Consider the following 283,630-nt stretch of genomic DNA (forward strand, 5'->3'; position numbering starts at 1 on the left):
TTGTTGGTTGTCCCCGAGTAGACCTATTTGGCAAAACATATTGTCAGTGGTATGAGAGACATGAGGGGCAGTTGTGTTATAAGCTTCTGGTGCCTCAATCTCTTGAGTGGCGACCTTCGGTGGTGCCTGTGTGGCTGACATATTGGTAATCTCAACGGAACCTGTTACCATATCGACTGGCTCACTTGTCTCCCCCTCTCCATGATACAGCTCTTCAAAATATGAATTCTCCCCCTGAAGAGCAATATCAGAAGAGGAAAAATAACTCATCTCCTCAAAAAGGTAACATCCATAGTGACATAGTACTTCCGAGTAGGGGGATGATAGCACCGGTACCCTTTCTGATGTCCTCCGTACCCAACAAACACACACTTAACTGCCTGGGCATCCAACTTAGAACGCTGATGTTGTGGAAGATGTACAAAAGCAACATAACCGAAAACACGGGCAGAAAGATTATGAAAAGAGGGTAATGAGACATGAGATGCAAGCACCTCATAGGGAACTTTCCCCTGAAGGACACGAGATGGAAGATGATTAATAAGGTGGGCGGAAGTAATGACAGCATCACCCCAAAGGTATTTAGGCATGTGGGCACTAAAGAGAATACATCGAGCCATATCAAGTAAATGACAATTTTTTTCTTTTAGAAACCCCATTTTGCGCAGGTGTGTAAGGACACGTTGTTTTATGAACAATCCCATGTGTGTTAAAGAACTCTTGAAAGACATGATTCACATATTCCCCCCCATTATCAGAACGAAGAACTCGAATGGTGGCATTATATTGTGTTTGGACAGAGGTATGGAAGGAACGAAAAGCTGGAAAAACCTCATCTTTATTTTTAAGAAGAACAATCCCTGAAAGACGTGTGCAATCATCAATAAATGACACAAAGTATTGCATTCCTAATACAATAAACTCTTTAGAGGGTCCCCAAACATCAGAATGGATTAATTCAAAAGGAAGAAAACTTTTAGGAGAAGTACTAGGGGAATAAGTAGATTAATGACTCTTTCCTAAAACACATGTCTCACAACATAAACAAGACTCGTCCACACTAATAAATAAAGTAGGCATGGATTTTTTCATAACACTAAAAGATGGATGTCCTAAACGACGATGCCATAACCAAACTTCACTTAGCTTATCAGAAGTGGAGAGTAAAGTGGTCCGAGACTGTCCCCCTGGTTTGTCCCCTGCGTATGTCAGATCCAGATGAAACAACTGGCCCCTCAGATACCCCCGACCAATTACCCGTCCGGTGAGAAGATCCTGAAATATCACATACATAGGAAAAAAGGTCACAGAGCACTGAGTGTCAGCGTTCAATTGGGGAACAGATATCAAATGATGAGATAAAACAGGTACATAGAGTACATTGTGAAGCTCTATGGTGGGAGTAATACGAACAGACCCTGTCCCTAATACGGGAAATACCTCACCATTAGCATTAGTAACATATGGTACGGGTTGAGGTGACAATACGGTAAAATAAGATTTTTCATAAGTCATATGATCAGATGCACCATAATCAATAATCCATGTATCAAAACTAACAGAATGAGAAATATTGAAAGCCATACCAATTTGACCACGGCGAACGACGGAGGCTGTAGGTGCTCCTCCAGCAGTATGATGATCATGCCCAACCATACCATAGATATCAGGTTTCGGAACTAATTCAAGAGCTGCTTTAGCCCGGGGAAGATAATTAGGTCTCTTAGGCCTAAGGTGTGGATATAATTTCCAGCAGGTCGCATGAGCATGGTTAGTATCATGGCAATAAGAGTAAGGAGGACGAGGCTGATTCCCGAAGCCTGGTGGTGGTCCTCGTCGGTGAAGGGGAGCTGAAGGTGCTTGTGGAAGGGGTGGTGCCGGAGATTGAGCATGAACAGTGAGACTGGAAACGACAGCCGGTGCCTGAAGAATACTCTCCTGCTGAGACACATCCTTTCGGATATAGGTGAAAGCGATGAGTAGGCTAGGTGGTTCGGTCATTCGGAGTAATTCGCATTTCGCACTGGTATGCTTTGCATCAAGACCCTTTAAGAAATGGTGAACTAGTTCAAGCTCCTTCTCCTTTTGGTACCAAACAATATCCTCTTGATTTTTTATCATGCAAGGACGTTTCACATCAATCTCAGCCCAAATATTCTTTAGTTTGGTGAAATAGTGCGCCACCGGTTGCCCATCCTGATGTATTGTCAAGGCTGTGCACATTAACTCATGAACCTGTATGAAATCAGAATCATTAGTATATAAGCCGGCCAGTGTCTCCCGTATTGCCTGCGCAGTTGTACATGCCTCCACCATATCAACTATCTCATCATTCATAGCTTTCCACAAGACAGACATAACAAGACCATCATCGACGTCCCATTTATTGTAGGCTACAATATTCTTAGGACTAGGAGCTTTAGTGACGCCGGTGACATGTCACATCTTGTGCATGCCTCGAAGATGAGCAGCCATAAGTCGTTTCTATTTACGGAAATTGGTTCCGTTGAGTTTGGCGCCTCCAAATGAACCACTGTCAGAACCTTTGACAGATACTTCAAAGGTCGGAACATCAGGAAGCTGAGAACCCTCCGCTTCGTGTCCAGAACCCATTGAAAAAGAAAACAATGTAAAAATAAGGGATTAGACCGCAAAAAAATACAAGAAATGGAGAACAATCTGTCGCCGATGCACTTGCATTGTCGGTGAGTATACACTGACTGAAGATAGCCGGACCGTGTCGGGTTGAATTGACCGGGTCGGGTTGCGTTGACGGGTCGGGTCGGATCCAGGTCAAATCTTTCTGGGTCGGGTCAGATATGGTCGGGCCGGGTCGAAATGTTTATGGGCCGGTCGGGTTGAAATTTGACCCGGGTGGTATTTAGGGTTGAGGCTCCGACAGAATCCCCAAACCTTAGAAAAAACTTCCCAAACCTAATTCGATCCGAAAAATTTGTGGAAGGGGCGGCGCGGTCGAATGGCGACGTCGGGGGTAGCAGCAGCGGCGGAACGGCGATGGCACTCCGTCTGCGGATCGATGAGCGTCGGAGTGCGGAGGGCAGCGACTTCGGGCCGAGCTATGGTGACGACTCCGGGCCGAGTGCGGAGGGCAGCGACTTCGAGCCGAGTGTGGTGGACATCGACGAACGAGGAGTAGCGGAAAGTTGACGGCAACGTCGAGAGACGCCGGAGTGTGGCGGTGAGCACGAGAGGACGACGGCCGGAAAGAAAACAGAAGAAAAAAGGAAAAGAACAGAGCGTTTAGGCTCTGATACCAACTTGAATGAGATAATTATACTGCTTGATATTAATATATTTGATCTGATACAAGTCTAGCTATTTATAGGAATTGATTTGAACTTTAGCACTATCACTAATGATGAATCTTAGTTGTTCTAGCACCATGAGTAACATGTTTGTTGCTTTACACAACTCACACACAGCTCACTTATTATGCTAACATTAAATTCTCCCATGCGGACTGATATTAGGCTTAATAACAAAAAAACTGCACTTAATTTAGATGTAGTAATGCTCTTTTGTGCACTTGAGATTAATGTACATATAGTGAATTAGTAAATAATTTATCTGTCATCATACTTTAATTATGTAGAATCTTTTCAAAACAATAATTAATGAAAATGACAACTTTAAGATTACAAACACAATTTGAAATACAACACATGATCAGTCAAAATTGCAAAAGTGTCTCTTCATGTATCTGGAATACCAACACTTCAGCAAAATAATCCTAACCTTTGTTTCCATATGCAAGAACCTCAAGCTTTCAAAATCTTCGTGCTCACTTTAACCAGGATGCTTTCCAGCATTGCATGATACAATGAAATTATATGTCATATAATCTTAACGAAGTAATCTGAGAACTCTCCATCAACCAGTTTGAAGTTTGAACAAATGGCCTTGATTTCAAGAAGGCTCCTTAAGCCCCAAAAGTTTTATGTTTTCTCTAGCATTTTGTTTTTCGTAAAAACTACCCCATCCAATCTCTGCCGTCGCTTCTGAAACTTTTTCAGAGACAAATGGGCGGCTGTAACCTACCCGCTCTAGCGATCCTCGTGAAACCTCATCACCCAATAAAATGCGACCCGCCCCACATATAAATATAAGCTCCCATCTTCCTCAGCATTGAAATAGTATCCCAATTCCCAAATCAATTACGCCAACTCTCGAATATTCCACCAAACCTTCGATCCCACTCTTCCTCAAATCCGATGGCACCCAAAGCAGAGAAGAAGCCGGCCGAGAAGGCCCCGGCAGAGAAAGCCCCGGCGGAGAAGAAGCCCAAGGCCGGTAAGAAGCTTCCCAAGGAGGCCGGAGCGGCAGCCGGAGACAAGAAGAAGAAGAGGAACAAGAAGAGCGTGGAGACCTACAAGATCTACATCTTCAAGGTCCTCAAGCAGGTCCACCCAGACATTGGGATCTCCAGCAAGGCCATGGGCATCATGAACAGCTTCATCAACGACATCTTCGAGAAGCTTGCTCAGGAGTCCTCTAGGCTTGCGAGGTACAACAAGAAGCCGACGATCACTTCTCGGGAGATCCAGACTGCTGTCAGGCTTGTGCTTCCTGGTGAATTGGCCAAGCACGCTGTCTCTGAGGGGACTAAGGCGGTGACCAAGTTTACTAGCTCTTGAAGGATATGCGTTGTGAATTTAAGCTCTATTTGTTTATGATTAGGGTTTATAAAATTAGTAATGAAGTTTTAATTTCGTTTTGTCTATGGAGGGATCCCTAAGAAATGAAGTACTGTGGTTAAGAACAATAATAGCCTCTAACTATGGGTTTGATTTAGTTTGTTTCTGAACTAATCTGTTTCAATTCAAGTCAGCCTTGCGATGACTTTGGTTGACTTGGTTTTCCCCGTTGTATTTCAATTCAGCATCGTATACTCTCAATATCTGAAAATGCTGTTGTCCAAAGAAAATATACTTGCACAAAAATGTTGTAATTGTGATGGTGAATGGTGATGGGTGATGACCCCAATCCTAATCGTCAATTCTGTAATTGATATTGACTACAAACCTATAATGGATTCCTAGCTCTGTTACTTTCTGCCCTGTTCTGAACAATGTAGAATCCTCTGAAAGTTATTTGAAGTTTGTTCACTTTGATCCTTATTAAAATACAACAATGATTTCGCAGCAGGATTTCCCGAGTACATTCTTCGGAAGCACCCGTGAACTATTTTTACCACTGAATTCAGTAGAGCCCTTACTCATGTACAATTGCTACAACACATTTGTCATTTTGTTTGCTACCTAACAAGTTTGTCTTCTGCGTCACTTGTTTTTTTTATTGTTGTTTCTCTGGTGTTTACACCTTGGTAGTGTACAAATATGATCCCGACTTGGAATTGATGTTAATCTACTGTAACAATTAGGACCAGTTTGTTTTTCATTCCACAAAAAACTGTTTAACAAGATTGGGAAGTTCTGAGTGGTATAAGTGTATAACATACCAGGCCTTCTTGGCTGCGGAGGTCCGCACTAAGATTTTGGTGCGGATTTCCATCTTTTTACCACTTTTTGATCGAATTTTCTCATCTCCACCGTCTAGTATCTAGATAATATTGTGTAGATCATCTCTGCAAAATTTCAGCCAATTTGGTAATCGTTAAGTCACTCAAAATTGTGTTTTTCTGTTAAAAATATGAACGGTAATGGTTCGACAGAATTCGGTCCGTCCATTTGTTATTCGATTTTGAGGGCCTTAGCGATTACCAAATTGGCTGAAATTTTGCAGAGATGATCTACACAATATTATCTAGATACTAGACGGTGAAAATGAGAAAATTCGATCAAAAAGTGGTAAAAAGATGGAAATCCGCACCAAAATCATTGGTGCGGACCTCCTTAGCTGAGAAAATCCGTATAACATACATCAAGTATTCCATTCCCTTGCTATATATTAGCAGGATTCTATTCATCTCACTTTGCAGTGGCTTTGCAATCAAAACTTGAGAGTGTACGGTAGAACCAGAAGTATCTTACCTGAAATATGCTGCTTGTGCATCAATCACTAATTATTGTTTTCTAGTTGTTCTGTAACCTTTGTTCACAGGTGATCAAATGAGTTAAAACAGACCAAAATGTAAAGCAAATTTTACCTTCAGCTCCATAATGTCAGTGATTTCATTTGCAGGTCAATGAATTCATAATCATTAGGCATCAGTCAGTGTCTGAAAATGGGCCTCTTCTGGGCCTCGGAGCATCCATGTTGAATTGGGAAAGTTAAAAAGAAAAGAAAAAGAGAGGGCAACCTGTCAGACAGCCAAGCGACCACCCCAGGAGGGCCTGAAGCCCAGCTGAGAACGATCATCTACAGCCATAGCAATCCAGAAATTGCCAGCCGTTAATCACGCTCTGATCGCATGGCTATGATTCATCCACCAGGTTTAGATTCCTGTCTCCTTAGAAATCAAGGATACAGATGTACGATCCTATAGAACAGATCCTGTTCAAGTAAGGTCGTGAACCATCTACACTATCTGCTATATTTGAACAACCCAGTTTTTCACTTGCTTTAGATGTGGGAGCCTTCCTTCACTAATGTCACAGCTCCTGACTTGGCACCTGCTTTCTTTTATACCTTAGCTCTTACCGCATCACTAATATGGTATGGCTTAAAATCGCAGTGTCCACATTCCAACGAATTCACAGAAAATTACACAACCAAAGAAGCTAACGATGTACCAATCGGAGAACTGCGAGTGCTGAAATTTGGAAATGCAATATTTGTCTAGTTTATTATTCCAAAGCCTAAAAAGAGCCAGGGCCTTTGATTTTGATTCAGCATCAGAGTATTGAAATCGCAAGAAGGGGCATGTTATTCAGATCATATCCTTTAGACAGATTGAAATGGTCATGGTTACTCGACATATATAAAGCTGACTCAGAATGAAGTCAGATATGAGGCATCCTAGCTTACATATTATCAGAGCGGAGTGTGCAATGGTTGTTGCGTGTTCCAAAATGGCTTTGTGGTTTTGTTTTGATAAGCAGCAGGAAGGCATGTACTGATGTACAAATGATTTCAGAATGATGCAAGTTAGTAGGAACTTCACACATGATACTCGCATAACGTCTAAAAACAAATCTCCCATATCATTACATCGTGCAAAAATCAGACTACTACGATCAGTGAACTCTTGATCACAAGTTTTCGTTGTTGAAGTGTTTGCTTCACTATCATGTCACTGGTTATGATCACTGAATCCACTGCTAATCGATGACAACATAAATTTACACGAGATGGACAAGAGGCCCAAATGAAAGTTCCAAGCTAATTAGGCCCGACAACTCTTCATCAAAGAGAGCTCGACTTCAGAGTCTCACACACCACCATAGGTTAGCCTCCGCAACCAGAAGCCGCTTGAAGTTCGGGAAGCTGAATAGAAGTGTCTGAGGATTATCAGAAGAGGTCTTTCGATTTGGGTTTTTGGCATAGAGATGGCTAAAAGATTAAGCTCGACGCTCTTTGTTAGCAGTACTCACTCCCGCTCTCACTGTTTATATATTTCGGGTTTCACATAAAACCATGGTTTGATCCTTTGCTTTGTGGCTTAGGATTATCATTTTACACCACTCAGGACAAACTCAGGCAGATGTTTTCACCTTTTGGGGCTGTCACGGAAGGTAATTCTAGTTCCCAGAACTATTTTCTCCAAATGATTAGTTCTTCATCTATCTATTTTCCCAGAACTTAATTTTTGAAAATTTGTGACCAATGTTTTACCTTTGTGTTTCGTTTCAATTCAGCTAGGTTAGTTATAGACCGTGAAACTCGAAGGCCCAAAGGTTTTGGTTTTGTGACATACGAGTCTGAGGCTGAGGCACAGAAGGCTCTGAAGGTCATGGATGGCCGGGTAAGTTTCTCTACTTTATACCATTCCAGGATCTAGAAGCCAATTCATAAGTATATGCTATGAACAACAACATTGCATTTCTGATACAGAACTTTGAAAATTTATGATTGTGTTACTGTAAGTGATTTTGGTCTTGTTTGTGATAAGCCATTATTAATGTTTGTGCAGATGATTGATGGGAGGTTGATTTTTGTTCAAGTTGCACAAAATGAAAGGCAAACCGAGGATAATAGCTCTAGATAGTCCTTTTTGCAAGTTTCCAAATTGGGTAGATTAGTATGCTGTTCAATATGTGATTATTAGCTCTTGATAGTCATGATATTGTCTATTGTGATATACTAAAAACTATCCAGAGGATATCTGCTCTTGAAAGTGTTTTGAACTCCTTATTCACTTTGACCTTCTATAATGTTATTCTGATTTCACAGCAGCAACATTTCTGTAGATTGTACTTTGTAGTCTTTCTGTTAAGGCATGATTGAACTTCTGTTGAAGGCATCTTTTTTACTGAAGTTAATAGAGCATTTGCTCATGTACAGGTAATTGTTTTCTACCTCTGTCGTTATAACTAGGCTGCCTTCTGCATCAGAGAGTTGTAATTACACCTTTTCTTGTATAGAATTTTGCTTCTTTACTGTATTGGTGTCCTTATGCCTTTGATGTGTCGATACATCTCCTTTTTCTGCCTCTTGAGTTGTTCACTTTGCAATCAACGTTGATAGTTTCAGTAGGACAGGAATCAGTGTCGGAGGTCTTGTGCATGGTGATATTCCAATATATTCGGGCTGCTAATTATTGATGCCCAGTTGTCTTGTAACTCATGTTCATAGTCCATGGCCCCAGCTCCTTGTAATTTTTTTTTTCAGATATATAGAATCTGAATAGTGTCTTTCTGACTCTTTGTATAAATAGAAGCTTAGATACTCTGAAAGTAGTCCTGTATATGGGGACTTAAGCTGATATTCATTCATCACCCGTACTCAAATGTTCACATCTCTTTGCTTTCAGTTAGTTGTGTAGCTTCTTCTTTCCGTGGTGTAGATATGCCCTGATGTGCACCACATTGCTTGCTTCTTGTTATAGCCCTTCCTGGTTGTAGATGGAGTTTGAATAAATGTTTGTTTTTAGTACCACATTGATGAAGCTCGAGAATGTCCAACAAAAATTAGGGGGTTTGCTGTGAAGTATCTTTGCGCTTGGCGCAATGATGCAGCTAATGAGGTTCTAACCGAGGCACGTGTACAGGTCTGTGCTGGTTGAAAACTGTTTCCAAACCCCCTCCTGGGCGTTGTTCAGCCTTGTGCCCTCCAGAATTTCTGGAAAGGGTTCCCTTTGGGGTAAAGCCCTACAATTCAAATGCTAAACTTTTCTCTTCACTTGCCAATGCAATCGTGTCATAAATTACTCTTGTGCATCTCACTATGATCGTTAGACCAATGCTTCAAACAAGTAAACAAACCAGCATATAATCCTGTATCAAATATGCAGCTGTAGGATTCTTTTCAAAACCACTTGGCTGCATCATGTACACTTCCTCAGATAAAGTGCCATGAAGAAAGGCATTTTTTTACATCTAGTTGATATAGGGGCCAACAGGAGTAGGCAGCATAGGCAAGAATAAGACGCACTGTGGTGTGTCTAACCACCGGAGAAAAGGTTTCATCATAGTCAATTCCATGCTCTTGACTAAATCCTCGAGCCACTAGTTTGGCTTTATGTCTTACAATTGTCCCATCAAAATTTCTCTTAATTTTAAATAACCATTTGCAGGACACCAAGTTCTTACCTGGAGGTAATGGGACAAGAGACCATGTGTGTTGTTTCATCAGGGCATCATATTCCTCTTGCATAGCAGTTTTCCAAACAGGAATTTTTAGGGCTGTCTTGTGAGAGTGAGGTTCAGTCTCTGTAGGGTTGGAGTCTGAATTAGACATTATTGAAAGAAAACACTTTTTCTTCACTATTCCCATTTTACTTCTTGTCAGCATGGGATGCTCATTTTCTGTGATAGGAGTAAGGCCAGTGATGGGGTGAAGAACATTAGCATCATGCACTTGGAGAGTTGGTCTTGATGAGTCATAATTGACCATAACGGATACATATCCTAAACCAGGCTCAGTGTGAACAGTGAGATTGCCATTTTCCTCCTCAAAAGAGATTTCAGTGTTCACCTCAGGCTCAAACATATTACTGTTAGTTGCAACATCAGTAGAAGCAGGTATGGGAATATATGGGACATTATCAATAAATTCAGTAAATACTGGATTTGCCACATGTGGAGTAGTAATTGTGGAAATGATATTTTCTCGAGAATTTAGAGCAATAGATGGTAACACAGTATCATCATGATGAGTGGCATTCGTAGCAGGGGACGCAACACATACTGACGGACAATAGGTAGTAGTCATGGGAAAAGATGACTGACTTGTATTGACATTGGCAATTACTGATGTAGACAAGGATGATTGAGCCAAGGTGTGAGCATTGGACTGAGTAAAGCAAGGAGTAATGGACTGTAGCTCCATGTGATCTGCAGACTTTGATTGAGAGTGTTGAGGCATGGATGCAGCAGAAGCATATGGTAAGCTATTTTCCTGAAAGAAAACATGCCTGGAGATAATATATTTCTTTGTTGCAGGGCAAAAGCATATGTATCCCTTGTAACCTGCTGCAAACCCCAAGAACACACATCTTACGGTTTTAGGCTGCAATTTATTTGTTTTGTGGAGCAAAAGAGGATAGCTGGTGCACCCAAATACCCTAAGTAGATCTAGAGGAGGCACTGTATGAAACAATTTTTCATATGGAGACTGCATACACAAATTAGGAGTAGGCATCCTATTAATTAAATAAGTAGCAATTGCACATGCATGAAACCAGGATTTAGCAGGTAAAGAGGACTGTTGCAAAAGAGTGACAGCAATCTCCCTCACATGTCTGTTCTTTCTCTCACTTACCCCATTTTGCTCTGGGGTATAGGGATAAGAAATCTGATGTAAAATGCCTTTCTCATCAAGAAATTGCTTGAACTGTAATCCCATGTATTCACCACCACCATCTGATCTCAAACATTTAATCTTGTAATCAAATTGAGTTTTAACAAGAGCACTCAATGACTTGAAATAACTAAGAACTTCATTCCTTGATTTTCATAGGGTAAATCCATGTGAATCTAGTACAGTCATCAATAAACATCACAAAATACTTAAATCCATCTATGGATATGTATGGAACAGGCCCCCACACATCTGAATGTATTAGCTCAAAAGGTACTAGACTTCTGAAATTAGACTTAACAAAATGAAGTTTTGCAGATTTGCCTAACAGACATGGCTCACATAGAGATGGCTCAGTTGCTTCACTACTCTTTATATTACATTTATTTAGCATTACTCTAACTATATCATTGGAGGGATGCCCAAACCTTTGATGCCACAAGGAATGTTTAACCAATTTCCCAACAAAAGCAGTCCTTGGAGTTGAAGAAGTTGATGAAGAAGCTTGAATTGGATATGACCCTTTTGTTGACTTGACTTGTGGTAGATCAAATGGAATGGGATACAACCCTTGCTTACTTAGTCCTTGGAACAACACCTTGCCCATCTCCTTGTCCTGTACAATACACATAAATTCATCAAACCAAATTGAGCAATTATTTTGTTTGCAAAGTTGATAAATTGATAGAAGATGAGTAGACAATTCAGGGATTAGCAGAACATCATTCAACTTAAGTTCCCCTAGCATAGAGTTACTAGTGTGTGAAATTTGCATCTGTGAACCATTACCAATTTGCACAGTGTCAAAAGCAGTATAAGGAGTAAGGCTGTTAAGGTTTTGAGCATCATTAATCATGTGGTTTGAGGCGCCTGTATCAGCTAGCCAGAATTGGGGAGCATTAACAGTAGCAGCAAGCATAGCTGTACCTGGGAGTTGGAGTTGTTGGACTGTTGCTGGTCTGTAAAGCCAAAAAGATAGTAGCACTTCTCAACAATGTGATTCCTTTTTCCACAGTAAATACATCCCCCATTATTGTTTCCATTGTTTGCACTCATGTAACTCTGCACATTACCTTGCAGGTTCAGCAAGGTCCTACAAGTTCTAGCACCATGTCTAACATGGTTACAAATTTGACATGTGATGGATGAGTTGTTTCCAACATTGTTGAAAGCATTTCCATTGTTATTGAAGTTGCCACCAGAGTTAGTGTTCCCAAAGTTTCTGCCACCAAAGTTTGGCCTTGCATTGCCCCTGCCTCCTCTATTAGCATAGAAGCCAGTAAACTGTGGCATATTTTCATTTACAGGAAAGTGTTGCACATAATTAAGACCATGTGGAATGGCTTGAACATGAACAAATGGCTGTTGAGCAAGAGCATGCCGCAAGATAGTCGGAGGCTGAGTTGGCAACACGTTGTAAGATCCCTGAGAAGTAGAAGGAAGTGTAGAAAAGCCAGGAGGCACCAGAGGTGCAAGTACATGTGATGATACCGATTGAGTTTGAATTGCAGAGGCATTAGATGAGCTTGAGGGTGAAGCTTCATGAGTTGATGCCACCATAGCAGTGAGAGGAATAGAGGACTGGCTCTCGGCCTCGATATCAGCTTCTGCAGCTTGTAGGAGAGTTTTAAGTTCCCTCATGGAGCAAGTAACAAACTGAGCACGAATAACAGTTTTAATGGCTGCGAATTCTGCATGCAAACCCCTCAAAACAGTCACAACAATATCTTCATCATCAACTTGGACCCCCACAGTTCCAGTGCATCACGAGCTGTCTTGTCAAGATAGGTCTCAACATCATCTGACCCTTTTCGTAGATTCTGCAATTTTGACTTGAGCTGTAAGATGTTTTGACGGTTTGGAGCAGCAAACTTCATCTTGAGGTTCTCCCACATCTGAGCAGAGCTCTTGCTGCCAACAACATGCTTCATGGCCTTGGGGCTGAGGGTTTGACTAATCAAGTTGATGAGATTCTTGTCCTGTCTCTTCCACAATGAGTATGCAGGGGATTCAAGAGTGACTGTAACATTACCATCAGAAGATTGAACAAACTGCTCTGGACATGGGAGTGAACTATCAACATAACCCAACATGTCGAGGCCATCAAGAAAGGACTGCATTCTGAACAACCAAGTGGGATAGTTTGTGTCATCAAGAACCACATTTGGGAGAAACAAGGGTGTTTGAGAAACAGTCTGAGAGTTCTCAAGAGTAGGTGACGGGTTGGGTGGTGAGTTTGTGTTGTTTTGAGGCATGGTGAGGGGTTAAGGAAGTAAATCTGCAATGACAAAGACTAAACAAGAGATGTGACAACTCAAACTAAAAGAAAAGTAGATCTACGAAAAGCAGGAGACCTTAATAGATCTGATAATTTCAAGACTTAGAAATTGTAATAATAACTTATTTGCCAAAGATAATTCAGACAACTTCAACAGTCATTGAATATAAACTAGCTCATAGTCAAAGCAGTTTTGGAATATCATAAACTTGATGAAAAGATGCAGATCTGATATGAATAAACTTATCTGAAGTAGAATAGCATAATATTAGACTAAGAACTCAATGAGATTTCCCGGATCTAAACCTGAGGCTCTGGTACCATAATAGCTTTGAGATAAACTGAAATATTTGATAAACTTCAAAGAAGTAGAGTTGCAACTTAGAGGCCGCGACACTCAACTCTAAACTATTTATACAAGAGAAAGACCAGTTGAGTAGTGGACATATGTCTCACAACTAGAGGGCACTAGAAGCTTTAGAAAGATCGGGAAAAGTCTTGGAGAGAAAGTAAAAGAAAGTTACATTTATATTACATTCCTAATAGTATGCAGCTTCATGGATGCATCATACATATGCTCCAGTTATATATGCAACCTGCTCCATCTGCCAAATCAAACATCAAATGAAAGATATCGATCAACTAGAAACTTTGAATGACTGCAGTTATACAAAAGACAGGTCAATTTCAGTTGGGGTCAATTATAGCTTACATAATGCATTGTATCAACAAAATAACCACTTATATTTCTATGCAGGACACCAACTTCTTTTATAGAGTTAAATTATTACTCATCAGTCATAGCACTATTATGCTTGCACATCTGCACAGTTAAGGTTGTAACCAGACAATCTTACTCTCATGTGTGTATCATGGTGATAACAAAATGGAAACCAATGTAAGTATATATAAGGGGTATTTCATTATACACCCAATTTTTTTATCCCGTTTTAAACTAAACTCACTCTCACTTTATGCTAAATTATTAGCTTTTATTTTAAGAAAAATTACACAAATTGCCACAATTTAAATCTGTTAAATATATATAAGTCAACTTCTAAAAATAACGTCAACATTAAATACCTTAATTATAGATTTTTTTAATTGTAATTTCATTAAATTTGTCATAATTGCCAAAATGATTGAGTTTTCCTAATTGAAATGTTTTAATGTATTTTATTTTCAGTAGTCTAAACTTTCTAATTTAGAGGTATTTAAATATTTTGTCTAACTAACAACTGATTTAAAATATTTACCTATATATTATGATTATATTTTCTCATCAACCTATTTCTTAGATATATATATATATACACACATATTATACCATTGTGAGTTAACCATGACTATTCAATAGGTACATGGTCTTTAAACCCTTTTTCTTTGTATGATATCTAGATAATAGATTTTTTGTTAAAGATTTCTTTGTTCTCTTTGTTAGATTACTTACTATACTATACCTATAATTGAGGGAATAACATCTTACACGTAGTTAGGTTAAATTCGATTTTTGTCTAATGTTAGAATGACAGTATAGTCAATCAAAAGTACATATTGGGTGTAGATTAAATAAAATTAGAGGTATGGATTTAGTTTTAAAAAGGTGCTCCATTATTGGGCTTATCTCTAATTTTCTCTATATAATTATTAATTTGATTTTCAAATTTTATATGGTTTGTCTTTTAGAGTTAAAGAAACCTTAACCTCTTGCACTTTTTATTATAAAATATGAAGGATTACTGATGTACTAACAAAAGTGGAACCAATAGCTGAAATCAAACAAAGAATTACTGCCAGCAAAACAGGTACAATGTATTTCATATAACTTTTTATCGATATAAGCTTCAATTCTGATATTATCTTTGTTTCATATTTTCAGTGGTTCAACAAGCAAAGAGAGTGAATCCCTTTACATCAAATACATCAACATTAACGGCATTTTTGCTTAAAAGCAGTTATTGTAATAGGGATGTAGAATCCCCTTCTTCTGTAAGTAGGATGCAGGGCCTTTTGCATTGCTTTTGTGAATGTATATATAATCAATATAACAGTTGCGTGTTTATCATATCTTTTAAGTTTTATATGTTCACCAGATATAGTCCCATGTATGACTTTGGCTACTTCAACTGAACAAACAAGTCTCGACCGAATCCTCTCCTGATGAGTACCCCGCGGCGGAGCGCGGGCTCCTTGCTAGAAAAAATTATAATAATTTCGCATATGCGTGTGTTTATATGTAACAACTAAGCCTACATAATTACATGTAGAAGCAATTGACTTGTAAATTGTAATTACGACATCAACATTCAACAGCATCTCTAACTTCCCTGAAATGGGTGAGTGTAGGTGGAGAACTGAGTGCAGGAGCAATAGTTTGGGGTCTATATCCCACACTGGAGAAAGAGAGAAAAACAGTCAAGTGCGAGTGGTATAATTCGAAGCATCTTGATTCCAGATAACTCACGGAGCCATGCGTTGAGCACATAGCGAACTATTCTTTCGCCTTTTACTAAAGAATACCGTGTGCGCGGCGCTTTGAATGGCATACGCCTATTTTTGGAAGGGTGTACCTCTGTGGGTGCCCCTCAAAGTTCACTCAATATATTTTTTAACAAAGTACCACGGTTGCATTTCTGTGGAGTGTTAACACATAAGTGTCCATAACTCAGTTGGCCATTGAAGATTTTTCCACAATACTAGTTTATGTAGGATTTGATGCATGTATTAGTTCTTGATGTATATGGGTTGATGAATTTCGAATTCAATCAGATAAAAGGACTAATATGATACAGTTCCATGATACAGATAAATCACTGAATAAAAACAGATGAACTGATCTTACATATTTGTATCCCAATGGCCTATTGTAGGACCTACAGTGCACCCTTTGAACTCTATCCTCACCTTGGAGTTCTGCGTAATTCACGTTCGTACATTTCAAACATGCAATTCATTATCATTTGCTGTTTTTTTAGCTATTAATATTTATTATAAACAACGGATTCAAGGTTCTACTCTTACAGATTCTTGAACATGCAAGAATCGGTGAACAGTCCACTATGCAAAAGAAACCCAATGCCAATGTTAAGATACAGGTCTTCATTCTAAATCAGATTTTAGAAATAGTCATGGACACTGATGATACACTAATAAGAGTGCTATAATGGACTAGTAAAAAGGACAACTGGGTCCAATAATCTATACCATACCATTTACAAGTAACAGAATTGACTAGTAATGTTGAAAAAAGAAACATAAGAAATACAAAATGAAAACTTGCAATGAAATGCTACTAAAAGTCTAAAACTCACCAAAATTTGACTACAGCGTTATGAAAAAATATGGCAAAAAAAAAAAAATCAATATAGAGAAAGATGTATCAAACCAAAATGCATCACCAAATCCAATACAAAATACTTATCAGTACTGACATAATCTACTCTGAGCAGGGAGAGGCTCTCATATTGGAATGGAAACCAGAGAGAAGATGGATATGCAGGAGTGCTACCAGAACTTAATCCCGGACCTGAACCTGTATTTCAACTTCTACCAGAGCCATTTCTACCTAATCTGCATATTAATCCACTTCAAGCAATAGTTGGTAATAATGCTGTAACAGTACCTCAACCTCAACCACTTGATCTTCAGGGGAATGATGATGGACCACCTCTACTGGAAGGGGATGATGACTGCAGATGAAGCACCGGGAGTCTGAGAGTGGTCATGATCTTATACCAGAGCAGCTTAGAATCTGAACCTGATGCTGTACAACACAAAACTCGAAACTGTTATTTTGGTTACTGGAGGCACTAGCTAATTGCAATGAAAGTTGAAGCTGCATAGTCTGGACTCTGGAGCTGTGTACAAGTTCTTGCACCGCAGACTGGAGTATATGGTGACAGGAGTGAAAGATATGGAAATTGTTAATAGAAGTAAAATGGGCATCTCACTAAAATTCGTTATGCCTTGTATAACATGGACAAATTTTCACAGAAGAACTCTTGTGCATATGATCACAAGGAAACAATTGCTGAAAGAAAAAAAAGCTCAGTAGTTCAGTATGAAACCAAAATCATTGTCCACCAGCCGTTAATCACGCTCTGATCGCATGGCTATGATTCATCCACCAAGTTTAGATTCCTGTCACCTTAAAAGTCAAGGATACAGAAGTAAGATCCTATAGAACAGATCCTGTTCAAGTAAGGTCGTGAACGCTTTACACAAGCTGCTTTACTTAAACTTCGGAGGACTTCACTTGTTTTCAATATTTGATGCCTTTTCCGTCTCTAATGCCCCAGCCGGGCAGCCGTGTGGACTACTTGCAGTGTTTGCTTTGACCCTTGTGTTACATCACTATACTAGTGAGGCAGAAAATCTCACTTCTGTTATTCCCAGCTGATACTATCTGGGAATCTTCTCTGTCCATATTTGAAAATCTGTATAAAAATCATGTGATAATTAATAACCATATATGGGCAACTTCTGAGTTATTCCTTAGAGACGAGTTTCTTTCCCTCCTTTTTTATTGGTTTGATCAGAGTCAACATTGTCCACGGCTCTACCACGTTTGCTGGGGTCGTATATGAATGCTCACTTTGCAACTATTTAGACTGAAATTAACGCCCTACATTTCAATCCTGAGCAGCAGACAAACAATATCTCAATCTAAATCAGAACCCTATGTGAAACTATTATCTTTATTTGGCCGAGAAAATATAGACATATCATGTTCTTGTTGTGTTGCTCCTTGTTTTAGAGTTGTGGATATGACCTGATGTGCATAATCCTGATACAAAAAGAGAGATATATAATCAAGTACGGAGTCTGATCTAGAGAGAAGTGTGAGCTAGCCTGTTAATTTAACCAAAGAATCTGTCCACATCAAGGATGTTATTCATCTAAATGAAAATCGATATCGAATGATAATTTACTCTTTCATATATGGATCCTTAATTAGTTAATTATTGAAAAAGTTGAATGTAGTACTCTTGGATCTTTTTTCAAATAAGCTGAGTGTTCTGCTTAGATGATAATGATCGAAGGCTTCAGTACTAGTTAGTATACAAGTTTATAACAAAAGGGTTTCAGATGCACCTGTGCAAGCCTGCCTGTTCGAAACTTTGTATTTTATTGGAACAAAGAAATGCGAACTCATCACTCTGTCCCAGAAGTTATGGTAAACTTATGGATGATTACCAATCATGACAAGCGAAAGAACATAGTTTCTGATCAAGTTTTCGTCCACCGGTATGTTTGGACCGTATAGACTCCCAATTAAAACCATCAAGTCGAACATGTAAAACTTCATTCAATATTTTCTTGTTCTACTGCTTCATGGAGAATATGCAGCAGTATATATATAGTAGCCTTTTGACCATGCTAGACGTCACTCTGATTTATATGTCGATAATTGATATAAGTTGAGCACATACATGCTCGCATACTTATGCAATTTCTTAGTCTTTGTTGTCCCACACCGCTTACACAAGGGAGAGAAGAGAACTCAGGAGGTATAAATGGGGAGATGTTGAATAGAAACACTCATACCTTTCTCGGCCTTTTGGCTAAGATCAAGTGTAGTATCTGTTCTTATCAGTTTAATATCTGATATGTGGGTCAATGATCCACACGATATTAAATTAATTTTTTTTAAGGGCCAGTCCATCACAATAGCTTGCTATTGGGACTTGCATGTGTCGTCCTTGTGTTGCACTATTACAAGGTTTGGCTTTCCCTACCAATTGAAGTTCAATTTTTGCGTTGTTTACAGACTATGCAGACTATGGCCTAAGTTCTTGACACCGATCTGAGATGAGTTTTAGTAGTTTTATCAGATTCATAGCTTTTATCAAAGAGGATCTCAGTTACATCTTGGTGGAGGTTCTGATTTCTGATTAGTCAGAAAATCAAAAGTACAGTACAAATCCTTTCAAATGTCACGGTTGCTGTAAACGCTTTGATGCATATCAATCTAAGAACCTCAATAATAAGAGTACATATTTGAGAATCACATATATTTCCTTGAGCTCCTTCCTTATTATGAGAACGAGATAGTCTGTAATCTTGTTTGTTGTGATCTTCACAGTATAGGAATGTCTCGCAAGGCCTCCTTGACATTGCCCACACCAGTATAAAAGCACCGCACCAGCATAAACCCTAAACAATAGTTCAAGTTTGCATCTGAGCGAGTGGTTTACGCAAACCTCATAATTGAAGGATAGAAGTCAACCACATTTATGGTCAGTGCACTACAATGAGTAATAAGATCACATTCTTTCAATTGTTCAAAGATCATTTCATTATTCCTGCAGCTCACTGTAACCCTTCTCATAGTCATCCTTATCGTTTCTACGTTTCCTATAATTTAGACCAGCACATGCAAATCTACAATGAGTTTCGACAAGCCTCAACTGACAGGTTTTAGTGAGTAGCTTATAATAATCGATAAAAAAACAAACTATGTATTGCGTATAAAACACTAAATATGGGAAAGTGCTTTTGCTGCCTCATATTTGCCTTTGCATCTCTTGATTTGCTTTCTAGTTCTCACAAATGTACCCCTAAAATGCAAAATTTTCTTTGACAAACTGTGCAAGTGAAAAAGAATTCAATGCTTTTCTTCTAAAAAGAAAGCAGCTAGAAGGAGAATAGTTAGCCTTTTGGATTTGAAAATCTTCCAATCAACCCATTCAGTTATCGCAAGTAGGATTTGAGAAGCTTATTAACACATAATTCATATGCTGTAAATCTATAAATTGCAGCTTACCACATCGGATGATGAGTAGAGTAGACAAGGGTAGGACAAATAAATACGGATGGGGGGCAACCTTTAAAACATACTTACCTGGACGGGGTCAATGTGCGATCAAGAAGACTCATGGCCTAGGCTAGTGACCTCCATTGCACTGCGGAGGGGTGCTCGCTTAAGATCTCCCCAAGTGGGAGAGTCTACGTCATAATTTATTGCAGGGGGGTTTGCGTTCGCGCAGCCCCCACAATCTAAGTTCAATCCTTGTAGTTAAATCAGCGTGAGAATAAGAACTACAGTCGGTTTTACGGTACTGTGTGTTCAAATGGTCTATAGTTGGTTTGTATGTAGAATTTAACAAATCATACAAGTACATCTAATCATCAATTACTTTGAACTTTTGAAGTCTGAGAAACTGGACCAATGTCTGCTGCTGCATCATCAGCTTAGATTTAATAAATTGAACTAGTTTGAAGCCGGTGTCGTACGGAAACTCATGAGGCAGTATCCCATTCTTGCACATTAATTGTAAGCTTGTAAATTGCAGGTCGGGTGGCGAGTAATTGGTTTTTTATTTTCCTTTTTTATCATAAGAAACTTTTGGTTCATGTTTTGGGTTTACACCAGGCCATTGATCCAAAAACCCAGATGCCTTTGAATAAAGATTTGAAGCTTGGTCCAGATGATGAAATCCATGGCTGCATCGTGGCAGGCAAAGAAGTACATGTTGCCCTATATATTCTAGTCTATTTTGTTGATTCTGTGTTATCATATTTGAATTGTTCTTTTATTCAACAGGCAAATGTTTACCGCGCAACTAAATCTGGCCAGGAAGTGGCTATCAGCCTATCAAGGTCTACAGGACATCTGTTCTGGATTTCAAGCAGGTGCGACACATTTTTAGCTTATTCTAGTGGCTAGTTATATATGACTATATAGGTGCTTATGCATCCTGAGAGCTTTTCAGAAACATGTATTTGGCACTAAGCTAAACGTGATAGTCTTAATTAAAATGTAGTATTAATTTTCTTTTGTCGTAGTTAAGTTGGAACTTTGGATGGGAAGTTTACCTTACAGCATCATAGAGAAAAGGAAAAATGAAATGGTTTACAGTTTCGAGGATTCTGAGGTGCTGGGTTTTGCACCATATGTGTTAATTTTAGTAGTTTCTGTAGTTCTTGTTGTAACAACTTCAGGGGCAGTGATAGATATGTACAAGGAGACCGCCGATACAAAACGGGATACTGCAAACACAATCCCAGGGAAATGGTGAAGGTATGGGCTGAGAAAGAAGAGAGGAATCTGAACCGGTAAGTGAATAATTTCATATAGGTTGTCATTCCCAGTAATTGATGATAATATGGGTTGGTATCTATGTTGCATGGATACGGCAAGAGGAGGCGTGTCGCCGTGTCCGACACGTTCCGACACGTCGATACGACACGATACGCATTTTTTACGTATCGGACACGCCACGTGGCGTATCGCAAAATGTTGACTTCCAGATACGTTAATCGACACGCCACGTCAGCAATGGATACGCCACGTCAGCAATTTGACAATTAAAAAAAAACCTAAAACCGAAATCTCGTTTCAGAAACACTATTTTCTCCATTTTCTGCCTCTCACTCAGTCGCAAGCTTCAAATCTCAGGCACGACTGCTCTTGATCGGGATCTCTCAAGCACCTAAGAGTCAGACACTAAGACGCAGCACCTACCTCTTTCTTGACTGTTGCAAGCTTCTCTCTTTGTCTCTCCCTCTGCCGACTGCTCTAGATTTCAATTTTCAGCTATGTTTGATTCGAATTTCACTCTTCCATTCGTGCTTTTGGGTTTCTCAAATTAAGGGTCATATAGATTTGCGCAATCGCAGAGGGCTCTGCTTCTGGAGAAAGCGCTTCTCCTCCGCTCTACATTCCCTCAGGTATAACCATTCTAGATTTTTTGTGTATTATCTTCACTTGCCATCAAATCCCACTCTTCATTTCATGTTTGTATTTGGGTCTTTCAATTTGTGCTCAAAGTCTTCAACTTTATACTAGTTATATGAAGGTTATCTGGAAAATAGCAATTGTAACTGACCCAGTTTGATAAAATCATTGGATAGTCTATAGTTGAACCTATCAAGTAAAGCTGTTGATTGATGTGTGTACTTTGAGCAGGCATTTCGAAATAGAGTTACTTGACATTTTGGCAAGCAAGGAACAGCAAGGTCGAGAGCCCCATTTTATGTTGGATCTCCTTGAGGTAATTCAATTTTTTTTTTTTACTTCTGTAAGTTCTATTCATTGAATGGGTGTTGAATGGTTGATCTGGTTTTTAATAGATAGTTGGGTACTTGGGTAGTGGTTGATCCGTAGCTTTATTTCTGTAAGTTATGTTCATTGCATATTAGTGATATTACTAAAAAGTTGTGTTAGTTCAATTATGTTTTGATGTTGGTATTTGAACCCAGACTGCTAGACTACTACTTCATTGAATTACTGTTTTAAAAGATTTCTGACTTTCCGTCAATACTCTTAGTGTCATAAGTTCATTATTTGATGATCATGATAGCAACTGAAACTGTGTAGGCAACAAGGTATAGGACTACTTGATTTTCTGCATCAAATTATGTGTAAGGGCCTTATGCTTTCATATCTTTGGGCAGTGTGTTGACAAATATCCATCTAAATTCTAAAATGATATTGGCTATTGTAGAGGTAGTGCCGTAGTGTTTGTCTAGATTGTTGATGTTGAGTATTTATTATTGAAGTAGAAGTAATTAGATGTGATGATTTAATTGTTGAATACTTTCATAAGATAAGTTCAAGTGCAACATCAACCGAACCGTCTGAACGTAGTGTTAATACCCGTAATGATTAAATTTGATAAGTTTAATTTAACTAGATTATGAGAACTTTGTAGTATAATGTTAAACTATGCACTTTGTCATTTGCATTTTGACTATTGATGTTATTAAGAGAAATATTGTTATGCAATTGATGGATTTTACAACTTTATAGTGGTATTGTTAATTTATTTTATGTATTAAAAATATATATAAATATTTTTTATTTGCCGTGTCGAAAGATGAGTTTTTGAGATTCGACGTGTCGCCGTGTCCGTGCAACATAAGTTGGTATATGTATACTGTGTACAGGATTTTGTGTATTCTGTATTTCCACTAGAATGACCTCATAATTAATGATGATACTTTGCCAGATTATTATTGCTATGCGGATATCATATCAGAAAGACAAATTTGTGCAGGCAGACCTCAGCGAGTTTAAAATACTGTATCTTGAGGTAGAATGCATCAATTGTTATTTTTTGTTCTAACTCTTGGAAGGGCGACTTGCACATCGTTGATGTTTCTTATCAGTTGAACCAGACAATGATCAAGCGAATGAGTTCCTGTGTAGAGATTGTGTCCATGTTTCTGTAAGTAATACAGAAGGCACTGACTTTTAATTTTTTTTTATTGCTATTAAAAGACAAAGTAACAATGTTCTTCCTAGTGGTGGCACACATAATTTCTTTAAGAAACAAGGTGTAGCAATCATGACGAATCGCGAGCTCTTTGATTTTATAGTTGATCTATGTATTGCTGATGAAGCAGTGGACACTCATCTGGATGAGGTCTCCAACTTTGAGAGGAGTTATATCTGCAGAGAATGACATTGCAGACTCTGTATTCGTGCAGGTGACAACAATGCAACTCTGTATCATGTTTAAACATGAATGTATGTGCATTCGAACCATTAAACGCACAGAAACTTTGGACATATTTATTTGTTTTCGCTTCTTATTCGCAGTCATACATTCCAAGGACACTAGAACATGTGAAGAATGTTGAGGAGGATGTAATACGAATAACTAGTGGTGAGGACACCGAAAACTTGTACTCTAAAACTATTACAGGACCAGAGCAGACACTTTATACAATACACCTAGATCCACCTGAGACTAAATCTGACACTACCTTGATCAAGACTACTCAAGTGAGTTAGATTCCTCATCTGGAATCATTACTCTGAATCCTCTTGACAGGAAGGTTGCTAGAAAAGATTATAGAACCTTGTGCTGCTGCTATGTAGACTGAAGCACAAGGATATCTTCTGTAACACAACACAAGACTCAGAATGGGGCTGAACTCAATGTATTTTCTCGAGTTGTGCTCAGGGATATCCCCTATATTTATAGTGGCCTAAAACTGTTAGCGTGATTCAAGGAACCAATTAAGGCGTGATTCAAGGAGAGCCAATTAAGGAGTGATTTGTGGTAGCTGTACTCTTGTTAGCTTATTTATAGAACATTTCAGTATAAGAATTAATCATCCAATATACAAGAAGCATCAGTCTACTCTTCTTGGCATCAGAGCCAATTTTTTTTTTCATTCTCTATTTTTTCTGGGTTTGTATTTTTTGGCAACCTGCAAGCCACAACAAAGCGCCGATGTTCAGCGACACAAAGCTGACATTGTTGATCTCTAACGCCCCGCACCCGGCCGAGTCCAGCCCCGGTAGCCGCCTCGAGATCCACCCCACCGACTCCTCGCTTAGGCCTTGACCATCACCTTGACTTGGCACAGGCCTTTAAGCTCATCGACAGAGACAACGACGACCTCGTCTCCACTCAACAGCTTGAGGCTCTGCTCAGCCGCCTGTTCCCCAGCCACGATGAGGTCGCCGTCATGCTCGGCGAGGTTGACCGCAATGCCCATGGCTGCATACCCCTCGAAGCTCTGTTGCACCACTTTGGGCCTTGCGAGCCGATGACCGACTCCGAGCTGAGGGAGGCATTTGAGGTGTTTGACACGGATCACGACGGGAAGATATCGGCAGAGGCATCAGCCCGACCTGGTTCCGTGTTATTTTGGTTCGTCAGTGCACGTTCACCGATAGTGCAAGTGCACCCGAGACAAGTTCATTTCAGTTTTTGTTTCTACTACATAACTACTAATTTGTTGATTGTTTTACAATGGGTTCTGGAAAAGTCGAAGAAAGTTCTCAGGTCACTGATGTTCAGAAGCTAAAAGTATCTGTCAAGAATTCTGAAAGTAGTTCATTTGGGGGAACCAGACTCAATGAGACCAATTTCCGTAAATGGAAGAGAATTATGGCAGCTCATCTTCGAGGAATGCACAAGATGAGGCATGTAACCATAGTAACTGAGGCTCCTAGTGCAGATGATATTGTTGCCTACACTAAGTGGGACAACGATGATGGTCTTGTAATGTCATTTTTGTGGAAAGCTATGAATGAAGAGATAATTGATCTGGTGGAGGCCTGTGACACTACACATGCAATATGGAAAACACTGTAAGACTTATATACTAATGACTCTGATTTCATACAGGTTCATGAGTTAATGTGCACAGTTTTGGCGATGCAACAAGATGTGCAACCGGTGGCGCAATATTTCACCAAACTAAAAACTATTTGGGCTGAGATTGATGTGAAATGTCCTTGCATGATCAAGAATCAGAAGGATATTGTTTGGTACCAACATGAGAAGGAGCTTGAGCGAGTTCACCATTTCTTGAAAAGGTCTTGATGCAAAGCATAACAGTGCAAAATGAGAATTGCTCAAAAAGACCGAACCCCTAGCCTAATCACAGCTTTCACATATATCCGTAAGGATGAGTCCCAGCAGGAGAGTCTTCATCAAGCACGACTTGAAGTTTCCAGCCTTACTGTTCATGCTAGAGCTCCAGCACCCCTTCAACAGGCAACTTCAGCTCCACTTCATCAACAAGGACCACCACCAGGCTTCAGGAATTAGCTTCGTCCTCCTTACTCTTATTATCATGATACTAACCATGCTTGTGCGACATGTTGGAAGTTGTATCCACACCTTAGGCCTAAGAGGCCTAATTATTGTCACAAGGCGAAAAGAACTATTTAATTCGTCCAAGAACCAGATATCTATGGTGTGGTTGGACATGATCATCATACAGTAGGAGGAGCAACACCTACCGCATCTAGAGCTGGTCGTGGTAAAATTGGTATGGCTTTAAATATTTCTAACTTTGTTGGTTTTGATACATGGATTATTGATTCTAGTGCGTCTGATCATATGACTTATGACAAATCTTATTTTACTGTATTGTCTCCTCCACCAGTACCATATGTTACTAATGCTAATGGTGAGGTCTTCCCCGTGTTAGGGAAAATGTCAGTTCGTATTACTCCCACAATAAAGCTTCACAATGTGCTATATGTACATGTTTTATCTCATCATTTGATATCTGTCCCACAATTGAACACTGACGCTAAGTGTTATGTGACATTTGTTTCCTATGTATGTGATATTTCAGAATCTTCTCACTGGGGAGTTAATTGGTCGGGGATATCTGAAGGGCAGATTGTTTCATCTGGATCAGACATATGCAAGGGAGAAACCGGGGGCACAGTCTCGGACAACTTTAATCTCCACTTCTGACAAGCTAAGTGAAGTTTGGTTATGACATCGTCTCTTAGGGCATCAATCTTTTAGTGTTATGAAAAAATCCATGCCTACTTTGTTTATTAGTGTGGATGAGTCTTTTTTTTTACGTTGTGAGACATGTGGTTTGGGCAAGAGTCATCGATTTACTTATTCCCCTAGTACTTCTAATAAAAGTATTCTTCCTTTTGAATTAATTCATTCTGATGTTTTGGGACCCTTCAAAGAGTCTATTGTGTCATGAATGTGGTATTATATGTCATTTGTTGATGATTGCACACGTCTTTTATGAATTATTCTCCTTCAAATTAAAGATGAGGTTTTTTCGGCTTTTCAAGTTCAAGCCTTCTATACCACTGTCCAAACACAATATAATGCCACAATTATAATTCTTTGTTCTGATAATGGAGGGGGAATATGTGAATCGTGTCTTTCATGAGTTCTTTAACACACACGGAATTGTTCATCAAATAACGTGTCCTTACACACTTGAGCAGAATCGAGTTTCTGAAAGGAAAAATCGTCATTTACTTGATATGGCTCGGTGTATTCTTTTTAGTGCCCATATGCCTAAGTACCTTTTGGGTGATACTGTCATAACTTCTGCCCACCTCATTAATCGTCTCCACTCTCGTGTCCTTCAGGGAAAAGTTCCATATGAGGTGCTTGCGTCTCATGTCTCATTACCCTCTTTTCATAATCTTCTTGTCCGTGTTTTCGGTTGTGTTGCTTTTGTCCATCTTCCAAAACATCAGCGGTCTAAATTGGATGCCCGGGCAGTTTAATGTGTTTTTGTTGGGTATGGAGGACATAAGAAATGGTACCGGTGCTATCATCCACCTACCAGGAAGTACTATGTCATTATGGATGTTACTTTCTCTAAGGACATAAGCTATTTTGCCTCTTCCGATACTGCTCTTCAAGGGGAGAATTCATATTTTGAAGAGTTGTATTATGGAGAGGGAGAGACAAGTAAGCTAGTAGATATGGTGACAAGTTCAATTTAGATTACCAATGTGTTAGCTACACAGGCGCCACCAGATGATTCCGGTGATGTAGTCACTCCAGCGATTCAGGTACTAGAAGATGACAACACAACTGCCCTTCATGTCTCCCGTACTACTGTTTCTACACCTGACCAATGCTCTCCTGGTTCGGAAGATCACTCATATGAGGTTAGTCATCCTATTGAGGCTAATACTAGTAAGGCTAATAGTAGACAATTTGTCTTGCCAAATAGGTCAACTCGGGGTCAACCAATAAAAAAGTATGAACCTAACCTTCAGGCTAAAGCTAAGTATCATGTGACAAATTTTATGTCTACCAAAAAATTGTCTAAGTCATATGAATCATTTGTAAATCAAATATCTACTGTATCAGTACCTAACAAAGTCCAGGATGCATTGAGAGATCCAAAATAGAGGAAATCAGTAGAGGAAGAAATAGAAGCATTACAAAAGAATTGTACTTGGGAGCTTGTATCTCCACCACATGACAAGAAGAATGTGGGATGTCGTTGGGTGTTCAGATATGGTTCGTCGGGAAATATTTGTATTCGTGTGTAGAGAGAGAATCAATTTTAATCAGGGGGTGGAAAGAGTTTTGGGTAAATGTGCATATGTATTTTTGGTATAGAGAAAATTCTACTAATGTAGCAAAAACAATTAGTGTCATTATTTAAGAGAGAGTAGTGAAAGTTCTCATTTGGTATTTTCTATATGTATTCAATTTATAATATAGTTTTGTTTATATATATGTGTATATATATTATTATTTTATTTATACGCTTCTAAAACATATCTGTTTAAAAAAAATTAAAAGCACTTATTTTCCACATACTTAGACCCGATTCCGTGCAGCTTAGCTAATGAGAGGTCCCCACGCAGGGGTATTTCGATTTGCATCATATGTTTACTACGGAACTCAGGGGTGTTTCCGTAATTCCTAAAGTGTCGGCGCCCAGTTTTCTCGTCAATTTTCAAAATACAAAATGACAAGAACAACGAATGCAAATTTGCTCCCCACCCATACTTCCCCACTTTCATCACCACCCACCTAGTTAATTGACACATGTCTTCTAACCTTAACCACTCTAACTATGGTTACTCTACATATTAATTTTATTTATTTTTTATTTTATCTAATCTTTTCTTTAAACAAAGTATCAAATCCTAATACCATATAATTAATAAAATTTATTATATATTATTGAAGTTAAAAAAATCAAAGCCTAATATATATTAATCAACGAGTAGTATATAATTTCTCTTTTTCAAAACGTGAGTAACAAGTTTTCGGAAAAAAAAAATACAAGAGAACAAGTTTGATCATATATCTGCAAATCAATCTTGCGAACATAGTATCGCTAAAGAAAATAATATAGAAAAATATTCAAAAGAAGAACATATCTCCTTCCATTAGAATCGAATTTAATATATTGTCATCATGTTATATCTACTGAAAATGTCATAAACAATATCCAAAAATGAACACTAAAAATTAAAACGATCAAATATATGAATGAGATTAATGATTAGTATTATGAAATGAGAAAAGATTAGTATAATATAAACTAGGATCATAAAGTTTTTGTATGCATGATTGAGTAGCATCGAACGTTGGGGAAATAAGTCAAATAACTTCAATGATATTAGGATTTGATATTTTATTATTAGGATTTGACATTTTGGTTTTAAAATATAAAAAAAAAAGATTATACAAAATGTGTAAAGTAACCATAATTAGAGTAGTTAAGATTAGAAGACATGTGTCAACTAATTAAGTGAGTGATGATAAAAGTGGAGAAATATGAGTAGGGAGGAAATTTGCATTCAAGAACAACAGAGAAAAAAAAACATGCTCAGAACCAATATCTGTGAATCCAATACAGATGCTCAGAACCAATAAAAACACATGGCGCGGATCGATGCTATAAGCCGTCGATTGGTCCCCAGATCCAACGACAGTATCAGCCCCTTCACACCTCAAATCCCAAACCCCCAATTTCCCTTTCTATATAAATATCCACACTCTCCCCTCTCTCACATCAATTCAACTCCAATCTCTCATTTTCCAACAAATTCAAATTCTATTTTCTTCGAATTCTCCGGTGAAAAATGTCAGGGCGCGGCAAGGGAGGCAAAGGATTGGGAAAAGGCGGAGCAAAGCGACACAGGAAGGTGCTGAGGGATAACATCCAGGGCATCACCAAGCCCGCCATCCGTCGTCTCGCTCGCCGTGGAGGAGTCAAGCGTATCTCCGGCCTCATCTACGAGGAGACCAGAGGTGTCCTCAAGATCTTTCTCGAGAACGTCATCCGTGACGCCGTCACCTACACCGAACACGCTCGCAGGAAGACCGTCACTGCCATGGACGTCGTCTATGCTTTGAAGAGGCAGGGAAGGACCCTTTACGGATTTGGGGGTTAAATTGTTGGGTATTAGTTTAGGGTTTGGGTTTAGATCTGGGCTTGATGAATATTCTGTGGTTAAGTATGTAATTTGTACCTTCAAAATTGAAGTAATGTGAGTTTGGTTTCTCAGTAAATTTATCCCTTTTCTTACGTTTTACATCTTAAATTTCTGGATTGTGGTTCTTCTTGGTTGGTGCCAGCAATCGTAATGTAATCTGAAATTGAATTTGGACTGTTTGGTTTTCAGTTGCTAATTAGAGCTAGTTTCGTTTTGCAATATATCAGTTTTGAAAACTTGAAGGATTTGGATGATACTTTGAAGCAGATTAGAGCAATGCTTTATCCCCAAAATTTAAGGCGTGTCACGGCATTAAGAATTTCTTATAGGTCAAGGAAACCTCTATATTTTACTCAGACCAGAGAAATGATGTTTATGTGAATGATTGGATTGTTGGAAGAAAAATTGCTTTCTGAATGATCCCCTGTCTTCTATTCAAATTACAAAGATAAGCTGGTAGGATTATCGAGCTGTCTTTGCATAGCTGCAGTTGCTGTGCCCAAAAGAGATGCTTACTCATTAACCTCATTCGGGACAACATCAGTCGGCCAACTGAGGCTTATTCTGTGTTGCCCTATGATTCACTTTGGCTGATGTTTGTCAATGTTGTGGGTACTAGTTTGCACTTCATTGTGTAGGTTGAAATTGTAGACTTCACTAGACTTGAGAAATTTTCGATCACGCTTTAGCAAGGAATCCCTCAAATTTGTGCAGATTTGCTTGCAATGGTCATCAGGGCCTAAATAGTTATTCGGGATGGTGATTTGTGGAAGCACAGCCACTGAAACGCTTTTGTTATTGCTTTGAAGTCCAAACTGGCGCATCTGCTGACCTGCTCAATGTGTTGAGGAATTTTTTTTATCAGGGGGCTGTGAGATTGCCAAAAGAAAATGGAGGGTGTGTGAAGATTGTGGTGTTGCCTGCGGCGCATGCTCCATCATCTCCTGAGAGCCAGCCTTCTCCGCACATCTGTCATATCAAGGGTTTTCTGCAACCTAAAATCTATTGACAAGAAACTTAGTTACTAGTAACATCACTCATAAAGGTATGCAGCAATTATATTGATCCATTTCTTGGTGTGTACCTTCCTTGCTATTGGTGGGTGTCAAGTCATGGGGCGGGGCCACATCGAACAAAATACCATCCTCCGCCGAAGAAGCATTGTACATGTCATAAGGTTGAAGACAATCAATGGGAACCTTATTTGGTGTATGATTTTGAGAGTGTAGATGTCCACCACTGATGGATGATTAGGCTCTACAATGGAGAAGATGAATTGAAAACAGGAATTCTAGAGAGACAAAGGAGTTGTAACTTTATGGTTTAGAAGATGCAGTAAGAAGCAGAAGTCGAAAGAGCGGGCATGGTGGGATTGGTGGCCCATTCTCCAGCTCCAATCATGACGAGTTCAACCTATAGTGATGAAGTGATGTAGCAAAAGGTCATGGATGTGCCAGTGTAAACATCTGTTTTAGTGTTTGTAGTGATTGTGACGATTAAACCAATACATAACTTTGTATCTTTGTGTTATTAGTGATTTAGTTTCATTGGACAATACATACATTCCAATTCCAATTGATATTTTAAAAGATAACTAATAATTTATCAGCTCGGGAGGAAGATAGGTTTGACGAGTACGTGACCTTTTGTGTTAATACAACATCTGAAAATTAAATTATATTATTGCAATGGTTTAAAATCTCATAAAGAGAATTCGTCAGCTTAGACAAGGTTAGTAATTGTATACATTAGAATTGTTTTCAATTGAATAGATTACAGTATTCCCGATGAGTAAGATTGAGTTATTAGATCAATTTTAGACATATCACATATTATATGATTATCATGTTTAATGTCATAATCTATTTCTACATGGAAACAAAGATAGTATCAAATCTAGTTCCTAATGATTTCGTGTATTATATCATTATGGTAAGGAATCCTAATTTAAGTCTAGAAGCAAGACTACAAATCAGTATTGAATCAGGAATCTAAATAAGATGACTTAACTTACAAGATGTCTTTAATGGAAGGACTCTTAAGAGTTAAAAATTCTCTATATATAGATGGTAAACGTCCATGTTATCACTACGAGTTATTTGCGTAAGTTTCTATCCATTGAGAAAGCAAAGAGTAGTGACTAACAGAAGACCTTGCCTAGCACCTTGTGACTTCGGATTAAGGCACAATGGATCACGGTGTCGTCGTTCATGAAGATGGTAAGTTAATCTCATTCACTAAGTTAATGATTAGTTGTTATGCATATGATCTTTGGTTTTGTACTCATATCATGTAATTTGATTTACATATAGTATCAGAGCACTTAAGAGCACAAAAATTTTCAGTTTTGCATAACTAAAAATCGGTTTTAGTTTTTTAACCAAAAAAAAAAGTGGTGTACTTGATGATCGCGAGCGTTACTTGATGGTCACGAGCGTCACTGATGATCGCGAGCGTCACGAAGGGTCGCAAGCGTTACTGCTGGTCGCGAGTGTTACTACTGAGGAATTTTGCTTTACGGGTCGAACCGGTTGCAAACACGTGGATCCGGTCTCAACCCAATCAGAACTCAAGAACAACAAACAAAAAAAAAATTAGCCGTTGTGTTTTTCACAACGTTGAGTTTCTGGATATGGGAAGACGACTGGATCGGAAGCGATTGAGACCTTTACGTCTCTTACGGGATTCATAACCCAAATTGCTACGGATTAAGAAGACCAAAGGAAATTGTTGCTGATTCAAAAATTTGTTCTATGCTTCCGCTACAAAAATTGCAGCAAATTTGGGAAAAAAGCAAAACAGGTTTTTTCTTAAAGGTTTTCCGATTTCAATTCAAGCATATTATATATATATATATATATATATATATATATACATAAGAACCCTAGAGCACACCCAGCGTGCATATAAGAGTAGCTTAGAGACTTGGATTGTGGTTGACGTGTGATTCCTGTATGGCTGGGAAATTTAATTTTCTATGCAAATATATACTCTATGGTTGAATTGAATGATTGCATTCTATGTGTGTGCTGTAATTGATGGACAATGTATGCAGATTTTTAAAATCTCCCAATTTTATACATTGTAAAAAGTTTACATGGCACAGAGCTTAGTTTTCTTATAAAGATTATCTGGATAGAAAACAAAGTTATAAGCTCAAAATTGGTTTGTGGTTTCCTGTTGGTATAATTGAACATATTGCACAAAGCATTCTTCTTTGATATCTGCAGGGAATTTTCAAGATAACAAACTGAAAAGTTGTGTTATGTGTTTTTAAATTCATATTTTATTCTTCCAAAAGAAGTGGTTAAAATATGATTTTAGAATACAGACAACAATAAGCATATTTGATGAAAATAAATTCGGATACTTGGAATTAGATCTTCTGTCTAAAGATGTTGATTTGATTCTTTGGATAACATGTTTTTATCTTGTGTGACTTATTGAAAAGAATTACAGGATGTTAAGTACTTGCTCAAAAGTATTGCTTAATGTTGATTAAAGTTATGGATTGAATTACATGCAAGTATATGACTGTGTTGTTTTATGATATTTTTTGTTTTATGCTTGTCTTGATTGACATTGTATGACAAAACAGAAAACACTGAAAACTAAGAACTCATAAAATTTTCTTTTGCTCTTTAGGTAGCACCTACCTCACCTTCAACAATGTTTTAATGCTTACTGGGTCAAACTTTAGAGCTTTGGAAGGATTCTGTAGAAACCTATATCACCATGAATGATAAGATAGGCTATTGTTTTCAAGAGGATAGACCTGAAACCCCAGCAGAAGATGATAAAACCACAGTCAAAGCTAACTATAAGAAGTGGATGCATTCAAACATGATGGCTAAGAATGTTAATAGGCAGTCTATGTCTAAAAGCATTAGAGGATGCGTGGCTGAGCCGGAATTTGCTACTGATTTTCTGGAGGCCGTGTCAGCTAAGTTCAAGGAGAGTGAGAAAGCTGAGATAGCTAGGCTAAACAAGAATATCATAGCCTGTAATACTCAGGAATTGGAAGAGTCAGAGAGCATTTATTAAAGTTGATTAATATCAACAATAGGCTTAAAGAGATGATGGTGGGAGTACAAGACACCTTGCTGGTGCATCATGCACTGGACACACTCCCAAGCAGTTTTGACCATCTCAGGACTAGCTATAATGCTCAAAAGGAAAACTGGACTCTAGATGAACTAATAGCCATCTGTTCTGATGAGGAGGAGAGGATTAAGAAGCAAACCCCAACCATTTACCTGCTTGAAAAGCCTAAGAAAAGAAAGTCACATCCACAGAACAAGCTTAAGCCTAACAAGATCATCTCTAAGACATCAGCAACCACAGGGCCAAAGGATAACAAACCATTCAGATTCAAGTGCTACTTTTGTAAGAAAGTATGACACATGAAAAAGGATTGTACTGGCTATAAGGCTTGGCTAGCTAAAAAGGGTAAGATTATTTCTAATACAAGTTTTTTTTTAGAAGTTAATCTTGTTAATGTCAATCCACAATCTTGGTGGATTGATTCCGGGTCACCTATTCACATAACCAATTCCTTACAGGGGTTCAAAAGGACCAGGACTCCAAGAAGTGAGGATGTTAGCTTGCGTGTTGGAAACGGAATGAAGGTGGCAGTAAAAGCTGCAGGATGTCTTAGGCTTGATTTAGGATCTGGAAAATTTCTATCTTGAATAACGTTTATTATGTACCTTCCATGAGAAGGAATTTAGTTTCAGTTTCTCAATTGGTTAAATCTGGATGTAGTTTTTTGATTGACAATAAATGAATTCTTATTTTTCGAAATAAAAAGCAAATTGGTTCTGGTGTGATATTGGATGATCATATAAAGTTAAATTGTTCAATATCTCAACAAGATATTTCTTTTGTTGAAACAGATATCACTAAAAGTACTAGCACCTTAACTCGTGTTAAGAGAACCAGGAACAATGAAAAATCTGCATATTTATGGCATAGAAGATTAGGCCATGTATCCAAAGAGAGACTGAAACTATTAGTAAGGAACACCATTTTAAACGAGTTAGACTTTTCAGACCTTCATGATTGTATTGAATGTTTTAAGGGTAAGATGACAAACAAACGGAAAAAGACTGCAGTAAGAAGTAAAGAGTTGTTGGAACTCATACACACTGATATTTGTGGTCCATTTAAACACCAAACTATCTGTGGAAACGTGTATTTCATTACATTCATTGATGATTTCTCTAGATACGGTTATGTTTCTCTACTCTCAGAAAAATCACAGGCACTTAAAGCCTTTCAAATCTATAAGGCTGAGGTAGAGAATCAACTAGAGAGAAAGATCAAAACAGTAAGATCAGATAGAGGTGGGGAATTTTATGAAAAATATATAGAAAAAGGTCAACAAAAGGGTCCTTTTGCCTTGTATCTGCAAGAGCATGGAATTAAAGCTCAATATACAACACCCTATAATCCCCAACAAAATGGTGTTGCAGAGAGAAAGAATAGAACCCTTCTAAATATGGTTAGGTGTATGATGTGTACCACTGGGTTGCCAAAATTCTTATGGGGAGAGGCTTTAAAAACTGCAAATTATATTTGCAATAGAACACCAAGTAAAGCCATAGAGAAAACTTCTTTTGAATTATGGTGTGGTAGAAAACCAAGTCTTTTTCATTGTCATGTATGAGGTTGTCAAGCAGAAGCTCGGATTTATAATCCAAAAATGAGCAAGCTTGATGAAAAGTCTGTTAGCTGCTATTTCATAGGTTATCCAGATAAATCTAAAGGTTACAAGCTATATTCTGCTAAACACTCACCCAGAATTTTTGAAACTCATCAAGTAAAATTCATAAATGAGAAAATTCACAATACAATTTATGAGGATTTATCCTCAGACTTTGAAGAACTTGTGATGGGTGAGGATTTAGCAAATACTTTACCTTTAGATAATGAATTAGCAGATGACATCATTATAGAAAATCAAGATGCAGATGATCATGAAATTGATCAAGGAATGCAAATTGACAATCCAGAAAACAATATAGTTGTTCAGAATCCTCTCATTGCTGCAGTGGCACCTATAGCAGAACCTAATCTAATTCCACAACCTCCACAACCTCAAAATCCTATGCTTAGAAGATCCGAAAGAGCTAGAAAAAGCAAAATTTGGGGGGGGGGAATTGTCCTTACATTGTCAGTTATCTAACTGAGGCAGACGTAGTAGAAGATTATGCAGAAGACAATGATCCAACAAATTTTGTTCAAGCTATAGAATGTGTTGAGTCAGAGAAGTGGCAAGAAGCTATGAAATCTGAAATTGAGTCAATGGAGAAAAATGAAGTTTGGGAATTAGTTGAAGCTGATCCAAGTCAAAAAGTAATTGGCTGCAAGTGGGTTTATAAAACCAAGAAAGATGCAACAGGAAACACTGAAAGACAGAATGCAAAGTTAGTTGCAAAAGGATTTACGCAGAAAGAAGGCATAGACTACACTGAGACTTTTTCTCCAGTTTCTTGTAAAGATTCTTTTAGGATTATTATGGCGTTAGTTGCACACTATGATATGGAGCTACACCAAATGGATGTCAAGACAGCTTTCTTAAATGGAGAGCTTGATGAAGTGATCTACATGAAACAACCAGAAGGATTTATTGAAGCAGGAAATGAGAATTTGGTCTGCAAGCTGAAGAAATCAATTTATGGACTCAAGCAAGCCTCCAGGCAGTGGTACAAGAAATTTGACTCAGTGATTTCCTCTTTTGGATTCACTGAAAATCTAGTTGATGAGTGTGTTTATTTAAAAACAGTTAGAGATCAATTTATTCTATTAGTACTATATGTTGATTATATACTTTTGGCTAGCAGCAATCTAAAACTGCTAAAAGATACCAAAAGCTTTATGTCAAAGAATTTTGACATGAAAGATCTAGGTGAATCATCATATGTACTAGGGATTGAGATTAAAAGAGATAGAGCACATAAACTCTTGGGATTGTCCCAAGAGAATTACATTTCTAAAGTTTTGAAGAGATTTAGTATGGAACAGTGCTCTGGAAGAGAAGTTCCAATGTCTAAAGGTGACAAGCTCACAAAAGGTCAACAACCACAAACTGAAACTGAGAAGGAGAACATGAAGTCAAAGCCTTATGCAAGATTAGTTGGAAGCCTCATGTATGCTCAAGTTTGCACAAGACCTGACTTAGCTTTTGCAGTTGGGATGTTATCAAGGTTTCAATCTAATCCATGTTATGAACACTGGGTTGCAGGGAAAAAGGTGTTGAGGTATCTACAGAAGACAAAGAATCACATGCTAGTTTACAGACAAGTCAAGGATTTGAAGGTTATTGGATTTTCAGATTCTGATTTTGCAGGGAATTATCCTGATTTAAAGAAGTCCACTTGTGGATACGTGTACATGATAGCAGGAGGAGCTATTGCTTGGAAAACCATGAAGCAGGCATTGATCACAACCTCAACCAAGCAAGCTGAGTACATAGCAGTATATGAAGCAGTGTGTGAAGGGATATGGATAAGGAATTTTCTACAATAGACTCAAGTACTCAGTCACATTGTGAAAGACAAATTGGAAGTTTTTTGTGACAATGAGGCAGCTGTGTACTTCTGCAAGAACAATAAGAGATCTAGCAATTCCAAGCATATAGATTTAAAGTATTACAGTGTTAGGGAGAGGGTTAAAAGGGGTGAGTTAGTGGTTCTAAGCATAGATACGAACTCACAACTAGCTGATCCTTTCACAAAAGCATTACCAGTTAAAGTGTTCAAGAAACACATAGAGAGCATAGGCATTTTGCCTAACTTAGATGCTTGAGGTCAGTGGGAGCTAAGTCCAGTATGAGCAAACTGAAATTTACAAGTTTTGAGTTCTTGTTTTAATTATCTTTGTGATAACAGTTTTCTTTGTTTTAAATTAAGTCTTGAGGTATTTCAGAATTGTTATGTCATGCTGCAGCTTTACATTAGTTTCTGAAAAACTTACACAAATAAGTTACAGTTGTATATATACTTGCATATCAGATGACTTTAATCATGTCTAGCATGATGATATGGTTCAAGCAAGTTATAAAGTCATTGGTGTCCAGTTTATTGCTTGAAGTTCTGGTTTTAGAACATACGGTAGGACTTGATGTATATGTATTCTATACTTGTTAATACACATTATACATATATCTCAATATTGAGGGTTTGGACATATGTATTTTGCAGGAGCTTATGCTGTAGCAAAGAAACTCTGCATTTTTGTTAAAGTGTAACTCGTTTCTTGTTCTGCATAAGTAACTGCAAGGTGACCATGTTGTGATGGGATTTTTGATTCAATTGTTTCTGGCGCGCACTATAGTAAGTAGTATAGTTTCTGACATTACATGATCTTGATTTTCATAAACCGGAAGTGATTGTCCAAGTGGGAGATTGTTAAATCAATTTTGGACATATCACATATTATATGATTATCATGTTTAATGTCATAATCTATTTATACATGGAAACAAAGATAGTATCAAATCTAGTTCCTAATGATTTCGTGTATTATATCATTATGGTAAGGAATCCTAATTTAAGTCTAGAAGCAAGACTACAAATCAGTATTGAATCAGGAATCTAAATAAGATGACTTAACTTACAAGATGTCTTTAATGGAAGGACTCTTAAGGGTTAAAGATTCTCTATATATAGATGGTAAACGTCCATGTTATCACTACGAGTAATTTGCGTAAGTTTCTATCCATTGAGAAAGCAAAGAGTAGTGACTAACAGAAGACCTTGCCTAACACCTTGTGACTTCGGATTAAGGCACAATAGATCATGATGTCGTCGTTCATGAAGATGGTAAGTTAATCTTATTCACTAAGTTAACGATTAGTTGTTATGCATATGATCTTTGGTTTTGTACTCATATCATGTAATTTGATTTACATATGAGTTTATTAAAATGAGCTACTAACTTCGGCTAAAAACATGTATGCGTCCACGAAACGAATTTAGTTCACCCCACTAACTTAAAAATCGTATCACATCTTGAAAGATATTCGCACCTAGATAATGATATCAACGCAAGTTCTGATTGGACACAAGTTCTGATTGCTTTGAAATTGTGTAGTAGTTTAACAACAAGAGATGGTAAAACTTATATATAGGGCAGAAGGGGACAAATGTGATACACCACGCAACATGTCTGTTGGATGATCAATAAGAAATATACACCAAGTCATGTATAGAGTCATGGTGCGAATTCAAGGGTACTTTAGTAAGTCCGCTAGCTTCCGAGCACGTGCAACTGGCGCTCCTATTTCGCCAAAATATTCAAACACAGCACAAAAACAAGTTCGGGTGCTCTCTCCGATGGGCGCCAAAAAGCACAATCCACGCCAAATTTAACAACCAGTAAGCACACATGACGCGGATCGTTTCACTAAACCGTCGATTAGCATTCTTATCCAACGACCACTATTAAACCCCCAAATTCCAAATCCCTAGTTCCCTTCCTATATAAAAAAACCCAATCTTCCTCCCTCTCATTCACATCACTTGTCACCTTACTTGAAAATCTCTCTCTATTCTCTACAAATTCTCCGGTGAAAAATGTCAGGGCGCGGTAAGGGAGGCAAGGGGTTGGGCAAGGGAGGAGCAAAGCGACACAGGAAGGTGCTGAGGGATAACATCCAGGGCATCACCAAGCCCGCCATCCGCCGTCTCGCTCGCCGTGGCGGAGTCAAGCGTATCTCCGGGCTCATCTACGAGGAGACCAGAGGTGTCCTCAAGATCTTTCTCGAGAACGTCATCCGTGACGCCGTCACCTACACCGAGCACGCTCGCAGGAAGACCGTCACTGCCATGGACGTCGTCTATGCGCTCAAGAGGCAGGGAAGGACCCTCTACGGATTTGGGGGTTGATCTGGAAATTTGGCTTTTATATATTTTTGATTTAGGAGTTATGCTAGTTGTTTATGGTTAGATCTGAGTTTCGTTAGTGCTGGGCTGTTGAACTTTTCGTTCGTGTAATTCAGGAACTTGATTTCTAGGTAATGGAAGTGTAATTTCTCGGTGGAAGTAAAGTGCACCCAATTTTATGTTATGCAAATAGGAAAATGGGATGAATGACGATATGAACTTCAGACGCATCAGAATATTTGCACATAGAAGATTTCTTCTGAATGAAAGTAGAATTCATTAGCTTAAACCGTCGAGCAGATAATGTCTCATTCCAAAACTCTGGTCTATGGTTCTTTAACATCTGCATCATGATTGCCGATTCTGTTTACGTTCTGTTCGTTTATAGTTCTATACGTACGAAGTTTAGTCTCACAGCCTTATTCAGTGACTTAATTCTCATTTTTCGGCTTACTAAAGCTCCTTGAGATGATGATTTGTACCCGTAACAGTTTATACAGAACTGTAACTAGACACTGAATTATATATCAGAAGCATCCACATATTTTGTGCTTGAAGTAACTAGAACTTCATGCATATATTGAAGAATTATATATCAGAAGCATCCACATATCAAATGGCGACACAACCAAAGCCACTAGTAAGATATCGTATCGCGATTTTTACAGTGAGATTTGTTGCGGGCTAGAAGTACTTAAACACACGTACACCACCTACTGCTGCTAAACCTGTGGATCGTTTGGACACGGAAATTCACAGGGCTCCCCTGAAATCATCTAGGAAAGACGTCCTAGAAACACCAGGAAAGTTTGATTGAAAATAGTTAAACTACTAAATTAAGACATACCATACTTCATGACCCGCCACAAAGAATCAAACAGGTCATGCATCTCCATCAAGCCCCAGCATTGTTTCCCACCTCATCCTCATCCTCATCCTCATCCTCATCCTCATCTTCATCTTCATCTTCATCTTCATCTTCATCTTCATCATCATCCTCATCTTCATCTTCCATATCAACCTCAGGTTCATATGCAGAGTTACAGATAGTCCTCAGCATCGAAATAGGCAGCTGATCGTTATAAAACCAAGTGATTTCCAACCCGCCGAGTGGCTTCTTCAACGACTCGACCACGGAAGCGCCGGTCTGGTTCTCTGCGAGTGCAGACCTACAGAGTGGCAAGGCCGCCGCATGCAGAGTCTCTCCGCCACCGAATTCTCGAGGATCAAGCTTCGCCAGGGTGTGATACTTGCCATCAGCCGTCCTGCGCTTCACATACAGAAAACTAGGATCGTCATCCCTGGCTGAAGCATTCATGGTAGCCATGTTAATCATATTTGCTTGAACTGAATGAGAGAAACTTTCTGTTTCGCTTGAAGTTTGTGAACAAAGGTGCACATATAAATAGGAGAACCAAGATATGTTGCATATTATTGTCCTAAAATCTTTTGTTCACTGCCTAGTTCGATTCTCTGATATCTTGAACATTAGCCCATAATCGAATCTTGTACGCAAGGACTGTCTTTGGTTTTACTTCTAGCAGGCGCGTGCTGTGGTAAATTTGATATGGACGCATACTCAATGTTTAGAAAGATGGTTTAGCAGAACGAATATTTCCATTGATATGATTGAAATATACTATACTTTACTTTCTCTACAACTAAGGAAACTACAACTCTTACATTGATACAAAATTAATACTTTTCCCACTGAATCAGTCCAATTAAATTTGTTCCAATTGATCACAAAGATAAGCTTTTTCAAATTTAACTCAATGATGTAACTACGGGTGGGATCGAAATGCTCAGTGAACGTTTCACTAGTTGAACACGCCTGGCAGCTGATTTCCAGAACTTTTGATGGCGTGGTCTGCATCTTCAATTTTATTATGTAAAGCAACAAAAATTGAGTTGGGTTGCAAGAGAGTTAATTAGAGACCAATTGAACTAGCACGAAAATGAGGTTGAAACGAGCAGTGATCTTGATTAATGTGGGCAAAACTTTATGAGTAATAATATATGGATATCTATAGGGACCGAGAATAAGATACGTAATATCTGAGCAGAATTCAATATGCCTTAATGTCTCATTCGGTAATTGATTGACTGCTACATAGCATGATTTTTTTTGTCTACCATTGAACATAAATCATTTCCCCAACTCCATCCTTTGATCATGCATTCCAAACGAATATTGCAACTTCGCTTGTACAATCGCGTAAAAGAATCGTGAGAGTTTACAGTTTTGTATTGGTTGAAGAAGCTTTATTTACTACGAAAGTTTTATTGTCGCCCATAGTCATCTATTCTTTTGGCTTGGGTTCATGTACAATTCATTAAATAAATTATGTTTTAGAGGAAATGTATATAGAGGTTAGATTAATGTAATTGGATATAAAGGTGAAATCATACTTTATACTAATGGAATCTCACTCATAGTTAATTTTAAAGAAAACACAGTCAGTTTAGTTGCTACTTTGTTAGATCTGGAAAAACAATGAGGATATTGAAGAAAATTAACAAAAGTTAAGATGTTCCCCAAACTCTTATGGAAATGTATGTACATAGTAGAAGAATGATTGTGTTGCTGTTATGCATACTATGGAAGAGGAGTTGGAGGAACTTGAATAGTTGTCTGGTGGTGTTGGAACTATTAACGAAATGCAGAGAATTGCAATGAGTCCTCGAGTTTGTACACCGCGGTTCATATGTACTAGTGCAAGGGTTCTTGCTGTTATCAACTAACCTAATACTTGTAAGAGGTGTTGAGATTATGGTCTGACAATTTCCTTCGATTATGGAGATTATGTGTGAACAAGTCAGCAATCGTAAAAAAAAAACTTTTATTTTTATGTTTATTATTTATAAGTTACATTCTTATCCCTCTTGAGAATATACATACATATAGTGGTGATTAATAAACTCTGAATAAATGAGACAATTTAAAATTTTAATTATTTAACTTCTTTTACTTCTCTTCTATTTTATTAATAGAAGATATGTAATAAAGATTCCAACTGCGCTACTGTTAAGCGCAATCCCAAACTCGTTCCACGAAAGAAAATATTGTGATTTTGTTTTACGTCAAATTGACTCGAATAATATTGAAGCCCATATCACGAAACCGACTTTTGGCTTTAGCCATATCATAATTCTATAAAAAAACAAAAAAAACCCGACAGTCTCCCAACCAAGCTCTAATAAGGCCCAAAATGATGGAACCTACTTCGCATTGATCATTCTCATCTCTCTCGTGTCCCGGAAAATTCGAGAGAAAATCAGAACAACGTTTTCAAGTCCGAGCATCCTCCAGAAAATTCTTGGCTCTCCTTATATATACGGCATCTAATCCTCCCCTTCATATCATCAAAATCATCGAAGCAAATACTCAAACTTACCGATCGTGTTCAAAAATGTCTCTCATCCCCAGTTTCCGACGAACCAGCGTCTTCGACCTCGATCCCTGGGATCCGTTCAAGAATTTCCAGTTCCCTTCCTCGTCGCTCTCCACTTTCCCTCGCGAAAACTCGGCTTTTGTGAACACTAGGATCGACTGGAAGGAGACCCCAGAAGCCCATGTGTTCAAGGCTGACATTCCCGGGCTGAAAAAGGAGGAGGTCAAGGTTGAGATCGAAGACGACAGGGTGCTTCAGATCAGCGGAGAGAGGAAGATAGAGAAGGAAGACAAGAACGACAAGTGGCACCGTGTCGAGAGAAGCAGCGGGAAATTCTCCAGGAGGTTCAGGCTGCCTGAGAACGCTAAGGTTGATGAGATTAAGGCTGCAATGGAGAATGGGGTTCTGAGTGTGAATATTCCTAAGGTGGAGAAGAAGAAGCCTGATGTCAAAGCCATTGAAATTTCTGGGTAATCCGGATTTAAGTTCATCATTGTTGGTTTGCCTCTCTCGTCCTACTAGTATATGATTGTCAGTGTGTAACTGTGTGTTGTGGATTCTGAACTTGTTATGCGATAGCATTTGCTTGTGGGTTTTGCTTTGTGCTAAATGAATGTGCTCTGTTTTTCTCTTACACAAATATCCAATTAGCGGTATTAATTTGTTCTAGCTATTCCATCCTCCTTATCTGCCGTGAGTTCATGACCCTATCTTTAACCGATTCCACTGTCACTGTGCTAGTTTGCGAAATTAGGAACCAAAAAAAAAAACCACATTCCATACGACACAAATCTTGCATTTCGTCATAACATCAAGTCGCCAATGTGACATGTATGAATAGCCAATGAACAAAGAACGTACATACAAATTGCTGTCTGTTCATTATGTCTTGATGATGATTGTAGAAGTTCAAGTAGTGATGAAGTCGATCGCATTATCACCATACCTATTAGAAGCTATCTCGGTTTCTGGTTCACTTCCATCCCAACTATTAATGGATTTACTTCGTTGATCAGCAATTGATGGTTGTTTTGTATACATATGGATATGGATGGACTCCAACTCTGCTGTCACCTCTCTCATTGTAGGGCGGTTTCTTCCATTAGCATTCAAACATCTTTTTGCGAGGTTAGCAACAACCGTGATATCTGATTCAGAACCCTCGTTCAGAACCCGATCATCTAGAATTCCCTGGAGGTTATCTTCTTGCATGGAAGTTATAAAATGTGAGGCAAGATTTCTGAATTCTTCTTGTGATTTTGTCACAGCAGAAACTGGTTTTTGTCCGGTCAAAAGCTCAACAAGGACAACTCCGAAGCTATAAACATCACTTTTATCTGTAAACTGACTTGATTGAAAGTATTCTGGATCCATATAACCAAATGTGCCATGTACACATGTGGTCAGGTGGGTTTGATCAATGCCAACAGTTCTTGAAGTTCCAAAGTCGGCAATCTTTGCTCTGTATTTTTCATCTAACAGAATGTTTGTAGACTTGATATCCCTATGAAAAATGGGAGATGAAGCTGCAGAGTGTAGGTAGAAAAGAGCTCCTGCAATTTCTGTAGCAATTCGCAACCGTATCTTCCATGTAAGCGGAAATTCCTCGATCTGACCTTGAATATACTTCGAAAGCGTTCCATTCGGTATGAATTCATAAACTAAAAGAGGAACTTCATTCTCTAAACAACAACCTAACAGCTGAACGATATTTCTATGGTTAATTTGAGAGAGAATGACAACCTCATTGATGAAATCCGAAAGCTGACCTTCGCTCACCATTTTGGACTTCTTAATAGCAACGATCCTTCCATCTGTAAGCATGCCTTTGTAAACCGTACCTTGCCCTCCCTGGCCAAGGATTCTATCAAGATTGAATTTATCAGTAGACTTCTCCAACTCCTCAGATGTAAACAACTTAATCTTCTCTACGTTAACTTTACCGGATGATAATTGTTGCTGTAATAGTAAACCACCATTTCTCTTGAAAAACAATTCCTTGCGTAATTTGTGTTTCCTTTTCTGAAGGTATTTGTATGTCAACCATGCAGCAGCAACTAATAACAACATCCCAAAGCAAATACCAACACCTACATATTCGAAGGGCGAGCTAATTTAGATTAATGGAGTTTAAAATCTATATGCACCCTTCAAATATCAAATCTCAAAAACTAACAATCAAGTTTGAACTTTGAACTACATATATATAGCTTTTAAGAGAAGGATTAGTAGGATAGGCATACCTGTAAGGACCCATCTCAAAACATGGCTGTCAGGCGCGCAATAGTACATTGCAGGAGTGTTCTTACACTTGCTTCCCGGCGAGCATACGCTGGGCCGAAATTTGCATTCATCAATATCTGGAATTCAATGACAACAAGTCATCAACAATAATACTGAAGCAGTATGTATGAAAAATTGAAAATAGAAAATAGTTTGAAATTGGAACTTGGAAGAACCATAAATAAAACTAATGGCAGCTAAGGATTTATGTATACTTACCACGACAAGGCGCGAGAAGGTAAGGATTTCCTTCGAAGCCAGAACTGCAGTAACAAGTGAATGTTGTTTTTGTTCGATTGCTCTCAACAATCGAGCAAAAGGGTGCTGGATCCGTGAAATACCACTCGGTATCTTCTAAGAAAGATTGAAATGGTTGAAATGAAGAAGTAGCATGATCATTGTTTAAAGTCCATTCCATCACCACAGGAACGCGGGTCATGTTCTCAATGGCATAGTAACTAGTATCACTAAACCAATCTTGGTCAACAAGAAACGCACGGTCTCTGCAACCAGAGCCACCAGGCGCGCTTCCATTTCGATCCTTCTGTATGCTAGTATTGATAACTGTAAGAGATGAAGGAATAGTTGTTTGGCAACAGTTGTCACCAGTGTCGCATGGCATGTCGACGCTGTAGCCGTTCTGTGTACATCTTGACCTGCACCCACCAACGATTAACTCCTCGGAGCTAATGACGGCAAGGAAGCCGCAACTCACGGCAGTAAATCTATTGAATCGCTGAGAGTAGACGAAAGGGCTGCCGGTGAAATCTCTTGGTTGCCTTGATGAAGTATTAGGGCACAATGAAGTGACGGGGCTATACACCTGAACCCTGTCTTCTTTTTCAGCAATGGTGATGTTGCCTATCTCCAGTTGGATGTGCCTCAGGAAGGGCTTCCATCCGGTGGACTGGTTGCAATCAATCTGGAACCACACGTCGTAGAAGCAATCTTCACCGCCGGATTGGCCAATTCCGAAAGGGTATTGGATCAAAACACCGCCGCAATCTGTTTTGCAGCCGGGCTTTCCTATCGGCATGGGTGCTAACTCATCTGAGGCTTCTGCTGTAGATGACAGCACTAATACGAAGATCAATATATGCAGATGAACTAGCTTTCGCATCGTCATTGATCGATCCTCTGTCGAGTTAAGTTTCTTTGGCAATGAAGTACTATGCTACATGAAATTAATGAAAATCATGATCTTGAAAAACCCAAAGAGATTAGGGATAAACTAATTAATAAGAACACAAGTGGGGAAGTGGATCATACACAAATGAATAGTGAAGTCTATCGCCAACAACCTGGACTTTCGGTTAGACGATAGATGGGTATGGCGGCATGGCACTATGGCCTAACAGGTCAATTAAAAACACAACACATATGAACAATTATCAAATCAATAAAAATAGCAAACTTCTCCTAATTTTAAAATGTGAATTTCAAATCTCTACTCTTTTGAATTTTCTCCGCGTCGATGATTATGATTCCAAAAGATTTACTCGTAAATTGGTCCTCAGCATGGATCCGAATGCTCTGCTGCTATAATTTAAGACTGCCCACAAGCAAAGCCATAATCTAATGGTTAAAACAAAAAACTTCAACATTACAACTACAGCTACAATTCATCATTGACTTGCGATCTCAATCAAATTTGTTTTCTTTATTGAGAAGTACATGAAGGATTCTAGAGATCTATATCAATTGCTGGGGAACAATTTATCATTGACTGCCGCTGAGGATCGATAGATTTTAACTATAGAAGACATTCTAGAAGAACAAAGCGATCTGATGCCATATTGGATTCATTGCCGTGCATGAATCTAAAATATGTGTGCGAGCATCAACCATGGATGGTTACCGAAATCTAAGTTGAAGTCAAACACTAATACAAGCTAATCAAAATGTGTGCGTAGTTGCCATATTATAAGTTGTAAACGCAAAACTAGAGAGGGTTCATATCGTATCAAGCCTCTTCAATGTTCAAACAAAGTTAATAGTCCATATACGGGTGCCCTATATATTAAAACTGAGACCGAAATTGTATGGGACCATGATGTGTCGTTGCCGCAAGAGTTGACTCATCGTGATGGCATGGTGATGCCTAGCTTTATAGCAAAGGAGCCACAGCGATCAGAGAGTACGAACGTTGATGGTAAAGGTCCGAGTCTCCGAGAAACATATTTACATGTTGATAAGAATCATAACATTTAACATTTAAAGTGATTCTTCCTGTGTTGGTAGCTGTTCTTAATTCTTCTGGAGCGGATTTATCGGAGATGAGTCGAATTATAGAAGATTGTAAACGGTATTTACTTGTTTTGTCTTCTTCTACTATTAGTCACATTTCTCGGGAAGCTAATGTTATTGCAGATCGTCTTGCTCGCTTTGCTTGTGGCGGTTCTATGGATAGTGTTTGATTTTAGAAGCCTCCTGACATCATACGGAATGCGCTCTACGACGATATGTGTGGAAGTTCTATTGTAGCACGAGGTATTGGTCTTATGTCCCCCTTGTTGCAAACTGATTTATCTACTAAATAATTTTGCGACTCCTAATTGGTGTTAGGGGCTCTGCCTTCAAAAAAATCATAAGATATACGCTTCGACGTATTAACAACTTCACCAATAATCGTCGTATATTAAATAAAGAGAACAACGGAGTCAAGATTTCTAATAGATTGGGTTGAAAAAAATTACAATAGTGTATGGGCTATATATAAAAATTTGAGATGGGGTAATACTTAAATAATTGTTTACATTATAATTTAGCTAGAAAGTTTTAGTCATTTAAAGTGGGTTGTAGCCCATCGTCACCCGAGTTTAGCTTCGTTCTTCCTACAGAAGTACTGAAACCTGCTCCTAAACATAATACTGGTAGTTGTTTAGATGTCAAAGCTGGATACAAAAGGCTTGGATAGCAGTAATCCATGACCATTAGTAGTTAACGGACGTGTTGAACCCTTAGGACTGAGCTGATGCCATTCGCAGTACTAACTTATCTGAAGCTGATGCCGTCTATTCCTTTCATCACAGGGAAGGAAACCAAGTCGCTCATGCTCTTGCAAAGTTCTCTTTTAATGGAGCAGACTTTATTGCATGGCCTGAGGAAGGGCCTCAGACCTCTCAGATCTCATGCATGGTTTCTCTGCAATAAACTCTACTTCTTCTAGATGAATGAACCTTACAGTCAGATTATTTATTGGATTGATTAAATGACAGGCATTGTATGGATAGAATAGTTTCTCATCGGAAACCAATATGATATTAGCAGTACCACTCTAGAAATGGAAGTTCCATTGCTATTGAAGAGTACTAGTTAATAACTTAATATCAGATCCAATCTTGCAATGTATTATCAGATAAACTGTTCCAATTATATTGTATGAACTGAACATTGTAAACTGTTCAAGGGAATATGCACATTTGGGGTTATGTGGAGATAAGCTTATAGATCTGGTTGTTTTCACAATGCCACATTAATGAGTTGTGTTTATGCAGAGCTCTGTGGCTGCAAAGTAAGCAAAATATCTCAAGTCTTAGTCGTACTATATATGCTTAGTTTAGGTTGGGAATTGAAACCAGATGTACGTAGTTTATATCGAGCCAAGGTAATATGGGATGCAGGGACGGTTTAATTTTCTGTTTTAAATTTTTTATTACGAAAGGCCGTTAGTGTCCAAAGAAGGAATGAAGAAAGCAATGTAAGAGCAAGAAATTGGAGGGGAAATATACTATCAGAGCCAGAGCACAAGTCAATGACATGTTCGCTTCATATCAATTATCACCCTCCAGGTTCTGGACACCTATATATTACTAGTACAAACAATACGTGCACCAACTTAATCATAATCATTGTACCTCTTTAACTACTATGCATTAGTGGTTCCTTCAAACATGTATCCGTATCACCCGTCTGGCTTTGTTATAAATATTCTCCGAACGAAAAACAAATATGAATCAATAAGTATTGAACTATACCAATTAGGATAACACTTGAATCAATGAGTACAAAAATTTTAGGGGGTACATTATCCTTTATGCATGCACTAGGAGAGCATGTCCTACTGCATTTCATCAAAGTTCTTTCAACAAACTATAAAGAGAAAGAAAACTATAGCACAAATGTACAGAACCTAGTCCCTTCTGCACGGACAACGATTTGAACTTGCTCGTTCCATCACAAGGAAAAACCCAACATACCAACCCTCCTTTACCTGCTCAACAAAACAAAACAATCTAACATGTGAGGGATCAGTGATGTGAAACAGTGCAAATTCCTGAAGCTGATTTTTTTTTTTCTTTTTGTGTTTCTGAAAGCAGGATGACAATCCTCAAAACCATGCATTACTATGGATAATTTAATCTGTGCAGGGTTCAACCAAAAGCTACCGATCATAATTTAGGTATGTCAAGTAACAGATTACCATAAACAAACAGAGCATGAAGATACGATTTTAAGACAGTTTGGCAATTTCAATAATTACTTATTCAACTCAAATATAGAATGGGATGATCTTAAGATATGCAGCCACCACTAACACTCCCACGCAATTAGAGCTTTTCAAATAGATTAAATAATAAGACACAACTACATGAACCTCATGAACTAAAAACTAACAGTATTATAAGTCTTCATACTAACAGCAACAACTAAGATCCTTAAACACTTTGTCTTCATATTACACATCCCTGGTTTTGTGAATTAAATAAGACACCATGTAGTGTGCATAAAAACTTGGGTAATTTGTATATAGACATGCCAAAGCAGCAGATGGAAAACAACAATTAGTTGCTAAAGGATACACAGCCATTAATAAAAGGACATTCATCCAACATAATTACAACGTTTAAGACTTCACCACTGAACTCCATGGAGTTATTGATCAAACATATGGAAGATGACAAAGCACCTAGACCTCGATACTAATCTCAGTTTCCTTTTGCTTCTCAAAGAGAAACATAAAAATTTCATGTACAACTAAACTGTGCTGAGAAGTGAAAACAATATTATTACCCCTTGTTTGCAAATTCCAAGCAGATTTGTCGGCCATCCAGTAACTGAGAAAAGTTGCAAACATTAACAGCTGATATTACTTCTCATCCCAGAAAAGTTACACAACAGGGTGACTGCAACACGAACTACAAAGACCTAAAATGTAATTGACAGCCTCCTAAAATTACCTTCAATTATTTCCCCATGCTTTCCAAAAGCACCCTTAAGAACAGGTTCATTTGTATCATAGGAAAGCCCTGCATAAGACAAACAACTCCAATGAAAGTAAAACTATGTCAAAACCAAGAAACCATGGAAGCAAAGGAATTTCAGCGTCCTTAGATATATTTCAAAGCTTGTATACATCTCAAGCAACACATGGCTTAAAGCACTTAATGGTCAAGTACTTCAATAGCAAGCATTGCAAACCCAGTGAAAGCTGGAAAACTCAAAAGGTTCTTACACCAAACACACCATTCAACTGCATTTTCCTCTCTATCAATCAAAGAAAGCAACTTAAGATTGATACCAAGTGATTTTGGCACTTTAAGAATTTAGTTGTCGACAAACAACAATTATGCAGCGGATTTTGTTGACCCATAAATTCATTTTGATCGAGAAAATAAAGGAAGTAAAGAAGTGATTGGATTGAAGTACCTCCGACGAACAATTTGGTAGAGGAGTGACGTGCCCATAAACACCTGGCAAATGCCAACTCCTCCGCCGTTTAGGCCTCTCATTTCCGCTTACCAGCGACGCAAAACGGCGTCGTCATGAGCTGCGGAACTGAAACAACTCCGGTTTGAGATGAAAGGAAATCAGTGAGAGCTGCCGAGTCATCACTGAGATTGTAAGATGATCCGACCCGGTCTGGTATCAGTGAGCAGATGGGCTCTGCCGAACCTCCACTGAGCCTGACCCAAATATTTATGAAAGCCCAAACTCTATGAAAACTGAAATTTTCCAGTTTTAGATTTCTCTCTTATTTTCCCTGAGATTTTTGGTACTGAACACAACTACCAGTAAAAATCACAAGGCATGCATAGTAGAGATGATTGGAAAGTAGATATATTGCTGCTTAATTTTGGTTTGTTTTGTCATCATCATAAAACATTGGCCAATTACACATGAGGCCAATTCATGACTCATATTTTTATTAAGAACACTCAAACATTCTTTCCACATCAGACCATTTTTCATAAAATAGCTTCCATTATAAGAATTAAAGTTAAATGAAATTACAGACTATCACTAAAGTTCTAAAAACATCAAAATATTTTTTTCTCCCTATTTAGGTCTCCGACGACTTTCTACTAGCTCCAGCGAGGTCTCAGCCAACTCCGGTCGACTGAAAGGAACACTTGCCCCTGACCGCAAGGTCTCGGCGAACATATGTCGGCTCCAGCAAGGTTCTGACAAAGCTACTACCAAGATGTCTGAGCAAATAAAAACTACTACCGTGCAAAGAAAAAACTACTACAAGTCAAATAAAAAGTCACTATCATTGTTATCAAAAATTACTACTAACGGCAAACAAAGCTACTGCCCCACAAAGCTATAGGCCTATAACTACTACCAATAACCAAAATGTACTACTAATAAAAAACAAAGCTACTACTAATAACAAACAAAACTACTACCTTGTAAAAACAAAGATATCATCATTGCCGTCTAAAATTACTACTAACGGCAAATAAATATACTCTACTGACCTTTTCAACGAGGTGTTGAAAAAATACTATCTCAATATTAGAAAGATACTGGTAATAAATTGGATTGGAAAGATATTATTACAAACCTAAATATATAATATCACTGTTTGAAAAGAACATACCAACATAAACATCCAATACTATCCTCGTATCAGAAAGCTACTAAACATAAAAAAATACTATCACATGCCTCTAGATATAAAACCAATGTCATTTTCTTCTTCATCCCATATTCCCCGACAGCCGCCTCATCTTATATAACCTTGCCAACAACTCCGCGTCGGATCCTGCACCTACTTTGACGGCCGCCTCAGCCTATTAAACCTTGCCAATAACGATCTTGCACCTACTCCAATGTCGATTGCTCCCGCCGGCGGAGATTGAAGAAAACGCAGCCGGAGCTTGATCTATACTCACAGTCTGAGAGACGACCCTATGTCGTTGATTCGTGGTTGACGCTTCAAATCTCAGTCTTTAGGACGAAAGCGTGGAGGAGAGGAGTGGTGGCAAAGTAGATCCACACGTGTTGAGCTTGCGTCGCACAAATTCAGAGACGGTGGTGGCTGGCGGCGGAGGTCGTCGCGCCGGTGGCTGACGGCAAAGGTTTGAAGCGTCCTTATATCGGAGAAGATATTAGAAAATGTCACTCAATGGTACCCTTCTATTTAAATAAGCAGCTGTTTTGCCCGAGAGGTTAAGGGTGAAGACTTAAGATCTTCTGCACATAAGTGCGCATGGATTCGAACCCCATAGCCAGCACAAATTTTTTTTTTTTAATTTCAACTATGTTTTTATTGTACTTAGTTACAATGTCTATTAACAATATTACTTTTTATTTTATTTTATTTTAACTACAACTATGTTCTTATTGTAGTTGGTTACAATGTCTATTAACAAAATTACAAACCATAAGTTAACTAATTCTAATTAGCGACAGAGAACACTATAATCAATAAGATTACTAATTATAATTGCTATGTATTACTAAAATTTTAGATTTCTCCATTATCCAATAAATATAACAACCCAATAAATAACCTCATCCTCATATGTATGTTCATGTATATGTTTTATACATGAAGCATATTCATCAAATGGATATGTGAGTAGCAGGGCCGGCCCTGAGGGAGGGCAGGTTGTGCACCCGCACTAGGCCCAGAAAAATCAATTAAAATATTTGGTGTAAAATGCCTATTTTTTATAAAGACTTTGTGTAAAAGGGCCTATTTTTTTCAGAATCTGAGAAATTTATGCAAATTGTCGGCCCATTTTTTTTTCCGCACTGGACCTTCAATCTCATGGCCGGCCCTGGTGAGTAGGCTAATGAATTAGCATGAAGCAGACAATTTATGTATTACTTCATATCTAAGTATCTAACCGATCAAAAGCGTGCTATTTCTCCTTATAGTTGGCTTTCCTATCGTACTCAATTTTCTTCTTCTTCCTAATAATGAGAATCATGATCCAAATTAATACCATGGAGGCCCTTCAGAATAGAATTGCTTCTAAAGTGCACAGGTACTCTTGCTGATAAATTGTTAAGCTTACAATTTGGAAATAATTCAAACTAACCACCCATTGAGAATAGAAATTCGAGGGAAACTATCTCCGTCATGCACTAAGAGATCGCGTCCTAAATGAAATTAATATGCTAGATTAATGATGTGTATCCTTGTTGTTCTAGGTTTCTAATTTCTACATGGAAACCAAGAAATGCCTATAAAGGAACAAACACACAGCAAACAAGACCAAGGAAGAAGAAAAACAGAACAAGATGCCGAAGAACAAAGGAAAGGGAGGCAAGAACCGGAAGAGGGGAAAGAACGAAGCAAACGAAGAGAAAAGAGAGCTTCTATTCAAAGAAGACGGTCGGTCACAATTATGTTAAACAACTGCCGACTGGAAGCCAGGTGCCACGACGGCATCACCCGCATCTGCCACATCTCTGGCAAACTGCACAAGAAAGTTTGGATCGCTACCAGCGACATTGTCCTCATCGGGCTGAGGGACTACGAGGATCATAAGGCTGATGTCCTCCACAAGTACATACCCGACGAGGCCCGGTTGTTCAAGGCTTATGGGAGGTTGGATGACTGTTTCAGACCTAATGAGGGTGGCGATGATGACAGCGAGGGCAACGACAACAATAACATTTATGCCAGTTCATGTCTATAGATTGTTGTAAAACTTGGAGGTTTTGTTTATTGTGCTTCTTGTTTGTGTGGTATTTAGAAGGTTTGGTTACTTGTGAATCACTAAAAGTTTTGTTGTTAAACTCAATGTGTGCAACGGTATGAAATGTCACGAAATTTGTAGTCTTGTACGACTACAATTCGACATAATTGTTTGAATTGCAATATCTATGTCTAAAACGCCTCTGTTTTTCTCCGTAGCAACTAGCATATATATTCTAACAAGTATAACTAGATGAAGTGATGAACAGAATTCAATATGTAAGAGTATCAAAAAGAAAGCATGAGTTGGACTGGTGCACCTTTCCTTTTTATCTAAGAAATTCCTCTCCAAGCATACAGAGTAAATGAAACCCCAAATGGCCAAATCCATCACAAATTAGCTCAATAGAACTCATGTAACCTAACAGCAATACCCCTATACAGATAGCTCACACAAACTTTCTCTAACCCATCAAGAATCAAATCAAGCACTTTATCCTCCACAACAACTCACTGTTCTTTCCAAGAATTAATGCTCAACAACACCAATATGATATAGAACGCAATAAAAACAATAAAACTGTGTAGATTGGAATTTGCTTGAGAGTAGCAAAAAGAAATAAGAGTAAAAACACTTTAAGCATTCATAAAACCAACTAGGGCTGTTAACGATTCCAAAACGACACAAAAAAATAGAACCGTAAACCGAACCGTATTACTTAAACAGTTCGATTTTTACATTTTTAAGAATAGAAACCGTCATGATTCCAGTTCCTAAATCAATATGTTTAGTTCCTTCTGGTATCTGATTTCCTGAGCTAAAACTTGTATCAACAGCAATAGTTCCTCGTGATTATCGCAATATGTAAATGCACTAATGTAGAAGACTTGTAAACGTCACATAGTTTGATCAAATAATGAAACTATAAAAATGTTAAACAAAATCATTCTTCCATAAAAAGTTACAAATCACAAACCAAAACATATAATATTAATTACAAATTGCGACTTGCGACTTGCACTAGGGTTTATTTACTAAATTCACATAAATATCTAATCTAACGAATCAGTATTATTTACATTTAATATCCAACAATTCTTATGTATTTTGACTCTTACAACCAAATCTACTCGACCAAACCACACCGCCCTTAAATGATTCAGTCCCATCAGGACCAAGCCCGACTAACAACCCTAAAACCAACACATCCACACAAATCACAAAAACAGGGGCTTCCATTGATAAAATCCTAGACATCCTAAAATTGACAATGAACAACACCATGTAAGAACAACAAAAGCTTCAATTTTCATTGAAATTTTTTCGTGCCAATAGCAAAAACAAACACCTTAGATACCCAGATTTTCATCATTACATACAACTCCATCAGATCCAAACTAAACCCTAAGCACCCAGAAAACATTCACAGAAACTTAAGCAGCCGCCTTCTTGGGAGACTTGCCGGCCTTGGATGGCGACTTGGGCTCCTTGGGAAGTCCTCCGGCCTTCTCAACCTTATTCTTGGGCAGCAGAACTGGGTTGATGTTCGGTAGCACACCTCCATGAGCAATAGTAACTCCGGCCAGAAGCTTCCCAAGCTCCTCGTCGTTTCTCACAGCCAGTAACACATGCCTTGGTATGATCCTGTTCTTCTTATTGTCCCTTGCTGCATTTCCAGCCAACTCCAGCACCTGAATCCAAAAACGCACAAACCAAAATTAGATCAAAACCTCAAGGACAGAATCGGAATAATAAAATCTTAAGAAAAATGGAAAATGAAGAAGGAATTTGGGATGAGCTTACTTCAGCAGCGAGGTACTCAAGCACAGCGGCCAAGTAGACCGGAGCTCCAGAGCCGACACGCTGAGCATACCTGCCCTTCTTCAAGTAGCGGCCGATTCTGCCGACCGGAAATTGGAGGCCGGCTTTGATGGAACGAGTCACGGCCTTCTTCCTTGGACCACCGCCCTTCCTTCCGGCGGCGCCCTTCTTGATCTTACCACCGCCAGTCTCCATTTCAAGCGAATCTGAGCACTGAATCTGAGACCCTTTTGAGAGAGGTTGACGAATGTGAGAGAGAAAGAGATTTGGAGATTTATACGGACAGTGGATTTGAGAATTGGTTTGGAGGGGTTGGGTTTTATAGAGGGGTGGTTTATTCATTTCTTGTATTTGTTGAGAGGATTCAAGAGGTTGGGAGAGAAGTGGCCGTTGGATTGGGGTGTAATCTACGGTTTTGGGACGATTGTGTAGCGATCCGCGTGAAAAGAAATGGGCCAATGGGGAGCGAGCACCGCGTTTTGGTTTTTCTGCTTTTTGGGTTTTTGTGATTGAAAGGGTGTGACAAGGCCAATTGTTTTCCCGCTAAGATTTTTGGGAAATTTTTTTCAAATTTTAACGGCAGATTTTTCAATGAGGATTATTTTAGAATTATAGTGGTAGAGGTAATCTACATATTTTCATCCAATTGAAAATCTTCAAAATATTTATAAATGTAATCTACCTATATAATAATCATAACGGTTCATATTTGACATATTTAATTTGTCTACTAACCAACTTTATATTATGATAATAAATAAGTGGGCTTAAAAATTATATAAGTGTTCCGGAATAATTATTATTCTACCATTATGTGTGTCTTAATCTTATTAGGTTTCTTGTTATAGATAGATTCACATCTCTGTAATAGATTAGGACTCCAAATCATACGGGATTATGGTTATGTAATGTCTATATATAGGTCTCATTATCAATCAATAAACAGTTACGTTATGTTCAATGACATTGTTATTATTCTCGTTTTGTTCCTCCTCAAACACGTTATCATGCACTTTGCTCTATAGTGTCTGAGCGACGAGGTCACCACCACCATAATATTAAATCCCAACCCTCAAATCTTATGCTCCGGCAGCCTTTTCTTCCTTGTGGCATGGCCGGAAAAGTTGAGCAACCAACAAATTATTGTCGGAAACGAAAAACAATCAGAAAAACGAAGTTGATAAGGGCACCCACATATTTGATCTGGACACCCCATCTTCTTCCTCCGCCTCCATTTTTTACGCACAACAGCTGCCCCGTCGATCTAGCAGGACGGACCCAAAATCGAGGACGCCTCCATGCGACTTGCATGTGACGACCCAGATCCCGGCGACGCTCTCTTTTCCCGTCACCTTGATGCACGATACACAACACATTGATGTCGTTCGCACCGCCCTTCACAGACTAGATGTCGTCGAATTCCCTTAACCCGACAAGTCTCAAAGCTCCTCCGGCGCCCTTGAATTCAACGCACCGCTTTGCAGTTCTCGATCCTTGTCAAGCCTTCCCGATGCCTTGCGCTTCAGACATCCCCACGCTTCCCGGCGGTCCAGCCATGCCCTGGTTATGTAGATCCATAACCCGACCCGATTCTCTCAAGCCTGACCCGACCCGACCTACCAATATCAGCCCAAATAATCTTTGGGCCTTTACACTTACTTTTTTTCCTTTTTCTCTATTTCATGATTTAATCATTTTCTTTGCACGTTTTAGTTACTAACTAAGTTTCACGTGCTCTTATAGGAAAAAGATCATTTGTCGTATCATAGTGATGACATACATATTAGAGATAGACATTATTTTAGCAATCTGTACATTGTTTCAAGCGTATCCTCAAGAGATTTATATGTCATCAATACGACGATCAAAAACTGACGATCGATTTTCACAACAATTTAATTATATGCGGTCTATTTGGGAGACCTACAAGTATGTTTTTCTTAAAGTTGTTATTTTTGAACATATATATATATATATAATATCGTGCGCTATTACCTTCTTCATGTCTCATTTTCGGCCTTTCTTATATCGCCGATGAGACCAAAGAGGGATATGATTCCCCTCTTGGTCGACGTTTTTCGTGTGACGGTCCTGAGGGAGTCACGTTATTATTTAAAGGGAAGAAATCGATTTCGTGTGGTTGTCTGAGTACACCGTTGTTTTGGGTGCGATCATGAGAATCGCAGATATACATCGATTATTTTGTGACCATATACATCACAACTCTTCTAATTCTGGTTACATACTTGAATAATTTCGATTATTCGAAACCTATACATCCCTCGTTTCTTATGGATGCGTCGCTATCGTGACTGTTATTTGAATGTTTAAGTTTTTTTTTTTAAACTCAGGTCTATAAACGATAATTCCAAGGTCTACGTACTCATTTATCTGAGTTGAAATTCATTACTCTGAAGCAGCACTATTTATTGACAAAAGATCCCAAAAATAACAAATTATATGGGACACACTTAACATGGTTCAATAATCGTCTATGACATTGTATTACCAGAGTGGACCTTGATGCATGTTCCACATCCAAGAAATACATGCCATTTTTAGCACCTATATTTATTTCTTGAGGGAATTTTGGAGATGGAAACGTAACATTCTTCCATTCTCAAGTAAGCAAATTTTTGAGCCTCAGGCTAAGGCTCTGCTCGATCCGATATGCAAGATTTTGTTGCTACCGACTTTTGATTAGTTAATCTATTTTGACTATGTCTTTTGCTTACTATTTTTCAAGTATGACGTTGGCATTGCCATGTTTCTTACTCGATTTTGTTGCTACCGACTTTTGATTAGTCAATCTATTTTGGCTGCATCCCCTCCGTCACAGGAGCTTGTGATGTCTCCCGTGTTTTCTACTGCCTCCATGGCAATCTCTAAGGCTCATCTCTTGTTTTACAAAGCTTGTGCTCTTGCTAAATTTCAAGGAAGTCCTTCATTTGATAAGGCTCCAACCGAGAACATTATATTCTTACAAAGTATTTAAGGTGACATTAGTAGACCCTATCCAACCGAATGCGGACATTTTTATGGTATTTTTATGGTATAGGTTAAGAGCATCGACGCGTTGGTCACACGTCGCTTTACTATCCACAAGGAATGTTGCATTTGCTAAGTTTTTAGCTATGATCATCATACTAAGGGCTCACCACCCTTCCCATCCTTTCAAATCTATTCGATTGGATACTGTTGGAGCGTTCACCTAAAGCGGGCCTTACGGGCTTTTGTGGGCCGGACCGGGTCGGGCCTTGCGGGCTTGTATTGGAAAAAAATATGTTACTCTAATTTAAGGATTTGAAACAATTAAATAATTATTAGAAAATATTCTTTAAAAAAGTCACAAATAAATTATAGTTTTGAAATATTGTCGATCGATACCAATAGATGTGATCGATATATATATTTAGGGAATATGTAAAAATTTCATCCAATTCGGACCTCGTTTAACAGTCGGAATTTTCGGTCAAGTAAAAAAAAGATGCGTTTTCACATAATAAAACCCCATTGACCGGGACTTTGCGAAGTGTGTTTTCTCGTTACGACCACGCACGATTGGTGACAAAAATTAGGTGATTTCAAATATGTAAACATATTTCCACATTCGCATCTTGATAATGGGTCCCCCCTTATGACATATTAGTGTTGTTTTTGATTTACCGGAAATTCCGACGGTCAAACGGGTTCCGAATTGGATGAAATTTTAAAATGATCATTACATATATATAATGATCATATCGTATGGTGTCGATCGATTCCGAGAAGTTTCCTTCATATAGTCGCTTCATAATGCGATAGTTTATTATAAATCTAATATAAAGGTTATAATACATTAGTAGACACTTCGGCGATCGAAAACTCCAATTCAAAATATGGTCGTTCGACACTAGTAGATGTGATCGGTATATATATTTAGGGAACACGTAAAAATTTCGTCCGTTTTGGACATGATTTGACCGTTCGTACCAACGGTCAACTAAAAAATAGGCGTTTTGACATATTGAAACCGCATTGACCGGGCCTTTGCCAAATAGATTTCTTCAGTGTGACAGCGCACAATAGGTAAAAAAATTAGGTGATTTCAGATATGCAAACGGCTGTCGACGTTCGCATATTTGTAATAGGTCCTCCCTTAGAGCATATTAGTGATGTTTTTGATTTACCGAAAATTCTGACTGTCAAACGAAGTTCGAATTGGATGAAATTTTTACAGGGTCACTAAATATATATACAATCACATCGGCTGGTGTCGATCGATCCCGAGAAGTTTCTTTCATATAGTCGCTTCATAATGCGATAGTTTTATTATAAACCTAATATAAAGGTTATGATACATTGGTGGACGCTTCAGCGATCAATAACTTCAGTTAGAAATATGGTCGGTCGATACCAGCAGATGTGATTAGTATATATATTTAGGGAACCCGTAAAAATTTCGTCTGTTTTGGATATTGTTTAACCGTCCGTACCTACGGTAAAAAAAAGGTGTTTTGACATATTAAAATCCTAATTTACGGGGGCTGTGCCAAATAGGTTTCCTTAGTGCGACCGCACACAATCGGTGACAAAAATTAGGTGATTTCAGATATGCAAACGACTTTCGGTGTTCGCATTTTGGTAATGAGTATTCTCTTATGACATATTAGTGTTGTTTTTGGTTTACCGGAAATTCCAACGGTTAAACGAGGTCCGAATTGGATGAAATTTTTACAGGGTCACTACATATATATACCGATCATATCGACTGGTGTCGATCGATCCCGAGAAATTTACTTCATATAGTTGCTTCATAATGCGATAGTTTTATTATAAACCTAATAAAATATGTATGTATAATATTTTATTATTTGGCGGGTTTTTACGGGCCGGGCCGTGCGGGCCTTACGGGATTTGGTGGGCTGGGCCGGGTTTCACACCTCTGATTTAAACTCGGCCCTCTACCCACGGAAGCGGGCTTTAGCGGGCTTTTCCGCGGGGCCCGGTAAAAACCCGTCGGGCTTGTGGGCCTTCGCGGGTTAAATAATGAGGCATATACCGTTGTTAGAAGGAGATATGGAATCCTCTCATTCCAGTTTTAACGCCAGGAATTGACGTGGTATGGCCCTATGTCTCATTAAGATCATGCACTACTCAAAGTGAGCAAATGTGCAACGCATTATTGACCTCCATAAAGTCAAAGATTCGATGCTAAATGACTTTACCGATATTGCGAAAGTGACGAGATCACACATAAATGTTGTGAAGTGTCGGTAAGGTTGAGACTCTCAATATATGAGAGAATTTCATATGACCTGGTCCTAGCACCTTTGACACCATCCCTGACAGTGGGAAGGAAGTCGGCGATGCTACCGTCGTACGCTGTGGTGTTGTCGGCGCCCGTGGTATTACACTACATAACAAAGGCGGCAAACACAAAGATGGACTAGTAAGGGTCATAGCTTCGGTCTTGGCTCCTACCTAGATGAGGGGGAGACCTTTATTCTGTGGAATCAAAACCAGAAAGAAGTGAGGTGCGTACGCACAAGTATTTCGCCTATCATCAAGAGATATTTTCTAAACATGTGTATCAACTAAGTTTTTGTGGGACGCTACAGACTCCTTTTGTTGATGTTAGAGAATAATATAAATCTCTCAAATTGATTGTATAAAGCGCTCACGTGTGTTTAATGGATTGATGTCTCATGATTGATAATGTATTCACTTATGCTCTTATTCCGCTGTAAAGTATCAACGATGAGCAACTTGACCGAAATGGAAAGAATCAATACATGCTGAACTAGACTTGTTATGTTAGTCATTGTTCATAAGTGTAATGAGAAAGATGAAGTCATGCGATATTTGCAGGACTTATGGCGCAAAGATTGTCTCATTATCCTAGTATTGACTACGATGAGTTATATTCTCTTGTAATGGATATGATTGTTTTCCGCTACTTAATCAATAGTAGTGTCCATGAAAACTGATTTGCAGCATATGATAGTGGTCATAGAATATATGTAAATGCCTCCAGACCACAGAGAGCTTATGTAATAAGATTGCGACGTTCGAGAGAACGTAGTACAATCGGTTGCAAGAACTTATACCCATATGTGTTCATATGAAAGCTAATTCTAGATTCTCGATTCCGTTTAAGTAAAGATGATGAGGAGATTCAATGAGCTATGGTTACATGCATGTAAGTGTCGTTGGGACACTATTACTTTCATTATGATGTGATTAATTATGCGCATATGCATCGTCATTGGACTTGCATTGCTCCTTTGACATGGGTTTAGTTCTACACTTCGTGAACCAACACAAATTCTATCCACAACAACGCCGCCAGCAGCTCCAGCAACATCAATATACGCCTTGGTGCAGTAGTCGACACTGGCAGCATAGAGGATGCATACAGTTCCGTCTCTGACCAAAATTAGTCATTCATTGGTCAATTCCCCCATTCATTCGTGAAAGACACATTAAATATGACAAATCAGAATATGTCCAATTTCGTAAGTCAACTTCAACGAGACCTACAGAACAGTTCGCTCAATGAAATATGGTGAATTTGGTACTATTGGAAAAGGTCTATGTGTCTACTTTCCAGGGACATCAACCATTTGTTCATAGCTATCGTATTGAGTGTGTTATGGCCGTTTTAGCAAAATAGGACAATTCTTTCTGGGAAATTTGCAAGTCAGTCAACTTCGACAAAGCACTATGAACTGCTCCGATCGAATTAGGTTGTGAACTTTATATCATTGGAAAGCCATGGGTGTATACTTTCCATAACATTTTACTGTTTGCTGATACCTATTATGATGAAGAAGTTATGGTTGTTTAAGTGAGTGAAGGTCATTCTACCCGAGAATCTGATTTTCATTGCAAACTCTTGTTATGCAATCTTGTTTCCTAAGATCTAAGTTTGGCTATGTATAGCATGTATGATCTAAGGATATGTGGCGAGATTAATGATTAATCATTAGCCCAAGACTACGTTTGAGAAGCTAGTAATGAACATTGTATACGTTGTTCTTTGTACTCCATGATTAAGGCACTAATCAGGAGGAGTTATTTCATAGGCTTCAGGAGGAGTCTTCCTCACATGATGTTATCAAATGTAGATGGTGTTTTGTGCTATTTTCCCTTCGATCAAGCTTTTATTTTTACCCAAGAGGTTTTTATTTTGCTTGATAAGGTTTTTATCGAGACAACGATGTGTGCACCATGCAACCTAAGCATGCGACACAAGGGAGAGTGTTATGGGATAATTATTATTCTACTCTTGTGTGTGTCTTAGCCTTTTTAGGTTTCATGTTAGAAATAGATTCGCATCTCTGTAATAGATTAGAACTATGAATTCTACGGGATTGTGGTTATGTAATGCCTATATATAGGTCTCATTATCAATCAATAAACAGTTACGTTATGTTCTATTACAATATTATTATTCTCGTTTCGTTCCTCCTCAAACAATAAGTAATATATATAAGCCTAAAAATAAATAAACATAGTGAGATATAAAAATGTGATCAAAAAGTATATCTAATTAATCATTATTTAGATAATCTTAAATATAGGTGTGTAGGTTATCCCTACTACTATGAAGCGAACAACCAAAGTTTCACCAAATTGTGAACTTCCGGATCAATCCCTCTGTTAGAGACTCTCACAAAAAACAACTAGGGCTATGATGGTAAAAAATAGAAAATGAAAAGAAATTATATTATGTACATGTTGAGGAAAATTGAGAGAGCACATATATACTCACTCAATAACCACCCACTTTCTCATTCTCATATCATTGTGTGTGCAGTTTCTAGTCTTCTAATTAAGGGTACAGTAAAAGGAGAAAAATAAGATTAGGATTCAGTGTGGATTTTATGCTTTTAGGTGCTGCTCATATCCACCATTTTATTATTGTTTTACGTTATTGGGTTTCCAGTTTGGGCTTAAGATTAAAATCTCCGACAACAAATGGTTATGAGCATTTTGTGTTTCAGTAACCAACCACACCATGCACACATCTACAAACCATAAGAGTGTAATTGTGACTTGGGTCCACCTGTGTGGGATAATTGTTCAAATAAATATATAAACTTCACATTTTTGAATGTACAATAATTTACATATGTATTTTCCTATTGTGCTTCGAGTACACATACCAGAGCGGAAAAAGAAAAAGAATCTCTCTATTACTTTGAGAAGAGAATCGTTGGTTTGACCGACGGACTACGTGGGAAATACGAGATCTAGGCAAGCCGCTACACCTTAGGTGCCTTTCCCTTTTTCGATAGAATAACTACTTATGTTTTCTTAGATAGCGGTCGATCGGTTCGCATCTATGGTCAATCACTAGGTCTGCGGATCTATTCTTCTATACGATAAATTGCCATCTCGTAGCACCACCACGACCTACGACATGTTCGTGCTCTTTTGAGTATTAATAATATGTCCTCAACTTTATGGTATTTCCGTTTTTATTAAAAATGCTTATTTGAGTCAACCACTTAACCCCAACAAAACTCTAAGAAGCCTCTTTATAAATAACGTTTGTTACATGTCGAAATAAGTTTTTTTAAGGAATGTCAAAATAAGTTTAAATTCAACAACTTATATAAACACATAGCCATGATAAAGAAAAAAAGTAAAAATATGACATGCTAGAAATATCAATCATTCTCATCACATCATCAAATAAATTACGTCATAATCTTAAAATTATCCTCTTCTCGGACTCCTGTTCTTTTGAATCAACGCAAACTAAGTGAATTTAAAACTATTGTATGCTTAAACGTGTTGCAACAAAAGTAAAAAAGAAAAGAAAAGGGAAGGAACTGATTTGGAAGTCCCTAAGTGCTCCGTGGAAATAAGATCTCTCTAGGGTTTATAGAAAAACTTTCGTCTTCGACTGTGTGTTCATTAACGTTGTGGGACTCGGTTGGGTGGTGGCTCCTTTGGAGGCAACCAACATTGACGTTAGGTGATGTCCTCTGACGTCGGAATGCGGCGACGATTCAGTGGCAGGATTTTGGGTTGGCTAATCTTTGGAGGTCCATGGTGGTGGGCTTGGGCTCTTATTGGGCCTAAGTTTGGGTTAACTAGTGGGTTGTGTGGGTGGGCTTGAGTTTTTTTTTGGCTTATGTCTATTAATTTTGGTGTTTTTTTCTTTTGTCGTCCTTTGTCCTTGAGTGAGGGTTTAGGGTGTAGGTAAGCAAAGTTTGGTTGTGTCGTTGGATGAGCCATGTTTGTGGTGCATGTTACCTCTAGGGACTATCTAAAAATCGGTTTTTTATAGGTGTCAATGTAATGAGAATGATTGTCTTTATAAATGAGACGGAGGTTTTGATATGTAACGCAACTGAAATTGTTTTCTTCTTGAGATTGACGGTGAGTAGGTATCAACTACTTTTAGAATAGTTTTGATTGATTCAGGATTTGACTTTCTTAGTTCATGTCTATAGTTTTTGGCGATAATTCGGTGATTAGTAGTATTAGTAGGAATGAGCGAAGAGAACGTAGTCCCACCGGTGATTGTTCATGTAATTGTAAATCTTATTTCGGAGTGAGCTGTATTTTTTTTCTCAAAAAAAAAAAAACGCGTTGCAACCAACAATAAGCTAAATGTGCTGGGCCTATTGGGCCACGACCTATTACCTATCACATACTGGGCTTGAACTTCACAAAAGAAAAGATTGAATGCAGCGGACAACGCCGCCTCCCACCTACGCGGCTACGCCCACTGCTGAATTCTTCCAGTTGAGCCAAAGAGGGGGTGTTTCATCAAGCTTCTTGCGGTCGTCTTTTATCAGTTCTTCATATTCATCATCTTGCCCTACTATAATCTCTCAGGCAATTGTAAGTAATTTTGAGTTATTGCTCAACGACTCTCTGTACATTTGGGGAAACCGTTTAGGGTTTAGCACTTTACAAATGCTTGGTTGCTTCAATGGGTAGTTAAATTTAGAGGTCTCGTGAGTGTCTTCATGTCTTGGTCATAGTTTATTCGGTTCTGGTTAGCAGGCAATTTTAGTACTTAGTTCAGTTAGTTGATTTGGAACTAGAAAGATTGTCAAACTTTTAGTACTTATTTGAAATTTTGAGATGGCCCAGAACAAGATTCTTATATGGATGGTCGAATTAGATTAACAGTAGAAAACTTTGCTTAGTTCTTGAAGCTGAATAATGTTTTGTTGTACTATGTGCAATGGGGGCCTTTCTATATACTTTTTCCCCTTAAGGTTCAATGCTTAATGCTATTAGCTTTTGTTCTTAACACTATCTAATTATTTAGAAGACGAATTTACTTTATCACACCAGGAGTTTGCTTACAGAATTAAAAAATAAAGATGAAACATTTGTATAAATGTCCTTCTTCCCCTTTTTTATGAACAGTCCAAGAGATTCTTTGAAGTATAGGTTTTTTTTTTCCTAGGCACTTGTTTTGCATATATTTACTTCTTCCTCAAACTGACAATTTCCAATCACATGTTTTTGGGATCTATATCTTGAAGAAAACCCAATGTTCTACCTCAGCCGAATCGAGCACACTCTGCGTCTGCCTCCCTCTCTGCTTAGTTATCGTCTACGAGATGCAGTTAAGGGAGAGCTTGAAAAGATTTTCTTAGATAAGGTTCGCAGTGTTATATACTTGTATAGTCTCAAATTGGAGTTTGAGTTATGCCCTTTATATCACATTCATACTTCTTTCTTTAATAATCTGCTGTAGGTCATCTCGAATTTGGGACTCTGCATTTCTGTCTATGATATTGATATAGATGACATTAAGGATATGTTCATCTTACCAAACGATGGTCATCCAACTCTAAAGGTATATATACATTTACTTATATTTTATTTTTTGCTCCATAAGAATGTACTGTTTGCAATTTTTTTATTCATATCACATACCATTTTTGTTGATACGAGATCTATCCTTGTAGTTTTAAAAAGCATTTTGCTGTTATGAGTTCTCAATATTTTTGTTATTGTTTCTTCATTCTTAAACTTTAGACGTCCCTAATTTGTTTAAATTCTAGATGTGTTGAGCACAGCCATGTGCTTTCTTAGTATCTTCTGAGAAAAAAAAAGATATACTATGTCTACCTTGTCCAACAATTCTTATTTTTGGAATAAACTAGTAAGATGTTTTAGTTATTGGCAGGTGAACTTCACCATGATTATGTTTCGTCCATTTGTGGGAGAGATAATTACAGCCAAAGTCATAGAATCTACTGCTGATGGTTTACGTTGTAAGTCATTTGTCCGATTGTTTTGACTGACTACTCGATTATTCTTTTGTGTCTCTTTGGTCCAAGCAATTCACATCTGATTGTTAATAATTTCTAAATACAGTTTCTGATCTTGAAAATTCAAATGCTGCACTGAGGCATGTATAGTGAGAATTATGAGTACTGAAGAGTCACCAATATGAATTAATTTCTAATTGTTTTCAATATCCTGATTTTGATTTTGTTAATGGCAGTGTCACTGGGATTTTTCGATGATATTTATATACCTATTCATCGTTTTCCTACACCATTCTTCAAGAAGGGTAACTCAAAAAAGTAGGTGCTGGTATTTCTATGTTGGTCTGATTAATATACCTATAGAGTTTGAAAAGATTTTTATGTTTGGTTCTTACCTTTGGTTAATTCTTTTAATAAATTTTATGTTTTTTTTTCTCATTTTATTTTTAACATGGTATTATAACTGCAGGAATGTCGTGTTATGGTTTTGGAAGCCTCCTGATTCTGATGAAGAATATCCAATTGATTTGAAGGACCAGGTCATATTCATGTTTAAATCTATTCATATACATGCTTAGCTTTGCGGAGTGCAAGTGTATGCTGACATATAGTTACAAACTAACAGGTACGATTCCAGGTTGAAAGTGTGAACTATCCTAAAATTCCAATTGAGCAGCCAGAAAACTCAAAACCATTTGCCCCTATGGAGGTTAAAGTAAGTTCATCTTTTGAACCTTATCGTAAGACTGTTGCTGAATATCTAGCTGTACACTTCCTTGCTATTAGTTGTCTGCTATTCTTCGAGTGAACTTTGTAGATATGCCACTTCCTAAAATATTTTTCTTTGAAAACCGAGTGTCACCTGCAAGAATCACACGTGCCAGTAGGAGGTTGAGTCACGAGTATGCCATTTAGGCTATAACCTCGTATTGGCTTTTTCCTGAGGTGGCTGCCATTGTTACATGCTCTATCTTATTTTCCAAAAAAAAAAAAAAAAAAAAACCCATTGCTGCAAAAATTCCCACTAATATGCCAATGGAAATAAAACTTGATCCATTTCTTGTATGGTAATAGTATTTGTTTTTTCTTTCAAGCCGATGAAGAAAAAAAATGAAATCTTAGTTCCAATTTTTCTTCTTCTCACCTGTTATTTGCTATAAATTGTTAGATTTTATCAGTTTTTGTTTATCTGTATGTTAGATTTTACTGTTTTAAAGGTCCTGGGGCGAGATACTTTTGTGTTCAGTTATTTCTATTAACTATGTAGGCTTTAGCTGGTGGACTTTCATTTACTTATACACTATGCTTTTCTATTCTACTTCACGAAAATTATGGTATGTTGGCCATCACTGGATATGAATATATGATTCGGGTCTCGGTTATGAAAGAACTGGGTTTGGGTAATGACATTTGGTTGCCATAAATTATATTGGTCTGCCTCTAGAATTTCTGTGTGCTTGCCATGCATTTCCCCTCTGTATCATTAAACTTCAATAGTTTAACCATAGTAAGTTCCTTGACACACAAAGACAGTTCTAATTGCCTGTTAGGAAGTTTTCCTGGTGTAGTTAATATATTTTGGACGTAATGTATCATAGTTGGTTCAACTTGGTTGTTCATGTGTGTTAGTACATTGATTAGATCCGTAGCTTATGATTCATTCTTTTCTTATCTACATAATTAGTTTATGATTTCAAGAAAGGAATTTTGCAATTGATAGAACTCGAAAATGTTATTTTATATATCACTTTAAACCTTCTACTGTAGAAGAATAATGGCAATTCAGGTAGTCAGATATTATTAGAAGAGGTCTACTATATGGTGATGTTGATATCTGATTGGCCGTAGTCAAATTGTACCTTTTCTATCTCTTCTGGTTTAACCAGGTACATCAATGTCTTGCATCACCTGTGTTATATATGTATATACTCTTGTGTTTAATAATATATATCTCAATATCAGATGTCACATGAAACGTCCATCTCATTTGATAATTTACTATTGATCCAAGTATTGTCACAGTTCTAGATACTAAATGTAGAACTGGAAACCTCATGTAGATTACAATATGATTGACATATATCCATCTTTAGTTTGCCAATTGAATTGGGTTGTCATCAATGGTTTGAGCGTGAGGTTTTTTTTTTATCTTTGTGAAAGTCAAGCTGGTCAAACTTTTGGGCAGTATTACATGATAGTTATTTTTCTGTTTATTTGAACGGACGCCTATGTTTACCTTGCAGGGGGCGATTGATTTTGATGGTTTAGGGCCTGTTCTTTGGTGGAAAGAGGTTGAAGAAGCTTAAGCAAAGGCAAGCTAGTTCTTAATTACAGTTGTAATCTTTCTGAGACAAATTTGGCAGAACATGTAAATTCCCAATTATAGATGGAACTTGAACCATTTAGTTTCTGATTCAAGAGGAGACTAATTTTTTATATTACAAGCTTATTCTATCATACTCGATTTTTGTAAAGTACCAGCCTGCATGTTTCCTTGTATACCAAATCGTGGAACTGCATAACCAATTTGTAGACCCGAGAGTTGGCCAAGTTTTTAAATATCGCATGACATTTCCTTTATAATTAAATGTGGCAAATGTTTTGTCTGATTTCATTAGCTTAGGGTCAGACTCACTTGTGACATCATTCCTTACTCCAAGCTTTTAGTTTGTTGAAATGATTTATAGTAAAGTGATACAACCATATTGACATACGAATGTGGTTGTATAATTGTATTGACATCATTCCTGGCTTGTGGACATTGTAAATACACTAAAATGATTCCTATTTGTATCGACGACGGAGTGACCAAATTGAAGCACTTCTTTTTACAAGGACTCTTTTGTTTTTCATCATATTGCAGCAGGGACCTTAGGCACAACATTGGCAGGTCTATTTCGTCTTAGTGATCATCATAATCTTGTACAACTTATATGACGTTGTAAACTTGTGATCAAAACCATTTTCCCGATTAAAAAAAAAACCTTTTTATTGGGCGAGGGCGATTCGCGAGAGACAGAAAAGTCAATACGCGTCACGTTCTAAGTGGACAGACATACTTTTACCCTTCTTCGAGTTGTCACGCACGACATGCCTTGATGATGAGATTTTAGAGAGCCGACGAGTGGAGGTGGGTGAAGTGCCTTCTTCTTCTTCTTCTTCTTCTTCTTCTTCAAGACTGAAACCCAGCTCTGATCGAGATCCACCTCATTTTTCGCTCAGACAAAAACACATTGACCTCATTCTCCTCTCGCCCTGAATTTTCTGCATCGACGATGGTCAGTAACCATCTTCTCTCCCTACAGCATTTGCTTTCACTATAATTTGCTGTTCGAGTGTTTTGGATTTTGGTCTGTGATGTCTGGTTTTATGATCCCTCCTCTCTTATCTTAATATGGGTTTGTTCTGATTTCCTTATCATTTTAATTTCTAGTTGATATTCAATTATTCATGATATATATTATTTTGGTTTTAAAAAAAAAGATGCATGATCATTCTAATTTGTACGCTAATATTGATTTTTATGAAGATGGTTGCATATGTTGGCTCGATTTCGATACCTCGAGTCTGTCATTGGAAACTGATGTTGTCATTTTGGTTGTGTAAAGTCTGTGCTTAGTTGCCTTGCACTGCACCAATCTTTCGGAAAAATGTGTCGTTTGCATTTGGATTGCAATGAAATCTGATCATAATTATAACTGCAAAAACCAGCAATTTATGTTCTTTACTTCCATTGGGAGTCAGAGTTTAAGTAATCACTAGTGGAATTCAAACAACTAGCTGACCAGAGCTATACTGTTGGCTGTTAATCCAGCTTTACTGTTTGCTCTCTGCTGATTCTTCTTTGATGCTTAAAATGTCAAATGTAGTTGATTATTCTTGCAAGGAAAGCATAATTTGTTTGGGTATTGATACAGGGACGGCTCAATTTGTGTATGCATCTCAATCGCCAGGACCTTTACAACTTGGATTTTATGTCAAAACTAAAATAATCCATCTCAAGTGGCCTCTTTTTGTCATTTTATTGCACTGAATTGGCTTTGCAGTCTGTTGCTTCGGATTTTGGCTTTTGATTACTACAGATATAACCACATTTATACAAAATTTTAAGCAAGGGACACTGCATGATCACCCTACTGATAAAGGGCGGCAATTGTGCCTAGAAACTGCTTGAATATGGATTAGCAAGAAAAGTTGGATTGAGGAACATAAGTAAAGGAGAACCTAAAAACCTTGAGGCTAATTTTGAATATAATGAACTAGAGCCAGTTGGATGTTATTAGTTGTTTTCGTGTGAAAGATTTTTTAGTTGCATTGGGCATGTCTTGGTACTGAAAAATGAATGTATTGATTTAGCAAATAAGGTGGGTGCCATAATTGCATAGTGATATATTCCTAATATCTATTTCTGTTCCATATTATGATCAGGCCAATGCAGCCTCAGGATTTTCTGTGGATGATGATTGCAAACTAAAGTTTTTGGACTTGAAGGCCAAAAGAACTTACCGTTTCATTGTATTCAAGATTGACGAGAAACTGAAACAGGTAGTAGTGGAGAAATTAGGTGAGCCAGCTCAAAGCTATGAAGAGTTCACCGCAAGCCTTCCTGCTGATGAATGTAGATATGCTGTCTATGATTTTGACTTTGTGACTGCTGAAAACTGTCAGAAAAGCAGGATATTCTTCATTGCTTGGTAATATTTTAAGCTTAGACCCTCTGATTTTCTAAGTGTCCATTCTTCGTTTCAATTTTTGCTTATGTTGTTAATTATATACATAGGTCCCCTGATACATCAAAGGTGAGAAACAAGATGATTTATGCGAGCTCCAAGGACAGGTTCAAAAGAGAATTGGATGGTATCCAAGTAGAGCTGCAGGCCACTGACCCAACTGAGATGGATCTTGATGTTATCAGAAGCCGTGCTAACTAAGAAGTGGCCTTTGCAATGTCCATTTTGCTCAAGTTCTTTTTCAATTTATGCCAATGTTCATAGTTTGTGGGGCTGTGGACCTAATTGAGTTGTAAAACTTGGCTTGTTGTTAAGGTTTATCTTGATGTAGAACAATGGAGAACAAAATTCAGTTGTCTCAATTTACTTAGGAATATAAACACTCAGGCCATGAGTGAAGTCCTTGCGTCTCCCACATTTTTATATTTTGAGACCAAGTTGTATCTTCTCCTGATGGTTGAAATCTGGGTTTGTGTTTGACCTGTTTGCTACTTCAGAAAGGTGTGGTTACTATATTAAGCAAAAATTGATGGGCTGTATCCGGAAATGATTATGATCTATACTTCTGGTATATATGTTGATCGTTAATATGTCACTACAACAGCTATCCCTGATCTAAGTTATTGTATTCATAAATTCAGCATGTCCTTTACAGTTACCGGCAACCCAATTTGCAATACAACATGGCATCTGTGAGATCAAAGGTCATATATGATATATCCGAAGACTTTGCAAGTCTGACAGCAGCCAAATCAGATAGATTCATAGATCAACTTTCATTCCATGTAGTGCCTATCATCTGGGGTAACCAGAATTTGAGGGGAAGAAAAATAAATCTGCTTGCTAGTTACATCAGAAGTGCGAGTTTCGCACAAGGAATTACTTTCCTGCTGTCAATTTTAGGCATGTCTGAGCTCTGCTGCTCATCACCATTATGGTACATTACAGTCAAGACTCCTACACCTCCAAACTCACCATGCAGGTTGAAATATTTACATAAAGAATTGCTGACGCCTAGACAACGTCCAATGTATACCTAAACTACAAAATGTGAATGTCGAACCATCCCTGCTCCGGTAAGTATCAGAGAAGCTGTCAACTAAATCCACTAAACCCATGTCTGGTTACGGTGCTGGCATGGTGGACTGTAATTAACTAGTAAGGCTAGTTCATCGACTTAGTGTGTTTAATGTAACTTGATTTGGCTTCAACCCTCTTCTGATCATGTCATCACGCAACTCAAAAGCTTTGGTTAGTTCTCCAGTGACACAGCAACCATATATCAAAAAGTTATATGCTAGGGTATCAGGCTTCAGACCCCTATCCAGCATAACATCCCACAACCTAATAGCTTCTAACAGATTTCCCATCCTGCAATACTCAAAGATGAATGTTGAATAGGTGATGCAATCAGGGTAGATACCATGGTTTGTCATCTCAACCAGGAGCTCTGAAGCTTCATGAAAGTCGCCCATTTTGCAGAAACCCCGAATGAGTGTATTGTATGTAACAGTATTTTCCAAGCACCCCGCAGCCATGGAGTCGTGCAGCTGCACTGCTTTCTCCATGCTACCTTCTTTGCAGAAGTGATCTAAGAAACAACCATATGTGACATGATTCGGAAGGGCATCACCTATGAGCATATCCTTGCAAAGAAGCTCGGCCTTATCAATACAGCCTGCCTTACATAGTCCATAGATCAACGCTGTGTATGTTACAACATTAGGAGAGCATCCTTCACTGACCATTATATCCCAAAGTCCAAAAGCCTTATCAAGTTTTCCTGTTTTACCATATGCATCAATCATACTTGTATAGACCACATTATCAGGGCTCAGTCCTTGACTATGCATCTCACTTAAGAGACCAAGTACTCTTTGGGTATCCTGCTGTTTCAGAGCTCCACAGATTAGTATGGCATAACACACTAGATCCATGTCTACTCCTCTTTCATTCATGTCACGGCAGGCACATAATGCATCATATAATCTTCCTTCCTTGCAGTAGCCATACAGTAGTGCACTGTAGCACATCTCATTTAACTTATGATTCTTCTTGTGAAGGTCATCTACAAATTTTTTGGCTTCAGACGCTCCACTCGTGGAACACAGACCACTTATTAAAGGTCTATATGTATATGTGTCTGGTAGAAGACCCCTTTTGAGCATTTCGTCAAGCAATTCAAATGCTCTATTAATGTTACCTTCCCGACAGTATCCATCAATCAAAAGATTGTATGTCACCTCGTTTGGCGCAATGCCCTTTTCCACCATTTCTTCAAATAATTTACTTGCTTCAGCCATCATGTTTGCGCGACAAAAACCTGAAATAATTGCAGAGAAGGTATAAGTGTTAGGCGAAATGCCTCTTCCAATCATTTCATGATACAGTGTTTCTGCCTTCTGTAGTTCTCCACCTTTGCAGTATCCACTTATAAGTGACGTATAAGTTACAACAGTTGGTTCCACACTTCTGCTCATCATCTCACTGAAGAGAGATTCCGCAGCACTCAACTTTCCAAACTTGCACTCCCCACTTATCAAAGAATTGTAGGGATACACAGTTAATCTAATCCCAGCATTGATCATTTTATTGAAATAACAACGTGCAGTGCCCAATTGTCCCCTTCGACAGAATGAATCAATCAAAATAGAATACGTTACATCATTCGGAAACAAACCTTTCTTCCCCATGTTGTCAAAGAGTGATTCTGCATCATCCAGCTTCCCGTCTTTACACAAAGAATTGATCAATGCATTGTAAGCAAACAAATTAGGCACCACCCCAACTTCTCCCATTCTGTTCACTAAATCAAAAGCATCTCCAATCTTCCCCTTCCTCCTCAAACCCTCCATGAGCCCCGATAGAGCCGCTTCACTAGGAACAAACCCCAGTTGAATCATCTCCTTCATCAGCTCCACACCAACCTCAAATTCTTGCACCCTACACAACCCAAGCACCAATGTACAATAAGTAACCGTATCCGCCTTCAATCCCTTCCGACTCAACATATTCTTGATTTCCATAGCCTCCCAAACCCTCTGGCACTTGCACATCCCATGAACCAACACATTATATGTAACAACACTCAGCTCACACCCATTTGACTCTGCGTACCGAATCACTTCCTTAGCCTCATGCAAATCCTTCAATTCACACAAACTCCTAACCACCACAGTATACATATAACCATCCGGCCGAATACCTTCATTGACAAACTCATCAAACAGCTGCAGAACCACATTGAATTGCCTAACTCTCACCAACCCATTCAAAACAGCATTCAAGGTTCTAACTTCAGGCACAAACCTACACTCCCTCATCAACCTCACAACCACAACACCATCCAAAACCCTCTTACTCTGCACATAGTTTTGCACCAACAAATCAAAACCCAAACTCGAACCCCATTCAAATTTCCTATACGAATCCAAAAGCGACAGAAAAGCCTCATCTGGGTTCAACCCACGAAGCAATAGCGTCTGTAAGACCGAGGTCGCCGGCCAGAACAGGCCAGACTGAACCAAAGCGTGAATCAGAATGCAAAACGACGCCGTCGAGTGGTTGAAGAACTTATGCAAGCCCAGAAAGTTAAAGAAGCGCAAGGCTAACCTGGGATTGGTCGCGTTCTGGATCAGAACCTTCTCGACTTGGTGGGGTTTTAGCGAGGTTGAAATGAAGGGGTCGCTGAGGGCGACGCTCCAGCTCTGATTGCCTCGAACGACGTCGGAGAGGTTGGAAATGAAGCTGTGGTCGTCGGAGTTTTCGTCATTGTCTTTGGGAGTTGGATTGGAAGAGATGCTGAGATTTCTGGGTTTGGAGTGAAGGAGAGGGTTTGAGAACGGACGACGAGGACGAGTGAGCTTCATTATTTGATGGGTTTAGGATCGACTCATCTGGGGTTGAAGAGGTAATCGTCGCCGGAGTAGATTTGAAGTGCTGAGAGTTTTGAGTTCATTGGATTGTGTAAACTATATCGTCAAATTCATTTTCTTCAGATTGGAAGTGTTTTCCGATTTTTTTTTTTTTTAAAGATATCGGCTCTTTAAGGGGAATTCTATGATACAGCGCTGCATATCATACATACTTCTAATCCACCATTCATACACCTCACGGACTCCACGTGTATTTTAAGACACCCTCTATCTACCGTCTGATTCAGTATGTTAGGTATGCACCATAGACGAATCCGGCTCTTTGATCTCAATTTTTAGAAAACATAGAACACGTGAGAATTGAGTGTCACGTCAATTGATTTAAGTTTGAGTAAGCGGAGATTGTTTTGAATTTCAAGAGAATTGGGAATGTGATTAACTACAATGTTGAACATCTTGAATTAATAGAGAGACAAAAAAACAATTCATAAAGTTGTGAATGTTCATATTTTAGAGTAAGAGTGAAAGTGTGTAGCAATGATGATCCAACGATTAGATTAGAATGTCTAAGCCTCTAACTAAAACCACAGCTAACCAAATAGATAGAAATCAAATGGAGAGGGGTGGTTCTAAGACATACAATCTTTACTTTTCGAAAAGACTTTGGTCAATATTTTCATTTCTACATACCAACTGCATTTTTTATTTTTGTATATGCACAATGTCACTAGTGCTTCTCACAAACATTACACCTTAAAATGTTGTATGAATTGATTAGAACTTGATATTCATAATAAAAACAAGTGTCAACCAAACCACCTCTTTGGTAGTTGCTCCTTCACTCAGGAAGTTTGGAATTTATCTGGTTTTGATACTAACATTGATTGGTCAAGTGACTATTTACAGGTTTTCAAGGAATTATTTTTAAATAAACCATATGATGAAGTTATGTTCGCCAAAGCTCTCACTTTATTTTGGCAAATCTAGAAGACAATAAATGATAAAATGAATACCACATTAAATGTGGTGGCAACAACAGTTGCTACTCTTAAGAACTGTGCAAGTCTTGATGGTGGAAGTAATAGTAGGTGAAGCCAAAAATGCAACAACACCACTAGGTGGAACCCTCCCCATGCAAACACTATTAAGATTAATTTTGATGGCTCGGTACATCAGAATGTTGTAGCTAGTGGATTTCTTCTTCGTGATTACAATTCAAGGCCCCTTCTAGCAGCAACAAGAAATGTTGGAAGAACCACGGTCTCGGTTGCTAAAACTTTGGCACTTAGGGACAGTTTGATCATAGTGAAGGAGAAAGGACTTCGCAATCTAGAGGTGGAATGCGACTCTAAGCTTGTCATTGATGCGGTCAATGGAGTTTTGAGTGTTCCACTGAGACTTCTTAGCATAATGTAAAAAAATTGATCACTTGTTTCAAGCTTTAACTCAATTTATTTCAAACACATTTTTAGGGAATCAAATTTTGTAGCTAATGTTGTTGCCAATCTTGGCCATAGTTTTAATCAATGGGCTAATTGGTTTGATTATGTGTCAAGTGCAGCCACTAATGCCCTTATATTTGACATTGTACAATGTGGGTGTCCTAAAGGCTCCTCTATTTAATATATTTTATTTCGTATAAAAAAACCCTGTGTTCAAGAATACTTGGGTTTGTCACAAATTATTTTTGAATCAATCATATTGTTAGTTCCTTCTAATATCCGATTTAGTTTGATATTGACATCATTATTAATTAAGCAAACAACTCTCATGGAACTGCCACGCCCATTTTTTCTTTTTTATGCCCTTCTTAATTTGGAACTTCCAAAAGATAATAAAATAAAAAGAAGGATAAAACAGTAATAAAGCAGTATATAGAATATTAAATTCCAAAAGATAAGTTGATTAGCACGATTAAAAACTACTTGCACGTATAACTCTCTCCCCTCTTCACGTTTCCGACAACTGCTTGCTCGCTCTCTCTACTAAAACTGTTCTCATTGACAGTAAAGCAGGAGGAATTGAAGAAGCCAAAGGAGTTAATCGCTTTTGATTGAGATTGAAGCACAAGGTTCATAGCCATAGCCCTGTTTATTATTTGGTTCGGTATGCTCATATAGTTACTTTTTCATGTCATCACAATTATGTATTTCATCTGGTATTGTGGAATAGGGGTGGACACCCAGACCCGTAAATCGAAAAACGTCATATCCGAACCCAAATTGAATATGAAAAAACCGAAAACTGAAAAAAAAAAACGAATTAAAATAAAAAAACCGAACCAAACCGATTATGTTTGGGTTGGATTTTGGGTTAGTTCCTCATAAACCATACAAAACCGACCTAAATAACCCAAAGTAAACAGTCAACGACTTTATTTTGATATATTTTTATTTTATTATTTAAAAAGTAGTAAAATTAAATCATCGTAAACCTAATTGATTTAATTAATCTTGTGGTTTCTCTTGTTTCTCAAACAAAAGAAAAATGTACAACCCTCTATCTAAATCCTCACTCCTAATTAGTTTAGTGCTCTACTACAAATTTACTTCAATAATCCACAATACTAGTCCAAATAGCTCCTCCCTCCTCCCTCGACCTCCATCTCCCGTTGCCACTCTTTGTATCGTGATTCTAGAATTGAATTCTTTGATCAACGATTCTATATATTAATGTTTCCTATCCTGTAAATTACTCTATGATTTTAATGAAACAAAATCTTTTGTACTTGAGCTAAATATGGATTGTGAAGATGTTAGAATCAATTAGGTCTAAAATATTCATTGATGTTAAATTTTGTTAAAAATTATGTTAAATTTTGTTCTTTGAAATTGATGTATGATATTATGTATTTTACATACAGGTCAAATAGGAAAAAAAACCCGAATCAAACCGAACCGTGCGGGTCAGGTCAGGTTGTGGGTCACAATATCTAAAATGAAAAAACCTAACCGAACCAAATCAAATTTTAAAATTTGAATTGGGTTATGAGTTTTGCCTAAATTCGAACCATAGTGACTCGTGTCCAAACCTATTACGAAAAAAATAGAGAAAGATTCCCCATCACTTCACTTTTTGAATACAAGTTATACAACTACTTTTTTAAAAAAACATCATGAAAATAAGCAATTGGGTTTTTTTGTTTGCTCACAGTTTCTCCGGATCAATTCAATTTTGTGTTGAGTTTTAGTCTGTTTGTTGTTGGTGGTGCTCTAAGATTTGAGTTTCACTTTGAATCATAGATTTCTTGAACTGTACTATCTAGATTTGTATATATTATCTCAATTTCTAAAATAATTAGTAGGATTTTTATTAAAACGCAATCGAGATGGACATGCAAAATACAAATACAACAAGAAATGCGGTTATATAAGAAAAATGAAAAGGCAAGCGCAAAGATCGCAGGCGCATAGCACGTGCAAAAATTGTAGTATACATGAACCTACTCATGCATATCGTACGTGAAACTAATTCAAATCCATATTTATAGCATATTCAAAACAAACACCACCGGCTAATGAATGGTTGAAATCAAATTATGGTTGTGGGCCTGTGGCTACTTTGATTTTGCCATGAGAGTTGTATGTACTTTATCCATCATGCGAAGCATCTCATACTAGTTCTTACAAACATGAAATAACATATTTTTTGCCATGAATTTATAATCTACATTGATATTGGTGTTATACAATTTCAACCTCTTTTTCAATTGATGCGAGGGATTCGTAACTCTTAGGTCTGGGTCATCCGTCATACCACACGACAGTATCGACAAGGGTTTAAAATCGACTCATCAAGGGTTGAAGGGGTAGTTGCTAGAGTCGATTTGGAATGCTGAGAGTTTTGAATTCATTGGATTTTTAGCATCGTGAAATTCATTTTCTTCAAAATGGCAGTGTTTCATAGTTTTTATTTTTTTATTTTAAAAAAATAAAATACTTGATTTTGTAAATTATCAAATATAACAGTTGGGTCATTTTCATACGTGATGAAATTTTTACATGGTCCCTAAATATATATATCGATCACATCTATTGGTGTTGATCGACAATATTTCGAAACTAGAATTTATTTGTGATTTTTTTAGAATGTTTTCTAATAATTATTTTATTGTTTCAAACCCTTAAATTAGAGTATTATATTTATTATTTTTCTAATACAAGCTCGGCCCGTAAAAGCCCGCGAGGCCCGCTTTAGGTAGGCGGGCTTGGATCTTCGTATTTTTTAAAATACCGGCACAGCCCGTTGACGAACCCTAAGCCTAGGTCACCATTCACATAGGTCCACTAGCTTCGAAGCGCGCTTCAAACTCATAATATGATATATGAGAACAAGAAACATATAGATCAAATGGTCATCCTTAATCAAACCCACCTCTACAATCATCAGATGTCCCCATATGGCCAGTGGCGGATCCAGAAATTAGAGTTTGGGTGAGTTTGAAGGCAAAGCTGGGGATTGATCAGATAAATAAAGGTTTTGCACTTATGCGAATAAAGTCAACTTGATAGGAGTCGGGGAGAGAGAGTTTCTGAAATGAGGTCGGAGATAGATTATAGTCAGCGATCTAATTTTCCAGCTCCAACTTTATTTGTAGGATTTCGTCTATCTTCTTTGACTAAATATCGTCTTTCTCATCCTTGTCCTGCCATCCCTCAATGTATTGAATGTCTTCACCAGCAAAACCCAAACCCAAACCCAAAACTCAATAAAAAAGCAAAAAGCAATTTTACCATAAATCGAGTGATTTGAGTCGTCAAGGACCACAGACCGCCGTCTTTCCATGGGCTCTGCTCATCTAGGAGTTTAAACTGGCGACGTTTCTAGGTATAAAGTCGGACTGGCCAAAGTCAGTTACTTTTGAGTGTAGGATATTCATAGAATGAGAAAAAATGGGAGTGGTGTTTTAGAGAAATGGGTACTAGGGAATATGGGTTTGGTTTGGGCGGTTGAGGATCATGGTTGAAGCCTTGAGACATTTGAGCATAAGAACACAAAAGATATATTAGAGTTAAGCTTCTTTTATTCATTAAATTTTATGCAATGTTGTCAAAATTTGTAAGGTATCTAGAAAATTGATTCAAAAGATCAAAATTTTGAGGTGCTATGACAATTCAAATCGTGCTCACTATTCATACGTGACTGAAGGTAATGGTGAAAATATGAAAATGGATGACGAGACTAATTTAGGGTGAGAACATAATGACGAGAAGAAAGGAAGTGAGATGATCTCATGAGAATAAATAAAATATCTATATGAATAAAGTTGGAGAAACCCTAACCATCTATTAAAGTTGAATGACTCATATTTTCTTATGAGACAATATGAGGATAGGGTCGTGAGGAGAGAATCTGAGTGCCACAATTTAGGAGACCATTTAGAACCCACCTTAGGTTGCAGTTGATGTGTCAAAACTATGTCATCAAACCAAAAATCCTTATTTGATTATGAAAAAATCTTTTTTTTGTATTTTTCTTAATCCATTGATCATGTTATTTTCTCTCCTCTTTTTTCACGTCAATCTCTCCTCAACCCTTTCACTTTTCTCATCAATTGATTAAATCCATCATCTCTGATTCTTATTCCCAACTATAAATCCATTTTTTTTTCAAAACTCTAAATTGATCCGAAATAAAGTATGGAAAGGGTATAAGAGATTGAAGAGGAGTTGGAAAATTCTAGATAATCATATATACCCAGAAATTAAATTGATCCAAATTGAAATCGGCCGTACGTGTGTATAGGAGACATGGTTTTTAGCAGTTGTAGAAGAAAGTTTGCACAAAACAGTGATAGAGAAAATTAGATTATAGGCTGTAGATAGCTTTACAAATTGAATTGTTTTTTCTTCTTTTATTTGGGGGCTGCTCTTTGTTGGGTCTTCTGATCGAAACCATAAACATTCTATATCCAAATTAAAATCCATCTTATTTGAACCCTAATTATGAGGAAACCACTTCAATTGATTAATGAAGACCGGTTGTGATCAATCAAATACAAAAGATAACATGCATGAGAGAGGATGGAGGAGAGAACTGGAGACAAGGAGAGAAAAGAACGTGATCAATGGATTAGATTAGGTATACAAATTTAGTTGAAAAGATAAATTAAGAAAAGTACAAAAAAATAAAAGAATTTCGTAATTATAAAAAATAGATTTAATAAATGAATAAAGATTTTTGTTTTGATGACATAGCTTTGACACATCGGCTGACACCTAAGGTGGTTTTAGATGGTCTCCCAAATTATGGGCTACCTAGCATTACTCTTTTGATAAATATACATTGTTTGACATTTGTGATGATCTTATCGCCAAGAAATATAAGAATGTGTTATACTTTCCTTGAATCCAAGATATATCTATGTAAATTGATCATATTGGAATGTAAATTTATATGAGATTGTATGCCTCGTTCATCAATACATATATCACTGTCTTGCAAGATTGATTTATTCCACAATTCACCATAACTATTTTGCTGAATCTAATTGTAAATTAGCTTAGTTTCTAATAGTTAATTTCGAATTAGTCTAGTAACCCAACTAGCTATTCATACAAATTTAATCTAGTAACTCAACTACCTATTCATACATAGTCTTCATTTATTCACTCATCTTTAGGTTTCCTCTAACATCTCAATCTTAATCGTAAACTTTGGACTGGGCATTAACCGATTTGAAATGGATAAACCGACTAAGCCGGACCGAAAAAGTGGTTAGGTTAACCTAATCGTATTAAACAGTCTAGAAAAGGGCTAAAACCGCACTGAAACCGAATATAACATGTTCCAAAATGGTTTTGGGCTTCAGTCCGACCGAAAAAAAAAAAACTGATCGACCGAACTTTTTTCATTACTAAAAAAAAGTATAATTTTAATAGAAAATCAAAAGTATATATAGATATTTAACACTTGGGTTTCATTTTAACCCATTCTCACTCTCTCAGTCTCACTCGGCCGCTCGATCTCACTTTGCGAGACCAACTCCGCCTCCACTCAATCTCTTTTCTGGCAACTCTGCATCTACTTCGCCTCCATTCCACTTCCTAAGGGTATCATTCTCCATCTCTAATTCTATTTCTCTCACTAATTCTCTTTAAGTTGAGAGTATTAGTTTGAATTTGGAAATTTTAATGTTAGGGTTTATGAATTCTGTGTTTACTTTTGTTAGATCCTAAGAGCTTCGCTTATGGGTTTATATAGTTTTGTTTCGAATTAGGGTTTATGAATTGATTGAATTTTGGGTTTGCTTATGGGTTTATGAATTATGCGTTCTCAGTTTATATATATAGTTTTGATTCAAATTTGATTCCAACTGTTATAGTGTTGACGAATCCATCTGCTTGTGCCCAAACTATGAAAATTTGATGTTTGTATCATAATTGCTTCTTTATTTCAAACTATCTGATGGAGTATCATAATGATCTACATCAGTTCAATATGGTAATCTAGATTGCATACTGGTTGGTTCAGATATATGCCTATACTAGTTCTCAAGTTTTGTCTCTGTTTGTTAATGCAGCACTGCAACATCTGCATCTATTTACTCATTACATGCTCTTGTTTCTAATTATAGATATTATAAATGATATTATGATCTCTTTTATCTCTTCTCACTACATTGCTTCTGTTTAATTCTCATTTTCAGGATGGATAGAAACTCTGAGGGATTTGATTCTACTCCTTGTGGGAGCATCACACCTGGAACTGGGACACCATCAAGCACACCTTCTTCAACCCAAGTGCATCAGCTTCTTCCTCCACCTGATGTTGCTCAACCTGCAGCAACCCAAGCACAAACCACTGCTAGTACTGAGAGTCAATGACAAGGGACTGAAACAAAGAAGAGGAATAATGAAAGTGTTGTTTGGGATCATTTTGTCAAGTTAACCAATCCTGATGGCTCGAGGATGGAGAAGTCGGTGGCCAAGTGTAATTATTGCCCTACTACTTACCTTGTGCACTCAAAGGGGAATGAGACTTCAACCATGAGGTATCAGATGCTCAACATATGCACCAAGTGTCCTTTGTATGCTACCAATAAGAAACATAAGTATCTCTCTTTTGATACTCTTGAAAATGGGCAAGGTGGTTTGAAATCGTATGTGTATGATCCTGACGTTGCTAGGCTATGTTTAGCTAGGATGGTTATTATGGATGAGCTTCCTTTTAGCTTTGTGGAGAAAAAAAGGGTTTATGGATCTTATAAAATCATTGCAGCCACAATTTACTCTACCTTCCCGTAGGCAAGTAACTAGAGACATTTGAGACTTGTATCAAGTGAAAAAACAAGGATGAAGAATTTGTTAGCTGCCTATGGTCAGAGAGTTAGTTTAACCACATACACTTGGACTTCAATAAAAAATATCAACTATATGGTTTTAACTGCACACTTTGTTGATGATGATTGGAAGTTGCATACGCATATCATTAACTTTGTTGTCATCCCTAATCATAAGGGTAAGATTAATAGGGCAACTTATTGAGACATGTTTGATAGGTTGGGGAATAGAGAAGGTTTTTACAATTGTTGTAGATAATGCTAACTCAAATCAAGTTGCACTTGATTATATGAGGGAGAAGATAGAAAATTAGAATGAGTTTGTATTGAATGAATTTTTTTTGCGTATGAGGTGTTGCTGCCATATTCTTAACCTTATTGTTAAGGATGGCTTGGAATAGCTAGGTGACTCAATTGAAGCAATTAGAAACTGTGTGAAGTATATTAGATCTTCTCCCTCAAGATTTGAGAGATTTAGGAAGTGTGATGCACAAGAGAAGTGTGACCATAAGGGTGGAATTATTCCTTTGGATGTATGCACTAGGTGGAACTCCACTTTCTTCAATGCTTGATGTTGGTTGGAAATATAAGAAGGCTTTTGAAAAGATGTAGGATGAAGATGAACAATTTGATAGTTATTTTAGTGAGAAGGTTGGTGGGAAGAAAATGTACTGTAACTATTTGTCTTTACTATTTTTCTGTTTGATTTTCACTTATATGTTGGTTTATGCAAATTATATGTATGCTAGTTATTGGTTGTTACATGTTTTTTCTTTGAAGGATTGAGCCTCCTACTTCTGTTGATTGGGACAATGCACATAAACTTGTGAAAATTTTGAAGATATTTTACGATGCAACAATTCAGTTTAGTGTGAGCAAGGTGGTGACTGCAAATCAACATGTTCAGAAGATGTGCACCATTATTGGGGAGTTGGAGAAGTGCATCAACAATGATGACCCTCTCATGAATAGCATTGAAACAACAATGAAGGAGAGTATGATAAATATTGGGGGAAGCTAAAAGATATGAACAAGATATGCCTAATTGCTATTCTGATGGATCCAAGATACAAGGAGTTGTATTTGGAGTATTTCTCCCCAAAGCTACAAAAGGACAAGGCAAGAGTGAAGTTGATGGTTGAACAAGTGAAGCTTATCTTTGGGAAGATGTACTTGGAGTATGCTGATGCTGATCCAGAAGCTGCTCAAGCTTCAATTGAAGCCATAATGCCTCATATGGACAGTGCAGTTGATAATACAAACCTAGACGAACATAGTCATGCTGAAAATATTAATGCATTATTGAAGTTAAGGAAAGAGCAACATGTGGTGGAGATAAAATCAGAGGTGGATAAGTACCTCCTGGAAGATCATGAGGATCCTACAAATCCCAAATTTGATATCTTGGCATGGTGGAAAGAGAATGCACCTAAGTATCCCATATTATCTCAAAATTGCAAGGGTTGTGTATGGTGTTCATGTCTCCACAATGGCATCAAAATCTGCATTCTCTCTTGGGAAAAGAGTGATAGATCCATTTAGAGCAAGTCTAACTCCAAGAATGGTTAAATGCCTTGTCTGCTGTAGTGATTCATCTCTTTACAAGAAGCTCACATACTCTAGCTTACTCTTTATGTGGAGCTTGAGAAACTTGAAATAGATACATTTCTCTTTACTTATGTGCCAAAACTTAATATTACACCATACACTCTAAAACTAGGAACTTATGGTAACACATCATCATCTTGTGTGGATTGATTGGTTGGGAGTGAAGGTCTGAAGTAGTCAAGGAATAAGTGATGTATATATGGTTTTCTTGTTAAACTTTAAATGCTACTTATGTTTCATTTGCTTATTTAATGACTGGTTTTTAACTTAAATACTTAACAATGATTATAGATTTATGGTTTGTAACTTAATTTCTAAATTGCTCTGTTGGACACTTGAACTGCTAGTTATGTTGAATTGTTACTTTGTTATGAACCTAATGTATTATGGTATTCATGTATTGTTATGATTATGTTGGAATGTTGAATTGTTAACTAAGTATGGTAACATATACAAGGCTAAACTTCAAAAAATATACATGTTATACAACATTTGGCCATAAGTTTACGAAAGTCCATTTGTTAACTGAAACCGAACCGACCGGATTTTTTTTTTCAGTTTCACCGAATATTTTAGTCAAGGCTTTTGGAAAACAGTTATGGATTGAAAAAATAGAAAACCATTTAAATTGGTTTCGACTTCGGTTTGGACCTAAAACCGACCCGAACCGACATATGCCTAGCCCTACGTAAACTACTCAAAAGAGTAGTCATATTCTCAAAGTATGTATCTAACATCTGAAATTCCAATTGGTTTGCATTGTTTTGTAAGCTAGTTATAGTCTCAGTTCTGTTTTTTTTAATGATGGGTTAGAACGGCAAGTGAACTACTCAATGAAGAAATCGGTGTGTGGGCATCATTCATATATGGTTGGTACTAGATTACTTAATATCAATAGTTTAGGGATTTCAATCTTTGAACCCATTTGAAGATGAAGGAAATAAACAAAGTTCCATCAAACACATTTGTTTACAAATGATCTCAATAAGTTTTGCGTAATGTATTGTATTAATGAGACATGTAACAACTCAAGATATTATGTTACATATTGTATTACTCGATGATAATTTTTAATTTCATAATTGAAACATGTTTGAGTTTTGTTTCCCGGATTGGTCAAAATTGGACTACCCTGTATTGGAAGGAAAGTGTATCTCCCGGGTCCGTCTAAAATGAAGAGGGAAAACTCCAAGGAAAACACTTTAAAACTTATTGTGGAGAAGTGAATTCCATTGGCCAGAACAAAGAGCACGCGGATCGCTATCCTCACCACCTCTTCTTCAATATCAGCCGTGCACTGGAGTCCTCATCAACGGCTCATATCTGTCCTCACCCTCCTAAACCCCACACTAAAATTCCAAGCTCTCCCACTCCCCACTATATATCCCCACAAATCCCACCCCGAATTTCCACCATCGCCCATTCAACCTTCCCTGCTTTTCAAATCTCAATCTCACCCAAAACCCTTCAACCCATTTCGTTCTTCTCCCAAATCTCAATGGCCCGTACCAAGCAAACCGCCCGGAAATCCACCGGAGGAAAAGCCCCACGTAAGCAGCTGGCCACCAAGGCCGCCAGGAAGTCTGCTCCGGCGACCGGAGGAGTGAAGAAGCCCCACCGCTTTAGGCCCGGAACTGTTGCCCTGAGGGAGATCAGGAAGTACCAGAAGAGTACAGAGCTTCTGATCCGCAAGCTTCCGTTCCAGAGGCTAGTGAGGGAGATTGCTCAAGATTTCAAGACTGATCTTAGGTTCCAGAGCAGCGCCGTGGCGGCGCTTCAGGAGGCGGCGGAGGCTTACTTGGTGGGTCTGTTTGAGGACACCAATCTGTGCGCGATTCATGCTAAGAGAGTGACCATTATGCCCAAGGATATTCAGCTTGCTAGGAGGATTAGGGGCGAGAGGGCTTAGGAGAGATCTGGCGGCAATTTGGGAAATATTTAATGTTTAAGATGTAGATTTTGGGTTCAATTCTATGGTTTTGGTATCCCCAGATCTGGAATTGGGTTGTTTTATTATCTATGATTTGTTAATGAAATCTAATGGGTAGTTGGATTTATGTTCATATCGTTGGTTGTTGATATTTCTTAGTTTCGTTTGTTTTTATGCCATGGGTTGCAGATTAAGTGAAAAACACAAGTTATGAACATGAAATTGAAAGTTTGGGACCAACAATAGGAGGGTTTTTCAGAGATTGTTGAGGAGTTGTAATGCTTATTTCAATCACTGTTTCTTTAGGCTCATCATTTGAGGCACTCTTAATGAATTGGGATGAGTCTGAGAATAATGAAATCAACATATAAACCTGTTTCTTTCGTTATGTTTATTTAAGCAGACATGGCTAGAGTTTTACACGGTTGCTTATTCTTGTGGTTTTGTTTAAAACGGTCTCAAGTACCATATGAAATGTAAGCTATGAACATTAGATTGAAAACTTTGGATTTCTATTGAGAGAAGCTAATACATGATACAGTAATTACAATCGCTTTTCTTTTTCCTTAATTTTCTTAGGCCCTCTTCAATAAAGATGCAGGGCATGAGGACATAGAAATCTTTTATCTAAGGAGAAGACATCTCTAGAGTTTTACACAAAGTTCGTTTTCTTGTCCTTTGGCAACCTAATTTACTTTTGTGTGAATTTCTTTTGATATGAAACCCAATTTTTGGTTTGAGGGTTAGTCATCTACCACGGTTAAGAGACGTGTTTAATGCGACTCCATTTTAAATTAAATAATATATATTATCATGGTCACTTTAATTCTTTCATCATAGATATAGATATAATGCACATTCAAATTCAACTATATGTTTTACCCATCAAGTGAAAAGAATTATATATCATAGTTATCTGCTATCAACTGGTTCTTTGCTTTGCTTATTTTCATTGGTGAGCACTCACTGAATTACAATGTCATATATTTTTTTGCTACCGACAAAATTTGACTCATGTTGTTATTATTTTGTTTTCCTTTTTTTTGCTTATTGTCATATATTTTTTTACAAAGATATATTCTGTCATATATTGGCTTTTAAGGGAAATCAGTGGGAGTGTTGTTAGTTATTTGTATCCTATTGTGGAGTTTTGATCTTCAGTATTATGCAGTTGAATGACTACTACCTGAATCACTAATCTTTTATTTTTTACTCTTTTTTTAGGTCCTTATTGGTGGTTAGTTTCTGTATGCAAGGTTTGTGATTATGTTAATAAAGTTGTGTTTTCTTCTTCTTTTGTCATATGTAAATTTAGGAAAAAAAATGTGGGTGTGCAGTAAAGTTCAGTTTAATTGAGTTAACAATTATATATGAGACGATGTAATCATACTATTGTTTTTCTGATATGCATATCATCTGTTTTTTTGGCATATATCAACAGAGGCAGATGAGTTTGTCCTCGTGTTATTTGATTCCAATAGCTATCTATTATTATTTTCTTTGATCATAGAACACAATTACTGCTCAGTTCAGTGAAACCGTACAGAGATTTCCATATCTTTAAACTGATGCACATTGGCTTATTATAACTTTAAAGTCAGCGAGGCAATAATATGAATTTGGTTGTTTCATGCGCACATTTGTATTTTGGCATTTGGAGCTGCAATAAAAGTTTTCCAGACTCAAATCAAAATGAGCAATAAACCATGAAAAGTGAATTTGAGGATGTTGAGATGAAGTAAATATTAATGCAAAATATTGTAATGGCGTTTTCTTGGTTGTATATTTACACTTGATAATAGCTTGGTTTGGTTGGGTGCACTGAGTAGTGGATTCAAAGCATTTTCTACTTCTATATATGTGGGTTAGTCATGTTTGACATTTCTAATTTTGCAAATATAGGCGATAGTATCAAAAACAAAATGATTGGAGGGGTAGAGCTTGGTTGCTTCTGAAATTTTCTGATCGGTGTTCTCTTCATCCTCTATGTTACATATTTGTCACTTTTTTTAGTTCTGCATTTAATTTTGTGCTTAAATAGTTGTGTGGCTATATGGGGGCAGTCACATTTGTAAAATACTTATGAATTATCATTCCTAATTCTTAAACCATACCAGTTCATTTTAACATGATATAGAAGGATTTTACCTAATGTAGAGTTTGCAATTTAGCCCCTACGCAAGGTGGGGGGAGCCAAATGTAATAAAGAAAAATCAAGCAATGGTGAAATGTATTTGTATAAATGTATGGTATTTGTACTCTATTTTGTAGTATGTAAAATAATGGGACCACATTTCTATTTGGGAACACTTAAATTAATTGTTGCATTTAGCAATAAGAACACTAGCAAAAGGCACATTTTAACACAAATGTCCCTATAGCTCAAATGACACAAATATATGTCTCTATAGGTAGCAAAATGGACATTTGTTGTAGCAAATGAGACATTTAACAAATGTCTCCTTATGCCATATTTTTTGTAGTGTTACTGGTTTATTGACTATGAGTTATGAACATCTTGATCGCAATTTTTTAAAACTTACTATTGATATTCAATAATTTCGTTCTCATATGATATATGTATCCCAGTTGTTGCAGGCAAAGATATAAATTTTTGTTTGTTAGTATGTACAAAATGCAAATAATCGTTGAAACTCAATGAACTCCGGCTTGCTCAGAGTTAAGTCAGTTAACTAACCGAGGTAAAGTTAAGCTTCCCCAAAATTGAATAATTCAAATTTTGAATTCCGTGCAATTGGAGGGTGGGGTGGATCCGTGGATCCCGCTTTTTCCTAATGTGTAAAAGTTGAAATTCCCGCTCTTTTCCCAGCTCATCGATCCGCACCTTTTCTTAATAACTAATCCGAGAACACCACGTGGTTCTCAGTAAACAGTTCCCAATTCCATCTTACTTGATTACATCTGACGGACCATATTCACCACGTCACCGATCCGCGCCTTCTCTTCTCTTCCAATAGAAACACAGACCAGCCTCCTATATAAACACAAGACCTAACCACCAATTTCAGCACCACAAAAATCTCAAATCGTCGATCTCAAAACTCCTGAAAACTTCAATCTCATTTGAGAAATATTCCAAATGGCTCCCAAAGCAGAGAAGAAGCCCGCCGAGAAGAAGCCGGCCGAGAAGGCCCCAGCAGAGAAAGCCCCGGCGGAGAAGAAGCCCAAGGCCGGCAAGAAGCTCCCCAAGGAGGCCGGAGCCGCCGCCGGAGACAAGAAGAAGAAGAGGAACAAGAAGAGCGTGGAGACCTACAAGATCTACATCTTCAAGGTCCTCAAGCAGGTCCACCCAGACATTGGGATCTCCAGCAAGGCCATGGGCATCATGAACAGCTTCATCAACGACATCTTTGAGAAGCTTGCTCAGGAGTCGTCCAAGCTCGCAAGGTACAACAAGAAGCCAACGATTACTTCTCGGGAGATCCAGACCGCTGTGAGGCTTGTGCTTCCTGGTGAGTTGGCCAAGCACGCTGTTTCGGAGGGAACCAAGGCTGTAACCAAGTTCACTAGCTCTTGAAGGGTTTGACTGTGGATGGGCTCTTGGGGTTTTGTCTTACTATGGATCTAGGGGTTTGGGAAGTAAGGGTTAGTGGGTTTTGGTATTAGTATTTGTTCAGTTTCTGAATTTGATGCTTTGGATGGTTGTAAATTAAGTACTGATTTTGTTCAGGTTCTGTTGAAAATGAACATGAATGCTACACAAAATTTCGCCAAGTTGATTAAGTACTGATTTTGTTAAACAATAGTTCAAGTTTGCATATGCTGGTTTGCGTAAACCACTCGCTCAGATGCAAACTTGAACTATTGTTTAGGGTTTATGCTGGTGCGGTGCTTTTATACTGGTGTGGCAATGTCAAGGAGGCCTTGCGAGACTACGTATAGGAAGCTGTGAAGATCACAACAAACAAGATTCCAGACTAACTCGTTCTCATAATAAGGAAGCAGATGAAGGAAATATATGTGATTCTCAAATATGTACTCTTATTATTGAGGCTTTCTGTTACTGTTTACAGTAACATTTGAAAGGATTTTGTACTGTACTTTTGATTTTCTGACTAATCAGAAATCAGAACCTCCACCAAGATTAAAGCTATGAATCTGATAGCCATTCTTTAACTCCATCACGGTTGCATTTTTTTCATTCTTCTAGCAATTTCTCCTAAAACTTATCTCGGATCGGTGAGCTTCTTTAATCTCTCTATGGTTTTAGTGAAGAACTTAAGCCACAGTCTGCTTAAAGTCTCCGACTCACAACGCAAATATTGAACTTGAATTGGTAGGGTGCGCCAAACCTTCTAATAGTGCAACACAAGGATGACACGTGCAGTCCCAATAGCAAGCTATTGTGATGGACAGCCCGTTATAAAAATTAATTTAATATCGTGTGGATCATTGACCCACATATCAGATATTAAACTGATAAGAACAGATACTACACTTGATCTTAGCCAAAAGGCCGAGAAAGGTATGCATTTTCCAGAATCGTGCTTCTCTTTTTATACTCTCTTGGGCATACATACTGCTACACAGCTGATGTGGGACTTAAACTATTACAGTTGACTCCACTATTACAATCGACGCACATTAAGATTAATGTTCTACACCATCTTAGCCTCTTAAGCAATAGAGAATTTAGTGCACTCATATTCGATATCAATTGGAAAGAAGAAGATATATTTCTTTGTGTGTCTGTGACATTGAGAAGTGATCGAGAGGCCCACAGACACAAAGAGAAACAAGGCTGCTGCTCATGTTATAATTAAACGGTAACATAGATACATAACACTCTTTCCTTAGTTTTGATGCAATGCATCATACAATCTTTGAATTTAGGAACAGATAGTTCATGGATTTTTTTCCATCTTGTCTGTCTGCAAATACCAATTGTTCCCAAGTGTGTAACTGTGGACATTTTATATAAAATTCATTGGTAAGAATGTCTTTAAGGACATGATATACAGTACTCATGAGGGCAGAGTTCGTTGTCCTTTAGAGATAGTAGTGGAACTGAAGCTGTATAAATTTAGCTTCAGTTTACAAGAGCACAATAATAGTTGATCAATATGCTTAATTAAGTTTAGTTTACTAGTAAGAGTTTTCAATGCAAATTGCAGCGAGAATACACAATTAAGAGCAAGCAACTAATTTAACATTTAAAATCAGTGTATCAAATGCAGTAGTGAATCCATATATATATAGACTTACTTGAATAACCTTCAGCCAACGAGTTGACATCCAGATTATGAGGAAACAAACCAGCACCAATTCCTTGGTTTTCACATCACGTCGACATGTTCATGCATACTACTTTCCCAGATATATATTCACAGTTACCACTCATCTAGGTGGACAACGGCTCAGACACAATAGAATAGCAAGAAGTAGCAATTTCAGTCATTCCACACAAGCGCAAGGGAATAGCGATTTCATGCTCAAGAATTATTAGGTAAGATTTAACCACTTGGCAGTTTCATGCAAACGCTGTGGAATAGAAATTTCATGCAAATATTGAAGTGTATGCTATCAGGTGTTTGACTTAATTAATATAGCTCCTCAACCTTAGAGTATAACTCCCTTAAAGTGTTTGCCATTTTCTGTATGATCCCTTCAGCTCGAAAGCTCGCAGCAAAACTCTTCTTTTAAGACTCATTGGAGATGGCATGCGTAGCTTACGCTTGTAGCCTCAGTGGGGGAAGGATGAATATCAATCCAATGTTGGTAGGCTCAAAATATCAGTTTTACTGCAGTAATCAGGCAAATCAGAAAGTCGCCATAAGTAGCTGCTTGCTACTTTCTCTTGCATGTGAAGTTAAGTTCAATTTGTAAATTTAAGCCATCCACATTTGAGGATGATCGACCCACGAGACAAGGCCTTTCCATATCTAAACTTGATATCCTTGGAAGCACAGAACTGCATATTATCATCTAAACAAATTATCTATAAATAGAATAAGAACATTTCAGATCAAGTCTCGCAGATATGGTGTCATATATAATAGCATGAGTAAATCCAAGGTAAAATAAATGTTGTTTCTTGCTTTTCCAATAAAAAGATTAAAAAATGAGCTGCGGAGTATTCCAAAAGTGAAAACCCTGAAGCTGATTAATGTCAACTTGTGGACATTACGATAACATAAACTTTTAAAACCAGATTGAAATGTTCATCACTCTTGCAAACTGACCAAAAAAGCAGTAAAGTCTAAAGCGTAAGCTTTCAACGCCTTGAGAGCAAGCTTGAGGTTTTTTGCGCGCTTCATAAAACATTGATAGCAGCATGCCATCTTTAATGGCCGGCCTTATAAGGTCAAAACCAGTAACAAAGGTCATTTGCCCAATTTTGAAGCACATGATATCTGGAAAGTAAATGCTGACCATATTGTACCTCAGAGAACTGAATAGTCATAAATTCTATGCACTATTGATTGATATTAATTGAAATCTTATAGAAGGTGGAAGTTTTTACTCATATAATTGTGAAAGAAATACAAAGAGGATGTTACTTGAGTTATAAATATATTCTCAAGTTGATCTATACAACCCCAAGTGCGAAGATATTCCTAGTCTGTGCTCCCAAAGCTCCCCTCTCTTTGTGAGTTGTATAGGACTCCCAACTTCGTATTTACACTTCATATACATATATAATGTGTTAAAAGTAATGCAAAACTGCGGAACCGTGACAAAAAATTAGACTCAACTTTGAGGGGCACCCACAGAGGTGCACCCTTCCAAAAATAGGCGTATGCCAGTTAAAGCGCCGCGCACACGGTATTCTTTAGTAAAAGGCGAAAGAATAGTTCGCTATGTGCTCAACGCATGGCTCCGTGGGTTTTCACAGGGCAAGATGCTCCAAATTATACCACTCGCACTTGACTGTTTTTCCCTCTTTCTCCAGTGTGGGATATATGCCTCAAACTATTGATCCTGCTCTCAGTTCTCCACCTACACTCACCCTTTTCAGGGAGGTAAGAGATGCTGTTGAATGTTGATATCGTAATTACAATAAACAAGTCAATTGCTTCTACGTGTAATTATGTAGGCTTAGTTGTTACATAGAAACACACGCATATACGAAATTATTATCATATTTGATCCAAGGTCAACTGATGTGTTGGTGTATCTGTATACAATGGGAGATAGCTCCAAGTACGTACAAGGCTACTTTGCCTTGACTTCTGGACGTATCTTTTATTTTACATAGATACTGATCGATATCTGAACACGAGAATCATTCGAGAGTTTCTCAGTGAGTCAGTGATGGTCATGGTCATCAAAGACCATAGTTTAGTATCTTTGAAGAAGAACAAACCGTCGGAATTTTTGGTAAATCGAAAACATCACTATTATGCCATAAGGGAGGACCTATTACAAATATGCGAACGCCGAAAGCCGTTTGCATATATGAAATCACCTAATTTTTGTTACTTATCATGCGGGGTCGCACTGAAGAAATCTATTTGGCAAAGCCCCGGTCAATGAGGTTTTATTATGTAAAAACGCCTCTTTTTTGGTTGACCGTAGGTACGAACGGTCAAACCATGTCCAAAATGGACGAAATTTTTACGTGGTTCCTAAATATATATACCAATCACATCTGCTGGTGTCGATCGACCATATTTCAAATTAGAGTCGACGATCACCTAAGTGTCAACTAATGTATCATAACCTTTATATTAGGTTTAAAATAAAACTATCGCATTATGAAGCGACTATATGAAGGAAAATTCTAGGGATCGATCGATACCAGCTGATGTGATCGTTATATATATTTAGTGACCCTATAAAAATTTCATCCAATTCGGACCTCATTTAACCGTCGGAATTTTTGGTAAATCGAAAACATCACTATTATGCCATAAGGGAGGACCTATTACAAATATGCGAACGCCGAAAGCCATTTGCATATCTGAAATCACCTAATTTTTGTTACTTATCATGCGCGGTCGCACTAAAGAAATATATTTGGCAAAGCCCCGGTCAATGGGGTTTCAATATGTGAAAACGCCTCTTGTTTAGTTAACCGTAGGTACGAACGGTCAAACCATGTCCAAAATGGACGAAATTTTTACGGGGTCCCTAAATATATATACCAATCACATCTGCTGGTGTCGATCGATCATATTTCGAATTAGAGTTGGCGATTTCCTAAGTGTCAACTAATGTATCATAACATTTATATTAGGTTTAAAATAAAACTATCACATTATGAAGGAATCAAGACGGCTAAATAATGCGCCTCTTATACATTAGGTCAATTAGGTTAGAAATTATGTGCGGCTGTGAGACCGACCACACTATTTTTTTATTAAAAAAATAATAATAATGTAAAATTATAAATATGACAAAATGATGTCCTTTTGTAACGTTGACCATTGACTTTGGGTTGTTCGGGTCGGTTCGGTTTTGAAGGGACTGAACCCAAAACCCAACCCAAATAGAATCGGTTCGGTTTGGTTTGATTCGGGTTTCGGTTTGTTCGGATTCGGTTTGAGTTCGGGTCCGGTTTTTTTCGGTTTTCGGGTCAGTTTGTCCACCCCTAAACCTAGCTATAAAGCCAAACCTCATGATAGCTGTACGCCACAGTTTTATCATTTTCATAATATGTTGCTACAAGAAAACACAGAATTCCAGAACTACAGAGAAATAATAAAAAGGTTATACATATTGCAGATTTGCAGAATAAATACATAGGATTGGTTCAATGGTATATGTCATACTTGTCTCATACATGATAACCAATGTAATGATACTTCATAGGCATTAGGTACACACATTTTGTAACAGAGAGAACAGAACAGAGTAATGAATCATATATATCGGAATTAAGGTGATGATCCTAGCCTTCCTACTTCCACACCCACCCAGGACACTGAAACTTGCATCAAGAACTTACTAAACTGGGAAATTGTAAGAATTGAGTGGATCAACAGAAGGAATGCGGAAGAAAAATGAAAACGGCCAGGGAAGAGCAATTTAAGACCAATCAAAGCAGCATCATGATCAGCCTCGGCTTCTCAACATCATCACAGTAGTATAATGGAGGCTGAGACAGCCCCGGCCAATGAGCTGCAGATATCGCTGTGGATGTGCTCCTCAGATGCTCAAAGAAAGAATAGCTGTAAGACCACATCGTTCCCAAGATTCAGAAGCACCCAGCTGGATAAAACTCGGAAGCAGAGAGGGGTGGTTCGGCTGCTTGGCCAATTTGCACTGAAGCAACGTGATGCTGTAAAAATCCAAAAAGTGTATGAATTCATTCGGCATGCATAGGAAAATAGTGTTGGCTGTTAGGTAAGAATAGAAAGCAGAAATCATAGTGATGCAATGATGCCTAATTCCTATAATATGTGTTAGAATGACTCAACCTTCTCCTCTAATCCAGCCTCTGCCTCAAATCAAATCATGATTGATTTCCCTTGATTGTTATGATTATGTTGTAATTGCATATCAGTAGGGATAGCAATGCAATTGTAGATGATTGCTCCTTTAATTACTCTCTTGTAACGGCAGTAATATACTGCTATATATTTGTACATGTCTATTGAGAATGTATTGGAAATCACTTTCTACAATAAGATTCAACTTGTAATCGACAAATGTTTTTCCATATAAATCGAGTTGTGATCCTGGACAAAGGCCTACTATTTTGGTTGTAGCATGATACTATCTTGAATGTAACAGTAAGGCATCTGAACTATTGAATGATAAGACAACTCCAAGACATGTTTATTTGTTGATGCAATTTCGTATGCAATTTCTCTCTTTACCAGACAATGTTTTTGGTAGATTGTTCATAAATTAAGAACCGATTTGAATGTAACCTTTTCATATATTGATATACATAGCAAATTAGCAATGCTGCAACACTAGTGGTTTAAATATAAAACATGATAGGTGAAGGTTTTCCTAGAGTATACAAGAGTCTAAATGAGAACAAAATTGTTGCGTTTAACTAACCGAGTCAGTAAAAGTGAGCAAGTACTTGACAATTGACATGGTAGTGTTAACACATTTCACACGAGCTTGTTCATTTTAGATATTTGAGCCACATATAAAGGCAACCGGAAATTTAGGGTATCACTAAGACAACTCTTTTATGTATAAGAGAAAAAAATAATTAGGTGGATTGGGTCAGCCTGTATCACAGTCGTCCTATAAATCAATCACAAAAACATACCTCCACGGAGAAGGATTGGTATTCATGCCTTGAGTCGTTTGAAGAATGATTTTTTGTTAGAGCTACCACTTGCATCTTCCTCTGCCTCCTCCGAGAGGCAATATTCACGACTCCGCTTCATGATCTGTGCTGGTGGATTGAGCAAGTTTTTCAAATCTTGCTCATACAATAATCGGGCTCCACACCTCTGCACACAATTCGAGCATGGAATACGAACAAACATGCTATTATTCCAGTCATCAAAATATGTTTTGAATGAGAACCTAATAGAGTAGCTTGTGGTATCCTGGACTTGAGCACGAGGCATAAAAGACACCCAAAGATGGTCTCCCATCATCATATTGTGAACTTTCCCAGACATAAGCAGCTGGTGTTCTGAATCAATATTGTGTCTATCACCAAGACCAGGCAATGAACATTCAATTAATGAATCATTATGCACAAGTTTGTCAGCATCTTTACGAACGGGAAATACAACACAAAAGACAATGCCAATCCACTGAGATCGACATGCTTCCCCGTCCGGAGGCAGCTTCACAGTCAATGAGTCTCCCTCGCTTTGAATATCAAACCATTCTGAAATTTTACTTCCAGGACTCACGATTTTGAAATATTCCCCGGAATTTATGAATTGCTATATCAAAGGAACAAATATGCATCGTATCAAAAATGGAACAAAAATGCATGCATGTTCAAAACAGAATTAACATGAGAGAGAGAGAGAGAGAGAGAGAGAGAGAGAGAGAGAGAGAGAGAGAGAGAGAGAGAGAATAGGAGTGATGGAGCATACCTGTGCGACTACCTGAGCAGGAGGCAATCTCCTTAGCATTGAAAGTATTCCCGTATTCAAGCCTTCCTTGTCAATCAATCCATGGCAATTCACAGTTGTCAGAGAAAACTCAAAGTACTCCAAATTGTTGGTGCATGTGGAACCCTCTGACAACCTTTCTAAAGAAGAACAATTGTCTGCGTCTACGTGTAATATTTCATTCGGTGGAAGAATAGGCAACTCTTGAAGCCTTTGGCACCCCGTCAATCTAATGAACTGAAGCTTAGAAAGGCATTTAATGCTTGCAGGAAGAGTAACAAAATTATTTCCACCAAGACACAACTGTACTAGATTCGGCAAGCAGTAGCCAATATCATCCGGGATAACTCCTTGACAGAGATTACAATCACTCAAATTTAAGTTGCACAAAAACGGTAAAGCCCTTGGAGATGGCAACGCCGAGCACAAAGGCTCGGGCGTTGTGCTAAAGCCCGTGCCAAGCTTTACTTGGGAAGTGCTTCTTCTGAATAAGTCCCTGAAGCCCATGCGGAGCTTCTTGCTCATAGACCGCTTCAAACACTCTGTCTCCCCCGTATTTTGTACCAGTGTCTTCAGTTTTGGGCATCCAAACATAATGAGTTCTTCAAGAGCCTTCAATTTAAACAACGCCGTACCCGGGAGACTCTTGAGACTTTTGCCATTACCTACATTCAAAGATGTAAGGCCAACCAGATGTTCAATCGATGCAGGTAGTTCCTCAGCAGCAGTCCCACCTATCCAAAGTCGTGACAAATTTTTCATCCCTTCTCCGAATTCTAGGATCTTTACCTTTGAGCAGTCTTCTAGGCTGAGCATCTCGAGAGAATCCATTTCAATCTTACTCGGGAATCTCTTAACATTTATGCAGTGATAAAGTGTCAATCTCTTAAGCTTTTTGTTGACTGCAATGGATGGATGGACCTCAACTAAACCCTCACAATAGTCAAGATACAACTCCTCAAGATTCGGTATACCTGTGAAATCAGGGGTCTTCTCCAAGTTTTTGGAGTCACTAAGATCCATGTGTTTCAAATTAGGCAAGTCCTGTACGATACATTAAACAAATTTATCACTTTTAGAAAACCTAAAATTCTATTTTGAAGTAGGAAACATGATCAACATTGTTACCTGTCTTCCATCCCAAAGCCGAACAAGTTTGCTATTTTGCATCTTAAGTTCAACAAGTAAATTTGGTCGGAAACTTGCTGGAAGAGTTTTGGAAGGGTACCAATTCCATCTGAGTATTATCAAGGAATCTGGGAGGAATTTGGGGCCTGAACTAATTATTAGATTATCAAATTCAAGAAACATTAGTTTGCACATCTTAGAGAGGCAATTCCAATTCCAGCTTGAATCTTCCACTTCTAATTTTGGTAACCTCAAGCGGATGCCTCTGATTGCTTCTGTTCCCTGATAATAATTCAGAATTAAAAAAAAAGTTAATTTTGCTCAGGTCCAATATGAATCATGCTAAAGTAAAATGTGTATTTTATTTTTGTCGTTAAACTTGGATTGTCCATACCGTATTCCTCGTAAATACATGAAAGATGTCATCACGATCACACAAACGGCTGCGAAGACCAGGCTCGTCATGAGGTTCTCGGGTCTTTTGACGTTCAATATCCTCTGCCATTTCTTGAATCAGATCATGCATCCCAATAACGTTGTTGTACTCAGTCAAGAGTGATTTCTCGATGAGAACATTTACCACAATAAGAAAATCAGCCTCGTACCAATATCGTAGCAGTTCAATGATTCGTCCCTTCTCCATCCACTTGAAGAAGAATGCAATGTCCATAAAAATCCTCTGTTGCCAATCATTCAGCGCATTATAACTTACTTTGAGGGAATCAAAAATCGTCGGATTGGGGATTCTCTTTAGTGAATCCAATGTACTCTTCCATTCATCTAGATTTCTCAGATACAAAGAACTTCCTAGAGCTATCAGAGCTAATGGAAGCCCTTTGGCATAATATACAAAAGACCTGGAAAGCTCTAAAAACCCCTCCTCTGGCTGATCTTTCTCGAAGGCTTTGTGACTAAAGAGCTCAAGAGCTTCACTAGCATTTAACCCCTGAAGCTCAAATGATAAATCTATATGATGCTCGGTCAGGAGACGTTTATCTCTAGTTGTAACAATGATCCTGCTCCCCTCACCAAACCAAAATGTATGTCCCGCCAAGTATTTTAGGAGCTCAGAGCTATCAACATCATCAACAACAAGAAGAACCTTTTTATTAGACATGCATTTTCTAATGAAAGCGGTTCCTTTGTACTCATCCCAAACTTGTGAAACATTTCCCTTCATGACTGGAAAGAGAACCTGTTTTTGAAGCGTGACTAGTTGACCATGAGACTTCCTGACATCAACAAGAAACTCAGCCACTTCAAATTGATGGGAAATTCTCTCGAACACTAGCTTAGCAAGGGTAGTTTTACCCACTCCGCCCATACCCCATATTCCTATAAATCGAACTTGTTTTTCCTCAAGAGCTAAAAGTGAACCCAGTTGCCCGAATCTAAAGTCAATTCCGACTAACTTTTCACCGGAATCCGACGAGGTGATTGTTGGACTAACTTTCTCCCACACACGTCTCACAATGACTTCTATAAGCTCACTTTCAGATCTAATAAATAAATAAAAGTCAATCATCAAGCTAATAATATATATTGATATAGCAGAACATTGTTTATGCCAAGTCAAAACAAAAAAGACAACGTACAAATAAGGGGTGAAGTTGAAGTGCTTACTTATAATTCTTTGCGTCCCATCCAGAGAGATTGGCCACTTTTCTTAAAGCTTCTCTCCACCTCACCACCTTCTCTGGGTTGCCACTGAACTTCTCTTCATGCTTATCGAAGGCTTCAGCAAAGCTCTTCCTTTGATGTCGGACGTCGGATGGATCCACATTGTAGAAGACCGGCAGAATTCTCTCATCTCCGGCTTCCATGGAGTCGATGATTGTGGCAAGTTCATCCAAGCACCAAGTGGAAGAAGCATAGTTGGGTGAGAGAACAACGATTGCGAGATGTGAATTTCGGATAGCGGTCAAGAGCTTGGGAGAGATCTCAGCTCCGATTTGAAGCTCTTGGTCGTCTATGAAAGTCTTGAGCACCTGGCCGAACCCCAATTGGTTGTATAAGTGGGAGGTGAAACCCCGGCGGGTGTCCTCACCCCTGAAACTCAAGAAAACATCGAATTTCCAACGGGGAGGTGGATCAGGCCAAGCAAGAGATGGGGAGGCTCTTTGGGGGCTCAAAGCCATTGGAAGCCAATGTGAGAACTAGTTTGTTGGTTGCAGAAGAAATCACTGTGAAGGTGAAAAGCAAATAATGGAAGAGGGAGAGAGTGAGCCGCGCAGTACTGAAAGTATACGCGTTGCTTTTAAGCTTCTTTTTTTTTAACGGAGCAAAAAAAATTGCGTACAAATTAGTACGTACGCGTGTGTTTAAACTCTAATTTATTTACATATTTTGAGAATATAAATACATGATTTTAACCGTTCAAAAATGTAGTTTATTACTAAAAATCATTTCTGTAAAAGATCAACATAAATAAAAATCGTCTTTTATAGTCAATTGTATCAAACAAATTAACGATTGATCATGAGACTACTAACTTTTACCATAACCGTTCATTTATTTGATGCAATCGACAAAGAAAACGATTTTTTTATGTTGATCTTTTACAGAAATGATCTTTAGTAATAAACTAAACTTTTGAACGGTTAAAATTATGTATTTATATTCCCAAAGTGTGCAAATAAATGAGAGTTTGGACGCACGCGTACATACTAGTTTGTACGCAAGTTTTTCCCTTTAATAAGGTAAATTGCCCCTAATTTATTGAAATCAAACTAACAAAGGAGGGGGACAAAATAACCTGACCTCCTATGTCTGATAAACTCTAACAAAGAGGATAAACAAAAGCTCAATCTGGCATGTGTACACCCACCCATATAAAACCATATATATATATAAAAACTCTTAGCAAATAGCAAACCCTTAGCCAAGAAACCCTTAATTAAAGTACGAGATGAAGCTGGTAGCATTGACAGACAGTTGTGAGATACCAAGAATAGAGAAAATAGACATATCGTGATGCTTCTTAAGTTCTTGTAAGGATGAAAAGAATGCAGAGCATACTCTCTGAACAATTCCAAAAGATGACGTTGGGCTTCCAACACATTAAAAATCTTACATTCGAAACGCACCAGATTCTTAGTAATCCAAAAAAACCAAATTAGATTACAGGAGACTAGAAACCAAAGTCGACGTTTAGGTTTTGGGAACGCTGAAACACCAACACCATTAAACACTTCATCAAGAGTGCCCCAATGCGAGAATGAATGAGAAAATAGAAGGCAAACCTATTTCCATAAAGCCACAATTTCAGAACAATGCAAAAGAAGATGTGTACCCGATTCCGCATGACTTCCACAAAAGGAGCAACGAGATAGAAATCAAAAACCTCGCCGTTATAAAACATCATAAGTTAGTAAACATCCATGAAGAGCCTTCCAAACAATAAGAGTTTTGCGGGGTTGAATTGCTTTACTCCATATCACTTTACCCCAGTCTTTATGCTCACCATGATTTGAGAAGAAAACAAAAGCTTCTTTTGCTGTCATAATTCTTGAGGAGGAGTGCGGCCATAAAAGAGAGTCAAACGTGTCTGCATTAGGCAGAGTAATGAGCTCAATTTTTTTCTACTGCTTGAGGAGATGAAGAAATAAAATTTGCTGGGAGAACCCAATGAGAATCAACAATAACATCATTCACCTTAGCATGAAGTGGAATAGAGCCACTTATTCCAACACTAGTAGCAAGAGGTTCACCCAACCAATTATCTTGTCAAAAATATATCCTCTTACCATCACCAACACTTCAATATAAAAAATTTAAAAACATTTGCCAAACCTTTTTGAGACCCAACCATACGGAAGATCTCTTGTAAGACTTTATAGGTTGGAAATCATCTTTCAAAAAACGAGTTCTAAGCAAAATAGAGGCAGAAGAAGAAGAAGAAGAAGAAGAAGAAGAAGAAGAAGAAGAAGAAGAGAGCGTCTCTCAACATCTCTTTATTAGAAGAGATTAGCCTCAAATAGATCACGTAACCCCAAGCCTCCTTCCTCTTTGGGTTTACAACAGTGACGCCAAGAAACAAGATCCAAGATTGAAGGTTATGAAGTAAACCAGCCGGACATTCATAAATCTGAAAACTATAAACCAAAATGCCTTGAATCACTAACTGAATAAGTTGTAGCCTACCCGTTTGCGACAACATAGAACATTTCAAAGAGGACAACTTGCATCTCACTCTATCTGCAATGACATGAAAATATACCCTCTCGGGACGTCTCTGAAAAATCGGAACCCCAAGGTATGTGAATGGAAGAGACCCCTGCTTGACACCCAAAATTTTCCGGATAACAAAGCGTCTACGATGAGCATATTTTCCAAAAAACACAAGCGATTTAAATTTATTGACTCACTTCTGGTTAATACACCTTATACAAGATGGAGAACCCACGTATCCTCTTCAGTGGTGGATCCATGTGCAGGGCACATGGGCTGAGCGCAGATGACTTTATGACATTATAACTTATAAGTGTTTGCATGTCACAAATGCCAGATAATTATGTCGTTTGAAGTTTGAACGATGGGAGAGGACCTAAGTTCAAGTCTCAAAAAGAGTTGTGCTCCCACCCCCATTACATTTTTCTTCTTCTTTTCTTTCTTACTCTTCTTTTTCTTTTAGTTCCTTTTTTTTTCCCTAAAACCTCTTTTCTCTTAGAATTTTTACTTTTGTTCCTATTTTCTCTCCCATTTTTTTAAAAGTGGAGTTTAATAAGCTCAAATTGAGGTTATTATATTAAAACATCATTTTGATCAAAGAAAAAAATTAACATACAAATACCAAATTATATTGACAAAATCAATTGCAAATAAGGAAATAAATTAGCCTAGACTAAAAAAATTCCTGGATCTGCCTCCGATCCTCTTCCACTCTTCTACTGCTAATCAATGTTGATTACTTGGAGCTGTGTCTGCGTGTTCTAAACCAAAAAGATCCCCAAATTCCTCCAAAAACCAAAATTTCTAGCTAGACGAAAACCTAGCTATAAAGCCAAAAACCTCATGATAGTTGTACGCTACAGTTTTATCATTTTCATAATATGTTGCTACAAGAAAACACATAAATTCCAGAACTACAGAGACATGATGGAAAGGTCATACATGTTGCAGAATAAATAGATAGGAATGGTATATATCATACTGTCTCATCCATGATAACCAATGTAATGATATAGGCATTAGATACAAACATTTAGTGACAGAGAGAACAGAGTAATGGACATAGAACTTACAAAAAAATATATAGGAAATAGTAAGAATTAAGTGGATCAACATAAGGAAAGAGGAAGAAAAATGAAAACGGATACGGAAGAGAAATTAAAGACCAATCAAAGCAACATTATGATCAGCCTCGGCTTCACAACATCATACTCCTTCAACTACCAAAAAAACATCATGGTATGTACTTGTTTCACAACTGGGATTGAGAAAGTTCAGCATAAATTGTTTTATTTAACATTCAAAAACCACGAATGTAACTTGATCATTACAACAACACATGAAAAGTGAGGGCTTCAAATCCCACTAGTTATCAGCTATTATGGAAAAGCCTAAATGTCAGATTGGACGGCACTAATAGGTGTGACCGTGTGTCGCCTAAAGCCAGCTTCCCCAAGAACATGTCCCCATTCCTTCAAGGTCCTCCGGTTGCCAGTGTTAGCATGTCTAACATCAATCTCACATCAATTAGCTTGTGGCATCCCTAATTTGGATGAAGCTACTTCAGTCCAAAGACTCCAAACTTTATTTTGGATAAGTCAACAAACTCAAACTTCTCTTCTGATCAGCATCTGTAATTGACCGATTATATCTCTCTTTGGACCAGGATCATACTGTTATAAATGATTATATCTCTCTTTGCATTAGGATAATACAGTAGATAGTACACACAGCAGCATTATTAAGCTCATCTTTGAAACACGATGCATTGGTATGACGGTCATAGTGAGATGCATAAGAGTAATTTATGACATGATTGCATTGGCAAGTGAAGAGAAAGGTTTAGCATTAGATTTGTAGGGCTTTACCCCAAAGGGTCCCTTCCAGAAATTCTCCAGGGGGTTTGGAGATAGTTTTCAACCAGCAATAGACGCGCCTCGGTTAGAACCTCATTAGATGCATCATTGCCCCAAGCGCAAAGATACTTTACAACGAATCCCTATTTCTCTATACATGTTTTTTCTGATGGGCATTTCCTGGTTTCTCAATGCGGTACTAAAAACAGACATTAATTCTTACTCCGTCAACGGCCAGGTAAGGCCTATGAACTCGGTGCACATCAGGTCACATCTTAAAAAGAAGAAGCAACACAAGTAATTGAGGGCAGGGATATGTGAACATTAGAGTACATTTGATGAATGGATGTCAACTTAAAACCCCCTCTACTTAATATCACCTTTCCAAAAAGATGATGGTTAGTACAGAGAGTTTTCTAATATTTGTCTGCAGCTCAGGATTGAGACATACGGAGTTTCAGCCAAGAAAGTTGGATAGTGAGCAATTTATGCACAACTCTTGCAAACATAGTAGAGTTAGGGTCTCAGAGTTAGGTGATCGAAAAATGCTGAAAAGAAAGAAAAAAAAAGAGAGTAATATTTACTGAAGTGCCCGAAAACCTCATTTTAAAGGGTCTGCTACTCTGCTTCCTCTGTACCATCTTCACTTCCAGCAGAAAGAATATATATAGATTACACACTAAGGAAATGTATAAATCGTTGAGATGTATCAGCTGGAATGAATAAAATTGAGGCTCATTGCCATATCATATTAGTGATGCAATAAGGCTCAATGGCTCATAGCAGAGAGCGCAAGAGTAGTGTCCAGTGAGGAGCTGCTTGAACAATAGTGAAGACTGAAGAGCCTCTCCCACATTGAAAACAAGTGAAGTCCTCCGAAGTTTAAGTATAGCAGATTATGTAATTAGTTCACGACCTTACTTGAACAGGATCTGTTCTATAGGATCGTACCTCTGTATCCTTGACTTCTAAGGAGACAGGAATCTAAACCTGGTGGATGAATCATAGCCATGCGATCAGAGCGTGATTAACGGCTGGTGATCTTCGGGTTGCTATGGCTGTAGATGATCGTTCTCAGCTTGGTCTACCCAAGTCTGGGGTGGTCGCTTGGCTGTCTGACAGGTTCCCCCTTTTTTTGGCTCATACGGAATTACTGAGCTTTTTATGGTCCTACTGAACAAATGAGCTTTTTATGGTCTACCCAAGGCCTGAACAATCTTTTTCGACTATGCATGGTTCCCGCCTAATTCTAAGCAAACCCACCTTCAGTCTAACCCATATTCATGTCATGTCAGATGTTCATAGTGGAAAAATAAACCGGTAGTAATGTTATGATACTGATCTACTTTCACAGGAAAGCCACAAAGCATACAGTAGTATAGAGAAATGCCCCTTTTTTCTTTCAGCAATTGTCTCCTTGTGATCATATCCTCAATTCTGCTGTGAAAATGTATCCATGTTATACAAAACTAAGAATATGTGAATATGTCTCCTGAATACCAGAAAAAAAAAATGGAACAAGGCATAACGAATTTTAGTGAGATGCCCATTTTACTTCTATTAACAATTTCCATATCTTTCACTCCCGTCACCATATACTCCAGTCTGCGGTGCAAGAACTTGTACACAGCTCCAGACTATATGCAGCTTCAACTTTCATTGCAATTAGCTAGTCCACCAGTAACCATAATAACAGTTCCGAGTTTTGTGTTGTACAGCATCAGGTTCAGATTCTAAGCTGCTCTGGTATAAGATCATGACCACTCTCAGACTCCCGGTGCTTCATCTGCAGAGTCATCATCCCCTTCCAGTAGAGGTGGTCCATCATTATTCCCCTGAAGATCAAGTGGTTGAGGTTGAGGTACCGTTACAGCATTATTACCAACTATTGCTTGAAGTGGATCAATATGCAGATCAGGTAGAAATGGCTCTGGTAGAAGTTGAAATACAGGTTCAGGTCCGGGATTAAGTTCTGGTAGCACTCCCGCATATCCATCTTCTCTCTGGTTCCATTCCAATATGAGAGCCTCTCCCTGCTCAGAGTAGATTATATCAGTACTGATTAAGAATTGTTAATTCTGCAGAATCCACTCATTCGTTTCAGACTTACAAGTCTAGCTTTGATCTTTCATTTTGCACTAGAAAGCAGAGTTGTGTTGCAGGCACTCGAACCTGAACAAGAAGTTACTCAGATAAAAGGACTAATATGATACAGTTCCATGATAGAGATAAATCACTGAAGAAAAACAGATGAATTGAATTTACATATTTGTATCCCAATGGCCTATTTCAGGACCTACAGTGCACCCTTTGAACTCTTTCCTCACCTTGGAGGTCTACGTAATTCACGTTCGTACTACATTTCAAACATGCAACTCATCAGCTTCTGAAATTACGTAGGTGCTATAGGTACATGCTCGTTACTAGTTTGAAATCATTTCTGCTGTTTTTTAAGCTATCTAATATTTATTATAAACAACGGATTCAAGGTTCTACTCTTACAGATTCTTGAAGATGCAAGAAGCGGTGAACATTCCATTCGGCAAAAGAAACCCAATACCAATGTTAAGATACAGGCCTTCATTCTACATCAGGTTTTAGAAATAGTCATGGACACTGATGATACACTAATAAGAGTGCTATAATGGACTAGTAAAAAGGACAACTGGGTCCAATAATTTAAACCATACCATTAACAAGTAACAGAATTGACTAAAAGAAATATATGAAAAATAAAATGAAAACTTGCAATGAAATGCTACTTTACTCACCAAAATTTGACTACAGTGTTATGAAAAAAAGATGGCAACAAAGAGAAAGATATATCAAACCAAATGCATCCAATACAAAAGTACTTATTAGATACTGCCAAAATTCTCAAACTTTCAATTGCAGTGCAGTTGAAATCAAAATTCATCAAGAACCCAATGAAATTTCAGGGAAGACATCAAGGAACCCAATTAAAAGTATGATCTTTCTTGAATTGCATCATCTAAAATCAAAGAAGCATTGCTTTAAAGCCATAAATGAGCCCTTATTTGATGTTCTTTCTTGGCTTTCAACACAAAATTTAAATGTTAATATAAAAATCAAAAGGTACATAACACATTAAATATATTAAAGTGTGTCATTGTAACACATTTGAGTTATGAATGTTTGATGTCAAATCGATGAATTGTACCGATTTATTGTGCCACAATGTAGCAGTTATAAATAGCCATTTTGATTAGAAATGACCTACATGCCCGAGTTGGAGGTGTGTGGCCTTGATCTTGAGGGTCACTCATAGTTTCTTTCGTATTTGGGACCCGAGAGGAACTTTTACTCGTTGTCTCCTCTAGTTACTCTTTTTTCATGTGGTGCTACACTTAATGGATTGAAGCATTGAGGCTATTTGGTCTTCTACTTAGAGGCTTCGCATGGATCCTTGGTGGCCCACAAAGACGTTTCATGTTTATGGTGTTTTCCTACATGTTAGACTCTCTTCGGTGACCGGTTTTTTTTTTATTTCTTGATATTAATTGCTTGGGAGTTTATTTTTATGGTTTTAATATAGAAATTGTTTTTAGCCTTTGTTCTAAAATTATAGTAGTTTTGTATATTTCGATTTTAACAATGCGTGGATGGGCGGGTGGAATGTTTTCATGTGGTAACTTACTCATGATCTATAACAGCTAACGTCTTTTACTATATAAAAAAAAACGTTAACAAAAGTTGAATATTTTGATAGGTGTGACCGTGTGAAAATAGGAAGGTCAAACACGTACTGATTCATGCATGGCTCATCTTTAACTTCATCGGTAAATACTTATAATTTTGGAGCAAATGATGCGCATTATTTTTTTCTTTTGCAATAAGCCAAAAGCAAATGAGAGTTTTCTTCTCCATAACAAGAAGTAGCAAATGAGATTTTGAGTATGAAGAATTTTACTAAGCAAACAAATCTTGAAACAACATATAGAAGTTCTACTCTTCTTAGCAAGATTACTTATTTTTGCTCACTAGCTTCCTGAATGACAAAATGAATTGAAATCAATTGATGTAACCCCGTTTCAGGTTTCTTCCTTATCTTGGATGTGGTACAGAGTCTAGAGCTTAGGACAAGAACCGGAACTTATTAAGGAGTTTCCAAAGCATTTCAGTCATCACCAAATAATGAGAGGCAGAGGAGGTTGCGCATATATGGATGAACATAGAAAGAAATGACGGCATGCAGCATTTTAGTGTTAAGAAACCCCAATTTAAAGGTCTGCTACCTCTGTGTGTACTGTACTCTCTTCAGTTTTAGGACATGTATACATGAATTATTGAGATGTATCAGTTGAAGATTTAATGCCATATCATGACGAATAAGGCTCATGCTTCGATTCTCATACACAGACTCACAGGTCAGGAGCTGCGACATCGGTCATAGAATCTATCCCACATCAAAAACAAGCTGATGAAAGTGCCACGGACCTTGAACATTGTTGTTCATAGAATATCCTCATGAATTGAGATCCTTTTGTAGAAGTGTTACCCTGCCATGAATGACCTTCATATCCTTCTATGAACAACAAATGTTAAGAAATGAAAATTGTGCTGTTTCAAGATGAAATGAATTTTTTTTGTTTATAAGTAAAGAGCACTTAATTTACAAAAAGTGAAACCCTAGAACAACCTGAATTTGAAGAAACAAAGCTAAAGCAGAACATAGTGAGACGAAGAACACAATGGAGTCCATAGTATTTATCCAAACGTCCAATCACTCCAATGTGTTCAAGAAAAAGAAAAGAAAATAGAGGTGAATTTAATCTCAGCCGTTGAGCACCTCTTTAGAGTCCAACAATCTTACGACGCCACGTCACCGATCCGCACCATCACTTATCCTCCAATAGAAAAACCAACGAACAACCTATATAAACACAAGACCAGACCCCTCTTCTCTCTCATCCCACACTTCTCATTCTCTTTGATCTTTTCAGTTTTCATTTTCGACATCTTGAAATATTCCAAATGGCGCCCAAAGCAGAGAAGAAGCCCGCCGAGAAGAAGCCGGCCGAGAAGGCCCCTGCCGAGAAAGCCCCAGCAGAGAAGAAGCCCAAGGCCGGGAAGAAGCTCCCCAAGGAGGCCGGAGCGGCAGCCGGAGACAAGAAGAAGAAGAGGAACAAGAAGAGCGTGGAGACGTACAAGATCTACATCTTCAAGGTCCTCAAGCAGGTCCATCCAGACATAGGGATCTCCAGCAAGGCCATGGGAATCATGAACAGCTTCATCAACGACATCTTCGAGAAGCTCGCCCAGGAGTCCTCCAGGCTTGCGAGGTACAACAAGAAGCCGACGATCACTTCTCGGGAGATCCAGACTGCTGTGAGGCTTGTGCTTCCTGGAGAGTTGGCCAAGCACGCTGTTTCGGAGGGGACCAAGGCTGTGACCAAGTTCACTAGCTCTTGAATGACTGGTTGGGGCTTTATCTGGGTAATTTGGGGAAATTAGGGTTAGGTTAGGGGTTTCTGGAATTTCAAATTTTATCTAATGGAGTAGTTGCTCTTATTGATGTAAGTACTGGTATTGTCTAGTGGTTTTATGAAATGAATGTTCATCCAATTGATCAGTGTCTTGTGGTTTTATGAAATGATTGCCTTGTTGTTTCTTGTTTAACCATAATTTCCTTTGAGTTGGAACTAATTGCATCTTGTGAATTCAATCACGTATTTAAGAATTGTCACAATGGAGTTGAATTGATTTGTTGTCTATGATTCATTACAGAAATCCCTTGAACTGATACACGTTGTTCTGAGCTGCCTAGAATCACAGTTCAGTATGCTTATATCTGATAAATAATATAATTCTGCACTGATTTGTCCTCCTATGTCTGGTGTTCATTTCGCGAAAGATCTGGATGGTTTTGGGACTTGATTTTATAACTACCACAGAAAGTAGGAAAGCCATAAAACGCTGGTGATATAAAATCATGTCATTGTTGTTATTTGTTAATGGTGACCATGAGTTTCTGTTTCTTCATTAGCCTCATATTTTCATCGGCTGAAGCAAATAAAAATTGCAAGGAACCTCACTAGTACAACTTAACAATGTAAACCAGTTTCTCAATTTTCGCGTTTCAAGCAGTGGACTAAACATATAGGCCGTCACTTAACCGAATTTGAAGTTAGTGTTTTCTTTTTGTCAATGTGCTATGTATGTTACTATAGCAGTGCACAGCATGGTAAGGTGAATGATTTAAGTGAACTATAGAGCCATAGAGGTTAACTGTCTGATTGCTAAAAGTTTATAATCTGAAAACTTCTCTGTACTATATTTTCAGATTTTTGCTTCAATGGTCAGACCTGTTCCTTGGTGAGTATATTGTTTTACAGGTCATTACTGCTGCTCATGTTGATCTGCATGCATAATCAGTCCTGCAACGGCAGTTTGTACCCTTACACATATCTGAGATACCATGACGCTTCAAATTGGGACAGGAGTATGTTTCTCCTTCTGTTTGTAATTATTTGGTCCAATTATATACGTGTATATAATCATGATGCTTTAAACTATGACATGACTGTAGGAGACTAGGAGGAATGTTGTTTTGCAATTGATCTTAGATATTATAAGCATATTCAGCTGAACTTGGGGAAGCCTACTTATCTTCCGAGGTTGCCTGGCCTTTATCAAGAAGGGACTCTTTAGACCAGTATCAACGCGGCAGTTTGGTCACTCCGAACAGAAAGTAATGGGCAGCAACTTCACATGGACAAAAGCTAAGGTAAATCTCAATTCTTGAGGTGCGAGGGTTCTGCTTGTTGACTCCAAAGTTGGTTCTAGAGCTCATAGTGGAGTTACAGGTTTTGTTAAACCAACTTCTGGAATCTGCAATTAAAATAGTCCAAAGTTGGAATTGAATTGTTGCTAGAAGTTTCATAGCTGCAGGATGGGTGTTTGGGAGCGATCGAAAGGCTTCTGAAAGACAACTATCATATCAAGGTCATGGTACAATGCACACTCTTTGGGTTCCTGCTTGTTAAGGTACACCTATCCTTGTGTTCATATTTGGTACACTCTTACGTCTCTATGTTAGCTCTGTTCGTAAACAAGTTGTTAGGTTTGTGAATAAAGAGTCTCTGAACATGCAGTCTGGGCCGTTCATTTCTGTATGTTTTAAGCACTCAGCAGTCCTCTCATTAGCCCATGGTTTCTTGTTCCTTTCTAGTAGTTACTAAGACAACTCGTGTATCTGATCTTTTCTATCTTTGTAAATTAGCCTTGCCCAAGGTTTCTGATCTTAATCTGTGAATTGTTGTGCATAAGTCTTGACTCCAACCCAAACATGATCAATCATAGAGATTTTCAGATTTATAAAACCAGACTCCCATTTTGCAACTCTATGGGCCTTCTTCCACTAGAAGAATAGCATTTACTTAGAATAGCCTGCAGCAAAGTGTTGAACAAAAGACCAGTTCAACTTAGAAACTAGATAGGATTATCATTATCTAACTAGTAACTACCAATCCAGCCTCATATAGAATGACTTCATCTGTTTTGCTTAATCGATAATCATTATCTAAAACATAAATCATATCTCTCTCAAACGTGAAGCTTATATATTATATTTTCTATGATTATGAGGAAATCGTGAAAGCCTGTAAGGTGTGAAGGCAGTTTCATAATGAGACTGAACCACATGAAAAATCAAACACACACCTCAAACTCAACGTGCCTCCACCCCCTTCTGTTTCGTCCCCCTTAAATCTTGCAACAACCAACCTCATGCCTTAACCCCTTAAACCCAAACCTCTTCCCCTCCGCCATCTTCACATGCCTCACATCCCATTCTTTCACTCAACCCTCCAAGCCATGGCTTCCAGGTGGCCGCTGATTCTCTACGCAGCCACCTGGACTCTGCTCCTTACGGTGACCGTGGCCGTGGCGGCTTTCTCACCCGAGATAGCTTTCGTCACTGCCATATCTCCGTCGTCGGCCTTCTCCAAGTCGTGCGGGGGAGAGGGGCTTGTTAAGATACCGACGGAGTACCCGAGGGAGGCAATGTGTTTTCCGGCTCACATGGTCCGGCGGTCCGGCTTGGATTTCTTCGTCCCCACGGTGTTTGCCGCTCTGGTCGTTGCGGGTTCCGCTTTGGTAGTTAGGTCGTTGGCATTGGGGGAGAGTGGTGATGGTGAGGGACCTAGCTAGCTCTCTGCATTGATCATCGCCATGACACGACGGTGATCTAGGAACGTTAGTTTCACTATTAATTCATGTAACATCTCTACTTCTCTAGTTCCGTGGTCGACTTGCAAAGCTCCTTTTTATGGATGAATTCTGGTCGATATTCGCAAAAGTTCCACGGCTTCTTTATTTACTTCTCTGTTTTGGCTATTTCACTCTGTTAATATATATACTCTTAGGCCATGTTTGGTTCACTGATTTGGGGATTGTTTACGTTCCCTTGTTTGGTATCTACCTATTTGGAAACTAACTTTCTGAGATAGGGGAAAGTAAGGGGGAAGATGATTCCTTCCAGACCCGTGCAATTGATCTTACGGGCTGCTTTCCTTGCAAACCTGTGGACTATAATATCGCTATTTAAATACGTTATTATCAAAAATACCCATCAATATCTCTTTCATCTCCCACGCCCTCTTTCATCTCCACGCTTCTTTCTCGCGTTCTCTTTCATCTCATACAACACTCCAAGAAAATATTGCGCTTCTTTTTCATGCATTCCATTAGTCACATATCTATATAGTATATACTGATTTGGACTAATCACCTTCACTCATAAAGAGCCCCAAAGAATTCGAACATAGCATATTTTTGCTAAACAACTTTCATTCAAGTTTAAGCAATATCCACTACTTACCTTCTGTTTGTGTGAATCGTATATGATTTGGGCTTCTTCTTCTTCTTGATCTATTAGAGCATATGTACCCATAAAATGATTTTGCTCAAGTAAAAGGTGGACCCATAAGCAAATTTTACTTCAAGCAAATCGATTTCATATTTTGCTCAAGTAAATCGATTTTCACACACAGGAGCAAGAGACTTGGTGGCACACATTCACAATTTTCTTGAGCAATTCAATTTTGTCTTGTTGTGAAATGATTAATTTTTTTACCGGATATATTTACAACTACTAATAATATGTCACGTGTTGTTATCGACTCGATATTATCCAAAATTTCTGATAAGATTTTCGACTAATAGAGAATTGACAGGTATCACTGCCACGTGTCATTATCGGTAAAATAAGAGGAGCAGATTTCCGATAAGATTTTCGAGTAATAGAGAATTGACACGTGTCACTGCCACGTGTCAGTATCGGCAAAATAATTGGACCAAATGGTAAGATTTTCGACCAATTTGTTATAAAACGGCTAATATCACTCATTCTATATTTACACCATTGTGAAAAATCCGATCATATAACTCATCTTTCAATCTAAACACTTAACAACATTTCCTTGTTCATCACTATGATGAATTCTTTCAGCTTCCACAATTTTTTCAGGCAGAGACAACGTCAACAAGAAGAGGATGATGATATGGAGAAATCATTCGTGAATCAGGTGGTCATGGCGGAAGCACAACACGATGATTAATCAACACGACCAAGCGGTTCATATCGCGGTAAAAAACTGAATAAGCCACATTAGAGGCTATCTAGGGGACACAATCTCATGGAAGATTACTTCATCGAATGTCCAACCTTCGACGCTCAAGACTTTCGCAGGAGGTACAGGATGAGCAGAGACCGATTCAACATTATCATGACGGACCTCTGCAACCACGACCTTTCTTGGCATCAAAGAGAAGACGCCACTGGTTTGCTAGGGCTACTTCCCCAATAAAAGATGACTGGGGCTCTACGAATGCTAGCGTAAGGGTCAGCCGCAGATCAGTGTACTAAAATTACAAGGATGGGAGAATCGACTACCCTAGAATGTATTAAGGAGTTTTGCAACCAAGTGGTTCATCTCTATGGTTCAAGATACCTCCGCAGTCCAACACCGGCAGACCTCACGTGACTACTAGCAAAAGGCAAACGCCGAGGTTTTCTAGGTATGATTGGAAGCATCGACTGCATGAACTGGGAGTGGAAGAACTGCCCAAACGCCTATCAAGTGACATACTCGGGGCGAAATGGTCGCCCAACGGTTATCCTAGAGGCAGTGGCCTCGTATGATACGTGGATATGACACAGTTTTTTTGGGTGTCCTGGAGCTAAAAATGACATTAATGTGCTCCACCTATCAAATGTGTTCTTAGAGATCCTTGTCAAAAGAGGCCCAAATGTCGTCTACGAAGTCCACGGATAGAGGTACACCATAGCTTATTATCTGGCTGACGGAATATATCAAAGGTACTCTACATTTGTCAAAACAATTTCCAATCCCCAGACGCCATAAGAGGCATACCGGAAAGATGTGGAGAGGGCATTTGGCATCTTGCAATCTCGATGGACAATTATACGTCATAGTTGTACATTGCACCACAAATCGGTAATGACTACCATCATGTTAGCTTGTATTATATTGCATAACATGATTGTTGAGGAAAAGTGTGTGGATGATGAGGAAGAGGATGAGGAAGAAGAAGAAGACTTGCAAAACCCATCGAGGGCTTTCTGCGTTTATGATGGGTCAGTGAGTGCACAAGGGAATTGAGTTCTTTTTTAGCCAATCAGTAGAGATGGAGTTAATATACAACGGTTTCACAACCATGTTGCCGATCTCGAATCCACTTACATCCATCGAGAGCTCTAGAGAGACTTGGTGAAACACATTTGGAGGGTGGAAACTGGTGAAATACTTTAAATATGTTTTATTGTGTGTTTTCATGATGCTTGTGTTTAATTATTAAGCTTGTGTTTAATTTAAGTATGTGTTTTAATTTAATGTGTATTTTAATTTCAACTTAATAAATAAATTGCATTTTATTTCTCAAAAATTTAAATTATATAAAATGACGAGCCAAACCCAGATTTATTCTTAGTACAATACTATAACTACTATGGAAATAGCACGCGACTTGGGTGATAACAATCCGAATATGTTTCATCGGTAGGTTAATCTTGACTAGCTTCTCCTTCATTAAGAATTGCTAGTTTCCTCTTAGTAAAATACATTTTCGAGATTGGGGTCATAGTCTTCAAATCCATTGTCATTATCTTGTTTCTTCAATCGTAACTCTTCTTCCGCCCTTGCTTATATCCGCTTTTGAATGTCTATGTACTCCGCGTAATAATTAAGCTCACTTTCATTATGGGCTAGCCTCTTCGTATGCCATGATGCTTGGTCACTTGCAATGGTATGCAAAACCTCAACTCGTTGCTCAATAGGAGTCTTACCCTGTTTCTTTTAGCGCCTAGCTTCCTTTGCTGCCTTGGTTCCCATTGGTCTAGGTGGACTCGATGGAGCTGCCGTGTTGCTTTGAGGTGTCTCATTCAATTGGTCGTCATCCAAATTGATGGTTGGAGATGATTCAGTTGCGGAAGAAATATCATGGTAACTACTTGCATATAGAGATGAAGTAATAGGTAACACCGCAACTAAAGATGGATGATCTTTAACCACTTCCCAACATTCAAAGTGTGTAAACCTTTTCTTCTTGGCATTATAGTAACATGATTAAGCTTGTCGTTCCTGATATGAAAAACTTATATTAGGTATATATTTAATAACATAATTTAAATAAATTAGATAAAACAAATAATGTAAACAAATTAGATAAAACAAATAATGTAAAAACATTTGATATATTAAAATAAATAATGTAAACAATGCTACATATTTAAACAAATTAGATATAAATTACATAATTTAATTCATATAATCAAATAAAAATTATAATATATGATAAAGTCATAAAACAATGTACTTACTTCGTCCATTAGCGAAGTGCCGCTAGCTATACGTTGCCGTGACGCCGCCAAACATTCTCCCCATTTTTACAAGAGTAGCTTGAACTTATTGTAGTGAGAAACGAGCGCGATTCGGGTCCTCGGCTCCTTCAGAGGTTTCTCACCCGGTGCTAGCACGCAATTTTGCATATAATCGATATGAATTGTGTCCCACAATTTGTCCCTCTTTTGTTTGTTACCGTCATATTCATCAATGCTATGACGGACAAAAGAGATGCACATTTGTAAATCTTCGGAAGGAAGACAATGGGTGCCCATTATTTTTGAAAAAAAATGATAAATGAAATGAGAGATGAGATGGAGGAAGATGTGAAATTTGTTGTGCACAAATTGGTGTGAGTTGATCAAATATTGAAGTAGTATTTACAGGCAAATTTTTGGGAGAGTTTTGAAATTTTTGGGATTTTTAACTATTTTTTGAGTTTATATCCGTTCTGATCAAATAGCAACCGTTACCTATTAATTCTGACCGTTTGATCGAAATTTCTGATTCAAACTGGAAAACCAAGATCTATTAAACTGTTGGCACATTCGGTTCGTGTCAGCCATTCATTGGCTCGTTAATTTTTTATATCTTTTACTGCCGTGCATTACACGCGCCTAACAGAAAAAAAAAGTTTTTAACCGCGCCTGACGTCACCCACGTGTTGTGGGCTCCGCCAGGCGGTCGAGCAATCGCCGAAGCAAACTTTGCTCGAGCGGAGAGGTGAGCAAACCATCCCGGTTGACTAGGTGAGCACCTCTCGTCCGGTGCAAGATGGAAAATCGGTTTGCTCGAGCAAACCTCACGGTCCCAGTCGGTGCTCGAGCATCACCTTCTCCTTTGCTCGTCGGTGCAGGTGCTCTTAGGTGATTGATTTGTGCCTTTTGATTTTGATTCTTCAATTAATTTTTCTTTTGGGATCTTACAATAGAAAATTAGAGAAACCTAAGAAAAACTCAGAATTGTAGGAAGATTGTTCTTATTATTTATAATTACTTTCACTTGAGATCAAATTCATCATGATGGTTCTGTATAATTACTTTCATTTCTTTTTAATTTTAAGGAAAAATATATAATTAGAACTTTAGTAATGTTTGCTTACCGTTTCTACACCCAGCCAAACATCACTAAGGAATTCAAATGGATTTTCTGCATGACTTCCCTGCCTTACCAAACATATGAAATGAATTTGGATAAGAATTCTAACTTCCTTTCCCCATGGAAAAGAGAAGGGAATTAAATTACCTCCGACCAGCCAAACATGGCCTTATAACTCCAACCCACTTTGTCAACCAAATAATTTATAAAGTTACGTATGTTCCGGGAGAATTACTATTCTACCCTTGTGTGTGTCTTAGCCTAATAAGTTTCTCATTAGGAGATAGATTAACATCTCCGTAGTAAATTATGATTCCGAATCCTACGGGATTGTGGTGTTGTAAATGCCTATATATATGTCCCCATATCATTCAATAATATACAAGTATTTTCATCCTCAAACACGTTATCAGCACGAAGCCCTAAAACCCTGAATCTTTTAGAGCCTTCCGAAATTTTTTTTCTCTTCTTCCCTCCGTCGCTCCTGCCCGCCGCTACCTCCTGCCGCCGCCGCAGCCCCCCTGCCGCCGCAGCCCCTGCCTGCCCTCGCAGCCCCTGCCCCTCGCAAGCCCCGCAGCCCCTGCCCGCAGCCCTACTGCTCGCCGCTCGCCGCTCGCCGCTCGCCGCATTCGCCGCTCGCTGTTCGCCGCATTCGCCGCTCGCTGTTCGCCGCATTCGCCGCTCGCTGTTCGCCGCATTCGCCGCTCGCTGTTCGCCGCATTCGCCGCTCGCCGCATTCGCCGCATTCGCCGCTCGCCGCATTCGCCGCTCGCCGCATTCGCCGCTCGCCGCATTCGCCGCTCGCTGCTCGCTGCTCGCCGCACTCGCTGCTCGCCGCTCGCCGCACCTGCTGCTCGCCTCAAAGCATTCAAAATTGCTCCTCCCGCATATTCACGCAAGAGACGTGAAAATCACAAGCAAGGACTTCGCTCAAGAGAAGCTACTCCCGTATACTACAAACCTCCCAAGGTAAATTTTTATAAACGTTCCCGCTTTTGAACGTATAGATATATTATATCGGGCGCTATTAGCCTTCTTCTTGTCTTAATTCCGGCCTTTCTTATAACGCCGATGAGACTATAGAAGGATGGGTTTCCCCTCTTGGTCGATGTTTTTTGTGTGACGGTCCTGGGGGAGTCACGATTGTTTTGAAAGGGAAGTTAATCGATTTTCGTGTGGTCGCCTGAGTGCACCGCTGTTTTGGGTGCGAGCATGAGTATCGCCGCTTGCATCGATTTTTCTTGTGACCATATACGTCACCCCTTCTAATTCCTATTATACTTGAATCTAATCGATTCTGTATTCGTGTTTGTAGATGTCATCGCCATCTCGACCGGAATTTGGCCTTCTTGATCTAGAAGGAAAGGAATACCACCGCTGGGTTTCCGACATAGAACTCGCGTTCGAGAGCCGAGGGATTGAAGGCATGTTTGCCGACCCTCCTGCTGATTTCCCACCTATGGCTAAGACTCAGACTCTCATCTTTATGAGACGTCACATCCATACAACTCTCAAGAGGCAATACTTGAACGTAAAAGATCCTAAAGAATTATGGGACAAACTACGCTTGCGGTACAACAACGTTCATGATAAGCTTCTCCCTGACTTGACCGTTAGATGGGATAACATCCGTCTATTGGACTATAAGAGAGTGGATGATTTCAATCAGGATATGCTATGCTTGCAATCCGATCTTGGCACTGTTGGTGTCATCAAGACCGACCTAGATCTTCTCAATAAGACATTGGACACGTTTCCAATCAACTATGAGGTTCAAGCTCATACGTACCGCACTCATGTAGAGGAAGGGAAGATCCGGTCTTTTGCCGACTTAATGGCACTCTTAGCTAAGAAGGAGAGACATTCTGAGATTCTCCTCAACAACAACAATAGACCTGTTGGCACTAAAAGAATTTCTACGCCACAAGCTAACTATGGGAAAGCTCCTAAGCAAAAGAATCGATCAAGGAACGCTCCATATCAGCACCAAAATAACAACTCTCGTGGTGGGAGGCAACAAGGCCGATCTCGGCCTCGGTCCAATACATGGACCCGTGATGGTGGCGGCGCCGCACCCTCAGGGGGAGGCCGTCCCCGTCCCACACTTCAAGGAGGCCGTGCGCCTCCTAATGCCTCCACTTCCGGTAATGGCAAGTCTCCATGCTTCAAATGTGGCTCCTTCAAGCACTTTAATCGCGATTGTCGCGCTAGCAAAGAGATGATCAAGGCTTACTCCGCCTACAAGAAGTTTCTACAACCCGAATCGAATCATGTGGATGAGGACCATGAGATCGAGACTCACCATATCTCCATGAAACCCGAGCCCCTTGCTTCTAAAGCTAGGCCTCCGGTTGCTACCATGGATACTCCCGACTTTGATTAGTCGTTTTAGCTTCTTTAGCTTTATGATTCAAGTATTGTTATGGCCGACCGCCATTGTTATTTTCATTGACTTTGTAATAGTCTTTTGATTTTGGAATTAGAAGTTTATGTGTGATGTATTAAAGATTGGCATTCAATAAAATTTCTCATTTCTTGCTTACAAGACGATCTCTTTGAGAATTTTATTTATCCGACACTTAGCATGATGATCAACGTGTGCAACTCACGTGGTTTTTAAATTGGACGCTTTTGGGTCACATGGGACCCCAATAGCACTACATTGTGAATTTGGAACTTAAAATTCGGAAAACGAACCTCGGAACGTCGAAAAACGACGTCGTTTTGCCTTGGCCGGCCCCGGTTACTATTCCGGCGTTTCCGGCACGTTTTGCCGGCGTATTCGCCGTCTTCCGGCCATTTCCCGGCGTTTCCGGCACCGCCAATCGGCTCCTGCCGGCGTCTCCTGTCGGACCTGAAGTCCCGGCCTCCATACCGGCCAGTTTCGACAGCCGCCGGCCGGTTTTTCCGGCAATAGGTGCCGCCGGTTTTCCACCGAGTTTTTCGACGATTTTTTTTTCGTCGTTTTCTCGTGATTCTTCCGTCATATTGCAGCAGCCCCTGCTGCCACGTTTTCCTCGTCCAAAATTCACCCGGTTTAGAGTTCTTTTGACATGGTTTTCCGGTTTGTTTTTCCGGTTTTCTCCAAGTCCGTTATATGCACTCACCGGTACTCTTTGTGTGTGTTTTCCACACCATTATTGGATGGTTTCTACCACCCTCGTTTACTGTTTGGTATTTCACTGCTTCAATACCATGATTTCCAACTCTTTAGTTGAAGAATGTAGTACTATTGCCATGTGATACATTCGATGGAATCGACCTTTGTTCCGATTCCCTTTCTTACAATATCCTACGGCGTATTGTATAGAATTGTTCCCGTGTCACTGACTCTCTTAATTGTCATTTTGTAGATGTCACGCGGTGAAATCGAATGTCTAGCTGATTCCGGAACCACCCACACTGTCCTACGGCACAGGCAGTTGTTCACGGATCTAGTGTTTTCGACTTCTTCGATGACTACAATGATTGGCTCGAAATCCATCATTCAAGGAAGAGGCACTGCTTCTTTCATGTTGCCTAATGGTACGACTCTTAACGTCGTAGACGCTCTTTATGCGCCAAAGTCTCCTCGCACCTTGCTAAGTTTTAAGGACATACGTGCCAATGGTTTTCACCTCGATACTTATGTTGAGAATGGAGAGGAATATCTTTGCGTTACCTCTGAGAAAGCAGGCCATCGCCGCATCTTAGAGAAGATGAAGAGTCTTGGGAATGGTTTGTATCTTACTTCCATTCGGATCTTTGAATCATATGCGGTTGAACGCAACTTTTGTGATTCGGACTCTTATATGCTTTGGCATGCCCGTCTCGGGCACCCTGGACGTGATATGATGATTAGAATTCTTAAGAATTCACATGGTCATCCATTTTTCAAGTCCCGGAAGCGATTGGAGGATCACCTCACCCGTGCTCCGCACGGTGAGGCCGTGCCGACCCATGCACCGCATGGTGAGGCCGAGCATGCCTCACTCGGCAGCTCCACGGCTTTCATGCCGTCGGTGGCGGCATCCCCTCCTTCACAGGAGCTTGTGATGCCTCCCGTGCTTTCACATGCCTCCATGGCAATTTCTGATGCCCATCGCTCGTTTTGCAAAGCTTGTTCTCTTGCTAAATTTCAAGGAAGTCCTTCTTTTGCTAAGGCTTCAACCAAGAACATTCCATTCTTACAACGTATCCAAGGTGACATTTGTGGACCTATTCAACCAGAATGCGGACCTTTTCGATATTTTATGGTATTGGTTGATGCATCGACGCGTTGGTCACACGTCGCATTGCTATCCACAAGGAATGCTGCATTTGCTAAGTTATTAGCTGAGATCATCAAACTTCGGGCTCACCACCCCGATTATACTATCAAATCCATTCGTTTGGATAATGCTGGAGAATTCACCTCCAAAACTTTTGATGATTACTGCATGTCTATTGGGATCGAAGTTGAACATCCCGTTCCTCATGTTCATTCACAGAACGGTCTAGCAGAGGCTACCATCAAGCGTATTCAGCTTGTTGCTCGGGCAATGGTTATGGGTACTAACCTGCCGGTCTCTGCGTGGGGATATGCAGTGTTGCATGCAGCGACACTTATTCGTTTCCGACCCGCGGCTAACCAAGCGTTTAGTGCGTACCAGATGGTAACTGGTTACGAACCCAATATTTCACACTTACGCATCTTTGGTTGCGCCGTTTATGTGCCTATTACGCCTCCGCTGCGTACTAAGATGGGTCCTCAGAGACGATTAGGTATCTATGTTGGCTATAATTCCCCAACGATTGTCCGCTACTTAGAACCAACCATCGGAGATCTCTTTACTGCAAGATTTGCAGATTGTCACTTTGATGAGACATGCTTCCCGTCGTTAGGGGGAGATGGGAATGTTATCATTCCAAATGAACGTCAGGAATTGACGTGGTGTGTCCCCACTATGTCTCATTATGATCCCCGCACTGCTCAAAGTGAGTTAGAAGTGCAACGCATTATCGACCTCCAGAAAGTCGCGGATTCGATGCCCGACGGCTTTGTAGATATTGCTAAAGTGACGAGATCAAACATACCCGCTGCGAACGTACCGGCACGGTTGGATGTCCCGAAATACGGGCGTGGAAGACAAGCTCCTGGACCTAGCAACGTTGGCACCGCCCCTGACAGTGGGACGGAGGCCGATGGCGGCACCACCGTACGCCGTGGTGTTGCCGGCGCCCCTTGTGGCGACGATGCTGAGATGGCCCAGCATGGAGCAGCTTCGGCCTCGGCTCCTCAAAGAAAAAGGGGAAGACCGATAAACTCTAGGGATTCAAAACCTAGAAAGAAGCGAATGACTAAGGCACAACGCGTCATCAACGATGAATCACCATCGTATGAAGTTGTCTCTGATTACAGCTATGTCCATGAATCAACTCAAGTGTTTCCGTGGGACGCTATGGAACCTTGTTTGATGCCAGAGAACAACGAAATCTCAGTGAACTACACAAGTGAGCAGTCGGTCCGAAACCGAGCCACCACATGCATTGATGACGTTTTCGCTTATTCCGTCGCACTTGAGATCATATCTGAAGACGACGTTGAACCTCGCTCTGTAGCTGAATGCGAACGCAGAGCAGATTGGCCGAAGTGGAAGGAAGCAATCCAGGCAGAACTTGACTCATTAGCGAAGCGAGAAGTCTTCGGAAAGGTTGAATTGACTCCAAGAGATGTCAAACCTGTTGGACATAAATGGGTCTTCGTTCGTAAGCGAAATGAGATGAACGAGATCGTGCGTTATAAGGCAAGACTCGTGGCGCAAGGATTCTCACAAGGACCTGGTATTGACTATGAAGAGACTTATTCTCCTGTTATGGACATCATTACCTTCCGCTACCTTATTAGTCTGGTAGTGTCCGAAAGACTAAACATGCAGCTTATGGATGTGGTCACATCTTATCTCTATGGGGATCTTGACGCAGAGATATACATGAAAGCTCTTGAGGGACTACCTTTACCTCCATCAAGTGCCTCCAGACCACGGAGTGCTCATGCAGTCAGATTACGTCGTTCGTTGTACGGGTTAAAGCAATCCGGAAGAATGTGGTACAATCGGTTGCATCAATACTTGGTGAGAAGGGGTTACAAGAATGATGAACTATGCCCATGCGTGTTCATACGAAAGACAAATTCCGGATTCGTCATCGTTGCGGTCTACGTTGATGACATGAACATAATCGGCACTCTTGATGAGATTGAAGAGACCGTGTCTTATCTGAAGTCGGAATTTGAGATGAAAGACCTAGGGAGGACGAAATTCTGTCTCGGCCTTGAGCTTGTGCATAGGGCCGACGGCATCTTAGTGCATCAGTCAAATTACACGCAGAAGATGCTTCGACGTTTCAATATGGATCTATGCAGTCCATTGTCTACTCCCATGGTCGTCCGAAGTCTAGATATCAAGAAGGATCCCTTCCGTCCTAAAGAGGATGATGAAGACGTTCTTGGTCTTGAAGTTCCATACCTTAGTGCGATTGGGGCACTATTGTATCTTGCTCAATGCACTAGACCGGACATATCTTTCGCAGTGAACTTATTGGCTAGATTTAGCTCCGCACCTACGCTACGTCATTGGAATGGAATCAAGCATTTGTTTCGATACTTGAAAGGTTCCCTTGACATGGGATTGTTCTACCCCTATTGCAGAGAGAACACCGCCACGGTATCTCCCCACACCACCGCCGTCACCGACCCCGGCCTTGCCGCCGTACGCCGCAGCAACGCCGCCGGCCGCCATGGCGTGGAGACCGTGCGCGGTGCCGAGAGCAGCCACCGGTCCCGTGTAGCTCTTTCCCCCGATGCAAAGACTCCAAACAACTTGTTAGTTGGTTATGCCGACGCAGGGTACCTCTCTGACTCTCATAAGGCTCGTTCTCAAACCGGTTATGTGTTTACCATTGGGAATACGGCGATATCTTGGAGATCCACAAAGCAATCTCTTGTTGCTACTTCTTCGAATCACGCGGAGATCATCGCTCTCCATGAAGCAGTGAAAGAATGTGTTTGGCTACGATCACTTGTTCGCCATATTCGTGATTCTTGTGGATTAGTCTCTACAACTGATCAACCTACGTGCATTTATGAAGATAATGCTGCTTGCATAGAGCAGACGAAGTTAGGTTTCATCAAGGGAGACAACACCAAGCATATTTCGCCTAAGTTCTTCTACAACGTTCAACAACAGAAGTTCTTGAATGTTCAGATCAATCAAGTGAGTTCAGAATCCAATGTTGCGGATTTGTTCACCAAGTCTTTGCCTAAATCTACTTTTGTGAAACATGTGAAGAGCATTGGCATGCGTCGTTTATCGGAACACTAGAGTTTGGTAGACTTCAGGGGGAGTCTACATCACATGTTAAGATCCTTAAGTAGTTGGTGCGTTGTGCTCTTTTTCCCTTCGATCAAGCTTTTGTTTTACCCAAGAGGTTTTTGTTTTGCTTGACAAGGTTTTTACCGAGGCAACGATGTGTGCACCATGCAACCTAGGCATGCAACACAAGGGGGAGTGTTCCGGGAGAATTACTATTCTACCCTTGTGTGTGTCTTAGCCTAATAGGTTTCCCATTAGGAGATAGATTAGCATCTCCGTAGTAGATTATGATTCCGAATCCTACGGGATTGTGGTGTTGTAAATGCCTATATATAGATCCCCATATCATTCAATAATATACAAGTATTTTCATCCTCAAACAACGTATATATTTTTTCATCATATGCTAATTTAAAATTATGCATAATTATTTTATAGGGAATTTATAAGCCACTACGTAAAATGTGAGGTAATAATTTGACAAAACCACGACAAATACTTGAGCCAATCGATGAATTTTTAAACTTGAGATTATCTATCGATTTTAACAGGGTTTTAACAAAAACCACGAAAATGTTTAACAAAGATTGACCTCTTCTCCAATCTCCTTAAAGCCTATGCATTGATAATTAAAAAGTATATGGCAACTATTTAGTATATGGCTCGTCAACGGGCCGGATATTAGTACATTTAAATAAGTGACGGGCCGGGCCGGACCGGATATTTTCACAAATATGAACTTCCAAGCCCACCCATCTAAACAGACATTGCAGGTTTTTACGGGTCGGGCCTTGCTGGTTTGTATTAGAAAAAAAAAACATAATACTTTTATTTAATGGTTTGGAACAATAAAAGAATTATTATAAAACATTCTAAAAAAAGTCACAAATAAATTCTAGTTTCGAAATATTGTCGATTCATACTAGTAGATGTGATCGATATATATATTTAGGGACCATGTAAAAGTTTTATCTGTTTTTAACATAGTTTAAGCTTTCGTACCTAGGTCAACTAAAAAAAGATGTTTTGACATAATAAAACCTTATTGACCGGGGTTTTGCTAAATGGGTTTCCTCGCTGCGACCACACACGATCGGTAACAAAAAGTAGGTGATTCAAATATGTAAACAATTTTCGGCATTCACATCTTGGTAATGGGTCATCCCTTAAGGCATATTAGTGATGTTTTTGGTTTACTAGAAATTTCGACGATCAAATGAGTTCCGAAATGGATGAAATTTTAAAACGGTCGCTAAATATATATACTGATCACATCGGATGATATCAATCAATTCTGAGAAGTTTCCTTCATATAGTCGCTTCATAATGCGATAGTTATATTGTAAACCTAATATATAGGTTATGATACATTAGTGGACACTTCGGCGATCGATAACTCCAGTTTGGAATATAGTCGATCGACACCAACATATGTGACCGATATATATTTAGGGAACCCGTAAAAATTTCATCCGTTTTGGACATAGTTTGACTGTCTGTAACCACGGTCAACAAAAAAAGAGACGTTTTAACATATTAAAACCCCCATTGATTGAGGATTTACCAAATGGGTTTCCTCGGTGTGACCGCGCACAATCGGTGACAAAAATTAGGTAATTTCAAATATGTAAACAGTTTTCCGCATTCGCATCTTTGTAATTGGTCCTCCCTTAGGGTATATTAGTGGTGTTTTCAGTTTACCGGAAATTCCAACTGTCAAACAAGGTTCGAATTGGTTGAAATTTTTACATGGTCACTAAAGATAAGTACCGATCACATCGGCTGGTGTCGATTAATCCTAAGAAGTTTCCTTCATATAGTTACTTCATAATGCAATAGTTTTATTTTAAAACCTAATATAAAAGGTTATGATACATTAGTGGACACTTCAGCGATCGACAATTATGTTTTAATACGGTTGATCGACACCAGTAGATGTGATCGGTATATATATTTAGGGACCCCGTAAAAATTTCGTCCGATAACTGGTGTCGATTAATTCTGAGAAGTTTATTTCATGTAATTTATATAGTTGCTTCATAATGTTACAATTTATTTTTAAATCCAGTATAAAGTTATAATATAAAAAATATAAAATTTTAAATCTAGTATTACTAACATTTATAATATTTTATGTATAATTATTACCAAAAATATATATAATTGATATATGTATAATATATTATATGCATGTATAATATTTTATTTCTTGGCGGGTTTTTACGGGTGAGGACTTGCGGGCTTTTGGTGGGCCGGGCCGGGTTTCACAACTCTAAACTAAACTAGACTTGCTGACCCTCTATCCACGGAAGCGGGGTTTCTCACGGGCCGGGCTATAAAAGCCCATCGGGCTTACGGACATTTCGGATCCGCGGGCTAAATGATGTGGTCTAATTTAGTATGTGTTTTTGAGACACGAAAAAGAAAAATGAAGAGTTTAGTGGTGTTATTGTCACTGCGTTATAATACAACTAGATGTAAGTTATGTAACTTTCTTATCCTGTTATGAAATTTTCATCAAGTATTTATAACTATTTAACAATAAGTGAATAGCTACAAATGAACTAAAATGGATTCTCTTAGTTAAAGTTTAGAACATTACTGTACCAAAAATAAAAGTTTACAACATTAGCCTAACAGGCTAACACTACCCTCTTTTGTTAACTCACATTTTCACTATGCTGGCTATAATCTCTACAATCTTAGTGGCTCACAAGTCACAATTTAATTGATCAAACAGAAAAAAGGAAATAGATGTGAAGGTAGAATCGCCCATAAAACGAAAGAGAAGGGAGCAATATAAAAACGATAAAGTGATTTGGCTTCGCCCGGGTTCGAACCGGAGAGACCTTCAGTGTGTTAGACTGACGTGATAACCAACTACACCACGAAACCAGTCGTTTGAAGTCTCCTGATTTGTAGATACTTATCAATTGTATTGACAGAACTAAAGTCCTAATATAAGTAGACACCTTGAACCGGGTTCTAGCCCAACGGATTTATCTCCTTCCTATCGCCTTAGGTTTCTCTCTCCTTCACTCTTCCTCTTCCCGCAAACCCTAACCCCCAATCTCTCCCACTTTCTCTCTCCTAGGGTTTCTGCTCTATTCCAAAGCGATGGATCATCTAAACATGTCCCTCGACGACATCATCAAGACCTCCAAGAAACCTGGATCCGGCAACAACCGCGGCGGCCGCGGCCGGGCTCCCTCCGGTCCCGGACCCGCCCGCCGCTTGCCCAATCGCGCCGGAAATCGTGCGACGCCTTATGGCGCCGCCAAGGTAACGCAGATCTCTAGCTTCCGTCTCCGATTTTGCCTTAGTCGAATTAAACAACAACAAGAATATTCATGAAATTTGGGGATTCAGGCGCCGGAGGACACGTGGCAGCACGACATGTACTCGGATCAGGGAGCGGCGTACGGAGCTCCGGCTGGCAGAGCCTCCGCCATCGAAACTGGAACCAAGCTCTACATCTCTAACCTCGACTACGGCGTCTCCAATGAGGACATCAAGGTAATTTTTCTCTTTCTCAATTGGATCTCATGCCCTGCTTAACTTTACTAATATTGTTGATTTTAATTTGATTTGGTCTATAATTATTTTAATTGGAATGGTTTAATGAAATTTATAGAGTAAAGTATTAAGATTCAAACGTATCGAAGAATCGACTTGTAATTTGTTATAAACTGGACTGGAGCCTTAGTTCTTGTTTGTAGCGAGTGAGAAGTAATTTGGAGCTGGATTAATTAAGTGGTTGCGTTTTATTACTGTATGTCTTTATATATATATATTAACTTTCTTGCGTGTTGAAAATCACTGTTTCATTTGTTTTGGTGTTTGCTTCTTGACTAGTTTAAAAGCATTACATGTTTGGATGATCTAAAACAATTTAATTATGTACAGGAGCTGTTTGCTGAGGTTGGTGACCTGAAACGCTATGGAGTGCATTATGACAGGAGTGGCAGATCCAAGGTATCTTTGGAACTTCCACAATGATTCGTTCTAGAGAGTTCTTTTTTGTTAATGGAGTTTTTTGAGAATGAAAAAAAAAATTCTCTTGTGATATTAGGGAACAGCAGATGTCGTCTTCTCACGAAGACAGGATGCTATGTCTGCTGTGAAAAGATACAACAATGTAATGCTTGATGGGAAGCCAATGAAGATAGAGATTGTAGGAACAAACATCTCCACACCTGGGGCACCTTCTGCTGTGCCTCCTCCCCCTGCAAATGGTGTTTACAGAAATCCAAATGGAGCTCCCCGTGGGTATGTCTTATATCCTACTTTTAACTTGAGGGTTTGATTTATTGCTATTGTCTGTGTGCTTATCCATGATCATTTTCTTGTCTTTTTATACATCAAATATTAGTGTATAGAGTTCCAGTATAATCTATAGTTTAGATTTGAATAGTGAAATTGTTGTAACTTTCATAGTTGCTGCTAGAAAGGAACCAAGGGTAAATTTTACTAACTGCTAGAATGTAACAAGTCCACCCCGAAGCCGTGATATGGCATATGCTGGAGCTTCTTCCTCTGTAGGCCTGTGTGATAAAGTACAGCCCTACTTTCAGTGCTAAAGTTTTAGGAGATAGCTGGAATCCCACTAGTGTTATGACAGTGTCCTCTTCTCTTTTATATTTAAAAAAATATAAGGTGTTCTATTTCCATTACCTATTGTTCTTTGTTCCTCGATAGTGGTTATGAGTTTTATTGCAACCTCAGATGCGTAGTTACTCAATTTGGCACCTCTATACGCTCCTCCCTAGGCATATGGTGTTGGAGAATATTATATGTTTGAAAGTAAGTGTAATATAAAGTGTGCAATATAAGATATGGACTATGTTTGCAATATCGCTTTTTATGGTGTTGCCATAAACGTTAAAAGTATGGGGTTAGAAATCTGCCTTGTTGGGTGCAGCATGACAGTTTTGTTTGACATGTGATTGAGTTTATTAACTGAGTTACTGACTGTCTGCTTGTATATATTTGGCAGTGGACAGGGTAGAGGTGGTGCTTTTGGACGCCCTCGTGGTGGGGCTGGTGGGGGTGGTCGTGGTCCTAGAAGGGGCCGTGGTGGACGTGGAAGGGGAGGGCGTACTGGTGAAAAGGTTTCTGCTGAAGATCTTGATGCTGAGCTGGAGAAGTACCATGCTACTGCAGAAACAATGCAAGAGTAGAATGCAAACAATTCTGTTTTGTTTGGCCGTATTACATCATCTGTGGTCTTTAGGTGCTTGGTAATTTGACAGTCCTCATCTATGTTGTGTATTTCTATCAGAGTCTTACTTTCTATTGAGAGAGAAACCAAGAGTAGGGAGAACAATTAGAATCTTGCTTATGGAGTTTGGGCTCTCATTATGTTTGTTTAAACATGGGTATGAAATATGTGGGTTACTGGACAGTGGCAGTACTTTATCTGAACTCCCACTTTTGGACTCATTAGCTTCTTCAGTCCTCTATTATACATTCATCAAGTTGAAGGTATGGAATTGGGGAGATTATCTATCTCCACGCACAGAGAAAAATCTTGCTGCAAGGTGTGAAAGGGTTGAGCCTTACAGAAATCACACTGCTGCCATGTGTTGGGTTCTACTGCATGTAAAGTGGCGTACTTCACATGAGGTAGATTTCTCTGTTTCACTTGCCTTTGCATCTGTTAATTATTCAAGTTGTGTCATATGTGTTTGGTACAGTAGATATAGCTTGGTTAGGCTTCCTGCTGTTTTGTGCTAGCCATCTCTAACATATTGCCTTAGATAATGGTAGGAGTTGAATTTTATTTGAGGGAACCATTACTTTTGTGTTCTAGAGATATCTGTTGGACTAATCAATGATAAAATCAGGTAACATAATGTCCCTTCAGTCTTCCTATGCCTTGATGAGGAATTCCTTTCTTTTCCTGATTTTGACTTCCTGTTTACTTTGTACGGGTAAGAGTTGATTATGCTCCTTGAATGTGAATGTATTTCATACGCCTGTTGCACAGGTTGAATGTTATTGGTGGTTAAAGTTTTCTCAACCCCTTTTCAGTGATAATTGGAGCATAATTCAGGTTCTTTGAGTTATTCTTGTACCGTGATGTCCCCACGTTTGAGCAGCTTATGGATTTGAATTACTAAATCTGGTTTGAGTCTCATTAAAGTCATATCCAACCGTACATGGATGGTTAGAGCGGTAGAAATGTTGAATCTTCATATTTTTGCCTACTGCTTCATCTGCAAATGTCATTGTCTGAACTTGTTGATACGTCGTGGAGGGATTGGCATTGATTATCTGCACTTACGTTGCTAAATAACCCATTCAGACAATGTTCATCGAATTTGTGGTTGATTGCTAGTTTGCTACGGTATTGGGAGATGCTGGAATAAGTGATATTTGATCCTGTTGAATTTTGGGTTTACAATTGAAAAAGATGTTAAAATGGTCATGCTTGGTTAGAAATCTGAACATATTGATCTCCTTTTGAGGTTCATGATCTCAAAAGTAGCTCATTGCACATATCTGTTTGCATATTTGAATTCTACATTCTGTCGTAGGAATTCATATCTTTGCTTCCCTGATCGTACCTTCTTGGTTGCGAATTGTTAACAAAAGATGAGTGAATTACACCGACAAAATCGCCTTGTTGCAACCATTTGCCGACCATGATTGCCTTCATTTCTCTTGCGAATGGGTCTTAAGTCCATTTCTGGAACTGCGGCTCTACAGGGCCAGCCATTTTGCACCACACCTTGTTCTTTAGCTGCTAAGATGCTCTGATCTGCAGCTTCTCAAGTCCTCTTGGCGAAATGAGGTTCAACTCTGCCCAGTGGTGATGATGGTGGCGTCAACATTGCAATTTTTTCTGGGCCTAATTGTAAGCAAAACGCCTTTTAGTGAAGTTGCTTGCTTCTGTTCAACTATAAAAAGCATGTCCGGACTATCCAATTTTCCATTGAAATTCGACCAACACTAATTCTTTGCGCGGTAACTTTTCAGCTACTCTACTCTAGCCGTTAAGCCGCGTGCTGATTAAAACTGGCTGAAATTTGAGAAATAAGGGCTGTGTTTGGCAAAGCTTATCACATCGGGTGATTATAAGCTAAGCCACTAATTATGTTTGGTAACCTGATTTTTCTTTTCTAGTTTCCAAAAGTTTTTCTCAATAAAAACCGAAGCTCCTCCTTACCTCCTTTTAGAAGCAGAAGCCAGTGTTGCACTGTGGCGCTAATGATTGTAGCTAAATGAATTTTTCGTAATACCGATTCCAGATTGCAAGAGAGAGCAACCAACTACTCTCCTCAATTCTCAGATCTCATTCTTCTTCTACTCGGGACCTCTCGAGCTTCAGCCATGGACAAGTCCACCACTCTCGATTACATCAACCAGATGGTCCCCACAGGTTCTTCATCTCTCTATCTATTTCTCTCTACGAATTAGTAGCCTAGTGTTTACACAATACAATTTAGAAGAAGGATGTGTAGGTTGTTCTGAACTCAAATGCTTGAATTTTGTGTATGAACAGAAGAATCGCTCACCGACGTCAAGCCGCTAATGCAAAAGATTCACAATGAGATTCTCCGCGTCGATGCCAAAATTCTAGCCGTCGTTCGTCAACAGGTGATCTTCATCTCAATCTTGTTGAGCTCAGCTACTATGAATTTTTGACGAAATAGCTTAGTTCATTGCATTTTTGTAGTCTTTGATTGATTGTGTGGTTTTGTGTTGTTTCAGAGCAATTCAGGGACCAAGGCCAAGGAGGATCTTGCTGCCGCAAGGCAAGATGTGGAGGTGTGTTGATTGGGACTCTGTGCATAAGCATTCAGGTTTTGTTAAATTAGGCTTATTTGTTTTGGTTTATGTGGTTTTTATGTTACTTTGTTTATTTTATTTGTTTTGTGATCCTCTAAGGCAGGAACTCATGTATAAGATCAGGGAGATCAAAACGAAAGCTGAGCAGAGTGAGACTATGGTTCAGGAGATGTCGCGACATTAAGAAGTTAGATTTTGCAAAGAAGCATAAAACCACGACGATTACTACTCTTCATCGGCTGACCATACTAGGTTAGCTTATGTATTCAATCTTTTATGATTTGAATGAGTTTTTTCAGTACAATGGCTTAGTCATACAACGGTTTGGAGTGTATTGACATTACGTTTTCGTATCTAGTTAGATTAGAAGAGATTTTATATTATTCTGAGGAAGTCATGTAAAGTTGAACTCATTCTCATCACAATTCTTTAGTAGTCTTTGCTGTTGAACATCTTCAAGTGATGGATTCCAAACGACAATATAAGGGGTCAGCTGCACAGTTGGAGGTAATCTATATGCTTCCTATGATGTAATTGTACTATGGTCATGAGGGGTACTTATTACATCCCCTATTTCAGAGAGAAATCTGTTTACACTCATGAATCTTTTGCATTATATATACATGTTATTTGAAAATCTATTTACTTATTACTATTAGAGTATTAGTTATATATTGATGAACATCATCTCCACTCTATATTAAAGTTTTCTGTTAAGTGGTCATGATTTCTACCAAACAAACCATTGTTTATATATGTAGAACTAACCGAACGAAGATATGCAGGGATCAAACGCCGCATGCGAACAAATGAAGAAATCTGGAAAAAAATTCCATCTTCATGGCATGTTTCTTATCGACTTTGCATTCAGTTCTGCAAAAAAAACAAGATAGTTCCACTCATCTTTGTTAACAAACTACTAATCAGAAATCTCAAACTTAACATACGTTAAAGTTCAAATACTGTTTAATCTATGATGATAACAATGTCCACACACAAACGAAAGAAGCAGAAAGTAAAACCCACATTTGAACCAAACCACCCAGCACTAGCACAATCCCACATCCATTAATCTCTGCTCATTTGAATTTGAATTTGACTAAGATATAGGACTTTGTTTTGCTTGAAAATTTGAGGAGTTGTTATTCTATGTGTGTACTAATGATCTGAAAATTTTGGTGAATTTCTATGGAGTGGTTGACTCGTGATGAATTTTTAAAGTTAGGTACTCACTGCTGCATCTTCTTTTGGTGTTCTACGTTTCTGTTATTAACTCTTGTTAAGTATAATGGATTATTCCGGTGTTCTGCCTTGTGTTAATATGTGTTGTGTACAATTTCAGGTTCTGCTAAAAAAGAAGGTAAGGCTTAGACATGACTGAAACCTGAACTAACAAGCATAGGAATTTTTGCTCTAGATCTAACTAAACTTTGTAATCTAACGTTGGTCTCTAAAGGAGTGGGTTTTTTCTCCACATTTTTGATCATGCTAACTTCTCTTTGATGGGGTTGTAAATCCTTTGTAATTTTCCAAGAACAAAATTAACAACAAAATCATCATGGTGCACAAGAAATGGATACATTAAGAATCATGATTGTTCAAAATTGATGGATACGCGTGTATGAGTATTTATGTATTTACATGATCCTAATTAAAATCAAGTTATAAATGTAAGAATATATTTGTTTAAAATAATTGGATGTCATATATTTTCAAGTATTGCTTAAAATTAAAATTGACCCAAAATTATCTTACATGTCCAAATTGGTCATTTGATAAATTAAAAATATAAACCAAAAATTTAAGTTTACCAAATGCTATGTCATAGCTTCTGCCACTAACAATCACTTATATAAGTCAATTTACCAAACAATCAGTTATTTTACTTATCACCCACTTATTCTAAAAAATCAGCATAAGCCAACTTTTTTATAAGCTCAGCTGTAACACAGCCAAAGGTAGGTACCAATTGGAAGGGTAATGACCTGGCTTCTACCAATTCCTCACTTAACGGCCTACACGGGTAGCAACCATCTGGAATTACGGTTGACTCTTATTTGGAAGGGGAACAAACAGGAAAATCCAATATATGACGGAACCAAAAGGCTGATGGCAAAAACAGCTCATGTACAATACAGATAATACAAAAACGACATTGACTATCCTAGCAGTTTAGAGTTTTAACTATACAGAAGCCTACATTATCCGGAATTGTTACAAGTTAAAACTTTGGCCTCTTCAGCTTCTCTATACTTGAATAGATTATGCTCAATAAAGAATACAATACTGCCTTTATGCAATCCATCACAAAGTTCCAGCAAGAAGCGGGCCAGTACCATGGATACAACAATCGGAAGAACAGGCTTATAAGATGTCGAGGATATCGCCCAACCTGCAATCAGAAAATCAAAAATCAAAAATCAAAGTTGTGCTCTCAGACTTGGAAAACAAAAACTTTCCATTTCATTGTAACCACACATCTAGGGACAACAAAGTTAAGTCCTTACTATTATCTACAATCCATTCAAAGCAACAACAAAGAGGGAGTCTTTTTTATTGTCTAAAAAGAGAGTCAGTAAATCATCATTTTATTGTAAGCTTCTACGTCTTGAATCTATATTCAAACTCTGAAGTCACCAAGTTCTCACAATTTTACCTACAGTGGTTCTCATGTATGGTACAAGCGACAGTATATTCTGATCCTCACATGCAGTAAGATATTGGAAAATTTGTAACAAGATAATCAACAAATAAGAAAATCATCTACCCTTTTTTAGTAAGACACATTGGACCAATGGTAAAGCCCAACTACCTATTGTTCCCAGCCCTTCTTTAACATGTACAAGAAGGTCGAGCTTAATGCCAAAATAAATTCGAGACATCATACTGCAGCTATGCTAATTTTTAAGAGATGATGACCGAGGGATAAGATCTACTCACTGGGAAAAGCAAATCTAAAGCATCCCAGGCAGCATGACGAACAACTCTTGTCGGGTACATTGGACCACCAGGAGAAGTGAAGCTATACAAACAACTCTTTAACCTTGTACTTGTGGCCATTCTCAGCTCCATACCTACGGAAATAACAAAAGTACATTGATCAGAATATGGCAAATATAATAATATACATCTGAATCTTCTGAATCATAAACCATGTAAAATGGTTAGATATTATTACCCTGGAGAACTCTAATGTGTGAGAAGTAATGGAGCAATACCGGTTCCACCTTCAGTTTTTGAAGCTGATCAGTAAAAAAACATCAGCCTCATTTAAAAAATTGAAAACTATATTTGCACGAATGATATGTTACCAACAGGAAATAACTAGAGAAAAGTATGGGCTCCTGTAGTCCTGAGAAATTTACCTGATCTGCAAGTTCAATAACAAAGAAGTCTGCAGGACCACCAACCAGAAAAGCATTCGGGAAAACGGGAAATTGCCTTAAGAAGCTCTCAAGTTTGTCAACTGCATGAATTGAACACATTACAGAAGAAATTTGAAATTTATTGTTATAGGGGTTTAAATTCTTTACCAAAAAACCTACCTGAGTTATAAAAGAATATAAACCTCGACAGTAACAGATACAGATCTCGCTGGACCTGAAATTTGATGAACAGTTCAAGTTAATTATTAATATTCCTCCTAAAACGAACACTGATATTTTCATTTTCTGTTTCAGATTAATAAATACCAGCTAAAGTTCCATGTAAAAAGGATAGGGATCCAGACCTGTACAGGAATTTTATTTAATCGGGTGGGTTCCAAGGCAACATCCTCAAGAAGATACTGAAATACAAGCAATACACGGAAACAATAAATCTTTTTGTGAAATTCTCAATTAAATTTAGTAGTTTCAATCTGAAAAGGGTTCTCACAAGAAAGAGGGATTCAAATCGCCTTAAATTTGACTGAATGTCAATCCTGCACGTGTAAAGACAATACAAATGATAAGTTTGTTGGGTAAAATATTATTGTGAAGTTTCCAATTGTCAGTACAGTTGTCACACAAAATGCTTAATGATGGACAAGAACCGTTGGAATTAAGCAAATTAGCAAACAGACTATTCAAACTGTCATAAAGATTTCAACGGCATGATATTGTTATGAATTTACATCCCATACAAGGTTCCTCCAAATAAATATATCTATCCTGCTTCCTTTAAGATTTTAGACTCATCAAATTAATCTTTACAGGCTGATTACTACCTAACACCATGCAATGGAGAAACAAATTTACAACCCTATGCAACTCCCCACATACATATTTATAAACACAAATGCATCCATGATACAGAATTCAACTTCAAATGATTAAAGAAGAAAAAATATAATGTAAATCGTTTTATTGCAAAAAGCCACCAAGAATCAGTTTTCATGTAATCACGTTTATAACCAACATATGCTAAAATCTTACCAGAAAACATTTGTAGCCCCTTGAACAAGAGCAGATGAGAATCGCAGAAGGACTTCAGAGTTGTCAAGTTGAACTTCAAAAAGCTGCCCAAAAAACCTAGGGCATTTAATCCTCATCATCCAAATGGCATATTAAAGAAAAAGAGAAAGAACCAAAGATCAAGGATAGGCAGTAATTCCTTTAATCATAAATTTGTTGTTCTACTAACAACGAAGGCCCCTACATCCCATGCACAAAAAGCATTAAATCATGTGTAAATTTTAAAGCAATATGAAAAAATATTACCGGAGCAGATATGTAAACCCAGAATTCTTTGATTGAATATCTGATAACAGCTACAACATTTGTTCTTACTGGTAACTACTATATTTAGAAATTCCAATATGTTCCGCAGCAAGCTCAATGAAAAATCACTTTTTCAGAAATCAAAATTATTGTCCAGCTTAATATATAAAACTTTCTACCTTCTAAAATATTCTCATAAATGAACATAAAAGAAGTGAAATTCTCGTTTTAAAAGTCATAAAACCATCCTGTACCATTGTGGTCCGGGATACTCATCCATATGGTATTATGCAAAGTAAACAATCACCTAAATGCTCTGCAAAGTGAGAAAGTGGAAGTCCTGTCTAACTTTTGGGTGCAATAACAGCTCTTTTGAGCCTAGACTGACATAAAAGGCACTTAACGCAAGGAGCTCATTGTTGACAATCAATGAGCAGGTAATACTAGGATTCTGTTTATTTTCCCAAAGGAAAAGCAATAAGATACTTGCACAATGTGATTCTATCTTGAAACAAACGTCAACCAGAAGCAAATACTGAAACCATACTTCAATATCAAGGATAGAAAAAAAATGAAGAAAGATGGAAGCTGCGTACCCATTTGTGAAATAACAAGGCGAAAATATGAGATGCAAATGACTGGCTCCAGAGTTGGACAATCAGATCAAGAATGTGTTTTCCGCTCTCAGGTTTCCAAACATAATAGGCAGCAAGCACATCATGAAAGCATAGCTGACTATAAATGCAATCCTCTGCAGGAGCAATTGCATCATCTTCCTGGCTGAGAATTATATCTGACATGCAATGTCAATACCGACAATGAGATCAGCATTCATTAATGTTGCCTCTGAGATCTAACATTAGTAGTCGAACATGTAACCCTACTATGCTAAGACACAATGAAACATTATGAGATAAACAATAATCAACAATTAGACTGCACTAATGATTTAATAGACAATAAGTCTCCAAGGCAGTTATATTTGTGCAGTTCTCCCCTTGAGCAGTTACTCTAATGTTACGAAATTTTCGCTAATCTGTGAAGGGCCAGAATTTTGTGGTTATATAATAAATTTTAGTTATCATATAAGAACTTTAAATTAACTGATCTTGTTCTATAAACCATTACAGGGCCAAAGAACTCTCACATGTGACAGCTATTCCCTAGGGACACCAAACAGATTATCCTACCAAATAATTAGTTTCCAAGTCCAACAAATGTCAAGTGCCATCATCTCAGTTTATGTTTGATACTCCAAATTTTCAACAAGTACAATCATACTCGAAAATAGTAACAAGTCCAAATTTAAGTTCAACAAACTATCATCAAACAAACATGGGTGGGTAAAGCAGACACAAAATTTATCTCAGCCTCATCTCAATCTTCCCAACCCATCAAAAATCAGTTTAAACTGACCTTTGGCCCGCTCATCAATCTCTAACGCAATGTCAGTAAACAGCTCCTGCAACAAGTTGCGCCGCAGCGACGGAGAAGCTAGGGCCTGCAGCACATAAAACACGCATGAAAAATCTCTCTCCTCCAAGTTAGGTTCAGCATTTCTCAGGCACTTTTGTTGTGAAACCAATCATCTCTCTAATCCACACACTAAACGCAATTGGGAAAATGCCAAAGCAAGCAATTCCACACAACTATAACAACTAATTGCCACTTTACAGCAATATAATTATATATAGAAAAGAATTAACGAAACTCAATTGCGTGTTATAGTGTCCAATATCAGAAATCCAACGAGTTAAAAGTGAGTACCCGCTGGAGCTTCTTCTCGATTTCCTGAGTGAGAGCGTCGAGATAGGCCGAGCTTCGCGGCGTGAAAGAAGCATGCGTCATTCTGTCTGATTACAACACACACCTCTTCCTCCTCATCCACGAGATCATCAACAACAATCGCATTACAAACAGTCCCAAACCCGCAGAGAATCTATACAAAAACCTCGATCCGGTCTTGGTCTGCTGCTGTGGTTAAGGCGTGAGGCTTTAAATTAATGAAAAGACGAAAACAAGTAATGAAGTAATGTGGGGGTTGATAATTGAGAGGTGATGTGGCGTGGTCTTCTTCCTTCTTCTTCAATGGTGGAGCTGCTGTACGGTTTGGTCTACCACGTTTTCGTATTTCTTTATTTTTTCTTTCTTTTGTTTTTATTTTTTTATTTTTGGATGGATTGATTGATCGATTTTGCGGATAATGGGAAAGATTTGGATTCAAAATCCAATTCTACATGCAAGTGGTTTTACGGGTGAGGTCCACGTGTAAGTGTGCTGGCACTTACGACATGCCTGATTCTAGCTGTCGGCACTTGCTTGCAGGGTCAGGGTGGGTGCCGTTCTACCCTCATTCCAAATAACTCCCAAGTCGTAACATATCTGCGCGTATATGAAATACTTAAATTAGAACATTTTCTTTATTATCATTTTTAAGTTATTTTATATTAGTATATTTAATTTTTTAAGAAAATTAGTTGCTGCATCACTCTCTATTATAACTTTCAAACTTTATTTTAATTTTGAACTATCTCATTCTACAAATTTATCTAGTAAGATAGTTCAGAATAAAAATATTTGAATGTAAACAATTCTTTATAGGGAATTATATATAATTCATAAATTAATTAATTTTTTAGGATGTAATAAATACTTTGAATTCAAATAAAGTTAAAATAGAAAGAACTGATATATACGTATTTTTAAATTAACTAGCCAAAATGACTTAAGCTATTTTGGTTGAAATTTAACTAAAATATGATTAATATTGCTAAAGATGCTCTTATGTATTACGATTCTAGATGTTAAAAACGATTTTATTGAGAAATTGGAGAATCAAATATAGTGGTTTAATTTGAGGTACGCATCTCAAAATTGATAACATGTTATTTATTTCTAGTTCGTAACTTAATAATGAGTCGTAGTATCCACACAACAAAAAACTTAATAATGCGTGGATCCAATAATAAATTGTTGTGTAGAAAGCTTTTCAAGTCATACACTTGTTGTTCTTATTTTACAAAGTCAACCTGATTCGAAAATGCACAAGTTTTCTAGCAGGGCAGCGTTTGAGAGTGTTGATCGTTTTACGGCTTTCAGCTTCTTTTACGAACCAAGCATATCATGCAACATGTCGTCAGATACTGAAACCGACACCTTACCAGAAGTATCCTTTTTCTGGTATCCAATAGCCGTCAACAAATCACCATCTTCGTCACACACAGTCGTCAAGGATAGTGAACATTACAAATAGACCAATCAGCAAAGGAGGACCTGCCTATCTTTACGAAGAGTGCAGTACATCTTTCCATTAGACTGAAGAGATCACATGCCGTGAGCTTAACTTCCTACATCTGATGGCCTCCCATGCATTATTGCTTGCAAGCTTGTTTACGGAAACTCTTTTAATTGGCCAAAAGAATATTACAGTAACTTAATGACAAGATTTCCTTACAGTACAAAATTATACAAATTATACTAATACAGCAGCCTAAACTCTATGATATTCCATAATAAATACATTAATACAGTAGAATAGGGAAGAAATTGCTCAAACAGTAGGTCAAAACTTCAACAAATTAATCAACAAGGACAAGAAGAGTTGCTTTCTTACCCCCCACCCCTTAAAAGAAAGCAAGGCACTGCACTAGTTTACATAAACCGGAAACTGCATGCTTGCCGCCAGGACCATAGATAATGTGATAATGGTCATTTTCAAGAGACTTCAACACGATTCCTTCATCAGAGATTCCTTAACTCCACCGGTGAGCCTGAGCTACAGCGAGCACATAGATACATTAAGACTCGGAACATTGGTAGAAGGATGATAACTGTACTCACCATCCCATCAGTGTTCGTCTAACTCTATCTACAATCTGATTTTTAGCTACCATATTTGAGAACTGAAATTTGGAATTCTCCTCCAACAGAAAACTATACACCTCCCATTCACGATCTGATGCTGAGATCCTCCTTCCAATTTCAGCCTGAAAGAGAAGACAACAGGTCGCCGAATCTGTTGAGTACTCACTTTGAACTTGACAAAAAATGTGCGAGTTAACAGTTCACAGAAGAACATATATTTTCAGAATTTAATCTATGCTTCCTATTCTTACCGAGAAAATGCAGATCTTTAGATCTTTTAGAACCCGTGTAACATCATAGAAAACTAGTGGTCGCCCCTTTCCAGATAGCTCAACTGGATTAGCAACCAACAATTCTGTATCAGGCCCTCGGTTTGCAATGACAACACGCAGAGGATGCAGCATCTCCACCTTCAAACTCCAACACAAAGCATTCTGCTCCTCCGGATGCTGAATTTTTTTCCCATCCTTTTGCTGAACAAAAAGTTCTAGATCCCGATACCCTTTTGCTGGTGGAGAAAATCTACCATAAGCTATCTGAACAAGAAAAGATGCCAATTATTTTTTGCCTCAGCAAAAATTGCATAACCTTACCAATCTGGCAAGTGTAATGTACATAACAGTCAAACTGCTACCCGCAATAAAATTTAATGTTTTCTCTTCGTAAAGCATTGCCAAAGAATAATGGCACAAACATACTTGTGTCTCTCTAAAGTAGTTACATGAGTTGTTAAGATAGATCAATATAAGAGGCTACGAAGGCCTCTAAAAAGTTCTAGGGGTTAGTAAGCCAAACATTGACTGCCCTATATATAGGTCAAGGGTCGGGAACAGCAATTGAACTCTATGGGGTCGATGAAAATGAGTATCGAAAGATATATTGGCATACAAAAGGAGCTTCCTTTCCTGTAGGTCGAGGGGTTGAGAACAGCGAAGGAACTCCACATGGTCAATAAGATATAATGGTGTGCCAAAGGAGCATGATGTCTTAACCAATTTATATTTACAAGCCTCTTTGATGTTAGAATGCATTTCCATGTGCAAATAACCAAAATAAAATTTTTTTTTTTAAAGAGTGGAAACGATAGGAAACACCAATTTACCATGCAAAGCAATCTAATTTTCCATAACTAAATGTTCCACCAACTTGCATTCTTCCCACACACCAAATGCACATACAACTCTTCCACCACCCTTTTTGGGGTTTCAACCCCACTCCTATGTAGAGAATACCAGAGTCAACTATGACCTCAGCAACCAGCTAATGACACATCTTATTAGGTGGCTGGCTAATTTACCATTCCAGGACAGGGAGGATAAAGAAAATTCTTATTTCCAATTGAAGGTAGTATCTAGCATGCCATGACCAAACTAACACAATAAAATACCCTACTTACTAAATATGATCTTGTGTTGTCTCAAAAAGAAATTATATAAGAATCTGTACCTTGATGTTGCTGTCTTTCAAAGTTCTCATAATGTCATACAAGAGACCCTTGTGATCAGCACAGTGGATCTGAAGTAATGTGTGCGCTGGGCTTAATGAGTTGTCTATTGTCACACTGGCATTCTTTAATTTCGCCATATCTGGACTAAGAGCTTGAGATCGGATTTCTTTATCCAGTAGCTCACATCTGAATAGCTCTTCAGCTACTACAGGAGATAAAGAATGGATGGCGTGGTGGGGATCATATTCAGGACCTACCAATTGAAGTTCGCAACCGGTACACGACTCACCCAATACAGCTTGCAACTGTTTCAATGTCCCATCTTGGCGTTCCTTTGTGTGTAGAAGCTCCCTAAAATGAAACTTAAACCACATCAATTATTTATATGTAAAAGCATAACCACATCAAAATTTGACATCAACTGACTTATCATACTACCAAGTACCAACAATACCACAACAAGGGCAAAATTTATGACTAGATCCCAGTTAGATTGCTGATTCTGATGATAATGTTATCTTATGCTTTACCAGCAAAAGATTAACTTGGTGGGGAAAAGTGGAAAGTTACAAGTTTGGAATCAAAATCTGCTAAGTGAGAAAAAGGAAAGTAAAATGCACCTTGCCCAAATTAAACCTATAGACAAGTTAAATATCTAAGCAACTAAGACTATTCATGTAAATGTCTGAAAACAAGCAAACTTTCATACATAATTTCTGACACAACTCTAGGGATCATCAATCTGAAAGAGTTAAAATTGAAGGAAAATAAAACAACTAGGTAACGTCCATTTTACTTGGCCCAAAGTTGCACTGCCAGTGCAGTCAGCAAAATTAACCAGAAAATGAATACCAAAAGCAAAACTCACATGTTATCAGTTATGAAGAACAGGTCCAAGACCCTGTCATCTGGCGTTGTTGTCACTTTCACCATTTGAATTGCAAGCTCAAGATCAGACAGAATTTCAGTCACATCTAAGACAAAGCAATTGAGGCAACATGAGATTTTAGCCACAGGGAGACAATTGAAGAAGAATATGATTTGTTCATTAAGTGGAAGATATTCCGCTTACCATGCAGTAATCCATTACGGTCAGAGCAAAGAAACTTTAAGAGATAAACTGCAGGGGACGAACTTGTAGTCTGGGGGTAGAAGTAGTATGGAACAGAACATGAAGGGCACACTGATAGGAGCTGGTTCTCCAAATTCGACCATTTCACCGCTGTCGAGCTGGGACGAGGAACCACCCATAGTACAACGTAGCACCATATCCCATCAGTCGAAAAATCTGTGTAGGAATTTAATCAAAGGACAAGAATATATACTAGGTCAGTACAGGCATAAACCTGAACAATAGATTGAACCACCGAATATTTCCCAATTTGGTTCTACAAAAAAATTGGCAGATGGAATCTATGCATCAACGGGATTAATGATAAGACACAATATGAACAAATGGATGGGTCAGAATTGTTTGACTTCAAAATATGGGATTCTATCCTAATACTTACCTAGATACCAAAACCGATGAATACAACAAAAACAAAATACAACGACCCCATCTTGCTATTTGGTTCCTGCATAGATAGTGATCAAAGAAACCCAAAAAGTACATAACTATCATTCTCAACCTAAAGAATAACACCCACAAAATGATTCTTAGGTTTCTGCTCATTCCTCGATTTCAATCTAACAAATTAGTGCATGATTTACTGAGCAATAACAAAACTGTGCATCATGAAAAGGGTCAGATGTGAAACCTCGGAACTGATATTTGGCAAGTGAACATGTTCCATTACCTGCTTTCTTAATGTAGAGCCCAAAATCAAGGATGATTCTGCAGATATCACAGCCCAGGCCGGTCTTGTCGGGGCAATTAACAGTGATGACGCAGGGCTCGCCGGGGAGTATCGCTTTCTCGATAACGACGACATCGTCGCTCGGAATTCCCATGCCGGGAAATGTGCCGATCAAAAAGGTGGGGAGGTGGATGAGCTCAAAGTTGGGAGACGCAGAAAAAGGTCAGGAAGAGGAAGAAAATGAATAAATGAGAGGACAAGAGAAGAGGAGGCGGGTGGGTATCAGCATTTACCACGTGATGGATGGGCTGTGGTACCGGAGCTCCCTTACCAGAAGTACACGGTATTTCTCCAAACTGTATTTCTCCCAGAGGATACTCTAATTATGGTAAAAAAAAAAAATTGGGCAGCTTTTGACTATGACTATGGAAGAGATTAGGACTATTCTCGCCATTAGGAATATGCTAAACGAAATCAAACAACCATCTCACATAAGAGGTTGTAATTCATCAATTGGGATTTGCAGATAGATAAGGACAACCACAGATTAACGAAGCATATAATCAGCAGCTCAATTACCCCAATTTTTACCCAATATCATGAGATTCCCAACCCCAATAGTTACTATAGCTGCTGTAAATTCACAACAGCCAATAGCTAGCACATCGTCTACCTACTAGCTATTAACCCAATACTAATCAAATTCTTTAGAAAATCCCAATTGAGGATTCGGTTTACTCCCAAAATTTCGAGGAAGGGAACAAAATAGCTAACAAAATGCAAAAAGAACATAACCAGACGCCGGAATTAGAGAAATTGAACTTCCATTACTACCAAACACGGTTGCAAATTACATGAACAGCAAATTCATCAACCAAATATACTAACTATTCCAGTTCTAAACATAAGAACCCTAGAACCAACCCTAAACTAATACCCAAAAATTTAACCCCCAAATCCGTAAAGGGTCCTTCCCTGCCTCTTGAGCGCATAGACGACGTCCATGGCCGTGACGGTCTTCCTGCGAGCGTGCTCGGTGTAAGTGACGGCGTCACGGATGACGTTCTCGAGAAAGATCTTGAGGACACCCCTGGTCTCCTCGTAGATGAGGCCGGAGATACGCTTGACTCCGCCACGGCGAGCGAGACGGCGGATGGCGGGCTTGGTGATGCCCTGGATGTTATCCCTCAGCACCTTCCTGTGACGCTTCGCTCCTCCCTTGCCCAACCCCTTGCCTCCCTTGCCGCGGCCTGACATTTTTCACCGGAAAAATTTGGAGAGGAAATTTGATAGTGGTGAAGAAAATAAATTGGAGCAGATTTGATTTGATGGGTGAGATGGTGGGGAAGTGGGAGTTATTTATATAGGGGGGAATTATGGGTTTTGGATTGGAATTGGGAAATAGGTGAAAGTGGCTCGATCCGCGTGATGGGTTGTAATGAAATCTGAACCGTTAATGCTTGTAGTAATCGACGGTGAAGAAGTAGCTCTTGGCTTTGGCACGGATCGTGGTTTTCTTGACGGTATTTGTGAAAACACAAGGCCAGTTTTGAAAGGAGTTTCGTTTTGGGAGAAATAGCGCGTGCCTAAATCACAGAAAACGCCCTCTGGTTGATAAAAGGTGTTACTAGAAGCCATGCCACAAAGAAACCATGTAACCTTTCGACAAAAATGAACATAAATCTTGCAACCAAATATTTGTTGCGATCTTTCAGCAAATATTATGGTTTTCAGATCACAATGCCTCATCGGGTTTTGTCATTTGCAATAGTCAAGGTTTTCTTTTAATTATTTCTATAAAAAATCTATTGGAATATTTAATTAACATGTTTCGTGTCGGGCTTTTGCACTTAGAATTAGTCTTCAAGTAGGGTGTAAATGAGCCGGGCTGAATAATAAAGTGTTCATGTTTGGCTTATTTTCATTCGATCGAGCTTGAGCGGAGCAAATATTTGATTTTTATGCTTCATATTCAAGCTCGGCTCAGCTTGAAAAAGCTCGAGCTGGGCTCGGACCCGTCACTTTATTAGATGAGATCGAACTTAAAAAATTGAACCGTCTTAAATCTTATGAAATTAAAATTTTAAAATTTAGAAATCTAAAATCTAACGTCATAGCATCACACAAAATTTATTTTATTTGTAATAAAATTAAAAAAAACAAACTAAATTTGTTATTAAACTTAAAGTCTTTAACCAATTAATCTAGAAATAAGCATTTCAGCTATTTCGAACTAATATTATATTTTAATAATATTTCTTATACAAAAATTATGTTTTATATATACTATAAAAATTAATAAGTCAAGCTTAATTAATAAACGAGCCGAGCTTTTAACAAGTCCGAGTTAGCTCGCGAGCTAAATGAGTCGAGAGAGCCGATACTTATTGTTTAAGCTCGGCTCATTTTCAAGGTCAGGCTTAATAATGAGCTCAAACTCGGCTCATTTAATTTTACGAGTTCGAGCCGAACGGGCTAGAAGCGAGTCGAACACGAGTCGAGCACGAGCGGCTCGAACCTACTTATAGCCATAGATGTAACCGAGTATTAGAGAAATTTATATGTCCATTTAACAAGTATATATGTAATCGCTAAATTGACTCACACAACGTCAACATAAAATGAACTTCGGGATTCTGACATATTTGGACTTTGACACGATTCATTGGGACCCTAAGTTGTGCTAATATATATTCAAGGAATTACATATAGATACTCATGTTTTGGATTTAAAAAAAAACAAGATTAAAAGAACAAAGAACTGTAAAAATACTTTCAATATAATTTTATGGAGGAATTGAAGATGTGATTTCAACCCCATTTTTCATAGCCCCCGTGATGCTGAACTGTCAAATGTTTGATGCACAACTATATGCACTAACTCTACATTAAGCTTCTTATATTCATTGTGATTACGTATATAAAGCTAACCATTCAAAGCATATCGATCACTTAAAAAAATTAGGATTGAGACCATCCTATGCAAAAGGGCACATGCATTCTCATCATGTTCATACATTGAATCCGACGAAAATTATGTGGATCGATTCAACCAACTTGCGGACACCTTAAATACTTTTCTGGTGTTGGTTGATATGTCGACACACTAGTCACGTGTCATCACACTATTCACTACTAAAACAAATATTGCTTATGAAATAGTTCCAAACTCACTTGGTCTCATGGAAAACGACTATAGTAATAGTCTCAATAGTGGTAATGCGCACCAATATTTCCGTTTAGGGTAATGTAAATTTTTGCAAACGTCTCATATTCACGTATGTTCGGCCATCACCATCATCATTATAAACGAAATTACAATCAATGATATCGAAGGATTGAAATACTTAAACTCGCTAGGATTGACATAGATCTACAATCCTTGAGCCCAACTAGGGTAATCAATGTGCCAAATTGTGATGCCTCATCGCATAATGGTGAAGCCATTAATGTGAATAGGTGTTATTGGAGATGAGCATCCAAATAGTATGCATATCGCAACCTTGACATGCGTCCTCTTTTCCCGTTGGATATATAGAATGTCACTTTAATGAGATAGTTGATAGGTCATTAATTAAAACGTCTATAATAAACCCTGTAAAATGTCATCGTTAGTATATAATAAGCATGGATCGTTCAGTCAGGGAAATTGAATGAAACTCTAAACTTTTAGTGTTAACAAATAATGAGAGGTTTAAGATTGATTATTAACTGAGAAAATTAGAGTTAAACCCAATAATAGAACACCTTTTTCAATATAAGCCCACACCCATTTTTTCGTTTATTCTACATCCAAAATCGTTTATTATTATTAATTTTTATTTTTGTATAAGTCTAATCTACCCTTTTAACATATAAAAAGTTAGACCAAATAATTTTCCTAATTTTAGGTTTTAAAATCAATTTTGAATGTGAAGCTCATCAATTGTATCCATAATTATTTCATTGTATTTAATTCATACTGCTAACATCAATGTGTATATATATTCATAAAAAAATTCAGTTTTTCAACTTCTTGTTCTTCTGCAATCAATTCTATTTTGTAAAATTTTACACCAATTCTTATTTTTCAAGCAATATGAGCTAGTCATATGAAGATTATATGACAAATTCATATGAAGGTATATAAGGTACTAAACGATCTTGATTCAGTAAGTGTTTCTTATCGTGATGTACATATTGTTCTTGTTGAATTATTATTTTTTTCCTTCTTGTTAGGTATATTGTCACATTAATCTATTGTAAGAGATATTAAAACAATATTCTGGACAATAATCATAGGTATATACATACACTATAACATCTAATAAAGAGACATATTAAATTACCCTTATATATTGTCTTCCTCAATAAAATGTAGATTTCTATAGATAAGACATATATATCTATGAACAATGTTCTAAAAACCGCCGCCTAGCGCCCGGAGACCCCTGGCCGCCGCGATTTTGGGCTAAACGGCGGTGTTAGGCGGTTGGGCGGCTTCTAGGCGGATACTAGGCCGATTTTTTCCCGCCTAGGCGGCTGGGCAGATCCTGGGTGGCTATGTTTTTTTTTTTAGTTTTAGATTTTGAGTTTAATTCGGATACAAAAGAAGTACTTGAATGATATGGAGAAGAAGAATTTGATGAGCTCTGAGGGATTGTGCTTGCAAAAATGCATTTCCGTTGTTTGAATTGTTTTTCTTATTTTCTAAAGGGTTGGTGAATTGTGTTTCTTATTATTTATTTTCCTAAGTTCATTGTTGTTGAATTGTATTTCTTTTTTTTCCTAAGAGGCTAAGATCATTAGATCAATATTGTTGAACATTTCTAAGGATTAAGGATTAAGAACATATGTATTTTCAGTATTCTAGACATTATATATATATTTACATTAATTTCATGGATTATATTCTTATTTTAATTGTATTTATATAATTATTTGTTATTAAAAATTTAAAATATATACAAAAATACAAATCCGATTAATCCTCGATTAATCATCTGGGCACTGGTTTTAGCTGTCTGCCCGATTAACGTCTAGCGTTTTTTAGAACCTTGTCTATGAACTAGGAATTCTACATGAACCTTTTAAATAGATATGCTTCTCATTATTAGGTTGTAATTAAAGAGATATCTACTAACTAGGTTAAACACTTAAAGTCCTACATACCTTTATTTTAGGTTATTTAATAGATGAATAAAAACTTTAAAAATCAGAAAAAAGACTGATATAACAAAGTTCTCCAAATTAACAACCTAACAGTTTTCAAATTTCATGAATATAAATTTTAAATTACCAAAATATAAGTTTTACATTCATTATCTTAAGGTATTTGAATATAATCTATTGGTAATAATGATGCGTTAAAAGGGAACTTGCAAAATCATATCTAATCTATAATTAAGGTAAAAAAACATTTAATACCAAAATTGACTAATTATAATTAAATATTGGCAATATGTAATTTTTGTTAAAACGAAAGACAATCTACTATCTTATTTTATAATATTAGAGTAAAATTATAATTATATAATAGGTGGGTTTATTTAAAAGTATACACTAAAAATAGGTATGAAATGAAATACCCTTTATTAACTACTAATGAAATAAATTTTAAATTACTATTTACATGATAGACTTTTCTTTAACAAACTTAAACTAAATTTACTATTACGCCACATAATTACAAGTTCTAAGTTTTTAACCTATCATGCATTATAATTCGACAAATTACATACTTTTTAGACACCAATACAATTCGAGTCTTAGGAGATCATCTAATCATGCAAGATTTTAATTAACATTTAGATTGACTTATGGCCTAATCTAATTTTGCATGCAATCGAATTCAATAACACTTAGAGTAGAAATCAAACAATATTACATTTAAGCACCAAATATTTGTTGGAGACATGTTTCATGTATGACGTCACCCACCATGGTTTCACATGAAAATTTCCAGAATTTTTACCACTTTTAATCAACACAAACCGAACCTACTTAGGGCATGATTCGATTTGTGTCAATATGGTTGATGAATCTATCACTCAAACACAATCTTAAGGACTGCATACAAACACTAAATTCATATGTATATATCTGAAAATTATCTAAAAGTATGAGAAAGATGATTAGAACACAACAATATAAATACAAACTCAATAGTTATATGAAATCATCAATTCGGCAAAGAACCAAAAATCTAATAAAACAATCTGAAACTTTCGATTTTTAATACAAAACAATAATCTCACACAAACATCATACTACAATATTCATAGATAAAGTATTGTAAAAAATCAAAAATGAACAAACTCATGAAGAAGAGTTGCGAGAATCACACGTTGTAGGAACCTTTGAGGTGTGTCTTCAATGGTGATTTCGGTGGAGATAGAATTTGTATATGGGGGAGAATGACTTGCTGTTTTGGTGAATGATGTTTGAGGTAGTATTTTGGCAAAGGTTTGGCTCTTGAATGCAAAGGAGAAGTGATATATTTTGAGAGATGAAGCAATGTATATATAGAGGAAAGAGGGAGGGTAGGCACGGTTTGAATTTTGATGTTGCCTCTTCCTTCCTATTATAATGTCATGCTTTAATCCCTTGAATCATGTCATGTTTTATTCCTTTAATGATCATCTTCTATTTAATTGTTGCATGGCTTGGCTCCATCTCTCTTTTTTCACTTAATTAATCTTCACATTTATTTCTTCCTTCTTATTTTCTTCTTCCCATGGCAAAGACTCAATTTCTTAATTCTCTCCACTTTGGGCACTCTCATCCTCCATGCTTTAATCCCTTAATTCATATCATGTTTTATTCCCTTCATAATCATCTTCTATTTAATTGTTGCATGACTTGTTCTCTCTTCTTTTCTCACGGCTCATCTTCCATGTCCTCCTTGATTATCTCTTCTCTTTAATTGTTACATGACTTCCTCTTGTCCTACTCTATTATTATCACTTAAAACCAATTAGAACAAGTAAATTAGTAGAATAGGAAAGTTCAATTAGCAAAGTTACGAAATAATAATTTTAATTTAAGTTGGACTTTCCCAAATGGTACATTTCTTAGCCTAAAAAGGATTCTTAATGCAAATAAGATTCTTGCCAAATCACAGATGTTACCGAAACGTCAAATAATGAATACTCCTAATTCAACTAGGTTTCCTAGTTCAACGGGAAATCATATTCTAAATAGGACTCTTGACAATTTCTGCATTTTCAACTTGTTTTAGTACAAAAAATGCAACTAATGCCGCCAAAAACTCATACTACGACTCAATGACTCGATATTACAACAATAAGGGCTAAGAAAAGTACAAATGGGGGTAAAAACATGTTAAGAACATCATATAAAGTGCTCCTGTCAACAGTCTTCCCGTCGTTAGGGGGAGTTAAGAACATAGAATGTTTTAGTGGAATAACACGAATTGTCGTAATTTGTCCCCACTGTGTCTCATCTTGATCCTCACTATTGCACAAAGTGACGAGATCACAGATATTAGCTACAAATATGTTTGCAATGTTAGATGTCCTAAGACGAGGACATGACGTCACACAAGAGGAATTGGGCACATGGTGACGCCATAAAGTGACATAAATAGTGTCACAGGCCGTGACTCTCCAAGGAAGAAGAGGAGACCATCTTAAGTTTGATATATACTCAATCAAATGAGTTTGGCACAATTGGATCCATTGATCCATAGTCTCAAATCTACCTCATGAGAATTTCCTGGATTTTGGTTATCACTAGGAAGCACCTCAAATGTTAGAATAAATCTTTGGATATATAGAGATCTCTACAAATACAAACCACATGAGGATGTAGGATAATGAGTCTTGATATCGAACCATATTTCGTTGAGAAATACCAATGTAGTAATTTTGGCCTAATGGAAAGAAGCGATCAAGCATGAAATAATGTTCATTAACAAAGAGATAGGTATTTGGGTAAGTAAAGTCGACACCGCAAGTGTAAACCCTATTATATGTCTTTGTTAGGATGCTCATGAGAATTAAGAGTTTAAACTCAACTTATGGCGCAAGGTCTCTCACTAACGCATTGGAATCGACTACGAGGAAATACTCATTTGTAATAGACCACAATCAGATATTCTCGTAATGGATGTCATTGCACTCCACTACTTCATTAGTTTGGTAGTTTCCGAAAATTGACAAATGCAGCTTATGAATGTTGTAATAAGATATCTCTATAAAGATCAAAATTAAGAGATATACATGACTATTTGTTCTAGACTTTCATGTATATCTCTTAATTTTGATCTTTATAGAGATATCTTATTACAACATTCATAAGCTGCATTTGTCAATTTTCAGAAACTACCAAACTGATAAAGTAGTGGAGTGCAATGACATCCATTACGAGAATATCTGATTGTGGTCTATTACAAATGAGTATCTCCTCGTAGTCAATTCCAGTGCATTAGTGAGAGACCTTGCGTCATAAGGTGAGTTTAAACTCTTAATTCTCATGAGCATCCTAACAAAGACATATAATAGGGTTTACACTTGCGGTGTCGACTTCACTTGCCCAAACGCACACAATCGGTGACAAAAAATAGGTGAGTTTAGATATGCAAACGGCTTTTGGTGTTCGTATTTTGGTAATGGGTATTCCCTTATGACATATTAGTGTTGTTTTCGGTTTACCGGAAATTCGGACAGTTAAACGAGGTCCGAATTGGATGAAATTTTTATAGGGTCACTAAATATATATACCAATCATATCAACTAATGTTGATCGATCTCGAGAAGTTTCCTTCATATAGTTGCTTCATAATGCAATAGTTTTGTTTTAAACCTAATAAAATATGTATCTCTAATATTTTATTATTTGACAGGTTTTTACGGGCCGGGTCGGATTTCACACTTCGGATCCGCGGGCTAAATGATGAGGCCTAACTTGACATTTCATTCGTTGTATAGCTTTTTGTCCACACAACAACAATACCTAAAGGTTTAGGCTTATTTAGTCCTTATACAGAAAAGAAAAAACGACATGGTGAGAATGAACACTATTCACATTGTCGCCAAATATGCGTAAATACATACGTACCAAATGAAATATATCAGAGCTCCCATGATTTATGTAGAAATCAGGGGGAGATGCAAACATCAGGGAGAGTCTAGCACATATATGTTATTCTCAAATATAATAGGTATGTTGTACTTTTTTTCTCCTTCATCCAATGTTTATTTTCTCCCACTGAGTTTTTATTACTTGACAAAGTTTTTAATGAGACGACGTCTTATGCACCTTTTACTGTTGACACGGTACAATGGGGAGTGTTAAAGGAAAAACACATAATGTGTCTTCGTCAAATGTAACAGACTAGAGGTGATTAAGCATTATTATTTAATAGTTACCGTGTAACGTTTAGTCATTATTGTTATCATAATGTGCGATGTAATTACCATTATAATACTCTCCTTGTATAAAAGAATATGCAATAAGATGAGTAGACCATTTCATTTTCCCTACAACAATATCTAACTTGTTCCATTAATAGAGAGGTAGTTGGTCATATCATAAAACAGAGGACTAGAAGGAATGACCTAACTAATGTATCAGACAATCCTTCAGTCCTACTTGATCAAATTGAAAAGCAGAATGAAGTGATATAGCCGATATGGTTGTTGGTCATACCATAAAACAAATGACGAGAAGGAATGACCTAACTTGCTAATGCATCAGCCAAATGAATGGCCTCCTTGGATCAGACATGGATCGATGAGCTAATTAAACTTGTTATATCTCGAACCACAAACTTTATCCTCTAAGCAACGTTAGTGGATGAGTATATAAACCAAATGACTATTCATATGTAAGTCTTTCGGTCACATGAAAGAAAATTACTTGTAACAAATCTAATTTCCTTAAACTTGTCTATGCCGAAAATTTGAGTAAGATATAATGGCTGAAGAAAGTATGTCAAAGACTTGTTTGTTATTAATCACCAATTGTTGCATTGTTGTGACGTGTTGAAAAATTTGCTTGATTAATTTGTACTGGTTGAAGAAAATGTGAAACTAAATTGCGTGGAGGAATTTTTCTTTTTCTTTTTGACAATGGCATTCAGTGTTCCAGTAAGAAATTTACAGCAAACAGCTCACAGCATCATGTTAAGCTAAAGAGTATTGATAACTAACCCACAAGGCCACACAACTATGCATACGACATTTTTTTCAAAAACGGGGTTCCTACAAATACAAATACGATCACTGTTGTGCACACTGCACCTTCTGACCACCAGGCATGTCGTCTTCCTCATAGGCCTCTGAATGCGCCTGTTGCTGTTTCCTCCTCTTCTCCTCATGCATGTTCACATCATGCAGAGTCGTCTCCTCACACTCATCCAATTCCATATCTTTCAGCTTCTGAGACGATGCATCTGACGGAAGAACAACTTCCAAAGCCTTGACCTTCTCAAGGCTCAGAGTTTTAGGGAATTCCACTGAGAAATGAATGAACAGCTTGCCCTTCATGAATGACCTCTGGTGCATTGGCATACCCTCATCATTTACAGCCTTAAACGAACCAGGCTTCACAACTTCACCTGGGTTTGATTTAATAAGTAGCTTCCTGCCATCCAAATGGTTCAGCACAAACTCAAAACCACATAGAGCCTCTGTGAGTGACAAAGAGTGCTCCACGTAAAGGTCGTCCATCTCTCTCTTGAACTTTGAATGTTCCTTCTGTTTAAGGACGAAAATTAAATCACCAGTGACTGTGTCAGGAGCTTCATCAGATTCACCAGAAAATGTGATCTTCTGTCCATTTTGCATACCCTTCTCCACATGGACTTCCAAGACCTTCTTCTCCTGAAAAACCTTCTCTCCATTGCACTGTCCACAGCGATCCTTGTAGCCGATGGTCTCTCCGGTACCGTTGCATTCATTGCAAGCATGCTGCATCTGTTGAACCATACCGGGTCCAATATGCCTAGTAGTGACCTTCATACCAGTTCCTCGGCAACCTCGGCACTTGGCCGTGGCTCCGGATTTTGACCCCTTGCCTTCGCACTTGGAGCACAACACATTGCGAGACAGCGAAAGTTTTCTCGAGGTTCCAAGATATAGGTCTTCCAAAGAGACATGCAGTGGGCGAATCACATCTTCTCCACGTCTCTGTCTCCTTCCTCTGCTACTACAATCCGGCATGCCTCCAAATGGGCTGCCACCACCAAAGAAAGACGAGAAGATGTCATGTGGGCTTCCTTGAAATCTGTCATTGAGTCCATCCTCACCATACTGATCATATATTTCACGCTTCTCCGGGTCACTCAGAACCTCATAAGCCTGAGCCGACTCTTTGAATTTTTCAGGATCTCCGCCCTTGTCAGGATGGTTCTTGATGGCGGCTTTCTTGTAAGCCTTCTTGATCTCTTCAGGTGAAGCATTCTTGGAAACTCCAAGAATCTCATAGTACTTGGAGTTGTCAATATTCTTCGGCGCCCTACGTCCTCCAAACATCTTTGATTTTTGTTCAATAGACTTTCTTGATTTCTTCGAGTTAAAAGTAAAGTGGAAGGATCTGTTGATATAATTTGTGTGGAGTAACTAAGGTCAGGCCTCTATATAAAGACTTGTGGATTTGCTTTTCCTTAATTCGAAAGGACTCCTAATTAATGAAGCTAAGAAAATCAATTCCCAGTCAAAACGGATTTTTGTTTATGAATCCAGTAGGGAAAGGGAAGAAAGAATCCAATGAATATTCGAGATACTTCTAGGCCATTTTATATATTCTAGAAAGAAAGGTCATATGAAGTCCCCTTCAAACCGTACCATTTTATTGTAAGAAAATGCAAGGTCATACGATGGCACTTGAAACCATTTCATCGTATTCTTTAGCCTTCCACTGCTGCAACCTTTGTTTATTAAATGGTGCGAATTTTCATACATTAGTTTCTCATTTGTGGTTTTAGGAGGGTTCTTTGTTCTGTAAGTTTAGACTTCATCACCATCGGAACTGCATATACTGTCCAGTGACCACACAATCACAGGCATCAGCCTAAGTACATCGCAGAACGTCACAGAATATGTCGCCATGGCTCATGTTTGACAGTTTCATCCGTCAATTTGTTTTTCGATTTTGAAGATCTTAACGATTATCAAATTGGCTGAACATTTACATAGATGATATACATAATATTATCTAGATACTAGACAATGAAGATGAGGAAATTCGATCGAAAAGTGGAGTAAAAATGGAAATCTGCACCAAAACCATTGGTACATACCTCTTTAACCAAGAAAATCTATATTTATATATATATATATATAATAGAAAATATGTCCAGAAATCAAGGCAAAGTAGCCTTGTACTTGGAGCTATCATCAAACTTGAGGAATTATATATCTTGCATTGTATACAGATACATTTGATCATTGATCAACTATAATAATCTTTTCGTATATGCGTACGCTTATATGTAACAACTAAGTTTACATAATTACATGTAGACACAATTGACTTGTAATTACTACATCAACATTCAACAAAATCTCTTACCTCCCTGAAATGGGCGTGTAGTCTGCGAAGAACTGAGCAGGAGCAATAGTTTGGGGTCTATATCCCACACTGGAGAAAGAGACAGCAACAGTCAAGTGCGAGTGGTATAATTTGAAGCAACTTGATCTTTCAAACTCACGGAGCCATGCATTGAGCACATAGCGAACTATTCTTTCGCCTTTTACTAAAGAATACCGTTTGCGCGGCGCTTTAAGTGGCATACGCCTATTTTTGGAAGGGTGTACCTCTGTGTGTGGGTGCCCCTCAAAATTCACTCAAATATTTGTTCAAGATACCACATAAGCGCCACATAAGCGTTGAGCAACATCTCATACAAATAATCATTGATCACAATTTGGAACCAGATTGGTTTATATATGACTAAAAACTTCCAACTTCTATAAGATTTCAGTATCAGTTATGAGGTACAGATTCACTTTCCAGATTGACAGGCGCTGAAAGCTTACGCTTAAGACTTCATTTCTTTTTTGGTCGATTTGCAAGAGCGACAAACATTTGAATCTGCTTTGAGAAGTTTATATCATTGTAATGTCCACAAGTTGACATCCTGGTTATTCAGTTTTGGGAATACTCGGCAGCTTAGTTTTTGAATCTTTTTATTGGATAAGGCATTGCCGCATAATTCATCCTCAAATGTGGATGGTTTGAAATTCTGGACTTAACATCACATATAGAAGAAAGTGGCAAGCAGCTGCTTATGGCAACTTTATTTGCATGATTACTGCACTAAAACTTATCTTTTGTTATTGTTGCTTGCTCTTAATTGTGTGTTATTGTTGAAATTTGCAGTGAAAACTCTTACTAGTACCATAAACATTCAGTTAGAAACTTAAGCGATTTGATGAACTATTATTTTTTATCTTGTAAACATGTGAACAAGACCGCTATTTTTCATCCTTGTGTTGCACTATTACAAGGTTTGGCGCACCCTACCAATTATATTACAAGTTTGGATAGAAAATATATCTCGGGGAATCAGAAAATCCTACTCAGCAAGATGTAAACTATTTTCATGTGTATGTAAAGTATGACAAGCAGGTGGTGGAGTTTGTAACAGAAAAATACACTAGTCTTCTGTGTATCCAAAGGATGACTATCTGAGAGACTAAAATGCTTGTTCTTTTGCCACCCTATTAAAAGTTCAAGTTATATGTGCAAACTAAAATGTTATATCAGGCGCTGCCTCTATAATTTATATAATTATGTAGTAGTACGTCGCTTATAATAATCAACTAAAAGACAATAAAATATATCGTGATAAAAATGGGAAGTGCTTTTGTTGCCTCATCTTTGCCTTTGCATTCTAGTTCTCACAAATGTACCCCCAAACGCAATCGCAATAGTGTAGGAGGGGGGGGGGGGGCTTATGGAACCAACTATTTCCAAAACATTTTGTGACAAACAGTTGAAGTGAAAAAGAATTCAATGTATTCTGAAAATAAATTAATTAGAAGAGGGATTTGAGAAGCTTATTAACACATAATTCATATGCTGTAAATCTATAAATTGCAGCTTACCACATCGGATGATGAGTAGAGTAGACAAGGGTAGGACAAATAAATACGGATGGGGGGCAACCTTGAAACATACTTACCTGGACGGGGTCAATGGGTGATCAAGAAGACTCATGGCCTAGGCTAGTGACCTCCATTGCACTTCGGAGGGGTGCTCGCTTAAGATCTCCCCAAGTGGGAGAGTCTACGTCATAATTTATTGCAAGGGGGTTTGCGTCCGCGCAGCCCCTACAATTTAAGTTAAGCTTTTTTATTAGGCCACAGGTTCTTTTGATTTCATTCAACTGGGTTAGTCATCACAGGTTCTTACATTTGTTTGTTCACAATGCAAGTATATCTTATAATTTGCAACTCTGAACCTGCGCTTGGTGTTGGGAGGTCCATGAGGAACATAGAATTCTGAGAAAGCAATGTGCACATCTTTGATTTAGCTTTTATGCACTGAACTGGTTTGAAGTCTGTGATTGTGAGCGTAGCTGCGTATGAAACCAATGCGTTAATTTCCCATTCTTGCACAGTTGCACGCAGTAAGCCTCATATATAGTAGTCTCAACTGTACAACTCATTTGCAAATCGAGTGGTGTGAGTAATTGGTTTTGTGCATGTACTTGTCAATTTGCAGTTCATATGTGAAGAGAACAGAGAGATGACGAGGCATAGCAATCTATACTAGGAGACACACCAGGTGCCCGAACACAACAAATACAGTAAGCCAACCCAAAAGTATCCGTAGCCAACTTACACTTATATTTGGATTTTGCAAACTGTGCCGTGATCCAATTTATCGACAATTCCATACAAGCACTTGAATTTCATAGCCAATTCCTAATGCTAGTAGAGTAGACTAATCTCACAAGAAAAGTTGGTAAAACAAGAACACTTGCCCATGGCTCCAAACAATTGCACCACAAGCTGAAAGAATTAAAAAAGATAACTGAGAACTTGTATTACTTGTTACTTGATTATAAGAAAGCGAATTTCATAAACAGCATATTTTCACCACAGACTAAATCCAAATTATAAGCAAAAACCCTAATCTGAATTAACCCCCAAATCCGTAAAGGGTCCTTCCCTGCCTCTTGAGCGCATAGACGACGTCCATGGCCGTGACGGTCTTCCTGCGAGCGTGCTCGGTGTAAGTGACGGCGTCACGGATGACGTTCTCGAGGAAGATCTTGAGGACACCTCTGGTCTCCTCGTAGATGAGGCCGGAGATACGCTTGACTCCGCCACGGCGAGCGAGACGGCGGATGGCGGGCTTGGTGATGCCCTGGATGTTATCCCTCAGCACCTTCCTGTGACGCTTCGCTCCTCCCTTGCCCAACCCCTTGCCTCCCTTGCCGCGGCCTGACATTTTCACCGGAGAATTTGAAGGAGAGAGAGTTTGATTTTGAAGGAAGATGAGAGGATTGAAAGTAATTGATGTTAATGAGGGGGAAAGAGTCTGGGTATTTATATAGAAGGGAGGTAATTGGGGAGTAAATACTGGTCGTTCGATCTGGGTGCTTATTGACGGCTAATAGAATCGATCCGCGCGATGTAGTTTAATTGGGTATGAGAGTATGACGCGGATTGTGCTTTTCGGCCGTTTAAAATGCGAGCCAAAAGAAGACACGAGGGTGCAACTGTGCAAGTGCATCTTCTTTGTTTCCTTCCTTACTGCGACGGTTCTACCCACCTAGCCTGCCTTAGACAGACGGTCTAGGCGCTTGCATTGTGACCGTTTTCCCACGTAGGCACCCGCCCACGCCGCCTAGGCACTTAGTTTTTCCCGCATAAGAGCCCGCTTAAGTGCTCGCCTTGGCAATGGTTTTCCCGCTTAGGTGCTCGCGTAGACTTCATTTTTCGAGACAGAATTGCAAAAGGGAAAATATTTCTTCTTTGTTCGAAAGAGAAAATGAAAAAATTACTGGAAAAACCTGTTTTAGTAAATTTCTCCTCTACCTCTTAAACTGGTACAATGTGAAAAGCAAGTAAAGCACTAAGAAAAAGTGAATTTGTCCATTTTAACTGATATTTCCTACGTGTTTCTTCGAAAGTCTAAACAGACACCTGATTCACTAATTGGATTACTTGTTTCTAATCTACTTGCTGATTGTGTTCGTAGCTTCATATATCTGGACAAGTTACAACCAGATAATTCTTTCTCTAATCATACCTCGATATCAAATCCAATTACAAATGTATGATAAAACTTATCATCTAGTCATGCCACACAAGCCACGATGGATTTCAAAGGGAATGGACACCAACAACCAAAAAGTTCAGACTTTCATCTCATTTCAATTATATCCAAAGCAAGATCAGAAACTTGCAAACATTTGAAATACTGAGGTATGAAAAGCATATGGAAACCTGGATACTTCGAGACTATGAGCTTACAAGCATCAAATAGATGCTAAACATGAACTTCTAACCTAGATTTTCACTGCTAAGCTGAGATCCTTGCACGACACTCTGCTATTCTTCGAGCAATGACTCTTCGTCCACCCTTGGTTGCCTTCCTGTTCATGGGATAAGGGTCATTCTTGCAAAATCTTGGCTGAGACATAAGAGGAGACAAGCTCAGTGGACCAAGGAATAAAAACTTGTCCTTGCAAAACCCCTAAATGAGAGACCATTGATCCAACAACTTGAATTTGAATGGAGATTAGACTACCAAAATAAAGTGTTTTCACTATCAGTAGCATTACATTTCACTGATTTCTCATGTGTTCATAACAAGGCTAACTTTAAGCAATCAACTATCCAGGGAAATGAAAATTACAAGCCGTAAATTGAAAAAAATGTGACACAATGGGTAGCATTAAAGGCAACCACATACAACTAGCTAAACCAAAAACCATCATACTTGTTCTGGAAGCTGTCTAAAATCCAACTTAAGGTACTTTACATGACAAAAAAAAAATTATAGAATGATCATCAAATTTTCTTAAATATATCATATCATTCATATGCAGTGTTTGTTTGAGAGAGTGGGAAGAAGAGAGATACTGAGCAAAAAAGCCATGGTTCCTCTTACACCTGATAGTACTAGGCTGGAATGTCCGCTTCAGAAATAATATCATTGGATGATTTGATGAAGACTCGTTTCATGAGGAATAAATTATATACATAGTGTGTGGAAAGCAACGAGAAATATAGACTGTCCAAATTACTTTTATGCGAGTCTGGTTGGCAAGCAGCAGCTGCAGCACACTTGGCTGGCCTTGCCGACAGGACAACTAGCAGAGTTCGAGTAGCGTCGGATTACTGGCCACATAGATTTAAACCAAAAAAACAAATTGTTATAGAATATCAACTATATGTTTGTTTATTTCTCTTGTTTGAGACAAATTGTGAATATAGAATATCGCTTTACAATGAAAAGAGTTGGGAAGAAGTTAAAATAGATTACTGAGAGAGATCAGTAAAAGAAATTTTCATCCAAGATTTAATAGTTGGTTTATTCTTAGCCTCGACAAAGTCCATCTTGTTGTTATAGGAATGAACAAGAACAAATAAATTTTAGTTAATGTAATGAAGATACCAATCATCGCTTCAAAGACTCCACCCAATTTATTTATTTCAAAAAACTCAAAAATATATATGTCTGGAATAGAAATATTCTAGCCTCCCAAGTAAAGAACGGTTACAAATAATGAAGAAACTAATAAGTTTAGATAAGAAGCAACATAGGGGGCCTTCTTCGCCTTCTACCTAAGCTGCGCAGGAAAGACCCAAAGCCAATCCTAGGGAAAAATGAAGCTTCATAGGGTCTTTCTGTCCAGGTGCAGGTAGTCAGCATATTCACAGACATGTCTATTTCACTGAGCCTTTCTCTGAGACAGTGCTCAGATCGTTACGCCTTTCGTGTCGGTCAAAACTTACCCAAAAAAAGGAATTTCGCTACCTTAGGACCGTCATAGTTACAGCCGCCATTCACCGGGGCTTCGGTCGCCGGCTCCCCTGTCATCAAGTCACCAACTTCCTTGACCTTCTGGCACTGGGCATTCGTTAGCCCCCATACATGGTCTTACGACTTTGCGGAGACATGTGTTTTTGGTAAACAATCGCCCGAGCCTGGTCAATGCAACCCCCGTTGTGAGAAGGCACCCCTTCTCCCGAAGTTACGCCGCTATTTTGCCGAGCTCCGTAGAGAGAGTTGTCTCGCACCCCTAAGTACTCTCTACCTACCCACCTGTGTTGGTTTCGGGTACATGTACCCTTTTGTTGAAGGTCGTTCGAGCTTTTCCTGGGAGTATGGCATGAGTTACTTCAGTGTCGTGGCGCCTAGTATTAGAACATTGGATTAGGGCATTTTCGCTACCCTTTCTTACCCTGAAAAATCAGGGGCATTTCACGTCCTTGAATCGATAACCATCTTTCGGCTAACCTAGCCTCCTCCGTCCTTCGAGACCAACAAGGGGTAGTACATGAATATTCACATGTTGTCCATCGACTACGCCTTTCAACTTGATATTAGTCCCTGACGCACCCTCCTTGGACGAACCTTGTGAACGGACCTTGGGTTTTCGAGGCATTGGATTCTCACCAATGTTTGCGTTACTCAAGCCGACATTATCGCTTCCGCTTTGTCCATTGCCGCTCGCGCGGTTTCTTCCCTCTAGGTGGAACGCTCCCATACCGATGCATTTTTATATCCCACAGCTTCGACATATCGCTTAACCCCGTTCATCTTCGGCGCAAGAGCGCTCGATCAGTGAGCTATTACGCACTCTTTCAAGGGTGGCTGCTTCTAGGAAAATCTCCTAGCTGTCTCTTATCTGGTGATCCAGGTTGTTTCCCTCTCGATGATAAAGCTTATCCCCCACCGTCTCACTGACCGATCTTGACCCTTGTTATTTTGAGGTTATATCTAGTATTCATAGTTTGCCTCGATTTGGTACCGATGGTCCGCACCGAAACAATGCTTTACCCCTAGATGTCGAGTCAACTGCTGCGCCTCAAAGCATTTTGGGGAGAACCAGCTAGCTCTGGGTTCAAGTGGCATTTCACCTCTAACCACAACTCATCCGTTGATTCTTCAACATCAGTCGGTTCTGACCTCCACTTAGTTTCTCCCAAGCTTCATCATGGTCATGGATAGATCACCCAGGTTCGAGTCCATAAGCAGTGACAATTGCCCTATGAAGACTCGCTTTCGCTACGGCTCCAGTGGGTTCCTTTAACCAAGCCACTGCCTATGAGTTGCCGACTCATTCTTCAACAGGTACACGGTTAGAGCCTAAGGCTCCTCCCATTGCTTGGGAGCTTATGGTTCCATGCTCTATTTCACTCCCTGATGGGGGTTCTTTTCGCCTTTCCGTCACGGTACTACTTCACTATCGGTCACCCAGGAGTATTTAGCCTTACAAGGTGGTCCTTGCTGATTCACATGGGATTCCACGTGTCCCATGCTACTTGGGTCAGAGCGTAAGCTAGTAATGCTTTCGGCTATTGGACTCTTGCCATCTAGGGTGCAATACTCCACTGCTTTGCCTAGCGGCACGACGCTTGAACCTCGCCCTTAACTTTTTTTAAGGCTATGCCATCCCCTAAGGTGATGCTATTTGGAAGAATCTTATCAACGTCCATGAATAATAAATCATAGCATAGATCGAACTGCCGAATTGAAAAAATTGGGTGCTATCATATAACTTTGTATCCGCTAAATTCGCGACTTAGAGATAAGTGGACTCGAACCGCTGACATCCGCCACAGGGTAAACTACCACCTCTTAGGCCCCCAACTAATTCTACCATAGAGGCCAACGATAGATAATACTCCCCCCCCCCCCCAAACACAACTTACAACTTTCATCATACTGTGCTCTCCAAAGAGAAACTTTTCTCAAAATCTAAAAAAAAAGAAGGGTGCTGAGTTGGAATACCATTCTAACTCATGATTCTTCTAATTCAGAAAGATCTAGCTACAGGAAAACCAGGATCAAAGAAGTTTCCCACTTTTACACCCAACTCTTTGTTCTTAAGAATGTTGGTTTAAAAAAATGAGTGATTACCCTTCTCTGACCCTTACTGCCCAACCTGAAATCGGTCCGCTTATTGAACAAGGTTCTATGGTCAAATATTAATAATACAAATATTATGGATTACGCTACTTGAATTGTTCAAGTTGGAGCATAAGACATTACTGTTGAAATTTTACATTGTCCTTCATATCTATGAACTCATGTAACAAAAATAAAACACTTATAGGTTCCAAAATTTCTCAGCAAAAATAATCAGACCCAAATCAAAGTGAACAACGAACTCACTCCATGTGCAGTCCTGATTGTGAAACCATTCCCCCATTTTCTAAGAAACTAAACAAGCATAAACCGATGATATGAGAGAGAGTACCTTCAGCTAAGATAAGATGGAGATAATGCAGGCCGCAAGGATGCACAAATCCCTCATTGAAGACCCTCATAATCAATTTTTGGGGTAAATGGACAGAGGTATCTGAGTTTCTCAGTGTCTCAGACTAAGAAGAGGCACATCGTTTAGGTCATCGGGGTGTACAAACAAGCATTAAGAACTAGGTCAACAATTTACTATTGCTTGGCATTTATCAATTGAAATTTGTTTGGGTTTTGATGAAACGATTCAATTCCCAATTGCTCAAAAGCAAAAGAAGAAGCAAAAACATAAGAAACGGGTCTGGGAAATCAAACTTGTATTACTTCAAAATAAGGGTGCAAATTATATAGAAACAAGGAATTTCATTATAGATATCCATCACACCCAGATCTAAAACCTAAACATTAATCCAATGCAAAATAATAAAAACAGAACCCCAAATCAACCCCTAAATCCGTAGAGGGTCCTTCCCTGCCTCTTGAGAGCATAAAAGACTTCCATGGCAGTGACGGTCTTCCTGCAAGCGTGCTCGGTGTAAGTGACGGCGTCACGGATGACGTTCTCGAGAAAGATCTTGAGGACACCTCTGGTCTCCTCGTAGATGAGGCTAGAGATATGATAGACTCCGCCACGGCGAGCCAAACGGTGAATGTCGGGCTTGGTGATGCCCTAGATGTTATCCCTCAGCACCTTCCTGTGATGCCTCGCTCCTCCTTTCCCTAACCCCTTGCCTCCCTTACCAAACCCTGTCATTTTTCACTGAAAAAGTTTGAAGAAGAGAGAGTTTGATTTTGGTTAAGTGAGAGAATTGAGAATTGAGAAGATTTGGATTTGATGGAGAGGAAGGGAGATTTATATAGCAAGCGAAATAAGGGTTTGGGATTTGGAGGTCTTTCGGGGGTCGATACTGATCGTTGGATATGGGTTCTCGACGGTTTAGAGAGCGATCGGTGCCATGTGTTTCATTGGCTGAGAGGTATATTTCTAGGTGTGGCACGGATTGTGCTTTTTAACTCTTTGCCTCTTTGGGAAGGAATCGTGTGTCTCTCGATTTATTTATTTTTGTTATGGGGTGGATGAGTGAAATGCTATAACAAGGTCTATTTGTGATTTGAATTCATAATCTTCATTTAATAAGGATAGATTATGCTATTGAACCAAATAATATTGGACGTATATGTTTATTTGTATCTTTAAAACACACACAACTTCTTGATTCGTCTGTAGTGACAACGGAATGGTATACAGTTGTACTTATTCGTGATCCAATTGAAAAACTAAGGACATTTGATTCAAATAATACAAGCAATACAATTTTAAGATACATGAAATTCATTAACTATAAGACGTTTTTTAACCAAAAAGAATAGAGTACTCCCTAACATAAGGGTCGGCAATGGGTCGGGTTCGATGATTTTTCCCTCAATTTTTAGGGCCGGGCTTGCTAACAAAATCAAGGCCCATGGGTCCAGACTGGGCCGAGCTTTTTGAATGGGCCGGGTCGGGCCCATTATATTTTATGTGTAATGTATTTTTTTAATAATAATAAAAAGATATGATAATTATTTAATTAAATATAATACAAAAAAATTAAAAGTATAACTAAATAATTTAACTAATTAACATATATAACAAATAAATACATATAAAATTATTAATTATATAAATGAATGGATTTTGAACGAACTTTTTAAGATTAAGCTGAAGTTTTCAAGTTTGAACCTTTAGCTTTCTACCCAATCTTATATACCCAAAAAGCCAAGATTTGACTGGGCTGGGCTGCACACGGGCCACCCACGGGATTTTAGACCCGTGGGCCAAATGATGACCAACACCACTCTTAATTAAGATCAGGCCATTTCCAATGGGCCTACATGGGCTGTAATATCAAGCGGGCTCAAACCACAGGAGCATTTCACTCTTAACCCAAACGTTTCAGGGTACATAGGGCAAATCAGCCACACAAACCCCCACCCACAATCGCAAAACACAGAGCTGTCTCACAGGGAAGGAGAGAAAATGAGGAAGTTCGATCCATGGCCGGTTTTCTTCAAGAGGGAATGGAGCCGCAACTGGCCCTTCCTCGTCGGCTTCGCCATCACCGGAACCCTCATCACCAAGTTCTCCCTCGGCCTCACTGGTAACTCCTCTCTCTCTATTCGATCTGTTCTATTTCCGAATCTTTTAAGCCAAACCCTAACTTTTGTTTTATCGTCTGATTTTTTACAGAGGAAGATGCCAAGAACTCACCCTTCGTTCAGAGGCACAAGAGGTACTTCCGATTTCTTATGTAGCAGAACTCATATGTGCAGTTGTTATTTGATCGGAATTTAATTGATCAATCTACAAAATTCATGTAATGTAAATTGGGCTATGACTAATCGTTTAGAGGGTATGTGCTTCGTACAATTTTTGCTTCTTGCTGTCATATGAGACTGGGTATTTGCCAGACCTGAGATTTTGAGACCTAAGGCGGGTTTAAGAAATGATGCCCTCTAAAAGCGACTCCATTAGATTTGTCGTTTGGTTTTAATTTTTATAAAATACCATATATGCTATCTACATTTCCAGACGTGTAAAAATTCTTTTAGGAAGAAATATCTCTTGTATTTAGATAGTACAATATAAATCAATTGCAGACAACCTTATTAGACTTAATACTTGACATGGTATTGTAATATCCATATTATGACGGAATCTTATGTTGAACTGTATCCATAAAAGTATCATAAACACATTAACTCATGTTTCAGCAATAACAAGCACGCAAAAAACATATAGTCGAATAAGAAGTACTAACCTTGATTGTTCATGTTCGCCATTTAGCTTCAACAGGGAAGCTTCTCTGCAATACTCTCTCTTTAGCACTCACTTGTGAGAAATGTTTTTGTGCGTGTATTGAGCTTACAAAGGGATCCCCTTATGTACTAGTCAGATTCCTTGAGTCTCATCTCACAAGGCAACTTAAGGTTATCTAATTAGTTGTTATGTGATAATCATAGTATATGATATATACTATTTGAACTCCTTGTATTATCTTTATCAGATAAAGAGCATAATATCCAAGTTAAGTATTTATCATTTAATCTCTTTTACTTATTTCACAAGATGCATATGTGTGTTGGGCTCTCATGAGATATTCTTGAGTCCACGTTAGATTTAACTCTAACATCTTATAGATTAGAGGATTGTAGATATCTTCTGAATTAAAAACAAAAATCAAAATTAAGACGTTAAAGTTGTAGGAAAACGAAAAAAAGAGAAGAAATAGACGAAAAAAAGAAGAAGAAATAGTCTCTTTCTCCCTCACTCCTTCCCTCCCTCCCTCCCTCCCTCCCTCCCCTGATGCCTGAGGCGGCAGCCTCTTAGGCCTCCACTCAGGTCCGGGCATGGGTATTTGAGCATTACCAATCATTAGTTGACTTGGTAAGTATAAGTGTATAAAGACTAGGGTTGCTGCCGAAATGCCTGATTTTAGTGCTGTTCTGTAAACTCCTATTTCCACATATATTAAGACCTGTTGGTAAAGTGTTTGAATCCGGATGTACGCTGGGTTTGCTGCTTCACTCTGAAGTTTAGATTTTAAATTACAACTTCTTATATGGGTGCTCTAATATTTAGATCTCGAATTGTCATTGAACTCATCTCTCTCTCTCTCTCTCTCTCTCTCTCTTTTTGAGAAGATTTAACTCATCTCTTTTATTGTTCTTGATGTATGTACTGTTTTGTCTTTCTGTTTTCTTTGGGCTTCTGTTAAACCAATACCTTTTCCATTAATGAAAATCAGTGTCACTGCATTTTTCTGCCCTTTCGGCTCTCTATTAGAGGGACAATTGGTGGTTGCAGAATTGTATGCTATTCTGAGTAACTGAGTTTTATTTTTGAGATGTCTTTCTTTGTTTACAGTGTATAGATGAATTTGTATAAAGAGCTATCCGGTGATGATCCTATATACGAAAATTTACTATCCTTACTTGTAGTTAAGGATTATGAGTTTTAAAAATGTTAATGTGGTTACTTACTACTGTATATCTTAGATACTTAATTTATGGATATATGATAGAAAGATAATTATATATAACCCGTCACTGCAAGTATTCAAATACCATGCAATCTGATGTGTGAGTGATTTAATTTACAACTTTACGATAGCTTTAACTTTTACATGCAAATGATGTGATATAGATAGAAGTTCTTAGGATGCTTAGTTTTGGTTAGTGCTAATTATTTTCCATTGTTTTTATTTATATATTGGTCTTGGCATGTATGAAGTTTGTATGTTCACCTATAACAGGTCATAGCATTACAAGAGTCTCTCCGACTCAGTAAGTGAACTTCGTTGCTTAATTGTTTCTCTGTTTTGCAGGTGATTTCTCAATGCCATTGCAACTACCTTTCTTCTCATGTTGTGAAGGGGAAGATAATAACAAAGCGGTGTTCAGATTCTCTGTTTTTGAATTTTCTGTAATGTTTACAATGACTTGAATAACATGAGAAGGATTACTTCTGTCTGTGGGTTTTGAACTATGTGTACTTGGGCAGACCTTTTTTTTCCAAGGTGAAACTACAAAAATTGTGCAACATTGCAGTAATTCTAGCTGATCTCTTTATGCATTTTTTTCATGATTTTCCGCATGTCCATCATTTGGCTTATATCTGCTAAATCAGTGTAGGAATTTTAAATCAAGTTAGGAATTTTGTGTATTTGAGCAGACTAATCTTTTAAAATGGAACTAGAAAAGTGTGCAATGTGCATGTTCATGTTCTTGCTGATTCAATTGTGCATCTTTCTTGATCTCCCGCATGTCCATTAGGCTGATAACTGATCTCAATCAGTCTTGGAATTTTGAAGAACTTTGTTGCGAGTGGAAGACACTTATGTGGATGAAAATTGAGTTACATATATGCTATGCCAGTTAATAGTGGCGGGTGCGAGATTATCGTTACTTCCAAGTGCTCCTTCGACGAGACTAGCGGCTCAAATCAGACTGCTACATGGAAAGAGATGAAACAGTTAAACCTTCTCTTGCATTTCAATTATAGGTTGTGAAGATTGGTAACAATATGAAATTGAGAAGTATAATTTTATTATTTAGTAATCATTGGAATAACAAAATTCGGGGGTTCCTGGTAGTAGATTTGATTGAGAACAACTTAAAACTACAGGACGGTGCTGAATCCCACATTCCCACATTTTGAAGTGAAACAAGAAAAATATTGTTCACCTAATTATTATTCTGTTATAGCACAATGAAGTAAAAGTGTAAAACACACAGTTTGGCAATCAGTGCTGTTGGAGACGAGCAAACTCATACTGGAGCACTCTAATCTGCAGACATCCATTCCATGGCCAAAAGTCTGATCATCTATATTTCCAAATTTCAAGCAACAGACAATTAGTTCTTTTTGGCTGCTCCGAGCCTCAGACGGAAATCCTCCTCCATTAGAGGCAGACCTTCCCTTAACGTTATTTTTGGCTCCCATCGCAACAATTCTTTTGCCTTTGTGATGTCGGGTTTCCTTTGTCTTGGATCATCAGGAGTGTTCTCCACCCTCTTAATCTCTACTTGCGGGTTGATGAGCTGCAAAGCCAAATCCATAGGTCAAGACTATTGATCAACGTATGCGAATTAACTGGTTTCATATTTCACCCTCAAAAACTACAATCAGAACCACATTAGAAACTTTCCCTTTAGATTTATTTAACTACCATTTTACAGCATTACTAGGAGACTATTTAGATGTTACCATGTAGATATGTATTAATCTAGCTAATGTAGGCAAATTGCTCAGCAGCCCAATGATTCTTCACGAACTAGAGAACAGCTTGCATTGTTTTTGTATTCAGCAAGCATGTTACTTAAGGACTATCTTATACCTATGAAGGGAACAGAAACAGTAAAACTTACCTCCTTCACTGTCTCTGCAAGTTCGAGCATTGTGAATTCACCTAGCATAAATGGGTGACAAGGTCAGTAATCATATGAACACAGCTATATTATTTATGTATCCACAGCAAATGGCCAAATGCACACCCCATAACATAGTTTCTTAAAGGTTACCTGGGTTTCCAATGTTGATGGGTCCAGTGTGCTCTCCTTCCATGAGACGGATGAGGCCATCAACCTAAGACATGTCAAACACGTAATTACATTCCCAATACGTTGTGATACATGGCAGAAGGTAAAGTCAATTATTTCACATACCATGTCAGAAACATAACAGAAACTGCGAGTTTGAGTTCCAGGGTTTTGGACCGTCAGAGGTTCATCTCTGCAATGTTGAGACAAAACATCGAAATGAATTTTAAATGAGAGAAATTAAGCTTATCCAGTAATCCGCCAATGGAAATCACATTGCACAAAAAGCAACTAGAGTAAATCCTTAACATCAAACACATCATCGCCATGCCTGGCCAAGTGATCCAGGTATAGGAAGTCATTTTCAAGATTAAAGGTAATCATGAGGTAAAATTTGGTTTCCCCAACATCTTAATCATCACTTAGCTTGAAACAATGCCACAGGACATGCTGTCTTTGCTTTTCAGCAGAAATAAATTGAAAACCAGCAAGTCTTTATATTCTTCTGCATCATTAAAACCATAAACATGCAAGGACTCACCGAAGTGCTTGGGCTATGAAGTTGCTAACTACACGCCCATCATCAATATTCATGCGAGGGCCATATGTGTTGAAAATTCTAGCAATGCGAATTTCTGTCAGAACAAAATTAAATTCATCAAGCAAATAAAGACGAATAACTATTACCAATTTCATCATTGAAAAAAAAACAACAAAAGTGAGTAGGAGGATAAGCATATTTGAGATTATACCTATCCCATGTTGCCGATGATAATCAAACATCAAAGTCTCAGCAACACGCTTGCCCTCATCATAACAGCTCCTCACTCCTGTTGTCATAAGATGCATTGTTCTTGTTGATATCAGGTGCTCGTGAACTTAAATTGGTTCTTAAACTTGGAAAGCAAACAACATTCTGCCTTCTAATGTTTTACAACATCATGTTATAAGTCAGCAGATTATGTATCTCAGTCTCCATAACATATGCCCAATATTATGGTAGCATAATGCTGAAGGTGGAGCTGTAACAACACAATATAGTTCACTAAAGATGACATTTTCTACCTTCCAAGGGTAAAACTCATGAACAGCTAGCCATTTCCAGAAACTCCCTCATGTAAGTTTGTCTTAAATGAGTGGAGAAAAAAATTCAAAAAATTAAAGTTATTCTAAGAGAATGAAAATAATGTGAAGGTCCTTTTGCTTTTTGCCATAAGTATCTCCCTATGAATTATATGTTGTACACAAAACAATCTTCTTAGAGTCAACATACAGCAAAGCCTCTCAGAGTCAACATACAGCAAAGTTGAGGAATAAAATGAGGAGCACTTACCAATTGGATTAACATTACCCCAATAGCTCTCAGGTTGTGGGTGCACAAGGGGATCTCCATATACCTCTGAAGTTGATGTCAGCAAAATCCTGCTCGGATGTATTTACTTAAGTAAGAAAATTTGATGGGGTTTTACTATAATAAAAACGCAAGATTAATTACCCACCTTGCTCCAACTCGCTTGGCAAGTCCAAGCATGTTTAGAGTACCAATCACATTTGTTTTTATTGTCTGTTGGAAATCATGAGTGCAAACGTCAGATGTCAAGAAATTTCATTATTCATATATAATAAATGATTTTAAGGAAACTTATATCTTACACAGTTACACATAAAATGTCAAAATGTACTTTGAATGGGAAAAATATGAGTAGCCTTTTGACAAGAAGATGATATAAGTAAGATCTCGATGTTTAATGACCTGAACCTCATCTATGTACATACCTTTACAGGATTGTATTTGTAGAAAATTGGAGAAGCTGGGCATGCAAGATGGTATATCCGATCAACCTCAACCAACAATGTCTCAGTTACATCTATAACAAGCAAAATAAGCAATCAACATCATCATTCCAATCAAAGAAATGCTATTGCAAAGACTCTTCACAATTAAACCAAACTACACGAAAGAAACATTTGAATAAATCATAGAGTATGTACCATGACGAATAAGCTCAAATCTGGGATGACCAATCCATTTTTTAAGATTGTCCTTGGAGCCATTGAAGTAGTTATCAACAACAATAACCTGAGTAGAAATTGGAGACAACGTTAAATCATGATTCTAGGAAAATCTTCATATGTATGCTTCATACCAAGTGTCACTTTATTTTGATTGTTTGAGGATCTAGCATTTTACTGTATCTATGTAAGAAGCAGCCATTTTATTATAGAATTATGAAAAGTAGCCCTATCATATATTTATATACATTTCCAAAAACGTCTTGAAACACTTCTCAGCTGAAAAACTGAACCTGAGTTTTTTTTAGAAGAAGAAGAAGAAGAAACAAATGCTGACCTCATTCTTTTCATTTTCCATTAATCTGTCAACCAGATGAGAACCGATGAATCCAGCTCCTCCAGTAACTAATATTCTCATATTGGACTGTCATCAACAATGTAAGTACACAAAACAGAGCATTGGAATCAATCTATGATAAACAAGACATACAACTGGAATGATGATACTTATCAGGCATCTAATACCAAACAAAATTACTTCTAAAATACACAGTAGCATGAGTTATACAAAAGTCTAATGACGACATCTCTGCAAAGAACAGAAGTATAATATTTCACCCAAACTTCAAACGAGCTAGATCTTGTTACAAGGCTGAGCAATACTTCTTTCTGATCTACATAAGTACAGACATGAGGAGTTGAGGACACAAGCAGAGGTTCGATTGTCTGGGCAATGAGTGTGGAACATAAAATTGCAAGGAGAGATATCAATCCCTAACCTCTATAAACCAATCTGGATGATGTTCTTTAATATACCGCACTCACTCACTGACAAAGGATCCTCAGTAGATAATAATGTAAACAAACTGAGGAGCTTTTAGGGGGATAGCTGAATTTTGAAGATCTAGTAGCTTGAACAATTCAGACCAAAAAAGTAGCTTGAACAATTTGTACGGGACTACGGGTAATGCAATTTATAAGAGCAAGAAGAAATAAACAATATCAGGCAATTGCCACAGTTTTCATCAAGTTATTTGAGGTATGAGTAAATGCTGATAGAGAAATACAACAACACAGTAGTACAAGTATCACAGCCACATATTGAAATCTGTAAAACCAACACAATACTTACTGTAACCCAAAACAAAGATGAGTGGATAAACAAACAAAAGAAAATAGCAAAGAAACCTGAAAAAATTTGGAAAAACGCAGAGGGGATGGCAAAGGAGGCTGCTTTGTTGTAATAGGGTGATCACCATTGGAGGAATTGGTTGCCATTTCCTTAAGATCCCCTCTAAAATCCAAACACCTATAAAAATTTACCCAACAATCAAACCCTGTAAGTCAACATAAATACACACTACTGGAACTGTAATCTGAAATTGACAAACAGACTAAAGATCATTTTTTTCCTTCATAAAACAAGAATTTCAAATTTCAATTCCCAAGCTATAGAAAAGGACTGGAGCTTGAATTAGACCTGCAACAGAAAATTAGCCTCAGATGAAGACAACCCAAAACCCTGAATACCCTTTGGATCCACAAAGCTTAGTGATCAGAACCCATATTTATAGTCACAAAGAATTCCACGAAACCGAAACTTCTACCAAACGTTGAATTTAATATAGAAAGATAAAGAAATTAAATTAAAGAAAATCAAAGATAGACCTCAAATTCACGGAAAGTTGAGGCTTTTATGATAGCTCCTCGATAACAATAATTAATTTTGAAATCACCATATTCCCTTCCCTTTGAATATCGTTTTATATTTGTTGATTACTTAATTTGTCAAGTAACGAAAACTGATTTTAATAATCAAGCTGTAAATATTTACTTTCTACCCGAGAAAAATTGCAGTACGTAATTGTCTTAATTACCTTCTGAAACTAGAGATTCTGTGGGGTTATTGGGTTTCTGAGATGAACTAGCTAGTTTAGAGGGCAATCGTAAAGTGGATTTGATTATAAAGAGGTAACTAACTGTTAAGTACCAGTCCGAAGGTAGATGCTTTGGTTTCCAGAATCTAATCTACGATGCCACTTCTGTTCAACTGGTGGTGGTCTCTGCCTGACTGGTTAGTGGGTTGTTCCTTGCTTTGGTTTGAAGGCTGGAATATGATGCTCTTTGCGTGAGTTTGTCTTTTCTACGCTTACGCATCTGGGTCACAGCCACGTGTACAGTACAAGTATACAGGTGGTGTGATTTTTTTTCTTTTTTGGATATTAGTTTTCATTTTTCTTCTACAAATTTAGACTTTAGAAGTGGAAATTAAATGAGGAGCTTCTAAATGTGCCGAGTAAAATTCTATGTATACCCAGTATATTAATAAACTCAACAATTTGTACGAAAATACCCTTTTAATCAAACCCAACAAATACACCTACCCAGCAAAACCCAACAACTATATTTCTTATAATTCTTAGATCTTATAAATCTAATTCATCTGTTGATCGTATTTAGTGAAGTATATAATCAATTTGAATAATATGACATATATGAATCTGGGCGTTGTGTTATCATGTTTAACAGGTGTAAGATTAAGCTTTTTTTTTTAAAGTATTTGATTGAAACCCTTTACAAACTGATTATTGATTTCAATTCTTATATTAGACCCAGACATATCATAAGGTTTGCAATTATGGTTGTAAGTAGACTCGAGCCGCTCGTATTCAACTCGCTTTTAACCCGTTTAACTCGAGTTCATAAAGTTAAATTAGCCGAGATTGAGCTCAATATTAAGCTTGATCTTGAAAATAAGCCGACTTTAAACAACAACGATTAGGCTCGTTCGACTCGTTTATCTCGCGAGCTAGCTTTTGCTTGTTAATAACTCAGCTCATTTATTAATTATGCTTGATTTATTAATTTTTATAGTATATATAAAATGTAATTTTCATATAAGAAATAATATTAATTAGAATGAGCTAAAATGCTTATTTCTATAATAATTAGTTAAAGACTTTAAGTTCAATAACGAGTTTGATTTGTTATTTTTAGTTTACTACAAATAAAAAGGATTCTGTATGATGCTATGATATCAGATTTTAAATTTTTTTAATTTCTTAATTTTAAAATTTTGATTTCATATGATTCAACCGGCTTGATTTAAGTTTGAGTTTATCTAATAAAATGAGCCGACCCGAACTTAGTTAGTGCTTTTTCGAGCCGAACTGAGCCGAGCCAAGCTTGAACATGAATGACAAAAATCAAATTTTAGGCCGGTTCGAACTCAATCAAATGAAAACAAACCAAATATAAATAACTTAGTATTGGCTCGCCTCATTTACATCCCTATATGCAATTGATTGAATAGTTTTTTTCTCCGGTATTGTGTAGCCTTTGCCTCTAGCGATTTCATTCATACTTGCAACAAATGCAAGCCCCCGATGTTCACTGAACCACATATATGATCGAAATACATTTCTCAAGTCTCCACAAGTTTTCTTTTTTCACATGGGAAAAGTTGAAATATGAAAAAATGTTGGGTCTAGTTAGATATTTGCTCGGTACATTTAGCAGCACCCAATTAAATAACTGGGGTCCTTGTGTGATGACATAAGAAATCGGTTGTTGACATGCAAAATATCATGTTCTTACTTTCGCGCAGTGCTTTGGTTCTCATTTGATCATTCCACCAATACATGAACAGAAATTTATGCCACTTCTTTGGCGCAACGCACCAAATCTAGGGTTCATCCTCGCAGAGTATGGGGAGAAAATGGGAAACAATTTTGTTGGTGAGAGGAAATAAGTTGGATTGGTAAGTATTAGGCATTTTTAGGCTGGATACAGCAAGATAATTTATGTTCGAGCTGATATACTTAATGCCATCGATATACAATTTTGCACGCATATGGTTACATATCATTTTTGTAAAGCATGTATCTTACAAGAGATTTCATACAAATTAACGTGGCTTGAAGGATTCTCCCATTGAACAAGTTCTTTGATTTCCTCTTCGATCTCTCTTGTTGCTCTTATCAAACCACTTACGCAGAAACCTAAAGAATTCAAACATAAAACGATTTGGCCCTTGAGCTCTTCATCATTTTCTGGACAATGAAATTTATCAACAACTTCCTTTGAGTGTTGGAGATAAGAACTTACTATCTCATCCATGTCTGCATCCTCTAAACCACAAACCCTAAATGTTTTTAAGGTATGCGGTTTTCCCAACTCGAGATCACTAGATCTGGCACTTTCCTCATCATCAAGCCCTTTCTCAAGAACTGTTACAGATTTGATCAGGGTGATACCCTTAAAGCAACTTATCAAAGAGCCAACGATCTTCTTGAAAAGTTCAAGATCACATTCCAATATATGGACAATGCCCTTCCAAGAACCCTCGAGTGAATTTTGTTCAAGAACTCCGATTGCATGATCACTAAGAACTAGGAGATCCATCATTTTGGAGATAGAACCCATGAGCTTTCCATAACAAGCACTGTGAAAAGGCAAGAACCAGAAATTAGGCTCCACATCAGCTTCTGCAATGAGCTTCCCCAGTTCCTCAACGTGAACTTTCAGACACTTTTGGTTCTCTCGCAATTTTGCTCTTCCAGACTGAAGACTCACTGAGTCAATACACTCATGCAATGCCCCGAAAGTTCTAGATAGTTGAACTTTTGCAAGAGTGGAAGCTCTAGTGGGTTGCAACAGTAGCTCGACAATAATCGATGACGATAACCCAATGAAGGTTTCGGTGATTCTTGCGATGGCAAATTCACTTGGAGCCCCAAAATGTGTTCTGCCCAAAATTAGTATTGCCCCAATTACTGCAGAAATACCACCAGCTTGGCCATACATTTCACTTCTTCGAAGAAAACTGGTGAAAATGAACCAAGGAATTAGAGATAAGAGTCTAATCGGTAAGACCCTTTTGAACAGGAAACTAACAAAAACTCCATATACACTGCCCAAGACAGTCCCTTGTGCTTTAACATTTGCAACTTTGAATGTTGCCTCTCTAGCTGCAGCTAAACTGATAGCGACTGAAAGCCCTGACCAATGTGCCTCTTCTTTGTTGAATTTTAAGCCAAAGAACACAGCTAGCCCCAATGAAAGTGAGCACTTGAAAGCTGCCATAACCCTTTTGCTACTTACCTTGATGGAGAAGTTACTCCACATTACACTTTGTTTACTTGCAGTAATTGATTCTTGTTTTTGTGGAATCCCTAGTTTGTCCTGTGGAGTAGTACCGGAACTTGTTTGTAATATATTTCCATAAAGGAGGCGTATACAAAACAAAAAGAAAAATGGGGGTAAATCCTGGTGTGTTTGTGGGATGGTTTGAAGTGTTTGGAGGCACCTAATATCATTTTCTGGTTTTGATTCGGGAAAAGTCATTGCATCTTGACAAGGAATGCTTCTATGTAAGCTTATTTGCTCCTCAACTAGTTTAAGTAGACCACATTTGAGCTCTCCATCCACTACCCCAACTGGGAACGAAGAAATGCTACTCAATGCCCTCTCCATTCCTTTTAAGGGTATCTCCAAACCTTGCAATCTGTCTCTCGGATTGACATTGCTGCGTCTCAAAAACTTTAGTTGAAGTCTCTCCCATTTCATACTTTCCTGTACACAAGACATAGCCATATTTTGGGGTCACTGCGTCTGGAATGAGACATTGATTTATGTAAAGTGTTTTCTTAAGTATGGCTATGCCTATTTTGTGTATCATAATACCATGACAAGCATAGTCATAAGGCGAGATCTGTTTGAATAGAGATGTCATTCATTGGGGTAATTCTATATTAGTGATGTGATGTACAATGTCTCGAGCAGATAAGTTAAATTAAACCTAACTACTGTATACTTCTATATTCAGTCAACATAATTGAATCAAGGCCAAGTTGATGAAATATGGTAAACTAGCTCTATGCCTCTATGGTACACTAATGCATGCATGGTGTGATTAATCCCGAAATTATGCGGTCATTGTATTGTAAGTGAGGTTAGAGAATTAAAATCACATGTCAACTATAAGATTTCAAATGCATAACATGCACTCATGCACCATAGAAAAATCGGATGAAATATGGAAGTTGATGAAATACTCGTTAGCTATTTTATGAGAATCTCCAAACTCGCGATCTATCTCAAGGCCGCCCTTGGCATTACCAAATAGGCAGATTAAAAAAAATATCTTAAAAGCATATAGATTAGATTTTACAGCAGGTAACATGAATATGTGAAGATTTGTTCTGTAAATACTGCACTATACGATATTAAATTGCTCACTTGGTGGTGTTTGATGGTTTGGAAAAGTTTGGTCGCCGTGGAAGCCAAGGACTTTGTTGGAGAAATTGAAGCAAGCGCAGATGCGTCATCTTGTGCACAAAAAGCCTTCACAAAGAGCTTGAGCCTCTCTGAAGCATTCTCCACAAGCAATTTTGAGCTCTTTTTAACCTGCGAAATTCAAGTAATTATTTAGTTTCTAGCATTTCACAAGCCAAATTGCATGAGTTGATCTATGAACGTCGGTTTAGCTTTCCAGATTACACTCAAAGAATTGCAATCATTTCGAACATTTCTTTTGGCCTAACTTGATAATGGACATCACACATTCAGAGTTAGTAAGTATCTCAGATAAGAAAACAGGGATATGCCCATGAATTTATAAAGACTTGAGCCATTCTTTTCATTGACAATTAATTCTAAATGTAAAACCGAAATTACGTTAATATGGTACAAGAGACAGGTTATTTCACATGATAATGTCTTTTGGTTACATATAGGCTCTAGTCACCCACTATTGACGTCCAACATGTATGACATACTTGAAAATTCATCACATTGCGAAATGAGTTAGATATATATGACAAAATAAGAATGTTATAACCTACATATCGCTGTATAAATAAGGGAAATGAAATTTACATTCTTCATAAATTCACCAGTGATTTAGATTATTCCATCCATTTTTTAACTGCCTTTGAACATTGTAGTTGCAAAATTGATTCATGCAACTCGATCCATTCATGGCCATTATATAGTTAGTACTTACGGAACAAACTAGTAGTACCTCTCCACAAGCCAAGCGTGGGAATGGAACCAACAAAGCCAGAACACAAGCCAAGACCCCAACTGCCGTACTCGCTGCCACGTGCACAGGGTGCATGATGGTCTTCGTACTCCCACCCTCTTTGAAAGCAAATACGTACATAATCACAATCTGTCCCAAGGCTATGCGCTTGGACACCAAATGAGTAGCCTCTCCAGGCAGAACCACCACAAATGCCGCCACACCAACGGCCAGAGCCGTCGTGCTGCTCGAAAGGTGAGCTGGTTTAATGAGCGACAGGCTCAAGATAGCCAGCCCGACGCTCTGGATAGTGGCATATAGGGCGAGCCAAAATCCATGGAATGTGGCACCTAGAGTTGCATCAGGGGCAATGAGGATAACAGTGAAGTAGGAGAATGCAGGGAAGGGCACTTGGTGTCGTAGAGAGAGAGGGCCGTAGAGGGTGGTGATGGCTACTATGATACAAGCTAGAGCGGTTCGGAAGGTCGAGGTTAGGCATGTGAGCCACATTTCTCGGGAGTACTTGGTTTGTTCTTGGGAGGTTGCCATTGCTTCTGAAGGAACGGAAGTACTCATGTTAACTAAGATCGGAAGAAGAGGGAGGTTTATAAAGAAGAAGAAGAAACTCATCATGACGTAAAAGCATGCAATTTGATAAGTGGAGCCTACTGTCTGTACTGAATGGATGAAGCACCGATTGCTAGTGATTATTATAGTAGTGATTTGTGAAGCAGATTTCATTAATTTGTATAAAGAGTCGTGGAATACATCACTGCATGCCAACTGGATCGATCACATTTAGCGTTATTTGGATAATGAGGTTGGGAGTCAAAAGGTACGTGTACGTTCCGTTGGATACGTAGGTTTGTCGAGGAACTCATACTCATGAACTCGTGTATCTCAACTTATCAACTAGGCTTTCAATTTGTTCAGCAATTAACTCAGCTTAGGCCTCATTATTTAGCCCGTGAAACTAAAAATCTCACTGAGGCCCGCAAGCCCGATGGGCTTTTACCCGATTCGGTCCGCGAGAAAACCCGCCAAAATCCGCTTCCGTAAGTAAAGGACTGGGCTTAAATTAGAGGTGTGAAACCCAGCCGGGCCCGTGGGCCCGGACCGTAAAAGCCCATTAAATAATAAAATATTATACATACATATTTTATTAGGTTTAGAATAAAACTATTGCATTATGAAACAACTACATAAAGGAAACTTCTCAGGATCGATCGACACAATTCGATATGATCGGTATATATATTTAGGGATCCTGTAAAAATGTCATCCAATTCGGACCTCATTTGACCGTCAGAATTTCCGGTAATCCGAAAACAACACTAATATGTCATAAGGGAAGACCCATTACCAAAATGTGAACACCGAAAGTCGTTTGCATATCTGAAATCACCTATTTTTTGTCACCGATTGTGTGTTGTCGCACCAATGAAACCCATTTGGCAAAGCCCCAGTCAATGAGGATTTTAATATGTCAAAACGTCTTTTTTTTCTTGACCATAGGTACGGACGGTCAAACAATATCTAAAACGGACGAACTTTTTACGGGTTCCCTAAATATATATACTAATCACATATGCTGGTGTCGATCAACCATATTTTGAACTCGAATTATTGATCGCTGAAGCGTCCACTAATGTATCATAATCTTTATATTAGGTTTATAATAAAACTATTGCATTATAAAAGCGACTATATGAAAGAAACTTCTTGGGATCGATCGACACCAGAAAATGTGATTGGTATATATATTTAGTGACCCTGTAAAAATTTCATCTAATTCGGACTTCGTTTAATCGTCGGAATTTTCTAGTAAATCGAAAACACCACTAATATGCCATAAGGGAGGACCTATTACAAATATGTGAATGCCGAAAGCCGTTTGCATATATGAAATCACCTAATTTTTGTTACCTATCGTGCGCGCTCGAACTGAAGAAATCTATTTGGCAAAGCCCCGGTGAATGAGGTTTCAATATGTCAAAACGCCTTTTTTTTAGTTGACCGTTGATACGAACGGTCAAACCATGTCCAAAACGGACGAAAATTTTACGGGTTACCTAAATATATATACCAATCACATCTACTGGTGTCGATCGACTATATTTAGAACTGGAGTTGTCGATCGCCGAAGTGTCTACTAATGTATTATAACCTTTATATTAGGTTTATAATAAAAACTGTCACATTATGAAGCAACTATATGAAGGAAACTTCTCGTAATCGATCAACACCGTCTGATGTGATCAATATATATATTTAGTGATCATTTTAAAATTTCATCCAATTCGGATCTCGTTTGACCGACAGAATTTTTGGTAAATCGAAAACACCATTAATATGCTCTAAGGGAGGACCTATTATAAATATGTGAACGCCGAAAGCCGTTTGCATATCTAAAATCACCTAATTTTTATTACCTATCTAGCGCGGTTGCCTGAAGAAATCTATTTGGCAAAACCCCGGTCAATGAGGTTTCAATATGTCAAAACGCCTCTTTTTTAGTTGACCATTGGTACGAATGGTCAAATCAGTCCAAAACGGACGAAATTTTTATGAGTTCCCTAAATATATATACCGATCACATCTACTGGTGTCGATCGACCATAGTTTGAATTGGAGTTGTCGATTGCCGAAGTGTCCACTAATGTATTATAACCTTTATATTAGGTTTATAATAAAACTATCACATTATGAAGCGACTATATGAAGGAAAATTCTTAGAATTGATCGACACCATCCGATGTGATCAATATATATATTTAATGATCATTTTAAAATTTCATCCAATTCGGACCTCGTTTGACCGTCGGAATTTCCAGTAAACCAAAAACAACACTAGTATGCCCTAAGGGGGGGATCTATTACCAAGATGCGAATGCAGAAATATGTTTACATATTTGAAATCACCTAATTGTTGTCACAAATCCTGCGTGGTCGTAATGAGAAAACTCATTTGGCAAGGCCCTTAAATTATTGTTTCAAACCCTTAAATTAGAGTATTATATTTTTTTTCTAATATAAGCCCGCAAGGCCCGGCCCGCAAAAGTCTGCAAGGTTCGCTTTAAGTGGGCGGGTTTAGATCTTCGTATTTGTGAAAATACCCAACCCGGCCCAGTCCGCCACTTATTTAAATTTATTAAGACCCGGCCCGTTGACGAGCCGTAGCTCAACTAGGGCCACACTTTGACAACTTTTGAAATTTAGTATAGATTTACTTTTAAAATTAAAGTAGTTTTTATATCAGCTTTAAAAGTTTATTGTGTAGGATAAATTAGATAAAAACAGATTTTTTTAGGTCACTAGCTAGGAGCAAATTTTAGAAGCAGTATTATGTTCGCTTTTAAATTTTGTTGTCGTAAAAAAACACATAAAAATAATAATTTAAAGTGAGAGAACAGTGTTTATAGTAAATATATATTTTTAAACACGAAAACAAGATTTTTTTTTTGTTCACAGTTGATTTAATTCAAAACACAACTGTTATTTTTTAAGTCACAGCAATAGCAAACAAGTCCTTAGTCTCTAACCCTTTAAAAAATTCGGAGAATGAATCATGTACTACCCACTCAAGTATCTTAAGGCCTCTTGGCGGTACACCGAAATGGAAAGTAGATTTTTTGTCTTTTCCATGGAAGGATACAGGAAAGGAAATGAAATTTTCAAAAAAAAAAAATTCCATTTTGATGTTTACATTAGTAAGGAAAATCATTGCAAAAGTTATCAGTAGTTATAATTTAAAATAATAAAATATTAAATTTGAGTAACAAATTCAAGGAATGAAGAGTGAAAAAAAGAAGTGGTTCCATTGGTTTTGAGAATGAACCACTCTTCCATTCAATCAGGAGAGTGTTTCATTTCCATTTGCGTTTTTAAACTCAAGAACTACATTTATTTTCCACGAATTAAGCGAGGTCTTAAAGAAATTGTAGGTTCTTTTACTCTTTAACTAATGAGTAATGAGGTATAGATTAATGTTGATCATCAACTTTTTCTTTTTAATTTCTTTTTCTTAATGAAAGCACTTAGTTTATAAAAATTAAAATTAAAAATAGAAATAGTCATTACATATCTTTCTATATCACTTTCGATAGATAAGAAATTTGTGAACATACTTATAATAATACATAAAATAAGACTAAAGAACTCATTTGGACTTGAAACTATGACACACTGGTCCAAGATCATTCTGAATTTCTGATACCAAAAACGATACGAACACCATTTAATTAGTGTCCATTCTCATTGAGATGTCTAATAAGTGCCGGGTACTATACAGTCTCTCATAGCATCAGCTCGCAGAAACTTGCAGCACGAGGATACGTACTCTCTTAGATATCTATCACATCAACTATTGAACACCCCACATCCGAGCACTAACTCAGACTGATAAACAAAAATACAATATACAGAAATAATCAATTACTAAATGAACTGCTTGGTGCAAAATCCAGAGCGAAAATCCAGTGAAACAGAAGACTTGGCTCGCTTGGCCGACCCTCCTTAAAAAAAAAAAAAACTTGAATGAAGGACAATATTAAGGACAAAGAATTCTACTAGACAATCACATACAGTGGAGTAATGGCTTAAATTGTGTAATCAAAGTGGGGCTTCCATGCGTTCATATATAGCATGAGTTTCCCCTCGACAGTCAACACTCGACTTTTCTTCAGTCCTGAATGTACCCAAACCTGTACCTGCACAATGCGCAAAGCTCACTTCAGTCCTCACATCATCTAGTGCTTTTATCAAGTACAATAGTATAGCACTGTCTGGTGATTCAAAAGCAGAGTTGCCTGCAGCTTTTATATGTGCGTGACCTAATTTCCCATTGATAAGCATGCATGCCGGCCTTTATCTCTTTTGTGTATAAATAGTACGATATATAGGCGATTAGGAGCTGATTGATTTCTAAAGAACCTATAGCTATAGATTCACGTTTCCGACTGACATCAAAAGCAGAATAAATATATTAACATGGAAGAAACCTTTCATAAAATTTGGCAGCCAAAGCCGGAATGAGATAATATACAAGACAAAGTGTATATACAAGACCAGTAGTTCCCTAATTGGTCTATCCAGATTAATTAGGTTGATACTTTTAATCTTAATTGATAGGCTATGATCGCTCCCACGTCTACTAAAGATTTATAGATATACTTAATTATATAGTAAGTTACTGCATAAAAATGTCAATAAATCTGTATCCCAACTTGAAAAGGGAGAAATAGTGCTATATATATATGTTGAAATTTCATGACATTAACCTAACAATGTACGTCAGATGCATTCCATCGATTCTGAAAAGCAAGGGGCATTATAACATTAGTTCTAATATAATTATGAACCTTCAATCTTCAAGACCATCTTCATGATCTCTTGACATTTCATAGTTTAGTGGACATATAATAAATTCTTCCAAGTACATTAAAATTTTTTACACTGTATATCACTACTACAATAACTCCACCACACAACGGTGGATTCTGGTTGTGTGAAGTAGGACATAAACTGTTGTGTATGGCGATGTTGTCTGATTGAAATATTCATACAACATATTAAATTCAGTTGTGTGACTCTCAGCAGAATGCTCGACAGCTACTCTGCAGCATGCTCAGCAACTGCGCGGCATAATTACTCGGCAGATGGTGTTCAGACAACAAATACATATCACAATATTTGTTGCGTGTTCCTTATCAAACAATTAATTAGTTTAGGTGATTTTTACAATTAGTTATTTTTAATGAAGCCATACAACAAATATTGTTTCTAATTTACTTGTGATTCTTTCATTTGTATAACTAGTTTTTTAGTTCATTTAATTGTGGAAAGTTTCAGTTGTACAATAAAATTTCTTTTATGAATTGGTTGTATGTTTCTTACTCATACAACTAACATTTTGTCACAATTTTAGTTGTAGGAGGGTGGAGTCAAACAACTCATCTTAACCCTTGTTAGTTGTGGGAGAGCTGCACTCCTACATCAAAACTAGTTTTGCCTTATATTGTATGGATTGCCTTTTGAACCAACTTCATTTAGTTGTGTAGCTTTACATTGCACAACTAATATAAGTCTGAACCAAGTTTATTTAGTTGTAGGGTTTCATTACATAACCAAATAAATTTTGATATTACTTCAACTAGTTGTGTGAGTTCACATCACACAACCAATCAAGTTTGAATCTACTTCAACTAGTTGTGTGAGTTCACATCACACAACCAATCAAAGTTTGAACCAACTTGAACTAGTTGTGTGAATCTATTCTTTTCACTGCTCATATGGTAAATCTACTAAATTATCATGACAAAACCAATTGTAATAGCTCCAAATAATTCATAAAATTTGCAAAACATACCTTAATATCACATTTAAAGTTTGCATAGCACCTATAATGTCATAGCAAAACATTACGTACCCTAATATCACATAATGTACTAGCAATATATATCAAGCATTCCTATAGCCAAGACCAAAGTTGTTCAAATTCTAGCTACTGAATGAAATCATTCTACCAATATTACTTTCAAAAACATAAGTACAAGCTCCTAAAGATACTTGGTGACTACATGCGCAGCCCACTCATTCTTGATCGCCCCCAATATCAATTAGGTAGTAAACATGATCGTCCTTCGCTATCACTGAAAAAAGCATTTAAGATAATGCAAGTTCATTACTTAGACAGAAAAAAGTAATTGATTCAAAGAAAAGAACATAGCTGAGATGAGCAATTTTAATCATACCTTGGTGACAAATAATTAAAATAAATAACATAAATATCACATTGCAGGTCATTCCCATCTTCTCTCCAAGTAGTCTACCAAAAAGACCAAAATAAACACTGAGATGGATAATATACTTGCATAAAATATACTAAACCAGAAACAAAGACATATATAAGAGCAAGAAGATTAGTTTCCTCAACTGAAAACATTACATAATGTATATGATAGTCACATATTTATGTGAATTTTATTATGTTAATTATTCTTTTTTACTTAGCTATTTTATTATGTTTTTATATTTTTAATTAACTTTATTTTTTTAGGTATTTTGAAGTGGAATAAAGAAGAAGAGAAAAATGTGAAATTCCGGTAATTTTCCGAGCACCACCGCTTTTGGTGATGCCATGCATTTTCGAACAAATTTTATGGAGGAGCAACACATTGTTCTATCACAACTAGATCCCGTCTTTTTAGTTGAGATTTAACTACAAAATCATGGCTCCCAATTGTCCAAAAATCTACACATATATTATGCAAATATCTGATTTTATTTTGGGTGTAATCAAACTAATCATCACCTATAGGTTCATCACTTCCTTCTTTATCACACTTCCTCCTTGATCATTAACTTCTTTCATGATCACCCACTTCCTTCCACTTCTTTCTTTATCACCCACTTCCTCCATGATCATTCACTTCTTTCATGATCACCCTCTTCCTTCTTTATCACTCACCCTACTCACTATATTATTATCTTTTACTTTTTTCTACTTTTTCTACTACCGTTCTTCTCTATAAAAACCTTCATCTCCAACCAACCAACCAAGAGAAATAGAGAGAGAGAGAGAGAGAGAGAGAGGGGAAGAAAAATAGAGAGAAGAAAAGAGAAATGGGACAAGACAGACATAGAGAGCCAAAGCGAAGTCACATTCAATCTCCTCAAGTTACAACTCACATCTCCTCAATGTGCTAAAATCTCATCAAGACTCCATAAGAAAAAGGAAGTTCAGTTTCTTCTCCTTTAATTCATCTTTCATCTTTTATCCACAAGACCATCTTAATGAATTTACAACGCTGCAGAATACAGAAGCCAACAACGGTGGATGAGAATGTTGTGAAACTTTGTAATAACCCGAAAATTCATATCTAATTTCCAATGAGTTCTCTGATATTATTAAGTTGGTCATTGTCCAATTTTATTTCACGAGGATGAAAACGAAGGGTTCGAAAGAATAATTGTTCGAGAACGTTCAATTTGACAAGTCTAATAGTTGACTTTTTGACACATTAGGTTTCTTAGAAAACTTCATACATGAAAGTCGTAGAGTTCGTCAATACGATTTCATGGACACGCGGCACGCCTAAATCAGAGTTCGTATGAAGAAGTTACGAATCAAAACGTATTTAGAAATTTTTGGAAAATAGTATAAATAAGGGAATTAAATAGAAAAGGAGGAGAAAAATCAGAAATTTGGATCGATACTGTTCACACCAGAAAAACCCAGATTTTCTCTCCCCGAGTGGCTGACTTTGGGCCACCGGATCTCCGCCGTCCAACGACCATAGAGCAGCTCAGCGGTCACGTTTGAAAGGTTGTTGCGTCCCTTGTCGATTGGTGGCAGCACCACCCGCCATCTCGCCGCCGTTTGGGAGCGGTGAAGCCTGGAAGTTCACCCGAAATGCATATTTCGCCAAACTTCAACTCGTCGGATCTCATTCTTCTGGCAACCAATGGATAAGATTCTTGTCCCATTTTGAAGGTCTCTTTCCATACTTCAAACCCTCCAAAATATTTAACCCGAAATCGTTGTGTGCTAAAAGAATCGAAGAAAAGTAAATTCTATGTTTAAAATTGTGACTTTTCGGTTTTTGTTAAATTGAAGTGTATAGACTCAGAATTAATTTTTTTGGTGAACTAGAAAGTTATTCGGAATGTGATTTAGATTGCAGTGGTGAAGGTTGGAGGTCATTAGTTGTGATCGGTGAACAGTGGCACTGCATGAATAGTAATGTGAACAGTGTTTTGCATAGTAAGTGTAAATAATGTTGCTGAACAGTAATTATAAAAATAGTGTTATGCAAAACAGTATTTGGTAAACAGTAAAACATGAACACTGTTTTATGAACAACATTTAGATATACCGAAATCACTATGATGAGTTTACCCTTGACGGTGACTCATATTTATGTTTTTTTAAAAAGATCGAACTATGACATGTATATAATATAGTAGGTTGTGTATGTGTATAAAATGGTAAAATACGATACATATATATGAGTTGCTATATTATATATTATTATGTTCTTATTTCCAAATGAATTATATTGTGACAACTATATTTATTTTATTTGAGCAAGAGTCACTTTGTTGTAGTACAATAACATGTGTGGATTGTTATTGTACGTGGTTTTAACATTGAGTCTTGTTAAAATGTTTTATGTCTTCAGACGTGTTTTTCTGTCTTCGGACGTGTTTTCTGTCTTCAGACTTGTTGGCAGTATCAGAATCAAGCCTTGGCTGGGTGATAGTTACGATTTAGTTAGAGCTCTAGTCTGTCTGCCGATGTACTGCATGAGGGGTAACAGATGGGTTACCTGCTTATGATTACCCATATTTTTGTGATATTGGGTAACAAATGAGTTGCCTAGTGTCTGACGGCGTACTGTATGATGGGTAACAGATGAGTACCTGGATCTCATGAGTACCCATATTATAAATGTTATTTGGGTAAACAGATGGGTTGCCCAATGTCTCATGTGCACTTATATTTTCAGATATTATTAGACATTCAGATGGGCTATCCTATGACTTATGAGTGCATTTATAATTAAATATTTTCAGTATTTTTCTCTTGTATACTATGTGTGTTATACTGTTAGTTTACTCATATGAGCTGCAAAAGGTTACCCTCTTTGTGTTTACAATCCCAGTGCACCTATTCAATGGTGTAGGAGATAGTTCTGCAGGTGTAGATTAGCATAATTAGAAGGCTTTTTTCGAAAATTGTCGAAATTTTTTTTCTGTTGTTTGTGGTGAGGATGGAGTGAATTTTACATTTCTATTGGTTGTGTATTATTAAAGTCGACTGAGTCATGTTATAAACTCAGTTTCGATACACTGTTATGATAAGATGATTTCAATATATTTGAGATTGTTTTAGAATTTTCATGACTTCGAATACAAATTTTTATCATTCGAATTTCGAGATTGTGACAAACTTATTCTTTTTTTTCCTTGAAAGAGCAAGCAAAGGCATGGTATAATTCACTGGTTTCCCAATCTATTGACTCATGAGACAATATGGGTGTGCACTCATGAAAGAATTCTATTCAGCCTCTCGTACCAAGAATTTAAAAAAGCATATCAGTACATTCATGCATAGAGATGAAGATGAATTACATGAAGCGTGTAGTCAATTTAAGGGTCTACTACGCTCTGTTCGAAATATCGGCGATATGGCCGACATATTCCCGATATATCGCTGATATTTCGAATCCGATACGATAAAAGCATATCGGTCAAAATTTATCGGTCAACGCAAAAATGATGGTCAACTGTCAAATATATGTCAAACTTTGATTTTTTTATACTTTTTTCAATTTTTGTTTAATTTTTTAATATTTATTTCCTTTTCTTTTTTGAAAAACTTATATTTTTTTTCATTTTTTCATATATATTTTTAATTTATATAGATTTTAAATATATATGATGAATTTCAAGTCTAAATAATCATTCTTAAATACCTATTTTTATTATTAGATGTCGTTCGTGTACTTTAATTGTCATTTAATCAAGTATTTATTTTCTTTAGTTTACTTAGTACTGTTTTTTTAGTTTATTTGATACATATTGAAGTATAATTTTATAAATTTTATTGAAAATAAGCAAATCTGATAAAATCGATATATCCCCGATAAAACCGATATATCCCCAGATATATCATTTTACCTCTCGACCGATACGATGCCGAAAATGATATTTACATCATTGCTACTATGTCAATGCCCCCATGACAAGTTTGATCTCAACACTCAAATGGAGTACGTCTATGAAGGACTGGATTCACTCAACATGAAATTGGTGGAATCAGACTGGAGCTAAAGCTAAGGAAATTGTGGAGAATCAATCAGATAATTCAAGACAGTTTCAATCCAGAGACCGATCTATGGATGCCAACAGAAGATCCTTGAATGCTATTACCATAGATGGAACCATAGAGAAGAGATTGAGTTCTATGGAGAATGACATTGCCTTAATTGCTAGTGCTATGAAGGTGAATAAGAAAGCTACCGTTTTCGCATCTCAAGTGGTTTGTACTATTTGTTCAGCTAAGAACCACCTTGCAGAACATTGTCCTAAGTGCAGAGCAGTTGATGAAGACACTCAAGAGGAGGATGTGAATTTTGTTTATAGGCAACCCAACACATATAATGGGAATAAAGATCATCCCTTCCTTAGCTACCGAAGCAATAATGTGCTCAATCCTCCAACTACTCCACCTGGATTTCAACAAAGACAACATGCAGGGGATGTGCAGCAATTAAGCCAAAGACGTGTGCCTCAACAACAGGCTACAGGTCAGACATACAACATGAACTTTAACTTTAGAAGCTATGATGCCACAAATGATGTTTGATAGGACTGGGCATATATCGGGTCGGGTCGGTTTTAGGCCCGAACCGAAGACACCACTTTAAACAGTTTCTTGGAAAATGAAACCATAACCGAGTATAAATGTGTCGGGCCGAATATTTCGGTTTAACCGAAAATTAGTTCGGTTTCAGGTCGGATTTGGTTTGTAAATGGGCTAATAATAACATTAAGCCTAAGTTTAGTATTTAAGCAGATTTTTCAGATTCTCAGCTAAAAAATGGTTGTCTTTTTCAATTTTCAAGGAAAAACACATGTGAATCTCATATTGAAAAAAAATCTCAACTCAAAAACATCAACATAACTAAAAATGCATCACACAATACCATAAATCCATACCTAGCAGGCTAGCAGTTCAACATCATAATTCTTAAGTTACAAACCAGCAAATGTAAACTTGAAAAGACCTAGTAGTTCAACACTTCAACACCTCAATATCATAATTCATACAAACTAGTAAATTAAAAAGATCTAGCAGTTCAACAACAATTAAAAATAACTAACAAAATCAACAGCACATCTTGCTCTTGTGCCATCACTCCTCAGTCACATCAGACCCTAGTAGTCAAAACACATAAGTGCACATGTTAGAAACTTAGAATACAACAGTATAGAGATCAGACAACATTAATGAAGCACTAAAGTTTGAAGTTTGAACTAAATTACCTCTTTCAGTCTTTTCAAGTTCAGCATAAAGAGCAAGCTCAGATTCACTAGGCTCTTTGAAAAAGGATGAATCGTTATTAGCTCTGAGCCAATCACTACAACACACTAGGCATTCCACCATTTTTGGAGTTAAACAAGCTCTAAATGGATCAATCACCTTTTTTCCAAGAGAGAAAACACTTTCAGATGCCACTGTAGAGGCAGGAACACCATACACATCCTTAGTAATCTGTGATAAGATGAGATATCTAGGTGCATTCTCTTTCCACCAGCTTAAAACATTAAACTTTGTATTTGCAGCATCTTCAAGAGCTTCCAATATGTACTTGTCAACCTCTGATTTGATCTCCACCACATCTTTCTCTTTTCTGAGCTTGAGGAAGGCTGAAATATTGACAACATGGCTATCCTCCACATTTGAATCAGTTGTATCATCAAACCTAGGCAATGTGGCCTCAATTGAAGCTTGAGCAGCTTCAGGATCTGCCTCATAGTACTCTATGTACATCTTTTAAAAGATGTTCTTCACCTCATCAACCATTAGCTTTACCCTTGCCTTGTCTTTCTGCAACATGGGGAAGAAATACTCCAAATACAAGACTTTGTACCTTGGATCCATCAAAACAACAATCAAGCATATTTTGTTCATGTCTTCTAGCCTCCCCCAATACTTATCATACTTCTTCTTCATTGCTATCCCAATGCTCTTCATCAGAGGATCATCACTCTTCATGCACTTCTCCAACTCACCCACAATTGTGCACATCCACAAAAGAGGCTGATTTGCAGTAGTTTCACTGCTTTATCCCAATCAACAGAAGTAGGAGGCCTAATCCTTCAAAAAAAAATCATATAATAACTATTAAAATACAATCATAATTTAAATAGTTCAAACTGAAATACTTTCAGAATTATTTACATTACTTTTTCTTTCCACCAATCTTTTCATTAAAATAGCTATCAAATTGCTCATCCTCATCCTCCATCCTTGCAAAAGCCTTTTTATACTTAACACCAATATCAAGCATGAAATATGTCGAATTCCGCCTTGTTGGTACATCCAAAGGAACAATTCCGCCCTTTTTCTCACACTTCTCCTGAGCAGCACAATTTCTAAAATTTTCTAACCTTGCATGAGAGGATCTGATGTACTTCACACAATTTCGAATTGCATCAACTCCTCCATGCCATCCTTAACAATCAGGTTAAGGATATGGCAGCAGCACCTCATATGCAAAAAAGATCCATTCAACACAAGCTCATTCCAATTTCCTATCTTATCCCTCATATAATCAAGTGCAACTTGATTCGAGCTAGCATTATCTACGACAATAGTAAATACTTTTTCTATCCCCCATCCTATCAAGCACGACTCAACAAGCTGCCCAATTGTCTTGCCCTTATGGTTAGGGATGACAACAAAGTTAAGGATGCGCTTGTGCAACACCCAATCTTCATCGACAAAATGTGCAGTCAATACCATATAATTAATATTCTGGATTGAAGTCCAGGTGTCTGTTGTCAAACTCACTCTCTGACTATAGGCAGCTAAGATATTTTTCATTCTAGTTTTCTCACACTGATACAAATCCCATATATCTCTAGTTATCTGCCTACGAGAAGGTAAAACAAACAGTGGCTGACATGCTTTCACAAACTCTTGAAACCCTTTTTTTTTCCACTAAACTAAAAGGAAGTTCATCCCTAATAATCACTCTAGCACAAGACAACCTAGCAACTTCAGGATCATATGCATAAGATTTCAAACCTCCTCCATTTTCAGGTGTATCAAAAGATAGATACCTTTGTTTCTTGTTGGCGCTATACAGAGGGCTCTTCTTGCAGTTGGTGAGTAGATGATTCCTCATGGTTGAAGTTCCATTCCCTTTTGAGTGCACAAGGTATGTTGTGGAGCAGTGCATGCACTTAGCTCTCGGCTTTTCCATCTTTGAGCCATCATGATTAGTTAGCTTGATGAAATGATCCCACACAATGCTTGCATTCTTCTTCTTTTCGCCAATAACATCTTGAGTTGACTCAGTGGAGGCATAAGCTTGTCCTTGTGTTGGTGCTAGTGAAGGTGGAAGAAGTGGGGGCATGCTTGCTAGTGGAGGCGAGCTTACTGATGTCATGGTTCCAGGTGTGCTTCTCCCAGCAGGAGTAGAATCAAAGCCTTCAGAGTGGATGTCCATCCTGAAAAGAAAACAAATCAAAAACCAACAATAGTCGACATAAGCAATAGCCAACAACCCAACAATCATAATCTCACATCATCACAAGTCACAAAAGCCAACAAATCTCTATTATTCTAAACACCCAGATCAGATTAAGGCAGAAGAAAAATTTGAAATACTTGAAAGCAAAAAGAGATCGGATCAGAAATTAAAACCAAAATCGGATCAGAAATTAAAACCAAAATCGGATCAGAAATACTCTAAAAATTTCCTAAACTAATACTGTCAAATCAAAGAACCAGTGAGAGAGATGGAGTTAGAGAATAGAGATGGAGAATGATACCTTAAGAGTCTGCATAATCGCCAAAAAGAGATCGATCAATTAAGAGAGACTGAGAGAGTGAGAGTGGGTCTTGCGCAAAGCGGCAGAGAGAAAAAAAGGCTGGGGTTAAAATGAAACCGTAGTGTCGGTAGAGACTAGGGAGAAAGAATGCATACTAAGATTTTTTATTAAAAATATATAATTTTTTTAAAAATTCGGTTCGGTCGGTTATTTATCGGTCGGTTTGAAGTCTAAAACCGGTTCTGAACCGGTTTTTTCGGTTCCGGTGTGGTTTTAAGCTATTTTCAGACTACTTTAAACGATTCGGTTAACCAGACCACTTTTTCGGTCCGGTTCGGTCGGTTTAACCGTTTGAATTCGGTTAATGCCCAGCCCTAATGTTTGATAGCAAAAATGAAAGAGAGGAAAGCAGTGTCTTTCGCTAAGAGATCAAGTCCACCACTCAGCAATAATGGAAGACAATTGACTTGTTAGAGTGTCAAGTGAGCCAAATCCAACAACTCTTGCACAAGTCAACCCAGGACGACTTCCCTACAACACTCTTCCTAATCCTAAGGGTCATAATGAAGTCAATGCAATGGTTTTGAAAAGCGGGAAGGTGGTGGATGCAACTCCAGTGGTTAAGAAGCCAAGAAGAAAGTGGGAAGAACTTGTATTAGAGTAGATTGTGCCTAAGGAACCATCAAAAGTCAGTATGGGCACCCCAACTCAATCTGTTGAGGAATTCTCTCAACCTATTGAGAATGCACCTGGAACAAACATTGAGTCAAGACCAAAACCATCCCTGGTATGTCTCTTAACCTCACTTTTGATTATCACTAATGTGTCTTTTCCTAGCAGGTTATAGAAACAAGTGAAGGAGGAAAGAGACAAGGAAATTCTAGACGTCTTCAAGAAGGTTAGGGTGATTATTCCATTGTTGGATGTGATCAAGCAAATTCCTCAATATGCAAAATTCCTCAAAAACTTGTGCACTTCAAAGAGAAAATTCAAAGGAACCGAAACAGTTGCCTTGAGTGAGAGGGTGTCGGCTGTGCTGCAAAAGTTACCACCAAAGTTAGGTGATCTGGGACGTTTCACTATTCCATGCACTATTGGTGATCACATGTTTGCTGGTGCTCTTCTTGATTTAGGTGCTTCCATAAATTTAATGTCATATGTTGTGTATGATAGAATGAATATGAGAGAACTTTTGGCTACTGGGATAACCATTAAATGTGCTAGTGCATGTTAGTGTTTAGGACATTAGAGTTTTGTAGTTTGTGATATTGTTGAGTCTTTCCAGAGTCTTAACTTAGTGTTTTGCTCTAGTACTAGCAAAAACTAAATGTGAGGTATTTTGATAGTCACATATTTATGTGAATTTTATTGTGTTAATTATTGTTTTTACTTAGCTATTTTGTTATGTTTTTAGGTATTTTGAAGTGGACTAAAGAAGAGAAAAATGTGAAATTCCGGTAATTTTCCGAACACCACCATCAAATGCCATGCATTTTCGTGCTAATTTTATGGAAGAGTAACACATTGTTATATCATAACTAGATCCCATCTTTTTAGTTGAGATTTAACTACATTATTTTTCTCTATTTCTCACAAAATCATGGCTCTTAATTATCCAAAAATCTACACCTATATTATGCTAAAATCTGATTTTATTTTTGGTATAATCATCACCTCTAGGTTCATCATTTCCTTTTTTATCACCCACTTACTCCATAATCATTTACTTCTTTCATAATCATCAATTTCCTTCCACTTCATTCCATCATCACCCACTTCCTTTCATGATCACTCACTTCCTTCTTTATCACCCACTTGCTTCATGATCATTCACTTCTTTCATGATCACCCACTTCATTCCATGATCACTCACACCACTCACTACATTATTATCTCTCACTTTCCACCACCATTCTCCTCTATAAATACCTCAATCACCACCATCTCCATACACCATTTTTCCACAACCAACCAAGAGAAATAGAGAGAAGAAGAGAAGATAAATGGGAGAAGACGGACATGGAGAACCGAAACGAAGTCACCTTCAATCTCCTCAAGATGCTAAAATCTCATCAAGCCTCCACAAGAAAAATGATGTTCGGTCTCTTCTCCTTTAATTTATCTCATGTATTCTTTGATGTTTTTATTCAAGATTATGTGTAACTAAATTCCTTAATAGTTAAGGGCTAATCAAAACTCTAGATGTCTTCGATTTCAAACTCCAATTTATATAATTTTAGATGAGAATTTCTTCACTGATTGTTCATTGATAATTCTATTGCATGTCTCATTCGGTCGATACTTTGATGCATGTTTTAGGGTTTAATTATCTTGAATATGTATATGATCGACATATTGTTGCATATTAGATAACAAGTTCTTTGCAAGTATTTGTGTGAAGTGATTCCTTAGTAATCTAAGGCTACCAACATTGACCTTAGATTCTTTGTTGTTACTCAAACGTTCTTAGAACTTCATGATTTTAATTATTTTAGCCTAGATACCGACATTTCATAGATCAATTAATTGAGAATATAGTTAAGTCGATACTAACATTTCGCTTAACATGACAAATAAGAAAACGTAATACAGTTAATAACCTAACGACATTGGCTTAACTGTGAGTGCATTCATTTATAATTATTGACATTGTTTTGGGGTGATTGAAGCATATCTAGTGGTAGAGGGAATTTCCTAGCTATTGTTTTTCTCATATCTACATCCATATTTACTTTTTAATATTCTGTTTTTAGCAATAATTATGTCTTATTTATTTTTGTTCACCAATCAAAACAATTCCGAATATCCTCAAAATTTGTGTGGTAGTCCGCCACTATGTCTAGTTAGTGTTTATTTAATTTCGTAATTTTTAGTTGAGTCTAGATTAGCTAATTAATTAGGTTTCCGCTCCTAAGACAAGTCTGTCAGATTTCTGGTTTATGCGTATGTTTATGTTTTTAAGTCTTAGTTTCACCAATTTTCTGCGGGTAATGACCCTTATTTACCATTTACTACATTGATATAATTGATTCAATAATAAAGTATTTTTATAGGTGCTTTTGCGCCTATTAGTATACCTAAGGTATCTAAGGCATACATTAACCCATTAACAATGAGGACACCCTCACCCAAAGACAAAAACAAAAGAAGCGAGAAATTACTCTTTGAAATGATGGTATGACAGTCCGATCTATAAGTTATATATAAAAAGTGCATTGTAGATAGTGAGAAGGAAGACAAACCAAAGTGACAAGAAAGTAGAATGTCACGTATGCCAATTGATAGAGTTCATTTGTCTGCACACAAATGAAAAATGACCATAACATAATCAGTATAACACAACATCAATCAAAACTTTAGAAGATAAGCCTATCATACCTCATAAGTTTTAAGGAACCATGGTACGCATGAACATGATAATATTGCTAATGTGACCAAAAATGTAAGCAAGACCACCAATATGTAACATGAGACATGAGGCACTTATGCACTATTCATATAGACTTGGCATGAAAACAAGTTAAATGGAATTCTTTATGCAATAGACAATTGAACCCAAGTGGCAACAATATGTTTATGACCAGCAATGGTACCTCAAAGACATTGTCAACTATGATACTTAATTCATTCTACAAAGAGTGTCTACAACTGAAAACTGTAATCGCTATCACTCAATTTCAATTGAAGGACACAACAACTGGTAAGGATGTTGACTATCAACACTTGGCCAACAAATTTTGTGTATTTTCAGCTACATTCCAACTGGACTAGTTGATACCGGAAGGATACACAATAATGAAAGTAAAGCTACAGTCCAACAAGACTATTACTAAAGAAATTAGCAATTCAGAAACAAAATAGAACTTAACGTGTTAGGATGTTCACAACTCTAGGATGAGGCATAAGCTCAAGCCACATAATTCAGAAAAAAAAAAATCAAAATTGACATTACCAGAAGCTGCAGTTCCCTTCTTCCTTGGTGAAGCTTTCCAATACAATAGAGACCAGCTTGAGCTGAAACAAGCATATTTTACCACTAAAATGTTACATGCATAGCTTCTCCCCTTAATTTAACCAGCTTGAGCCCATCCTCGAAGCTTACATTGCGAAAAAACCAACAATAAAGGGAACATTAATACGAGAAAATGAACATTACAGAAGATTAGAGAAATGCAGTAAATATATGACATATATACAACTACTGCATGACTCTCTAGGAAGCCTTTACCTTTAATCCAAAACAACAAAGCCTTTACCTTTAATCCCGTTTTAGAAGTCGGAATCCAAAACAGTAGTTCACCCTTATCCTTCCAGCTTCAGAATCGAGAAACAAGCCCTGCTCTTCACCCAATTCGTCATAACTACTCCAATGATTCTCCAAACCTCACTAGGATTTCAACCATCAAAAACTATAATCTTAGAGTTCTAATTTCCAATATGTCTACAATTTTCGTTCAAATTGTAGACAAACCCCCATCACCACCCACATTCAAATCCCAAGACCCTCTCCAAATCTATTTCGAACTCGACACCGACATTTCCTCCCTTCTCTCTCTCTCTCTCTCTCTCTCTCTCTCTCTCTCTCTCTGTTTGGAATCCAGAATAACAAAATGGGGAAAAAATTCAACAAAAAACTTAAATATCTTATCTTCAAACTGATCCGAACAAGCCCAGTGAGGCTATAAGAGCGAGCAAAGCTCAGTTGCACATTTGAATCCTTGCATATTCTGTCAACATTTACCATTGACTCTTCCACTAGCTGATCAAGCAATTAACAAACGGCAGTTAGATAGTGCATAATAAGAAATAGCACTATTCAAAGTGAATAAATAAAATGAAAGCAAACCTCCCTCCGAAAACAGTACAAGATAAGTCTAGACTAAAACTATGCAGGTTTTACAATAAAGAATAGTGCACTAAATAGTGTGTGACGCATATTAGTAACCAAACTGATATACACACATATAATAAAATTAACAGAACACAATGCATCTAGAATCTACTTCCGCAACAAAAACTCATTGTTATCATTACTTCCATACCTGAGTAGCTATAACCAAAGTGAACTGCAAAAATGAGGAAGGATTGGCTTGAATCAAAGCCTCATGTTGCTCCTCAATGAACTTATCCTTAACAGCATCATTCAGCTCCTGTAGAAATAGACACACTCATTTCGCCTTCGATTACCCCTCGCATGCTTATCAAAGCCTAAACTTGCATTAACCCAAAGAAGTTAACAAACATATACACATAATCAAAATTCAAACATAATACATAATATGTAATGAACTGCGACACCTAGAACCGAAATTAAATATATAAGAGCCCCAACCAAAACCATTAAAAGAAATCAAAATTCAAAACGAATGTGTAATTACGAACCCTAGATTAGAGATTACATGGGAGGAGAAGCTTCTCGTGTCTCGGTGGAGTCAGAGCACAAAGACCTCAATTCCCAACCCGCCTCCAAGCCCCCCGCCTAGCACTGCGTCGGCGACGGCGGTGGTAAGGACAATCGCCCGCTCCTCAAGCCCGACACTGCCCCTTCCGTCTTTGCCGAGGAGCCCCAGCAGTTGGAGAAGAAGTGCGCCACTTACGTCCGCAGCGACGCCAAAGGCATCATGGGACGCGACGACTTATCGTTCATGGAAAGCTCCTCCTTGGCGTCGCACTCGTCACTCTCATCCCCAGATCGCTTGGATTTCCGCCAAATCGAGACAAGGACTGGAGGCGCGGTGATCGTCTGGTGCGGTCGGAGTTGCAACGGTGGTGGCAACGCGGTGTGAGAGAGACGAAAAAAAACTATGGCGGGATTGGTTGGTATACCAGTCTTAATTTTCCAATACCATATACCAACCAATATATATTTGGTATGAAAAATCCACAATTTATACCAACCAATAATGTTGGTATACCAATTAAGTGGTACGGTTGGTAATGGGTTTGTACCAACATATTTAAGGCCCAAAAATTTTAAGACCCAATCCAAATAAGTAATAATAAATAAGTGTAATAACAATAGAATTCCAAAGTCTTATATAACTTCAACCAAATTACCAAATACAAAGTCATAAATAGAAAGTCAAAGTCCAAATAGTTAAACTGTTAAAGTACTTATGAATTCTCAAAACAATTGAAAAAATAAATGATAGGTTTAAATGCGATATATGTTGACATGTTGTAAGCAGTGATGATGCTACTGATAAGTCTAAGCATTTGTATTTGGGAATTCGATTGAATCGATTCATTCATAATTAAATAAAGAAATTAAAGACGAGAAAAAAAATGTAGTTGAGAAAGAAACTCAGAGATATTAGATTAAGGTTAGTAGATTTATACGGTTTGAATTTATTTTTTAATAAATCTACGGTTGAAATTTAAATATATATATATATTAATTAAATAATGTAATGTAATATAAGTTGGTAGGTACAATATACCATGGTATATGGAAAATCTATACCACCTACCTACCGTATTTTTAATGTTGGTACGGTATACTGTACCATATACCATGTACCAAGTATTTGGTATACCAACATATTTGGTACGGTTGGTATACGAATTGGTTGGAATGGTTTTCTATACCATTGCCACCCCTAAAAAAAACTGTCTCGGTGTAAATCTCAATTTGCTAGGGTTCAATTAAACTATTTTTTTAGAAGCATAGGAGAATTGGCTAACTTAGTTTGAGGGGAATGAGAAGTTTGGTTTCTCATTCACACACAGGAGATGGAAAATTTTGTTGTATAATCTCTTTACTTAGTAGAAGTTAGTAAAAATGCAAACATCATTACACAACACTCAATGTTTACATAGTTGTGCAACTATGAAGAAGATAAAGTTTCAAATTTCAAAATGAAGGAGGCAATATTCCCGCTATGGCATTTGAGCTAAATTGCTTTTAAGTTTTAACATCCTCATCGCACAACATAATAATTAGTTTGTGTTGTGGAAATATTGTTATTTTTTAAATTTATTTAGATAAGATACAAATTTTTTCTATACAAACGATACAAATAACACTAACATATAAATATTCGACCACATGTATTATCCTCATATCATAGTGAAACATGTCTATAGTGCAAAATTCACAAACTTTCGATAATGTTCGGTTCTCGATCCACATAATCAACCCTAATAACATTTGTAACGATTTATAGTTGACCTTGCGGATTGAAACCCGAGCGTTGCCGCAAATTTTTTAATCTTGTACTACAATATTTTTACTTCAATGTGGTGATCAAATCCAATGATCGAATTTCCTTGAGGATTGAGAAAATTGAAAATAAGATAGGGGGAATAGTTAATAATGATTTCGTATAATAAGTATTGTTTATTTATGACTAATATTGCAAATTGAGACCCAAAGCTTGCCGAAAATATGTCAATTTCATAATATACCCGTGTTTCACTATTGTAATCACATATTCTACTGTAAGTTATATTTTGTGTTTTTGTCATTTGAATCACAACATGTGTACAAATGTGGTATAACATTCATACTACGTTATATATAAACACATGTCATTCTAAATCAACTATATAGTGTTAACCAAATTTTCAAAAATCGACCGTAGGATGTGATCGCCATAGTTAAATATAATTAAGGTTCAAATTTCATTTATTTTTTACAACAATTAAATCTCAATTGATGCGGTCAACCCTTATATATAAACTACTTATTATAGATATCATTATACCTCCCTAAGGGTAGATGCATTACGCGAAAATAAATCTCTGTAAATTTTTTAACGTGTGTAGAGCGTACTACCGTGTGAGTGTAATGTTTTTAACAACATTTTCAGACACCTAAACTATTTTATATAATTTTTAAAGAATTTTCGTTATTTGAATATTATTTAATAGTCAAACATGGCCTATGTGGTAGAATGCTAACATTTTATTCAATTATTTAAAAATTATTTTTCATAATTTCATTTTTTACCAAAATATAAAATTATTTTTCATTTGAAACCCTAAATCCTAGCCCCTTATTCTAAACACTAAACCCTAAACTCTAAACACTAAACCCTAAACTCTAAACACTAAACTAAAATTTTACAACTAAAAAGCTATATTTTGTTGTATTAGTGTCATTCACCCATTCAAAATGGTATTCTACAGCTTATATTGAACCATAATCTCACAACAAGCAAAATACATTAGTTGTATAAATGATTATTCGTACAAGACAAAATGCATTTTCTGTTGTACATTCAAATGCACTTGGCATTACCTGGAACATATTAAAAAGTTTTGAAAAATATGCACACAACACAAAAAGTTGTATTAGTTGTATAAATAATTTTGGCATCTAATTCTTACAACTAAAATTTTATTTTATGTTGTACAAACTTTTTAGCAAATTCAATTGGCATCTCCCATCACATATTGGAACATGGTCAACTAAAAGATACTCAAAATGAGTTTCTCTCATACAACAATACATATATTGTGTGTTGTAAAAGTACAAGTCATGCAACTAGTAATTTGAATTTGTTGTGTCTACAGTTTTGCATTTTGCGCGAATTTGATGGATGATTTTTATATAACACACTAATTTCAAATGTATTGTGTGATGAAATTTGAAAATAAAAAGTCATTGGTAACACAACACATAGTGATAAGTTTATTTATATAAAGAGAATCGAGTTATAAGACAAGCCGACACCTTCATTTTGTTGTCTGATGTGTGTTGTGTGATTGAGTTATTGTACTAGTGGTACTAAGATACACACCTTTTGAATTCTATAAAACAAGTACTCAAATACTCTAGGCGTCATCCTATAGTTGACACTGATGAGCGGATTAAGGGTGTTAAACAGCCTAGAACTTCATTGATCAGTTCATGGTTTAGTAGAAATAATGTTCAACCATCATCTTGTTCAAGTTCACAAGCTTCTATAAGCACTCCAATTGCTACTGGAGTAATTGAACAAAGGTCTTATGAGTCTCCTTTATCTGGGTCTCAGAGAAGTAAATTTGATTCAAATGGCAATGTCAATGCCATTGAATGTGACCCTAGAAAACGGTATCTTATATGGATGTATCCTGCAGAGGCTTGAAGCTGTTCGAAAAACTTACATTTTATTGGGTCTTTGTCAACCTAAGCTTAAAAATTATAAACTTTCACAACTTGGGAAGCAAAAGCGGGTGTTTAAGTATGAGTGGTTTGAATGTCATCCATGGCTTGAGTACTCGGAGAAGGAAGATAAGATATATTGTTTCCCATGTTTTCTTTTTGATAAAGAAAATGCTCAATATCATGCATTTAGTTAGTTTTTATTTATGTACTTTCTATATTGTATTGTATCGCATGTTATACAAGTGTTTGCGGGAAAATATTTGCTACATCATTTTTAATTATTAAATATTTTTCAATTAAATAAATGTGTGTTATAATCCCCTTGTTGCATGTTGATCCTGGTTCTGCCACTGGGTGTGTTGAATATTGTTAAGCTAATTGGTTTAGCTGTAGTTAACCACCAATTTTCTTATCTCTGCTTCTCTAGGATATTGGATGATGTCTTTGTTGTTAGCCAGTGCCATTAAATTAAGAAGTGATCGTATTCCTTATCCATTTGCTATGCATGCTTTGATGTTGATTTTTTACTTTTATGTAGGAATCATCTAACTTTAAGAATATGATTTATCTTGCCATGGGATTAAACTTTCCTTAATTGAAGAAAGGAGAATGCTAACAGAGAAAAGCCTTGACTGTGAGCTGCGTCTTTTTGCAATCCAGGTATATACTAACTTATATTTTTTTTCTAGCATATATATAGTTTTTTTTTGGGCTTCAAAGCTCATGGTTAGTTCCGCCACTGAACACGCCTTTGCAGGTTGCGACTTGCTAGCGCAAGTCGTGACTCTCTCTCTCTCAAATTATAAACATTTGACTTGAATCACTTGATACATATATGTTCGCTTACATATAGGGTCACTATGAAAAGAAAAATACAAATTTCGGCCCTCTTCGATATCATTTTTGTAAACAATTCTCAAAACAAAGTTTGAAAAAAGAAAATGAGAATATGAAAATGTTAAATTGATTTTTTTTGTAATAATTGAAAAATACTTTCAGTTTTCATTTTATGCGTTTTGAAAAATATATTAATTAACAACACGTTTTCACCATAATTTCTTTTTGAAAATAAAAATGTCCGAACACCACATGTTTGGTTCGTAATATTTGATTAACACGATGGGAAGTTGGGAACCATTAACATAGATGATTAAGGATATTCTTGTAAATTTTAGTTTCTCTGTTTGATATGAATACATTAGAAAATAGAAATCATAGACCCTTTCTCAGTCCTTACTGCTAATGAACACCATGATCACATAGGATTTTCTTGGGGGTTTTTACGATCTTCAATGTTTCAGCTATCTCCTTCGGTGCTATAAGGGTATGTTTGCTAATCCGGAAAACGAATGACTCGTCACTCTAGGGAGTTTCTCATTCTCCTTTTAAATGGATGTTTACAAACCAATTGGGGAATAATTTCGTGTACAACTCTTTATTTATAGGTCTGATTTACTGTTTCCTTTAATTGAGACAAAGGTTCAGTATTGTTTTAGACTTTTGGCGTTTTAGACGGGTTGGGCCGTCATTCTTGGTAGTGATCGAGTTCTTTTTCTTTATTTCTTTTTTCTAGAGGCTTCCTCCACAAGTGGAGGTGTTTCTGAACGGTAGGTGTTTGCAACACTTCCGAAGTGCTCTTGACTTGCAACTCAAAGATTTCTTGGATTATTTTTAATGACAGGTGACAACAAACATTATATAGGTTATTTTGTGTGTCTTTTACTGTCGATTAGGAAGCTACCTGCTACTGTCGATTAAGCAACCTGTTACTGTTGAGTATGAAACTAACTGCTACTGTTGAGTATGAAACTAGCTGCTACTGCCGACTTGAAATGTGCTATTGTCGGCTGAGAATGTACTTGTTACTGTTGATTATGAATCTAACTGCTGTTGTCGATTGTCAAAACTTACTGCTATTATGATTTTTGGTGAGCAAAATTCAAAGTTTCAAAGTTTCTAAAAACAATATGCAATATGGTACTTAAATTAAAGTCCATGACATAAAGAACAACTTTATATATTGACTCACCTCTAATTGCTGGTGGTTTGGCCGGAAAATTTAAAATTGTTGGAAAAAAAAACTAAAAATGAGGAGAGAGAAACTTGTTAGATCTAAAAGTGACAGCTTAGTAATTTTCGTGAAAATATTGGTAGTTTGGACATTTCAGCATTAATTAATTAATCAGATTTATGTCTATTCATTTTTAGACTTGGACTTATGTCCTAATTTGTATAAGAAATATGAAAAATGAGTTTTTAGTTAATTCAAATAATGTCTATTACTACTAAGTAATTTTCTATAAAATAAATCACATATGGGACTACGTGCTCGCACCAAAATTAGTTTAACTACGTGCTCGCAGATGGGCAATTGGACTTTAGTTCTTTATTTTTGGCATGGGTTTGGTTGTTCCTCATGTAAATATGCATAACTTTAATATGAGTGTTATTGAATCTGTTCCCGTGGAGTTCATATATAACGTAAATGCTATTTTGAGAGTTATATACGTACTTATATAATATCATTAACACTCTTAGCTTATTCTTAAGATTAGTTACATCATAAGGCATTTGTTGTTTAAGTTTATTTTGGTCGTTTCAAAAACCATATATATATATTGGTGCTTTAGGCTACAATTATTTCTGTTGTGGGTGAGCTGTTATGTTGTAACCTTTCGAAAAGTTCTACTACCGTCTTTCTTTCTTAAAAAAGAAAAGAAAAAGAGATTATAATCATTGTCATTGTTAATAGTACATGTATTTTTGTTGATTTCCCTAAACGAAATCACCACAACTTATATGTATGTGTCAAGTATCATTTATGCAATCATTTAGTTTTTTGAAGAAGAAATGCAAAAAAATAAAAATGCACGCATATGCATATATTATGTTTTTAAAGCACGCATCTTACAAGAGGTCTCGTACAAGTTAACTTGGCTTGAAGGATTCTCCCATTGAACAAGTTCTTTGATTCCCTCTTCTATCTCTCTTGTTGCTCTTATCAAACCACTTACGCAGAACGCTAAAGCACTCAAACATAAAACGGTTTGGCCCTTCAGCTCCTCATTTTGTTGACAATGAATTTTATCTACAGCTTCCTTTGAGTGAAGGAGATAAGAACTTACAATCTTGTCCATCTCTTCATCTTCTAAACCACAAACCCTAAATGCTTTTAAGGTTTGCGGTTCTCCCAACTCGAGATCACAAGATTTGGCACATTCTTGACCATCAAACGCTTCCTTCTCAAGAATTGTTACCGAATTGATCAGAGTGATATCCTTAAAACAACTTATCAAGGAGCCAACCATCTTCTTGAAAAGTTCAAGGTCACAGTCCATGGTATCGACAATACCTTTCCAAGAACCCTCAAGTAATTGTGAATTTTGTTCAAGAACTCCAATTGCATGACCACTAAAAGCTATGAGTTCCATCATTTTGGAGATAGAACCCATGAGCTTTCCATAGCAAGCACTGTGAAAAGGCAGGAACCAGAAATTAGGCTCCATATCAGCTTCTGCAATGAGCTTCCCCAGTTCTTCAACATGAACTTTCAGACATTTTTGTTTCTCTCGCAATTCTGCTCTTCCAGACTGAAGACTCACTGAGTCAATACACTCATGCAATGCCCCGAAAGTTCTAGATAGTTGAACTTTTGCAAGAGTGGAAGCTCTAGTGGGTTGGAACAGTAGCTCGACAATAATCGCTGACGATAACCCAATGAAGGTTTCGGTAATTCTTGCTATGGCAAATTCACTTGGAGCCCCAAACTTTGTTCTGCCCAAAATTAGTACAGCTCCAATTACCGCAGAAATACCACCAGCTTGGCCATACAGTTTGCTTCTCTGAAGAAAACTGGTAAAAATGAGCCAAGGAATCAGAGATAAGACTCTAATGGGTAAGATCCTATGGAACATAAAACAACCAAAAACTCCATATACAGTTCCTAAAACAGTCCCTTGTGCTTTAACATTTGCAACTTTAAATGTTGCTTCTCTAGCTGCGGCGAAACTGATAGCGACTGGAAGCCCTGCCCAGAAGCCATTTTCTTTGCTGAATTTCAAGCCAAAGAACACAGCTAGACCCAGTGAAAGTGAGCACTTGAAAGCTGCCATGACCCTTTTGCTGTTTACCTTGGTGGAGAAGTTACTCCATACCGCACCCTGTTTACATGAAGTAATTGCTTCTTGTTTCTGTGGAATTACCAATTTGTCCTGTTCGGTACTACCAGAACTTGGTGCCAACATTTTCCCATGAAAGAGATTTATACAGAACAAAAAGAAAAATGGGGGTAAGTCCTGGTGGGTTTGTGGAATGGTCTGAAGTGCTTGGAGGCATCTAATATCAACTTCTGGGTTTGATTCAGGAACAGTTACTGCATCTTCACAAGGAATGCTTCTATTTAAGCTCATTTGATCCTTTGCTAGTTTAAGTAGACAACTTTTGAGCTCTCCATCCGCCACTCCAACTGGGAATGAAGGAGTGCTACTTAAGGCCATTTCCATCCCTTTTAAGGGAATCTCCAAAGCTTGCAATCTGTCTGCTGGATTGGCATTGCTGTGTCTCAGAAATTTTAGTGGAAGTCTCTCCCATTGCATGCTTTCCTGTTCACAATAAAACCATATTTTGGATCAGCACGTCTGAAATTAGAGAATGATTAATTGGGTGAATTTAATCAGCATGCATCTTTAATTCTTTATACCTTATATCAATTACACTAAGGTGAGATCTGCTCTGCTTTGTATAGGTATGTATCTAGATTAGTGATGCACACGTAGAATGTGCTATGTATACGTACGAGTAGAAGGGCCCGGATACGTAAATTATAGTTTACTACATTGCAATCCTATACACTCTACGTTTCACATACACGTATAGATTATGTAGTATGGTGAGTGGTGACTATAGCGTAGAGATTATATATAAAAACCACACGTATATGGAAGCATGGATATGTGAATATTTGTTATTTACTTTGCATATGTGCACTAATTACGAAATATAATTGCTCACCTGATGGCGTTTAATGGTTTGAATAAGCTTGGATGCTGTGGAAGCTAAGGACTTTGTTTGTGAAATTGAAGCAAGTGCGGATGCGGCATCTTCTGCACAAAAAGCCTTCAAAAAAAGTTTGAGCCTCTCCGAAGCATTCTCCACAACCAGCTTTGAGTTCTGTTTAACCTGCAAAAACAAAGTACTTGAAATAAATTTTCTTACTTTCCAATGGCTAAAATGCATGGTTACTCTCTCTGCCTGTCCATTTCATGCCCTCAGATCAGTTATCAGTTTTCTATTTTTTCGGTCGTAATATCATATGCAACAGTGCAACCCATTCGAACATTTCTTGCCCGCATATATATGACAATAATCACAATATAATGGACCAACACATGCGTATTTGCGTTCGTATGGAGATTAACATAAACTAGGTAGTACCTCTCGACAAGCCAAGCCTGGGAAAGGAACCGACAAAGCAAGAACACAAGCCAAGGCCCCAACGGCTGTACTCGCTGCCACATGCACAGGGTGCATGATAGCATCCGCACTCCCACCCTGTATGAAAGCAATAACGTACACAAGCACAATCTGTCCCAAGGCTATGCGCTTGGACACCAAATGAGTAACCTCCCCAGGCAGAACTACCACAAATGCCGCCAGACCAACTGCCAGAGCCGTCGTGCTGCTCGTCAGACGGGCTGGTCCAATTAGCCAGAGGCTCAAGATAGCCGGCGCGACGCTCTGGACAGTGGCGTATAGGGCGAGCCAGAATCCACGGAATGTGTCACCTAGAGTTGCATCAGGAGCAATAAGGATAACAGTCACGTAGGAGAATGCAGGCAAGGCTACTTGCCGTCGGAGAGCGGGAGGGCCGTAGAGGGTGGTGATGGCTACTATGGTGCAAGCTAGAGCGGTCCGGAAGGCCGAAGCTAGGCATGTGACCCACAAGGCTCGAGCACGGTTGGTTTGGTCTTTCGATGTTGCCATTGCCTCCGAACTCTGAAGGAACAGGTGCGCTTGGCTAGGGATGGTGGCCTCGAAAGGAATAGGAGTACTTATGTCAGGGTCGGGAGGAGGGAGTTATATATACACGCGAAGATGAAGGAAGATGGAAGGCAATTACTAATTGGGGGTACTACGGAAGGCTCTAGTGGAGCCTACTATGTGTAGTGAATGGTTGACGCACCTATTGCTAGTGACGATGAAAGTAGCGATTTAGGAATAACACTTCATTTGTATAAAGAATTAGGTGCACACATTACCGCCACGTTAAGCACCATTACATGCTAGTTTGATGACAAAACGGACATACAGACACTTTGGTTGCAGTAAGAAGTGCTCATGAACAGTGGCAGTAGGACGGTGGGCTTCAAGTCTGGCCGTAGCAAAAAAAATATTTGTCATGTATAACTAAACAAACTGTAAACGTTAATAAGTTTTTGAAAATAAAAGTAGGTCAATGAAAGTAGAAGGTTATTCTTAAATTAAAGACAAACTAAAATACTCAATAAAAATTTCTCTAACAATTAGATCGAAACTTTCAATAACTCATACTCGTAATTTCTGATTCAATATATGAAGGGGAGGAAGATTTAAAGATTTATCCTTAAGGATTTTTCATAATTTAAGAAGAAGAATACAATCTTATAGTGAAAATGTATACTAAAAACCCAATTTTAGTATATTTTTTGGGTTAGCACTAACATAGTAAAAACAATTGGCTCAAGAAACTTGCATAAGTTCCGGTCCTTGTCCGCCCTTGCTCATGAAAACAAGGTAATGAACTCATTATCACTTTGTATATGTAGGTCTATTAAGAAATCCGTTGCCGGAATTCGTTCAGCAACTAGCTCAGCTCAATTAGAGGCACACTTGGATGCATAGTCACTCGGGTTAGTCATCTAAGTTGGATTGCAGTCTTATATTTATTCGGTGATGAGGTGCATGATAACATCCTTTCAATTCTCTTTGTGAACTACCAACTTATCTTTTACTCTAGAGATAAACTTGAAAACTTTCTATAGAGGTCACACTTTTTTTTCTGGTCTATTCAACAAAGCGGGCTGCGGCCATCTGCAAGAACTCATCCATTTGAACGTTCGTCTTTTTCAGTCTTTCAGGTTGATAATACGTACAAAGTATCTGTCATTTGGACTTGAAAAGTTGATACACTGGCTCAAGAACTTTGCATATTATCCAGTCTTGCGTTCAAATATAAACACCAGTTACTGACAGAAAATGTCGTATCCAGGTACTCTCCTCAGCTCGAAGAACTTGCGGCACAAGGACATAATCTCTCGCACAAAACTCGAGCAGATTGAACTTTCCATCAACATTGAGATGAATAAGTCTCCTAGCTAGTTTAGTGTCACGTCCCATTTTCAGGAGTGTCAATCGTAGGCGTCGCTAGTTGAATGAGCATCAAGCACAAGTGAGATCTGCTCTAAGATTAAAAGTGTGGGAGATATATGGATGCTCCTTCTAAGGGGTTCATGCAGGCCGACCCGGTTCAATTCGGAGTGCTTGTCGCTAGTCGGTGACTTAACGTCGGAGAAAAGAGTTGGTCGCCTTACACACAGGTTGGGGTCTGGAGCCGATCCCCTGATGAGCCCAAGGCAGAGCGAAACCAGTGCATTGCCCCGTTGGATAAAGCTGGCTCCATGGAGATTGAGCGCCGCATGGACCAAGTGTGGCAGCCGAATGGCTAGGTCTGTGACAAGTGGTATCAGAGCCGCCTCAACATCGTTGTCGTTGTGTTCGCCAAGCGCTCACACGTGTCGCAGTGTCCCCAAGATACGGGGGCTCCGTGGGGGAGTCGAGTAGGCAGGGTCACCTCCAGGGGGAGGACCGGACGAGAGGATCCGTGGCAAAGGCCAGGACGAGAGATCCGGCGTGAAGTCATTGTTGGGCGATCTTTGGGAACTCCTTTTCGTCGCTCTAGGCATCGCGGGCGTACAAGGGATACGCGGGCCACAAGTGGGGATGCCGTGTATGAGGACGTACACCAAGTTTGGTGATGGAGGATGTCACGTCCCATTCTCGAGAGTGTCAATCGTGGGCGTCGTTGGTTGAATGAACATTAGGCACAAGTAGAATCTGCTCTAAGATTAAAAGTGTGAGAGATATATGGCTGCTCCTTCTAAGGGGTTCAAGCAGGCCGACCCGGTTCAATTCGGATAGCTTGTCGCTAGTCGGAGATTTAACGTCGAAGAAAGGAGTTGGCCGCCCTACACACATGTTGCGGTCTGGATCCGATCCCCTGATGAGCCCAAGGCAGGGCGAAACCAGTGCATTACCCCGTTATATTAAGACTGACTCCATGGGGATGGAGCACTGCATGGACCAAATGTGGCAGCCGAATGGCTAGGTCCGTGACATTAGGACCGAGGTAATCATCAAGCAATCAAAAGAACAAAAAATCGAGGTAATCATCAAGTTTCACCGACATTGAATCAAATCCTTCACAACCTCACAAGATCGCCATAATTCTAGACCACATCCTCACTAGGTTAATCACAAAAAGCAGAATCCAGTGATCAATTACTAAATCAACTGGTAACCAAGTCATGCAAAAATCCAAAGCGAGATTCCAGTGAACAGAAGACCATTTGGAGGACAAAACATTCTCTACTAACTAGAATAAAGCCATAAACAGTGGCGAGTAAAAGGCTAGAATTAGTGTAATCAAAGTGGGGTTTCCATAGATTTCCACTAAACACTTCAGTCCTAAATGTACCAAACTTGCTCCTTCAGAATGGGCAAAGGTCAATACTGGGATGCGGGGAAGCTACATATCATCTAGCGCTCTTATCAAATATAATAGTAGCACTGTGTTATCCCAAAAGAAGTTGCAGCCTCTTATACATGCCTGACCTAATTTTATCACCCTATATGTATAAATCGTACAATAAAAGCACATTTAAAAGAACCCACAAAACCACATTCTGTTAGCTGACATCAAAAGGTCAATTTAGGAGAAAACTTCCATTTCAGACCAAAAAAGGAGAAAACTTCCATGGAAAATAGCAGCCATGGCCGCACGAGGTGGTAATGGGATCATATGCAAGACAAAGACTAAATGGCTGTCTTTAACTTGTCTAATTCTCCCCTATTGGTCTATTTAGTTGTGCTTAAGGGTCTTAGTATACATATATACTCTGTCCTTTGCTGTGTACTTTTAATATTTCAAGGCTATATTTGAAAGCTATAGGTGACTCCTGATATACTGGGGATACAGTAGTGGAAAAGGAAACCTGATACACTTCAGACAAAAAAATAAGAATAAAGAAAGAAAATGAACCTAATACAAACAATTTACAGCTGAAATATTACTGATGGATCTGATAGTTTACCATCACTTTCAACTGCTTCTGAAACCAGGACTATTAACACAGATATCATTCTCTGTCAAGTTTCTAACGCAATATAGTAAGAGAGAGCATTCATTCATTGCAAAATTATCCAGAAGATAATAAAGTTTAACCATTCAGGTTGATCGAGATAAAAAGTTCTGCATAAATTTGTAAACACATCTCTATCCAGACACCAAAAAGCACCCATATTTGGAAATTTCATGACATCTTGACCTAATAATAAACGTCAGGCATTCTATCTATTCGGAATTGGAAGGGTCACCATTCCATTGTATGCTGTATAAAGTAAAAAATCAAATAAAGAAAGCATAGCAAATGGAAAACAAGAAAAGAAGAAAAACAGTAATCTTAATATATTAATTGCCACTAACAAAAAAATCTTCATTCAAAATCCCAGAGACTTTAAAATTGGTGCCAATACAATCAGCTTAGCAATATTCAACAGAACGCAAGCTTGCAAGTTATCTAACTCCATAATACGAAACCTCGTGTCATGCTACCCTACTTTCCTCCATAATCATGAGATTGCCATCCTCAAATATTTTTAGGCCAGCTCTCCCAATAGTTCTACTATGGCTGCTAAATTGTCTATCTGTAACCAGTAAACTCACCGTTCGTAGCGTCTAAGCCTTTAATGCCAAAAAGATATACAGATCAAGTTTAATTTGATTCAACTACGTTTGTGAAGATATTACCTACATTAGAGTAACTTTTATCATAGGAATAATAAACACCCCCAGACAGTCAGACACTAGAGCACTTCTAAAAATACAAGTACACTATCATGCTTACCATTGAAGGGCCACATCAAATAAAATTCACTATAACATTACTTGGGAGTGCATACTTTCTATTTTTGAGCCTCGACTGATAATATAATCACATAATGTTTCCATTTAGACGTCACTGAAGTCCACATGTCCCTATCAATCACAACTTGAAATTCTGACAGGGCCACATTATGTCATTTAACACTAGGAATAGTAAGTTCAAATGGGAAACCGAATTAAGTTCACTATAAGAGAGGAACTAACAGGATGTCATAAGGAACTTCCACTATTCTGGGTGAGGTATAGTGCTGGGGTTGCAAATTAGGTCACAATTTTTTTAAAGGCAGTTGCACACTATTATCTGTAATTTTGTATCTATAAATCCATCTGCAAGTGAAATTCACAGTACTTTCTCCATAAATGGAATGCAAACTTCAAAGGTGAGGAAATAAAGAGTAATGCATGCTTACCAATGTAATAACAGATAAGTATTTACTGACAATGTATTAAATATAATTCTAATAATAGCACGCAAAAATGGAGGTGTAAAGGTCAACTGTTTGTCATAAAACGTAAGCAAAAAATGTAAACTTGATGCTTTATTCAAATACTTTCATAAATCAAGCTAGTTATACAACTTATGCCACCAAATATACTAACTAATATATGACAGGACATCTCATCCTCAGTAAACTTATAGACACATGCATAGGCTATTTTTTAAGAAGCCACTTGGCGAGAAACCAGGCAGAGAGGGGGAAAGGAGTTTTACTGCTCCTATGGTCTTACCTCATGAAGAAGAAAAGGGACTGCTTCCAGGGTCCAATAATCCACCAATAAAAGCTACTAAAATCCAAATCATAAGGATGCTCACTATGGCAGTTCTCAGCAGCTGATTACAGTTATGGATCGGTTCAACCTCGATCTCACAAGTTGGACTAGGAGACCGTAGATTCCCATCTGGGCAAGCATTCACTCTCAGCTCTCTGTTTATATAAGCATTTGAACGAGGCTGCTGCATCTCTTTCGTGATAATATCTGAACATATTTTGCATAGGCATTTGCCACCAAGATATGACGGGAGTGACTCCAGGCACTCGGAAAGAATCTTGTGGTACATTTTCCCTTCAATTCTCAACTTTTCTCGGGTGTAAGGCTTTAAAACCTGACAACAAGACACAGGTACAAGTTTGTTTGCAAATAAATATTGTAGGTTCAAGGAAGTTCCGATATTCAACTACAGATGAAATTCAAAATATAAATAAAAACAGAGGCATAATGAGAGCTTCATATAAGTGAAGCGATTTGCAGACATAAATCAAACAGAGATGCCAAACAAAGCAAGAATCTCACTTGGATAAAAGTTTGGGCAATAACACGAAGCATTGGTGGAAGCCGTATAACATACAGACAGCCAAGACGGTTGGGGAAGTGATCTTGCAATAACGAAGAACAGATTCTCAATACTTGCATGGGAATTTTCAATGGAGTTAGACCTTCACAATCTACTACAACTGTAATCTGAGGATTGTTGGCATCAAGTAGATGAAAGACTCCATGATCAACTTGAGAAACTGTAATTACATCAAATATTGCATTTAAAAATATCTTGTAAGTGAAGAAATGAGTGAAATATATATAATTGAGATTATGGACAGCAGTATATATATTTGTGACTGCAAAAAAAAGAGAGGAAAGAAACAACAAGAATTCAGCTGACTTTAAACTAGATGATTTCTGTTAATTAGATTTAAGGGCACTACATTTACAAGCTAAGGTATACATTTAAGTACTTGAATTTGGAGGCATATTCTTAACACTGATAGCAAGGCTTACAGAGCTACAGGTCCTTCCTTACCACTAACCGAATATGAACATTAGTGAGCCGCACATGGATCGTACAGAAAAAGAGGATCAGGAGTGACTCGGAATAGATTACCCCAATAAGAAAGGATGCAATCAAAACCCCAAGAACTTATTATGAGGGCAAAGAAACGTACTGATTGCTTGAGCAAACCGAGGTTTATCATGAGATGGCAAGCTGATGCAAGCTAGTCCAAGCCGTACTATGAGGCAAGGTTGGTGTTTCACATCAAATCCATGCCAGAAAACCATATTCGACCATTTTTCAAGCTCCTGTACCGAAAGAATTCCATATGTCTCTCGCCACCTGATCGTCTTCTTTACTGCAGATAGAAAGCTCGAGAAATCTCTGTTAGCCGCTGCGTAGAACCTGCGAAGTTCCTCCTCATTTATTCTGCATAAACATTAGCATGTCATGGTCCACTGCAACAAGATGCAGATAAGTTTATATGTATGCATAAAAATATATATTAAAAAAAAACTTCTCAGGTGAATCCTCAGAACATCAGCAAGGTATATAAGAAAAATCAAAGGAAAGAACATGCAGAAAGATGATATTTTTTTAATAAACTGATAAATGAAGAGAATTCTTTTATACTTAGTCACATTAAAACTATATATATAAGAACACCTTTCAAATTTGCTAACTTTAGACAATAGACAGTAGAGAAAGATAACTATTTAAGATAATAGGCCTCTGTCTCATAAAAAAAGGTTCTGAATCAATTTTCTTATTTCGTGATATGCATTAATATTTCTGGTGAAAATATTTCTTCTACAAATGGGAAAAAAATAATAATACATTAGAAACATGCAGAGAATTCCTTACAAACATAGAAAATGATAACCCTTTATTTTCTTTTTCCATGATGTAATTTGTAATGTAGCAATCTCAACCACATCCCACTCGAGAACAAAATAATATTGTAGTTTATAAGTGTTAGTCACATGAATGTACATTAAAACTTCACAAACCTATAAAGAGAGAAACATATATGATAATTTCAAGTATATGTATTTGTATTAGGAAATGAAATGTGCGGAGTATCAATGGAATGTGTCATTCACCTTTCTGGCAAGCTAATCCCTTGTCTTTCAAGCTCGTTATGAAGTTGTATCAACCATCTTTCAGATGCTACATTTTGAGGAACTTCTTCAGAAACACTGCATATTTAATGAAAGCTGTGAACTTGTGTTTTAATGGGAACTGAAACAAGCCCAGGGAAAAAGACTGATGAATGGAGTAAAATGAGTGACTTCAAATGAGCAAACTGTCATTGCACTATGGAGTTTTAAATAACCATATAGCAAGCACACTCCACTAGTAAAAGTCACCAAAGCTGGCAGATGCTATTGAACAGATGTGTCCTAAGGTAAAGATGCCTTCCTAGTTTCCTTATGACAACTACTCTTCTTATAACATTGTCAATCAAAGAGAATGCATCAAGTCCCAACATTGGAAGCCTCATTTCTGTAATTACCTAGTATCCAAAGACGACTCTGAAGAGGGTACTTCTGGACACTCATCAGAATTATTGACATCATCTGAAGAACTAGGACTGAATTCTAATTCATCAGTAAAAGCTGTTGCAATCGAGAGGGCCAGTAACGGCTTCGATACAGTCTGAAAGCACGCAACTAGTTAAGCCATCAAAATGTCCCACATAGTGATACATATTTAAAAAAAATAACTAATGTCACTACTGTAAGACCACATACATACTGAACAGTCTGCACAAACAAACCTGCAAGTTGTCAACAAGAGCCTTGAAGGGAGCGAATCTCCGGAACCACTTGAACGGCGGATAACAAAGAAACTGCAAAGCCTGGAAGCCGCGCCACAGCCAGGAGCACTTGGCCCTCGAGAGCCTACGCACCGCCTCCAATGCAGCCACTTTGAGCACGAACAGTGCTGCCTGAGTGACCACACCATTTCCAATTCTAAGTGCACCCAGGCTTTGCAGAGAGGCCTTCGACCGCGAAGCAACTAAGTAATTTGGAGACTGCTTTTTACTAGACATAACTAGATTGGCCTCTTTAGGAATCCCATACGAATAAGAGTCTCCCATTTTGATTTATAAACCTCAAGATTGATAATGATCTGATCAACACATAATTAACCCTGCAAATCAGTTGCAATGGTTTGATATTGGATTGCCCAAGCAAGCTAGCTTCATGTAATCAAGTAATTATTTCGGTTTGATCATAGAATTAGAAAGAAAAACGAAGTGGAATTGAAAATGGAGCGACGATGCTGACCTGAAGCGCGGAGGCGGAGGCGGAGGCGGAGGGGAGGAAGGGGGGGGAGCTAGGGTTTCAAGTGAAGGGAGGTCGGCAGATTAGAATTGATTGAAGGGGTGTGATAAAGTGGAGGTGGCATCACATCGGAGACGAGGGCAATAAGAGAGGAGGGAGGGAGGGAGTGAAGGACACGTGTGCGGTGGGTTTAAAAACAAATGGGGGAAAGATTTGGCGGTCGAAGTTGATGGAGCTGAGGTAAATGAATTAATGAAATACCACGTGATGGTAAGTCTGTTGTGATCGAGATGGTTAAAGCTTGCCCGAGTTCTCATACTCGGGTCCGATTTTGGTCGGCGTTTTTTAAATACGATGTTAGCTCGTTAGAGCATCTCAAACAAGTTCTCGAGTCAAACTTACAGGCTCACACATTATGAGAGACATGTGTTATTAAAACAAATGATATTGGGTTTAAAAAAATTAAAATGATTTTTGTTTTGACGATATTCAAATAACTTAGAAGAGCAAGTAAAAAAAGATGACAGTTGTCGTTGGTGTGCCAAGGACGGATTAAACTGCTCGGTTTCGTGACTGGGGCAATGCCGATGCGTGCTCCTTGCCGACAACTAGATGTTGAAACAAATATGATGGAAGAAATTGATTTTCTTGATTATAGAATGATGTAGTACATGGGTTATATACAGATACTATGTATTCTAGATCAATAGATCTAAGTTAGAGTAGGACTCGTCAACGGACCGGGTATTTTCACAAATATAATTCAAATCCGCCCACTTAAAGTGAGACTTGCGGGCTTTTACAGGCCGGGCCTTGCGGGCTTGTATTAGAAAAAAAAAATAACACTTTTATTTAAGGGTTTGGAACAATAAAAAATTATTAGAAAACATTTTTTAAAAAAATCACATATAAATTCTAGTTTCAAAATATCGTCGATCGACACTAATAGATGTGATCGATATATATATATTTAGGAACAATGTAAAAATTTCGTCCGTTTTGAACTTGGTTTGACCGTCCGTACCTACGGTCAACAAAAAAATAGGCGTTTTGACATAATAAAACCCCATTGACCGGAGCTTTACCAAATAGGTTTTCTCGTTGCGACCGCACACGATCGGTGACAAAAATTAGGTGATTTCAAATATGTAAAGGGCTTTAGGCATTCGCATCTTGGTAATGGGTCTCTTAGGGCATATTAGTGGTGGTTTTGGTTTATCGGAAATTTCGACCGTCAAACGAGGTCCGAATTGGATGAAATTTGTATAGGATCACTAAATATATATACTGATCACATCAAATGGTGTTGATTGATCCCGGGAAGTTTCCTTCATATAATAGCTTTATAATGTGATAGTTTTATTACAAACCTAATATAAAGGTTATGATACATTAGTAGATACTTCGGCGATTGATAACTTCAGTTCGAAATATGGTCGATCGACACTAACAGATGTGATCGATATATATATTTAGGGAACCCGTAAAAATTTCGTCCGTTTTGGACATGGTTTGTCGTCCGTACCGACGGTCAACTAAAAAAGATGTGTTTTGACATATTAAAACCTCATTGACCGGGACTTTGCCAAATGAGTTTCCTTGTTGCGACCCCGCACAGTTGGTGACAAAAATTAGGTGATTTAAGATATGAAAACGGCTTTCGGTGTTCGCATCTTGGTAATGAATATTCCCTTAGGGCATATTAGTGGTGTTTTTGGTTTACCGGAAATTCTAACGGTCAAACGAGGTCCGAATTGGATGAAATTTTATAGGATCACTATATATATATATATATACCAATCACATCGGATGGTGTCGATCGATCCCGAGAAGTTTCCTTCATATAGTCGCTTCATAATGCAATAGTTTTATTATAAAACTAATATAAAGGTTATGATAAATCAGTACACATTTCAGCGATCGACAACTCCAGTTTAAAATATGGTCGATCGACACCAGCAAATGTTATCGGTATAATATTTAGGGAACCCGTAAAAATTTCGTCCGTTTTGGACATGGTTTGACCGTCCGTACCGACGATCAACTAAAAAGAGGTGTTTTGACATAATATGTAATACCCCGAAATTTAGTATTTACTATTTAGTACTCTAAGGTTATATTAACTTAGAATTAATTCAATTTTTCTTCTAATATTTCTCTTTATAAACCAATGATGCTAAAGTTCATACTTTCAAAGATAAAAAATTTCTTTTTTTAAGTATTAGACCACGATTTGAATACGTTAGCTCATATTCTTGCGTATACTTCATACTTTGTAATCGAGTTTAAGACTAATACTAATAGTATTATCTTTTATACATTATATTAGTGTTAGATAGTGCAAATATATTGAAAACCTTATGATATGAATATACTAAATATCTTTACTTTTTAGAATAACACATATAAATGTGTTTATTATATCTACATATATATATAATCCTTATGCCAATATGTTTTGAACCTAGCTGATTTATTTTTATGTTTTACCCCATCACACTATTTTTTTTCTTTGCCAACAACCACACTAACTAGCTAGGTCATCACTCAATATTAATTATCAAGAAGGATATGTGAGAATTGAACTTTTGTGTTTCTTCTTGGCCTATTTATAGTTGTGAGTTGTCTCAAGTATCTTCACATTTCAAAATCATAAATCATGCAAGTCTAGAGTTCCCTTAGTTAATAGAAAACTCAACCATCCAATGTTTCTCAAGCTAAAATTCTAGCTTTCACTCTTTCTCTTTTAAATAAGTTTATTCTTTACTAAAGTAATCCAACTTTGGATCCACATCAAAACCTTTATTTCACCCGTGAAACTTCAAAGTAAGTACATCTTACATCCGTATAATCTTTTGTCTTTTAAGATTTATCAAAGTGCATAGCTAAAGATAAAATGGAAAACACCATGTTTTGGTAAGAGTTATATTTTCGTATTTTATAACATATTAGTTTGTCCAAGGTAACAATAGCATTACATTCCTCATGAAAAATGCTTCAATTTAGGCTTTTTAATCACTCAAAAATGTTTAGAAATGGAGAAGTTATGGCTAATCAAAGTTAGAATTAATAAACTCACTGAAAATCTCTTGTAGCACTCACGACTTTAAAAACTCACATCTCACTCAATTCTTAACCATTTTCCACAAACTTCATATAAAATTAAATTTTAAGACCTCTACTTTTAATTTGGAAAGTTTCAAAAAAATGATGAAATTTGTGTTACAAGTAGAATACGAAAACATCTAAGATGATAACTTGATGATCGGTTTCTGCACTGCTACTGTGTTTGAACTTTTTTAGACCAATGACTTTGAACTTGACTGTGTGAGTTATACTATTGGATTCCTTATGAAAAATCCTTGAATATAGACTCCTCACTTTCCTAATTTGGACGTTTATTGATTGAGTTATTGATACTGAAAGTTGACAGACTTTAACACTCTTAGTTGATGGACAATTGCTATTTTGGACAAAGACTTTCCTTATTATGGGAGAAATGACTACTAATCATTTGACTACTAACTAATATTATCTAATTAATTTTAAGTTTATTAACTTGTTCATTTCATACATACATTGAGTTATTGATAAGTAATTATATCTTGGTGTAAGATTATATTTTTTAGTATTTAAATATTGTCTTAATTACTGAACTTTGTGATGTTCTATTGACGTTATTGAATTGGAGGTTTGAAACCGGGTGATTAGTATTATCCCGTGCTTAAGTGAATTGCTGGTAAAATTGTTTTGTGCTTTGTGAGTTAACCTTTAGCCCTAGTCCCTACAGATAGTGCATTATTATACTCATAGGAGAATTGACATTGAGTATACATACTTTGGTGTTGGCCTCGGTATGTTGAAGCTTATCCGTGTTTTGGGTAAACGTGAACCCTAACATGTGACTTTGTGATTAATTACCAGTTTTGCTTTTTTGAAAATTCACACAACTAATTGAATTTATTGATGCTGATATGTATATCTATATGCATAAGTAAGAATTCGTTTGACCAAATACACCTGGTTCTTGGTACATTTTAATTGGTTGTTCATATTTGAATTTCTCATTAGCTAAATTATTATAATAATATATTATGTACTTACTGTGTATGTGTTACTCATGATGCTACACAATCTTATTTTCAAGTAATGAGTAGATGCTTGGTGAATGAGATGAATCTACTAAATAAAATGATGGTTTTTCTTCAATTATTAATTCAAGACTTATGTATCTTCGCTAAATTTCAGTATTTCTAAATCCACTATATTGTAAAATAACTCTGATTTTATTTTTTAATAAAAGTATTATTCAGACATATATTTCTATTAGTTTTATTGAGGAAATTTTATTAGTTTTAAGGTCACACCTCTAATTCGGGAACCATATTTCCATATAATAGTGGTCTCGGATTTGGGGGCGTGACATATTAAAACCCTCATTGACCGGGGCTTTACCAAATGGATTTCCTTGGTGCGACCGCGCACCATTGGTGACAAAAATTAGGGGACACAGATATGCAAATGGCTTTCGATGTTCGCATCTTGGTAATTGGTCTTCTCTTAGGGCATATTAGTGGTGTTTTTAGTTTACCGGAAATTCGGACAGTCAAACGAGGTCCGAATTGGATAAAATTTTTATAGGATCACTAAATATATATACCGATCACATCGGAGGGTGTCGATCGATCCCGAGAAGTTTCCTTCATATAGTAGCTTCATAATGTGATAGTTTTATTATAAACTTAATATAAAAGGTTATGAAACATTAGTAGACACTTCGGCAATCGACAACTCTAGTTCGAAATATGGTTGATCATCACCAGCAGATGTGATCGGTGTATATATTTAGGGAACCCGTAAAAATTTCTTTCGTTTTGGACATGGTTTGACCGTTTGTACCTACTGTTAACTAAAATAGAGGCTTTTTGACATATTAAAACCCCCATTGACTGGGGCTTCACCAAATGGGATTCCTAGATGCGACTGCGCACAATTGGTGAAAAAATCAGGTGATTTTAGATATGCAAACGACTTTTGGCGTTTGCATCTTGGTAATGGGTCATTCCTTGGGCATATTAGTGTTGTTTTCGATTTACCGGAAATTTCGACGGTTAGACTAGATCCGAATTGGATGAAATATTTACAGGGGTACTAAATATATATACCAATCATATAAGTTGGTGTCGATCGATCCCGAGAAATTTCCTTCATATAGTTGCTTCATAATGTCATAGTTTTATTCTAAAACTAATTGAATATGTATGTATAATATTTTTTTTATTTTGCGGGCTTTTACGGGCCGGGTTTCACACTTCTAAACTAAGCCCGGCCCTCTACCCACGGAAGCGGGCTTTGGCGGACTTTCTCGTAGGCTGGGTAAAAGCCCATCGAACTTACGGGACTCTGCGGGCTTTTCGGATCCGCTGGCTAAATGAAGAGGTCTAGGTTAGAGTTTAGCTATATCACATATCTATTCTGATAGTAATCTCTACATTCATGGACTTGATTCTGTTATCAAATCATTTCCTTTATTACTCCCCCTCAAGTTGGAGTGTATATTAATGACACCTAACTTGCCAAGCAGCAATTCAAACTGAGTTGAGCTCAATGGTTTAGTGAATAAGTCTGCAAGTTAATCATGAGTTTGAATGTGCGCTAGCTTCACAACTCCTCTTTGCACTTTCTCTCTCGAACCGCATGATAGTCGATTTCAATATGTTTTGTGTTCATGAAAGACAGGGATCAAAGCTATATGTACTGCAGCCTGGTTATCGCAAAACAACTTAACTGGTCTTCTCACTCCTACATTGAGATCCTTTAGTATGTTTCATAGCCAAGTTATCTCACATCATGTTGTTGCCATTGAACGATATTCTACCTGGTACTAGAGAGTGCAACCGTGTTTTGCTTCTTTGTTTTCTAAGAAACTGGTACTTGTCACTGAATGCCTGGTATCCTTGCATCGCACCCAATCTACATCACAAAATGCTTGTAGTTCCATTGTTCCTTTTATGGGCAAAAGAATCCCTTGACCTGGTGCTTGTTTTATATAACGCAACACTCTGTGAGCTGTATCAAGATGAGGTTGGCGAGGCTTGTCCATGAAATGACTCAAGATGTGCACAATATAAACAGGATCCGGCCTGGTAATGGTCAAACAAATTAGCCGTCCCACAAGTTTTCTATATTGAGAAAGATCTTCTAGTAATGCACCATCTGTTTGGGTGAGTGACAAGTTTGGTTCAACTAGAAATCTTGATGGTTTTGCCCCAAGAACGCATGTGTCCTCCAAATTTTCTAGAGCATACTTTCTTTGACAAAGAGCAATACCTTGTTTTGATCTGGCAACTTATATGCCTAAGAAGTATTTAAGTAAACCCATGTCTCTCAGCTTGAAGTGACTAGACAATAATGCTTTGGTCTCTATGATGTCTACCAATTCAGTTCCTGCCAAAATGATATCATCGACATAGACTAATAAGGCAGTGAACTTCCCTGGGCTTGATTGGACAAACAAAGAATAATCAGACCATGATTGATGAAAACCAGCTAACTTGAGTGCATTAGATAGCTTTATGAACCATTGCCGAGAGGCTTGTTTCATGCCATATAGTGATTTATGCAGCTTGCATACTCGATTCTCCCTCTTTTGTCTGAAACCAGGAGGAAATTGCATGAAGACTTCTTCGGAGAGGCCTCCATTCAAGAAAGCATTGCTAACATCGAGCTGGTGAAGGTGCCATCCTTGAAGGGAAGCAAAGCTTAGAAGAAGGCAAACAATGGTGAGCTTCGCTATGGGAGCAAAGGTTTCTCGATAATCCCTTATATTTGATTCAACACTCCCATCTGGATTGAGCTTCACTTTATAGACCCATTTGCACCCAATGACATGTTTTTTTGGCAGGCAATGACACCAAGCTCCAAGTATGCTTGTTTTGTAGCGCCTGGATTTCTTGGCGCATGGCCTCACCCCATTCGGGAACCTGAACAACCTGTGAAAAACAAGTAGGTTCTTGGTGGATGGTTAGTGCAGTAGTGAAGGCTCGATGGTTGGTTGAAAGACAGTCATATGACAATACATGAGATAAAGAATGAGAAGTACCTGTAACCAATGAAGACGATGGCGCAGGACGCGAGGGGAAGGCTGCCTCAACATGAAAGTCCTGCAAATACGTCGACGTACTAGTAGGTTAGGAAGAGCGGCGAGTCTAATTGGATTGTTCAGTGAGTGGTGATGGTTCTATAGGAGGGGAAACACTAGGTTCAGCATTAGTGAGTGGAGCGGAAGATATATCAGGGTCAATATTGGTGGAAGGTAAAACCCTAGATTCAGAGTTGGATGGAAAAGAAGGCTCAACATCAAACACATCCATGTGAGATGTATCATGTGGGAACATGATCTGAGAATCGTATCGATTACTTGGAGAATGGAGGCTCCACAGTTAAATCGATGAAGGGGAACATGTCTTCATGAAAAGTGATATCCCTAGAAATGAAAGCTTTGTTGGTGGTGAAGTCAAAAACCTTATATCCCTTAGTGCCATGTGGATAACCCAAAAAAGATGCACTTGGTTGCACGGGGGTCAAATTTTGTAGGTTTGGAAGGATGAGTAGAGGCAAAACAAAAACACTCAAAGACTCTTAAATGATCACAGCGAGTTGGTTTGTGAAATAATTTTCCAAAAGGAGTTTTCCCTTGAAGGAGAGATGTGGGAGTTCGATTGATAAGGTACGCAGAAGTAAGAATGGCATCCCCCCAAAACTCTTTTGGTAGATGTGCTTGAAAGAGTAGAGCTCTAGCAACATTGAGGAGATGTATGTGTTTACGCTTAACCACTCCATTTTGTTAGGGTGTGTTGACACAAGAGGTTTGGTGATGGATTCCTTTGGAAGAATAGAAATTGGTGAGTTTGAATTCGGGTCTATTATCACTACGCACTATCTTGACACACCGATCAAGTTGATTCTCTATGAGATTGATAAAACTAATGAGAAGTTTTTATGTGTCAGATTTTTGTTTCATCAAATAAACCCAGTACTTCTAATGTGATCATCTACGATAGTGAGAAAGTATTGTGCTCCTGTAAGTGAGGGAACATGATAACCACCCCATATATTAACATGTATTAATTCAAAAGGAAACTCACTTGTTATTGAACTTAAAAGGGAAAGGCTTTCTAGTTTGCTTGGCTAAAGGGCAAATTGAGCATGTGCTCAAATTACATGTTTTATTTGCTGGAAATGGAAATAAGGATGACACTTTGGTGGATGGATGACCAAGGCGTTGGTGCCAAGGCTATGAGGTAGGGTTGCTAGCATGATTGCATGTTCATTTATGCTTGTGGTTGAGGTAGTAGAGCCCCTCCTTCTCACTTCCCATCCCAATCATCTTCCCCGATCGAAGGTCTTGTATGAAACAAACATCTATGAGAAACAAGTTGATGTAGAATGAATCAAAGGCTAATTTGTTCACTGATATCAAATTTAGATAGAAAAGTGGTACGCATAGAACACTTTAAAGAACAAATTGGGATGAAAAGTGAACAGTGCCAATGTGTGTGACACGAGCCATATGACCATTTGGTAATTTAACAAATCACTTATGAGCAACTGTATAAAAAGTGAGAATGTTAGGGCTGCAAACAATATGGTCACTAGCACCACTATCAAGGATCCAATTGTCAATATTGCCTTTACTTGAAAGTTCTTCATAATTTGGCACAATAGCAACCTGATTTACTGATGTGTTCTTTGCAACCTTGTGGTGTGTTAGCATCTCAACAAGTTCTCGGCATCTCTACCTTGAGAGAGGAAAATTACCATCAGTTAAGTCTCCATCTTTGTCACTCCATCCAGTGACATGATTCCCTTTGGCTCGATCTTGCTCTTCTACAGCCTTCCTCTTCCTATAAGTCTCATATGTGTGTCACTTAAAACCACAGTAGGTGCACTTAAGGTGTGCCATACAGTTCTCAATGCTATGGTTGTCCATGTTGCACTTTTCACACTTCATTCCACCTTCTCCTAAGTCAAATTTGCACCCTCCCTTCTTCACAGCAAACAATATGCCTTCTGGTTGCTCTACGGCCTTGCTGGTTACAACCTCAACTTGTTTTTTTATAGCGTATAGCCATTGAATAAGCTTTGTTGACTGTTAGTACTGGCTCTATTGCCACAATACTACTCCGTATAGTAGCAAAATCATCATTAAGTCCCATGAAGAACTTTCATCCCATAGGCCTTTAAGTTCACTGAAATAAGATGTCACTAAGCCACTTTCTTTCTTTGAATCATGTATGGCATTCTCAATGTTGAATAACTGAACGGTGTTTGTGTGGGAGAAGCATTCTTGTAGATCTTCCCATACATCTTTGGAGGTCTTGCAATGGACGAGACTCTTGCGGATATCCTTCTTCATTGATCCTAGCAACCAGGTCTTCACCAAGACATCGCATCTCTACCATTGAGTTCTTGCTTTTGTTCCATTGATTGGTTTTGGAATCAATCCATCAACAAGTCTCCACTTATTCTTGATGGTGAGGGCCATGTTCATGGACTGACTCTAGTCGGTGTAATTCTCTTCCTCCAAAGGTTATGGTACTAGTATCGCACCAAGTTGATATGAATGATGAAGGTATAATGGATGATTCAGATTCTCCCATGGATCTGCAGTACGTGAAGAAGGTGGTGCCTTGTTGATTTCGACAAGCTTTTGATCTTCATCGTTTGCCATGGGTTTGTTGTGTTTGTAGGTAGGATTCTAGGTCTCCAAGAACGATTGCTCTGGTACCATGAAACAAATATGCTGTAAGAAATTGATTTTGTTAATACAAAATGTTGTAGACATTGGTTATATACAGATACTATGTATTCTAGATCCATAGTTCTAGGCTAGAGTTTAGCTATATCACATATCTATTTTGATAATAATCTCTACATTCATGGACTTGATTATGTTATTAAATCATTTCCTTTATTAGATGTAATGATAGGGAGTTAAGGGCCAGTCTGTCGTGGTGGTAAGTGTTGCCGAAGTTTGGTGCTAGGTTCGAGCTTGGTAGGCTTGTGTTTGGGCTTGCTTTAGGTGGCTCAACTATTTGGGTTTGAGCTTTAGGCTTATGGCTCAAGGTTTTTTTTTGGTTTGTTGGATCTTGGGGCCACACCATCTGTGTAAGGTGGTAGGGGTTATTTCAAATGATTTTGCTTAGTTTGACAGGTATTGGTAATTTTATGAGCTTCATGCTAGGATTTGCATCATTCATATTGCTTATGTGCTACTTAGGTAGTTTTGTATGGTTCTTACTCTCCCGGGTACTAGGTAGTCCGCGTTCATATTGTATTCTCTGTTTTTTTTTGAAGTGCTGAAATTTGGACTCCAGTTTTTACATTCCACACTCTTCTGTGCTTATTTGATTAAATTGCCCATCTATTTATGTCATCTCTCTCTCTTCCACGGAAAACACGACTCGGTGAAAGAAAGAAAGAAAGAGGGGTTTTGCAATTACAGAAGCGATAATCAGTGAAAGCCTTCGATAAGCTAACTGACCGTGTCAGCGATCGTCGGCTCGACTCCATCGCCACCACTTCCGAGGCCGATTTAGAAGCCATGCATAAAAGGGAGAAAGAATTGGCTTCTTTGAAGATCAATCCACACAACTCGAGATAATGTGAATGAACTAGAGCTGGTCGAGTTGGCCACTTGGTCGTTCAGAGGACATTGAGGGAGCACAAAGGTGATGCAGTGATGTTGTTGCCGCCATTCGACACTTGCTTCAGTAGAAACACTGCCATGTTGTTGCTTTTTAGGGGATATGAATATGTTGCAAGGATTTGAGTTCTTCCTGTTTTACAGTACTCAAACACGGCAACTTAGCTCCAACGCATTTCCAATTCAGGTGAGGCGGTCTGGTTGATTGATTTGATTGTGGAGTAGTTTTTGGTGTGTAATGGAGGACTTGGGGAGTACTATGTATTATTGAGGAGGCTAATTAATTTATGGCAGCTAGAAAGATTTTGCAGAGTCTTGAATGAGTTGAATCTTGATGGTCATGCCAACACTAGCACTTTCTTGAAAGGCAATTCTGGTAAAATGGAGCTTATTTTAGTCTCTCTCTCTCTCCTAAATTTAAATTGATGGGCTTTGGCGAATTGGCAAGTGATCAGTTGAAGAATCATATTTTGTTTTTAAAAGGATTTGGCATATCGGAGTCGTACCTCTTTACAAGCCATCCATTCCGAGTGTTTGACGACATCCGTAGAGAGGTTGACTCTCCCACCGCATGGTGCTGCATCCACAAGGTTTCGAACTCGAGACCTTGTTTAAGTCACAACAGCCCGTTACCACTACTGCATGCATCCACTGGTGTTAAAGAACTATATTCTGAGTAAGTCTTTAAAGAGTTTCAGATAGAAAGAGACTGACAAAAATGGCTACAAAAATTGGAGAGAAAGAAAATCAATAAAACATAAATGTAGTGTAGAATGTAAAAATGAGAGTGCAAATACCTTTATATTTTTAATTAAAACGACAACTCTTTATTGAAAGAACTCAAATAGTACAAAGATCAGTTTCAATTTGATTAATGATTAGAAAGTTTTGTCCACTCAACCCCGAAATGCATTTCTAGTTCTTAAATATATGTACACATGGATATATGATGATGATGAGGCATGATGATTATGAATTGTAATATTATATAGATGGGGAGAGCTTGAAAGTGGGCAGACGACGATAGCATTAACGCCCAAACACCAGCACGAGACGGACGATCTCACCGGGAAAGTTCAGAAGCCGACCTCCGGGAATGAGAGGCAGCCGGTTGAGGTTTGCTTTGCATACGCCGATGTCGACGCGGCCTACAAAGTAATTAACTGGCGTCCACTCGTTTTATGTTTCCTACGAGTCATTTTTCCTGAAGAGTCTCCTTTGAGTTTTTGGTTTGTAGTAATTGTACGTGGATGTTAATGTTGCAGAGGGCGGTGGACAACGGAGCGGTGGTGGTGAGCGCGCCGGAAGAGAAAGAGTGGGGACAGAAAGTCGGGTATGTACGAGATCCTGATGGGATTGTGGTGAGGATGGGAAGCTACGTCAACGAACCGAAGCATGGTTAACTTCAGTTTATTTTATATTTTATATAAGATCAATATACGTACAAATACTGTGTGCCGGCGATGAGTTGATGATAAACAAGTGTTTTCGTATTTCCCTGTACTGAAGTTAGAAATGGAGAACTTTGTTTCATAATCAAGTCTTGAATGAATGGCTTGTTTGCAATTCTAGATCAGTAGAATGTACTTTTTAACGAAGCTCATCAGATGCTTCGAAGCACTAGAAGAAGCTTCTGGTAGATGTTCGAAGAAAGGAAGTGCTTTCAATCCTTCACTGTTTGGACAAAAATTACCAACAAAGCCGTAGACTTGAAGTTTTGATCTCATGGCATAGCCATATGTTCATGCGAGTCTATTTTCTGTATGCATACTTGCTGATTTTCGATGAATGTGCGTACAAATTCAAACGTGTAGACACTACCCACTTTTCTCGTTTAAAGGAGCAAGATTTGTATGATGCGACTTCTCATTAAAAATGAAGTGTAATTACTTGCTGAAAATGCTGAGACATAGGCCCCTCTTCATTTCAATTTGATCGATCTGACTGATATCATCATGTAGATTGTAGAGGGAGAACTTAACAGAGAGAATGACCGAAATCCTGCAATCCGTAATCTCTCTCATTTTTTCAGAAATCAGATCAATATATACTCTGCACCAGCTTCTATGCCGATGATGAATAGTATTATTGTAATGGCGATTCCCAGGTTAACTAATAGAGTTAGAAGGAAGAAGTATCCATCTGAAGAACAGTCGTCATGTTTTAATGAACGGCTTTTCAACATATCCTCCAACGCACCTGAGAAGAGCTGATGAGAGAAGGCTTTGGCAGCCGATCATAATTTACAACATTTATTGTCCCTTCTTCCTGCAATGGCCAAGCTTCTGAAATCAACTCTCCTATATTCATTCCTTCTGCAATACAGATGAAATAGCATTAGCCATTAGGCACGACATTTATCAGCAATATTTTCCAAGCAGAACACTTCTGTGCAATGCACTTGTTGAGCTCGATATTGACAAAATGCAACAACAAAAAAAGAAGGTGCAATAAGTTAGCTAAATCGTCAACTACAGTGAACATTCGTGTGTAACAAACATAGAAAGAAAAGGGGAAGGGACGACGGGTAGAATGACAGCACTCTGAAGCAAGGCAAGGAACATCATGCTACAAAATACGTACTGAAGGTTCCCAGGCAATTAAACAACTGAAGGGTAGGAACCATAGGATGGCACCCTTTCCCTTGCATTGCAACCACAATTTTCACCGAACTAATGTGAATCACCATGAGAATGCATACTTCCAATGACTTAGAAAATAACTTCTTTTCACAACTCTGTTAGCATGGACTCCATATTCAGTACTGATAAAAGACGCTCCCAAACATCGCACTCAGTAGTGAATCTCAAACATTGATCTACAAAAAATGCTCTTTATTTCCAGACCCTCTGTCGCTTTGGTTGTTGCACGACATCCCACCATCAAGTGAACATTTATACCCTCATCACTTCCCTCCCAAAAAATATACCCCATAGATTGTAAGCGCTTAACTAACCATTTAAGAATCAGAAAGTCGAAACACAGACAGATTACAAGTAGGCACCCTTATTATTTCATTGTATAGAATGTTGATTTCAGGTGTCAGCTCAACAAAATTGCACAAATTTATCATTATTTACAACGGGAATAACCTTAATAACTGCATAGGAAATTTAAAAAGATTCGAATGCAAAATGCACATGGATGAGTGGTACTTCTGTATGAGATTGAGAAACTGAGAAGACTAACCCTAACTAAATAAGAGTATGAAAAGATTAACCTAGACAACAAGTCAAAAACACACTAACAAAGAATATATTGAGCTGACATAAAAAATCAAATTACCAATAAACAATTTCAGGAGTAAATAGTTTCAGAGGAAAAACTTACTTTAAGAGGATTATGCCTGACGTATATCCACAGCTGCATTAATTGAGTTTGTAATCCTCATCATACGCCCCGGGCATGGTAATAAACAAATGTTGCAGGAACCTAGGCATCTAAAATAGACTTCCACTGAAGCAAGTTCCCATTCTTTCAGCCTAGAGAGTTTCTTGCAAGTGTCCATTGGTAGTCATGGCCAGCTAGAGAAGGTAAGTAGTATGTCCTTGCTATCTTTCCACATGGTTAGCTCATCCAGCAAGATTAATATTATCCTCTCCGAGCTTACAAAATAGTGAAAACTGAAAAATGTTCCAACCAAACAAAAAGGCTAGGCTCATGGTCACACCATCAGCTGGCATCCAGTAATGACATCACATATTGCAAAGCTCAGTCAACTAGATCCTCAACTCAGTAACTACAGCCTTCTATATGATTCTATTGAAACACTGGAAATGGTATTACCCTAAAGGCAGATCTTCTGGCAACATTGCACAAGAAGTTTCATACATCTGAGGAGTGGATCCATTCACTTGTGCAGCACAAAAGAGTGGAGCTGGAATATGACCAGGATTCAAGGATACATTAGAAAGTACGAACATGGTACATGAAATATATTTCCATGCAAAGGTAATAATAACCTCAAGATGCAAAACAAATAGGTATGGTCAAGTTGAATTAATGCATGAGACAGCTTACATAACAAAACTAGTCCTTATAAACCGAGGCAATATATTGTTACAAAGACCAACTTCATATGTGAAAAACTTTGCATTTAATAAAACCTGTCAGTTTAACTCATTAAAAATCAATTATAGAAAATACAAGATCCAAGCCAAGATATGAGAGTAGACAACCACAACTAGGAGATGGTGAACATTTAACATAACCATGAAATTAGAAAACTGCAAATTGTTTAAGCATCTGCAATTGTTGACAGTATAAGTAAGACGCTCTCCACCATGATTGGAAACAAAATAAGTGTGGTCTATATATATCAAGGATTTTCTTATTATTTGTATCACTCGACAACCAAAAGTACATAAATCATTGAATTAAATGTTATGTTTTAACTAGAAAATTGTGTTACTATGTACCATATACTTCATTTAGTCCATGTTTCAGACTCACAAATCTAGTAACCTTCATAATGAACCTTTGTTTGTATTTCCAATTTGCACCCCTAACAAAATTGCAAATAATATATTGCAATGACAGATTGACAGACAAATGTCATCTAAGATTTACTAGTTGGATGTGCATGTTTATGGGTGAACCTAACAAACACAAGGCCCATAAATAGTATAAAGGTAACAGGAAAATCAAGAGATATACTAATTTCATGTACTATCATATTAGTGGAAACAGAGATGTATGTATTTCTGAGAGAGCATTCATACCCTTTCAAGTCCAGGTATTGTTTGATTTATCAGGCTCAAGACAGTTAGTCATGTTTCAATCTTCTGCTGAGCGATTCCATGTCATAGCTACCACATCCACTAGGTCATGCTTCATCAGAATGTTCGATTATTTGCTCAACTCCAGCACATTGATCACTTGCTGACTTGTCAAGAGCAAAATGGAGGTCACTTATAGCCTCGTTTAGCAAAAAGATGCTGTTGGATTGGTTCATTGCTTTGAAAAGATCTACCACATCTTGCTCAACCACCACACGAACCACACGAACCCCACAGTTCTTCAGATTCAAACACTTGTTGTTTTCCATAAAACAAAAGGTTTTAAATGAAAACTCAATCTCATAGAATACTCCTTTCCAATAATTTCTGAGGTCATAGTCTTTGAAAGATGCATAGAGTAACCAAAGGTGATCTGATAGAACCTGGCCGACTTTATGATGAAAAAGCCCCTTCACAAGCACTGAAGTTGACAAAGATCCTTGTACTTTGGAAATACATTTAATTCCACACGCATGACTTTGTAAACAATTGCGCTCAACAGCAGCTGGATTTTCTTCAGCTTCGAAAACAACACATATAGAGCAAACCCCACTGACTTGTTATGACTTGGTCGAGCCGGTAGCTGCACAACAACTGTATCTCCCTCACTTTGATTACTGAACCACTCAGGAATTTTGCTTCCAGGTGTAACAATATTGAAACTGTTAACAATAAATGGAGGGGTTCCCTGTAACATAAGATTCACTATATCAAACAACGGGAGAGAGAGAGAGAGAGAGAGAGAGAGAGAGAGAGTAAATACCTGTAGGAATCGCTTTAACATCGAATATGGTCTATTATTGCTGCCTTCACTGCCAACCAATCTGTAACAATGGAGACATCGAAAAGAAAACCACCTCAATCTGCTCAACTTCGGTGGATCAGGCAACATTTTCAAGCAAGTGCAATCGTCAGTTATTACAGTTATACTCAGTTAGTTCTTCATTTGATGGGAGGTCTGGCAAGCACTGAAGATTTTTGCAGCCTGCCAAGTCTAATAAAATAAGCTCAGAGAGCCATCTGATGCTTGCAGGAAGGGTAACAAAATTGTTTCCCCCAAGTTTTAATTCTTCTAAAGAGGACAAACAACCAATATCATCTGGGATTGCTCCTTCACCAAAACTGCAGTTGCTTAGATCCAGTATCCTCACAGAATGTAAATCATTTATAGAAGCCATCACCAGACCTGCAGGCTCAGGACTATTTCTTTGAAATGAGGCAAAAGGGGATAAAAAATGCCATGATGGAGGTGGTGGCCCTTTACATCCACGAAAGACAATACTTCCAGATTTTTCATAAGAACAAAGGAAGATGGAAGCTCACTTAATGCGGTTCCACTTAAGTCTAGCTCTTTCAAGCATTCATTCTGCCCTGCACTATCAGAGTTTTGAGCATCCGGACATATTGAGACTTCTAAGAGATTTCATGCTACAGAGGACGCCAGGAAGACACATGAAATTTTTGCAATCTCTTAGATCCAGTGAGATAAGGCCAACCAAACATTCAATTGATTGATTGCTTCCTCAATAGCTGTCCCATCCAAAGAAAGCACTGATAAGTTTTTCATTGGTCCCAAAAATTCTGGAATCCTTTTCAATTTTGAGCATCCCGACAGAATTAAAACTTCTAGAGATTCCATTTGTACCTCACTAGGAAGACTCCTGATACTTTTACAGTTTGTGAAGTTCAAAATTTTTAGCTTTTTAAGAAATGCAATAGATGGGTGAATCTCAACTACATTTGTGCAACTTTCAAGCACCAACCTCTCAAGATTCGGAATACCAGTGAAATCTGGGGTCTTCATCAAATTTCCGGAGAAACTAAGATCAATACACTTCAAGTTAACCAAGTGCTGTACATAGAATAACAAACAAAAAATCATTAGCTTTCCAAAAACTGCACAAATCTTTTTTCAAAAAAAAGATGAAGACGCCATGTATTTAATGGTACTTACCTTTCTCCCATTCCAAAGCAATTCAACTTTGCTATGACGCAAATGAAGTTCAGTTAGACCATATGGTTGAAAAGATTGTGGGAGAAATTTCGATGGATACAGACTCCATTCCAGAAAGTTTAAGGAATTAGACAAATATTTCGGGCCTGGAAATAGGTCCAGATTATGAATTTGGAGAAACTTTAGTTTAGACATCATAGAGAAAGTATCAGGATCCAAGCATGCTTTTGCAAATTCAGGCAAGCACAGACATATCCCTTCAATTGCTCTAGTTCCCTGATACACAAGCAAATGGAAAGATAATTCCATCATCAGATCTTAAACAATGTCCAAAGAAAATGTAATTTAGTACCTGTTGTACTTACTGTGTTCTTGGAAAATACATGAAAGATATCCTTATCAAGCCCACAATCGGCTGCGTCGACCAGGCTCTTCATAGGATTCTTGACGAACAATTTCCCATCCCATTTCTTGTATCAGATCATGCATCATCACATAGTCATCAAAAATAGTCAAAAGAGATTTCTCCACCAGAATATCTATTACAATACAAGCCGGAAAGCCACAACTATCCAATATATCAATTACTCGCTTCTTGTGACCACCCTTATGAAAGCATGCGACATCAAGGAAAACTCTCTTTTCCATATTATCCAGTCCATCGTAACTTAACTTGAGCGTCTCAAAGATTGCCTTATTAGGAGCTTTCTTCAGTCTATCCAATGTACTGATCCAGGCATCTTTACCCCTTTTATACAAAGAAGATCCCAGAGTTCTAAGAGCTAATGGAAGGCCTGCTGCATAATCCGCAAAAGATTTGGACAGTTCCAATTAATCTTCTTCTGGATGATATTTTTTGAAGGCTTTCCAAGAAAAGAGCTGCAGAGCTTGACTGTCATTTAGACCCTGGAGCTCAAATGGTTTCTCTATACCATGTTCAATCAGCAGACGTTCATCTCTTGTTGTAATGATAACTCTACTCCCCGGACAAAACTTAAGAAACACAAAAAGTTCAAGTATCAGTTTCAACTTGTAATGAGTTAATGCCAGTTTACCTATACTTGGAACTAGTCCAACCAGCTATATAGCTCACATCTCTCAACGCCTCTTTCCACCAACGCACCTTCTTCGGGTCTTCCTTGAAGTCGTGTTTATGTCTAGCAAAGGCTTCAGCGAAAGAGCCGGTTTGCCGTCGAACATCAGAAGGATCAACATGGTAGAACACCGGCAAGCGTCTCGAGATAATGAATCGGTTAATCTGTACAAGTTCATCCAGGCACCAAGTGGAAGAGGCGTAGTTTGGGGAGATGACAATAATAGCGAACCTCGAGCCTTTTATGGCTGCCGAGAGCTCATCAGATATAATTGACCCCCTTTGGATTCCTGGGTCGTCTCTGAAGACTTTGATTCCTCGCCAAACCAGCTGTTGGTAAAGATGGTCTGTGAAACTGGCTCGGGTGTCTTCGCCCGGAAACTGAGGAACACGTCGTACTTCCATTGAGGAGCTGAATTGGGGGTGGGGCCCCAAATGTCCCAATCGTCCCGAGCCCAGTACTCGTCATCCTCCATCATTTTTTCACAGAACAGTTTGCATGAAATTTGTGAGCTGCAAAATCCAAGTGGGATTAGGTAGAGGGTATGAGAGGAAAATGTGAAATAAAATCAAGGACCCTAAAATCAAACAGAGGTGAACAGAAATGGGGGTGTCTGTGAGAGAGGACTCTTTGGGTGTGAAACTGAGCGGAAGAGCTATTGACTTTCGTAAAAGCTGCGTTGTCGTTCACTGGTTATAACAAGGACACGCTCTGCTTGATTTTTAAGTTCATCTGATTTATTGGATCAGATTAGTTTCTTAAACACTATTTTATTTTATTTTTTGGTTACAATAGGGACCTAAAACGCTCATTTATCTACAATTTCCGTGCATTAAGGAATGATGTATTGTATATGAAATTAGTGAGAGTTTTAAGGAAATCCATGAAATTTAGAATTTTAGATGTATTTAATCAAAATTTTAAAGTCATTATGAAATTCATGAGTTTGGGGTATTCAATCAAGACTTTTAAAATGAATAGAAGTTTGTAGGTATTCAAAATATCATTCATACTTATGAAATTATAAACTCATGAAATCTTATAATAGACTTTTCAATGTTAATTATACATTATACAATCCATAAATTGTGTAGCCTCTAGACCATGGATTTTCATGGACTTTCTTGTACCTTAGATTGTTTTTTGTATGTTATGTTCTTATCTTATATCGTTGTACTTACTAAAATCTCATTTTCATTTGTGGACAAATGTTCAATGTTAACAATTAAACAATAACGACGAAAAAAATTCGTAAGAGAAAAATAATTAAATTTGAAGAGTTATCTTATTTTCATATAAATAATTGAGAGTAAGATACACAACTAATAAATTTGATCAGAACGAAAATTATTTTGTAGAAAATTTTATTAGCATGTATTAATTTCTCTAAGCTTATAATTGACAAACACGGTCAACGTGACTTAGACTTACCACATAAGATTAAGGCCTTTAGGACCAATAATTATTTTCCATGTGCGTTAATTAGTTAGCATACCTTATTTTCTTTACTAACAAAAATAATAGTTTAAATTTTTTACGAGTACTAAAAATTTTGTAGAAATTGATTAATATGAATTTTATAGATTTCATAAATCAATATAAATCTGTAAAAATCAGTAAAAATTTGTTGTTGAAATCAATAATTTTAATAATTCTATAGAAATCTGTTAACTTTTGAAAGAGTCCATGAATTTTTTTAAAAAATTATCAATTAAAATAAATCCACACAAATCTAAATATAATACTCCTAAATAAAATAAAAGTAGATATTTTTTATGGGGTTTGAGTTCATAATTGCAAAGGGTTTAGAAAGGACGAAGATGGAGGTGAGTTTGTATTACGGATAAGACAAACAGGCACTTCAAAAGTGGGTCTTCATTATCTTCACCAAATTTAATGGAGGAAAAAAATATTTTCCTGAGCGGGTTAAATGTAAATAGTAATTTTAATAAAAAATAAATACTGTAAATAGTAATGCCCAAGTTGATGCTTCAGGAAAATGCATTTTCAGCAAAAGTGCTGTGCATAAAAACAAATTAAGGCTAGAGCTGCTTGAGTCGAGCAACTCAAAACTCCCTGATTCCAGCAGACATGATAAGAACAAAGATGGCTTCTATCCCAAGAAAGAAGCTTAAAACCATAATGCCAACGAATACAAAATGTAGCACTCCATGAACAGATCATTATTAGAGCATTAACGCAATGAGGAAGTTACCAAGCACCTTAGGGATATATAGTTGCCTCAATGCATTGCATCTTGCAAGGACGGCGGTGGCTACTGCCAAGTAAATGCTACACAATTTCATAACATAAACCTGAAAACATTGTACATCACCTACTCGATGATTAATAAGAGCCGGTGGTGATATTTCACGTTTGGAACGGAAAAATTTTAAACCAAGATTCATGTCAGATCGATGCCAGTCCCTCACAAGACTTGGAACGACCTCAACAGTAACCAAAAACAAAGTCCACAGTTCAACTTCAAACACAACAAGATCAAATTTTAAACAAACACAACACACTTGGTGTTAACAAAGCAGAGAAAGCTATGCAGCAGGAACGATTTGTCACCAAATAGGCAATACTAATTGAATACAAAGCTGTTAAATGTTTTAACAATTACTAGACATTGAGAAGAGAAAAACAAAAAGAGATAAAGAAATTTAAGTGAGGAAGAAAATCAATGACATTCTACAGGGGCCAACGCTTGGTCAATTTAACACAATCCTCCGACACACCTGAGCAGAGTAATTGAGAAAACGTTTGGCTGCGGATCATAATTTCACAGCATCTCTTGTGACCTTCTCACACAACGGCCTACCTTCTTCTTGAAATCATCTCTCCGATCTCTCCATTCCTTCTGCAACACACGACAAAATTAAATTATTCAAGGAACAAACATCTACTAATGATATGCATCATAACCATAAGTTAGCTAAATTCCACAAAAACTTCCAGAACCAGAATCAGTACATATCCAGGAAAATTATAAGGTTTCAAATTGTCAAGTTAGACAAATTTGAACATAGCCATTGATGAATTAGCAGCACAGAGACTCCAAATTATTAATACAAAAGCGTTTTGCTAATGGCGCAACACTGCTAAACAATCACTAGTGTAAAGTTTCTTTCAACATCCAGACGACTAGATTTAAGTACCACATTTTGTTGTTGCATCTTACAAATATGTGGTTATGGGTATAGATCTCCCAAAGAAATGCTTTGATTACGGCGCATCATTGCTAAACAATGATCAAGCAGTATAAATAGAAGCTTACCCTAATGAAAAGAATCAAGCAATCAGTTTATTTCTTTTATTGCAGTTTAAAAATAATGAGCAACTCGGTCATTCGGGTGTAGATTCATTCAGCCTACAATTTCCCAGCATGGGGCCTTGGACAAACCGGATATGTGCTTTTTGTTAAAACAGAAATAGCCACAGCATCATGTTGCACATAAAATAATGTAATACTTAGCATAACTCTAGACTACGTCTGAACAAGAAAATGTCAAGTGCAACTATTAAAATAAGGGTAAATTCCTTCTATGGTACCTGAGTTATGGCCAATTGGACACTGATACCTAATGTTTCAAATATGACAGTTTGGTACTTGAAATTAGGTTTTATAGAACATTTTGGTACTTATGTTGATTTTTTTTGTTAAATATGAGGGTAAAATTGACATTTACATATTATTTATCAAAATAAAAATACAAATAGAAATTTATGGGTTCAAGACTAATTTCTATCACCTTGGTCTTCATCATTTTGTATCGTTTGTGAGAAAATAAACATGAATCAAAAGTTTTAATTGAAAGTGAAAGTGAAAAATTAGATTTTTATTTAGGAAATCTATAATTTGTGATTTAAATACCCACGAGAATGCTTTTGATTAATTAAATATAGTCTCGTGGAGTAGTTTTGTGAGACGATTAAATTTCATATATATAAAACTGATTTATGATATCAACATGAACAAAAAATATTAACTTAAATGTATAAAACGATTAAGATTTGAGGATAATGAAAACATAAAACTCATGTTTTTCTTGAATTTTTGTAAATAATATACTTAAATGTCTACTTTACCCTCCTATTAGTCAACATAAGTACCAAAGTGTCATATAAAACCTAACTCCAGGTACCAAACTGTCCTCTTTGAAACATTAGGTACCAAAGTGTCCAATGGTCATACCTCAGATACCATAGAAAGAATTTACCCTTAAAATAATTCTGTTAGTCAACATTTTAACATATTGACAAAATCATGAGTAGGTACATAATATATATATATATATATATATATATATATGATTCATTATATAACCCCACCTTCACTGTGGTCAGAGTAATATTCAAGATGAAGTGAAGGATAGACTTGGAAACAAAATGATTAGTGACAATACAGAAGGACTACTTACAGCAGCTTCAACATTTGCAGGAGATTCATCATTCGGACTGGACAGCATTGATATTATACTCAAAACTATGCTTTCAACCTGCAAAACCCCCATTTTTACATCAATAAGAGCAGTACTGGTTTTTTTTTTTTGTGGTTAAAATGTAAAAGGCAAGGTCACTAAACTTATACATGGTGTTAATTGTTTATCAAAGTAAAATACGAAAATGAGAAGCAATAACATAAACTACCAATTCTGCTGAAAAATTTTAACTGGAAGGTGAAATGTACTCAAAGTGACTAAGTACAGAAACAGGCACGTGAGTACTAATCACTGACCATCCTCTGACAAAGCCCCATGGTTGGGACACCAATGCTTTCTCTTGAACATTAGGATTTAGGGTACACCTCAGAATGTTATACATAGGATTCAATGATCTTATGACTATATGGTGTACTTAAACAATCTACTAAAGCTCTGTAAAAGCTATTGTCATTGGATCATGAAGAAGAAAGTAGTGTAAGTGAAGCCACTATGGAGTAAGCACTTTATCACATCTTCTGTTTCCATTTTCATATATTTCTCTAGAGCATACAAAAAGGAAATCCGCTCAGTAACTTGTAATTTGTTTGGAATTCAAAATAAACCAACAATGCCCTCTGACAATATGTTATCCAGTTCAGACAAATTTGTATGGTTTGATACGTGTAATCTGAATGGTCTATATTTAGTGTTATCACTTCTCATCAACTTTCAACATCATTAATGGGCGATGACAGAATATAATTTGTTTTAATAAAAAAATACGCTCACATGTATCAGCTTTATAAGCTAGAAACTACTCAAGAGATTAGGTCATTTATTTTCTATGAAGAATAAAACGTCCTAGGTTTACATTTTAGTGATATAATTGACTATCTAATATATATGATCCTCAAATTGTTTTGTCATCCATTTTCTTAATATACTAGTATATGGACAATGCTAGTCCAAGGAATCAGAAGAATAGAACACAGTGGCAGCAGGTCAAGTAAAGCTCACAGATACAGAAGACAGTATTGTTTGTAAATCCATACCGTATGCACAGGTGTCCAACGCTCACTAGCAAGCTCATAACCATTTGGATCATCACCGGGGGGATGAAGAATGGAAATGCAAACACGCCCATCAGGATAAACTTCAAACGAACAATAAACAAAATCACTACCCTCATAACAAGCGAAACATATCAAATGAATAATATAACGAAAAGACACATGATAAAAGGAAGAGAAACTAACCATTGGGATGCCACAACTCTGAAGTAAACTTCACTGTTGGAGGGCTGTTCGGGTAATTAGAAGGAAAGCTCATGATTGCGTTGAAAAATCCTCCCTCACTGCAATTACATAATATGTAAGGACTAATGTGATAAGTAAACTTGATAATCACCAGGATATTCTCAAGTTACGAGGAAAATGAGACGAAAAGATTTCATGACCAAACCAACACCCACACCATTCAGATAGTAAAACATCAAGATAAAGTTAACCAACCATCAGGATAGTGAGAATGTAAACTGAGCTCAATACATGACGAAAAATCACAAAGCCACTACTCAAGTACTTCATATGCCGAAAAATAGTCAAAAACATAACCCGCCCTCCTATTGCCAAATTTAGCAATGCCATGCTGATTATGAAACTTTCTAATTTCAACTAACTCACTAAACTTCAAAAAAGCTCAATCAATTCAAACACTACGAATCAGCGCCACGACACCACAATCAAATTCAACAACTAATCAATTCCAATCACCAGAATACAAACAAAGCATCAAAGAAGCTCAAATCAGCCTCGATCCAATCGCAGCCACAACAACAGTAGATAATAACAGAATCAAATAACAAAAATTCAAAAGAAAAAGGACGTACTAAAGCGTATCGGGAGGTCCAATAATTGTGACGCTCCACTCAAAAATATTGTTCTCATCGACCAGCCCCGCCGAGAACCCATCCACTGGATTCTTGCAAAGATCTACAGCAAATCAAAACCAAAAAAGAAAGAATCAGATTCGCCAGAAAACTCAATCCAATCCGATGACCTATATACAAAATCGATATGAATCTTCCAGAAGCCGATTGAATTGAGAGTTGCGGATTACCTTTGAGCTGCTTCTGGAGGAGAAGGCTTGCTTGAGAGGCCGCCATGGATTAGAGAGAGAAGGAGAGAGAGCTGGCCTGAGAGCTCTAAAGGCGAGGAGAGAGAAAGCTCTAGAGAGAGAAAGCTCTAGAGAGAGAAAGAGAGATTTATAAAGCCGACACCTTGTGTGTATTTATACACGGAGAAGAAAATACTTCTGAATGTGGACTCGTCTGTATGGAGCTTTCAGTGCGGGAATGAATTGAGATCTCGATCTTCTGCATGCGTCTGTACGAGAAGCACCAGGACAGGCGAGTAGACGTATGCCACGTCGGAAGAATGGTGGGGTCGGTCGACTTGATGAAAGATCTTTTCGGGATACGGATTTACCCCTGCGATCTAAGATATTTGAGGAATCATTGGTGGGTCCCATGGGAAATTAGAACGCGGTGACTGTGAGTGACATTTTCCTGAATTAAACAAATAATACTGACTAAACCGAACTGAAAATATGGTGCGGATAACTGAACCGAATAGATATTGTTTAAAAAATAAAGAAAATCGAACTGAAATCAGTTTAAATTGTTTGAAAATAGTTTACGTAATCAAACCAACCGATTTAAAACCGAACCGACCGAATTTAATTTAATGATTTAAAAAATAATAAATAATGGATATTAGTACAAAAAATAACAAAACATAACATAGAAGGTTGTCTAGTGCAGTTGGTAGAGCGCATGGTTATTATATTCTAGGTCAGGAGTTTGAATCCCAACAATGACATTTTGATGTTTTATTGAAAATATTTATCAAAATGAGAAAAATATAATCTTTACATAATTATTAATGAGAAGTGTGTGTGATGTAGTAATTTGTGGCATCATCTTTGGGTAGGAGTTTGAGTCCTACCTCTTGAAAAATTTAAAAAATTTACATATGAGGTGAGAACCGAAACCGAACTGAATTTCGGTTAAACCGATTATTTCGGTTCGGTAAATGGTTTGAGTTTTTAGAAAACCGATTAAAGTGGTTCGGTTTTGATTTGGACCCGAAATTCGGTTCGGTTTCGGTTCTCATCTCATATGTAAATTTTTTTAATTTTTTGGACCAAAAACTAAACCGATATATGCCCAACCCTACATTTTCCCTCCTTTCAAGTGGTAAAAAAAAAGTTAACTTGTCACTTTATTTTCAATAAAGAACTCAGCTTTCTCTTCTTTTTTATTGATGAGTCGGTAAATCTTGATTAATAATGATACGAGTGTAAATCTTGATTATAAGGATTTGAAATAATATAAGAAGTTTCTAAAACAAGTTTTTAACCGAGCATCAACAAATAAATAGTGCTTTAGTGACTACTTCACTTTCTTTAATATAGCAGTGACATAATGAAAATATAACTCCTTTACTCGAAACTAACACATTATATTACTGCCAACAAATAAAAATGAGTTTTTTTTACTGGGGTCTGAGCTTGCCAAAAGAAACCCCCATGTCCTGGTTTTCTCTCTACTGTTTTAAGAGTCGGGGGCAGTCATCCTTGCCCTTCTTGGGCGCTTTTTCCTGGAGTTCTTCTCTGATCAGAGGCTCTTGTCTCTTTGCTTCCTTTCTCAGCTTTCCCTTCATGCTGTTTGTCTCCCTGTTTCATTTCTTCTCTTTCTTGTTCTTCTCAAGCCTGAGTTTCCAAGCCCCCTTCCTTTTTTCAACCCATATTTTTCATCCTGATGCATCCTCAGTTCCTCACTATTTCAATTTCAAGTTTCTTCACAGCTAAGGTGCATAATCTCCTCAACCATCGAACTTAAAATTAGGGAAGGACCGTCTGTTTGCAGTGGTGTATCGTGTTTCTTACAAAGGCACTTCAACTTTTTAGCTAGTGTTTTTCTCGATATACTTTTTTTTTCTTTTCTCTTTGCTGACTATGTTTCCAGGCAAGAACTTGCCTAGGTTTCGGCTTCGGTTAGTTGAGAGTGTTGATTTCATTCTTGCTCTTGGAGTTTGGATTGTGAAGGCATCTCTTCAGTTTGATTATGATCGGCTCAAGCTTTCATGCGAGTGGGTGATTTGGTTTTCTCTCCAGGTTCATGTTGGAGAGCTTGGTGACATCTTTGTGTTACCTGGAGGACCGGCAACTTTTGGAGGTCACGGCGAGAGTTTCTGGCTTTTCCATATCAGTGGATTTCCATATGGGATTTCCTATGTGCGAGGGTTTCCTCCTTTATTGAGCTTCTATTTCTTTTACTTGAGTTTTGTATACTGGTTTGGTGTATTGTTGGCCCATGAGGGCTTTGGGTGTAACTTTGTTTGTTTAAATAAAGGTTACACCGTGTTTAAATAAAGGTTCATCCAAGGCACTCAACAACTCCTCAATCATTTCAACAGATTCAGTTTTTATTATATTTATGCATATTTTAATATATATAAGGAGAGAAACTCGTGATAAAAATAAGAATGTTTGTGGTGAGATTCAAACCTTGATTATCCAAGGTACTTATCAAGTCTTTAGCCATTTTAACTAGTTATGTTTTCATCATTTTAATGCACACTTTGACATATATATACATCTAAAACTCTAAATACTTTCAAATATATAAATTAATTTTTTAATATATATATATATATTTTTAAAATAATATTTAATTAACGTGTCCACCACGTATCTGTGTCCAAAAATAATAATATATGCCGTGTCTACATATCGAATCGTGTCTAATATGGACATTCGTATCTGTGTCCGTGCTACTTAGGGAATGCCTCAAAGCTTTTGTCATCTACTTGTTGTTTTCAATGGAGTCGAGAATAGTTATGCTCGTCGTCTACCAACACTAGGACCATATCCTACGCCTCCCCAAATGCACAACACCTAGCTGCTTGCCTCCGACTGTTGCTCCGTTGTAACGACCCCAAAATTTCGAGCTTAAAAACTCAAAATTTCAAAATCGTTAAACACCAAACAATCCCAACGAATCGAAATCATTTAAAATGCCACAGCGGATCATCTCTGAGTTCAAAATACAACTCAAATTATAATTCAATATTATAATAATGGAACTGCGTAATCCTCACAAGAAACTCACAAGATAGTCACACAAAATCCTCACACCAGCTGGAGATAAATAACTTCAAGTCCACTGAGCGGTACGTCAATTCCCACTAATCCACACCTGCAGAGTTATCCACTACACCATCGAATTGGTGCACCGGGATTGTAAACACAAACCCGGTAAGCTTTACAGCTCGTATGAGTAAAATGAAAATATATAACTCGCATATCAATATATACGAAAATCCAGAAATCAAACAAATATAAATGCACTCATGAGTCAATGGACGGCCCATCTGGTTGTCCCAAAGAAATATGAAAAGAAGCGCTCATGAGAAATTAAGTAACCCTTCTGGTTACCCAAATGCATTTATAATACGGGTACCAAGAACGCTGGTACACATCTGTTACCCCTCTCGTAATACACCGCCGATATTGGATAGCCACCCGCTACCCAACATCCAAAACAATCTGAGTACCCATGAGCAGATAACCACCCGTTACCTCACATGCAGTACTAAGGCAGACAGACTAGAGCTCTAACTGTATCGTAACTTTCGCCCGGCCAAAGGCTAGGTTCCGACTTGCCAAACACGTACAATAATCTCACATCATATTGTACCAATCACGTCCGAAGACAAATCAACATTTTAACAATCTCAATGTTAAAAATCACGTACAATAATCTCACATCATATTGTACCAAAAATCATGTCCGAAGACAAATCAACATTTTAACAATCTCAATGTTAAAATCACGTACAATAATCTCACATCATATTGTACAAATCAAAATCACATGCTCGATATATAAATCTCGTCATCGAAATGACATAAATCACGATAAAATCATAACAGTATATTATATAGCAAATTATATATATATGTACATATTTACCATTTATACAATATATATATAATCCATTATATCATATACATGTCATATTTCATAAACACGTCCGAAGACAAAAACTCGTCCGAAGACAAAAACTCGTCCGAAGACAAAACTCATTCGAAAACAAAACTCGTCCGAAGACAAAACGTTTTAACAAACACCATGTTAAAACCACGTACAATAATCACACCTCATATTGTACAAATTAAATCACATGCTCAATATTTAATTCTCGTCATCGAAATGACAAATCCCAATGAATTTATAACAGTATATAATATAGCAAACTATATATATATATATGTACTTATTACCATTTATACAATATATATATAATCCACTATATCGTATACATGTCGTAATTCAATATTAAAAACTCTTGAAAAATCTTGAATCTCCGCAAGGGTAGATTCATAAATATGTGAGATTTTACTCACCTTCTTTCCTGCGTGCAACTTCCACGACCCTGAAAGTAATTTCCTCACTCGTTTCGTCATTCACCTAATAGCACGATAAATGCTTAGAAAATGATACTTAAAATATCAGGTGACGAGTTCAGCACAGCTAAATGTTGTTCATAAAACATTATTCACAGAACACTGTTCATGTTTACTAATCATTGTTTTTACTAAATCACTGTTCACATTTACTGTTTTACCAAAACACTGTTCAAGTTAATGTTTTACCACGACACTGTTCACATTTACTGTTACAGATCACTATTCACAGTTGCTGTTACATATCACTATTCACAGTTACTGTTACATATCACTATTCACAGTTACTGTTACAGATCGCTATTCATGCGGAGTTACTATTCACAGTTACTATTCATTCGGCGTTACCGTTCACCGACCGCCACCAATCATCACCAAATTTCACCACCACAACCTAAACAACATTTCCAACAACTTCTTAGTTGACACCAAGGTCTAAATCCGAGTCTAAACAGTCCAAACAACGAAGAACATGAAATCGGCATTATTCACATACCCTAGAAATTGAAATTTTGATTCGGGTACTTACACTTCGATTTGGCTCGATTCCTTTTGTGGGAATGTTGCTGGGACTGAAACAAGCAAAACCCCCCAAGAATCTCGAGCCATGGTGGCCGGAGGAGGCGGCGCCGCCACAGCAGTAACTTCCGGCGGTTGCTACACCGTGTGTGGTTGTCGCCGGAGTGCAAGGCATAGCCCAAAAGATGGAGCTCGTCGAGCCCGTCAGTTTGATAGGTGGCACGACACGAGGCGACGTCGGATGGTGGAGAAATCGGCCGGAGAAGTTTTTTGGGTCGGGTGAACAGTACCCGAGCTGATTTTTAGAAAAATCTGATTTTTAATCTCCTTTCCTTCCTTTTATACTATTTCCAAAATCAGAAACGAACTTCCGATGTTAATAACTTTCGCGTCCGACGTCCGATTTGAACGCGTGACGTGTCCACGAACTCGTATCGATGAGCTCTACGACTTTCGTGAAGGAAGTTTTCGCAACCGAGCGACGGAATAAAAGTCGATCTATACGTTGCGGTAACATTACGTTTTCTAATTAAACGATCCGCGAACGTTTTCGTTTTCGTTTCGAAATGTCGCAAACCTCCAATTGTCGTCTTGAATTAATTTCACAAGTTTAACACTTTGAAAATACTCGACATTTAATTTCTAAAAATTCGGGTTATTACATCCGTACTCAAGAGGTTGCTCTCATATTACACGCTGTCGCGGCGATCCTCCTCCTTCTCCTACCATTGCTGATACCAAAATTGATAATTCTCAAGCATCATCTTCCCTGCATTAGTGCTTACTATGCCAAAAGTAATTGTTATAAATTAAAAAAAAAAGTATGCAAGGATTGATAGCTCGATCTGGCGATAGAGCTGTGTCCATGTGCTAATTTTAGTCTAGTGTTTTTCAATTATTGCATGCATGAATTTGTTATCTATTAGTATATGTGTTTTGGCGGCTACACAACATGTTAAGCAAGGATATTGAGTGATCAAAAGCTTAAGTGGTCAAATTTTATATGTATATCTCTCTTTCTCAAATTCGGTATTCGCAATCCAACAATATTCTTTGAAAAATACTTATGGACTAAGTAGCACAGACACAGACACGAGTGTTCGTATTGGACACAATACGATACGCGGACACTAGGGGTGGACTTCGGTCTATTCGGTTCGGTTTTGGACATGAATCGGGAACTGAACTGAATTTAAACTTCGATTCGGTTCGGTTCACGGTTTTTAAACATGCAAAACCGAAAACTAAACCAATCGGTTCAATTCATTTTTTTCGTTTTTTTTTTATTTCTGAAAAAAAAACTGAATTAAACTAAAATTGACATATTGAATATTTTGAGGTTTTCCCCATTTTTTTTACTTATTTGAAAAAATTATAAATATGAATATATAACTACAATACAACTAAAAAATGAGGGCTTAAATTTAATATCGTAGGCAACATACCACTCTCAATCCTTTATTTACACGACATCTTGAATTTTTATAGATGCATATATGTATATAACTATGTATATAAATATATTTATATATGTATATATATTCTTTTATATATATATATTTAAAAAAATTATTTTTATATTATATTGAGACGGATTTAGTAATTACACATCCGCTTATATATATATATATATATATATATATATATATGTATGTTTGTTTTCACAAACTTATTTGAAACATACATATATGGGCCTACATATATATACATAGATGATTATATATACATATATAACACTACAAAAGAGAAACATATAATTATATATGATATAAAACCTAAAATCACATTAATCAAATCAAATCAAACATATAGTTCAGTTTTTCGGTTTGGTTCGGTTTCTTATGTGCCCAAATCGGAAACTAAAGCAATTGATTCAGTTCAGTTCGGTTCGGTTTTTTTCGGCTTCGGCTCGGTTTTCGGTTTTTTGGTTCGAAAGTGCCACTCCTAACGGACACGTAAAATGAAAATTATTTTGGATACGGACATGTGATGGACACGTTAATTAAATATATTTTTTTATCATATATATTTAAAAATAATTGGGGTGTTTATCTCATATAAAGATAATAATGTTGGGGTACTTATCTAATAGGCAGTAGGTTTTTCCCTTTATTTGAAATCATAAAACATGTATTCAAATGGGTTGAAAATCCATTTATCTAAAAAACAAATTAATTGCAACTTAGTTGAAAAGTCAAATAATGGAGTAGTTGAAAATCTTGAATTTGACGGTTCTCTCTCTTTACTCAAACAACTTAACCTCTTTCCTCTTAATCCCTCACCACCGCCATGGTGTCTTCATTCTTCAACACCAGAACCTCTTTCGGTTCGTCCCCCCACCCAATTCCAAAACCTTTATGAATACATATCCAATTATAATTCTCCACATAGCAATAAGAATCATTAGACCTAACCAAGATTAAACATTCCAAATTGAAGAATTGAAGAACAGAGAATCAAAAGCCGAAAATTCAACGATGAGGAGACGTAAGGTGAGCTTCTATGTCTATGAATCTCTGATGATATGGAAAGACCTTCACAAGATCTTCTTGCATCTTAAGGCCATGAATCCAATCAAAATCAGTGACTTTGTCAATCTTGGAGTGTCTGTTTGCGTGTCTGTTCAAAATTTGCACGTGTCCGAATAAAGTACTCGTGTCGTTGCGTATTTGGACGTGTCCATGCAATGAGACAGCCATGTCCATGCAACATAGCATATGGAATATAGACAGTTGATGGTCCATGAACATAGAAAATGAGCAAATACTCTAAGATGTAACACGTACTACCACACACAGTTTACGCTATTCACTACGTACAAAAGTATATATCACATAAGAGGAAGCAAATTTGCCGACCACCTTAAGTTTCCTACCAAAATGACCACCCTTGACATGTGTCCTTTTCTAACTATAGTCACTTTTCCTAACCATGATTTATCAATTAATATTAAACTCTACTTTTAAAAATCAAACAAATAAATCAAAAATGTTTTTAACAGTAAATGAAAGAAAAGCTTCCATGATTTATCAAGGGGTTTGGTGTAGTGGTAATGCAAGCTGCATATGCATGTTGAGCGAATGCTGATGTGATACTCTTAGTAATAAGAGGTCACTAGTTCAATCATCCGCATGTGAAAAACACCCCATAGGGAGGGCATGTACCGTATCTGCTCTCTGGGCCCAGAGTGGTAGACCCACCCGTCCATCATTTTTTGTACCATAAAAAAAGAAAGAAGAGCTTCCAGTACGGGTACGTAAAGTTGGCACCATAAACAAATTGTCAATAAATTCTACTAGAGGGGTTCTATATGCACCTCTCAAAAATTACTGTTTATATCTCGTTAATAGCAAAAGGAAAAAACTAAAAACACCTCCACTTGTTTACTATAATACCCTTAATCTAAATCTAATACTCTCGATTTTTCATTTTTATCGGATTTATGGTTTTCAGGTTTTTGGATATTGAATTCCGACAACTCTAGTTTTTTTTAATCATTTGCATAATTGCATCCACTGAGTTCCATATTGCTTTTGCACCCTATTTACTCCATCTATTACACATGATAATATTGTAGCATTGTAAAATTGTTTTTCAGGTCTACTTTGGGCAGTAGCTTAGTTTGCAAAGGCTCTGGCCGTAAAGCCATTTTTTAATCATAAGTTAATAGTCAAAGATAGTGGCTTGATGGTTATAATTAGGGGTGGGCACGGGATGGGATGGGACGAGGCTCATCCCACGTCCCGTCCCACTCTTTTGAATCGAGACGGGATCGGGACGGGACAAGGGTTTTTAAGAATGCATCCCACTCGGGATTAATCCCGGTTGGGACGGGACGGGATCGGGACGGGATCGGGACGGGACGGGACAAATCCCACCTTCATATGAAGTTAAATAAAAACTTATATTTTAATTTTTTATTAGCAAAGTAACATTTAATAATGAAATTTTAACAAAAAAATGCAAATTATGTTCAAAATATTATAATTTACCATTATTATTTGAGTTGATATAATTTTAGAGTTATTAATAACATAAATTAGTTTCATTTTGATACAAATATATAAGAATTTTTAAGTTTTTATTAAAGGTGGGATGGGACGGGACGAAGCGGGATAGAAATTATTCGTCCCATGTCCCATCCAACTATTATGAAACGGGACGGGATCGGGACGGGACGAGCGTTTTTAGACCTCCGTCCCGTCCCTATGAATTTCGGGACGGGATCGGGACGGGATCGGGATTTCCGTTTTTTATGCCCACCCCTAGTTATAATCTTGTAGATAAGCTACAGAAACAACTTACCTTGTTGTTAAGTTTCTTAGGTAATAAGAATGGTGGCTTATTGGTATATGGGAGTTGCAATTTAATTATGCAGATATGTTATGTATGAGGTCGGAGAAAGAAAGACGAGAAGCCAAGAGGTCATCGTACTTAAGTAGAAAAAGAAATTTCTTCTCTTTTCTATTTTTACATCCTTTGTTTTTATTTGTCTTTTTTAATTGGTTGAAAAGGTCAAATCAAAATAGAAAAGTTGTGGAGGTATTAACAACGATTTAAGAGGTGCAAATAGAGACCCCAATTCTACCATTTAAATTATTTCGTTTCATCTCATCTCCATAAACAACAATTGTCAAGATTTTTTATTTTCAATGACGACGTATAATGACGATGATTTTCAAAGTCCCAAAGAGTTTTTTTTTAAGGAGAAATTCCCAGAGAGTTAGAGACATCAAGTTTCAACTTTCTTGGTTTATATTTTCTGGGATTTATTTATATGCCATAGAGGTCTAATGGATTAATTGTTTAATCTTATTGATAATCCATATCAAGTTTAATCATGGTAATTGTTTAATCATGGTTATTTAATAGGGCTTATTATATAAAAAATATCACATCTGATATATGTATTTATACAAAAGTCAAGTAAGATTTGAAAAGTATAAAAAAATCACTCATATTCATTTGTTATACCAGTGCCCATCAACTTCACTCAATTTACGAAATCTACCACTGAAAACTAATAACCTGCTTTGCATTTATCGAGCCAAGTCTCGCCCTCGACTCCGAGACCTCGTCGGACCTTCGCTGTCGTCAACTCCAATACCTCGCCTCTTAACTGATCAAGCTCGCGACCCGTTCCTTCTCGTCCTAGCTCCTCACAGACCTCACCAACTCCTCCTAATTCCCGGAAAACCCAAGCTTCATAACCAGATCGACGGGAGAGGTTCGACACCGGAAGCACCAGAAGCCTCACCCATGCAGCGCCACAACTTCACCATATCACACCCCCACGAGGTCGTCGTCCCTGACAACTACTCTCCGATGAAGAACTTGTCACTCTGATGAAAATCGAGAAGAGCGGACACTGATCGCTGATGCACTCGCTGAGAGGAACTTAGATCCAATTTAGATGTGGTAACGACTACGACGGCGAATTGAAGATAGGACGTCGACATTGAGAAGAGGCTGATGGTGGAACAACAACAATAACCCAAGTAGGGTGGTCGAAAAATGCCTAGATCGGAAAATATGTGATGATGTGTGCCTAGAGCAGTTTCTGGGTGCCCATAGCAGTTTCTTCTACTTCTTCTCAAAATATAGTCACATAAAACAGTGTGATAGGTAGTATGACAGCGGGTGTGATAGGGTTGTGACAGTGGTTGTGACAACAAGTGTGATAGATAGTGTGACAGCAGGGTGAGAGGTAGTGTGACAGTGGTTGTGACATCAAGTGTGATAGAGGGTGTGGTAGCGACTGTGATAGGTAGTGTGACATGCCAAGAGAAAATTTCTAAATATGCGAAATTATGTTAAAGTTCAAATGATATTGGTATGAGTATGCTCAGAATAAAGAGAATAACTAGAATTAGGGAACATTGAGCTCTGGTTTCGTCGGAATTGCTTGAAGCACCGGCAATGACGGTGGTAACCCTTTTGTGAGGGTTTCTGCGCCTTGTACGATTGTCGATTCGGAGTGGGTATGATATCAAATGAAAGAGGGGAGAGAGATCTTTCCAACGGTACCAACCACTCTCAAATCCATTACCGGACGACAAAGTTATGGTCGGAATTAGAAAAATAATGAAAAAGAAGAAAAAAAAGGAAGAAAAAATGATAAAATTGTCTGAAAAATATTTTAAAAGTGATTATTTTTTAATTTTGTTATAAGCTTGTTGACTATTTTCTAATTTCTAATCAATTGAGATAACTTTTTTATAATTGGGAAATCAGTGGTGATATTTTTCTAATTTATTATGGAAAATAGTATAAATTTTATATTTTTCCTTATTTAATGTTATTTCTAAAAATTTGTTCATGATCATTATTTACTCATGGTTAAGAGAGATGTCACATGTCAATAAGATAAGAGTGTAGTTATTTTGGTGGGCAAATTAGGGTGGTCAAAATATTCATGTATCAACTTTACAATCAGATCAAATTCAGTATTTATGATAGAGATCATATTAAGAAAAAGAAAAATATCGTACATAGCAATAAGAGGATCTCATTCATTTGATACAACCATTTAGTAATCTCAAACTATCATGGGATTTATTGTTACTTGTAAAATCAATATCATCGCCATTGAAAATAGACAAATGAGATATTGCTACACAGACGCATATAATTTGCTCAAAAAAATGAGAGAGCAAAATATATGGTACTAATTTTGTTGTTATACTCAAGGTTGTTATTCACAATGTCGCATGCTGCTGGGGTTCTTTGCTAGCTATTACAGTAGATCAAACTAAAATAAATATATATCTTGCATCATCAAGCGCAACACAACAGTTTTTTTTAATCAAAACGACAACTCTTTATTGAACAATAGGGAACATCAACAGTACAAAGAATCAAAGATACACCGTAACAGCAGTTTGAAGAAAAACAGGAGCAGAAAAATAAAATTCAGCTTGTTCGAGGGAACAAGCATACGCTGCTAAGGTATGAGCAACATTATTACCCTTCCTACGAACATGAAGCAACTTCCAGTTAGGAAGAGTGCTTAACATATACCACACATCCTCATAAAGACGACCAAGGGTAGATAAATTAGGGATATACACCCCATCTAATTGACAGCAAACCTCATGTGCATCGGACTCAATAAGAACCGGTGTAAAACCTTGAGTGCAAAGAAATTCAACTGCCATTTTACACGCCAAAATCTTATCATGCTCAGCCGACAGTAGTCCCACAAGAGAACAAGCACCACCTGCCACCATTAGACCATCTGAATCACGCACAACAACTGCCATACCACCCTTGCCAGTAGATAATGAAAGGCTCCATCAAAATTCACTTTGAAAACCCCCAATGGGGGTACCTTCCAACGAACACGATCTTTAGGAATACAGGAAAGCATAGTGTCACGAGCTTACTCTTTTGCTATGCAACTCGTGCGGCCTTAGCAGCTCCCTTATGCTAAGTCAGCCTTACTCTCGCAAATGCCCTGCTAGAACAATTGAAAGGCAAAGAAGAATATCTCGAAAGAGAACTTATATTGAACAAGAGAGAACTTACAAGTATGCTTGATAGCTTGCTTGATTACTTGATGATGTAAATGAGAGGGGTGCCTTGCTATTTATAGGCCTCCTCATCCTACTTTACAAGTTCTAGACACTTCTAGGACTATGTATATTCTAGATAACTCTCCTTGAGTCTATCCAAATCTACAAGGCTAGAGAGTTCTAGATGACTCTCCTTAAGTCTATCCAAATCTATAAGACTTTGAGATTATCCTTGAGTGTTCTAGAGGATTCTTGAATAGTCTAGTTCCACTAGCCTCTCCAAGGTTCTAGAGATTTCCGGAAATGTCCCAAGGCTTCTTGAGACTTCTAACATCTTCTAGGTTCTTCCAAAGGGTTCCACCATATTCCGGACCCGCCTAGAATGCTCAAGGTAAAATTTTGCTTAAGTTTGGCGGGATGTGACATTCTCCCCCACCGAATCCCGCGATGCCCTCATCGCGCTTCATTGTATTGCTGGATCATGTCCTTGAACTGCCAAAGCGTATCCTCGGACTCCCAGCTTGCTTCCGTATCGGGCAGACCTCGCCACTTGATGAGGTACTCTTTGTAACTTGGTACGCCTCGACGTCGAATGACCCGATCTGCGAGCACTTCATCGACTTCCTTGTCGAAGTTGGTGATTACTGCCGTTGGTGCCCGATGCGATATACCCCTTGATGGGTCTTCCTCGTCCTCATTGTATGGCTTCAACATACTCACGTGGAAGACCGGATGTATCTTTAACTTGGGCGGGAGGTTGAGCTTGTATGAAACTTTGCCTATGCGCTTGATCACCTCAAACGGTCCTTCATACCTGCGGATCAAGCCCTTGTGCACCTTCCTAAAGGCCTTGAACTGTTGCGGCAAGAGTTTCACAAGTACAAGGTCGCCTTCCTTGAACTCGACATGCCTCCTCTTCTTGTCTGCCCACTTCTTCATCCTCTTGGCAGCCTTGTGCAACGCCGCTCGAGCTAACTCTGCTTGCTCGTGCCATGACTTGGCAAACTTAAATGCGGCTGGGCTCTTCCCTTCATAGTGAGTGGCAAGGGATAGAGGGGTAGTAGGCTGCTGTCCCAAAACGATCTCAAAAGGACTTTTGTTGGTGGCCTCACTTTGCTGCAGGTTGTAGGAAAACTGCGCCACATCTAGAAGCTTGGCCCAATCCTTTTGATTGGCACTCACATAGTGCCGTAGGTATAGCTCCAAGAGAGCATTGATGCGTTCCGTTTGACCGTCGCTTTGTGGATGGAAGCTTGTTGAAAAGTTCAAATCTGACCCCAACATTTTGAATAGCTCCGTCCAAAATCTCCCCGTGAAGCGCGGGTCTCTGTCGCTGACAATGTTCTTTGGAACTCCCCAAAGCTTGACTACATTGCGTAGGAATAGCCTTGCTGTCTCCTCCGCGGTGCAGTCGGCTGATGCGGCCATGAAGGTTGCATACTTGCTGAATCTGTCCACTACCACTATGATGCTCCCAAACTGCTCGGACTTCGGCAGGCAAGTGATGAAGTCCATAGAGACACTCTCCCATGGTCTCTCGGGAATGGGTAAAGGGTCTAGCAAGCCCCCCGGCTGCTGCTGAACTATCTTGTCTTGTTGGAAAACTAGACAAGTCCGCACATACTCTTCGACCCCGTCCCGCATCCTTGGCCAATAATACATGGACTTTAGCAAGGCAAGTGTGCGTTTCATACCTGGGTGGCCGGCCCATTTGGAATCATGACACTCCTTGATTAGCTCCCTTCGCAAGCTTCCCCACTTTGGTACGTAGATGCGGCGGCCTGTTGTATAGAGAAGGTCGTCGTCTAGCCAAAACCTCCGAGTTTTGCCTTCTTTTACTAAGGTGATGAGGCTTTGTGCTTGAGGGTCTACCCTTAGTCCCTCCTTGATCTTGCTTAGCAATGGGCTAGTGACTTGCGAGATGCTTGCAAACTCCGTCTTGCGGCTTAGTGCATCCGCTACCACGTTCGCCTTCCCGGGTTTGTACTCCATGGTGTAGTCAAATTCCGCCAAGAAGTCTTGCCACCTTGCTTGCTTTGGACTTAGCTTCTTTTGAGTTTGGAAGAAGCTTGTTGCTACATTGTCGGTCATGATCACAAACTTGGTCCCAAGCAAGTAATGTCGCCACACTCGAAGGCAATGGATGATGGCAGTCATCTCTTTCTCTTGCACGGTGTAGCGCCGCTCCGTGTCATTGAGCTTCCGACTCTCATAAGCAATTGGATGTCCTTCTTGCATGAGGACTCCACCGATGGCAAAGTCGGAAGCATCGGTGTGCACTTCGTATGGTTTGGAGTGATCCGGTAGGCTAAGTACGGGCTCCTCGCATATTGCCTTCTTCAAGTCTTCAAAGGCTTCTTGACACTTTGTTGTCCATTCCCATGCCTTGTTCTTCTTGAGAAGGTCAGTTAATGGTGCAGCCCTCGCCGAGTATCCCTTGATAAAGCGGCGATAATAGTTAACTAGCCCAAGAAAAGATCTTAAGTCATGTACCTTGGTGGGTGGTTCCCATTCTTGAATGGAATGCACTTTGCAATCCTCCATCATAAGCTTGCCGTCCTTGATCTTGTGTCCTAAGAACGACACTTCCGGCTTCGCGAATGAGCATTTCTCCGTCTTGACGTATAGCTGGTTTTCCCGCAAAACCTTGAGCACTTCCCGCAAATGCTCCACATGCTCCCGCATGGTCTTGCTATATACCACTATGTCGTCCAAGTAGACGACCACAAACCGATCCAAGTAGGGGTGGAATAACTTGTTCATCAAGGTGCAAAATGTCGCCGGTGCATTAGTTAGACCAAATGGCATGACCATGAATTCATAAGAACCGTACCTTGTGATGCATGCGGTCTTTGGCTCATCTCCTTCCGCAATGCGCACTTGGTAGTACCCCGAACGAAGGTCTAACTTTGAGAAGTAGCGTGCATGACCCAATTGATCAAAGAGATCGGCAATGAGAGGGATAGGGTACTTGTTCTTTACCGTGATCTTGTTGAGCGCCCTATAGTCAATGCACATGCGTAGAGATCCGTCCTTCTTCTTTTGGAACAATACCGGGGCACCGAATGGGGCTTTCGAAGGTCTAATGAACCCCGCGTCCAAAAGTTCCTTCAATTGCCTCCTTAGTTCTGCTAACTCCGGTGGCGCCATGCGGTATGCACCCATGGCGGGTGGTTTGGTCCCTGGTTCCAACTGTATCTCATGGTCGATCTCTCTCCTTGGGGGTAGTCTCTTGGGCAGCTCCGCGGGTGATACATCCTTGAACTCCTCAAGAACTGCTGCTACCTCCTTGGGCATGTCATCTTGAGGCCTTGGCTCCTCATCATCAAACTCACTAAGGATGGCCAAGTAGCTCTCCTCTTCCCTCTTGATGCCTTTCTTGAATTGTAGTGCCGACAAGACCTTGATGTCTTGCTTTGCTCCTCGGGTTGTTGGCACCACACACGACCTCTCGCCATCCATAATGCATAAGCTATTGGCGAATGGCACCGGGAATGCCTTGACTTGATCATGGAATTCCAACCCCAAGACTACCTTGTAGTCATCCATCGGTACAATCGAGAAGTCTAGGTTCCCACACCAAGCTCCCACGCTTGTCTTGACTCCTCGAACTACTCCTTGTATTGGGCGGGCAGGTGAGTTAACCGCCTTAATGGAACCTCCTCCATTTGTTGCCTTAAGTCCAAGCTTGCGTGCTTCTTCAACGGAAATAAAGTTGTGAGTTGCCCCCGTGTCGAGCATCGCCGTTGTTGGCTTCCCACATATGGTGATGTCCGTATAGAGCAAACCTTTGGCTTGGACCTTGGGTGTTGAGCGGATAGCATTAAGCACCTGCAAAGACCCCAAATGTGCACCTCCATTGCCACCCTCGGCTTCACTCTCGCCTTGATGACTTCCCAAGAGCGCGCTTAGTGCTCTCCTTTGTGGGCAATGTCTAGCCCAATGCGGACCATCGCATAAGAAGCACTTGTTGTCATTTGGCTTGTCCGAGCTCCGCATGTCTCTTGACTTGCCTTTATCCTTGAACCTTGCCGAGTGGCTCTCACGGCGGGGCTCCTCCTTGCGTTGGATTTTGTCTCCCCCACCTTTGGCATAGCTGCTCCTCTTCTCCTTGGGCTTGGTGGACTCTCTTGGACTTGAGAAATCAACTAAGCTTTCGGCCACGGCTATGGCGGTAGCAAGGTCTTGCACTCCTCGTCGCCTTAGCTCCGTCTTGGTCCATGATTGGAGACCATCCATGAAGTTGAAGAGAGCATCCTTGTCGGATAGGTCGGGAATCTCAAGCACCAAGTTAGTGAATTCTCTAACATAATCACAAATTGGCCCGGTGTGCTTGAGCCTTCGCAAGCGAGCTCTTGCCTCATCCTCGGCATTCTCGGGATAAAACTGCTTCTTAAGCTCTTTCACAAAGTCATCAAAGGTAGAGATGGTGCACGTACCTCTTTCGACATCTCCTCGCCTTCTCCTCCACCATAACATGGCGGTGTCGGTGAGATAAAGAGACGCGGTCTTTATCTTGGCATCTTCCTCCATGATGCCTACGGCCCCAAAGTATTGATCTAGCCCCCATAAGAAGTTGTCTACTTCTCGAGCGTTGCGCATGCCTCCGAAGCTCTTTGGCTTTGGCGCCTCGATCCGCTTAACCTCTACGCTGCTGCTGGTGCTAGCCCCCGCGGCTAGTGCGCGCTTGCATAGGGCAAGGTCTGCCTGCATAGCTTCCATGCGTGCAGAATCTGCCTGCATCTCCTCCATGCGTGCAAGCATGCTATTGTGCTCCCTTTCTTGAACTTCACGCATCCGGGCGAGTTCCCCCATGAACTCCTCGCGAACCTTGTCTATCTCGCCTTGCAAGGACTCCTCTAGCTTGAGCATCATGCCCTTGATCGCAGTGTGGATTGCGGCGTCCTCTGCCTCCAAGTCTTCCACCTGGGCTCCCATGCCACTCACGCTCTCTTCCACTTGGGTTAGTCGTGAGTCGATTGCAGCTAGTATGTCCTTCATTCGTTCCTTCTTTGGAACCGTCGGGTTGACAAGTTCTTCATGACCCTTCTCTTGCGTGTCGTCGGAAACACTACCAACAGGATTGCCGTTCTTTGCCATTGTGTCGAGCTAGCCTCTTGATCGAACTTCGGCTCTGATACCAACTGTCACGAGCTTACTCTTTTGCTATGCAACTCGTGCGGCCTTAGCAGCTCCCTTATGCTAAGTCAGCCTTACTCTCGCAAATGCCCTGCTAGAACAATTGAAAGGCAAAGAAGAATATCTCGAAAGAGAACTTATATTGAACAAGAGAGAACTTACAAGTATGCTTGATAGCTTGCTTGATTACTTGATGATGTAAATGAGAGGGGTGCCTTGCTATTTATAGGCCTCCTCATCCTACTTTACAAGTTCTAGACACTTCTAGGACTATGTATATTCTAGATAACTCTCCTTGAGTCTATCCAAATCTACAAGGCTAGAGAGTTCTAGATGACTCTCCTTAAGTCTATCCAAATCTATAAGACTTTGAGATTATCCTTGAGTGTTCTAGAGGATTCTTGAATAGTCTAGTTCCACTAGCCTCTCCAAGGTTCTAGAGATTTCCGGAAATGTCCCAAGGCTTCTTGAGACTTCTAACATCTTCTAGGTTCTTCCAAAGGGTTCCACCATATTCCGGACCCGCCTAGAATGCTCAAGGTAAAATTTTGCTTAAGTTTGGCGGGATGTGACAATAGGCTTAGAAGCATGACGCCTATACTCTTGAAGGTGAGTGCACAACTCTAGGTGAACATCAATAGCCTCTTTGTCTTTTTGATTCCACACCCTCTCATTTCTCTCTTTCTAGATATACCACAGAGTAAATAGCAATTCCCCAAAGTAAAACAGAGACAACTCCGAAGAGCATTGTACCAGCCAAGATAGGGCACTCAAGTGAACTGTACCCCATCGAGCACATATCGATTGCAAAATAGGATGAAAACCGAACACTCTTTTGCTAAATGAACAATCTCAGCAGAGGTGCAAAGTAGACTCACCATCAATACCACACAAGATGCATATAGTGGACTCAACATCAACATGTCGTGCAGCCAAACTGCCAAGGGAAGGTAATATATCAATACAAACTCTCCACACATGTACCTTTGCCTTGTTTGGAATCTTAGTCTTGCAAAGAGTCTTCCAGAACGTATCCCCAACCATATGATTGACAGGAGGGTAGCTAGGAGAATGTAGAACGATGTACCTGTATAAAGATCAGTGGCGGATCTAGGATGACTAAATTTGAGATGCTTGAAATTTTAAACCAAAGAAGAAGAAAATAGTGAAAATATCGATAGTGCCAAATAATTTTATTAATTGAAATAAAAATGAATACGACAAAAAAATTAAATTATCTAAATTTAACTCTACGAGTCGATAGTTCCTCAAACTCTCTTATCACCTCATTATTATCTATAGACTAAGCATACTCTTTCTCAATATGAAGGACCATACAATCACCAAGAAACTCATCTCTCATCTTATTTCTAAGTTTATTCTTGATGATGTTCATAGCTGAAAATGCTCTTTCAGTTGTTGTCGTAGAAACAAGAATAGTCAAGACTAAACAAATCAATCTATAAATCATAGGAAAAAATTCAGACTTCCTTATATAAAATACGACATATTTCAAGAATCGGAAACACAATTAAAGATACAATATGAAACACAATTAGAGACACATCTCTAATACGCTTTATCTTCCAAAGTTCTCCTCTCTTTCTGTGTGTCTCTTCTGGTGACAGAAAGAACGTGCACTAAACAGTTCGTTTGGTCACTTAGGTGTTGTGCAACTCCAAAACAAGCAATTGTTGTTTCTTGAGAGACAAGCTTTATCAAACTTTTTGCACCAGTATATAGTGGAGGCGTAATTTTTCTTAAGAAAAGTGTGTGATACACAGTTACACACGACTCAAGTCGCACACCAGTCTGTTGGGAAACTAGTAAGATTTTACCAAAATTGGTTTTAACCATGACCCAGACTAGTGATTGAATAAGCAACAGAGTTGGCTTCATGGTGAATGTAACGGAAACTGATTTGAGACATCCTCCATTTGACGTGTGTTTGAACAATATTGTGAATCTCCATGCCTGCATGGAAGGGTCTCTAGTGATAACATCAATTGCAAGCTTTAAGATTCTGATTCAACCTGAATTTAGAGAGCATTCGCCCCACATTAGGCCATAGAAATTGAAGCTGAATCCAAACAAGGGCCCTCAACTGTGATTTCTAATAACAAACCCAGTAGCTAGCAACCAGGTTAGGTTAGAAAAGGATTATGCAGGTATTTTTATATATCCTCCTGTCGGAAAACAATATGGAAATTTTAATGAACAAGATTGAAGAAAAAATAGTGTAGGCTTTGTGGCCATATATCTACTTGTGAGGATAAATCTCTACCTACGTTTAAATTTGAACAAAGAAAATGGAGGAAAATGACGTTACTGGATTCTTATCTAGCAAGCCCAAACCCTATAAGACTAGGTTGTACGAAATCAGGTACGCAGAAATGAAACGTTTAAAAAATCAAAAACATTTTTTTTATAATTTTTTTAGGAAACGGATACATTTTAAAAAATCAAAATAAAAATTATATATAAAAATATATAATTTAAATTATAAATAAATATATATAATAACAAATTTTTAGTTTAAATAGTTTAAAATCTCAAATAATTTAAATAATTTAGTGTTCTACATTTGAAATAAGAGAAATAAAATGAGAAATCTAAGTATCAACAAGAGAAAGAGATAGTCAGCAACTCAACGGGATGTCGAAAATATATCGAAATAATTTATTTTACGACAAAAATAGGTGTAACTCTTTATTTTTTAGAAAAAAAACTCTATTTTATCGAAACCTGCGTTAACACCGCGTTTTCAAGAAGACAGCCGTTTCCGTCACAGTGGTTCAAAACGCGGCTTCCGTTCAACCTAGGTAAGAGGGACTCGTATAAAGCAAAGGCCACACGTGATAGCACAGTGATTCATGTAAAGTAAGAAGGTAAAAACAAAGAAGGGGAAACTTCGGGAAAAAAAGCAGAAAGATCCTCTGTTGTTCTCGAGCGGCTGACGACGCACCGCTTCTTCTTCCTCTGCCACCACTCTTCTGCTCCGTCAGAGATTCGCTGCCCTTTTAAAAGATAAGCTTCGCTTTTTCACAACTCTTTTCTCCGTGTATCACTACCCCTTTTCTTCCTTATCCTCTCCAAGTCCGAGGCACCCCAGCGACGTCGTTTTAAGAACTCTCTCATCGGGCAAATATAGCTAACAGTAACCTAAATTAACAACGAACTAATCCATATTATTCATTTAGAATTTAAAAGCATGTTTAAGAAACTCGCTCGGATTTTTTTAAATAGCCAAAGCCCAATAAACATTACAGATACAAACTCCATAGCCAACCCAGATTCCAGTACAGTCATACTAATACAAGAGAATAACCCAAGCTAGAAACTAACCTAATAAATTTCCCTCCTAATATTTATTCGAAACTAAGGCCTAAAAACCAAGCTAGACGCCACCGAACGGCACCGTTTTGCTGCTGAACGTCATAATCTAGTGACAGAAGATGACCTTGAGCTCACGCGGCGACGAGCACTGGTGCATGAGAGTGGGGCTATCGTGGGCGTAGGTAAACGTAGCAGGACAGGAGTGCTTGAAGAACTGCGAGAAACTCGAAGGCCGACACGTCTGGGGGCTATTGTACTTGTTCCGGCAACACAGCTCGTCGGTGCCGAACGCCTCGCACGCGCTCTTACACGCCACCACCCCCGGGTGCGACCTCACCTGCAGCTTGCCGGGACACGTGGCGAGGAGGTCGGCTTTACAGCCCACGACGGGGCAGACGCCTTTGCCCTCGTGCGGCGTCACCGTCATGGGGACGTTGAACCCGTCGACGAGGCTGACGCCGTACGACCACAAGTCGTTGGGGCCGTGGTGGAGGACGAACTGGGCTAGAGTTGCTGGCGTAGCGCCGCCGGCGCCGTTGCACTCGAGCTTGCCGCCGCAGTCGCCGGTGAGACAGGAGAAGCGGTTGTTGGAGTGGGAGCAGTGGGTACGGGCCCAGATCCGGCCCGACCAGGACTGGGTCGGGGCGGGGAAGGAGCGGTGGGAGAGACTGGGGAGGAAGAAGCCGCCTCTTTCGAGGACTTGGCCGCCGGAGTTGGGCTGAATGCCGGGCCAGATGGGGAAGGGGCAGTTGTTGACCACGGTCAGAATGTGACCAGTGGAAGTGGCGTGGGAGAGAGAGCAGAGGATGAGGAGGGTGGCGGAGAGGAGGGTGGCGGAGTGAGAGGGGGCCATTGTTGTTGTGAGTGAAGAGTTAGAGGAAGGAGCGTGGTCTTTATAGCCATGAAATCAGCATGGTATGTGTCCAGAAAATATAGTCTAACTGGGGTAATTTTAACGTCATTATTCGTATGTTTGTCGGAAGTGGGAGTGTAAAGATGGAAATTAGTGTGTCAAATAGGAGTGTCGATTTACGTGAAAAGCATGCTTTTTTGGGGTTTCCGAGCTTCTGTTTCCTTCTTTTCTCACTCTTTTATTTTGAATTCTAAAATTTTAAAAAGATTGAGAAATGCAGGCATTGACGGAAAAAAGAGTCATAACGGAGTTCGGACCTCCAAAACGTTGTTACTTTGTGGTCGACTGTCGCGACAGAATACTGAAACTAGTACAGTATTTTGGTACAGATAATATATAAGTTGGATACCCTAGATAAATTTCTTCTCTGTTTCTCTTTGGTCCCGGAGCTCGCATCACATTTCTGTAATTTTAGAGTTATTTAACAAGAGCAATTTTTGCTCATATAGATACAGTTTGAAATTGACACACTATTTTATGTTTTCAAACCCAAACTCATATGAGTTTCACATCGCTTTTTTATAACAAAATTTGGGGTTGTGCTGAGCGTGCTTGAATTGACCGTACCTATTACCAATGTAAAACTTCAAGTTTATAGCAGATTTCTTCGATTTCTTCACTAGTTAATCCAATAAAAATGGCGCAAATTAATAAGCATATATAAGACTAAAAATGGAACATAATTTACTTTTAAGTGTGGGTCAGGTTAATAATAAGTTATCGGGTCATATCCGGTATTTTGATTCTAGTGTAAGTTGATTGTCACTGGTAATTTCAATAAAATAAAAAAGAAACTGATTGATTTATAGATGCAAAATCATAAAATGTTATGAAAGTGCATAATCGAAGATTTTACTATGGTTTCCAAAACATAGTAGCAACGCTCAACCTTTGTCATACTTAGAAAAGTGGAGTACATATAAAGACGAATGTACAGAAATATAATTCAAGAGAAATCAACAACACAAGCAACAATATAAAGAAATTGCAACAGCACAAGCAACAATATATAGAGATTGTGACAAAATGCAGCACTTAAGGAGCTCTCTTCTTCATTTACGGTCACTTATTCAGAGAATCGCAAATTAGGCAACTAGGGTGTTATGATGACACTGTCAGAACCACGCTCCCAGAGCTCGAAACGTCCATTGACAAAGTCATAGTAAGCACCCCGAAGTGCTAGTTTTTTCTTTGCGTATGCCTCTTGAACGAAGGGATAGGTAAGTGCGTTTGCCAATGACAAATTTACTGCTTCCTGCGTACAATTACCGAAGAAAGTTAGTTAAGTCAAGTAAAGTTTCGTAGTTTAATGAAAATTCTGTAATCAATTAAACATCTAAAGTAAAAAACAATAAGTTATGGGATCTCAGCTTACCCTTGCACAACGCTCACATTGTTCCGGGAATTCCTGATCGGCAGCTTCGGCAATAACCTTTGCCTTGACCGGTAAGGCCATTTTCATCCAATCATCTATAAAGACCCTACAAGGTTTTAATAACGTAGAGATGCAAAATATATTACTAGCATGATGAACTATTCTACGATACATACATAAATTGCAGATCAGAGTTCGATAGTAATAAAAAAATTATAATCATAGAGAACAAATTTCAGATCATATCCTACACAGTTAAGCCAAATGAAGTTCAGCAATTAGAAGCCATACAGTGGAGCAGAACCATCCTCGGGATAAGACATTAGCCTTTTGATTAGGGGTGGGCACGGGACGGGATGGGACGGGACGGGGCTCATCCCACGTCCCATCCCACTCTTTTGAATCGGGACGGGATTGGGACGGGACGCGGGTTTTTAAGAATGCATCCCACTCGGGATTAATCCCGGTTGGGATCGGGACGGGACGAGCCTAATCCCACCGTCCCATGACTTTAAAATACCTATTTTCTCAATTTTAAGAGACAATTATCATTCAAGATTTCAAGTAATCAACTTAAGTCAATTAACAACATTGACAAATAGTCCATCATAAACTTAAATAGTCACAAAACAAACATCAAACAAAGTTATAGACCTAAACATTAATTACATTTTCCACCGGTACAAACTTCCCCTTTCCTTTTCCTCTTGGAGTTGGAGGTGGACAATTGTTCTTGCTTGAAGCATTGTCCTCATGATCTGCAAAAATGACAGTCCAAGAGTAAGTCTAAATGTATAATGTCAAATTGAATTGAAATCGGTCAACAAGTATAAAGTATAAACACTTGTTAAAATGTATACCTAGCTCAAGACCTTCATAAAACTCAGTGTTTATCATTGTTGGTATATCAGCCTCTACTTCAACCATTGCAATATCATCACCTAACATCCAATTTTGCATGCAAATCAGCCCCTCCACAGTTTTAGGAGTTAATGAGCTCCTAAAACAGTCAATTACTCTACCCCCTGTTGAAAAACATGACTCTGAGGCCACTGTTGAGGTCTGAATGGCAAGAACATCCCTAGCTATCGCAGCTAAGACTGGATACCTGCAGCTATTAATCTTCCACCAACTCAGGATGTCAAAGTGATCTTCTTCATCAGTTGGATCCAATGCAGCATCTAAGTATTGATCAACTTCATGAGCTGCGACTGCCTCTTCCTTTTCTTGAACAAGCTTTTTCCAATTACTGAGCCGCTGACCCCGATGGCCTAAGCTAGAGCTGCTTCCACTTATGATAGTACTAGATGAAGAATTAGGAGAATGCGGCCTCAGCATGTGTATGCCTTCATCTACATGTACCACATACTAACACAAGATGACAAGAATTTATGATTAGTCCAACAAAACATCTCAATGGTACTCACAAAAGCTCAAAACAGTAGCATCCCTAGCTATTCACAGAACAATAACACCATATATGCATCAACACACACAAATCATGTTGGTTCGGTGGCTGTCAATCAATGGTACTCACAGAAGCTCAAAACAGTAGCATCCCTAGCTATTCACAGAACAATAACACCATATATGCATCAACACACACAAATCATGTTGGTTCTGTGGCTATCAATCAAAGCTATCTCACTTTTGGTTAACGATTCCATAAAACGAAATTTCGATCTCAAAAACATCATTTGCACACACATATCATTACCATATATGCATCAGCACTCACAAATCAGTAGCATCATCTAAAAAAATATCATTTACACACACATCATTACCATATATGCATCATAAGCAGTTGAAGTATGAAGTAATACCTGATTATAAAGATCCATAAACAGCTTTTTGATCTCCTTTGTTCTTCTTTCCACCTCACAAACAGGCAGCTCCTCTTCCATATACATGTGTGTTACATTTTTTAACTTGAATCTTGCATCTAAAACTAGACCAATAACCAACATGTTGTTAAGGTCCCCAAAAGAGCCAAAATACTTCAACCATTTGCTTCTCATATTGCTAGCCATGTCTATCAATGTCTTTGTAGTTTCTAACCCACTTGCCAACCGAGGTGTTAGTAACAAGCTTTTTATGTTGGTCTCCATGTCAATAACATCATGTAAAGCAGTGTGCACAGTAGGGTGCAATGATGCACTGTTCCTTAGAGTAACCTCATAGAAAAGTCTTAAGAAATTGACAAACACTTTCGCCTTGTCCCAATCTTCTTCATTCGGAGGTCCCACCTTCTTTCTGTGACTAGTGCTAGGTACTAGATTTCCATCTTCATCAAATTCTTCATCTGGTTCTTTAAAGTAAGCTGCAAAGGTTGACTCCTCATCTTCCAACATTAGTGCGAATACTTGTTCAAACTTCAAAGCCGATTCCAACATTATATAGGTGCTGTTCCACCTTGTTGGGACATCCATGCACACAAGTCCCTTACACTCAAGCTTTTCCCTTGCTACAACCTTCTTAAAAATCTCTAACCTATTTGCAGAAGACCTCACAAACTTCACAGCATTCCTAATTGCCAACACAGATTTCTGCAACCTTTTCAAACCATGCCCCACTATTAAGTTAGTAATGTGAGCAGTGCACCTCACATGCATGTATTTTCCGTTTAAAATTTGATCATAAGCTGCCGACTTATTCATCTTAGCAACCAGCCACTCTAAAGCACACTTATTTGAAGAAGCATTATCAATAGTAACACACATCACTTTCTCAATTCCCCACTGCACCAAGCATGATTCAATAAGCTTCCCTATAGTTGGCCCTTGATGGTTTTGAATCATACTAAAGTTAAGGATCCTTTTGTGCATTTTCCAATCTGCATCGACAAAATGCGCAGTAAGCACCATGTAATTGATATTTTGAACACTAGTCCAAGTGTCGGTGGTTAGACTCAGCCTATATGCTTTCAAACTCTTTTTTAGTGCATGTTTTTGGATGTCATACATATTTAGAAACCTTCTACACACTGTTCTTCTTGAAGTCTTTTCAAAAGAATGACACACTCTCTGACAAAATCTGTTAAACCCTAGCTTGTCTACAAAGCTAAATGGCAGCTCATCAATGACAATCATCTCTACACAAGCTTCAACAAAATCTTCCTGATTTTGAGCTTTTGTACTTGTGCTCAGTTTATTTGACCGAGACTTATCCCCTACAAGATTTTTTTGTGTCTTATCTCCCTCATGTGGAAAATACCTACAACCTTGATTGAGATGCCTAAGCAAACCAGATGTACCACTCTTACCCTCAACATTGAAATCCCCAAACTTCCCCCTAGGACAATGGATGCAATATGCCCTTCTTTGAACTCTCTGGATTACTTTACCATGAACATCTTTTACTCTCTCAATTTTTTCATACTCTTTGAAATGATCCCAAACCATACTAGTACGTTTTGTACCTAGAGAAGAAGACTCACCACCCTCACTTACAGAAGCAGCAGGTTCAACTACACTTGGAGCAGGTCCATTGGCAGCAGCATGTGTTTGGCTTGAAGCAGGTTGTCTTCCAACTTCAAGTAGCTCCAAAGGAGTAGGAGATGCTGCTGTTGAAGAACTCCCAAGACCAGAAGCAGAGGGATTAGGTCGAACCAAACCCGACTTCTTTCCTCTAGCCATCCTAAACCAATTTGACAAGAAACACATCATTAGTCAACCTATATGCAGTGGAAATGTGAAATGCTGGAGCTTTCATGAATAGAACACAAAAACAAAAATAGAAGCAAAAACACATGGTCAGCTTTATAAAACAATCTACATATATTGATTTCATTTATATACATATAGTATAGAGATTACATTCCTTAATTTGTGTAATGTCTGTGCAGAAGCAAATGATGATTAAAAACAACAATTATCATTATATTTATATCTATATCAGAGAACATGAACTCAAGAACATGTATGATGGAACCTAAAAATGATTGAAAGGGGAATATAATTGTATCCTATTGTCCAATATTGCTTTAAACTCAATGATCCAGCACTCAAGCAACCATGCTTCAAACTATGTAATACATCAAAACCTACATTGTTTACTACCTATCATACTACTCTATGCAGCATCATATAATCTCTTAGTAATTGTTACGTTTGTGGCTGACAACTGTGACCAACTGAAAATATGAGATAGCTGAACCATTATTCTAGTTCTTGAGACTGTCAGGAAATATGACATCCTTTGCTGGTTGCTATCTTAATCAGATTGTTTATGATAGATCATACTTTCTAATGTAATTTGGACACTATGATATAGTTACCATGACATTATTATGATAAATTTTTGAACAAGTTGTCTTTTTACAGGAAGAGTTTCAGAATGTATATGTTGAAACACATGTAGGCACTTGATTATCCCTTGACATTGTTTAACTACTTATGTTCAAATAAAATGAATGCATAAATATATAATTAATTGATGTATATAAGGAGGGAACAGACCAATTGACTCATCTATTCGTATGTTAAGTCTCTTAAATTGTATGGTTTTAACACACCTAGTGGTCATTTTGTTCTGATGTAGTGCTAGAATTCCATGATTGAGTTCTCTGTTTTTACTCTTTCAAATTTTAAGCCATATAGGTTCTTTACAGTGACCAAGTTCATACTCAGCTTCAATCTCTTTGGTCCAAAGTGACCAAATGCTACAGACTACTTCGGTCAAATAATCTATGCATATAACACAGGATGAGAGAACTACACAATGTTCAAATTACTTCAACATCCAGAAATCTCAAAAACTAAAAATTACAAATAGACTCATATGAAACAATGAAAAGGGTCACTGAGTATATCTCTGATGCCCTGGAAGTATAGCTTTTGTTATTTGAGTGATTATACACTGTTACTTCATCTACTATCTATGCCGATCATTCAAAAGCTTGCATAAACAAGTTAGAGGAGAAATATCAAGACTAGAAATTGGATCCACAATTTAGTACAAAAACAAAAACAATCTAAGTGGGAAATATGCACAACTAGGCAAACACCCTGCATCATCTATTCATCTATATTCAACAGAAATAATTGAAATCTCAGTGGGAGAACTTACCCAGATTCTGGAATTCTGAGAGCTTAGAGAAAGAGAGGAAGTGATGAAATGCTGGGGGTTGAGGCTAAGGCAGTATGAGTATGGGTGAGGAGACGGCGGCGATGAGGTTGGAGGGGGTGGAAGTGGAGGGAGCAGGCTGGCAAGATGGGAGAGAACACAGAGAAGGATGGCATCTGTTCTCTGCCTCGATGAGAATGGAAAGCAGGAAAGGTATGATTGAATTTGAAACAGTTCTTTGCGGCTTAACACATAACCTGATAACCCTAACAAATTTAAATCAACGGCCATGATGAATAATCCAACGGTCAAGATTAAAAGTTATTTAATTGCGGGACGGGACGGGACGAAGCGGGATATAAATTATTCGTCCCACGTCCCGTCCCACTGTTATGAAACGGGACGGGATCGGGACGGGACGAACGTTTTTAGACCTTCGTCCCGTCCCTATGAATTTCGGGACGGGATCGGGATTTTCGTTTTTTATGCCCACCCCTACTTTTGATCCCACCGCAACTGCTGTGTCCCACTACCAAAATGTTCTCTACCTATCAAAATGTAAATTTGTGATTAGCATTCTTAATTATAAACAGTAGTGAAGACTGAAGAGGAATTATAGAAGTAAGTTGATGAATTCGTAATGTTCACCCCGAGTTCTTCTACAGCATACTCGATGGTTGCTCCAGTTCCCGTGTACCTTAGCTGTGAAGTAGATTAACAGATGATGGCACACTTGATTTAATTTCAATAATTAAGATAACGTTATATACTTTATTAATTAGTTACATTTAAATAAGTTCATGTATACCTGGTCATATGCAGGAATCAAGTTAGCGATGTTGCGCACCAGGAAGGCTTGTCCAGGTGCGCAATGAAGAACATGTGAGGGACTCACTCTGGAATCCGAGCATGAAAATACCAAAAACTGCATCAGTTGGAGTTTACTTGATTAACAACAGTATTTTCACGTACATTGGTGTTTATTAATTGTTTCACTACTACAAAATCGTATCAGCCGTGTCTGTCAGACCACGGCTAAAAACCGTCATCTGATATGTAAGTAAAGCGTCATCTACTCATCTATCAAGGTGCGTCTGATGAAAGACCAAAGGTAAAACCGACTAAAGAAAACAACTGATGAAACATCTTAATAAGTAAAAAGCTGCCGATATACGTACTATTAGTAAAGAATGCACACCTTGGGGTTTTGTGCTAGGGAAAGCTCACCAAACAACTCTGGATTGGTGCTGCAAGATCAGCCAGAATAGAATATTATAGAAAAATGATAAGAAAATGTTATTTGTTGATTTTTTGTATCGACAGTCGGAAAGAAAATATGTAGAGATCTCATTTGAAATAATGTCGATCATCTCACTCGTAATAGTTGGTCTTGAAGTGCTTGAACCCGTCTAAAATTGTTTGAACAGCTGCGTTGTCTTTAAGGCTCTCAGTATCAGTAGCAACCACATCGTCCTGGTTTTCATTCTCAGTACTGCAACCAAAATAAGAAACATTCAGCTAGCTGTGTAGTACCAAATTTTAAGAATGAGGTTAATTACTAATCAGTAGGAAAAATAACCTGATCAGATCAGTCGTGACGAGATCTGTAGTAGTATTGATCAGATCAGATAACAAGCTTGACATCTTGCCTAGTTTCTTTCTGCAAAAAATGAAAGATCGAACAACGAATCTAGTGACAAACTACAAAGTTTCAAATACATGATCATATTAATTTTCAAATTATAAGACCATTTCTTGCTCTCATCAAAAGAAATATTGAGTTTACAAGATTTTCGACATTAGATCACACTAACAGGAGTAACAGCTAGCGCTGAGAAAATTGCATTATATACATCCATGCAGGCTATAGCTAGTATAAAGCTTTAGAAGCGCGGGGTACATGCATGCAATTATTTTAGCAAATCAAAAAACGAAACACATCATGATTATCGTATGACCGACTCTACCTACGTTGTTTTGGATGCCAAAACTTCTTTGAACTCAAGTACTACTGGAGCTTCTTTATATGCACATCAGCAAGGGCTGAAGCTCCTATTTATAGGCGGCCAAGTCCATTATAATATTTCAACCCTTGAATTCATTACCTGTTAGTTGTTAACCAGAGTTAGTAAGTATTACTAGTATTCCTCGTGTCGAAAAAAGAAGTACTAGTATTTTTTTGGCCAATAATAGCAGAGAGAAGCAGGAATACAGCTGTTTCTTTGTTTCTTCCTTCTTTAACAAAACTAGCCAACCATTGTTCTATTCTCACCAAAACCTAGCCGACCTTCTTTCAATTCTTCATCTTTCCATCTGCAACTTATGTTCAACAACATATAACCCTGATCGAGAGTCAGAAAGACTGAAACTCGGCAGAAATAATTAACTTCATCGATGGTCAACTATAACTACTGAGAAAGTTACTCGCTGCTAATGAAATTTTGGAATATAATTAAGGATTAATTAATCCCTTGGTTTGTTCCATCAATCCATCATCTGCTAAGACGCTGGCATAAACCCCCCAGAAATTGGGGACCTGTAAAGGCTAGAAAGTGGCAGTAAGTAGCTGCACATTGTTAATTATTGTCTCAATAAGTACATGCATGGAAACAAACCCTTTGAAGAAAACACCAGTTCAGAACGTGATCAGATCGATCGAGTTGGGCTATGTCAAATTTTTTATGTGCCCACAAGTAAAATGCACTATACTAATTAATAGACTTGATTTCATGCATGAGCTTAATCATATTTCTTTAATCAATGATAGTCGTGAGTCGACCCTCCTAACTTGTATTCAAGATTCATATCTTCTTTGAGGGGAAAAAAATTGTGTTCACATTCCCACAAGAAAAACACACTACACTAATTTCTCTACACAAAAAGAAAAAGAAGAAGCTACATTTCAATCTTACAATATTTAATGTTTTCATTAATCATGAAGCCTAATGGTAATGATATAAATATTTATCCAACTCCCTTCAAAAAAAATATTCATCCAACAACCACACATCAGTCATTACTCATGAGGAGTGTCTTCATCGTAAGAGCATTGTAAAATTAGATTAACAACGACAAGCGTGGTTTAGCGTGGTTTGTAGTCCCTCTCTAGACGATAATGTCTCAATTTAACCATTTTTAACGTGTTATGATAGTATTATTTAGTATTATCCACCGACTTATAAATTTGTAGAACGCGAATCTGAAAACAAATAAGAATGCAGACACGTGTACAAATAAAATGTAATTTATTGAATATCAAGTGCGGGGTTACAATCTTTGGTGAACTCCTCTGATTCTATCTCCGTATGTGATTTGTCTCAAGGGTGACATGCACTTGATCTTGAGGATTTGAGTTTGATTTGGATTTGACTTGATGAAGAACGAGCGATTTGGCCGCTTGATGATTCTTCGTGGACTTGAGTTTGGATTGGATTTGGATTTGATGAAGAACGAGCGATTTGGCCGCTTGATGATTCTTCGTGGACTTGAGATTGGATTTGGATTTGATGAAGAATGAGCGATTTGGCCGCTTGATGATTCTTCGTGGACTTGAGGTTGAATTTGGATTTGATGAAGAACGAGCGATTTGGTGGCTTGACGATTCTTCGTGGAGTTGATGATATTCGTGGACTTGAGAGACTTCGGGATTTGTCGAGAGTGATTCTTGCTCAAGTGATTTCTCTCCTTCTTCTCCAAGTCTAAAAATCCTCCTCTCTCTTTATGTTGAAAGGGGTATTTATAGTGTCAAGAATATTCTATTTATAGAATATTTTAATGACACTAAAATAATAATATTTCTTTAGTTGTATAATTAAATCAATATGTATTTTCTGATTAATTTAAATAATCAAGATTCAAATAATTGATTTAATTATAACCGTAAAGAAATTTATTAATTTAATTAAATGCCCGATTACCATTTCGATCGTCAATGACAATTAATTTCCAATTAAAGTCGGAATCACGTAGCTTTGATTACGATCATCCGTTTATGTGCTGACGCGAATTATATTCGGGTCCGTACTGACTTTGTTGACTTTTGGGCCACGTGTGCAATTTTGTCGGGTTCTTGGTCGATTTAATCATTCAATAAAAAAATGATTTACTTCATTAAATTTCTTGTGTCTACAAATGCCCCCACTTCAAGTCTTGCTGCAGACATGTCGTCGTCACGTGCCAAAAGTGCAGCTTGAAGTATGTACTTTAATTTGGAGAATTTTATGGAGCTAGCTTCCGGGACTCCGCAAATTTCGTAGTGATATTCCTTATGACTTCCGAGATTTAGTTCGTCACAAATGAAAATTACTGATTTTCTCGTCGATTTATTTGATTTGGTGTTGATCTGGCATGATTTGAGCATTTATTGATGATCATTGACAATTAATCTCTAGCATTTATTGCTCAGCAGTGTTGCCTTTTTTTTTTTTGCATTAATGAGCTGTATTGATTGCTCAACTGTGTTGGTCCTTTTTTATCTGCCTGCATTAATGAGCTGCATGTTTTCCCGCAGTGTTGGCTATTTTTTCTCTGCTTGCATTAATGAGCTGTATCTTTGTCTACTTGAGCATGCTTTTGCATTCTGCATTAATGAGCTGCAAGTCCTATTTAATCGTTGGTTCAACACAGGAGTTGGAGAAGCTTCATCCACAAACAGCTCTGTTAGTTTTCATCCTCATCACTTCCATCAGCAAACTCTTCCACAGGCGCGGCCACAATAGCAACAGACGTGCTAGCTCCAGCAGCCTCTTGAAACATCTGGCTGTTTGTTTGGGTGAGTTTGAAATTTTGTTTCTCCAATTTCTTGACACTGATTATTTCTACTTGCAACCAGCTTCATGGGTGTCTTGTTTTCTTGGTATAGGTCTTTAAAGTGTTGCAGCAACCTCTTCCTTTGGGGACCCTCAATTGAAGATCCCTCTGCCATATACATACCTTGAGAGGCTTCGATCTCTGTCTGTAGAGAGAGAGAGAGAGAGAGAGAGAGAGAGGGAGGTGGTGTGGAGGTTGCAGAGGTTGTTTAAACTTCTTGCTGAAGTGGACTCCAACGTGCCTCCGGCCGGCCGATCTGCTTGACCAAGAAGGAGGCTTATGCAGACGGAGGGGAAGAGAGAAGAGAAGCAACTTGGAAGATTCTGAGTGGTGGTTGGAGCTTCTGTCAATTCCCCCCGGTTTTATAATCAATCAATGAATCATTGATTAATCAAGTGCGGGTGTGCCTTCTTGCAATCGGTTTGTTTTTTTTTTTCGTAAGTTGACTTTGACATTTTTTTTCCGTCATTTTGACTTTGACTGTTTTTTTCGTAAGTTGACTTTGAATTTTTTTTTCGTCATTTTGACTTTGACTGTTTTTTTTCGTAAGTTGACCTTGACGTTTTTTTTCGTCATTTGACTTTGACTGTTTTTTTTCGTCGACGTTTGACTTTGACTCTTTTTTTTTTAAATTTTGAATCCGAAATTTTTTTTGTAGGATTTTGACAACAATTCGAGCGCCGCGGCCAATCTAACCATTCGACTTCTTTTGAAACGCGTTGGTTTCTGACGGATTTGAAGAACGTAAACGACCTAATCGCTTGACTGCTCTCAATTCATAGACTTGACGGCATTCAACAAAAGCGGATTAGGCTTTACGCATCATATTCAACATGGAGGCTTTCAAGAGTTTGAAGAACGTAAACGACCTAATCGCTTGACTGCTCTCATTTCATAGACTTGACAGCAGTCAATAAAAGCGTGTTAGGCTTTACGCATCATATTCAGCATGACGGCTTTCAAAAATTTCAAGGACGGGACGATTACTATCCTCGAGGATGTTACAGATAAGCAACCTGATGGCACCACCTTGATTGTATATCCCTCTCTTACTGGGCCATTTGCTTTTAAAACTCCATTTTATGGCAGCTCCACTCCTGTCTCACAGTGGACTCATGCAGTGAACCGTCAAGTAGCCAGCTTTCGACCGTCTAAGTCAGGCAATGAGGATTTAAGTTCAGACATTTTGATGCTGAAGTCTGCACACCGTGACGAAGATGCTCCCGCGATGTCATTCAAGCTTCTCAGGGACTCTATATCCGACCACTCTGCACGATGGGGTGCGTTTCGAACTACCGGCGGTTTTACCTACACAGAGTGTTACTGGGAGTGGGTAGAAGATGTTTTAAGCCGAAACAAAGACCATATCAAGAAGACGGGCCTCTATCGAGCAGTGTTCGCATCATTATTCAGCTATGATCGTTTTCCTTCCGTTGTGCGAGCCTTTTGTGAGTATTGGTGCCCTGCTACAAACACTCTGCACACATCGCAAGGTGATATGTCTATATCCCTTTTGGACCTTTTGCATATTGGAGGCTTGCCTATCATCGGGAGGTTTTATGACGAAGTTGTTCCACCCATTGCCGAGTTTTCTGCAAAGAGTAAAGAAGGGGAGCTTCTTATCCCCAAAAGTTGTCGTTATTTGTTTCTTGCTTACCATAGATTGTGCAAGAGGGATCGTGGCAACGTGAAGATAGCTACATGGATACGGTATTGGTACAAAGGCCAGATGAGATACAAGAGGCCTATTACCAAGAGTACGCGGAATAAGAGGGACGTGCCCACTAATACTCACGATCCATCGGGCGCCATTCCAGGGATTCGCCAGCGAACTCCGGAGGATCTTTCACCATTCGAGCATTTAGGCGTGGAAGAAGAAAACATGGAATCTGTTTACCTCTCTGCCTTTTATGTGTGCTGGCTTTGTTTATTCGTATTCCCGAAGAATGATCCAGGTTTTATTCGTCCGGGTGTTTTTAAGATCGCTCATAGGATGGCCCGAGGTCAAAACTACAGTCTGGCGGTTCCTGTATTGGCGAATATATATCAGGGTTTAAATGCCATATCCGTCTCGAGTGATCCAGGAAGCTGTCCAGCTGCGCTTCCTTTTCATTATTTTTATGGGTGGTTGGGCGAGTATTTCGGCACTCATTTCTTCTCTCGACATCCAGAAAGCTTCAGGCCTTTAATGGTTCATATTTCAGGGGAATTGTCAGCAAGGAATTTCGAGGATGGACAGGCCCGTGCCTTGTTCACATCTTGTGATAATGTTCGGATGAAACGATTTGCCAAAGTTCCAAGCGTGCGCAAACTGATCGTTGACACCCACGGAGCCCTTCCTGCAGATTCCGCCTATCTCATTAGCCTTCGCTCCGGATTTGTGTCTCTATGGCAAGATAGTTGGCGAGTAGTCGAACCATATAACCCTCAGCGATTCAGCCGAAAATTCGGATATGTTCAGGGTGTTCCCGGAGGTTCCCAAAGAGATAGTCGACCCGTACCTTTAGCTCGGACATACTCGGTTTAGGATAATTTGACAAAGCTTGGCACAAAAGGTGAGGTAATTTTGCCTATGAAAAGTAATATCACCCAGTTTATGGTTACTCAAGACTACATCGAATGGTGGTCCAAAGTTCATCACCCTGCGTTGAAGAGGCCTATGAAGATAACCATTGTAAATTTGCCACAACAAGAGCCTCCTAAAGCTAAAGGAGACGACCGTGCGACAACTCCTCTCCCAATTTTGGTCTCCGCCGAAGCTTTGCCCCCGGTTGACAACTATCAGATTCCACCTACTCCAGCTTTGGAAGGAATTGGAGATTCAGCAGATTTCCGCCCCAAGTCGAATGAGAAGGTTGCTACATCCAGGATGCGTAGTAGAAGCAGCAGTAGTACTCATAATGACGTACACTTCAAACGTCAAAAGAGGGATGATGGTGGTCTTGGACCTATTTACTTCAATCCCAATGCCGACTTTGATCTTGGCGGTAATTTTCTTGGGGACGTTCCTGGTCCTTCAAAACTTGTGCCTGCGCATGTTGAGGTATAAACCATTTTTTTTGCTATATTTGCTTTTGTGCTCGTCCCCTTTAGCTACGTATCATATTCAACAGTTCACTTATTGCCAACTTGATCCAATTTTGTTCCTCCCAGCTTGAAGATATCGGTTATTTTGATGAAGTCTGCTCAGGTGACGGCGTTCAATTTCCTTTCGAGGAGTGTGCAGCTAGCATTTTCCCAAAAAAGAACGTATGTCGGAAGGAGAGTGAACCACAGCCAGTTGACCAGAGAGGTATACGCGAATTCATTTATATATTATTTTCCCGCACTTCTTCAATAATGTATGCTCATTTTCACTCTCATATACACAGGTTTGTCCAAGGCGACGGGAAGTACGAAGCCTTCAGAAAAAGCAATATTTCCTGAAGCTTCTGTGTGCGATATCGAGGTAGTGGATACAAGTCAATGGCTCCGCGATATCCGCATGCGAGCAGTTGCAGAAGTTTGTGCAAAGATAGAAGGCGTGATAGCGACGTATTCTCTGAAGATGATTATTGCTGGGATGGATGAGCTTGATATGTTGACGAATGAACTTATCAAATATGAAGTCGACCCATCAACAATAAAAAAAAGATTGGAGCAGTTGATGACAAGCGCTACCCTATATGACTCTGCAAGGCTTGCATGCGCTCACAAATGCGCCATGGGCACCAGCGCCCAAAAATTGGCAGAGACAGAGTCTGAAATCACAACAGCCCAAGAAATTTGACAAAATTGTTTTGATCAGCGTAAGTCTACACTTGAGTCCCTTGAGAACTGGAAGAAAGAACAACAGAAGCTAGAGCAGACGTTGGACTCGCTGGATGCGGACTTGTTTCTTCATGATGCAAGACTTGCTGATCTAGAACATAAGAAGTGCCAAATTCGAGAGATTCAAGAACTGACGGCAACAGAGATTGAAAAGGCAAAGAAGTTGCGAGCCAATTTTGAAGAACATCGTAGCAGCTTCAAGGGTTTGACCTGGATGTGATAGCTGACTTGAATGATCAGGACTTGCTCATCTTTTTTTTTAATCATCTTGTAATCAATTGATTTTGAAATTCAACTTACTATCAGTGAAATAAGAATTTGCTTTATGATTGGCAGACAAACCCTTATTTTTATTTTGATGTGACTGAACTTAAGATTGTTATTCTCAAGCTGCCTACGTATCCTTCTAAAGAAAGAATCAAGTCATCACGTAGTTCAAGGGTTTTTTTTTTCTTATGCAGTTTAGGCTCGTGCAGACTTGGAGCATTTTTTTGTGTGTCTTGCGCAGTTTAAGCTCATACAGACTTGGAGCATATTGTTTTTTTGGTTTCAAGCATAATACCTCTTCAAGAACTTGCCGTTGATGGGACCGATCCTTAAACCGTCTTCCGCCACAATTTTGTAAGCTCCATTGGTGTAAACTTCTCTGACGACGTAAGGACCGTCCCACTTTGACTTGAATTTGGAGCCAGACTTGTGCGTCATAATGATGGGTCTTCGAACAGCAAGGACTAAATCATCAACTTGAAATGACCGTGGTCGAACACCTTTGTTGAAGGCGTGTGACATCCGAGCTTGGTAGCATTCCAGGTATTGTTGTGCATCAAGCCTCTTCTCGTCCAAAGCTTCTAACTCTTGCAGGCGCAACCTAACATTTTCTTCATTTATGAGACCTTCTTGCAAAGCGATTCTCAATGATGGGATTTCTTTCTCTAATGGTAGCACGGCTTCGACACCATAGACGAGAGAATAAGGTGTAGCATTTGTGGTCGTCCGATACGTTGTTCTATAAGCCCATAGAGCTTCGCCCAATTTCTCATGCCAATCCCTCTGCTTCTTGCTGACAGTTTTCTTCAGAATGTTACAAAGCGTTTTATTGAATGCTTCTGCCAAACCATTTGCCGGAGCATTGTACATTGACGAGAAGTGAAGTTTGAAGTGGAATTTTTTGCTTAATTTTTCTGTTGCGGTATTCAAGAAGTACTTGGCATTATCTGTGATGATGCACCGCGGTATACCATAGCGTTGTATAATGCTTCTCGTAATGAAGTCCACAACATTCTCTTTCTTTATTTCTTTCAGCGGTATCACCTCTGCCTACTTTGAGAAGGAATCCGTGGCTGCCAGAATGTACATATGACCAGCCGATGATTTCGGAGTGATGGGTCCGATTGCATCCATTCCCCAGACATTGAATGGGTGCGAAGCAATTGTCGGATGCAACGGCTCAGGTGGCTGATGAATGAAGTTGGCATGAAACTGACAAGCTTGGCATTTTTGTGCATACTCCATACAATCCTTGACCATGGTGGGCCAATAATACCCTAGTCGTCTTACTTGAAAATGTAACTTTGGTCCTGACTGATGTGCTCCACATACTCCAGAATGAACCTCTTCCATGGCTTTAACCGCTTCATCTTTTCCCAAGCATCGAAGAAGTACTCCGTCAAATGACCTCCGATATAAAGTTTCTTTGTAGTAGAGGAAGCGCGGTGCTCGCCGCTTGATGCTCCACCTTTGCTTCGAATCTTCGGGAAGCTTGTTGTGTTCAAGATAGTTGATAAAAGGATGCCTCCAATCTTCAACATCATTGGTGTAAACTGACACTACATGAGAACTAGCACACTGGAGTGAAGGCTTTGTTGTGATGACCCACCTTTGGCAAATTGGGATGTCCAAAATTTCATCTCCAGACAATGCCAAAGTTGCCGCCAAGTTTGCCAATGCATCCGCCATTTGATTTTCTTTCCGTGGCACATGTATGAGTGTAACATTATCAAAGCCATTTAAGAGTTGTGTGGCGAGTAGGAAATAATGTACCAAATCTTCCTTCTTGACCTCGTAATTAGTGAGCAGTTGATCAATCACCAACTTCGAGTCTCCATATACTTTGAGACTTTGGATTTCAATTTCTAACGCTGTTTGCAATCCCATGATCAATGCTTGGTACTCTGCGACATTGTTGGAGCACAATTCCCCAAGAGTGAAAGAATAAGGCAATATCTGCTTTTGTGGAGAGACAAAGATAACACCAGCCCCTGCTCCGTCTGCCCTAGATGAGCCATCGAAAAACATCTTCCAAGTTGGGAGGACCTCTGCAAGGAAGACTTCCTCGTCCAAGAATTCATCTGAGATTTCCCAATCCGCTGGAATAGGGTGGTCTACCAGGAAGTCGGCCAATGCCTGTCCTTTCATGGCTTTAGCGG

General features: G+C 38.1%; 33 protein-coding genes, 12 non-coding genes and 5 pseudogenes across 52 annotated transcripts; 25 read left to right on the forward strand and 25 right to left on the reverse strand.

The window, feature by feature from the left end:
* Positions 1 to 4,166: 4,166 nt before the first annotated feature.
* On the forward strand, positions 4,167 to 4,860 carry LOC126786036 (histone H2B-like). Its single transcript, XM_050511737.1, has one exon. It carries the CDS (start codon positions 4,233 to 4,235, stop codon positions 4,653 to 4,655), a length of 423 nt encoding a protein of 140 aa, XP_050367694.1. The 5' UTR covers positions 4,167 to 4,232; the 3' UTR covers positions 4,656 to 4,860.
* A 1,417-nt stretch (positions 4,861 to 6,277) lies between these two features.
* Positions 6,278 to 6,492, reverse strand: LOC126789660 (small nucleolar RNA U3). The gene has a single exon (XR_007671576.1). It is a non-coding gene; the product is annotated as a small nucleolar RNA U3 (small nucleolar RNA).
* An 871-nt stretch (positions 6,493 to 7,363) lies between these two features.
* LOC126786046 (organelle RRM domain-containing protein 6, chloroplastic) lies at positions 7,364 to 8,312 on the forward strand. Its single transcript, XM_050511749.1, has 4 exons — positions 7,364 to 7,506; positions 7,587 to 7,655; positions 7,779 to 7,885; positions 8,054 to 8,312. The coding sequence occupies exons 1-4, from the start codon at positions 7,470 to 7,472 to the stop codon at positions 8,126 to 8,128; spliced, it is 288 nt and encodes a 95-aa protein (XP_050367706.1). The 5' UTR covers positions 7,364 to 7,469; the 3' UTR covers positions 8,129 to 8,312.
* Positions 8,313 to 9,071: 759 nt separating this feature from the next.
* LOC126789670 (U4 spliceosomal RNA) lies at positions 9,072 to 9,231 on the forward strand. The gene has a single exon (XR_007671586.1). It is a non-coding gene; the product is annotated as a U4 spliceosomal RNA (small nuclear RNA).
* A 6,394-nt stretch (positions 9,232 to 15,625) lies between these two features.
* On the forward strand, positions 15,626 to 15,742 carry LOC126789673 (U5 spliceosomal RNA). The gene has a single exon (XR_007671588.1). It is a non-coding gene; the product is annotated as a U5 spliceosomal RNA (small nuclear RNA).
* A 1,415-nt stretch (positions 15,743 to 17,157) lies between these two features.
* On the reverse strand, positions 17,158 to 17,368 carry LOC126789665 (small nucleolar RNA U3). Its single transcript, XR_007671581.1, has one exon. It is a non-coding gene; the product is annotated as a small nucleolar RNA U3 (small nucleolar RNA).
* Positions 17,369 to 18,702: 1,334 nt separating this feature from the next.
* LOC126789643 (U2 spliceosomal RNA) lies at positions 18,703 to 18,897 on the forward strand. Its single transcript, XR_007671558.1, has one exon. It is a non-coding gene; the product is annotated as a U2 spliceosomal RNA (small nuclear RNA).
* Positions 18,898 to 19,995: 1,098 nt separating this feature from the next.
* Positions 19,996 to 20,155, forward strand: LOC126789703 (U1 spliceosomal RNA). Its single transcript, XR_007671616.1, has one exon. It is a non-coding gene; the product is annotated as a U1 spliceosomal RNA (small nuclear RNA).
* Positions 20,156 to 20,434: 279 nt separating this feature from the next.
* On the forward strand, positions 20,435 to 21,252 carry LOC126786048 (uncharacterized). Its single transcript, XM_050511751.1, has 3 exons — positions 20,435 to 20,627; positions 20,706 to 20,794; positions 21,104 to 21,252. Exons 1-3 carry the CDS (start codon positions 20,556 to 20,558, stop codon positions 21,219 to 21,221), a joined length of 279 nt encoding a protein of 92 aa, XP_050367708.1. The 5' UTR covers positions 20,435 to 20,555; the 3' UTR covers positions 21,222 to 21,252.
* Positions 21,253 to 23,451: 2,199 nt separating this feature from the next.
* LOC126787397 (uncharacterized) lies at positions 23,452 to 24,104 on the forward strand (annotated as a pseudogene).
* Positions 24,105 to 29,388: 5,284 nt separating this feature from the next.
* Positions 29,389 to 29,981, forward strand: LOC126786045 (histone H4). The gene has a single exon (XM_050511748.1). It carries the CDS (start codon positions 29,454 to 29,456, stop codon positions 29,763 to 29,765), a length of 312 nt encoding a protein of 103 aa, XP_050367705.1. The 5' UTR covers positions 29,389 to 29,453; the 3' UTR covers positions 29,766 to 29,981.
* A 9,350-nt stretch (positions 29,982 to 39,331) lies between these two features.
* LOC126786044 (histone H4) lies at positions 39,332 to 39,848 on the forward strand. Its single transcript, XM_050511747.1, has one exon. It carries the CDS (start codon positions 39,386 to 39,388, stop codon positions 39,695 to 39,697), a length of 312 nt encoding a protein of 103 aa, XP_050367704.1. The 5' UTR covers positions 39,332 to 39,385; the 3' UTR covers positions 39,698 to 39,848.
* Positions 39,849 to 42,910: 3,062 nt separating this feature from the next.
* LOC126786032 (18.1 kDa class I heat shock protein-like) lies at positions 42,911 to 43,764 on the forward strand. Its single transcript, XM_050511733.1, has one exon. It carries the CDS (start codon positions 43,108 to 43,110, stop codon positions 43,561 to 43,563), a length of 456 nt encoding a protein of 151 aa, XP_050367690.1. The 5' UTR covers positions 42,911 to 43,107; the 3' UTR covers positions 43,564 to 43,764.
* Positions 43,765 to 43,998: 234 nt separating this feature from the next.
* LOC126786003 (wall-associated receptor kinase-like 1) lies at positions 43,999 to 46,498 on the reverse strand. Its single transcript, XM_050511702.1, has 3 exons — positions 45,592 to 46,498; positions 45,333 to 45,449; positions 43,999 to 45,179 (listed from the first exon to the last, which is right to left on the reverse strand). Exons 1-3 carry the CDS (start codon positions 46,496 to 46,498, stop codon positions 43,999 to 44,001), a joined length of 2,205 nt encoding a protein of 734 aa, XP_050367659.1.
* A 2,897-nt stretch (positions 46,499 to 49,395) lies between these two features.
* LOC126786049 (uncharacterized) lies at positions 49,396 to 51,281 on the reverse strand (annotated as a pseudogene).
* Positions 51,282 to 53,850: 2,569 nt separating this feature from the next.
* Positions 53,851 to 54,251, forward strand: LOC126787413 (eukaryotic translation initiation factor 1A-like; annotated as a pseudogene).
* Positions 54,252 to 55,536: 1,285 nt separating this feature from the next.
* On the reverse strand, positions 55,537 to 56,345 carry LOC126786030 (histone H2A-like). The gene is made up of 2 exons (XM_050511731.1): positions 56,055 to 56,345; positions 55,537 to 55,942 (listed from the first exon to the last, which is right to left on the reverse strand). The coding sequence occupies exons 1-2, from the start codon at positions 56,265 to 56,267 to the stop codon at positions 55,685 to 55,687; spliced, it is 471 nt and encodes a 156-aa protein (XP_050367688.1). The 5' UTR covers positions 56,268 to 56,345; the 3' UTR covers positions 55,537 to 55,684.
* A 9,421-nt stretch (positions 56,346 to 65,766) lies between these two features.
* On the forward strand, positions 65,767 to 69,895 carry LOC126786025 (uncharacterized). 2 transcript variants are annotated; one of them, XM_050511727.1, is made up of 8 exons: positions 65,767 to 65,915; positions 66,572 to 66,690; positions 66,787 to 66,888; positions 67,222 to 67,309; positions 67,543 to 67,624; positions 67,776 to 67,845; positions 67,944 to 68,021; positions 69,550 to 69,895. In XM_050511727.1, the coding sequence occupies exons 2-8, from the start codon at positions 66,580 to 66,582 to the stop codon at positions 69,610 to 69,612; spliced, it is 594 nt and encodes a 197-aa protein (XP_050367684.1). In that variant the 5' UTR covers positions 65,767 to 65,915; positions 66,572 to 66,579; the 3' UTR covers positions 69,613 to 69,895. The 2 variants fall into 2 exon arrangements, with proteins under 2 accessions (XP_050367684.1, XP_050367683.1); XM_050511726.1 differs by having other exon boundaries at positions 67,932 to 68,021; positions 69,550 to 69,889.
* A 559-nt stretch (positions 69,896 to 70,454) lies between these two features.
* Positions 70,455 to 72,516, forward strand: LOC126786039 (actin-depolymerizing factor 1-like). The gene is made up of 3 exons (XM_050511739.1): positions 70,455 to 70,584; positions 71,735 to 72,000; positions 72,087 to 72,516. The coding sequence occupies exons 1-3, from the start codon at positions 70,582 to 70,584 to the stop codon at positions 72,235 to 72,237; spliced, it is 420 nt and encodes a 139-aa protein (XP_050367696.1). The 5' UTR covers positions 70,455 to 70,581; the 3' UTR covers positions 72,238 to 72,516.
* Positions 72,517 to 72,858: 342 nt separating this feature from the next.
* Positions 72,859 to 76,016, reverse strand: LOC126786002 (putative pentatricopeptide repeat-containing protein At5g59900). The gene has a single exon (XM_050511701.1). It carries the CDS (start codon positions 75,903 to 75,905, stop codon positions 73,206 to 73,208), a length of 2,700 nt encoding a protein of 899 aa, XP_050367658.1. The 5' UTR covers positions 75,906 to 76,016; the 3' UTR covers positions 72,859 to 73,205.
* An 11,187-nt stretch (positions 76,017 to 87,203) lies between these two features.
* Positions 87,204 to 87,863, forward strand: LOC126786040 (histone H3.2). The gene has a single exon (XM_050511740.1). It carries the CDS (start codon positions 87,299 to 87,301, stop codon positions 87,707 to 87,709), a length of 411 nt encoding a protein of 136 aa, XP_050367697.1. The 5' UTR covers positions 87,204 to 87,298; the 3' UTR covers positions 87,710 to 87,863.
* Positions 87,864 to 90,770: 2,907 nt separating this feature from the next.
* LOC126786033 (histone H2B-like) lies at positions 90,771 to 91,421 on the forward strand. The gene has a single exon (XM_050511734.1). The coding sequence runs from the start codon at positions 90,831 to 90,833 to the stop codon at positions 91,266 to 91,268; it is 438 nt and encodes a 145-aa protein (XP_050367691.1). The 5' UTR covers positions 90,771 to 90,830; the 3' UTR covers positions 91,269 to 91,421.
* A 606-nt stretch (positions 91,422 to 92,027) lies between these two features.
* On the reverse strand, positions 92,028 to 92,220 carry LOC126789653 (U2 spliceosomal RNA). Its single transcript, XR_007671569.1, has one exon. It is a non-coding gene; the product is annotated as a U2 spliceosomal RNA (small nuclear RNA).
* Positions 92,221 to 94,453: 2,233 nt separating this feature from the next.
* LOC126789674 (U5 spliceosomal RNA) lies at positions 94,454 to 94,570 on the reverse strand. The gene has a single exon (XR_007671589.1). It is a non-coding gene; the product is annotated as a U5 spliceosomal RNA (small nuclear RNA).
* Positions 94,571 to 98,075: 3,505 nt separating this feature from the next.
* Positions 98,076 to 102,002, reverse strand: LOC126787414 (TMV resistance protein N-like). Its single transcript, XM_050513307.1, has 7 exons — positions 101,485 to 102,002; positions 100,256 to 101,360; positions 99,862 to 100,143; positions 99,202 to 99,777; positions 98,716 to 99,165; positions 98,189 to 98,559; positions 98,076 to 98,112 (listed from the first exon to the last, which is right to left on the reverse strand). Exons 1-7 carry the CDS (start codon positions 101,997 to 101,999, stop codon positions 98,076 to 98,078), a joined length of 3,336 nt encoding a protein of 1,111 aa, XP_050369264.1. The 5' UTR covers positions 102,000 to 102,002.
* Positions 102,003 to 105,491: 3,489 nt separating this feature from the next.
* Positions 105,492 to 114,059, forward strand: LOC126787415 (uncharacterized). Its single transcript, XM_050513308.1, has 2 exons — positions 105,492 to 105,510; positions 113,722 to 114,059. Exons 1-2 carry the CDS (start codon positions 105,492 to 105,494, stop codon positions 114,057 to 114,059), a joined length of 357 nt encoding a protein of 118 aa, XP_050369265.1.
* Positions 105,898 to 106,014, reverse strand: LOC126789669 (U4 spliceosomal RNA). The gene has a single exon (XR_007671585.1). It is a non-coding gene; the product is annotated as a U4 spliceosomal RNA (small nuclear RNA).
* LOC126789661 (small nucleolar RNA U3) lies at positions 106,799 to 107,012 on the forward strand. The gene has a single exon (XR_007671577.1). It is a non-coding gene; the product is annotated as a small nucleolar RNA U3 (small nucleolar RNA).
* LOC126786034 (histone H2B-like) lies at positions 110,832 to 111,483 on the forward strand. Its single transcript, XM_050511735.1, has one exon. It carries the CDS (start codon positions 110,883 to 110,885, stop codon positions 111,318 to 111,320), a length of 438 nt encoding a protein of 145 aa, XP_050367692.1. The 5' UTR covers positions 110,832 to 110,882; the 3' UTR covers positions 111,321 to 111,483.
* Positions 114,060 to 129,020: 14,961 nt separating the features above from the next.
* On the reverse strand, positions 129,021 to 129,096 carry TRNAV-AAC (transfer RNA valine (anticodon AAC)). The gene has a single exon. It is a non-coding gene; the product is annotated as a tRNA-Val (tRNA).
* Positions 129,097 to 129,194: 98 nt separating this feature from the next.
* On the forward strand, positions 129,195 to 131,643 carry LOC126785758 (THO complex subunit 4A). Its single transcript, XM_050511397.1, has 5 exons — positions 129,195 to 129,483; positions 129,571 to 129,717; positions 130,108 to 130,176; positions 130,274 to 130,470; positions 131,198 to 131,643. Exons 1-5 carry the CDS (start codon positions 129,319 to 129,321, stop codon positions 131,379 to 131,381), a joined length of 762 nt encoding a protein of 253 aa, XP_050367354.1. The 5' UTR covers positions 129,195 to 129,318; the 3' UTR covers positions 131,382 to 131,643.
* Positions 131,644 to 131,684: 41 nt separating this feature from the next.
* LOC126785759 (vacuolar protein sorting-associated protein 53 A-like) lies at positions 131,685 to 134,591 on the forward strand. Its single transcript, XM_050511398.1, has 7 exons — positions 131,685 to 131,826; positions 132,235 to 133,060; positions 133,183 to 133,306; positions 133,455 to 133,585; positions 133,709 to 133,803; positions 133,918 to 133,974; positions 134,099 to 134,591. The coding sequence occupies exons 4-7, from the start codon at positions 133,537 to 133,539 to the stop codon at positions 134,177 to 134,179; spliced, it is 282 nt and encodes a 93-aa protein (XP_050367355.1). The 5' UTR covers positions 131,685 to 131,826; positions 132,235 to 133,060; positions 133,183 to 133,306; positions 133,455 to 133,536; the 3' UTR covers positions 134,180 to 134,591.
* Positions 134,592 to 136,062: 1,471 nt separating this feature from the next.
* LOC126788266 (uncharacterized) lies at positions 136,063 to 140,720 on the reverse strand. Its single transcript, XM_050514236.1, has 11 exons — positions 140,463 to 140,720; positions 140,112 to 140,196; positions 139,292 to 139,488; positions 138,411 to 138,493; positions 137,872 to 137,917; positions 137,726 to 137,782; positions 137,541 to 137,595; positions 137,361 to 137,461; positions 137,174 to 137,237; positions 136,936 to 137,069; positions 136,063 to 136,387 (listed from the first exon to the last, which is right to left on the reverse strand). Exons 1-11 carry the CDS (start codon positions 140,541 to 140,543, stop codon positions 136,217 to 136,219), a joined length of 1,074 nt encoding a protein of 357 aa, XP_050370193.1. The 5' UTR covers positions 140,544 to 140,720; the 3' UTR covers positions 136,063 to 136,216.
* A 1,512-nt stretch (positions 140,721 to 142,232) lies between these two features.
* LOC126788263 (ACT domain-containing protein ACR9-like) lies at positions 142,233 to 146,030 on the reverse strand. The gene is made up of 6 exons (XM_050514234.1): positions 145,806 to 146,030; positions 145,079 to 145,294; positions 144,875 to 144,980; positions 144,006 to 144,357; positions 142,811 to 143,095; positions 142,233 to 142,681 (listed from the first exon to the last, which is right to left on the reverse strand). Exons 1-6 carry the CDS (start codon positions 145,957 to 145,959, stop codon positions 142,532 to 142,534), a joined length of 1,263 nt encoding a protein of 420 aa, XP_050370191.1. The 5' UTR covers positions 145,960 to 146,030; the 3' UTR covers positions 142,233 to 142,531.
* A 582-nt stretch (positions 146,031 to 146,612) lies between these two features.
* On the reverse strand, positions 146,613 to 147,124 carry LOC126788269 (histone H4). The gene has a single exon (XM_050514242.1). It carries the CDS (start codon positions 147,060 to 147,062, stop codon positions 146,751 to 146,753), a length of 312 nt encoding a protein of 103 aa, XP_050370199.1. The 5' UTR covers positions 147,063 to 147,124; the 3' UTR covers positions 146,613 to 146,750.
* Positions 147,125 to 156,028: 8,904 nt separating this feature from the next.
* On the reverse strand, positions 156,029 to 157,282 carry LOC126788265 (dnaJ protein homolog). Its single transcript, XM_050514235.1, has one exon. The coding sequence runs from the start codon at positions 157,280 to 157,282 to the stop codon at positions 156,029 to 156,031; it is 1,254 nt and encodes a 417-aa protein (XP_050370192.1).
* Positions 157,283 to 158,462: 1,180 nt separating this feature from the next.
* On the forward strand, positions 158,463 to 158,570 carry LOC126789675 (uncharacterized; annotated as a pseudogene).
* Positions 158,571 to 159,928: 1,358 nt separating this feature from the next.
* On the forward strand, positions 159,929 to 160,087 carry LOC126789692 (U1 spliceosomal RNA). Its single transcript, XR_007671605.1, has one exon. It is a non-coding gene; the product is annotated as a U1 spliceosomal RNA (small nuclear RNA).
* Positions 160,088 to 160,879: 792 nt separating this feature from the next.
* On the reverse strand, positions 160,880 to 161,257 carry LOC126788268 (histone H4). The gene has a single exon (XM_050514241.1). It carries the CDS (start codon positions 161,208 to 161,210, stop codon positions 160,899 to 160,901), a length of 312 nt encoding a protein of 103 aa, XP_050370198.1. The 5' UTR covers positions 161,211 to 161,257; the 3' UTR covers positions 160,880 to 160,898.
* A 5,381-nt stretch (positions 161,258 to 166,638) lies between these two features.
* Positions 166,639 to 166,950, reverse strand: LOC126788270 (uncharacterized). The gene is made up of 2 exons (XM_050514243.1): positions 166,906 to 166,950; positions 166,639 to 166,854 (listed from the first exon to the last, which is right to left on the reverse strand). Exons 1-2 carry the CDS (start codon positions 166,948 to 166,950, stop codon positions 166,639 to 166,641), a joined length of 261 nt encoding a protein of 86 aa, XP_050370200.1.
* Positions 166,951 to 168,151: 1,201 nt separating this feature from the next.
* Positions 168,152 to 170,811, forward strand: LOC126788271 (ATP synthase small subunit 6, mitochondrial). Its single transcript, XM_050514244.1, has 3 exons — positions 168,152 to 168,337; positions 168,427 to 168,469; positions 170,564 to 170,811. The coding sequence occupies exons 1-3, from the start codon at positions 168,217 to 168,219 to the stop codon at positions 170,565 to 170,567; spliced, it is 168 nt and encodes a 55-aa protein (XP_050370201.1). The 5' UTR covers positions 168,152 to 168,216; the 3' UTR covers positions 170,568 to 170,811.
* A 454-nt stretch (positions 170,812 to 171,265) lies between these two features.
* On the reverse strand, positions 171,266 to 176,369 carry LOC126788267 (UDP-glucuronic acid decarboxylase 6). Of its 3 annotated transcripts, none has more exons than XM_050514239.1 (13): positions 176,168 to 176,369; positions 175,479 to 175,599; positions 174,628 to 174,714; positions 174,270 to 174,357; positions 174,054 to 174,145; positions 173,777 to 173,841; positions 173,611 to 173,699; positions 173,030 to 173,107; positions 172,819 to 172,912; positions 172,404 to 172,470; positions 172,260 to 172,323; positions 172,107 to 172,147; positions 171,266 to 171,779 (listed from the first exon to the last, which is right to left on the reverse strand). In XM_050514239.1, the coding sequence occupies exons 2-13, from the start codon at positions 175,566 to 175,568 to the stop codon at positions 171,594 to 171,596; spliced, it is 1,041 nt and encodes a 346-aa protein (XP_050370196.1). In that variant the 5' UTR covers positions 175,569 to 175,599; positions 176,168 to 176,369; the 3' UTR covers positions 171,266 to 171,593. The 3 variants fall into 3 exon arrangements, with proteins under 3 accessions (XP_050370196.1, XP_050370197.1, XP_050370194.1); XM_050514240.1 differs by lacking the exon at positions 176,168 to 176,369 and adding an exon at positions 175,959 to 175,991; XM_050514237.1 differs by lacking the exon at positions 176,168 to 176,369 and adding an exon at positions 175,771 to 175,933.
* A 1,785-nt stretch (positions 176,370 to 178,154) lies between these two features.
* LOC126787416 (uncharacterized) lies at positions 178,155 to 181,863 on the reverse strand. The gene is made up of 3 exons (XM_050513309.1): positions 181,315 to 181,863; positions 180,531 to 180,698; positions 178,155 to 179,864 (listed from the first exon to the last, which is right to left on the reverse strand). Exons 1-3 carry the CDS (start codon positions 181,861 to 181,863, stop codon positions 178,155 to 178,157), a joined length of 2,427 nt encoding a protein of 808 aa, XP_050369266.1.
* A 25,929-nt stretch (positions 181,864 to 207,792) lies between these two features.
* LOC126788781 (uncharacterized) lies at positions 207,793 to 210,995 on the reverse strand. The gene is made up of 3 exons (XM_050514792.1): positions 210,407 to 210,995; positions 209,984 to 210,151; positions 207,793 to 209,574 (listed from the first exon to the last, which is right to left on the reverse strand). Exons 1-3 carry the CDS (start codon positions 210,953 to 210,955, stop codon positions 207,859 to 207,861), a joined length of 2,433 nt encoding a protein of 810 aa, XP_050370749.1. The 5' UTR covers positions 210,956 to 210,995; the 3' UTR covers positions 207,793 to 207,858.
* Positions 210,996 to 215,695: 4,700 nt separating this feature from the next.
* LOC126786379 (uncharacterized) lies at positions 215,696 to 219,345 on the reverse strand. Of its 5 annotated transcripts, none has more exons than XM_050512189.1 (7): positions 219,234 to 219,345; positions 218,720 to 219,075; positions 218,456 to 218,598; positions 218,043 to 218,138; positions 217,112 to 217,368; positions 216,465 to 216,685; positions 215,696 to 216,276 (listed from the first exon to the last, which is right to left on the reverse strand). In XM_050512189.1, exons 2-7 carry the CDS (start codon positions 219,041 to 219,043, stop codon positions 215,902 to 215,904), a joined length of 1,416 nt encoding a protein of 471 aa, XP_050368146.1. In that variant the 5' UTR covers positions 219,044 to 219,075; positions 219,234 to 219,345; the 3' UTR covers positions 215,696 to 215,901. The 5 variants fall into 5 exon arrangements, with proteins under 5 accessions (XP_050368146.1, XP_050368144.1, XP_050368145.1 ...); XM_050512187.1 differs by having other exon boundaries at positions 218,720 to 219,145; positions 219,234 to 219,256; XM_050512188.1 differs by having other exon boundaries at positions 218,720 to 219,141; positions 219,234 to 219,253.
* Positions 219,346 to 228,824: 9,479 nt separating this feature from the next.
* Positions 228,825 to 231,400, forward strand: LOC126787417 (uncharacterized). Its single transcript, XM_050513310.1, has 4 exons — positions 228,825 to 228,864; positions 228,983 to 229,037; positions 230,931 to 231,093; positions 231,204 to 231,400. The coding sequence occupies exons 1-4, from the start codon at positions 228,825 to 228,827 to the stop codon at positions 231,339 to 231,341; spliced, it is 396 nt and encodes a 131-aa protein (XP_050369267.1). The 3' UTR covers positions 231,342 to 231,400.
* A 268-nt stretch (positions 231,401 to 231,668) lies between these two features.
* LOC126787418 (disease resistance protein RUN1-like) lies at positions 231,669 to 238,530 on the reverse strand (annotated as a pseudogene).
* Positions 238,531 to 240,241: 1,711 nt separating this feature from the next.
* LOC126786077 (ubiquitin-conjugating enzyme E2 7) lies at positions 240,242 to 244,442 on the reverse strand. The gene is made up of 6 exons (XM_050511785.1): positions 244,310 to 244,442; positions 244,080 to 244,182; positions 243,448 to 243,545; positions 243,244 to 243,344; positions 242,189 to 242,266; positions 240,242 to 240,627 (listed from the first exon to the last, which is right to left on the reverse strand). The coding sequence occupies exons 1-6, from the start codon at positions 244,353 to 244,355 to the stop codon at positions 240,550 to 240,552; spliced, it is 504 nt and encodes a 167-aa protein (XP_050367742.1). The 5' UTR covers positions 244,356 to 244,442; the 3' UTR covers positions 240,242 to 240,549.
* Positions 244,443 to 265,114: 20,672 nt separating this feature from the next.
* Positions 265,115 to 266,121, reverse strand: LOC126788259 (osmotin-like protein). Its single transcript, XM_050514230.1, has one exon. It carries the CDS (start codon positions 266,081 to 266,083, stop codon positions 265,337 to 265,339), a length of 747 nt encoding a protein of 248 aa, XP_050370187.1. The 5' UTR covers positions 266,084 to 266,121; the 3' UTR covers positions 265,115 to 265,336.
* A 1,115-nt stretch (positions 266,122 to 267,236) lies between these two features.
* LOC126788478 (carbonic anhydrase 2-like) lies at positions 267,237 to 274,229 on the reverse strand. Its single transcript, XM_050514474.1, has 9 exons — positions 274,165 to 274,229; positions 273,961 to 274,077; positions 273,784 to 273,832; positions 273,394 to 273,510; positions 273,234 to 273,287; positions 273,093 to 273,133; positions 267,810 to 267,854; positions 267,519 to 267,624; positions 267,237 to 267,398 (listed from the first exon to the last, which is right to left on the reverse strand). The coding sequence occupies exons 1-9, from the start codon at positions 274,227 to 274,229 to the stop codon at positions 267,237 to 267,239; spliced, it is 756 nt and encodes a 251-aa protein (XP_050370431.1).
* Between the last annotated feature and the right edge of the window lie 9,401 nt (positions 274,230 to 283,630).

This window comes from Argentina anserina, chromosome 3 (assembly GCF_933775445.1).
Source record: "Argentina anserina chromosome 3, drPotAnse1.1, whole genome shotgun sequence".
In the NCBI taxonomy this organism is placed as follows: Eukaryota; Viridiplantae; Streptophyta; class Magnoliopsida; order Rosales; family Rosaceae; genus Argentina; species Argentina anserina.

Coding starts and splice junctions, on each gene's coding strand:
- LOC126788267 (XM_050514239.1), bottom strand. CDS start 175,568: ATGGCAACCAATTCCTCCAATGGTGATCACCCTATTACAACAAAGCAG. Junction 173,108..173,610: donor GGGTAATGTTAATCCAATTG/GTAAGTGCTCCT, acceptor TTATGACAACAG/GAGTGAGGAGCTGTTATGAT. Junction 172,471..172,818: donor TTCATAGCCCAAGCACTTCG/GTGAGTCCTTGC, acceptor TCAACATTGCAG/AGATGAACCTCTGACGGTCC.
- LOC126786033 (XM_050511734.1), top strand. CDS start 90,831: ATGGCTCCCAAAGCAGAGAAGAAGCCCGCCGAGAAGAAGCCGGCCGAG.
- LOC126788269 (XM_050514242.1), bottom strand. CDS start 147,062: ATGTCAGGCCGCGGCAAGGGAGGCAAGGGGTTGGGCAAGGGAGGAGCG.
- LOC126786032 (XM_050511733.1), top strand. CDS start 43,108: ATGTCTCTCATCCCCAGTTTCCGACGAACCAGCGTCTTCGACCTCGAT.
- LOC126786044 (XM_050511747.1), top strand. CDS start 39,386: ATGTCAGGGCGCGGTAAGGGAGGCAAGGGGTTGGGCAAGGGAGGAGCA.
- LOC126786034 (XM_050511735.1), top strand. CDS start 110,883: ATGGCGCCCAAAGCAGAGAAGAAGCCCGCCGAGAAGAAGCCGGCCGAG.
- LOC126788478 (XM_050514474.1), bottom strand. CDS start 274,229: ATGTCAAGCTTGTTATCTGATCTGATCAATACTACTACAGATCTCGTC. Junction 273,511..273,783: donor CCCTAGCACAAAACCCCAAG/GTGTGCATTCTT, acceptor CAACTGATGCAG/TTTTTGGTATTTTCATGCTC. Junction 267,399..267,518: donor AATGTGAGCGTTGTGCAAGG/GTAAGCTGAGAT, acceptor AATTGTACGCAG/GAAGCAGTAAATTTGTCATT.
- LOC126787416 (XM_050513309.1), bottom strand. CDS start 181,863: ATGGCAACCTCCCAAGAACAAACCAAGTACTCCCGAGAAATGTGGCTC. Junction 180,699..181,314: donor CACGCTTGGCTTGTGGAGAG/GTACTACTAGTT, acceptor TGAATTTCGCAG/GTTAAAAAGAGCTCAAAATT. Junction 179,865..180,530: donor AAACCATCAAACACCACCAA/GTGAGCAATTTA, acceptor TCTTGTGTACAG/GAAAGTATGAAATGGGAGAG.
- LOC126788263 (XM_050514234.1), bottom strand. CDS start 145,959: ATGGGAATTCCGAGCGACGATGTCGTCGTTATCGAGAAAGCGATACTC. Junction 144,981..145,078: donor CCGTAATGGATTACTGCATG/GTAAGCGGAATA, acceptor GCTTTGTCTTAG/ATGTGACTGAAATTCTGTCT. Junction 144,358..144,874: donor TTCTTCATAACTGATAACAT/GTGAGTTTTGCT, acceptor GTTTCATTTTAG/GGAGCTTCTACACACAAAGG.
- LOC126786077 (XM_050511785.1), bottom strand. CDS start 244,355: ATGGCGGCCTCTCAAGCAAGCCTTCTCCTCCAGAAGCAGCTCAAAG. Junction 244,183..244,309: donor CCTCCAGAAGCAGCTCAAAG/GTAATCCGCAAC, acceptor GATTTGCTGTAG/ATCTTTGCAAGAATCCAGTG. Junction 240,628..242,188: donor CTGCAAATGTTGAAGCTGCT/GTAAGTAGTCCT, acceptor CGTGTGTTGCAG/AAGGAATGGAGAGATCGGAG.
- LOC126788259 (XM_050514230.1), bottom strand. CDS start 266,083: ATGGCCCCCTCTCACTCCGCCACCCTCCTCTCCGCCACCCTCCTCATC.
- LOC126787417 (XM_050513310.1), top strand. CDS start 228,825: ATGGTACTAGTATCGCACCAAGTTGATATGAATGATGAAG. Junction 229,038..230,930: donor TACCATGAAACAAATATGCT/GTAAGAAATTGA, acceptor AATATTATATAG/ATGGGGAGAGCTTGAAAGTG. Junction 231,094..231,203: donor ATGTCGACGCGGCCTACAAA/GTAATTAACTGG, acceptor TTAATGTTGCAG/AGGGCGGTGGACAACGGAGC.
- LOC126788781 (XM_050514792.1), bottom strand. CDS start 210,955: ATGGCAACATCGAAAGACCAAACCAACCGTGCTCGAGCCTTGTGGGTC. Junction 210,152..210,406: donor CAGGCTTGGCTTGTCGAGAG/GTACTACCTAGT, acceptor TTGTTTTTGCAG/GTTAAACAGAACTCAAAGCT. Junction 209,575..209,983: donor AAACCATTAAACGCCATCAG/GTGAGCAATTAT, acceptor TATTGTGAACAG/GAAAGCATGCAATGGGAGAG.
- LOC126788270 (XM_050514243.1), bottom strand. CDS start 166,950: ATGACAGGGTTTGGTAAGGGAGGCAAGGGGTTAGGGAAAGGAGGA. Junction 166,855..166,905: donor AGGGGTTAGGGAAAGGAGGA/GCGAGGCATCAC, acceptor GGCATCACCAAG/CCCGACATTCACCGTTTGGC.
- LOC126786048 (XM_050511751.1), top strand. CDS start 20,556: ATGCCTTTGAATAAAGATTTGAAGCTTGGTCCAGATGATGAAATCCAT. Junction 20,628..20,705: donor GCATCGTGGCAGGCAAAGAA/GTACATGTTGCC, acceptor TTTATTCAACAG/GCAAATGTTTACCGCGCAAC. Junction 20,795..21,103: donor CTGTTCTGGATTTCAAGCAG/GTGCGACACATT, acceptor TAACAACTTCAG/GGGCAGTGATAGATATGTAC.
- LOC126786046 (XM_050511749.1), top strand. CDS start 7,470: ATGGCTAAAAGATTAAGCTCGACGCTCTTTGTTAGCA. Junction 7,656..7,778: donor TTTTGGGGCTGTCACGGAAG/GTAATTCTAGTT, acceptor GTTTCAATTCAG/CTAGGTTAGTTATAGACCGT. Junction 7,886..8,053: donor TGAAGGTCATGGATGGCCGG/GTAAGTTTCTCT, acceptor ATGTTTGTGCAG/ATGATTGATGGGAGGTTGAT.
- LOC126786030 (XM_050511731.1), bottom strand. CDS start 56,267: ATGGAGACTGGCGGTGGTAAGATCAAGAAGGGCGCCGCCGGAAGGAAG. Junction 55,943..56,054: donor TTGAGTACCTCGCTGCTGAA/GTAAGCTCATCC, acceptor TTTTGGATTCAG/GTGCTGGAGTTGGCTGGAAA.
- LOC126785759 (XM_050511398.1), top strand. CDS start 133,537: ATGGACAAGTCCACCACTCTCGATTACATCAACCAGATGGTCCCCACA. Junction 133,586..133,708: donor CAACCAGATGGTCCCCACAG/GTTCTTCATCTC, acceptor GTGTATGAACAG/AAGAATCGCTCACCGACGTC. Junction 133,975..134,098: donor CCGCAAGGCAAGATGTGGAG/GTGTGTTGATTG, acceptor CCTCTAAGGCAG/GAACTCATGTATAAGATCAG.
- LOC126788271 (XM_050514244.1), top strand. CDS start 168,217: ATGAGGAAGTTCGATCCATGGCCGGTTTTCTTCAAGAGGGAATGGAGC. Junction 168,338..168,426: donor GTTCTCCCTCGGCCTCACTG/GTAACTCCTCTC, acceptor GATTTTTTACAG/AGGAAGATGCCAAGAACTCA.
- LOC126786036 (XM_050511737.1), top strand. CDS start 4,233: ATGGCACCCAAAGCAGAGAAGAAGCCGGCCGAGAAGGCCCCGGCAGAG.
- LOC126786039 (XM_050511739.1), top strand. Junction 72,001..72,086: donor AGGATATTCTTCATTGCTTG/GTAATATTTTAA, acceptor TTATATACATAG/GTCCCCTGATACATCAAAGG.
- LOC126786040 (XM_050511740.1), top strand. CDS start 87,299: ATGGCCCGTACCAAGCAAACCGCCCGGAAATCCACCGGAGGAAAAGCC.
- LOC126786003 (XM_050511702.1), bottom strand. CDS start 46,498: ATGACGATGCGAAAGCTAGTTCATCTGCATATATTGATCTTCGTATTA. Junction 45,450..45,591: donor CCTTCTCGCGCCTTGTCGTG/GTAAGTATACAT, acceptor ATTGAATTCCAG/ATATTGATGAATGCAAATTT. Junction 45,180..45,332: donor TTTGAGATGGGTCCTTACAG/GTATGCCTATCC, acceptor TCGAATATGTAG/GTGTTGGTATTTGCTTTGGG.
- LOC126786379 (XM_050512189.1), bottom strand. CDS start 219,043: ATGGGAGACTCTTATTCGTATGGGATTCCTAAAGAGGCCAATCTAGTT. Junction 218,139..218,455: donor GAGTCGTCTTTGGATACTAG/GTAATTACAGAA, acceptor TTAAATATGCAG/TGTTTCTGAAGAAGTTCCTC. Junction 217,369..218,042: donor GGGATTAGCTTGCCAGAAAG/GTGAATGACACA, acceptor ATGTTTATGCAG/AATAAATGAGGAGGAACTTC.
- LOC126786025 (XM_050511726.1), top strand. CDS start 66,580: ATGTTCTACCTCAGCCGAATCGAGCACACTCTGCGTCTGCCTCCCTCT. Junction 67,310..67,542: donor TACTGCTGATGGTTTACGTT/GTAAGTCATTTG, acceptor TGTTAATGGCAG/TGTCACTGGGATTTTTCGAT. Junction 68,022..69,549: donor TTGCCCCTATGGAGGTTAAA/GTAAGTTCATCT, acceptor TTTACCTTGCAG/GGGGCGATTGATTTTGATGG.
- LOC126787414 (XM_050513307.1), bottom strand. CDS start 101,999: ATGGCTTTGAGCCCCCAAAGAGCCTCCCCATCTCTTGCTTGGCCTGAT. Junction 100,144..100,255: donor ATGTATTTACGAGGAATACG/GTATGGACAATC, acceptor AATTATTATCAG/GGAACAGAAGCAATCAGAGG. Junction 99,166..99,201: donor TCAGAAGAAGCACTTCCCAA/GTAAAGCTTGGC, acceptor ACAACGCCCGAG/CCTTTGTGCTCGGCGTTGCC.
- LOC126788265 (XM_050514235.1), bottom strand. CDS start 157,282: ATGTTTGGAGGACGTAGGGCGCCGAAGAATATTGACAACTCCAAGTAC.
- LOC126788268 (XM_050514241.1), bottom strand. CDS start 161,210: ATGTCAGGCCGCGGCAAGGGAGGCAAGGGGTTGGGCAAGGGAGGAGCG.
- LOC126786002 (XM_050511701.1), bottom strand. CDS start 75,905: ATGAAGCTCACTCGTCCTCGTCGTCCGTTCTCAAACCCTCTCCTTCAC.
- LOC126786045 (XM_050511748.1), top strand. CDS start 29,454: ATGTCAGGGCGCGGCAAGGGAGGCAAAGGATTGGGAAAAGGCGGAGCA.
- LOC126785758 (XM_050511397.1), top strand. CDS start 129,319: ATGGATCATCTAAACATGTCCCTCGACGACATCATCAAGACCTCCAAG. Junction 129,718..130,107: donor TCTCCAATGAGGACATCAAG/GTAATTTTTCTC, acceptor AATTATGTACAG/GAGCTGTTTGCTGAGGTTGG. Junction 130,471..131,197: donor CCAAATGGAGCTCCCCGTGG/GTATGTCTTATA, acceptor TATATTTGGCAG/TGGACAGGGTAGAGGTGGTG.
- LOC126788266 (XM_050514236.1), bottom strand. CDS start 140,543: ATGACGCATGCTTCTTTCACGCCGCGAAGCTCGGCCTATCTCGACGCT. Junction 139,489..140,111: donor GATTGATGAGCGGGCCAAAG/GTCAGTTTAAAC, acceptor ATTGCATGTCAG/ATATAATTCTCAGCCAGGAA. Junction 136,388..136,935: donor CTTTAGATTTGCTTTTCCCA/GTGAGTAGATCT, acceptor TTCTGATTGCAG/GTTGGGCGATATCCTCGACA.